The sequence below is a fragment of the Muntiacus reevesi genome, chromosome 4 (genome assembly GCF_963930625.1).
Source record: "Muntiacus reevesi chromosome 4, mMunRee1.1, whole genome shotgun sequence".
Classification (NCBI taxonomy): domain Eukaryota; kingdom Metazoa; phylum Chordata; class Mammalia; order Artiodactyla; family Cervidae; genus Muntiacus; species Muntiacus reevesi.
In genome coordinates this window covers 54051941-54340298 of record NC_089252.1, presented here as the reverse complement: position 1 = coordinate 54340298, position 288358 = coordinate 54051941, and the positions used below count along the sequence as shown (strand labels likewise).

The 288358-nt window shown below is 45.4% G+C and overlaps 3 protein-coding genes, 1 long non-coding RNA gene and 1 other non-coding gene across 10 annotated transcripts; 3 read left to right on the top strand and 2 right to left on the bottom strand.

Moving 5' to 3' along the window:
• Window positions 1-64928: 64928 nt before the first annotated feature.
• Window positions 64929-174972, top strand: ATP8B1 (ATPase phospholipid transporting 8B1). Of its 3 annotated transcripts, none has more exons than XM_065932807.1 (28): window positions 64929-65137; window positions 119658-119860; window positions 128847-128944; window positions 130810-130923; window positions 132326-132424; window positions 132540-132601; window positions 133875-133947; window positions 134058-134128; window positions 135933-136015; window positions 136362-136520; window positions 136684-136772; window positions 139098-139288; window positions 142478-142686; window positions 144167-144210; window positions 145311-145467; window positions 152917-153105; window positions 155462-155574; window positions 157101-157265; window positions 158011-158122; window positions 159268-159343; window positions 161479-161611; window positions 162104-162392; window positions 166414-166637; window positions 167802-167885; window positions 168890-169135; window positions 169449-169587; window positions 171749-171879; window positions 173278-174972. In XM_065932807.1, exons 2-28 carry the CDS (start codon window positions 119680-119682, stop codon window positions 173500-173502), a joined length of 3756 nt encoding a protein of 1251 aa, XP_065788879.1. In that variant the 5' UTR covers window positions 64929-65137; window positions 119658-119679; the 3' UTR covers window positions 173503-174972. The 3 variants fall into 3 exon arrangements, with proteins under 3 accessions (XP_065788879.1, XP_065788880.1, XP_065788881.1); XM_065932808.1 differs by lacking the exon at window positions 64929-65137 and adding an exon at window positions 72284-72300; XM_065932809.1 differs by lacking the exons at window positions 64929-65137; window positions 128847-128944 and having other exon boundaries at window positions 119732-119860.
• On the bottom strand, window positions 140516-140587 carry TRNAW-CCA (transfer RNA tryptophan (anticodon CCA)). Its single transcript has one exon. It is a non-coding gene; the product is annotated as a tRNA-Trp (tRNA).
• LOC136166494 (uncharacterized) lies at window positions 162174-192277 on the bottom strand. The gene is made up of 3 exons (XR_010662924.1): window positions 192150-192277; window positions 191438-191501; window positions 162174-164705 (listed from the first exon to the last, which is right to left on the bottom strand). It is a non-coding gene; the product is annotated as an uncharacterized lncRNA (long non-coding RNA).
• Window positions 192076-207860, top strand: NARS1 (asparaginyl-tRNA synthetase 1). Of its 2 annotated transcripts, none has more exons than XM_065932812.1 (15): window positions 192076-192291; window positions 193350-193429; window positions 195559-195624; window positions 195724-195816; window positions 195898-195987; window positions 196873-196951; window positions 197796-197866; window positions 199232-199318; window positions 200566-200787; window positions 200901-201100; window positions 201524-201659; window positions 203245-203358; window positions 205368-205499; window positions 205839-205970; window positions 206720-207860. In XM_065932812.1, the coding sequence occupies exons 1-15, from the start codon at window positions 192249-192251 to the stop codon at window positions 206849-206851; spliced, it is 1677 nt and encodes a 558-aa protein (XP_065788884.1). In that variant the 5' UTR covers window positions 192076-192248; the 3' UTR covers window positions 206852-207860. The 2 variants fall into 2 exon arrangements, with proteins under 2 accessions (XP_065788884.1, XP_065788883.1); XM_065932811.1 differs by having other exon boundaries at window positions 192077-192291; window positions 193347-193429.
• Window positions 207861-219185: 11325 nt separating this feature from the next.
• Window positions 219186-255461, top strand: FECH (ferrochelatase). Of its 3 annotated transcripts, XM_065932804.1 has the most exons (11): window positions 219187-219349; window positions 225028-225151; window positions 231748-231867; window positions 233506-233654; window positions 240012-240146; window positions 242904-243010; window positions 246331-246429; window positions 250707-250814; window positions 251262-251426; window positions 253466-253525; window positions 254012-255461. In XM_065932804.1, the coding sequence occupies exons 1-11, from the start codon at window positions 219304-219306 to the stop codon at window positions 254144-254146; spliced, it is 1248 nt and encodes a 415-aa protein (XP_065788876.1). In that variant the 5' UTR covers window positions 219187-219303; the 3' UTR covers window positions 254147-255461. The 3 variants fall into 3 exon arrangements, with proteins under 3 accessions (XP_065788877.1, XP_065788876.1, XP_065788878.1); XM_065932805.1 differs by lacking the exon at window positions 253466-253525 and having other exon boundaries at window positions 219186-219349; XM_065932806.1 differs by lacking the exon at window positions 225028-225151.
• Window positions 255462-288358: the final 32897 nt, after the last annotated feature.

Sequence of the window (288358 nt, the reverse complement as noted above, 5' to 3'; positions counted from 1 at the left end):
CCTGCCTGTTTCAGGAATGGAAGTGAACTCGGCAGACAGGGCAGTCCCAGCCCCAGGATGACTCCCGGTCACATGCAGGTGCCGGAGCCCGGCCTCCTTCCCGCCTCACCGGGAGCCGGGATGACCCCGCCAGTCACCCAGGCAGCGTTTCCTCCCCTCAGGCCAGACCTGTCAGCGACTCAGCCCGTCAGGCCTCCGTGGTGGTTCTGAACTCAGGATGCCGCTTGCTCACCCAGATGTTATCGTCTGACTTCTGACAGAGTAATCCCTTAATCGCCTGTTTGAGTTTTTCCAATTAACATTAAACCTCACGTCCTACTTCCTCGTGGTTATGAGGTGTTGAGAGCTTAGACGTGGTTCACTCCTTCTCCAGGAAGTGAAGTGGTCCTTCAGAGTCTGAGAGGGACTCCTCAGGGAGGGAAAATACCCTCTGTGTTAGTTACCTGTAGCTGCTGTAACGGTTGCCACAAGCTTGGTGACTGGGAGCGAAACAGAAATGTGTTCTCTCTCAGCTCTGGAGGCCAGAAGTCCGAACTCCTCTGAGCCACAGGTCCTCTGAAAGCTCAGGAGGAGAGTCCTTCCTGGCCTCTTCCAGCTGCTAGTGGCCCCTGGCCTTCCTTGGCTGTGTCCCTCCAACCTTTGCTCCGTCTTCACGTGACCTCCTCCCGTGTCTCCAATCTCTCTCTGCTCGTCTCTTATAAGGGTGCATGCCATTGGATTTAGGGCCCACCTGGATAATCCAGGAGGAGCTCCTCTCAGGACCCTTGACTTATTTACATCTGTGGGGAACTTTTTTTCTGAATAAGGTCACAGCTACAGCTTCCAGGACGACTTCCTTTGCAGGGGCCGCCGTTTGACCCACTATACTGTGTGTGTAAGATTTATGAAAACGTCTTTCCAGGACAAACATGGGATGTGAACGAAGTCTGCAGTCTACCGGTTGCCCCTTTCTTCACTGGTCTGCCTCCTCTTAGCCCGCTGCTTCTGCCTTTTCTGCACAGCCCAGGATACTCCTTCTCACTGCCTCGCTCAGTCTAAGGTTTTAAGGGATCCATATGTGGTTCCTCCACAGATATTTCCAGTTTAAACTTATATAATACAGAGGGTAATGCTAATGCCAGTGGGGAAAATTCTTTAAAATTTTGGACGTTGAAGAGAAATATATTTCTGGAATAGAAGAGGAAAGTTAGTGGCAAAATTCCTTCGAATGAGTGAACACTCCGTGTACCAGGTTCTGTCAGACTGTGTCACTACGATAGTTTCTGGGATAGACTCAGAAGGCACGCTGGTTAAACATGCGGCCAGGACTTGCCTGGTGCTTAAGTCTGCACTTCCAATGCAGGGGGCGTGGATTTGGTCCCTGGTCAGGGAAACTCCCACCTGCTACACGTGTCCAACTTGGGGCTGGAAAGCTGTGTGTGTGTGTGTGTGTGTGTGTGTGTGTGTGTAGCAGGTGTGATAGACAGCTTACCCTCAACAGGCTAAATTGCTGAAATCAGGAAAATTAAACCTAACAAGGCTAATACGATATTAATGGTAATATTTATTAACAATATTAATTAGCAATATTGTCTTATGCTAATATTACTAATAAAATGGTATCATCTATTTAGTGCTTACAACTGGCTAGGCACTGTGCTAGTTTCTTACAGATTTTCCCCGTTTGATCTTCAAAATCAGTAATTCATGTTCAGGACAAGGAAAACTTGCTTAAAAGTGGTTCTTTTGAAAAAAACTTAAAGGTGTCAGTTGGCCACAAGCTCAGTCATGGAGTAGCATCCTCAGCAGTGTGGGTGCAAAAGGGGACCACAAATTTAAACTGTTTTCATGACCCTGATCCAAATCAAGGGTGATAAACAGAATATAGCATGAGGATCCTTCTTGCACCTCATTTTTGGTCTTTTTAAAAAATACATAGTTGATTTACAATATTGTGTTTGTTTCAGGGGTACAGCAAAGTGATTCAGTTAAATCTATTCTTTTTCCAGATTATTTTCCATTAGAGGTTGTTAGAAGATACCGAATATAGCTCCTTGTGCTACGTAGTAATCCTTGTGACTTGTCTTCCTTAGGTATAGTAGTTTGTATCTGTTAATCCCATCCTCCCAATTTATCCCTCCCCGCTCCCTTTTGGTGACAATCAGCTTGCTGTCTGTGTCTGTTTTCTATATAGATTTATTTGTACTACTGTTCAGATTCCACAGATAAGTGATATCATGATATTTGTCTTTGTCTGACTCACTTCACTCAGTGTGATCATCTCCAGGCTCACCCATGTTGCTGCAAACGGTGATATTTCATTCTTTTTTATGGTTGAGTAATCAGAATATCTCCATTGACTCCCAGCTGGCTTCCTTTTCCTTGGAGAAGGCTTGAAAGCTCTGGGAGAAAAGCTTGAATCTCTCCCTTTAGCTTTCTCTCCCTCCATATACTAGAGGCCTGGAGCAGTCACCTCTGAGCTCCAGGTCTTGACCCTGACTTTCCCCAGGGTCCTTCCACCCCAGAGACTTCCTCCCACCTAGAATGGCCCAGCTCCCCCAAGTTATAAACAGTCCTTTGACTCCTCCTCCAGGAGCCCTCTGCAACCCTTCTTCTTTGAGTCTGTCTGCACTGCAGGTCTCTCCAGGACGAAGGCCAATGAGGAAGGAGACATGAATCCTGATGGTCAGCATTGAAAGAGAGTCAGACAGAATGGGGTGGGTGTTGACCACCAGGCCAAGTGGGAGCTGCTGGGGGAAACGGAGATTATTCAATTTAGAGCAGACTCTGGGGTCCCAAGAGCTGAACCCAAACAATGATCATTCCAATTGCCATCTCTTGGATAAATTCTTGGGTCCAGGCTCTGTCTTCCATATTTTATGGACATCATGCTTATTTTCTTTACCTTTCACAAGAACCTTCTGAAAATTCAAGGCCCCTCTTTAAAGATAAATAAGTCAAGACAACGAGAGCTTCATCAACTGATCTGAGATCCAATAGCTAAGTTAATGTCAAAGCCAGCATTCTTCCCCAGAAAGGTCTAATTCCATTTCATCACCATCAAGAGGGAGAGAGCAAAGACATGTATTATGTTTCAGCAGAAGATGAAGGCAGGAACAATGGGCCAGCATTCCGGGGAAGCAGATTGCTGGCTTTGCTCAGGGGAGAGTTCTATAACAGTTAAAGCTGCCTGGTAACCAGTGGGCGGCCCATGGCTCCCTGAGGCCCCCGTCACGGAGTGTCCAAGCAGAAGTCGGCAACCATCTGCTGTGGATATATTAAGGAAATCCTCCCTGGCATGAAGGTTGGACCAGGAAAACTTGAGGAGAGGCTGTGTGTGCTTTGTTCAATGAAACACGTAACTGATTCGAGGCAATTCTATAAAAACCTGGCATTCTATGATTTCTAGAGCCCAATAAACTCCTTTGCAATATACAATCCGTAACAGTTAATGTTTCCGGAATCTTACCATTCAAACCAGAGAAAAGCAGTATTTGACCATGTTCTCTTCCTGGCTGCTTCTCTTTCTCATTTAGGCCTAACTTTACATTTGCTATATTTTCTTTTCTTTCATGCACCAAGGAACACTAGTGTACTTACACTCTCATTAGAGCATTCCTGAGACATGAATAAGGCCTGAATGCTCCATTCCTCTTGAATGACTCCATGTGTAACAAGCATCAATTCATACCCTTGATTCTTCTATGAGGTTTTGGTTTCTTGGGCTGTGTGTTCTGAGCATCTGGTCTAAGAACTTCCTGGCATCCTCTGCTTCTTTATGATTCCCCATTTTCCATGGTGTTGAATGTCTTCATTCTGAAGGCCTAAGAATGCCAACACAGGAAAAGAGCTCTACATCAGTACATTTAAATCTACTTCAGTAGATAAGCTCATTTCATCTTCGTAACAACCCCATCGTAGGTGCTGTTCTAATTATTCCCATTTTAAAGATGAGGAAACAGAAGCATGAGAACCTTAAGTAATTTGCAAGGATTCAAATCCAGGTTTGTCGTTTAGTTGCTAAGTGATGTCCAACTCTTTGCAACCCCATGGACTGTAGCCCACCAGGCTCCGAGATCCATGGGATTTCCCAGGCAAAAATCCTGGAGGGGGTTGCCATTTCTTTTCCCCGGGAATCTTCTTGGCCCAGGGATCAAACCTGCGTCTCCTGTACTGGCAGGCAGGTTCTTTACCACCTAGCCATCTGGGAAGCCCTAAATCCTGGTAACTGGTTCTCTTATTCCCACTCTGAATCCACACTTTCCTGCCTTGAGCTGCGGGTCTGCTGATGATGATGCCGATGCTCCCTTTTCCTGTGCCAACTACCATTCATTTCCTGCTTGTACTTTCACGTGCAGCTGGAGAGCCAGGGCTCAACAAGGTGTATTAAAACACCTCTGACTGTCGTGTGCTTAGTCGCTCAGTCGTGTCCAACTCTTTGCAACCCCGTGGGCTGTAGCCCGCCAGGCTCCTCTGTCCATGGGATTCTCCAGGCAAGAATCCTGGAGTGGGTTGCCATGCTCTCCTCCAGGGGATCTTTCCGACCCAGGGATCGAATCCAGGTGTCCTGCACTGTGGGTGAATTCTTTATCACCTGAGCCACCAGGGAAGTCCATGAATACTGAAGTGGGTAGTCTATCCCTTCTTGAGGCGATCTTCCTGATGCAGGAATTGAACTGGGGTCTCCTGAATTGCAGGCAGATTCTTTACCAGCTGAGTTACCAGGGAATTAAAACACCTTTGACATCCTGAGCTATTTATGAGGATTTCCTAATCTCTTTTTGACAAAGTTCATCATGAAATTTTATATTTTAGATTCATTTCTGCCTTCGCCCAATGCACATTTCTTGAGAGCCTCTCATCCCAGGTACTGGGATAAATTCTGTGTTTATATATTTACATTTCGGTGCAATCCAATTTGGGCAGCTCAGTGAGGGTTTGCTAGTTGCAATAACCAAAAATGAAAAAAGAAAAAAAATCTCCATATTTTAATGACTTAACAGATAAAATTTTATTTCTCATTCAGGTAAGCGTAAACTTGTTCTGCCCCAGGTTCTTTCCCTCTTGTGACTCTATCCTCCCCTTGGATGTGGGAATAATTTACACTCAGCTGCCTGATGGGAAGTAAGCCAGACCAGAGAAGCCGCCACACCTTTTCCATAATCACCTTTTCCCAGAAGTACACATCCCCTCTACTCATGTTGGTGGTGATCTGGGGTCTGGGGTGAGTGGATGGAGGTGGGGTGCTGAGGAATGTCACCCCAGCTTGGCAGCCTCTTCTCAGAGGGCAGCTTCCCTCTTGGGTGGCAGTTGGTGTGGCTGGCTTGCGGCCCAGGAACCAGAAGGCGCCCATCAGGGGCTGCTGGGCTCCCCTGTGGAGCTCCTCCGGCAGGTGTGCCCTCATTGATGCTGACGTTGCTCAGCAGGTCTCTGGCAATCCTTCTTTGGAAATTTTAAAGCAAGGGGGGAACAAAAGATCTTTCTCGGCAAACCCCGCAAAGGTGGCAATATGCATTCTTTGTGCAATGATTTAATACTTGCAAATTAAGCGTGAGTCATTCAGAGTTGAGTCTGGAGTATCAAGCAGAGACTCGGTCATGCAGTTTAGAATCAAAGTCAAAATTATCAATAAAGTGAAGAGGCTGATTTACTTGTGTGCCCTCTGAATCAGCTCTGCAAGCAGTTCTGGGAAAGGTGCTGAGCTCCCAGTGTTTTGAGCCAGGGCAGGACCGTTTGATGAAGGCAGAGGGAGGTAGAAAGCTGTTCTTCTTGGTGTCAGGGCATCCAAATATAAATGTATGAGCAGGACACACCTGGGACCCTCCCTGGGCCTCGGTCTCCTTATCTGTAAATTGAGGAGGGAGGGGGTGGATTACACTGCTGCCTGCCTTCCTGGAAGCTCTGACACTTGCAGTGCTAAGGACAGAGTTTCAAATACCACCTCTCGACTGCCCAGAGCGTTTATTTTCAATATGGCCTCATAATAGCTAAACTCAGCCTTGTATTTCCAGTTATTTACACACTGGACGTTCTTGTTGAGAAGCTCAGGTTGGAAGATCATCCATCAGGGTGCTTGTGGGTCATATGCAACACTGGCTCAGCCTTGGAGCCTCCACTTCTTCAAATATAAACTGGAAAAGTAATATTTCCTCCCTCTGGACTTAGCATAATAAGGCAGTGCAGTGTCTTAGCCCAACGAGTGGAACCAGAAAGCACCGATAGATCCTCAGTGCAGGGACTGGGTTCTTTGGACCCTTGCCGTCACCCATCTTCCTCCAGATCTCCCCTGTAACATCCCTGCTAGTGGTCTGCGGATGGGACCCCACGGCACATCCCTTGAAAGAGGACTCACTGCTTCACTCTTTGCTGTTTTTAAGACGTATTTTATAAACGACGATGAAGGTATGAAAGTCAAAGTGTTGTTGCTCAGTCATGTCTGACTCTCTGACCCCATGGACTGTAGGCTGCCAGGCTCCTCTGTCCATGGGATTCTCCAGGCAAGAACACTGGAGCGGGCTGCCATTTCCTTCTCCAGGGGACCTTCCCGACCCAGTAATCGAACCAGGCGGCTTCTTTACCAACTGATCTCTGAGGGAAGCCCCACTGGGCCTGAACCCAATGGAGCAGCAACAGCTCAGGGTCTCAACTTGAGCTGCACGTTGGAATCACTTGAGAACCTTTTAAAAATCCTGATGCTCAGGCTGCATCCCAGACCATTTTCGCTGACTTTCTCGAGAATTTGACATCAGTGTTTTTCATATCTTCTAGGTGGTTCTGGTGTGCTACCAAGACAGGGAAGAACTGTGCTAGATGCTTGTTCCCGGCTAACGTGGTCTGACAGTACAATCAACATTTGCTGTTTCACTCATCATAAAGTCACATTTAGAAAAATCACTACTTTTTTTTTTTTTTACTAAGCCATGGATTCCAGTTCTATATGGTGTACTTGATTTTCTGCACATCAAAATCATGGATAAAACTGTGAACAAAATTAGTCTAAATCAGAGCCTGTCAAGACCACAGTGAGAGACCACCTCACACCCATTAGGATGGCTCTCATCAAAAAACAGAAAGCAAGTGTTGGCAAGGATGTGGAGGAAAATGTTGTCCTTGTGCACTGTTGGTGGGAATGTGAAATGATTGCAACCTGCTGTGGAAAATGGCATGGCAGGGCCTCAAAAATTTAAACACAGAATTACTATATGATCCAGCAACTTCACTCCTCAAAGAAATTTAAAGCAAGCTCTCAAATAGGTGTTTGTACATCCATGTACATAGCAGCATTATTCACAATTGCTAAATGGAAATAAGCCAAGTGTCCATCAGTGGATGAATGGCTGAGCAAAATGTCATACATACATATAATGGCATTATTATTCAGCCTTAAAAAGGAATGAAATTCTGACATGAACAAGTCTTGAGGATGTTATGCTAAGTGACATAAGCCAGACACAAGAGTGGAAATGATTCCACTTATACAGGGAAATTAGAGTAGGCAAATTCAAACAGACAAACATTCAGTTCAGTTCAGTTCAGTTCAGTCATGTCCGACTCTTTGCGACCCCATGAATCATAGCACGCCAGGCCTCCCTGTCCATCACCAACTCCCGGAGTTTACTCAAACTCATGCCCACCGAGTCGGTGATGCCATCCAGCCATCTCATCCTCTGTCGTCCCCTTCTCCTCCTGCCCCCAGTCATCCCAGCATCAGGGTCTTTTCCAATGAGTCAACTTTTCGTATGAGGTGGCCAAAGTATTGGAGTTTCAGCTTCAGCATCAGTCCTTCCAATGAGCACCCAGGACTGATATGCTTTAGGATGGACTGGTTGGATCTCCTTGCAGTCCAAGGGACTCTCAAGAGTCTTCTCCAGCACCATAGTTCAAAAGCATCAATTCTTCGGTGCTCAGCTTTCTTCACAGTCCAACTCTCACATCCATACGTGACCACTGGAAAAACCATAGCCTTGATGAGATGGACCTTTGTTGGCAAAGTAATGTCTCTGCTTTTTAATATGCTGTCTAAGTTGGTCATAACTTTTCTTCCAAGGAGTAAGCGTCTTTTAATTTCATGGCTGCAGTCAACATCTGCAGTGATTTTGGAGCCCCCAAAAATAAAGTCTGACACTGTTTCCACTGTTTCCCCCTCTATTTCCCATGAAGTGATGGGACCAGATGCCATGATCTTAGTTTTCTGAATGTTGAGCTTTTAAGCCATCTTTTTCATTTTCCTCTTTCACTTTCATTAGAGGTTACCGAAGCCTGAGGGGAAAGGGAGAATGCAGATATAGAATTTCAATTTGGGAAAATGAAAAAGTTCTAGAGGTGGATGGTGGCAACAGTTGTACAACAAAAATGTACTTAATGCACCATAAGTGCCTGTAAGAATCCATCTGCCAAAGCAGGAGATGTGAGAGACGAGGGTTCAATCCCTGGTGGGGAAGATCTGCTGGAGGAGGAAATGGCAACCCACTCTGGTACTGTCTGAAAAATCCTATGGACAGAGGAACCTGAGGGTCTACAGTCCATGGGGTCACAAAGAGTTGGACACGGCTGAGCATCTGAGCACATGCATTAAAAATGGTTAAAATGGAGGGGATTCTCTGGTTGCCTAGTGGTTAGAATTCTGGTCTTTCACTGCATTGGCCCACGTTCAGTCCCTGGTTGGGGAACTGAGATCCTGTAAGCTTGGTGGTGCGGCCCAAAAATAAAAAAATAAAAAGGTTAAATTGGTAAATTTTTTGTTGTTTATCTTTTGCTGCAATTAACAAAACAACAACAAAAACAGCCTGAAGGCTGCCTCTAAAGACCTCCCTCCAGGTATCAATGCCTGAGTCACTGTTACACTTGGAATGTAACTGTTCTAGCTCAGAGTAGGTAATAGATAACTGTGGATAAAAATAAGTAAATGAACCTGATGTCAATTTCCCCTCTATATCATCATTTTCTTCTCATCATAAAAATGTCAGCGTGTTCACTAACCTATTAGTATGTCTATTAATTTACCAGCTTGGTCACCTGTCAAGGACAGGAAGTGAGGTTGGCTTTTCATTCTAAAAAAGAACAGTTGGTGGAGGGCTTCGGCGTCAGGACCTGCTCGGACCTGAGACGCTCCCTCTGGGGTCCGCAACTGCCTCCCAGCCGGAACAGACACCTGGAGCGGTCTGCCAGGCCCCTCGCGACAAGTATACAAGGAAGGAGGTGCTCCTCCTTCGTGTTGTTGCCGCTCTCTTGTGTATAATTCAGCGTGTCCACAGTTAAATCCCGAATGAGAGAACCTCAGCGTCCCTGTGGTGTGTTGCTCCCTCTAGTGTTTGTTGGCAAGAACAGGCCAGAAAAACAGGCTTTGCAGACTTTCCTCCTGTATTTGGTCTTTTTTGTCACACAATTAGGTTTGTCCTGCGATTTCCAATAGCTGTCTGTTGCACCTATAACGTTTTCATGAAAACTTTCACGTATTATGAAATATTAAGACTATTTAAGTGTCCACAAAAAAAGAAAGAAAGGAAAGAAAAACTATGATGCTTTTTTATTTTTCTTTCTCAATTTCCCAGGACAGTGTTCCAGAGGTAAAAGTCCTCTTATAACATAGGACTTTTTAGGGAGCAAAATTAATTCCTATTTATTGCATAAACCATCCCCCTTTTATTATTTTCCCACAAAGTTCCAGCATATCTCTTGTACGACCACAAAGCTAAAGTGACTTTTCTTTTAACCTAAAGCTGGAGAACTATCAATACTACAACAAATCTGCTTTAAGGGCAGAGTTTTCACATCCTTACCTTCTAAGTTCTTGTTCGAATAGTTTTCTCTCAAAAAGAAGTGACTTATTGTTAATATTTCTAAGGTCATGAACTCTTGAGAAATAATGAAAGCCGTGGACCCAACCCCTTTCTATGCCCCTCAAATGCATAACCACACACACACACACAACATAAATGCACATACAACTCCAGGAGATTCAGTATCTCTGAAATCCAGTTCTGGGTTAAGAATCCAAAGGGGGAAAGAGATGGGAGGACGAACTGAGAGAGTAGCATTGAAACGTGTACATTACCATACGTAAAAGAGATAGCCAGTGGGAATTTGCTGCATGATGCAGGGATCCCAAAGCTGGTGCTTTGTGACAACATAGAGGGGTGGGACGGGAAGGGAGGCTCGAGAGGGAGGGGACACATGTGTGCCTATGGCTGATTCATGTTGATGTATGGCAGAAGCCACCACAATATTGTAAAGCAATTATCCTTCAATTAAAAATAAATAGATTTTTTAAAAATCCAAAGGGGATGATGGCCTTTCAGCGTGGAGGTGGAAGCCTGCTTAGAGTGGCGCTCCGTCCTTTCCTTAGGTTTGTGGCCAAAGTGGGTTGAGTTGTAACCACACATGCAGGATAGAGAAGCTCACCGATCTCAGGGTGGCTCACGGCGTTGCCTCATGACCTCACGACCACCCGTGGGATGAGCAGGGGCAATGCAGGTGGTACCCACTGAGGGAACCATCAGAGAAATGCAGACAGGAAGCAGGGACTGCCGTTATCATAACCACCTTGTTATGAAACATTTGCCTCTCTTCTGCATTTCCGTGAAGCCACAGGAATGGGGATTGCCTTGTGATGCCTTGGGGAGGTGACATCCGAGGAGGCTGTGCTCATTCAAAGGAGTAACTGGGACATCCTTAGCCGGGTGTTTGTGGGGACGCCCAAGAGACTGACAACTGAACCACAAGCCTGGCACTAAACTAATGTGTTTTTCTTGGCAGCGCCGTTTCTTGCAGGGTCTTAGTTCCCCTACCAAGGATTGAACCTCTGCCCTCTGCAATGGAAGTGCCAAGTTCTAATCACTGGACTCCCAGGGAATTTCCTATTGGGTCTGTTTTTAGCAGGTGGGATATCCACCTCCCCAAAGTGTCACCATCTTCCTCACCCCCTGAGCATTTCCAAATAACATCCAGGGCTGCTGGGCAGTCCCTATTATAGTCCTTCCTGTGCCATCCTGCAGTCAGAGGTTATTTTTCTCTTTCACTGGTTCTCCTGCTACAGGGTAGGGACCATGTTACTTGTTTCTCAGGCTCCACACATAGCACAGTGCCTGACCCATAATCTCGGTTTCATACTCCACTCAAGAACCATCACCTTCCGTGTTAGTCTGGGTCCTCCGAGAAGCAGCTGCCAAGATGGAATTACTCGTGCAAGGATTTTGACAGGGGAAGTGCCTTGGTGAGAAACGATAAGGAGAGATTTGGGTGATGCTGAATGCAGGAGGATAGGAGAGAAGGCTGGGGAGAGGCTTGGATTGTCCTGCCGTCTAAGGAAGATTCGTCAAGCTCATGAGGGGAAGTCCTTCAAGACCACGAGCCAAAGGCAGCTGCGTCAAGAACGTGTGCCCCTGAACCCGCAGGCCTTAGTACCTTTGCCACCCCCGCCTGCTGGCTGGAAGCAGCCTGTGGTCAGTGTGATCTTGGTGCAAACAGAGCACCCTTGGTCCGTTACACGTCCCGCAGCTGGAGGTCTGCGCGTCCATTCTCGTGGCCGTCACTGCTGGCTCACTTCAATTCTGCAGCCTCATTGAGCTCCTCGGTTCACTAGCCCCACTTACTCAGCATCCGTCATTCCCGTGAACCTTCATTTCCCTTCCCTGTGTAGGCTTCAGAGCCCATCCCTGGAACCATTCCCTGACACGCACCCTTAACTCTGCCGACTGCCTCTCACTCTGAGATGCTCACCTGGTCTGTTACCCACATTCTCCTTCCTAACAGAAGCCTTCTGTCATCCATGGTGTTCGCCAGGCTATCCTAAGCCAGGGGTTCTCAAACTTTACTGTGAGTCAGTATCAACCTGAAGGGCTTCTAAAGCTTGCTGGACCCCATACCCAGAATTTCTGATTTAATAGGTCTCCACGGAGACCCAGGAATTTACTTTTTGGACAAACGATCAGGAGATGCTAAAGCTGCTGGTCCCAAAATCCCACCTCGGGAACCACTGGTCTAAATCCATCCTAGTGACCCCATGTCCCTCCTGAAGGAGGCCTGACCGAAGCCAGCAAGCCCATGGCATTCCCACGGTCATTGCTGGCATCTGGAGGAAAAGCCCTGTGTTCCCTGGCTAAAGAAGCTTTTCTTGGGGCTTCCCCGGTGGCTCAGTGGTAAAGAAATCTGCCTGCCAATGCAGGAGACACGGGTTCGATCCCTGGTCCAGGGAGATCCCACAACCAAGGAACAGCTCAGCCCATGTGCTGCAGCCATTGAGACTGTGCCCCAGAGCCTGTGCTCCGAAACAAGAGAAGCCACCGCAATGAGAAGCCTGCTCACCAACTCCCAAGTAGCCCCCGCTAACCACAGCTAGAGAAAAGCCCCCGCAGCGACCAAGACCCAGCATGGCCAAAAAAAAGCAATAAAGCTTTTCTTTCTCTCCTGCTCTACATGAATGAGGAAGCAAGTAGGCCTAATTGCCTTCCTTAGACATGTCATGAGCAAGACAAAACTATGAGATAGAAACCCATCCATGGACAACAAAGTAGATAAGAAACCTGAAAAAAAAAAAAGAACCTGGATCCTTGATGAACTCCTTGTGCCACGGAATCAGCCAACCTTGGAGCCTGACCCACCCCTGAACTTTCCTTTAAGTTAAATAATTCATTTTCTTATTGTTTAAGCTAGTTCCAGAGAGGGTTTCTATTACTTGCAATCAAAAGACACCTTAGCTGAGGCAGCTAGGAAAAACAAGCCCTGGTCTGCTGCTACTGCTCCTAGACTCTGCACCTAACACCGAAACAGCTGAACGCTTTTTTATTTCATTGCACAAACCCAGTTGACTCAATTTACTTCAAAGTCATGACCACAATTAGGATCTCACACGGCACCGAGGAATGCATGTGAGTCCTCCGACGATTCCCTTTGCTATACCCTTCTTTACTGTCTGCGAAGGTGGAGGCTTGTTGCTCATTCCCCAGAGGCTGAAGCTTAACGCTCCGTCAGCTAGAAGGGTCCAGGCGGGGACGTGGAGGTTTGTGTCTGTGATGACAGTGGTCAGACCCCAGCGCGGGTGCGTCCCCTGGTCTCCCGCCGGGCCCCCAGTGCTCTCATGAGCACCCCGTGGAAGCCCCGGGAGAAGAACGGGAGGTGAGGGCCGGACCTCCTTGTATCTGGGTTTCCTCTGGGGTGCTGTACTGTCATACCCGCACATACTCAACCTCTAGTTACAATTTTAGCTGATTTCTTTTCTTTTTTTTGAGCTGATTTCTTCTTACCTGCTTATATGCTGGCTGGTGTCTCCCCCTCCTGTGTTGGGCGACAGGTATAACAGTCCACATATCCCACTTCAGGGCGGGTCCTTTCCCTCCTTGGAATTCCAACAACTTAGCTGCCTTGCAACATCTACTGTGTGAAATGCCCAAGGAAAGGTATCATGCTGTCTTTCACCCAGTTTTCCCTTATTTTAAAGGTGAAAGTCGCTCAGTCATGTCCAACTCTTTGTGACCCCAGGCTGTCAGGCTCCTCTGTCCATGGGATTCTCCAGGCAAGAATATTGGAATGGGAAGCCATTCCCTTCTCTAGGGGATCTTTGCAACCCAGGGATTGAGCGCAGGTCTCCCACATTGCAGGCAGATTCTTTACTGTCTGAGCCACCAGTGAAGCTCTCCCTTATTTTAGGGTAGGAGCAAATTCTTTCCAACTTTCAGTAGAAGAATCATCACAGAGGTGTTCTGAAGTCCAAATGAAGAAATGTAAGTACAGTCATTGGAAAGATTCTATAGTCTTCATAGAAATGAAAGTGATTCCATTTACACAAAGGCAGCAGGTAAGATCTGCAGGAACACGTTATGATTTGTTGGGGCTTTATTTGTTTATTTATTTTTGCCATTCTGTGAGGCTTGCAGGATTTTAGTTCTCCAACCAGGGATTGAACCCAAGCCCCAGTAGTGAAAGCATCCTAACCACTGGGCCACCACAGAATTCCCCAGAATGCACCATGATTTGCAATAGCAATCAAGCAAACAAACAACAGAAACAATCAAAATTTCTGTTGACAGCAGAGCAGATATTAATAAATAGTGATATAGGCATGAAATGGAATAAATACCTCACTGCACTCAACCATGCTAATGAATCTGAGAAATATGTCAAGACACAAAAGAGCACATACAGTATGATTCCACTTATGGAAAGTTTGAAAACATGCAGAAAACTAAAAAATATATTTTAGGGTGTAGCATATAAAGTCAAGCTATAATGAAAAGCAAGGGAATGATTAGCACAAAATCCAGAATAGTGATTACTGTTTTTTAAAGTAATAACTTGATAAAAATTCAGTGAAATTTAGGATTTTTGTTTCCCTGGGACAGCTGTCCTCATTGCTTTATAGCACTTCGGGGAAGATCAGGTGTAATAACTAATGATGCGTTGGTCTGAGTAGACATTAGTTTTCTAGCTCCAGGGGTGGAGCTTGGATCAGACGGTTTCTTCCATGGTTCGAAGACTTCACTCAGGGACACTGATTCACAAACTATGAGGGCTTCATCGCCACCTCTTGTCATTCTGGGACCCCAGGGCTCTCTGATAAAGCAGGGTGTGAAAGAGTCAAGTTCTCACAAGTCTAGCAGGGCTTGCTGCATTCTGACTGCAGAGAAGAATGGGTACGATCAAGTGTAACAGCCTGTGCACGCGCTCAGCCCCATCCGACTCTTTGCACCCTATGGACCATAGCCCGCCAGGCTCCTGTGTCCATGGGGTTTCCCAGGCAAGAATACTGGAGTGGGTTGCCATTTCCTTCTCCAGGGGATCTTTCCAACCCAGGGATCAAACCCACGTCTCTCGCGTCTCCTGCATTGGCAAATGTATTCTTTACCACTAGTGCCTCCTGGAAAGTTCAATACAACAGCCTAGGTGTCTTCAAAGAAAATTGGATTCCAGCTTGTCTCACTGGAGGAAGACCAGCCCTTTGGTCAGGAGGTCTCAGGAGATGGGAAAGGATGAGATCATCCAGTAACCCAATGAAGAAAGTTACATTTCAAAGTAGTGTATATATATATATATATATATATATATATATATATATATATATAGTCTGCAGTATATATATATATAGGCTGCATCATACAGCTTGCAGGACCTTAGTTACCCAACCAGGGATTGAGTGCAGACCTTTGGCAGTGAAAGCTCATAGTCCTAACCACTGGACCACCAGAGAATTCGCTGCAACAAGTATTTTGATGTGGTCTAATCCCCCGTCCCTTGAAGAGGCACCAGGGACCTCTGATTCAGACAGATGGAAAGTGCTTCAAAAAACATTTAACAGAGCACTGACCAGCATTTACCTAGGACTTACAAAATGCCAGGCCCTGTTCTGGGCTCATTATAAATATTAGCCCACTTAATCCTTGTAATAACCCTAAGAGGCGGGTAATATTATCCCCGGTTCACGGCAGAGGGAACTAGCCCATGGTGCAAAGACAGAAAGTGTGGCCTGGAACGTGGGCCGCGCCACCTGGCCCTGGGGCCCAGACTCTCAGCCTCCGCCCTGGGCTGCCTCCACGTCGCCAGCAGCTCTCCCCTGCACCTGATCCATGGCGCCAGAGTGCTAAGGTCACCTGTTTGAATAGGCAGAGGGAGGGGTCTTGCCCAGCTTCCTCTGCCAGGGTGTAGATGTGAGCTTGTTTTCATAGAATTTACCTACTGGGCTGGAGCCAGTCGCTGGATTTGCATAGCCCAGAGTCCAGCCCCGCAGAATACCACCCAAGCCTGTCCTTGGTTCAGACTCTCAATGGCCCTGGGGCCCAAATCACAAGAACATACAACAGACAGGGTAAAAATGGGCACTTAAATGAGAAACTGCATGAGTGATCTAGTGAGGGCGGGCAGATGACCAGAAATTGGCAGAAAGCACCTTGACGATCTGTGGCAAGCTCTTTCCAGGTCTCCACCTGTGGCATAGGAAGCTGGATCAGGAGTTTCCAGACATCTTCTAAATCCCCTGGAATGCTAGGGAAAAAATAGAGGCTTCTCCTTCTGACCCCAAGTTCTGACTCAATACAGAAACCTAGGCACCATTGTGTACCAACCCATTCATCCATGAATCAAGACAATCAAGCTTTTAGCATATACCAGGCTTAACAAGGGGCATCCCTGGTGGCTCAATGGTAAAGAATCCTCCTGTCGCCCAGGAGATACAGGTTTGATCCCTGGGTTGGGAAGATCCCCTGGAGGAGGGCATGGTAACCCACTGTAGTATTCTTGCCTGGAGAATCCCAGGGACAGAGGAGCCTGGCGGGCTACAGTCTATGGGGTCGCACAGACTCGGACACGACTGAAGTGACTGAGCATGCACAGAGGCTAGTGAGGGAGAGTTCTGCTTTACTGTGAGTTTGCATTAATCACAGAATTAGAAAGAATTCCTAGCAAAATGTCAACAACTCTGATGTATTTCAAAGTTGATAATCCCCCCTCTCTCATAAAAATAGGTTTAAACTTTGAATGGGAAGGGCAGAGCTCCTTTTAGCCTTTAGAGTCAGAGCTCACATGTCACACTCTATATCAGGTCTGTGTAGTCTTTTTTTTTTTTTTTAATGTGGACCATTTAAAAACTCTTTATTGCATTTGTTACAATGCTGCTTCTGTTGTTTACGTTCTGATTTTTGGGCCATGAGGCATGTGAGATCTTAGCTCCCCAACCAGGGATCGAAGCCTCACCTCCTGCCTTGGAAGGCAAAGTCTTAACTGCTGGGCTGCCAGCAGAGTCCCAGGCAGCGCACAGTCTTATTGAACAACATCTGTGCTGTGTTCCATCATCTCCATTTTACAAGTGAGAAGTAAGATTACAGAAAAATGATTATTTTTGCCACAAAGCTCATAAAGATCTGTCAGACTCTGGATAAATACATTCCGTAAATGCTTGCCATGTATTTCCATAGATTCACATGCCCATTCCATACATCCATTCATTCATTCAACAAATATTTCCTGAGCCATTTGCTCTCCTTATACTGAGAACACAAAAATGTACCAATTCCTGCTTGCTTACAAGTCCATTTCGAAACACCTCCAGTGTTTTCAAAACTAGGAAGTCCTGAAGAGAACAGAAAAGATCTAAACTCTTTCTAACTGAACCAGGGTAGATCCTTGACTCTCAAAAACAAAAATCTTAATTCTGTGTTTTAAGAGCATCTGTCTTCATCCTACAGTCAATACAAAATAGACAGTTTTTTAAGAGTATTAATAGGAATGTTAATTTCAAAAGAAATCTTGGAAAAGGAACCCCAGTAAAAGCAAAATTCAGTTCTAAGATAATGAGAGAAAATTATAAAAGACATCCATGTCTCAGAAAACTGTTTTTCTCAAACCACACTGACGATAGTGGGCACTTGTCATAGTTAATGAGTACCAGAGATGTACACAGCTCCTTCTCTGCCCTCAAACTCGGCATATCCGGGAAAGGACTCCTGGCTCGGTGTGGGCCACCTGAGCCGCTATCATGTTAATTCATTTAAACATTTATCATTAAAACCACTTTCAGAACAAGTTGAGTAACTTATTTTGACCCTCGCTTTTTCACATGTGATGTATTTACTTTTGTCTGAGCTGGGTCTCTGCTGCTGCATGCAGGCTTTCTCTAGCTGTGGGGCCTGGGGTCTCCTCTCCAGGTGCGGTGCACAGGCTTCTCTTGTTGCGGAGGACAGGCGCTGGGCTTCAGTCGTTAACAGCTCTCGGGCTCAGTAGCTGCGGCTCGTGGGCCCTAGGGTACAAGTGCTTTGTTTTTGATAGCCGCGTGATACTACCAGACACCATCATTAAAAGCGCAAGGGAAAAACTGACCCGTGCAGTTAGCTCTAGAAGTTTTCTTAGAGAGCCTTTGGGCCAAAGGTCCTCTTCTATGCTCGAGGAGGCTGCAGGTCAGAGCTTGCTCACTCCTCACCTGGGGCTCCTGCTCTTAGGCCTTTGAAGCTCCTTGAGAGAACAGCACCGCTCTGACTTCCTTAATGGAGACGGAACCAGGGAAGGGGAGGTGGGGCTTGGAGAGTGAGAGCTGAGCGGCCTGGGACCACACATCGCGAGTCGCTGCACGATGGTGGCATCTTGTGGACAGGAGTGGGAGGAGGGGAAAGAAGCCACTGTCACACGTCCATAAACAGGCATTAACATGTGCGCTGCTGCAAGACCCCCGTGTATTCAGTCAAGAGAGCAAGGGTTTAGGAGAGGCGGGACATTTACACAGCAGCAGACTCTACAACGGAGGCAGCACATAACCTTCCTGAGTCCCTTCAGGGCCTGCCGCCTCTCTAGCTGCTCAGTCACTGCTGTCGTGTCTGACTCTGCAACCCCATGGACTCCAGCACGCCAGGCTTCCCGGTCTTTCACCGTCTCCTGGAGTTTGCCCAAACTCAAGTCCACTGAGTCGGTGATGCCGTCCAAACATCTCATCCTCTGTCATCTCCTTCTCTTCCCGTCTTCCATCTTTCCCAGCATCAGGGTCTTTTCCAGTGAGTCAGCTCTTCTTGGATGAGAGGAAAAGTCGTGATCACCTATATCTGATAGATCTGTCACGTCATGGAATGACCGTTGGGAGCAAGCAATGTTAGAATCATGGTTGGAAGGGTATAGAGCTCCATGGTTTGCAAGAGTTATGTGCAGGATCTACTATGTAGACAGAGTCTAGAGTCTTAACTTTTTAAAATTTATTTTTTTCTTTTTTTGGCCTTGCTGTACAACGTGTAGCATCTTAGTCCTGATTCAGGGATCAAACCCTGGCCTCCTGCATTTGAAGGGCGGAGTCTTAACCACCGGGCCACCGGGGAAGTCCCCTAGAGTCTAAATTTTAAAAGCCCTTTAGATGGTTCTGGTAGACAAGCTGGTTTGGGAAACACTGCTGTGGATCAACTTCTACCTAGGGTCAGAGTCATTTCTCATGCAATCAGGAGCCGTCAAAGAAGGCTTAAATAGTTCCAATGATGGGGAGCTTGAGGGCATCTGAAAATGATCCCCCATTGAAAAGAATATTTCTCTTTCATTCTAGTTTAGCCTCGGCCAATGATTGTTTGGAATCCTTCTACACCTTTTCAAATAAGTCACTAACAGTCATCTTACAAATACTGAAATTTAGTCCTTCTATTCCTTCAACTAAATAGTTAGGCCAAATGCCTTAGAAATGTCTGTACACATTGACCCAATAATTCCATTTGTGGGACCCTGTCCTAAGGAAATAATCTGAAATATTTTAGACACAGCCCAGAAGATTATCACATCCTGGTTGGCCTTGCACGGAAAGCGTCTACATTCTTTTGTGTAGCATAGTGATGGGAATAGCAATGGTTACAATTTCCTTCTCCTGATTAAAGAGTCTTATGATGACAATCAAGCCTCTACTGGCTCATCAGCATTTTTCTCAGAATTGCTTCCTATGTGTCAGCTCTACTGGGCATCTTAAAGGAAGTAGAATATAACTACTGAAAAAATATTATGCAATTTTTTTGAATGTCAGATATTGGTTAAAATGTTGAGGGAACTCTATCCTCTTACCCTCCTATACACATTCATTCATTCACTCAACTAATATTCATTAAAACCTCCCATGGTGCAGATTTTGTGTTAGAAATGGGAATCTGATGAACAGGCAAGGCATCTGCCCTTTTTGATTCTTAGACATTGCCTAAAAGTGACGAGTCCTATGACAAAGCAGAGACTGGAAGTGGGGATAGATTTGGTGGCAGCAGGAGAGGAGAGAGTATAAAATCTCCTTGGAAGTCCTATTTCCAAATACAGCCACACTGGGGGTTAGAGTCAACATATGAATTTGATGGGTGGGGGACACAATTCAACCCATAACAGGAGGGAAAACTGAAGTCCTGATGAGGAGAAAATAAAACCCCAAACAAGCGTATGGAAGGGAACTGAGTGCAAAAATAATGTTCCAGGCAGAGGGAACAGTAAGTGCAAAGTCTCCCGAGCAAATGGCACGCCTGTTGAAGTAAGATGAGGACGATGCCAAGGAGAAAGGAGCTGGATGAAGGGGTGGGTGGTGAGTCGGTTGGTATACAGCTGGAGTTTGGCAAGGGCCAGAACTTGCAGAACCTTAAACACCATAATTGAGTATTCTAGACTTGATTTTATATGTGATAAAAAGTGAATCGGAAGGCTTTTTTTCCCCCACAGGAAATCAACATGACCCAATTCACGATTTCAGAAGATCACCATGGCTGTTGTCAGAAGAATAAAATATTGAAGGAAATAAGCAGGGAGATAAATAAGGAGGCTCTTGCAGAAGCTGGAGAGAATCATCATGATTGCCAACTTCAGGAAGAATGCAGTGATCAACTGGTAGAAACACTCCCGATTTGTTATTCAGTTGGGATAAGCATTGCCTCATGGATCTGATGAGAGGAACTGGAGGGAGTACTGGGATCTAACGCCAGGTTGGAGTGAATGCAGGGGAGAATGCACATAGGGAGTCAAGCCAGAAACTATGACAAGTCTTTGGAGAGATTTTGATGTAAAGGAGAAGAGAAAAATGAAACATAACTGGGGTAGAATGTGGGTAAAGGGGGAATTTTTAAAGACAGGATCCAAAGAATCCAGTAAGAAGGAGGACTCTGGGGGAAAAAAGGGGGACAATTACAGAACAAAGCCTGGGTCAGGAATATCCCCTGGAGGATGAAATGGCAACTCACTCCAGTGTTCTTGCCTGGAGAACCCCAAGGACAGAGGAGCCTGGCGGGCTATAGTCCACGGGGTCGCAGAGAGTCAGACATGACTGAGTGCCTGAGCACCCACACATGCCTAGGTTTCAGCTCCTTTGTCCAGAGAAGGATCTCATAGTTATTTCTAGCTCAATAATGTCCCCATGATACTTTGACTTCCCCTTTTCAGTTGTTCCTTTTTTAAGAATTCCTTTTGATAGAGGGTTTAATCAATTCATGTCATTAAATTAGTTTTGGCTATTTACCATCATGAGTCAGAAGTACCCATAAGACGCGAGTACAAAAAAGCTGATTTTTAATGTATCTTCCCTGGAAGATTTGTGGATTTTGTTAAATTCACCCAAGATTTTTGGTTGTGGTTGGTGTAACCGATTCTGCTCTCAGTATACCATTTAAGCCACAAGCAATCAGAAAGCTTCTTCCCAGGCTAATGCAGAGACAGCTAGACAATTTTCTGATCCTATTTTCACAGCTCCCATCTTGCCTCTGATCCAAGGATTTAATTTTCCCAGCTTCCAGCCAGCTCTTTGTGAAAGCCATTATATTTTGTCACCTTCCCTGGTCTCTCAGTAAGAAAATCCCCACTTGTCCACTATGCTGGCCATTAGCAATTTGAAATTTTACCTCTGAGAGTGCTGCTTATGGAGAAAGGAGCAATTTGCAGTCCATTTATTGCACCCTTTGTTGTTTTAAAAATTTTAGGTCATTTGCTTTGATCCTTATTGCCGAAAGTGAATTGACCATTAGCAGGAGAATATGAGCTGCTAAGTGGAATCTATTGTAGATGAATCTAGAAGACCATTAGCTTTTCATTGAGGGGAACAATTAGTGTTTACTGTTTATTGTATAGGGCAATCACATGCATTCTCCCTCTAGAGGTTGTAAACCTTTAAAAGCATTGAGAATAGGTTTTTAAAGTCACTTGAAAATATACAAGAAAGATGGAGATAGAGTTAGCGAGCAAGAGGAGGAGTTGATAGCCAGGGCTTTTATTTTACTCATGATCAGGCTGATTTACCTGCCTTCTAACTCAGGATATTAACCCCCTTCCCCCTGAGCTTCTGAGTTAATCATAAATAATGTGCATCAATTCATTTCACCCTAAATGCAAATATCAGTCCTGGAACAAATATTTAAATAGTGCCAATCAGAGCCTTTTATGTTCTTTTATCAACCCCCAGAGTAAACAGCAGCTTCTGAAAAGGCTTTCTTTTCTATGAATGCTATTCTGAAATCTGGCTTACAGGTTACAGGATTTGAACTTACCCTTCAGCTTCGTCAGGGAGGAGAATGAGGCAAAGTGATGCGGCTGGGACCTGCTCTAGGGACCCGGGCACTGGGGAGTAAGACCCAGGCTTGGGATGGACTTGTACACACGCTGTAATTCGAATGGACAACCAGCAAGGTCCTCCTGAGGAGCACGGAGGGCGCTGGCCAGTGTCACGTGGCAGCCGGGTGGGAGGGGAGTTGGGGGAGAAGGGGTACATGTGTGTGTGTGGCCTGGTCCCTTTGCTGTCCACCTAAAACTGTCATGACATTGTTAATTGGCTATACTCCAATACAAAATAAATTAAAAAAGAAAACAAACCTGAGTCTCTTAACTGCCAGTCTGGGGCTCCCCCACCCCTCCTTTCCACAGGCACTTATCTGTCTCAGGAGTGGGAGAAGCCTCTCCTGGCTTGATGCTCTTGCAGGGGACGGAGGTATTATAGGAGAAAAGGAGTCTTGTCTCATTGCCAGAACGAGGGAGATAGGAGTCTGTCTCTCCCTGGCTCAGGAGGCAGGCACAAAGTCTTGCTTCTCAGGAGTGGGGCCGAGTGGGAGCCTCTTTTCACTTCAGTGGGTGAGGGGGGAGGAGGAAGAATCCCTTCTTAGACCAGAGTGGGGTGGGGTGATCATTCTCCTAGAGCCTGAGTATCTGCCCAGTCCCTCCCCTTCCGGATCACCACCCCTTCTCACTGGCTTGGGGCAACAGTCTTTTGATTGGACTCAGTCCCTCTACTCCTCCAATCCAGCACCCATGCAGCCCAGGTGGACTTTCCGAAATGGAGATCTGACCACTCTGTGCAGGGGATCTGCCGTTTGAGGATAAAACCAATGCCATGATATGACTTCCCAGGTGCTTGGTAATCTGGATCCTACTGCTTCTTCAGTCCCATCGCTCCACACCAAAAGAGCTTTCCAAAAAGGGAACCCACCTACACTGTTGCTGGGAATGTAAATTGGTGCAGACACTATGGAGAACAGTCTGAGTTTCCATAAAAAACTAAAAATAGAGCTACCATGTGATCTAGTAAGGGTTTCCCAGGTGGCACTAGAGTTGAAGAGCCCGGCTGCCAATGCCAGAGACGTAAGAGACATGGTTAGATCCCTGGGTTGAGAAGATCCCCTAAAGGAGGGAGGGCATGGCAACCCACTCCAGTGTTCTTGCCTGGAGAATTCCATGGACAGAGGAGCCTGGCAGGCTACAGTCCATGGGGTCGCAAAGAGTCAGACACGACTGAAGTGACTTAGCATGCATGCTCATGATCCAGCAGTCCCATTCCTGGCCATATACCTGGAGAAAACTAATCCAAAATGACTCATGCACCCCTGTGTTCATAGCAGCACTGTTTACAGTAAACAAAACATGGAAACAAACTAAATGTCCATCGACAGATGAATGGATAAAGAAGATGTGGTATGTGCATGTGTATATATGTATATGTATATATGTTATATACATATATAATGAAATACTACTCAGCCATAAAAAAGAAAGAGATAATGCCATTTGCAGCAACATGGATGAACCTAGAGATTATCCTAAGTGAAGTAGTTCAGTTCAGTCGCTCAGTCGTGTCCAACTCCTTTTGACCCCATGTACTGCAGCATGCCAGGCCTCCCTGTCCATCACCAACTCCCAGAGCTTACTCAAACTCATGCCCATTGAGTCGGTGATGCCTTCCAACCGTGTCATCCCCTTTTCCTCCCGCCTTCAATCTTTCCCAGCATCAGAGTCTTCAAATGAGTCAACTCTTCACATGAGGTGGCCAAGGTATTGGAGTTTCAGCTTCAACATCAGTCCTTTCAATGAACACCCAGGGCTGATTTCCTTTAGGATGGACTGGTTGGATCTCCTTGCAGTCCAAGGGACTCTCAAGAGTCTTCTCCAACACCATAGTTCAAAAGCATCAATTCTTTGGCACTCAGCTTTCTTTATAGTCCAACTCTCACATCCATACATGACCACTGGAAAAAACATAGCCTTGACTAGACGGACCTTGGTTGGCAAAGCAATGTCTCTGCTTTTTAATATGCTCTCTAGGTTGGTCATAACTTTCCTTCCAAGGAACAAGCGTCTTTTAATTTCATGGCTGCACTCACCATCTGCAGTGATTTTGGAGCCCAAAAAAATAAAGTCTGTCACTGTTTCCATTGTTTCCCCTTCTATTTGTGGAAGTGAAGTAAGCCAAAGACAAATATCATATGATGTCACTTATATGTGGAATCTAAAAAAAAATACAAATGAACTTATTAATAAAATAGAAACAGATTCACAGACATAGCAAACAAACTTAGGGTGACCCAGGGGAAAAAGTGTAGGAGAGGGATAAATGAGGAGTTTGGGATTAGTGGATATAAATCAGTATATATAAAATAGATAATCAACAAGGTCCTACTGTATAGCACTGGGAACTATATTCAATATCTTATAATATGCTATAATGGAAAAGAATATGAAAAATAGTATATATGTATATAGCATTCACAATGGCTTTGTTTTGGTTTGTTACATGTGTATAACTGGGGCTTCCCAGGTGGCGCAGTGAAAAGAATCTGTCTGCAGTGCAGGAGATGCAGTAGCCCTGTGTTTGATCCCAGGGTTGGGAAGATCCTCTGGAGAAGGGAACAGCAGCCCACTCCAGTATTCCTGCTTGAAAAATTCCATGGCCAGAGGAGCCTGGTAGGCTACAGTCCATGGGGTCATGAAGAGTTGGACATGACTGAGCACTCACATACATTACGTGTAACTGAATCACTTTGCTATGTACCAGATGCTAGCACAAAGCTGTAAATCAACTATACTTACATTAAAACATAAAAATGAACCAAAGAGCCTTCCCGCAGACTCTGTCCCTCCGCCCTGGGCCTCTGCCTCTGCTGCGCTGCTGACTGGAGTTTCTCCCTCTCCCACCCACTCTTCGCTGTAATTACTCGTTCAGTGTTTGCCTCCTCTGATAGATTGCAAGTCCTTTGGGGGCAGAGTTATGTCTTTCTTGGTTGTTGTTGTGTTCCTGTGCGTGCTGAGTCGTGTCCGACTCTTTGAGACCCCATGAACTGTAGCCCACCAGGCTCCTCTGTCCATGGGCTTTCTCAGGCAAGAATACTGGAGTGGCTTGCCATTTCCTTTCTCCAGGGGAGCTTCCCAACCCAGGGTGCAGACCTGCGTCCCCTGCATTGCAGGCAGGCTCTTTACCACTGAGCCACGGGGAAAGTCCACACGTCTGTCTGGCTACTGCTTTCTCTCTCTGCTTGCCTGAGTTCTTGCCTTTCCTGGTTTGTGAATCTTTTTCTTTCTCTGGTTTGTGGATCTTCTCCATCAATCGACCAGTCTTTCTCTCTCTCTTTCGCTCATATTTTTCTCTGCTTCTTTTTGTAAAGTTAACATTCAAGCTGGATGACTTTGGGTAAATAATTCAACTTCTCTGTGTTTCCCTTACATAACTATAAATTGGAGATACTAATAGTGTTTCCTAGGGTTTAGTGTTAAAATCAAAGAAAACCATCCATATAAAAAATGGAACAGTTCTCACCACGTATGAACTTATGCCGCCGCCGTTGCTGCTGTTGAGATGTAAACCTCCAGGCCGGCCTGCCCCAAGCCCGGTCTGCAGCCCTCGCAGGGAAACAATGAGCAGATAGCCAACACCTCTGCCCGATTCCAAACTCTCCGGAGACCCTGGGCAGGCCAGAGGTTTAATCAGCTCTGGTGGGGGCCCGAGGGGTAGAGAGAACGTGCAGGAGTGCCACCTGCTATAGGCTGGATTGTGCCTCCACCCAACTTCACACGTGGAAGCCCTAAGCCCAGATTCGGCTGCATTTGGAGGTGGGGCCTGTAAGGAGGCAATTAAGGTTAACGTTCTGGAGTTAACGTTCTGGGTGAAGTTCGACTCCAGCAGAATTGCTGTCCTTATAGGAAGAGGCAGGCGCCGGGGAGGACAGGCCAGGTGAGGACACCCGGAGTGGGTGCTGCCTGCAAGCCCGAAAGCCAGAGGTCTCAGGGAGACAAACCTGTGGACGCCAACTTGTCAGACGTGTGGCCTTCAGAACGGTGAGAGAAATCTCTGCTGTTTAAGCCCTCTGCTGCTGCTGCCAAGTCACGTCAGTCGTGTCCGACTCTGTGCGACCCCATAGACGGCAGCCCACCAGGCCGCCCCGTCCCCGGGGTTCTCCAGGCAAGGACACTGGAGTGGGCTGCCATTGCCTTCGCCCTCTAGTAGGTGGTATCTTGTGTGGTGTGTGTGTTAGTCCCTCAGCCGCATCTAACTCGGACTCTCTGTGACCCCACGGACTGTAGCCCACCAGGCTCCTCTGTCCATGGGATTCTCCAGGCCAGAAGGCTGGAGCGGGTAGCCTTTCCCTTCTCCAGGGGATCCTCCCGACCCAGATATCGAACCCCGGTCTCCCTCTTTGCAGGCGGATTCTTAACAGTCTGAGCCTCCAGGGAAGCCCATCTTGTCTGGTAACCCTCGTAAAGTAACTCATTACCCAGAGACAGTTGGTGGCCTTTGTTTTTGCTTTGAGAGGGTGATTCTTATGACTTAGGCAGAAAAAAAAAAGCACTTTTCTTTTAAATTTAGTGCCTGTAACAGGGTAAGTGAGCTCTAAGTGGTCATAATTGTTTCTTTCCTTTTTTTTTTTTAATGTGGATCATTTTTAAAGTCATTATTGAATTTGTTACAATATTGCCTCTGTTGCTTATGCTCTGGTTTTTTGGTTGGTGAGATCTTGGCTCGGCAGTAAAGAATCTGCCTGCCAATACAGGAGATGGAGGTTTGATCCTTGGGTCAAGAAGATCGCTTGGAGGAGGGCATGGCAACCCACTCCAGGATTCTTGTCTGGAGAATTCCATGGACACAGGAGCCTGGTGGGCTACAGCCCATGGGGGTCACAGAGAGTCTGACCTGACTGAACAGCTGAGCACAGGCATGTGTGAGATCTTCGCTCCATGACCAGGGGTTGAACCCACAGCCTTTGCATTGCAAGGCGAAGCCTTAACCACCAGGCCCCCGGGAAGGCACATCGTTGCTCCTCATATTCTCACCACTGTTGCTGTTGTTTTTGTTGCAGTGTTCATGTTTCTGAAACACTCATTGTTGAGAAGGAACTCAGACCACACTACAGCCCCCCAGAAGGTACAGAGACTGCCCCCCCACTCCACAAGGGGTAAAAATAACTTTTGTGTTTTCTATACACAAGATTTTTTTTAGGTACCGTGGAGAAACAGCATTAGTAGTTTCACGTGTAAAACCATGATTTGACATCTGTGTATTCTGTGGAACGACGACCGCAGTGCAGTGCAGCGCTCAGGGTGCTTCAGTCACGTCTGACTCTTTGCAGGCCATGGACTGTAGCCCACCAGGCTCCTCTGTCCGTGGAATTTCCCAGGCAAGGATATGGCGTGGGTTGCCATGCCCTCTTCCAGGGGGTCTTCCTGACCCAGGGATCGAACCCGCATCTCCTGTGTCTCCTACGTTGCAGGGGGATTCTTTACTGCTGAGCCACTGGGGCCCAGACCACGATAAGTCTTAGCTTGTACCGCTCATCACACATGGCTAGAATTGTTTTCCTGGGATGAGAATTTTCAAAATCTACTCTTAGCAACTTTCAAATATGCAATTCAGTATTACTAACTGTAGTCACCAGGCTGTAGATTACACTCTCATGACTTACTAGTCTCTAAAAGTTTGTGCCTTTTGGCCCCTTCACAAGTTTTGCCCATTTCTCCGGTTCTCTGTCTCTGGCATCCACCAATCTGTCCTCTGCTTCTATGAGCTTTTTTGTTGTTGTCGTTTTTCTAGAGATTTCACGCGTAAGTGAGCTCACATGGTATTTATCTTTTCTCTGTCTTATTTCAGTTGGCATAATGCTCTTGAGGTCCATCCATGTTGCTACAAATGGCACTAGTTTGTTCTTTTTCACGGCTGAAAAATTTCCATTGTAGATACATTCACATTTTCTTTATCCAGTCATCTGTTGGTGGACGCTTAGATAGCTTCCATATCTTGGCTACTGTAAGTAATGCTGTATGAATATGAAGGCGCCTATATCTTCTCATATTAATGTTTTTATTTTCTTTGGGAAAATACCCAGGTGTGGAATTGCCGGATCATACGGTAGTTTAGTCTTCAGTGTCACATCTTATGTGAAAAAATTATCTTATCACAACAAGGATTGAAATTCATTCCCTGCCTTGTAAATGGGTTCCTGTTATAAAAGGTTAACTTCAGCCCTGTGAAATTCTGACTTAGTGAACTTTCCTCTTTAATGTTTGTGAATTTCCTAAGTTTCTACAATAATGCATTTAATCGTCTTTCTGGCATTAGAAAAAGAGTATAACAAGTTTTTTTAAAGGAAAAAGACTGCAATTTTCTTTCATGTGATTTTTGAAAAATCAGAGTTGAAAAAATTCCATTTGGCATTAAGAAGAGTTCATATGATGCTGCTTCTCTTGAACAAAGCCACAGACTTCATTTTCAATGTATTGTGTTTACCTTTGGACAGAAGATTGCCAAAGAACAGCAGGGAGGGCAGCTGTACTTTACATGCAGTTAGCCTCATAAAAGTCAACTTATTCTTTGCCATCTGTTACTGACAACACCTGCTTGATGGATGTAACAAAAGAAGTAGTCAGGGGCAGAGAACTACAGTTACACAGTTGAAAGTCAAGTTTGCTTCTTTGAGCTCATCAGATAGCAGTGGATTTTTTTCTTCTCAATAATAAATACACATGGTTCATGAATTTGAAATACTTTACAGCAAAAACTTTTTCAGAAAAAAAATTTAAAACTAAAATTAAAGCCATCTGAGAAAAGAAACCAACTTTTGCGGAGTCCAGTTTTCATCTCCAAGCCCTTGCAGGTCACTGATTGGTTTGATCAGTTTCAAGTGTATTCTCCCAGAATTTCTTCAGGCAAATATAAGTGCATATGACCTCATGCATATTTTAAGCTACGAATCACCTAAAGAACATGATACCTAGTGAGAATGGTTTTCTTTCAGAGTTTTTTTCCTTTTTGGAATAAGGAAAAAAAACCATTGTAGTTAATGTTTATATGGCTCTACTGTTCTAACAATAGAAGAGATTGCCCAGCCTAGTAAACAGAACTGGGCTAGGCATCAGGAAATGTGCCATCAGTTTAAACTATAACTCTGACTGCAGTTCTTTCCTTCAGCTGAGGAGACTATGAATCTGCATGCAGGGAAAATGGAAACATGGCTAACACGGATGTATCATTGCTTTGAAATGTATAAGCTCCTGGGCAAAAAGAAGGTATTAATGATTGCCTTCATAAGGACCATGATATCTTCTAACGTTCCTTTGATGGATAAAGAGCCTTAAACTGTACCTCAAAACTGTAAACTAGATTTGCAAAGCAGAAACACTGCTAGCAAGACACTGCTATCAAATATAATTTTTTTAAAAATTATTTTTGGCTGTGCTGGGTCTTTACTACTACGAGAGCTTTTCTCTAGTTGTGGTGAGTAGGGGCTACTCCTCCAAGGCATGTAGGATCCTCCCAGATCAAGGATCAATCCTGTGTCTCCTGCATTGGCAGGAGGATTCTTTGCCACTGAGCCACCAGGGAAGCCCCAGATATAATCTTGACAACGAATTCATCAACCCAAACCTCTTTTATTATTTGCAAATATCACTACCATTCAGTTCAGTTCAGTCACTCAATCATGTCTGACTCTTTGCAACCCCATGGACTGCAGCACGCCAGGCTTCCCTGTCCATCTCCAACTCCTGGAGTTTACTCAAACTCATGTTCATCGAGTTGGTGATGCCATCCAACCATCTTATCTTCTGTCGTCCCCTTCCCGTTCCGACTTCAATCTTTCCCAGTATCAGGGTCTTTTCAAGTGAGTCAGTTCTTTGCATCAGGTGGCCAAAATATTGGAGCTTCAGCATCAGTCCTTCCAATGAATATTCAGGACTGATTTCCTTTAGGATGGAAAGGCTAATCACTATCATTAGCCAAAGTGTATTGAAGTTCAGTGCTTTCTACCACACACAGCTGGACATCTTACTGGGAGACCTCTCTGGACATCTAGAATGTCCGAAAAGGCAGCCAGGAGCCAGCCATAGAAGAACTCTGTGGGCAATTGCTAAGGAAGTGATGAAGATGTCTTCTTTCTTTCAATACTGCTAAGGACGCTGGTTTAACTGAGCAGGATTTCACAGCATGGTTCTACATAAATCAGTATTTTATAGGCTGCATTTTAAAAACCTTATCCAGTATCTTTAGTCAGTCTAATCTATGGAAAGCATTTGCCTCATTTGTTTTATCTATATTATACATAATACAGATACTAAATGTTATACATATTTTTCTGAACATTTAAAACAAAGTTGTAGACATCACAGCCTTTAATCCTGAAAGATTAAATATGTTTACTTCCTAAGAATATACATTATCATAGTACAATTACCAAAATCAAAATTTTAACATTGACACAATATAGATGTTGTTTGTGGATCTCCTAATCGCACCAATTGTATCGGAAATGTCCTCGACAGCAATTTTAGGTTTGTTTTTTGTATGGAGTCCAGTGCAGGGTCATTAAATGCATTTGGTTTCCTTTAGAATGCAATAGTTCCTCTGCTTTTGTCTTTCCCAGTATTGGCATCTTTGAAGAACACAGTCGTTTTGTATGAAAAGGGCAGGATGAATAAGAAGGATGAACTCACTGGTAGCAAGGGGGTGGAGGAAGAGAAATAAAGGCAAACATTACCAAAGGCGTTGCAGAAAAGCCTTTGAATGAGATTGATTTGCAAATGAGCATGTGATAATATGCATATCTAAATAACTGTTTACATCAGAATAGTCCTGGAAGGTCTGCATTTATGATACACGTGCTCAAAATCTGAATGTATTGAACTCTTACTGCAGGATGTGTGCTGGGCCCTTTACACATGCAAAATAGAAGTCAGCTAAGATACCTTGCCCTCTGAGATGCAAATGATATTAGCTGGAGCTCTTTAACACTTGCTGCACGGTAGGGGTGGTGACCTTCCCCAACCACCTCTAGCTGCGGTAGGCAGCACGGCTTAATTTCTTCCTGTGATCACCCCACCGTGACTCCCTGGGTGAGAAGATGCGTTAACACTGCAGGGGGTTCCCTGGTGGCCTCGAGGTTAGGATTCTCTGCCCTCATCTCTGGGCTTCCCTGGAGGCTCAGAAGTAAAGAATCCGCCTGTCAATGCAGGAGATGTGGGTTCATTCCCCGGCTGGGAAAATCCCCCGGAGGAGGAAATGGCAAACCATTTCCTGGGTGCTCTTGCTGGGGAAATCCCGTGAACAGAGGAGCCTGGCAGGCTGCAGTCGAGACATCTGAGCATGACACATGCTCTGACCCTTTAGGGCCCAGGTCTGATCCTTGCCTGGGGAGCTGCGATCCTGCAAGCCATGCAGTGTGGTCCAAAAGGAGTACCATTCCAGTAAACTGGGGGTTGGAACACGTTCTGTCGGCAATGGACTGGGTTTTTATTTCCCTCTATTTCATATAAACTGCAATGAACATCACTTTGGATAGACTGTAAAACGTATCATGTGCGTGCTAAGTTGCTTCAGTCCTGTCCGACTCTCTGCGACATTTTGAACTGTATCCCGCCAGGCTCCTCTGCCCATGGGGATTCTCCAGACAAGAATACTGGAGTGGGTAGCTATGCCCACCTCCAGGGGATCTTCCCGACCCAGAGATGGAATTTGTGTCTCTTAAGTCTCCTGTATTGTCCAACCTGTTTTTACCACTACCTCCACCTGGGAAGCATACATGCCCGGAAGTGAAATCCTTCATGAAAAGGAGTGAACCATTTTGAAAGCTTTGGACACATACACTGCCAAACTGATTTCCAAAATATTGTAGCAAAACACACCCAGCAAGCAGAGATTTCCTTTTCCTCAGCATCCTTACTGGTACCAGAGATAAATTTTTCTAACCTGGCAAGTGAAAAAATAACGCCTTGGTGTTTTCCTTTGTGCTGAATTGTTTTTGATGAAAGATAAATATGGATGGATAGGTAGGTAGATAACTAAATTCCAAACTAAAAAGATGAACAATCTCCACGATTGAGATCAATTAGAAAAAGAATATGCCACAGAGTCAAAACATAAATAAAAATAAAGCCCAAAAGGAGAGTTTCAACAGTGCTGTGAGCAGGAGCAGCATTACTGGAATGCTATCCAAGAACGATTTAAGGCAAACAACTTCTCATGTCTACATCTTAAGGAGAATTAGAAAACGTGTGTTTTCTCTGGATTAGTGTGATTGTAAATAATACATGCAATACAGCTGGTACCTGACAGGAGATCAGCATGAGATTATGTACTTTTAAAAAGTAACATTATTTTAAAGACACACCTCAAGGATATCAGATGTATCGGCAAACATGGAGAGCACAATAAAGGTTGAGTTCAGGAAGGGAGAGTCTTGAAAGATACTCATAACCCTGTGACCTCCACAAGGCTGAGCAAGCTTACTCCTCCTGTGTGGAATCACAGAGTCTATTTATGCCTCGACAAGATTTCCCATGAGATGTTTACAAAAGTAACCACAGTGTTCAACCCAGTTGATCCAGTTGACTGCCCACATATCACATCTAGATCCATCTAGCAAAAATCTAGAAAATCATACAACAGTCTACAAGGATCACACCAAATGTCTGAGGCTACATTTGTCAGAATAGATCACAGGAAAAGAAAAGACAGGATAGATTTACAAGGAGACAGGCTTACCGAAAATGCTTTCGAGGTGGCTCAGAGATAGAGAACCCACCTGCCAGTGCAGGAGACCTGGGTTCAATCCCTGGGTCAGGAAGATCCCCTGGAGAAGGAAATGGCAACCCACTCCAGTATTCTTGCCTGGAGAATCCCTTGGACAGAGAAGCCTGGTGGATTGTAATCCATGAGACCCACAAAAGAGTCTGACACAACTTAGTGACTAAACAACAACGATAATACTTACCAAAGCAAATTAGTATATATGTAAAATGTTAGTGCTATAAATGTGTTTGCTGCTGCTGCTAAGTTGCTTCAAGCCGTGTGCGACTCTGTGTGACCCCACAGATGGCAGTCTACCAGGTTCCCCCGTTTCCGGGATTTGCCAGGCAAGAACACTGGAGTGGGTTGCCATTTCCTTCTCCAATGCATGAAAGTGAAAAGTGAAAGTGAAGCCGCTCAGTCGTGTCTGACTCTCAGCGACCCCATGGACTGCAGCCCACCAGGCTCCTCCGTCCATGGGATTTTCCAGGCAAGAGTACTGGAGTGGGGTGCCATTGCCTTCTCTGATAAATGCGTCTATCTTGAGGCAATTTTAAATTTAAAAAATTGTTTTACACCCAACTGCAGTTTTGACTTTTTATTTTGAAATAATGATAGGATCACAAGAAGTTGCAGGAGAAAAATAAAAATGCAGGGAAAGTCAGCTGTATCCCGTGTCCAGCCTCCTCTAGGGGTAAAATCTATGATACAGTGTCAGGTCTTCCAGTGGTTCAGACTCAGCTTCCACTGTGGGTGATCCTGGTGGGGACACTAAGATTCTCCATGGTCCACAGAGCAGTTTAGCAAAAAAAAAAAAAAAGAAAAAAAAGGAATGTTATAGGATAGTATCAAAGCCAGGAAACTGATGTTGAGAGGATCCAAAGAGCTTATTCAGATTTCACTAATTTTACAAGCACTCGTGTGTATGGACTAGTGCTACAGAACCCGCCTGCCAATGCAGGAGATGTAAGAGATGCAGGTTCGATCCCTGGGTTGGGAAGATCCCTGGAGAAGAAAATGGCAACCCACTCCAGTATTCTTGCCTGGAGAATCCCTATAGACAGAGGAGCCTGGCGGGCTAGAGTCCATGGGGTTGCAAATAGTGGGCCACGACTGAAGCGACTGAGCAGGCAGGCACACGTGTATTTTGTGTGTGTGTGTGCGCGTGGGTAGGAGGCATCTGATGCAGTTTTATCACATGTCTGCCTTCACGTCACCAGCAGCATAATTAAGATCCAGAGCTGTTCCATCACCCCCAGGCGGCCTCGTGTTGCCTTTCATGTCTCCCCAGCTCCTGGCCTCAGCCCTGGCAACCACTAGTCGGTTTTCCCTACCTGTAATTTTGTTATTTCAGGAATGCTACATAAATGAAATTGGACAGTGTGGAACCTTTGTGATTGGCTTTTTTCTGCCTGAGGTTCATCCAGGTTGTGAGTCAGGAGTCTGTTCCCTGTTATTGCTGGATGGTGTTCCGTGACATGGATACACTACAGGTTGTTTAACCAGTCACCTGCTGAACATCTGGGTTTCCAGTTTGAGGCTGTTGTGAATAAAGCTGCTGTGAACATTTGTGAACAGGTTTTGCATGGACGTAAGGTTTTGTTTCTCGGAGTAAATGCCGAAGAGTGCAGGTGCTGAATCACACGGTAAACGCTTGTTTCGTTTTTTAAGAAACTGAAAAACTGTTTTCGAGACAGGCTGCAGCATTTTATATTCCCACTAGCAATTTCCTGCATTGGAGAAGGAAATGGCAACCCACTCCCTGTCCTTGCCTAGAGAATCCCAGGGACAGGGGAGCCTGGTGGGCTGCCGTCTATGCGGTTGCACAGGGTTGGACACTGAAGTTGCTGAAGTGACTTAGCAGCAGCAGCAATGTTCATGAGAGATCCAATGATTCCATATCCTTGCCAGCATTTTGTCTTTTCACAAATTTTTTACTCACTCTGATAGCTGTGTTCTGGTATCTTGTGATGGCTTTAATTTCCATTTCCATAATGGCTAATGATGCTTAACATTTCTTTGCATGCTTTGTCATTGTATATGTTTTGAAATGAAATGTCTGTTAATCTTTCTTTTTCTAAATTGAAGTATAGTTGATTTACAGTATCGGTTTCAGGTAGGCAACGGTGATTCAGTATTTTTATAGCTTGTACTCCCTTTAGAGTTGTTATAAAATATTGGCCATATCCCCTGCTCTGTGCAATATATCCTTGTACCTTATTTTATACATAGTAGTTTATACTTCTCTGTCTCTCTTTTTTAATCTGCAGACTAGCCGGTTGCTTGGTTTGATTTTATATATACTTGTATATTTGGCCATGTGGCATGCAGAAGTCTTAGTTCCTAACCAGGAACTAAGACACCCTTCAGTGGGAGCAGGGACTGCTAACCCCTGGACTGCCAGGGAAATCCCGGAGTGAACCTCTTGATCTCCTACACCTGCTTTGTCCCTCTTCTCTTCCCTCTGCCCACTAGTTTGTTCTTTATACCTATGAATCTCTTTCTGTTTTATTTATTTGTTGGCTCTGTATTTTAGTTCCGCTTATTTCATAACTTACAGTATTTATCTTTCTCTGTCTGACATTTCTCCAAGCATAATATCCTTAAGGTCCATTCATGTTGTTACAAATGGCAAAATTTCGTTCTTTTTATGGTTAGGTAATATTCTACTGGCTATATGTACCACATCTTCCTTATCTATTTATTTGTTGATGGATACCCATGTTGATTACATATAGTGGCTATTATTAATAATGGTAAGAAAAAAAAAAAAAACAAGGCTGCTGTGAACATTGCAGGGCATGTATCTTTTTGAATTAGTGTTTTTGTTTTCTTTGGTGACACAGCCCGAGAGTGGGACTGCTGGATCCTATGGTCGTTCTAGTTTTAGTTTTTTGAGGAATCTCCATTTTGTTTTCCATAGTGGCTGCACCAACTTACATTCCCACCAACAGTGCACTAGGGTTCCCTTTTTCCAACATCTTCTCCTTTTGCTATTTCTAGACTTTTTAACGACAGCCATCCTGACAGGTGTGAGGTGATATCTCATTGTGGTTTTGGTTTGATTTCTCTGATTAGCAATCTTGACCGTCTTTGCATCTGCTGTTAGCCATCTGCACACCTTCTTTAGAAAAATCTCAAATTCAGGTCTCCTGTCCATTTATTTTAGTCAAGTTGTTTGCCTTTGTTAAAACTGAGTTGTATAAGCTGCTTGCATAGTTTGGATATCGACCCTTTATCAGTCGTATGATTTGCAAATATTTTCTCCCATTCAACAGGCTTCCCTTTTGCTTTGTCAAAGAAGATTCTGAGCTTATTTCATGAAAAATGGAAATTTTGTGACTGCTCAGCGACTACTGGTGGCTTCCTAGATCACAGCGTTGACCAGGATTCAGAGGTTGGCTCTGGGCTCAGAGCAGAGTGCCGTTTGCTGCCGCTCAGGAGGGGGACCGGTGACATTAGACAACCTCCTGCCTGTCCCGCAGCTGGGGTGAGCCTCTCATTACACTGACGAGGAACCAGGGGCCCCTGGGGTGCAGCAGAGTGAGCGGCCGGATGTGGTGGGCGGACGGGGCTCACTGTCGGCTTGCAGGATCTCAGTTCCCCAACCAGGGATTGAACCCAGGCCTCCGGCAGTAAAAGTCCGAAGCGCCGGACTGCCAGGGCGTTGCCTGAATTTCTTAAGTGATCGTCAACATGAAACATTTTATGCCCTGACTGTTTTCATGATTGAGTTCACTGAAGTGAAAGAAATGGAGTAATACGCTGTCGGTCACCCTGAGAAGTGTCCCAGCCTTTGAACTTGTAATTTTCTTTCTCAGGGAGACCTTTTTTTCCCTAGATTTGGGCCAGGCCTCCAAAACTGTGGTACCCTCTTCTTCCTTGTGGATTCAGGGAGGAGAAAAAGGTTTATCTGCTTCTTTTCCTGCCCCACACCCATAAAGATGCTCCTTGGACTTGGATAAAAGAACACAAGTCCACCTTTTTCTTTATCACTTACCCTGGTAGAAGACACTACCCACACCACTCACCCTGGGCCAAACAGGGACATAACCTCCACCCCAATCCTATGCAGTCAAAGGTCCCTGAAGAAATCTGAAGCAACTTCTAAAGTAGTGCAATTGTGTTTAAAATGGCCAAGGAGCATGCACTCTTTAAATAGTGCATGGAGTCATATATAGCTTTTTTTTTTTTTTTTAATTTCTTCATTTGTTTGGTAAGTTTTGGCTCTTCATCTGCTGGGTTTCTCTAAAGAATACAACAGTGTTTGGGAACAAGCCAATTTCATGGTTATCTTGGTGTCTACATTACTCTCCATGTTTTCAAGTGCGTATAACTTCAATCATTCCACCGTGGCTCAGGAACCCCCTGATACACTGGATCAGGGCAATACACTGGAATTATGCAAGGGCAGCAGAAAGAACTGGTCTTCTTGCCAATAGTTGAGTCAAGGAAAGAGTATGAGTCGAGGGTAGGCGAAAGGAATATTATTATTTTTGACTGAAATGTTCTTGAGAACAAAAATGAGGATGTCAGACTCCAGGGGATGGATGGTTCTCTCTGGTTTACTGGATGGAAGAAAATATATCCATTTCCCCCCCCACTTCAACATGTGCGCACACTCACACACAGTTGGGCTCAGTAACACCATAAACAGTAATAGACTTGAGCACAAACACAGTTGCATTAGGCTCCTTGGCTGGTGGGCCTTCCCCAGGAACAACAGTCAACCACCCACCTCTGTGTGGGGAGGGTCTTGTGACCATCTGCGGTCAACCTAGGAGTTGACAGACAAAAGGAGGTTCAGATGTGATTCCTAAAAGAATTCCATTTGCAAACTTCTTGAGGGTGAAGGGTTGAACTAAGTGGAATTATGGAAGCAATTGTCTCCATTTAATCATCTTCAGTAATCATCTCCTGTGGTCATTCATCAATTCATTCATCTATTCAGTAGCTGTATACCACGCTCGTCTTTGCATCACTGCTGTTCTGAGCACTGGCTTTATAAGGATGAATGCGATAAACTGGGCTCCAGGTCACCAAAAGCTTACAGCCTAGAGAATGGCTGACTGATAGAAATAGCATGAAACCCACATGCAAGGCAAATATGTAATTTTGAATTTTCTAGTACAGTTTTTTTTTTTTTTCCAGTGGGTTTTGTCATACATTAACATGAATCAGCCATAGAGTTACACGTATTCCCCATCCCGATCCCCCCTCCCACCTCCCTCTCCACCCGACTCCTCAGGGTCCTCCCAGGGCACCAGGCCCGAGCACTTGACTCATGCATCCCACCTGGGCTGGTGGTCTGTTTCACCATAGATAATATACATGCTGTTCTTTCAAAACATCCCACCCTCACGTTCTCCCCCAGAGTTCAAAAGTCTGTTCTGTACTTCTGTGTCTCTTTTTCTGTTTTGCATATAGGGTTATCGCTACTATCTATCTAAATTCCATATATATGTGTTAGTATGCTGTAATGTTCTTTATCTTTCTGGCTTACTTCACTCTGTATAATGGGCTCCAGTTTCATCCATCTCATTAGAACTGATTCAAATGAATTCTTTTTAACGGCTGAGTAATATTCCATGGTGTATATGTACCACAGCTTCCTTATCCATTCATCTGCTGATGGGCATCTAGGTTGCTTCCATGTCCTGGCTATTATAAACAGTGCTGCGATGAACATTGGGGTGCATGTGTCTCTTTCAGATCTGGATTCCTCAGTGTGTATGCCCAGGAGTGGGATTGCTGGGTCATATGGCAGTTCTATTTCCAGTTTTTTAAGAAATCTCCACACTGTTTTCCATAGTGGCTGTATCTAGTACAGTTTTAAAAAGCAAAAAGAAACAGGAGAAATTTATAATAATAATACATCTTATTTAACAATATAGCCAAGTGATTAATAAGGAGATATTTTCTTCTCCTTCTCTCACACTATGTCTTGGTATCTGCGGCATATATCCCAGCTTTGACACGTCTCAGTTTGGACCTGGCAGTTTTCGAGTGTTCAGTAGCTACACGCAGCTCATGGCTACTGTCTGAGATGGTACGGCTCTAGGAAACACAGTTCCAGGTGCCACAGTTTACACGGTGTTCAGAGACTCATTTATCTTTTAAAGATGTTTTATATGCCTATCTGCAGGAGAATGGATAAACTGTAGTATATATGTCATATATAAGATACAATATTCATATATTATATGGTGGTTTAGTCGCTGAGTCGTGTCCAACTCTTGGTGAACCCATGGACTATATCCTGCCAGGCTTCTCTGTACATGGGATTTTCCAGGCAAGAATACTGGAGTGGGTTGCCTTTTCCTTCTCAAGGCAGTGAAAACGAATGAAACAGACCTACACATGTCAAGCCAATGGATGACTCAAGGTTGAATAGGAAGTTGCAGTAGAAAGCAGGTAGTCTTACTCTATTTATAAAATGCTTCACATGCACCATATTAAGTAACATATTGTTTAGAAGTATATGTATTATAATGTAAAGAAATGCCTGGGAATGGTAAGTTCCAAATTAAGGATAAGCCAAATTCAAAAAGAAAGGAAGGAATATAGAGAAGGCTTCTATAATGGTTTGTAACATTTTATTCCTTCCCCTGGGTAGTGAGTGCAAGAATACTTGTGATGGTGCCCCTCACCCTTTGCAACTGTCTTAACTATTTCATAGCTAAAGTGTCCGAGGAATTAAAAACAACACCACCATGGGAATTCCTTGGTGGTCCAGTGGTTAAACTTTACCTTCCAAAACATGGAGTGTGGGTTCAATCCCCAATTGGAGAGCTAAGATCCCACATGCCTTGCAGACAAAAAACCAAAACATAAAACAGGAGCAATACTGTAACAAATTCAATAAAGACTATAAATATGGTCCACGTCAAAAAATCTTGAAAAAACAAACGCCAGACTTGAGCCTGCAGCTCTTTCTATCCATAAGCTAAGAAAGGAATGACCCTTTCAAGAATCCTTCACTTAAGAGAGCTGGAGTAGACAGTGTTGGAAATGGATAACTGGCATTTTCTCCAACCCTGGCCGCAGGCAGCAAAGAGAGGGAAGCTTGATGGTGTTCTGAGATACAAGACAGGCCATCGAACCACCTCGTGAAGAGCCAGGTCTGATTACTCAGCCTCCGTTGCATTTCCTGCCATGTGGAACATAAACTCCAACCTGATAAGGTCTTGGGCATGACACAGACCTTCAGCTTATGGAAAAGTCTACTGTAACCGCAAGGCTTACCTGCTTTGGAGGACGGTCAAACATCACAGACTTAGACCATTCGTTCTGAGAGGAGAATTCAGTACCTGTGGCCATCAGCTGTGAAACATACTGGCCATGAGTCTATCCTCAGATAGAGACGAAAGGATAGGATCGCCATGGTCCACCCTGACGGTTGAGGTCCCTGACACAAGCTGGGTGTCTGTACGTGGATCTGCATTTTATTCTATCAATTCACATGAGACGAAATGAGGGCAAAAGCATTTGTCACTTAAGAAATTTTTTTGTTTCTTTGGATGAATTACAGTTATTTATTTCATTCTTCCAAACATTCAAGATTGCTTTCAAGCTGAACTATGAAGTGAGTAAAACTTCACTTTTGTTTCTTTATTCATGGTTCCCTCCGCTTGCCTTATTACCTTCTTTTGATGGTGAAATTAGTTAGGATATCAGGCCATCTGCCGTAACATAGAGGACCCAAGACAGTACTGCCCTAGGTAAGACACTCTCAAGTAAGAGGCTTGCTTCTCTGACACAGAAAAGTCTAAGCTAGTAGGGCCCCAATGCTTACCTAGTTACTTTGCAGTCTTCAACATGTGGGTTTTTTTTTCTATTTGGCTACACCCCCTGGACCGAACCCACACCACCTGCATTGGAAGGCAGTCTTAACCACTGGACAACCAGGGAAATCCCCAACTTGAAGTTGTTTTAATCTCATGATCCAACCTAGCTACTCCTGGTCCTGCTAACTCACTCAGTCAAAAGCATGACTTGAAAATTACACACGTCACTTCTGCTCAAGCCCCATTGGCCAGAATTTAGTCCTATGCTCACACTAAGAGGCAGAGGGTAAGGGGAGGGTTAGTTTAAAGCACAGAACACTCATTTGGGTTCAAAATGAAGACCCAAGTGATTTAGAAAAGGTTACGTCTGTTCACTATGTGATAACTTGGTGATTAATTTGAAACTGTGCTATGGAGGAGAGCTGGAAGACCTGAGTGTGCTAAGAAGATGCTGACAGATTCAGTGGTGACAGGAAGCAACCCTGTGGCTGGGAAGGGGAAGCCATAAGTAAAGGAGAGAAATTGGGGGGCTTATGAAAAGGGGGCTAGTGGCATTCCCTTTCTCCTTTCCACTCAGACCTTCCTGACCATTTGCAAGATTACTGTGTGCAGGGGGATCCTGGGAGTCCCTGCAAAATTTACATCAGGAGTGAATTAATTATGTTGTTTAGTCAAAACATGATACTCCTCAGCTCAAATTCTACACTCTAAGCAAAGTCAAAAGTTCTTACCTTGGCCACAAAGCCCGTTGTTCATCTGGCTCCCACCTGGATCCTCCAACTTCATCTCCCATCGCCTCATCCCATCTTTACTGTGGCTCTCTTGGGTGTTTCTACAGGACACAGAGCATGTTTCTGCCTCAGGGACTTTGTACTTGCTGTTCTTCAGTTTAGATTGCTCTTCCCCCAATTATGTACTAGGCCGGCTCTCCCCAACTCCTTTCAAGTTTCTGCTCAAATGTCACCTCTTTCAAAAGGCAATCTCTGACCACTCTCTTTAAAATGATGCTGCTCAAAGTGGGGCAGCACCCTGGAGCTGCTTTTTTGTTTTGTTTACTGGTTTGTTATGAGTTAAGCACAGAAGTTTTGGGGGTCTTCCTCCAGAATGTTGACACTCTTACAACATCCGAGACTATAATCAGAGGATTTGTTTCACTATTCAGGGTTTAGAGGAGGAGTTCCAGTGTGGCTGAATTCAGGTGCTGAGTCACTTACGGTTGTACTAAATGCTAGTGGAACTTCATGATGCTGTGTGATATTTTAAGGTTAGCTTGTCAAGTGTAGGACTTCCCTGGTGGCTCAGATGGTAAAGAATACACCTGCAATGAGGGAGACCTGGGTTTGATCCCTGGGTTGGGAAGATCCCCTGGAGGAGGAAATGGCAACCCACTCCAGTATTCTTGCCTAGAGAATCCTGTGGATGGAGGAGCCTGGTGGACTATAGTCCATGGGGTCACAGAGTTGGATACCGCTGAGTGACTAACACTTTCATTTTCACTGTCAACTGTGACTCAAAATATTTTTAAAAAATTTGTAGAAAATGTAAGCATGTGCTTATCTTTTATAATATATCACATAATCATTTAAAATTCTTAATCAAGCCTCTTTTAGAGTTTAATATTGTTGGTTATACTAGGGAAGAAAACTTTGTATTAATTAATTTTCTCATGCTTGAACATTTTCACTTCATTCTAAAAATAATCGCAGTGATTTGTTACTAAATGACAAATTAAAAGGAACCTTGACAGTGTACTCTGTAAATAGCTCTCTTCTAACTGGGGGTGTGATTAATTCTTGTTCTAAATAGATGAAAAATCAAGTTTGGTATATTTTTACATTTTTATTAATAGCATTCTAAAAATCATTAAAACATCTTGATGTACTACCTTCTATTTTTAAAAATTAATTATTTTTTAAATGACCTTGGCATGTGACATGTGGGATCCCACTTCACCAGGGACTGACTCCACGCTCCCTAATGTGAGCATGGAGTCTTAACCACTGGGTCACCAGGGAAGTTTTGAGGTACTGCAGAAAAGAAAATGTTCATAAGATATAGGCAAATCTGGTAAAGATCATTTTGAGTTAGATTTGCAAATCTTGCATCTTTTCCTGCCTTAGGAACATGTTACATATCAATCTCAACATATCAATATCATCTTTATCAACATGATAAAGAGGCATTTGGAAGAAAAACCCTCATTGTTGGAGGTCTCGTACCCTAAACTCAGTCATTTCTAATTGCTTCAACTCTAGGTCAGAAGTGGGGGGAAATTTTGTTGATGCGTGTTGATGGTTGTATATGGAAATGATAATGTAGAGACTGGCTGGTAATCATAGTAATACTGTGGTAGAGAAAATCATGGTCCCGCAAAGATGTCCATGTGTCCTAACCCTAGAACCTGTGAAATGGACTTTGCAAATATGATGAAGTTAAGGATATTGGTGTGGGAGTTACTCCAGTCTATTTCCATATTGGTAGATCCCAACCTTGGCTGCCAGTTAGAATCACCTGGTGAGTGGTTGCAATGCCTGATGCCTGGCCACACCCAACAATTAAATCAGTGCTTTTAAAGCTCCTCAGGTGATTCCAGTGTGCAGTCAAGCTTGTGTGACACTGATCTGGAGCACTGCTTCTCAAACATTAACTTTCACACCATCACCTGGGGGTCTTTTTTTTCATTTATTAGTTGGAGGCTAATTACTTTACAATATTGTAGTGGTTTTTGTCATACATTAACATGAATCAGCCATGGATTTACAAGTATTCCCCATCCCAATCCCCTCTCCCACCTCCCTCTCCACCCGATTTCTCTGGGTCTTCCCAGTGCACTAGGCCTGAGCACTTGTCTCATGCATCCAGCCTGGGCTGGTGATTTATTTCACCCTAGATAATATACATGTTTCGATGCTGCACCTGGGGGTCTTGTTAGATGCAAATTCCAGTTCAGTAAGTCTGGGGCAAGCCTGAGATTCTCTAGTTCTAACAAGGTCCGGGATAAAACTGATGCTGCTGGCTCAGGGACCAGCAAGGTTCAAGACAATAAGTGGCACCTACATAGAGATACAACTAGTGAACAATTATAAGGAAAACAGGCGAGATTTTAGAGAAAGCTCTTCAGACACGTTGTTATTACATTGTGATAAAATATATAGAAATTAAAATGTATCATTTTAGCCATATTTAAAGTTCAGTGCAGGGCTTTTCCTGGTGGCTGAGTGGTAAAGAATCCACCTACCAATGCAGGAGATGTAGGCTCAATCCCTGGATTGGGAAGATGCCCTGGAGAAGAAAATGGCAACCCACTCCAGTATTCTTGTCTAGGAAATTCCAAACACAGAGGAACCTGGTGGGCTTCAGTCGCTGGGTTTGCAAAAGAGTCAATACAACTGAGCAACTAAGCAACAAAACAGTGCCATCAAGTACATTGCTTTTGCAACTATCACTACCATCCGTCTTCACATCTTTCATCTTCCCCAGCTGAAACTCTGTACCCATTAAACACTAGCTTTTCATTCCTCCCCTCCCCTCAGCCCCTGGCAACCACCATGATGCTTTCTGTTTGTATGGATTTGATTCTGGGAATCTCTGTAAGTGGAATCTTTCAATATTTGTCTTCTTGCCACTGGCTTATCTTACTGGATACATTGTCCTCAAGGCTAATCCATGTTGCGGAATGTGTCAGAATTTCGGTCCTGAAATTCCATTGTCTGGATCAGTTTCAGTTCAGTCACTCAGTCGTGTCAGACTCTCTGCGACCCCATGGACTGCAGCACACCAGGCTTCCCTGTCCATCACCAACTCCTGGGGCTTGCTCAAACTCATGTCCATCAAGTTGGTGATGCCATCCAACCATCTCATCCTCTGTCATCCCCTTCTCCTCCTGCCTTCAACCTTTCCCAGCATCAGGGTCTTTTCTAAGGAGTCAGTTCTCATCAGGTAGCCAAAGTATTCGAGTTTCAGCTTCAGCAGACTTTTTTTTTTGTTTTTTAGTAAATCTATTTCTGAGGGAATGAATGGGATCCCCAGTTTTGACTACAGAGGAACACACCCATTAGGTAGGGCAAAGGTCACTGTCCTAAATGGGCTGCCCTTTGTAATATGAAAACCAGCTATTGCCAGGGACCCTGACATTCTGCTCCCAGTTAATATTAATTGGGAAATTCCTAGTTTGAAAAGGAATTATTGACCTAGCTATGGTAGTGGGCTTGCATGGTGGCTCAGTGGTAAAGAATCTGCCTACCAATGCAGTTCAATCTCTGATCCGGGAAGATCCCCTGGAGAAGGAAATGGCAAACCACTCCAGAATTCTTGCTTGGGAAATCCCAAGGATGGAGGAGGCTGGTGGGCTACAGTCCATGGGATCTCAAAGAGTCGGACACGGCTTAGTGACTAACCTGAAACAACAACAAGCATGGCAGAAAGAAGGCAGCCACCCGCCTGTGATGACGAGACTTCCGGATCAGGAGCGGCTTCTGGACCAGATCCAGAAGGCTGATGTCACCCCCGGGCATCGGCTCCTGGGCTCTGAGGCTGTCTCAGAGTGACAGAGACGCTTTTATGGGGAAACGCCCAGTGACAACTGCTCAAAAGCAGCTGACCTCTAGGGACGGCTCTGGTGACCATTTTTTCCTGGTTGAAGTACTGTCTTTCTAAAAAAGGACTTAAAAAAAAAAAACCCAAAGGAAATAAACAGTGACAACTTTGCTGAACTGAAGTGGAAAGGTTGACACCCAAGAAGAAACAATGTAAAAAATATTCCAAAGGAAACACTCTGTCTAGGTTTAGAAATGTGAGATTTTACTTCAAGAAAACCAACAAGAACCAAACTGACTAAGTGGGGAGGCTCTTCTCATGAGTCTCAAATATCAGGAAGCTCTGCTTGAAGGCCTGATCCTCACATAAATCTGTGATCTCTGCAACCCTTGCTTTATGTCTTCCTCAGAGCATAAACTTTTGACCTGTTGCTCATTTTCTCTGTTTAATTCTCATTGTGAACACAGGCTTCTCTAGTGACTGGAGTGGCCGGCATTTGTGCTTTTGATTCCAGAAACAGCTTGATCTTAGCGGCCTTAGAATTCAAGAATCCTCCCCTGCCACTTACCAGCTTTGGGCAAGTTATTTATTTATACTGTCTCAGCTTCACTGATCTCGCTGGTAAAATGAAGCTATGGCTACCTGCCACATCAGATTATTATGAGGATTACATGTGATAGTGTTTGTAAAAGTGTCTGATTATAGAAGGTACTCTGTGAATATTGGTACCCACATCCTCTCTGTGTTTATACTCCAGCCACGGTTAAATAGGAGCATTCAAGACTTCCCTGGGGGTCCAGTGGTTAAGAATCCACGGGCCAATGCAGAGGACATGGGTTTGATTCCTGGTCCAGGAAGATCCCACATGCCGCAAGGCAGTTAAGCTCCTGGACCACACTCCTGAGCTTGTGTGCCTAAAGCCTGTGCTCCACAATAAGAGAAGTCACCACAATGAGAAGCCCACACACCCCAACCAGAGTAGTCGCTCCTCTCCGCAACTAGAGAAAGCCCACACCGCAGTGAACAGCCAGTGCAGCCAATATTGAATAAGCAATAAAAAAAAATAATAAATAAGCAATAAATTAAAAAAAAAAGGATCCAGAGGTGGCAAAACTAGATAACCACCTACCCTTTAAGAGCTTACCATCTAGCAGGGTGGCAGATCTTAATCAAACAGTCTCAGATGTCCAGTTCATTTTGGTCAAGCTCTGTAACAAGGAAAGGCACAGAATGCTATGCAGGTGGTGAGAGGTGTGGATGGGACTCTCTGGAAGGACTTGTCTTGGAAGGGACGACTGGCCTGGGGTCTGAAGAATCCATAGACGTTGCCCAGAGGAAGAGATGGAACACTGTTCCAGGCAGAGGCTTCCAGATGGGGGAGAAGGGCGGACCGCAGCGAGTGAGAGGACTTGAGAGAACCCAGGACAGCCAGAAGCCAGGGACACCCTGGGACAGGCGTGGGGGAGGCGCTGGGGGGGAGGGCTGTGACCACACCCAGGAGTTTGCCTTTATTCTGAGGCCAAAGGAAGTCATGCGTGTGGGCAGGTCACTGCTGAAGGCTACCATTTCGTTTTTAGAAAGCTCCCTTCCTGGTCCAGGAAACAGATGATGGTGGACTGGGATGGTGGTGATGGAGATGGAAACATGGAGATGAAATGGAAAGTTTGGAGGGGGGATGTACAATCTTAGGCATCACGTTTTCTGTGTGTTTACAGAACAAATCCATCAACTGGTGGCCTTTTTAACACATAGGACTGACGGCTAGCCCAGATGACAATCTGAAACACGCCAAGTGATATGTGTGTGTAACTTGGCCATAAAAAAGAACAGAGCACGTGCTCTAACACACACATACCTTGAAAACACTATGCTAAGTGGAGGAGCCAGTCACAAAGACCACATAGTATATGATTCCACTTACACGAAATGTGAGGAATAGGCAGAAGCCATAGAGACAAAGTAGATTAGTGCCTTCGGGGGCTGAGGGAAATGGGAGAATTAGGGGGTGACAGCTAAAGAGCATGGGGCTTACTGATTTTTAATATTCATTTGTCTATCTGGTTGCATCACGTCTTAGCTGTGGCATGCATGTAGGATCTTTAGCTGCAGGGTTTGAACCCCTGGTTTCGGCATGTGGGATCTACTTCCCCATCCAGAGACTGACTGGGGGCCCCTGCATTGCATGGGGGGCTTCCCTGCTGGCTCAGCTCGTAAAGAATCCGCCTGCAGTGTGTGAGACCTGGGTACAATCCCTAGGTTGGGAAGATCCCCTGGAGAAGGGAACGGCTACGGCTTGGAGAATTCCACGGACGGTGTAGTCCGTGGGGTCACAAAGAGTCGGACAGGACTGAGCGACCTTCACTCACTTCACCTGCATTGGGAGCGTGGAGTCTCAGCTGGTGGACTGCCAGGGACGCTTCAGGGCCTTCTTTTTGAAGTGATGAAAATGCTCCAGAATCGAATGTGGAGATGGTTGAACACCGCTATGAATGTGCTAAAAACCATTAAGTTGCACACTTTATTTTTTTTATTGTTTATTTGTTTGGCTGCGTTGGCTCTTAGCTGGGGCGTGTGGGATCTCTGTTGAGGCACACAGACTCTCTAGCTGCGTGCCGAGGGCTCAGCAGGGGTGGCATGCGGGCTTAGATGCTCCGTGGCGTGCGGGGGGCCTCAGGTTCCTGACCAGGGCTGGAACGCGTTGTTCCTGCAAGGCAAGGCAGATTCCTAACTACCGGAGTGCCAGGGGAGTCCCAAGCTGTACACTTTAAATGAGTCAATTATATAAAATTATATTTAATGATTTTAAAATTATATCTCAATAAATCTGTTATGAAAACATACTTATATATGCATGTGTGTTTTAAATTTTTATTTATTTATGTATTTTGGCTGCGCTGGGTCTTTGCTGCACCAGTTTTTGTCTACTTGCAACGAGTGGGGGCTACTCTCTAGTTGTGGTGCGGTGGGTTTCTCATTGCCGTCGCGTCTCTTGTTGCGGAGTCTGGACTCCAGGGCGCTTGGCTTCCATAGATGCAGTGTGAGGGCTCAGTAGTTACGGCTCCCGCGTTCTAGAGCACAAGCCCAGTAGCTGTGGTACACGGGCTTAGTTGCTCCTTGGTATGTGGGATCTTCCTGGATCAAGGATCAAACCCAGGTCTCCTTCATTGGCAGGTGGATTCTTTACCACTGAGCCACCAGGGGAAGCCCCCAATATATTTATATTTAAGTTTATATATTTTATGTTTATGGCTTCCCAGGTGGTGCAGTGGTAAAGAACCTGCTTGCAATGCAGGAGACCCAGGTTTGATCCCTGGGTTGGGAAGATCCTCTGGAGAAGGAAATGGCAACCCACTCCAGTATGATTGCTTGAAAATCCCATGGACAGAGGAAAACTGGTGGGCTACAGTCCACAAACAGTCAGACATGACTGAGTGACTGAGTGCGCGCGCACACACACACACACACACACACACACACACACACGCACACACATTTTTGTATTTACAGGGGTGAGAAGCCCACAGTCGTAAACACCTCCACCCATGGCCAGAAGAACCCAATGGGCATGACCTCCCAGGTGCCCACATTGGCATTTTTGAACCCAGCATCCTTGGCCCCATTCTTGACCCTGGCTTCTGACTCCTCTCAGAAAAAATGAGATAGTACTGCCAGCAGACTTCAAGGGAAGGAAGAGAGGGCACTTGTTTTTTTAGCTACCTCATTGCTATTTATTTCACTGTGTGGATCTGGAATGAAGAACCATCACATGACATCAGCTGCCACTGAACAGTGAGTGCCTCAGGGATGACAGAAACTCCTCCTCATCCTCCAGGTCTCTATTTGGAGGTCACCTCCTCTAAGAAGCCTTCTGTGATTTCTCAGTGTGAGTCAGGGGCCCCTCCCGCCTTCCTACTGCCTTTCTTTCTTACAGGCACTAACCCTCCTGGGCCAGGGTGGCTTGGTTCCTTACCTAAGTTCCCACTTTGTCACATCCGTCAGGGCAAGCCTGGGGGCTGGGTCACTAGCTGTACTCCCCAGTTCTGCAGGCTTCTGCATACGAGTCTCTACTGAGTGAACGAAGCAAACACAGCCCTGGATCTGTTCACAAGGGAGACAAAATCCCTCCTTTCCAAAAACGGCTCATAACATCTTAGATCAGAAAAGATTTTGCAGCTGCCGTGGCCAAAACAGAGATGGGTCTGAGGGAGGTGCTGGGGAGCCGGAGCCTTCACAGAGCAGAGAGAACAGGAATCAGCACGTGCAGATGACATCACGCTTCCCCAAAGCAACAATCGCTTTTGAATTGCTCATGCTTTGGGAATCTCCCTTCCCAAACAACTCCAGGTTGTAACAGCTGTGACACTTGACCTACCTCCTTCTCCCTATGGTGGAGAAGCAATAATCCACCAATGCTGAGGAACCAAGCTGGTTCCCTTTTTTTTCCCCCTTTCTTTTCCCATCCTATACCTCTGGATTTCTGGGACTTTGGGTTTGAATGAACGTCTCCTTGTGGGTGTATGTGTGTGTGTGTGCGCACGCTCATTGGATCAGTCGTGTCTGACTCTTGACAATCCCATGGACTGTAGCCCACCAGGCTCCTCTGTCTATGAGATTTTCCTGGCAAGAATACTGGAGTGGGTTGCCATTTCCTTCTCCAGGGGAGCTTCCTGACCCTGGGACTGAACATGCATCACCTGCATTGCCAATCTTTACCAATGAGCCACCGGGGAAGCTATCTTCTTGAGTAGGTCCCTATAAAACCTTACCTAGGAAAACGAACACATAGGAACCTGTTTTGGTTTCTTTAAAACTGCAAGAGTTCCAGGCTTCCACCATCTGCAACACAGTGTCATTTGACGTTATTTTTGTTTTGTTTTTTCCCTGCTTACAAGAACACATTTTATTTTAATTGAAGCATAATTGATGTCATCATTTGGCGTTATTAATAGCTGAAAACATATTTGCAAGTAATTGAAGTGCCTTTTACTCAGCTCCTCTTTAAAAGGGCAAAGTGACTGCGCCGGGGCTTTTGGAACGGCTGTTTGGTTGTCTGGCTTGGCTGGTTATGCCCTCCCCGGGGCTACTCTTTTCCTCCGCGGACAGCTGGGGGGGGTTGTTTGGGTGTGTTAAGGCGGCTTCTGTGTCTCCAAGGCTGTGTTCTCTTTTTGCTTGTCGGCGTCTTTCCTGAAAAGATGAAGATCTTAGTTGTGACGTTTAGTCTCCCCTTCCAGGGTGAGAGCTGAATTGTGCCTGGAGTGTCCACGAGGCCAGTGTTTAACCCAAACAGCCGCTAGTGGGACTGGCTCTCCCAGCGCGGTAAAGCTCCTCTTGTGCCCAGGCTGACGAGGCCCTCGGTCCAGGCTGGTCCCTTGCTTCTGGAACAGAGGGCAGTGGCCCCAGGTGACGTGAGGGCCTCTGAGGAATGCTTGCTCCTAGAAGTTCTCCTCAGGCTTGACTGTGCTGCTGCCTACAATTCCTCCACCGAGGAGTTATTCCGCTGAGACAAAACTGACTTCTGTTTAAAATGGAGGTGCCATTGAAGGGGCTAACACAGAGGACTGCAGCGATCATTTCTCTCTTCCAGCTGACATCTAGGGGGAGCGGGGCAGTGGATCGCGGGGCGGAGAGGGGCCTATCTCGTCACTATCACTGAGTCCTTTCTTATGGCCGGCGGGTCGTCAGACAGGGCCTGAGGTTTTCCAGCCCCTCAGGGAGGAAGAACAAGCCTGGGCATGGGAGTTGCTGGGAAGGAATATAAGAAGTAGCCCCTGTGGATTTTGGATCAAAGACGTTGAGGGTTGTCTTTTTGTTTTTTAAGTTGCTTTTGCTTTTTTGTTGTTGTTTCTTTTTTTTTTTGGATACAGTGTGTGACCTTTAGGATCTCAGTTCCCTGACTAGGGTTTGAACCCATGCTCCCTGCAGTGGAGATGTGGAGTCCTAACCACTGGATCGCCAGGGAAGTCCCAAGACTCTGAGTTTTGAAAGGGACCTCGCGGATCATCTTGTCACATATACCCAATTTACAGATGAGGAGACTGCTGAGGCAGTCTGAGCGCGGGTTGGAAGAGAATTTCCAGACACAGAGCCTTTCAGGAGGGAGTGAGTTTATTAAGAGCAAAGAGCAGAGGTAACGTGGGCACTGCAAGCGCAGCGGGCTGGCCTCCTGACAGATCAGGGTGAGCTGACACTTTTTGTGCGTTAGTAGCCAATTTTGGGGAGAAGGAAATGGCAACCCACTCCAGTATTCTTGCCTGGAGAATTCCGTGGACAGAGGAGCCTGGTGGACTGCCATCTATGGGGTCGCACAGAGTCGGACACGACTGAAGCGACTTAGCAGCAGCAGCAGCCAATTTTTATAACCTCAAGACAAAATTCCTGCTGGAAGGCTGGCATTACGTGATTGGTTAGGGCACTATAGGGTGGCTACTGGGGTGGGCATTTTTGCCTAGTTTGGGTCAGGAAGCCTGCTGGTGAGGATCAGGGGGGTCTTTGGCAATGGTTACAAAGAGGCTCAGTCAGCTTTGGAGGTGACTTTGATTCTGGGCTCCGCTTCTGTGGCCTCAGTGCAAGGCCTCGCACCTGCGGCCTTGGGGGCAGGCCTTAACAGAAACCAAGTCCGAAAGAGGGCCCACGACCCGATGGAGGCGCACACGCGGCTGGCAGCAGGCACAGGCCTCAGACCCTGTCTCCTGACTCCGAGTCCAGGGATGGTTCCGCCTTACGTGCCGGTCACCTTGTTCCACAGTGGGTTAGGACTTGCTGGAGAAGAGTTGAAGGGAAGAGGGCAAGGGGTGAGGCTCTGAGGGTCTCTACCAGGGGTAGAACCAGGTTTTATGGGGCCTGAAGTTTATATAACTGGTGGAGGGGTGAGCTCCTTAAAAAAAATACTAAAAATACAAACTCAGGCAGAAGGCCTTGGAGGGACCCTGAAGTTTCACTACCACTGGCTTCTTGGTCAACCGTGGATTCAAACAGGTCAGTTCCTCCCACCTCTGTTTTACACGACACTCCTGCTTTCAGGTGTGACGGTTAACAACAACAGTTAACAGCAACAACAACAAAACCCCATGTAAACAAACAGAACACCCGTGTAAAAAAGTTCGACATTCGCTGTGCACTCAGCCTTGCTCAGGACGAGCCACGGCAGCAGGAACAGTCACCCGCCAGCGTTTCATAGTCAACATTTTTGAGAAATTAAATTGAGTGAGTGGTGGGATATGTTTGTATTGGACATGCATGCTGGGACTCAGGGAAGCACCGTGACCTTTGACTCACAAGATGGAATTTGAGTAACTCTTGATCAGGGGCCCCACAATCAGAGGTCTCACTTGTTTAGATTTTAAAACCTGTGGATTTAAAAACTACTTTCAAATGAAGCGTAACTTCAAAAGCCATTTTTTTTTTTGGTGTGTTTTATCTATTTATTTGGCTGCACTGGGTCACAGCTGCAGCAAGCATGATCTTCACTGTGTCGTGTGAGATGTTTTGTTATGGCACGCAGACTGTCTACTTGTGGCACATGGGCCCCAGAGTACGTGGGGAGTTGTGGCACTCAGGCTGAGTTGCTCAGCCGCATGTGGGATCTTGGTTCCCTGATCAGGGATCGAACCCACGTCCCCTGCATCGCAAGGCAGATTCCTAACCACTGGACCACCAGGGACGTCCCATGGTAGGTGTTTCAAATACTGACATTTATTCCCATTAGTGGGTGGGTGAAGGCGTGTCAGCTAGAATTCTCAGTGCATTCTCAGACGAGGTGAGGAACATCTTGAGACTGTCCTCAACCTAACGAAAAAGAGAGAGATTAGAGCAACGAGCTTTATGCACCTTCACACCCTTGAGAATCTAGAGGAAAGAGCTGTCCCAAGAACAGTGTGGATTTTCTGGCTTAGTTCCATCCCTAGTCTGTGGACTGCTCTTGGATTCCAAAAGTGCTGTGAGATATCAGGGTCCACCCTGGACCTTACTGAGACCCTGCTGGACCCTGCTGAGAGGGCGACAAGAGAAAGGCGGGGAAGGCATTGCCTCTGTGATGACGTTTCTCCCCTCTCTCCCGCAGACCCAGGGACAGGTCTTCTTTGCTTGGAAGCTCCAGGGGACTGCAGACAGCAGTGGCTGATGGAAGATACTGGGTCTTGGTGAAAGTGAAAGAGAAGTGGAAGTGTTAGTTGCTCAGCCGTGTCCGACTCTTTGTGACCCCATGGACTGTAGCCCGCCAGGCTCCTCTGTTCATGGGATTCTCCAGGCAAGAATATGGCAGGGGGTTGCCATTTCCTCCTCCAGGGGCTCTTCCCAACCCAGGGATCAAACCCAGGTCTCCTGCAATGCAGGCAGATTCTTTACTGTCTGAGCCACCAGGAAAGACTATTTAGAGGCAGAAGCCCAGGAAAGAGGCACTTGTTTCCAGGGCATAACCAGTGTTAGGCTGTGTCAGTGTGTTCTTGCAAGTTGACCTCCAGGGACTGCATAACTCGTTTGAGGAATTTATGGAACTCTATACTGGCAGGTGAGGGTCAGCCCTGGAAACATAGGAGAGGTGATTTTTCTGTCATCTCAGATTCAAATTCTATAGTTCTGGTCAAATTCTCTTCTAAAGGGAAATATGTAACATAGGGGAAAACACAAACAAACACATAAAATCAAGAAAACAAAAAACAAAGGGACAAAACTCCCAAAACACACTCTCCATCAACATTTGTCTTATTCTAATCGGGCTTCCTGGGTGACCCAGGGGTAAAGAATCTGCCTGCAGTGCAGGAGATGCAGGTTCAATCCCTGGCTCAGGAAGATCCCCTGGAGAAGGAAATGGCAGCCCACTCCAGCATTCTTGCCTGGAGAACCGCATGGACAGAGGAGCCTGGCCGACCATAATCCATGGAGTTGCAAAAGAGTCAGCCACGACTTAGTGACTAAAAAACAAGACAAATCCCCTTGCCTGGGTGCAATAAGGCCAATCTACTGATGCCCGATTATGGTGAAGGCAAGTGCAGCATTTACCGCAGGGCTCCGAGCAAGGAGTCCAAGGCAGCTGGTACTGAAAACACCGCAAACGCCATGATGAGTTTCAGGAAAGCATTTTTAAAGGCCGGGTGAGAAGGGTTGTGGCATGTGTGACCAGCTCATGCACATTCTCTGGTTGGCTGATGGTGGGTGGAGTCACAGGGTTTAACATTATCAATCCTTAGGCTTCAGCAGGCCTGGGGGCTACCAGTTCACGGTCATTAAGTAGTTAACAGCCTTCCATTTGGTGGAGGTTTTAGCCTCTACATAACATCCCGGGAAATGTACATCTGATAGTGTTATCCAGATGCTTCAGGGAGATGCTAAAACAGAGAGTGTGGGGGAGGACTCTGACCTGGCAAGGACACATAGGGCCCTACTTGGTTACAGGATGAATTGGAGGTATCATGGAACAAATACATGTTGAATGTACAGCAAAGACACCCTGGAAACTCTGTACAGTGAAAGAAAGAAGATGTGTTTCGTATTACTCCCATTTGTGGTGTCTTTGAATAAAGGTATGTAATATGTTTCAATGCTTTGTGTACCCAACTTTTAAGAAGAAGAGGGGAAGAACGGATTAGCTAACTTTATGGTGGTAAACATTTCACAATATATACGTGCATCAAATCATAAAATTGTACACCCAAAGCTTACACAACGTTATGTGTCTTATGAGCTTATTTTTTGTTTTTGTTTCCACGTATAAGAGAAATCTTTTAGGGAATTCCCTGGTGGTCCGGTAGTTGGGACTGGGCACTTTCACTGCTGAAGCCTGGGTTTGATCCCTGGTCAAAGAACTAAGACTGTGCAAGCTGTGTGACATGGTCAAAAAAAAAAGCAATTTTGTATATGTCTTTTTCTGTCTAGCTTATTTCACATAGCATAATGGTCTATCTATGTAGTCTCCCAGATAGCAAGATTTCACTTTTTATCGTTGAAATATATATTGCTATGTATATAAATATATACCTCAGAATTTCTCTATCCATTCATCCGTCAATGGGTGCAGACTGTTTCCATGTCTCAGCTATTGTAAATAATGCCACAATGAACTCGGGGGTGCATATCTTTTCAAATGAGTGTTTCTGCTTTCCATGGATAAATACTCACAAGCTGGATCATAGGATAGTTCTACTTTCAATTTTTGACAAGCCTCCATAGTGTTTTCCATAGTGGTTGCACCAATATACGATCCAACCAAAAATGCACAAGTTTTCCCTGTTCTCCACATTCTACCCAGAATTTGTTGTTTCTTATCTTTCTGATCACAGTCATTCTGATGGATGTGAAGTGGTATCTCATTGTGGTCTTGACTGGAATTTTCCTGATGATTAATAATGTTGAACATCTTTTTCTATACCTGTCACCATCTGTATGTCTTCTTTAGAAAAATGTCTATTCAGATCTTCTGCCAATTTAAAAAAATCAGATTGTTTTGCTACTGAATTGTGTAAGTTCTTAACGTATTTTGGATATTAGTCCCTTATTAGATACATGGTTTGCAATTATCGTCTATTCCTGCCTGGAGAACCCCATGGACGGAGGAGCCTGGTGGGCTGCAGTCCACGGGGTCGCAGAGTCGGACATGACCGAGAGACCTAACTTTCACTTTCACTTTCACCCAGGAGGTTAGCTTTTCATTTTGCTGACGTTTTCCTTTGCTGTGCAGATTCTTTTTAGTTTGATGTTGTACCACTAATTGCCTTTTGCTTTTGTTTCTTTTGTTTCTGTTGTCAGATTAAAAAGTCATCACCCAGGCCTATGTTAAGCAATTTGCTGCCCATGTTTTCGTCTAGAGTTCTGTGGTTTCAGGTCTTACATTTGAGTCTTTAAGCCCTTCTGAGTTAATTTTTGTTTACGGTGTAAGATAGTATGCCTGTTTCATTCTCTTGCACGTGGCTGTCCAATTTTTCCAGTACCATTTACGGAAGAGATTGTCCCTTCTCTCATTGTATATTCTTGGCTCCTTTGTGGTAAGTTAATTGACCAAAGATGTGTGGGTTTATTTCTGGGCTCTCTATTCTGTTTTGTTGGTCTATGTGTCTGTTTTTATGCCAATATTTTATGGTTTTAATTACTATAGCTTTGGTAATACAGTTTGAAATCAAGGAGCACACATAGGTGTTATTTACAGGGACATACTCTTTTTTTACTTTGCATTTTCATGTAACTACATCTTGGAGATGTTCCTAACAGTCTAACAAGATCTTCTTGATTATTATACATTGTATGGATGTAATCTCTGTTACTGGATTGAGGTCACCTCCTGTCTTTTGCAGTGATAAGCCTGCTGCAGTGAATATCTATGCACATTTACCTTTGTGTAAATGCTCAAATACAAGTCTAAGATAAATTCCTAGATACGAGTTCTTATGGTACAAGGTATGTTTAAAATGTTGATATGTGTTTCTGAAGTCGCGTCTAGAGAAGTTGTATAATCTGCACCCCACCAGCTAAGTATGAAAGCCCATTTCATTATAAAACTGCCAATGCAGTGCAATACAAGACTATTTTTTTTTTAATCTTTGCCAATGTGATAAGCAAAAAATTTTTTATCACTGTTTGAGGTTTTTTTGCATTTAATCTGCTTTTCTTTAATTTGGAAGAATAATAATCACTCATGTTGGCTGCCAGTTTAGGAAAATAAAAAGGCACTACTCATACAAAGCATATGCTGCTATGACTTAATGGAACACTTGAATACCATTCTTCTTATTGTTCCAATAACAGCATCAAAGACTCACTCATGTTCTATTACTACTAGAACAAAAACTTCTCTTGTCCAGGAGGCACACTGCTTCTAGAAGGAAGTAAAGGACAAATCACAACCCACTGAATAATAGGAACCAGAGAAAAAGAAGATGTTCAGAAGTCCTTAGAATAGTTGGTGGGTTGTGACTGATCAGACACTTCTGGAAGTTGATCTAATAAATGCATAAATATTCAATGATAGCAAATGCTTAGACGAGAAGCCGCAGAAGAAAATACTATACAACTACTTGAGAATAGAACTCTGCAGACCATTCATTCATTCTACAAGAAGGAATAGGCACTTGGCATACCAGCAGAATATTCTGGACCAAGAGACACCAAAAGAAGAAGATCCAGTATAGGGGTCTTGAGGGGCTCACAGTGCAGTGTGGGATGAGAAAGACGAACAAATAAAATGTAATGGGTAAAGGTTTCTCTAGACTTTAGGTGCAAAGTGCTTTGGCTACTACTCTCTGGGGGGAGACGAGGGCATGGCTTTCCCAGAGGAAGTCGCTTTGGAATTGGAGACCCAGCAGATGAGGACATTTCAAGCAGAGGGAACATGTGCTATTCAGAATTCAGTGAATCAGAAGCAGCTAGGAACGGGTGGAGCTTAGGTCTCCAAGGACGGGACACGAAGGTGGAAAGGTAACCGTGTTATCATGTCACAATGGTCAGTGATGAAAAGAGAGCATAAGATAATACATTCAAACTTCTTACAGTTACATGAAAACATGGCTATGTATACTAACAATGACACCAAGGTAGTTTAAAAAATTGCTGATTAAATCTCTACATTAACTATATTCAGTTTAATTAGTGTTCTATCATTAATATATTAAATATTGATATATCATATAATGACTATATTTTCACGGAGATAATAGGTTACTGGTGAGCCTGGATCAGAACTCAGGTCTGTTGATTTCATAGCCCAAGCTCTTCTGACCGTTATAAAGGAGTAAATCTGTATCTGGGTTTATAGATCAGTCCCTTGAGAATGTATTAAATATGGATTGCTGTTGGGGTGCATTGACCAAATCAAGTTTCTGGGCCCACAACACTCAGGACCAGATACTGAGCTGAGGAAACTCTTCACAGATCGTTGAACCTCTGAGGTCTTGCCGGGGCTGCTGGTTGGCCACTGATGTCTACTCCTTTTTTTTTTTTAAGGTAAAAAGTCATTTATTTTATTACTTAATTGAAGCATAGTTGATTTACAATATAGTGTTAGTTTCAGGCGTGCAGCATAGAGATTCAGTATTTTTGCAGATTATATTCCATTATAAGCTATTATAAAATAATGGGTACAATTCCTTGTGCTATACAGTAAATCTTTGTTGCTTATCTATTTTACATATAGTATTTTTTTAATCTGTTAATACTCTACCCTGAGTTTGTACCTGACATCCCTATTTCTGAACTTTAACTTCAACATTTGCGACCTGGTAACATCACAAAATAATCTGTCAGAGGAAACAGTTAACATATTTCCATTTTTTCCCTGGTGGCTCAGTGGAAAGAATCTGCCTGCCAATGCAGGAGATGCAGGTTCAACCCCTGGGTTGGGAAGATCCCTGGGAAAAGGCAACCCACTCCATTATTCTTGCTGGGGAAAATCTCATAGACAGAGGAGCCTGGCAGGCTACAGTCCATGTGGTTACAAAGAGCCTGACACTAAACAACAGCAACAAGAGATTACTAAAATCTCCTCCCTGAAGAAAGGATGTAGCCTAGTCCCATACATTTACAAACTCATGAGTATGAGGAAAAAAAGACCAGTGAATTTTTATAATGGACTCAGGAATAATACCTGCCTTACAATCTCTTGTAGATTAAGCACTAGTAGTAACAAATTAACTGAGATGATACATTGTTAATTGACGCTTAACAATGCTTTTGCAAACCCAATAAAAAATGTTGTCACGAAAAAAATAGTCACTTACCAGTAAAAGGAGTGGAAAGCATACAAGTCCGAAGGAATCTGGAAAATTAGTTGTGCAGGAACAGCAGAATATATCATCTGTAGCTGTTGTTTAAAACAGACTATTTGAAGCTTCTAATTTCACTTATTGCAAAGACAGGCTCCCCATAAAAGGTACCTTCTTTTCATGTTTAAAATTCTGGAGCTAGTCTAGACTGACTGTGAAGAACTCTCCTTCCAATGAATTCATCTTAACTGCCAAGCACGGGTTACAATAGCACCTAGAGTGGCATGAAATGCCACCTTTCCATTGGCATTAAATGCTTTAGCTTAAATGACCACAGAGCTTAGCAAAGAACTGAATACAGGCAGTATCACCTCTCTAAGCATATCTTTTATCCTTGAGCTCTTATAGAAAAAAATTCTAGGAAATGAACTTTTAGTAAAATTGAGAATGTTCTTTTGGCAACCTCCCCAGCCTTCCTACCTACATCATGGAAATACACAGGAATGTTGCCAAGAAAAGGAAAAAAGAAGAAAGTGAAAGAAACCAGAGGGAATTATGAACTACGAAAGCTGAAAAGCATTGCCATCCTCTTTTAGAAATGATTGTTCAATAATTCCCCCCAGCAGCTCACAGGCAAAGGTGTTGGTTACTGATTGGGAGCTGCTTCTAAACAAAACCGGAACACTTACTCAGTCCCACCTTGGGACGCCGAGCAAGTGTGGGCTGAGGCTGGTGGGATCAGGGGCCCCCTCCTGGACAAAGAGCCATCACTCAAAGGGCTCATAAAACACACATTTCAACATCAATCTCTGCTGCATCCATGGGACACTTTTGATCATTGCCCTGACAAAGCACCCTGAAATTTGGCAGTTCTTTCAGAAAGGTCAAGAGACAGAGCTTACAGGTAAATGACCACCTGTATCAGGAACATCAACAGACATGCACTGAGTCTCATTCATGGCAACCAGGAAGATGCAGGAGACTTACGTCGGGGAAATGCAATAGGACAAGGTTTGACCATGTCCCTTCTGGTGGGTTCCAGGTGAGATGAGAGTTTTCCAAGAATTTCTCTCAATTAAGATGAAACTCCTTTACCTCCCGGCAAGCCAAATGTAAGTTTTCATGAAGTCTACCCTGACAGCATTATTTAAAATTCCATCTCATCCCCCCACTTCTAATCCTTAACCCTGCTCTTTTTTCCCTCTCCATGATGCTCTTTTTAAAAAAAGAGAAAAATAAAAAAAAAAAAAAAGAGAAAAATAAAAAAAAAAAAAAAGAGAAAAATAAAAAAAAAAAAAGAGAAAAATTAAAAAAAAAGAGAGTGAAGTATAGTTGATTTATAGTACTATATTAATTTCAGGTGTACAACATAGTTATTCAAAATTTTTATAGATTAAACTTCACTTAAAGTTATTACAAAATGTTTGGCTGCATCCCTTGTGCTGTACAATATATCCTTGTAGTGTATTATATTTTATATGGACAAGTTTGTACCTATTAATCACCTTCTCTTAGCTTGCCCTTCCCTCTTCCTTCTCCACTAGCTTGTTTTTTATATCTGTGAATCTGTTCCTGTTTTGTTGTATTCATTCCTTTGTTTTTTTTAATTCCACACATAAGTGATAATGTATGGTATTTGTCTGACATTTCATTTTAGCATAATACCCTCTAGGTCTATTCATGTTGTTGCAAATAGTAGGATTTCATGCTTTTTCAATTGCTGAGTTGTATTCCATTGTATATATACATATATACCACTTTTCCTTTATCTAGTAATACGTTGATGGACACTTAGGGTGCTTCCATGTCTTGGCTATTATAAATAATGCTGCTTTGAACATTGGGATGCATGTATCTTTTTAAAATTAGTGTTGTTTTATGAATAAATACCCAGGACTGTAGTTGCTGGATCATATGGTGACTCAGATGATAAAGACTTTGCCTGCAATGCAGGAGACCCAGGTTCAATCCCTGGGTCAGGAAGATCTCCTGGAGAAGGGAATAGCTACCAACTCCAGTATTCTTGCCTGGAGATTCCTGTGGACAGAGGAGCCTGGTGGGCTACAGTCCATGGAGTCGCAAAGAGTCGGACATGACTGAGCAGCTCTAACATGGTAATTCTATTTTTAGCTTTTTTTTTTCAGGAATCTCCATACTGTTTTCCATAGGAGCTGTACCAATTTACAACAGTATACCCAGGGGTTTCCTTTTCTTCACATCCTTGCCAACATTTCTTACCTGTGGTCTTTTGTGGATAGCCATTCTGACAGGAGTGAGGTGATACTTCATTTGCATTTAATTTGCATTTCCCTGATGATTAGTAATGTCGAAGATCTTTTCATTTGCCTGTTGGTCATCTGTATGTCTTCTTTGGAAAAGTGTCTCTTCAGGTATTCTGTCCATTTTTTTTTTTTATTCTTTTTTATTCCATCCATTTTTAATCAGGTTGTTTGTTTTATTGATATTGAGTTATATGAGCTCTTTATATATTAACCCCTTTGGTTATATCATTTGCAAACATTTTCTTCCGTTCAGTACATTGTCTTCATCTTGTCAATGGTTTCCTTTGCTGTGCAAAAGCCTTTACATTGAATTAGGTTCCATTTGTTTATTTTTGCTTTCGTTTCCTGCCTTAGACCAAAAAACATATTGCCACAATTTATGTCAAAGAATGCTCTGTTTATGTTTTTTCCAAGGAGTTTTAGTGTCTGATTTTGGCCTTTTTTATTATTTCATTTTTAGTATACAAATCTTCAGTGCACAGGTCGATAAACTTATCTCTCTCTCTATATATATATATACATATGTATACACACACACACACTCACATAGTTAATAGTGTAACTACCACCTGATCAAGATATAGAACTTTCACAGCACCCTAGAAGGCGTCCTCAGTGCCCCCCCCCTTCCCCCCCCCAGCCAGTCCTGCTCTATTTTTCCAAAGCACTTGTCACCTTTTATGGCACAATTTGCCTGGTTGGTTCATTGATGTACCCAAGCCACGAGAACTATGCCTGTACACAGTAGGCGCTCGGTAAACATTTGTTACGTGAATAAATCTTTGAAACAATCGTGTTGCATTGTCCACACTTTCCCATCCCCACCTCCTTCCCCCTCCCTGGGGCCTCTAAGAGAAGCAACCTAGCTTGGAATCTTCAGGGTCTGCTTGTTTAGACGCTGTTGTGTTCAGCTCTTTTTCGATCCCTCAGGGAACTGGGCAGAGATACTGTGAGGACAATTTCTGTCCATAGGTCACCTGTTGTCTGTGCATGCATGCTCAGTCGTGTCCAACTCTTTGTGACCCAAGGGACTGGACCCCACCAGGTCCATGGGATTTTCCAGGAAAGAATACTGGTGTCAGTTGCCATTTCCTTCTCCAGGGGACCTCCCTGACCCGGGGATCGAACCTGCATCATCTGCACTGCGGGGGGGATTCTTTACTCCTGAGCCACCTGGGAAGCTCCGGGACAGGGAAGTTAAACGCAACCGTGGGAATGGTGTTTATCAGATCTGGGCATGGGACTGGAGTCGATGTGTCTTAGAATAGTTTCTCTCCTATGCAATGCTTTCCTGGACAGATTGAGCTCTTGCTGGGATGTCTGCAAAGAGGAAGGGATCTTTCTGTTAGTCTGGAGTCATCTCTTGATTCCTCGGTTTACTGGCATTTGCCTTTCTCAGCAGACTCTCTCTCCTCCAGCTCTCTTGTTCTTACTAACATCATCACCCAGTCTGGAGAACTTGGCTCATCTTCCGTGCTTCGATCTGCCAGTCGGTCGCAGGTTCTAGCCACTACACACCCTGGCCGTTTCTCCTCCCTCCTGTCCCTGGAAGCTCCTCCTCCTTTTCACCCCCACTGGCAGCTCCTTCAGGCCCACTCTATGACATGAGGTACCAAGTTGCACCCTAATCCTCAGTCTTATTTTTGCAAACTATCCCCATTACTTCCCATAAAACGCAACCTGATTGTGTCACTGCAGTGGCCATAAACTTTGAATCACTTGTGGGTGCTGCCAAAAGCAAGCCCCCAACTCTCTGCTGCTGTTCAGCCCCTAAGTTGTGTCCAACTCTTTGTGACCCCATGGACACCAGGCTTCCCTGTCCTTCACCATCTCCCGGAGTTTGCTCAAACTCATGTCCATTGAGTCGATGATGCCATCCAACCATCTCATCCTCTGCCGCTTCCTTCTCCTTTTGCCTTCAATCTTTGCCAGCATCAGGGTCTTTTTCAATGACTCTGCTCTTCACATCAGGTTGCCAAAGTATTGGAGCTTCAGCATCAGTCCTTCCAATGAATATTCAGGGTTGATTTCCTTTAGGATTGACTGGTTTGATCTCCTTGCTGGCCAAGGGCCTCTCAAGAGTCTTCTCCAGCACCACAGTTCAAAGGCATCAATTCTTCGGTGCTCAGGCTTTTTTATGGTTCAACTCTTACATCCATACAGGACTACTGGAAAAACCGTAGCTTTGACTATATGGACTTTTATCGGCAAAGTGATGTTTCTGCTTTTTAATATGCTGTCTAGGATTGTCATAGCTTCTCTTCCAAGGAGCAGGTGTCTTTTAATTTCATGGCTGCAGTCACCATCTGCAGTGATTTTGGAGCCCAAGAAAATAAAGTTTGTCACTGTTTCCATTGTCTCCCATCTATTTGCCATGAAGTGATGGGACTGGATGCCATGATCTTAGTTTTCTGAAACTTGAGTTTTAAGCCAGCTTTTTCACTGTCGTCTTTTACCTTCATCAAGAAGCTCTTTAGTTCCTCTTTGCTTTCTGCCATTAGAGTGGTATTATCTGCATAATTGAGGTTGTTGATATTTTTCCTGGCAATCTTGATTCCAGCTTGTGACTCATCCAGCTGGGCCTTTTGTATGTACCCAATTCTTTTGCCTACATTCAACCTTGGCCTGCTTCCAGGCTCCAACCCCCTCCCTAGTGTTCTTTTTACCACTGCACTGCCAGTCTGGTCTACCTCGTTGTCACTAAACAGTCGCTGTATCTTCTGGCTTCTGGACCTTTACTCTATTGCTAGGGTCAGAAAATAAGCACTGAAAGGAACCATTTGAGATCATGTGGTGCAGACTCATTCAGGGGATGAGAAAACTCAGAGCCCGAGAGATTAGATGACTGACCAGCACCACTGAGTCAAAGGTCAAATGTAGTTAATGAAAAAGAAACCAAAGCCAGTCTAGTGTTTAACAAGATCAGTAAAGTCTTCCATCTGCTGAAGATCAAGTTGAACACCCTCCCCAGGCAGCCCTGATTCCTGAATGTGAGGATCTTTGAGTCCCCACTCAAGCCTGCCACTTCAGTGACGTCTTCCTTAAGCTCCCTGTTGGGAGTCTGAACTCTTGGCCTCTCTGATCTGCAGATAACTAGTTACTGGGGTCTGAGTCCTATATATCTCCTCTACTACACTTTCAGCAAACTCTTTGATTCAGCTTTGAATTTCCTCCCTGTTTATCCCAGCAGATGAGCAGTTAACATTCTGCGGGACTGAGTTTCTGATGTAAGGGAGGGGTGATATAAGCGCCCAGACACCAGCCAGCAATCACGCACGTGAGTCCTAAAGTTCCAGTTGACACCAAACCTTTTGCACGCTGCACTCCGGCTGTTTCGACTCCAAACCAGTCAAGTCTTTTGGCGCCGTGTCTTTCCCGACCCTCTGCGCGGCGAGGCGCGACGCGAATTCGGTCACCGGTCCTGGAACGTGACTTGGCATCGAGAGGGTACAGCTCCCCTTACCAAGGGAGCTCAGGTCCGGGTCGAGCTGCGGCCTCGCCAGCTTTCCGGGCTGGCGCGGTCACCGACCCCAGGCGGCGGCCGGGCTGGCCGAGGGCAGCGGGAAAGTGACGCGGGGCGGACTGGGCGGGGTGGCAAGCGCGTCCCCAGGGAGGCGGGGGCGTCCTGGGAGGCAAAGAGCGGCCCGGGCGAGGCGGGGGACGCGCTCGGGCCGCGGCCAGGGTGCCCACCTGCCGCCGGAGCGCGCAGGGCGGGGGGCTGGACCCGCGCCGCATCGACCCGTCTCGGGGCTCGCCGTCCGGCTCCTCTCCGCCCCCGGGAGGGACCGAGGGAGGGCCGACGGCCGGGCCCGCCCCGACCCCAGCTGCGGCTGCTAAAAGGAGACCAGAGGCACCACCCCGGAGCGGAGAAACCAGTTTGGCCGGTCCAGCAGAGCGGAGGGAAAAGGGCGGCCGCAGAGGAGGGGGGCGCGGACGCGGGGCGGGGGAAGGCGGGGAGCCATTGGAGAGCTGCGAGAGCCCGAGGAGCCGCCGCCAACTGGACACGCTTCCCGGGGCCGCGGCCAGCCCCGTGCGCCATGAAGCGCTAGCGCGGCGGCCAGCGCTGCGGCCGGCGGGCGGCGGCGAGCAGGTGCGCACCTAGCGCGCGGCGAGGCGCGCACCCGGCGGATGCCCCAGCTGGGGCCCAGCGAGCGCCAGGTGAGGAGGGGCGCGGCGGCCGGACCCCCGATGTGCCCCGCAGGTCCCCTGCCGTCCCGGGGGTCGACGAACCCCGGGGAGCCGGGACGCGGGGGCAGCAGCTGTCGGCGCCGGCGGGCTCCGGAGCCCACACGGGTGGGCCCTGGGCGGAGGTGCTGGGAGCCTTCGCGGCCTCGGGGATGGGAAGACGCAGCTGGCGGGGCAGGCGGCACCGCGGCGGCCCTGGGCTCTTCACCGGTGCGCCAGGCGTCCGGGTTCTGCGCTCGTTTGCTGCGCTCAGGTCCCGGCTTAAGCGCCGAAGGTCCAACCTGGCCGGGCTTGTGACTCCTTGAGGGGCGCCGCTGGCTTCTCTGCGACGTCTGTCGCCCCTCGGGTAGCCCCCGTTGACAGGGTTCTGCTGGGGGCCCCATTGGCAGCCGATACCCACGCGTCCGGAAAAGACCTCCAGGGTTGATTATACCGGCCGCGCCTTCGAGGAGGGATGGGGAGTGAGCTCGCCGCCGCTGCGCCTACTGCGGGACCGGCGCCCTCCAGACAGCTTCCGAGAGCCTTCGTGCGGTTTGGGAGGTGATGGGGAGGAGGGACCCTGTTTTCCGCCGGGGACTGTAGGGGCTTGTCCGCCAGCTCCCATGGCACCGCCAACAGCCCAGCTCCTTCCCTCTCCAGCCTGGTGCCCGGCGCTGTCACCTCGCTGTCTGGCTGCGGGGTGGCACTTGCGGGGAAGGGGTGTTGCAGAGAAGGGCGAGAGTTTTACCCGCCCCCTTGCCCACCCCTCCCCACGTTGGGGAAGAGTTGTCGTCGTCCCCTCAGCTTCTCCGAGGGAGTGTGCGCACCTGGGCCCCGCCGGAGTCGGGTGGGGAGGCTTGGGACGCTGATCGGTGACAGCTGGGGGGAGGACGAGGTGCCCGGGGGATGCCGAACGCAGGAGGCGGGTTGACAGGCGCGGGCAAGGGGAACCTGAGCTCGGTTTCCGCTTGGCTAGCCCGGCTCGACCCCACCCGGCTCCCTCGGCCTGCCCCCGCGGCCCCCGGCGCTCTCCGAGTCCTTCTTGGGTAGCTCCGGACGCCGCCAGTTTCCCCTCCCGGAAACTGCCCGCCCTCTGGGCCTAAGAAAAGATTTTTCCCATCTTCCTGGTCGCATGGTCTGCAAGTCTCTTGCTCCCATTCCTCGAGAATGAAATGAGACAACAGGCGACGCACTGGAAGACCGCCCGGCGCACTGTGGGTTACTGAGGACGGTTATCCGCTTTTAGAAACGAACTTAAAAGGATGCGTGATCAAGCCTCCAGTGATGGTAAACCCGAGGCAGATAAAAAGAGAAAACAGCACAAAGTATGAAGTAGAAGTTCTCATTTTCATGTCTGGGGAGTACTTTTGTGTTAGACCTTAGAATGCCATTCATTAATTCCGGGCCTATTGTTGAAGGCTTTATTAAAACGTGTTATAAATTCATGTACTGTGCAAAGGTTGATGAATGGTTATTAGCTGGTGCTGATTACTTTCTGGGGGAGACGTCTGCCTGCCTGCAATTACTCCTCTAAATCCTCTTAATGTTATTCATTAGGTAGTGGAGGCCTCCTTGTTCTAATTTTAGGTAAGAAATCTTAACCTTTGTTCACTTGCCATTTTTTGGTGACTGTGCTTGGATAATTTTTAGGGATTCTTTGGTCTGTTATAGGGGGCCAAACAAGACTCAGACAGCTTAATACTAGTGAACAGGAACATCATGTGTGAAAGCAGCCTTGGCCACTTTGAAGTTTTCCTTCTGTTTTTTCATTTTAAGGAAAATGCGTATCAGTGTGGCTCAGTGGTGAAGAATCCACCTGCAATGAGGGAGATTTGATTTCCTGGGGGGTGGGAAGATCCCCTGGAAAAGGAAATAGCAGCCCATTCCAGTATTCTTGCCTGGGAAATCCCATGGACAGAGGAGCCTGGTGGGCTGCAGTCCATGGGGTCACAGAGTCAGACAGGCCATGAGCCGCTGAACAACAATGCTCTTGGTAGTGATACCTGTTAGCGGTAGAGCTCGGAGGGGTTCTTGCTATTTTTGTAGTAACTGAGGCTTTAAAACAGTTTGGTAAAAAGTTGCAAGTGTAAGTAGTCTGCAGGTATAAAGCAAGATCAGGACTAGTTCTGTTTTGCCTGGGTTTCTCTCCAGTCTTGGCACTAAGCTCTGACCACGTCCAGATGTGGGATGTTTCTTTCCCCATCTGTTCGCTTGTCCTTCATTGCTTCCTTCCTTTTTTCCCTTCTTACCTCCTTCCTCTTCCACTGTCTTTTTCCTGAAGCAAGGAATTGTGGAAAATGTATGGATTTAGATTCCCACAGATTTCAGTTCTTTTACTTTAAATTGTATTTAATGTTTACAATTTATTCTTATCTTTATTTTTGAAACTGTGTAACTTTAAATGAATTCCTAAATCTTATGAAAAAAATGTTTTTCAACCTCCTTGGGTTGCGGAGGATTAAGAAAGCAAGTAAACCTTGCTTATACATAGTAGGTGTTTGTTGTTTTCTTAGTTTTCTTTATTAAATGGATTAAAAAAAAATAGTATGATGCCCAGGTATTTCGTGTGTTTTTTGTATCTTACTGCCTTACTAAAGCTTGAATCCAGTGTTGGTGTTCAGTAGATTCATGGATTCCAGGTGATTCTTACAACTGAGATTTTAATCTTCTAGTTATCTTTGCTCTTTAGTTTCAATCATTGTGTAAAAGAAAAAAAATGAAAATGCCTGTTCGCTTATGAATGCAGAGGAACTTGCTTTTTAGATACCAGGACAAGTTTTATGGGGTCTGTTCATGTTTTGTGTCTCTCAAGAGGTGCCTTTAAAGTTTCTCAGGCAGTTAATTGTAGAGTTTGCTTCTTTACCTCCCTCTAGGTTAGCCTCCTGGGAAGTTTTTTTGTGTGTATAGGTGGTGTCTTTAGCTGTCTTGTGAGTTTTCAGGCCTGTTTGTTGGCATTGTTCAATGAGATTAATTGTATTCATGCCTGTAGGTCTTGTTTTGTTACCTACTAAGATAAGTAAAAATTAATTTGCTACCAGAAGAGTTTTAAGAGTTTTCAGCCCCTGGTGGCTCAGCAGTAGAGAGTCTACCTGCCGTTACAAGTTTCGATCCCTGGGTCGGGAAGATCCCCTGGAGAAGATTTCCCACTCCAGCCTGGCGTGCTGCAGCCCGTGGGGTTGCACACCGCTGAGCGACTGACCAACAGTTCCTGCCTGGAGAAGCCCACAGACAGAGGAGCCTGGTGGGCTGCAGTCCACGGGGCCACAAAGAGCCAGACACCACTGACTGAACAGCAGCAGTGAAAGCTAACTTGCTCCCAGGAGCGTTTTTATAGCATGAAAAGAAGATCGGTCCTCCCAAATCCCCATCCTTGTGCCCAGCTAAAAGTCATATCCAGTATGAGATCTTCGGAGGTCCCGTGTTGCTGAAGAGCTGGCATTATGGAGGAAGAGTCTAGAAAGCGCACATACACACACATAATAGTATATATATAAAACAGTCTGGTATTTCATTTTTATTAGAAAACAAAGGATTTTTTCTCTTCTGATCAGTAAGGAATACATTAATACTTTTCCTAATTGTTACAAATTTGTTTAGTCGTATCCGACTCTTTTGCAACCCCGTGGATAATTGCACTTTAAATTGTCACCAAAGCCACGCGCAGTGGGAACTAGGTTTGTTAAATGGTTCCGTGGACGTTGAGGCCAGAGGCAGCAGTTAGAGCCTGGTGCAGGTGCACTGGGAGACTGATCTGGCTTGGAATCCTGGCCTCAAGGCTCCCTAGTTGCATAACCCTCGGCGAGTCTTTAACTCGATTGCTCTAGCCTCAGTGTACTCATCTGTAAGATGGGAGGGGAACTGTACTACCTCAGAGTGTCACGTGATAAGTCCCAGTTGAGAGAATTTAAAAGGGCTTACTTGGCACCGGCTTCGGTCAGACGCAGTCAGTGCCACTGCCGTTGTGCTGTTGATGGCTGCTCAGTCACTCGGTCGTGTCCGACTCTGCGACCCCGTGGCCTGTAGCCCCGCCAGGCCCCTCTGTCCATGGGACTCTCCAGCCAAGAATACTGGAGTGGGTTGCCATGCCCTCCTCCAGGGGATCTTCCCAACCCAGGTCTCCCGCATTGCAGGTGGATTCTTTACCGTCTGAGCCACCAGGGAAGCCTGGTGTGTTGTTGATACTGGTCAGTAAATACTCATGGCTCAGGCCACCTTTGCCTTCTCCTGGTTCGGGAGATGGGCATCACTCCGTATGTTGGTGTTCGCTTAGCAAACAAAGGTGTGTATTTGCGCCAGGCAGTGGCAGGAGAAAGTCCTCTAGAGCAGGGGTGAGCTTCTGAACTTCCAGATTTAGGGCTTGGGTTCTGGAGCCCAGGTGTCTAAGAACCAGGGAGCAGGGTGACCTGGGGTATGCATACCCTGTCACAGCCGGGAGGGGTGGCCGCCCCCACCTGGGTGTGCTCTCCTGCAGAGCGGACGGCAGCCCTTGGGACACAGCTGGTCTCCTTCACCCCCGTCCTGACTGTTTCATCTCCCTCACCTCTGTACTCTTGTTCTTTATTTTACATTTTTGGCCAAACCCCATGACATGTGGGACTTTAGTTCCCTGTCTGGGGATCAAACCCGCACCCCCTGCATTGGAACGTGGGGTCCTAAGTGCTGGATTACGGAGAAAGCCCTGTATTCTCGCTTCAACAAAAAACAAAACCCAAAAACTCTTCTCTGTTCCAAACTTGGGTTCTTTTTAAAGGGTCAGTGCTTCTGTTGGTTTCTGAGTTGTGGCACCTGATGAGCATCACTAGTGACAGAGACGACTGGTGCAATCCCATTTACCTATCTATCCACCACCCGCCCGTCCATCCCATCCATTCATTTAAAAAGTGGCTGGAGCCTACTCTCCCGGCACTGGCCCAGCGATGTGGAAGCCTGCGAGGTTCCAAGAGGGCCTGAGTTGTGTTTTTGTCTTTTTCTCTTTGGTAAGACAGTAGATCGGATGTTTTCTCTCTTCCTGCTCCGGACTTTGCCCCTCTGTACACGCAGAGGTGGTTGCCTTAGACCATGGAGGGTGGCCTGGGCCTCTCCCAGCTCTGAAGCTCTGTGTTCATTATCAGTCGTCAAGCCCAGTGAATTTACACTTTATAAGGGAGAGCTGGGCCTGGAGGCTGTGGCGGACTCTCGGTAGGAAGCTGGCTCTCAGTCTGGGGAGAAGATTCCTGGGGCTGGCAGCCCCGAGTATCAGAGGTCACCCTTGATCCAGGACCACCCCTCGGTAGTGAGGACCACCTTTCCTAGTGTGACTGAGAAGCCTGGTGCTTCTCATCGAGTACATGCGTGGCCTGACCTTTGGCTCGCAGCTATGGTCTTTATTTACAGGGCTGTCATTTATGGCTTTGTCTCTCTGCTGAGTGGCTTTTGTTCACCAGAGTTGAAGTTTGTTTGATTTACAGCAAGGAAGCACTGGAAACGAGTTTTCTAACCTTTACTCAGATGGGGCACAGTTGGAATATCCTCATCGGAACAACTCGGGCACTGAGCGTGATTGGCTCACAGTCCCCGATTGCCGGTTCCTGCTGTTTGGGGAGAGTCCCGTGGCTTGAGTGCATGACTTATTTTATGGTGTGATATGAAACTGTTAGTCGCTCGGTCGTGTCCGACTCTTTGCGACCCCATGGACTGTAGGCCACCAGGCTCCTCTGTCCATGGGATTCTCCAGACATGAATACTGGATTGGGTTGCCATGCCCTCCCCCAGGGGACCTTCCTGACCCAGGGATCGAACCCCGGTCTCCTGCATAGCAGGTGGACTCTTTACCATCTGAGCCACCAGGGAAACCCATGGGGTGCTGTGATTCGTGTGCAAACCTTTACCCTGTCTTCTTGTGATGCAGGAAACTGAGATCACTCTCTGAGATTGGTATAGGATCTGTGGATCCAGAAGAAACATTTAATATTCTCTCTAAGAAAACAGATAACCATTGAGCGTGGGTGGTTGAAACACACTCATGTAGGGAGGTGGGTTGGGTGTGTATATTTCACCCTGGAACAGATCAGCCCAGTCACCATGGTGGAAATCACACGTGTGGGCCCCTATGCCAGGTACCGGCAGATGCTCTATAAGCCTCAGAACTCTTGATAAAACAGTGAAATATAAGTGTGTGTGGGCTCATCAGCTGCTGAGGTGGTGAGAATGAAGTGAAAATCTACCCTTTGTTTTTGGTACCAGAACAACACGGGAGGAGAGGAGGTTCCTCATGATGTCATCCCAGTGCAGTAGTTTATTTCATGGGAGTTTTGTTTTAATCACGGTAAAATATTTATACAATTTGTCATTTTAGCCATTTTAAAGTGTGAATTCAGTGGCATTAAGCATATTCACAGTATCTTGCGGCTCTCAGCACTGTCCACATCCAGAAGTTTTTCAGCATCCCATCTGGAAACTCTGTACCCATTAAGCAGTCGCTCCCCGCTTTGCCCTCACCGTGTCCCCTAATAACCTCTGTCCTGCACTGTCTCCGTGAAGTTGGCTGTCCTGAGGCCCCTCAGCTACGTCACACAGCGCAAGTCCTTTTATGACGCTGGTTCCACTCAGCACAATGTCCTCAAGGTTCGTCCACGTCACAGCATGAGCCAGAATTTCCTTTCGCTTCCTTTTCAAGGCTGAATAATATTCCCCGGTGTGTGTATGCCACATTTTGTTTATCCATTTGTCTGATGAGGGGCATTTGGGTTGTGTCCACCTTTGGCTGTTGTGAACATGGGCATGTGGAAATCTGTTTCTTCCTGGGAGCTGTTGAGATGTGATTCAGTTTTGTGAGATATGTCATTCATAGATCGTAGAACCTGGCTAAGATGACCTGGGACATGGAGAATTTAGTATCACATTTTCCTCCAAAGCATCTTGGAGATAAGGATGTGGGAAACTGCGAGGAGGCTGGTTACGTGAAAGACACGTGGAGGGCAGCCACATTTCTCCTTTTCACCTGCAGCTGCTCTCACAAAGCTGAAATTCCTTTAGAATTTCATCACCCACCGACCTGCGGTGTACGTGACACTGTGCTCTGTACCAGCGTGGGCATAAAAGCTCAGGAGGCCTGGCTCCACCATCTGAAGATTTCTGCAGGCCACACTGCCCTCCAGGGAGGCTATTTCCTGGTAGAGGTAAAAATCTTTAACTTTCCTCCAGAATTGACTTGAATTAAAGAAAAAAAAAAATTTTTTTTTGAGGGGGTGGATGGAGGGAGGGTTAGAATGAGAGAAAAGCTTACATGTAATGTTTGAAAATGGGATACTTAAAAATCAGATTGTTTTCTACCTTAGGGTAGAACCCATGGTTTTCAAAATAGGTTTCAAGGCAAGAGATCACTCACAGGGTGGCAGAACTGTCAGATGTTGCGTCCGTGTACTAATCTGCTTACTCATGGAGCAGGATCAAAACCAGAACCCTTTTGATCATGATTAGATGTCTATCAGGCTTGGCACCCCACTCCAGTATTCTCGCCTGGAAAACCCCATGGACGGAGGAGCCTGGTAGGCTGCGGTCCATGGGGTCGCTAAGAGTCGGACATGGCTGAGCGACTTCACTTTCACTTTTCACTTCCATGCACTGGAGAAGGAAATGGCAACCCAGTCCAGTGTTCTTGCCTGGAGAATCCCAGGGGCGGGGGAGCCTGGTGGGCTGACATCTATGCGGTCGCACAGAGTTGGACACGACTGAAGTGATTTCGTAGTGGTAGTAGTAGGCTATAAACATCTTAATCGGAACAATAGACTCTTACGTGGCATTTTGCTCATAGAGTGTCTTGAAAATTAGCCAAGATAAGGATTTGCATATTTTAAAAGCAATGCCTTTTTTTTTTTAAGTAAAACATACACACATTTCACACTGACCCCAATGTCACTATCCTTGGATATCATTCGATTTTCCTATCCTGTGCCAGTCCCAACCACAGAAAGGATGTTACTTTCTTGGGGTTTTGCTACTTTATTTAGCTCAACTTGGTTGAGATTTAGAATATTATTTTAAAATCAGTCTTAGCCTTCCCCCCTTGCATAGAGAAATATGGTGAAAATCCTCAAAGGTCACATAAGTAGCATCCAGTGTGACCTGGATTCTTGAGATCATTCAGAGCAACACTTGAAAAAAAAAAAAAAGCTGAAGAAAGTTTGCTCGGGCCCTGTACTCTTAGTTGCTACTGGTCTCATTTCCTGAGTTCTAGCTGGTGGCTCAGTGGTAAAGAACCAGCCTGCCAATGCAGGAGACAAGGGTTCGGACCCCCGCGCTGGAAAGATCCCGTGGGAAAGGAGATGACAACCCACTCCAGTATTCTTGCCTGAGAAATCCCGTGGACAGAGGAGCCTGGCAGGCTACAGTCCATGGGCTTGCCAGAGGCGGACATGACTGAACAAGCTTCTTGAATGGCCAGAGAAGACAACTTGTGGCTTCTCTTAGGGAATTTCCTGTCTCCTCGGTCATTCCGCAGCGTGGACACTCCTCCTCAGCCTTACAAAGTCTGAGACGGCTGCCAACAGCTACTTAGAAACCACATCCTTCGTGCCAGGCACTCAGCGTCGGTCAATTAATCAAGGACGTGCAGAGCCTGCCCTTAAGGAGCTCCCATTCTAGCAAGATGAGGACAGTGGATAATAAAGATAGTGAATAGATAAGTTACAGGCTTCCCTGCTGGTCAGACAGGAAAGAATCCGCCTGCAGCGCAGGAGACCTGCGTTTCATCCCTGGGTTGGGAAGATCCCCTGGAGGAGGAAATGGCCACCCGTTCCAATATTCCTATCTGCAGAATCCCATGGACAGAGGAGCCTGGCGGGCTATGTTCCAAGGGGTCGCAAAGAGTCGGACACGACTGAGCGACTAAGCCCAGCGCACAGGTAAATTACATGGTGTGTGTGAAGATCGGTGCTGCAGGGGAGGGAAAGAGGAGCTGAGCGGGGCAGAAGAATCTGGTCGGGGGTGGGCTGGGCGAGGGAGCAGGATGCAGTTGGACGTGGAGAGGGTGGCATCTGGGTGAAGACGCAGCAGGGAGGAGTGAGCTAGGAAGATCTTGGCAGAGCAGGGGTGGGGAGAGTGTCCTGGGCACAGCTGACTCGGTGCCTGGCTGGGGTGATGCAGGCAAGCAGGCCATTGACTGATCCTCAGACCTGGGGGTGTGGAGGGGCAGGGCCGGGAGGACAGAGCAAGGGGGCGTGGAGCCCCTCCACACCGGGCTTCCTACGGCTTCCTACGGGTGTGAGGATTTTGGCCCTGACGTTGTGCAAGCTGGTTGGGGGCAGTGGAGGGAGTCGGCGGAGGACGTTGCCCAGTGAGGGTCATGGTCTGTCCTCTGACTCGTGGTTCAGTCGCTCTGGTTGCTGTGTGGAGCCCACGCCAGGGGAGGGCTCTTAGATCGGGAGGGTGTAGGAAGCAGAACCAGGTGAACTATGTTGGAGTCTGGGGCCGAAGTGAGACGTCTGCGAGAGAGCGAAGGCTGTGGATATTTTTTAAAGGTAGAGGCAACAGGATTTCTGGATGGATTGAACTTGGGATGTAAGAGAAAGAGGAGCCAGAGGTAACTTTCTTGGCAGAGTCTGGGTCGCAAACGGAAATCTGAATTTTCAAAATGGGGTGAATTCAACGGGCTATGTTCAGATCACTCGTGATAGGTTATAAAGAGGCTCTTCCGAAGACACGTTTGTATAAGATTTTCATTCACAGAACTTCAGCAGAGAACTTTATCATCAGAGCATGTCTTTCTTCTTTGCTGGGGAGGGGGGAGGTGCTGGAAAAGATGATTTCCAGGCAGCAGAGGCCTCTGCTTGTATTGGAAGGAAAGTGACCGTGTTAGGTGCTCAGTCATGTCTGGCTCTGCGACCCCGTGGACTGTAGCCCACCAGGCTCCTCTGTCCATGGGATCCTCCAGGCAAGAATACTGGAGTGGGTTGCCATGCCCTCCTCCAGGGGATCTTCCTGACCCAGGGACTGAGCAGAGTTTTTACCGCTAGCTCCATCTGGGAAGGAAGATGGTCTGTATTCCACGGGGCGCGCAGGGCACGGAGACCTCTCCTGCAAGAGAAAGCAGGTGAGGTTCCTGGTAAGGCCCTGCTCCCTGCTCCCACTGCTCCCAGCCTTACCACGCATCGTCTAGTGGGGAAGGCAAGCATCTTCGTGCCCACAAACACAGGCTGGCCACCCCCATCTCCACACACGTGGGTTGTTTTTTTTCAAGCAGTTTTATTGAGATATAATTCCTGTACTGTACAATTCATCCTTTTACAGTATACAATTCTATGGTTCTTAGTCTATTTACAGAGTTGTACCACCATCACCACAGTCTTTTTTTTTTTTTTAAATATCTGAATACTTTTTTGGCCCCACTGGACTTAGGTGTGGCACTCAGGGTCTTTGATCTTCATCGCAGTTTGCAGACTCTCAATCGTGGTGTTTGGGCTCTAGTTCCTTGACCAGGGATCAAACCTGGGCCCCCTGTGTTGGGAGCACGGAGTGTTAGCCACTAGACCACCAGGGAAGTCCCATCACAGTCTATTCTGGAAGCTTTTTATAACCTCAAAAAAGGAGTCTGGTCCCCTTTAGCTGTCACTTGTATTCCTGCTCCCCTTAGCTCCTGGCAACCTCTGCTTTCTGAATCTATGTATTTGCCAATCTGGACCTTTTCTCTAAATGGAAGCATACAACACATGTTCTTTTGTGAGCTGACTTATTTCACTTAACATAATATTTTTATGATGTTTTGTTTAGCGTAATCATCCACGTTGTAGCATTTAGCCACGTTTAAGTCCTTAATTGCTGAGTACACAAGTTACTTTTGCATGTGACGCATTCTTGAAAGGGTCACAGGGAATGGAAATATGTGTTAGTCACAAATAGATCGATTAACATTGTAAGAAAAGGAATTGTTTGTGCCCAGAGAGCTAAATATTTCTCTGTGAAGGTGTATGTGTGTGTATACGTGTGTGTGTGCATTAATTTGTTGTTTCATAGCTAACTACAAAGTACATGGAATTTGTGACTGCGTCTAAAAACTGGTGGCTTTTGAGTGGCCTTATCATTTTCTTTTATTTAAAAAAGTCAACATTTACTTATTAAACGCCCACTCCACTCCAGGCCACATGGCAGTGCTGGGGGTTAATGCCTGGACGAACAAAACAGGGAGCTTCCCCTGCGGTGCTTACAGTGCCGCTGGAGGAGGGGTCGTAGGAGTCAGTATTGATCCAAAGAGATATGAGGTGCACTGGTATTGGAATCTGTGATAAGCACCTATGGGAAAATAAGACATGGCCAAGAATAATGAGGGCTGACTATAGGATGGCCCAGAGGAACCCAAATGGTCATGGAAGGATGGATGGATAAATACACAGTGGTACATCCATGTGATGGAATACTGTTCAGTCTTAAAAGAGAAGGAAGTTCTGAAACACACCCTGATATGAATGAACCTTGAAGAATTACGCTGACTGAAAGAAGCCAGACACAAAAGGACACCTACAGTGCGATTCCACTTCTGTGAGGTACACAGAATAGTCAGATTCACAGAGGCAGAAAGGAGATCTGTGGTTACCGGAGGTGGAGGGAGGGGGAGTGGGAGTTACTGTTTGGGAGGACAGAGTTTCAGTTTGGGAGGATGAGAAAGTCCCCAAGTGGGTGGCGGTGATGGTCGAACAACATTGCGAATGTGCTGAACATCACTGAGGTATACTTCTACAAATGGCTAAAAGGGTGAATTTTGTGTTGTATATATTTTACCACAACAAAAGATTTAGCCCAGGAAGATGTCTTGAAGGAGATGATTCTTAAGTTAAGACCCGAAGGATGAGAAGGCATCAGGTAAGGCTCTTCCTGGTCCAGCTCATGGCAAGAGCGTGTGCAAAGACCCTGAGGTGAGAGCCTCCTGCGGGAAGGCCAGGCTCGCTGGAGGGGTGGGATGGTTGGGACCGAGAAGCATGAGGTGAGGTGGGCAGGGACCAAACTGGTGGGAAGACATCGATGTATTTGTAAGCAGTGGAGTGACATGATTTGACTTTGAGTTGCAGTTGAAAACTCAGACTACGATGTAGAGAATGGGCGGGCATAGGGAGCCAAGAGCAGAGGCAAGGAGACCAGTTAGGAGGCAGCTGCCAGGGTCTGAGAGAGAGAGAGATGAGAGGTGGGGGGCTGGGACCGGGACGACGGTGGAGGTGTGAAGCAGGGGACGGAAGCTGCGGTTTGGTTGTGGAGTCTCCGCCTGGGTGACAGATCAGATTCCAGGATCTTGTGGAAAGGAAGGAGCAGTTGATTCTCAGGTTTCTGACATAAGGGATGGAATATGAGGATGTCAGAGGCAGAGGAGCAGGCTGGAAGATTAGGAATTTAGCTTGGGTCGTGTTCACTTTCATCTAGGAGTGGCCAGAGGTCAAGCTCTGATAAATTCAGGAATTTTGCCTGGAGAATACAACCTTGGGAGCTGGCAGCGTGGAGTTTGGTTTAATGAGTTCCACAGGGACATTGGAAACCTTATAAAGCTGAGCACTTCGCTGATGGTTCAGTGGTAAAGAATCCACCTGCAGTACAGGAGATGCAGGTTTGATTCCTGGGCTGGGAAGATCCCCTGGAGGAGGAAATGGCATTCCACTCCAATATTCTTGCCTGGAAAAATCCCACAGACAGGAGCCTGGTGGGCTACAATCCTAAGGGTCGCAAAGAGTCAGATATCATTGAGCACGAGTATGGACGGGCAGGGATGCGGGAATCCTTATGAAACCAACGCTTTCTAACCTTAGGGTCATCCTTTTAACTTTGACTTTTTTTGTGTGAAATAGTACATTCAACTATTTTTTTTAAGCAATAAAGCATTTAAATTTGAGCAAAGAAAGCACTTGTGGAAATGCTCTAGTGTTGCTTTATGGACGAGAATGACAGTGGAACGCTGGTACAGTATTATCTAGTTGGCAGGACCACCATAGACAGGTCAAATGTTTGTATTAGACATGGGAGAGGGGCAGTTGGTATATTTAATGGGAACTCGCTAAAGTTTGGGAATTTCTCATGGACTGTGCAGTATTTATTTTTTTAATTACAGAAATTTATTGCAGTTTAGTTGATGTACAATATTGTGTTGATTTCAACAGTAGGGTATTTAAATTGGCTTGTGTGGCCTTGTCTAAAAACCAAATTGTGCTTTGAAATATGTGTATGTGTGTGGGGCTTCCTTGGTAGCTTAGCTGGTAAAGAATCCACCTGCAGGAGACCCCGGTTTGGTTTCTGGGTCAGGAAGATCCGCTGGAGAAGGGATAGACTGCCCACTCCAGTATTCTTGGGCTTCCCGGATGGCTCAGCTGGTGAAGAATCCACCTGCAATGTGGGAGACCGGGGTTCGATCCCTGGGTTGGGAAGATCCCCTGGAGAAGGGAGAGGCTACCCACTCCAGTATTCTTGCCTGGAGAATCCCATGGACAGAGGAGCCTGGTGGGCTACAGTCCATGGGATCACGAGAGTCGGACATGACAGTGACTAGGCACAGCCCAGCGTGTAGGGTGTATGACGGAGTGGCGTTGCCTTTGCTGACAGAGGTCCATGTTCGCACAAGCAGCGTTTACTCACTCAGGCCTGTGCTGTCTCTGTTTGTAGTTGTTTAGTTGCTAAGTCGTGTCCTACTCTTGTGACCCCGTGGACTGTAGCCCACCGGGTTCCTCTGTCCATGGAATTCTCCAGGCAAGAATACTGGAGTGGGTTGCCACTTCCTTCTTCAAGGGAGGTTCCCAACCCAGGGTTTGAACCTGCATCTCCTGCATTGGCAGACAGATTTTCTACCCCTGAGCCACCTGGGAAGCCCTGTCTGTATTTACTGACCTCTTATTTCTTCCAAGTGAAGGAACTGTAGGTGGCTTGAAGTCTCAGAACTAGTCATTGACAAAAGCAGAAATTGAGATGATTGAGGATTTCACGACACCCAAGGTGAGGGTTTCCTCCAGGACCTCATGGTTAATGGTTGGAAAAGCAGTGCAAACAATTTTGAAATACAGAAGTAAATAAAAACACAGAGCACATAATTAACTTTGAATCTTAACTAGACAGCAAATACATTTTTTAACATAAGTATGTCCCTCCTATGCAATATTTGAGATAGACTGAAAAATGATTTATCTAAAATTCAAATTTGACTGTGCATCCTGCATGTTTTATTTGGCAACACTACTCAGAATCAAAATTTAGGAACACAGAGATGTTTGGAATTTAAGGACTATGTGTATATTCAAGCTCCCTTTGACAACTGCTGGATCTTCCATGCATTTTTTAAAAATCTGGAGTTGGGCATGAGAAGGGAATTTCTTTTTTTTCCCCCTAGTCTCTTGAAATGTCTGTGTTGTGTTACTTTCCTGAATTTTAGTGAGTATTCCTCATTTGTAATTAGCAGCAGCCTGGTATTGGGGAACAGGCCCTGAGTTCAGGAGCTGGTAGGTCTAACTGGGTCCCTGACCAGTTAGTTTTTTGACCTCGACTGGGAATAACAGTGTTTTGTAGTTTTAGATCACTTCATAGTTTTAGAACCTTCTCAGTTGGAGTTACTAGGACAGGTATTTTTTCCATAGAACAGAAGAGAAACTCAAGGGAAAGTAACATTTAGGTGGGTGGCCAAAACTGGGCTAAGGCACTCTTCTCAACTTTTAGTTCAGTGATCAGCCCATTGTTTTTTTAAGATCCCATTTCTTTGTGATTCAGGTCATGGCTCTGATGTTCTATGGGCTTCCCAGGTGGCACTAGCGGTAAAGAAACCCCTGCCAATGCAGGAGTTGTGGGTTCAATCCCTGGGTGGGCAAGATCCCCTGGAGGAGGGCATGGCAACCACGCTAGTATTCTTGCCTTCAGAATCCCATGGACAGAGGAGTCTGACAGCCTGTGGTCCATAGGGTCACAAAGAGTCGGACAAGGATATCTTCTTGATGTGATTCCATGACTCTGCGTGATCTCATCTGTCACAGGATTCCAGTTTTGATAATTTACCTGGTGGAAACAATGTCAAGCATGGTAGGTAAAGAACACGATGAAACACATGCTTCATTGGCAGCCATGGCATTTGGCAGCCAGATTTCCAGGAATTACGATATTGTGGGTGGTATTGGGGAAGAATTAGGGTCCAGTATTCTGAAAGAGCAAGCTCAGTTTCTTCTGGGGTGAAGCACTGTCTTAATAATGATACGCATTCAGGTTTTTGAAATCCTGCTACTTAGTATAGCAGTCCCAGTGGATACCGCTAATAGCTAGATCTGGGTGGAGCATATTCTATTTTGAAGGGAGTTTTTCCTTTGTTTTTCTTGGAATTTGCTGTGTGCAGTCTGTGTTAACCACAGTTCCTTCCACATGGAAGGAACTCAACAAATGTGTGGTGAATGAATAGATCACCCTATCCTTGACGACCAGCTTGGACAGTCATTAATTTCACTTTCCATACTGACTTTAGGGAACTATGACTGTGTTAGCCATAGTCCTTGCCCTTCAGATATTTAATATTTAATAGGGGAATCAGACAAAACCACATCTAACTAAAGTACAGGGCAGTATGGTCTTCACACAAAGTAGAAAAGAAATGTGCTTTTCTTTTCATTTCTTTTTAAGAAACATGTTTTTCTGATGGCAGAGATGCCTGGTGGGTTTTGTTTTGTTCATTACATATTCATTTTTATCAGCTTTTTTTTTTTTTTTTTTTGTCTACACAGTGAATACTACATGTCCCTTTAGAAAATTTATAAAATTCCAAATGAGGTCTTTTTATTTTAAATGGTTTTTCCTGGTATTTTGAGACATTTAAAGTCTTCAGAAAGATTAAAAGTACCAACATTTGTATACTTCACCACTGAGGGTAGACCATTTTTAAATGAAGAGACTCCTTTTTTAAAAGTTGAATATCAGTAAAGTTGTGAAATCAACAAGTCACTAAATACCAGTTTGGGAGAAGCAGCTCATGGCAAAGACCGAGCTGGAATAAGAAGACAACGTGCTGCCCACTCTCAGTCCTAGCTGGGACTTCATGCCCACCTTTCGTCCGATGAAGTTATGTCTTCTTATATATGGGCTCCTTTGCCTGTGTCATAAGGAAATAAGTCAGCATAATATGACTTTTATTGCACTTGGCACAGCTCAGGGAATGTAAAGGCTGGAGACCATTGCAAGAACTACAGTACATTTTATTTGCTAGTAAAATTTAGTTTGCCACGTTGTCGTAGACGTTGTGCAAGGATTTCCAGTCCAGAGCACTCCTAGAATTTAATGTTAATGTCTTAATTTATTGTCTCCAAACTTGTATCCTTGAATACTTCAGATCTTTTAAATATCCTAACATCCTGTTGGGCAGTCCTTGTATACTTTAGAATTTGTCTGACAAGCTCTGAGTTGTTGGAGAACATTTTTCTGCCCCAGCATTTTCAAAGTCAATGTTCCCTATCTGGCTTTATTTTAACCCCGCTTACTAGACAAAGATGATAGTATCTTTCCTTTGCATTCAAGCAAATCTTGATTTTTAAAAAAGTTTAACATTTTTTGGGAGTTCCTAGTTTTCTTGAACTTTAGACACATTTCTGAAATGTAGGAGCTTAGAGTAGAAGATATCCGGGGCTTCCCTGGTGGTCCAGTGGTTAAGAATCTGCCTGCTAGTGCAGGGGTCATGGGTTCGACCCCTGGTCCCAGAAGATCCCACACGCCTCAGGGCAGCTAAGCGCATGCGCCACAGCTGCTGAAGCCCATGAGCCCTAGAGCCCGCTCTGCCACGTGAGGGCCCCTGCCGTGAGCAGCCCACACGCTGCAGCCAGCGAGTAGCCCTTCCTCACCGCAACTAGAGAGAGCCCGTGTGCAGCACAGCCAAAAATAAATAGATAAATAAGAAGAATAAAAGGATCCCGCAGAATTCCCAGCTCTAACACTCCTATCTTAAATTTACTAGATCCTTCCCTCTGCCTCTGCCCAAGCGCTGCTTAAAAGGTGCTCCTGAGATGTTTCTCTCTTTTGTTTCCTGGTCCGTTGCAGGCACCATCTTTAGACATGTGTTTGCACATGTCCTTAGTGATGTAAAACGGCAGGGCTATTCGTATTTAATAATCCTGGTATGGTGATAGACTCTTTTAAAGCACGGCCCGTTGTTTAAGGAGGAAGGTATTCTTTGCAGACCTGCTCCTGGACGACTTTCTGCTTCTTCAAGCTCGCCGGTCAAAGTGAGCGGCCCCTCCTTTGCTCCAGCCCCTCTCAGTATATTCCGGTCCCAGCTTGGATCTCGCCATCTCAGAGGCCGACTGTTCATTTCACACGCCAACACGGCATGATGTGTAGTGGTTGCCTGGATACTGGTCTTCAGAGTATGGTCCTGGACCAGCGGCATCAACACAAGTGAGGGCCCATCCAGATTTACTGAGTCAGAAACTCAGGAACTGGGACCCAGCGTTCTGTGGCTGAACAAAACTTCCAGATGGTTCTGATGCCGTCTACAGTTACTTCTTCAGTGTATAAAGTTGGCTGTTTTTGCAGTGATCCAGGAGGTAGTGGAGGACAGGGAAGCCTGGCGTGCAGCACTCCGTGGGGTCGCAGGGAGTCTGATGTGACTTAGTGACTGAACCAGACAACAACTGGGGTGGAAAGAATCCAGTGGGGACTGAGAACGAACTGTGTGGCTTTCATTCTCTTAGAAAGATGCCAGATGAGACGATCCAAGTTCTTAGACCTTATTACTTAGCAGAACAGTCACAAACAAAAATAGATGTTTTAAGATTTTGGTACCAGCTTTCGTTACTTATTGCCATCCTTTGCAAATGCCACATAATACTAGGGATTATTTTTAGTTAACTCCTGTTTGGGAAAAATGGACTCTTGTGACATGTTGGTTTGGGTTAAAGATCTTTTTACTAATGGTACTTGGAAACTTCTAGGTCATTCTGTAACTCTGAGCTAGAAGATATTTGCATCCAAGGGAAGACAACTAATGCCTATATTCACTCACTACTCTGGTTTGGGTTTATGTTATTGTCAAAAGATGCTAATGAGTTTCCAGGATCTTGAAAGGATCTTGGGGTTAGTATAACTACATTTGTTTCCTACTAGGTGGAGCAAAGTCAAGTTTAATACTTGGTCCGGTTGTGTTCAATTTTATGTGCTTGTCCACAAAGTCAGAGCGTGAGAAAGTTGATGTCATTTGTAGAGCCCTTATCCTGAGTTGGCTGTGAACTTGTTGAGACAGAAACGAGCACCAGGTTTATGAAAACCTTCTGCAGAAATCCCCCAGCTGAAGCAACCACAGGTGACTTGGGTCACAGGGGGACAGTTTTGCTCGTCACAACGTAGTGGTTGTTGCTGACGTTTAGTGATTGAGGCTGGGGGTGTTGCTAAACCTCTGACAGCCCCCACCATGAAGATCTCTCCCACCCAAAACGTCAGTATTACTAAGGCTGAGAAATCCTGCTCTGAACGATGGACAGGCCATAAAACCCTGGGGTTCCTCCGGACTCAGTCCCCGCCTTGTTTTCCCCTCCGTGGGGTAATCGCCTCTGTTTCTGTGGCTTTGTTAGTTAGTGTTAGTCACTCAGTCGTGTCTGACTCTTTGTGACCCCATGTAGCCCACCAGGCTCCTCTGTCCATGGAATTCACCAGGCAAAAATACTGGAGTGGGTTGCCGTTCCCTTCTCCAGTAACTAACTAAATAGTATTAATTCAATGTGCCGATTTCTGCTGACCCTCCATTACAGCCACCTTTTTCTCTCTGCCAGCCTGCTCTCTCCACTTGAGCATCTTCAGAACCCTCCCCTGACGCCACAGCACATCCAGCCCTGAACCCCAATCAGTTTAGACGACGCTTCTCTACCTGGACTTGGACTTGATCTGTGACGCTTTCTCTCCCACACTCCACCATTTGACCTCCACTTCAGTCCATCTCCAAGATCTTTTGCTTCTACTGCCAGAAGGTCTGGAATCTGCCCGCTTCTCTCCATTGCCGTCCCCTCACTTCCAGCCCCCACCCTCCTTTTCCTGGACCACCTCAGGGGTCTCCTGACGGGTGTCTCTGTGTTCAATCTGCCCCTTCCGACCCAGAGCAGCCATTTATCCCGAAGCATCTCCACACCCAGCTGCAAAACCTGTCTGCAGCTCAGCATTGCAGTTTCAAGAACATTTCCCTTCTTAAGAGGGCTCACCAGGCCCGGCTTCCCCCTCTCCAGGTCTATTCTCGTCCTCTTTCAGTTTCTGGAGCACCACGAACCCCTTCCTGTCTCCGCACCTACCCGTTTGTTGCTTTCTCACTGGGAAAGTGCTCCCCCCAAGTGACTTCTCCTCATGTTACTGAAAGTGGGGTCTGGCTGCCTGCCACTCAGAGCCATTAAGGAGGCCAGGTTGGTGGAAAGGGAAGCTTGCTTTATTTTGAATGCTGGCAACCAGGGTGGGGTGGGGTCTTCCCTGGTGGCCCAGAGGGTAAAGAATCTGCCTGCGATACAGGAGACCCAGAGTCGATCCTTGAATCAGGAAGATCCCTTGGAGAGGGAAATGGCAACCCACTCTAGTATTCTTGCCTGGAGAATTCCATGGACAGAGGAGCCTGGTGGGCTACAGTCCCTGGGGTCACAAAGAGTTGGATACGTCTGAGCAACTAACATACACACAACCAGCACGGGAGGGTGGATGTCCATCCAAAGGCCTACTCTACCCCATCTCTCCCCGCTGCCCGAAAATCAGTGGGCAAGAGCTTTTATAGACAGAGAGAGGGGTCTACATGCAGAAACAGCACAGTCAGTTCTGACTGTCATCTTGAAATTGGTCATTGATGGTCTGACCAGCGTCATCTTGACTGCTTTAGGTACAGTTAACCTTAAGTTCCAGCATCTGTTTGTTTCCATTTCTTCTTCCATTCCAATTCTCGGAATGATGGCACTTTACGTACGGCTACAGTCTAGTCACAATATAGTGAACTTCTCCACCTGGCATTTCAGTATCTACAAGACAACTCACAGAATACGGCTCGGAATATTATCTGTAGCCCTTGAGGAAGAACTAAAGGTCCCTGACTGTGTTTAATGGGTACATTATTATTATTTGGCCTGCTTTGACTGTTTTCCTTTGTTTATGTGTTTTTTCACTTCTCTGATGAAGCTTGTTCTTGGGCTAGCATCTTTCCACAGACAAAAGGCAAGCTGAAAACATGGGGGGTGGGCAACGGTCGTGGGGTCCTGCTCCGTCTCACTGATCTCTTGCTTTTTGGCCGAGTGTCGTTTCTTCTGGGTGTCCTCTGACCACCCGAGTGAAATAGGTCTCTCCCGAGGGATGCCCTCTGCTCTTTCTCCTTGTATTCGTGAGAGTGAGACCCTTTGTTTGCGTGTGGGGTGATTGGGGTGCTGCCCTGTGAGCCTGGAATCTTCTGTCCTGCTCGCTACAGCTCAGCGGCCGGCAGAATGGCCAAAGCTTGTGGTTTGATGACTCTCGGTGGAAGGTTAGTGGGAGCAGGTGATGCCTGAGTGGATGAGTGGGGAATGAATGGAGACCAGTCTGCAGGGGTGAGGGGAGGGGGCCTGAAACTCAAGGCTATGGGTGCACAGAGGAGGGAGTTATCAAACAGTAGCTCAGTTTAGAAAGTTCGGGAAGGTTCCCAAGAAGAGGTTACGTTGGAGGGCCTCTTGAAGAATGATTGGGGTTCCTCAGAAGAATGACTTGGGAAATAGTAATAATAAAATTCTGATTGGGGTGGGGTGATGCTGGGAATTAAATGAATTTTAAAGATAATCTGGTGCCTGATTGCACCCACCCATGGCTGAGAAGGACCTTCTAGAAAGTGGCTGCTTCTACAATGTAGACCAATGGCTTCTCAAACATAGATGTGCATGTGAATCTCCAGGGGGGTTCATGTTCATAAGTGGCTTCTGGGTTTGATTGGTGGCAAAGTTCCATGATTTTCATGAGCCCTTGATCATGAGGATGGGGAGGACCAGACATATTGATGAAAGAACAACAGTCTTGGCATCAGAGCCCTTTGATAAACAGTAGAAAAGATGACTTCTGTGTTTTCTCCAATACTTAATTTTCTTTTAGATTTTCCTGTGAATTGTGTCAAGAAGTATTTTAAGATTCATTTTCAGCAGCATCTACCAGATGTATTTGATATTTTTAAAGTTCTTATTTTACATGGGCCTGCCTATACGATGAAAAGAAATGGAAACATAAAGTTGTTTTGAGATAGATGTATCCATCCCGTTTTATGACTTTCATCCTTTTCAAAGGACCCCAATAAATATAGTAGTAACTCTGTTAGATAGGAATTCACTTTGATGTTCTTGTCTCCATGACTGCATTCCTCCAGGAGTGTTTTTTCCCCACTCTGATCTGACCATTATCTGTTTTATGACTTCTCTGTAGAGCATTTTTAGCCGGGACAGTCTGTTCTCTGCCACTTATACTTCTGGGCAATTCCCCCCTCCTACCCTGTCAACCTGTGTATCTTCAGAAAAGACAAACTAGTATTAATCTAAGCCAGTCATCCTTCAGGCGGTAAATTGCTTTCCTTAAAGAACCGCATTATAGTCCAGACTCAAATGGAGTTCATGTTCTCTGTAACCTTCACCAGAGGTGACTGTTGATTTGCCTGTGGGAGGGAGGGTACAGTCCATTCTTGCTTTTGCGATGCATGAGACTGTCAAACTCGGTTACAAATTAGAATCACTTGTGGAGCATCGATTATATTGATGCTGGAGATTCTGATCACCCAACGGAAGTTCCTCTGGGGGCATTCTAATACGAAGTCAAGGCAGAAAACTGTTCAGAAGGTAGAGGCTATAAGAGTTTGCTGTCTACAGGATGTCTTTTAGCATATCAAAAATTTACTCAGGTTTACAGAAGTGTCTAGGTATAAACACAGACAGAAGTGATTGAAATAAATGAGGGGAGTAACTCAAGGACATCAGACTGGATTCTGTAAAGCATCAGCTATGAATGGCCTTGATTGAATCCCTTAACCTCATAGCTTACGTCTGTGTAGTGATTTGCTGATTACCCAGCCCCTTCACGTGCTGGACACTAGTTTCACAATAATTCTAAAGGGAGGGCAGAGCCCCTTTGCCCTCTTTGCCCTTTCTTTGAGGGAGCACAATGCTTTATTGTTTTAAGGTTCAGGTTCAGTGTTCTTCTGGCCTGGAGCCCCTCCCAGGTACGTACTGGGCTGGGTCAGGTACCAGGCTGGGTCAGGTACGACTTCTTCAAGACTGCAGTCCGCCCTCTGGGGCATGTCACCTTCCCCCGCACTTTGCATATTGAACTATGATAATCTCTGTGATGGTTTCTCTCCTCTTGAGGAAGTCATCATATCATCCTATGTTGTCCATAGTCTAGTAGGCATTCAGTAACTATTGGAAATTTAGTTAATCCATTTATCACCACTTTACTGATGGAGACAGGTCCGGCACTGTCCCTTCCTCTAACCTTTCTGAGCTCCAGATTCTTCTAGTAAAAATGAAGAGTTTGGACATTTTCTTTAACAATCCTCATGACTCTAAAGCAGGTGTTTCTATTTTAAGATCTTAACTGCTTGATAGTGGTATAAAAACTCAGCAAAGCTCTCCAGATGCGTATGAAAGTTTTAAGGATGAAGAGTAAGGAATGTGATCAAGGTAACTCATCTGTTGGCAAGAACAGAAATTCATATTAACATTTCAGCCTAGACCAGGAACGCAGTCCTAACTCTTGTTCATCAACACAATCTACTTTCTCTGGAGGCTGAGAAGGTCGACTCTTCTGGGTCCTCGCCCTTTTCTGTTTTGAAGTTCCCCAAGTGATTTCAAAATCTATTGAAATCAAGGCCTGCCTTTTGCTGTTTGGGAGACTGCTCACATGTGAATAGTCTGTAAGTCTGTCGTCTGAGTTTTGGCCACCTGGCTGACCCCAGAGCCGCCTGTTTGCACAGCCAGCGTTGGCCAGGCCACATAAGTTGTGCTCTCATTGCTGAGACAAGGAAGTTGTCTGTCCAAATCATGACGGAATCAGGGACGTGCCTGCTGAAACTGGACTCTTGACCACTTAGAGATCATCATCTCCTAATCAGTTAGGGTGAAAGAGGAGGGGTGGGTGTGCTGGAAAAGGAAAGGTGAAACCTCTTCTTTCTCTTAGGATAAAACTGTTCACAGGAAAATAAGTTGTTCACATCTTGTATGCAATATCACTGCTGTCAAGCAACCCCTTTGGCTAAACCAGTGAACAGATATGGAGGGCATATGATGTGAAATATGGGCAAGCATTTCTGAAAGTTTAAATAAAATAATTTCTCATGCCAATGTAGAGGTAAATGGCCAATATAATTGACTCCTGCTCCCACCCACACACAGCTTCCGAGAAGTTTTCTTGCTTCCCACAGCTCTGCCCTGAATTGGAAGCCAGCCTACCATATTTCTGCAGGATGATAAGATCTGACTCTCTTAATTGTTATATTCCCGAAGCTGTTAATATATGTCAACATACAACAGGATGTTCCTTGCAGCTGCACATGATGACCTGGGAGCTGAGCCAGAGGGAACCATTTACAGAATGAATCTTGTAAAACCCTCAGCTTTGTTTTGAGTCAAGGCAAATGTACGCATTTTCATTTTAAAAGGACTTTTGAAAGAAACTGACAATATTTAGTAACCCTTTCAAGGATTTACTCAAATGAGTAAAAGGAAAAAAAATCTTGTTTGCTTTTTTTTAAAACCTGTTTTACATAGACTGATAAACTTGCGATTTTGAGATTCTTTGTAATCAAACATGGTGATCAGAAATGTGGACTTCAAGATCACTTGATTTCTTCAGCTTTTGAACTCTAGCCTTTAAATTCCACAGTGATTTACAATGGGCTTCCCAGAAAGATAATGTTTGGCATTATTCCTGAGAATTTTCTTTCTCTTTCATTGCACAACATAAGTTAAGGATTGGTAGTTAATCATCCCCCCAAAATAAGATATAAACATCATGTCCGGTGCTGTGAACATAAATGGAACATCGGACCATAGTTGATATCAACTCTGATGTTAGAAATTAATTGTAAGTTTTATTTTTGTCTCTTCTGGGATACCCCCCAGCTCCATCCACGAGTGTGTCTGTGTCTCTCGTCTCCCAAAGCTGGTCTGAGTGAAGTTGTGTCTCTCTAGTCTGTCTCATTTTAATTCGAGACCTCACACTTATTCCATGAGAGCTGTCTTGACCAAATTTTGACTAAATTTGAGACCTGGCTAACATATCTCAGGATTCTCATTAAGTGTAATTTGTGGCTTATGTTTCTGGGCATCCTCTCTCCTCGCATGTGGGCTGGACCTGGTGATGTGCTTCTAATGCATAGAATATGGTAAAAGGGGTGGGATGTCATGTCCACAGTCAGGGTGCAAAAAAATCCCCCCTTGGATTTGCCCTGAGCAAAGCCAGCTGCCGGGTTGTGAGCTGCCCTCGGGAGAGACACGTGGCGGAGAACTTAGGGTGGCCTCCGTTCAGTAGCCCCTGAGGAGCCAAATCCCGCCAGCAGCCCTTGAGTGAGCTCAGAGCCCTCCCAGGTGAGCCCAGAGGACTGCACCTGGCCGACACCTGGGCAGTGGCCTGTGCGAGACCACAAGCCGTTACGGAGCTCCTGGGCTGCGGACACTGAGCTAATACTTGTGCTTTTAACTGCTCAATTTAGGGGGCTGTTACGTAGCAATTGATAATTAATACAAGGACAAAGATTTCAGGTGCAATTTAAGTGTCCCCTGTTCACCATTTGTCTAGTAAGCTCTTCAGTTGCCAAACTGCAGGTAAACCAAGATGCCAAGTCATCATCTTTGTTGTTTTCTGATGAAGGGCTCCAGTGAGAATGGTTTCCAGGCTTCAGTTTTTGTCCCACGAATTCTTTTGCTCTCAGGTTTAATTAACCTTCAAAAGGTATGAGAGAATGTGAAGTGTGAAATTAATTACCCTGCCCCCTCCCCCCCGAGTCCCCCACTCCCCTCCTCCAAGGTAACAGCTGTCCTGAGTTGATTGGCATACCTTCTAGAGCTGGTCTTGGTCTTTGCATTTACAGGTGTGAACACCCATATTTCTTTTTTCCTCCAACACAAATGGCAGTGGGATTTGACTGTCAACTTCTTGAAATGGGAATACGGTTGATACACAGCAGATTGAAAACTAACATAATTTCTGCCAATGGTTTCTGCTCTTAATAGATGAGAAGTTAACTTGAGGAAACAGTTGAGGACCTTTGAGAGAAGGGAGGATAGCATATTGCATAATGATGGAGAGTGATAGGAGGACCTAGAGAGGCCATCTGGTTTGTCTTGCCTGTGGGTAGCCTGTGCGCTTACTCGCTCAGTTATATCTGACTCTTTGTGACTCCCCTGGATGTTAGTTCACCAGGCTTCTCTGTCCAGGGGATTTTCCAGGCAAGAATACTGGAGTGGGTTACCATTTCCTCCTCCAGGGCGTCTTCCTGACCCTGGGATCGAACCCTCATCCCTTGTGTCTCCTACATCGCAGGCGGATTCTTTTGCTGCTGAGCTACCGGGGAAGCCCTGTGGCTAGCATGGTACATATTTAACACGGCAAGGAAAGCTGCCTTTGAGAGACTTCCGCAGGGAGGCCTCTTGTTGATCTGTGGGGAAAGGAGCAGTTAAAATAACTCTCCATACCAGAAAGTAAATAAAAAATAAATACAAACAAAAACAGAAAGTAAATATCAGAAAAAAATCAGTTGTTTCAGCAGCCTTTTCTCCCCTTATCTTCCAGCCATTTTCTTCCCAAGAGCCCTTTATGTTATGAAGTTAGATTGTGTATGTGTGTGTATGTGATTTGCTTCTGGTCACCTTTAGGGAACTAAGATGACCCTGGGTTAGATGTGTAGGGAGTCTTTTTTTTTTTTATTATTGAAGGCTAATTACTTTACAATATTGTGGTTTTGCCATGCACTGACCTGAATCAGCCATGGGTGTACATGTGTTCCCCATCCTGAACCCCCCCTCCCACCTCCCTCCCCATCCCACCCATCCCTCAGGGTCCTCCCAGTGCACCAGCCCCGAGCACTTGTCTCGTGCATCCAGCCTGGCCTGGCGCTCTGTTTCACATGTGATAATTGCATGTAATGAGTCTTGAGAACAGCGAACGAAGAAGAGAGTGACGGGGTTGCCCCTGCTGTTTCATGCCTCCTCCTTGCTGTCACTCCCGTGGTGGTGGTCGTGGTCCTGACATCGTGGTGGCTGGTGGAGGAGACTTGGTAACTGTGTTGGTGGTGCCCCAGGCTGCCAGGGCAGGAGGTAACGCCTTCCTGGCTGGCCCTGAGCCCTTGACCCCACACCTTAACCTGATCACGTCTCCATTTCCCTTCTACAAGGTGACGGTGACTGCACCATAACTTTCAAGAAACCTCATTACCTTGGTATTGGAAGACTAATAGATGCCTTAGAAGAAAGGCGCCTTATGAATTGGAGGTAGTGTCGTCACTCCAGTCATTCCCTTTAAAATTCTAGATGGCTTGCCAAACAAGTTGCGATGGAGACAAAAGAACAGTTGGGCAGGAGTTCAGTTGAACCCAGATGTGTTTCCGTAATGGGTGGCATTGACTTTAAATGGAATTGAAGCATCAAGTGTGCTCCCCCGGTTTGTTATGCTGACTCATAAGATTGGCCAGTTCTTTGCTTTAATTGTTCAGAGCACCGTAGAAGAGTGTGGCCTTAAAGGATTTGGTGATGCATGATTGCTTTGATTGGAATCCAACGTGTTGTCTATTTTTGTCTTGACATTGTTGCTAGATACTCATTTTCAAGGAATGCTTAATTATTTCACTGCTGCCCGACAGAAGCTGTTTTTCTAGGTAGAAGAACCAGTTAAGGTTTGTTCTAGGCCCCTCATCTGGACTCTGATGATAGATATGGAGTGAGAATTCCTCCCTCCCTCCATCCATCTCTACCTCTTTTTTTCTCCCTTCCTTCCTTCTCTTCTTTCTTTTTCCCTTACCTTCTTTTGTTCCATCTCACCAAATGCTATGTACAAACCACTAGCTAGAAGTTCTGGATACCATGGAGAGAACAAGAGATATAGTCCCTGGCCACATGGAGCTTCCTTTCTCTTGTGGAGAGACAAGGAATAAGGACCTTAAGAAGTGGAATGTAACTCCATGGCTGATTCATGTCAGTGTATGACAAAACCCACTACAATATTGTAAAGTAATTAGCCTCCAACTAATAAAAATAAATGAAAAAAGAAAAGAAGTGGAATGTCAGCTGTCAGTGATAAATGCAAAGACAAAAATAAATTGGTATGAGGGTGATAAAGAGTTAGGATGGAAGAGGCAAGGGCTTCCTGTTCCATACAGGTGACTGGGTGCCTCATTCGCTGGGTGACCTTGCGTCCATTCAGCAAATATCCAAACCGCTCTGACCGGCTGGGCCTTCACAGCTTTACCTGGGGCACCTGCTCCAGCCCCTCCAACCATCTTCTTCCTATACCTGCCTTCGCTCCTGTGACTGAACTAATCCTGAGTCCTCTGGGCTGCAGAACCTTCTTGCCCACGGTTTCCTCTCCTGAGACGTCTGGCTTCTCCTAGCCCGATCACGGACCCGCTTGAGCTTCAAGGCCCAGCTCAGTCCTATCCTCTCCTCTCCGTCCTCCCCTGAAGCCCCTACTCTCCAGGCGGAAGTGTAATTGGCTGCTCCCTCCCATGGATTCCCCTCCTCGCATCTGTCGCAGTGAATTACCTTCCGGTAAAGCATGTGTTTGCCCCTCTTACTGCATGGGCTATAAGCTTGTGAGGGCAAGGCCTGTATTTTATATCTCTGTATACGCTTCATACTTAGATATGCTTCACACGCTGTATGTTCTTTACATCTTTATATAGCTCTATCTTTATATACTTTATATATAACTGATAACTTGTTTATTGCATTAATTTGGGGGCTAATAGAGGAAATGATCATCGCTTGGACACAGGACCTTGGCAGGTTAAAGTCCGCGGGGTTGTAGAGAGATACCACTGGCACCCATTCACACACACACAGAAGAAATGGTGCGATTTTGTATTTCAGGAAGTGTGTTGCTTATGATTAATCTTTACTCTTTTGGTAAAGCACTGACATAAAAAATGAAATTTTAAGTGTGACATCAGAGAGCCCAGGAAGGTTCTTTCTGATCTTGGGACTCTAGGATCTGGCTTCTTTATCTCAAAGCCAGAGGTCTCCCCTCCCAGCTATTTATCATGAATTTCTGGGCCCCAGACTGTGTTCCCTTTTGAATGTGGTTTTTCTGGTTGTTCCAAGCAAAATACCCAGTGTGCCTCTTCACATTACTGGAAAACTAATTTATCTTGTTTGATAACACTCAGATCTTCGGAAACTGGGTATGTTCCGATCAGCTCATTGCTTTGTATCATCAGAGATTGCAATAAAATTTAGTCTCGAGGCCAGTACTCCAGGGCACGCTGCTCTGTGTGTGGCCCAAGTGACTCACGAGGCACTGACAGCTTGCAGCTTATTGAAAAGGAAACTGTACAATGGGCTTTTAAAGTGCGCATTCCTAAAAAGGACTCCTCAGCCTGATTCTTGGAAGTTTAAGTAATGGAAAACTGGTTATCTCGGATCTCGGATCTCGTGGGAACTGTAAAGAGGCAAATTGGAGAGTCAGAATATGCCATAGGAGGAATTATCTCACGATATGAGTGCCAAGTCCACTGCTGAGGGTGAGCTGTGTCATGCTCGGTGAAACCACCTTCTGAGTGTGTGAAGGATGACTGACTTATCCTTTAAAGGAGGGAATTGACTCCAATGGAAATAGTTCTATTTTGATTCGATGAGGTAGTTATGAGAAAAGATTTACTATCTTAATACTCCCATGAGTTGTATCAGCACTGAATCCACATTTCCTCCTGATAAAAATGAAAATTCATTTTCTTAGTGGAGGGGAGACACCGAATGACCCACACCTGCCTGCCGCTTTTCTCTCTTTCTTTCTCTAACGTGTCCAGGTGTTGTCACCTGTAGGCCTGTTGCAGGAAGCGGGGCCCCTTCCAGGGCCTGAGCGTGGGCTCCCTGCCGAACACTCAGAAATGAATTGTCCCAGGAGACACACGTGCTGACGAAGCAAGAGGCTTTATTGGGAAGGGGTGCGCGGGCGGAGAGCAGCGGCGTGAGGGAACCTGGGAAAACTCTGTGCCGTGCGGCCCACAGCCTTGGGTTTTACCGTGATGGGGTTAGTTCCCGGGTTGTCTCTGGCCGATCCCTGTGACTCAGGGGCCTTCCTCGTGGGGCGTGCGTCACTCAGCCAAGATGGATTCCAGTGAGCAGGATTCTGGGAGGTCGGCAGGACATGTGGACCGAAGTCTCCTTTTGCCCTTTCCCAATTTTTCTGTTTGGTGGTGGCCTGTTAGTTCTGCGATCCTTGCCGGGACCTCCTGTTTTCAGATAACCCATGCGAGTGGTTACTGCGGTGCCTGGTCGGGCGGGTGGCCCAGTCACTGGTTCCCCCAGTGGGTATATTGCCATGCACTCAAAGTATGCTACGGGAGGCTGACTGTCCCTCACCCCTGGCGTCCCCCCCGGTGGTGGTTTAGTTGCTGAGTCATGTCCAACTCTTGCGACCATAGAGGAGCCCAGCAGGCTCCTCTGTCCATGGGATTCTCCCGGCAAGGATACTGGAGCGGGTCGCCATTTCCTTCTCCAGGGGATCTTCCTGTCCCCGGGACTGAATCCACATCTCTGGTGCCTCCTGCACTGCAGGCGGCTTCTTTACCCACTGAGCCTTGGGGGACCCCCATCCTGTCTTATTTCCAGACAACAAACAGTCTTAGAGTGGGATTCCTGTAGGCAGTATGGGTGGGTAGTGTACTGGGGAGGACCGCTGGGCTGAGGTGCTTCTGCCTGAGAACAAAGACAGCAAGTTCCAGACGTGCTGATTTCCAGCATTCTGGAACCAGACTGACTCGATGTGCATCTAGGTTCTTCCACATAAGGGCTGTGAGGTCCTGGCTGAGTTCTTGACCTCAGTGTCTTCATCTGTAAAATGGGAATGACAGGACCAACCTCAGTGGGTCTTTGTGAGCTCTGTATGCATTTATACATGTGAGTGTTTGGACCAGCACCTGGCTCCAAGAGCTAGTTCAATAAATGCTGGCTAGTGTTATCATTAATGCATTACTAAATCAGAATTACAAATAATCTATTCTTGGAGAGTACATGCCACTTGCTGTGCATCTGGAATGCTGTAAGCATCAGACTATGAGTCAGTTTCCTTCTTCGACTCCCATCTTGACTGTCTGTTCCAAGATCCTGTCTGGCTTCTCCCCACCACTTGAGATAATCCACATATTAACTGCCTCTTGCTTTACCCCTGCACCTTCACAGAGCCTTACGCCATTTCTTGCTGGTTGTTTCTGGTTTTAAGTAAGCCAGGAATTGGTAAATAAATGGCCTTCCATTCACAGTGGCTTGTTGTAGGAAGTCTCATGGGCATCTCTGGAAAGACTTTTAGAGCTGGGGTCCCCAGCCTCCTGGATCTCATGACTGATGATCTGAGGTGGAGCTGATGTAATAATGAGAGGGGTAAAGTGCAGAGTAAATGTAATGTGCTTGAATTATTCCAAAATCATGCCCCCTCTCCTCGTCCAGTCCATGGAAAACCCGTCTTCCATGAAACTGGACCCTGGTGCCCACAGGATTGGGGACCTATGCCCTAGATAACTGGTCTTAACGTGAGGAAGGATTCTACTCGCAGAGTGTGAAGGAGGAAACCGATTAGAGCTCAGCCTCTGTATCCCCGCAGGACAGAGCCCAACGGAGACGGAGTGCCGAGGAGGAGGGAGCTTCGTGTTGTTGTTGTTTAGGCGCACAGTTGTGTCCGACTCTTGCAACCCCATGGGCTGTAACCCGCCAGGCTCCTCTGTCTGTGGGATTTCCCAGATGAGAATACTGGAGTGGGCTGCCATTTCCTTCTCTGGGGGCTCTTTCGAACCCCGGCAGATTCTTTGCCGCCCGGCCACCAGGGAGACCTGGAATTGCACACAGGCTGGAGAAAACAGGGCTGGGGATGGGGGTTTGGCCACAGTCTCCTGGCTGATCAGTGCTTTTGGGCAGTGAATGGACTGATACCGGCTCCTGTTTCTTTGTGACATGCCTGGGCCCGGAGAATGGGGAGCAAAGAGGGCACATGTGGGCTGCCTCGTATGCTCTCCAAAGCCCCCCTCCCTTGGCATCAGGACCAGAATGCTCGGGTGACCTGGGAGGACCCAGTTCTTCACTGGGAATTCACCCACCAGATTCTCCAGCAGGTTTGCAGGGTGGGCTCCGGGTCATTGCCTCTCTACTCAGGCTGGTCAGTTACATCCTGGTCAGTTTCCCAGCTGAGAAAATAACAACGTCTCTGCGTTTTTGTTTGCAGAAGTTATCACTGACCTCTGGCTTCTTGGGCTTTTTAATGGGGCTGTTATGGTTAACAGATGGCTGTTATGATTAACGCAAGGGTTAAAACTTTCTACTGGGCGTGTGTTTCATTTTACAGCCTAACTCATTTTCTCCCAATTTCCAGTTCTGCCCTTGGCTTGGGATTTGTTACCAACTTGGCAGGCAACGCCTCTTGACTTGTATTTTTAGAACTTGGAGTAAGGATTAGCAATGTAATATTAAGAATCTGGTGACTTAAATTAGGTAAAATACGCAATAAAGAAAAAGCTGTAAAAGCTTAACTTTTTTAGCACATAAGCAGTAAAAATGGCCTTTTAGAATTTTAGTCTAGGGCATGTTTATCGTCCCTCAATTCCCTTGATCAGTGACTCTGAGGATTTCAGAATGGTTTTGGGGAATACGTGCGATTCTAGGATTCTTCTTAGTGACTCGGGAAAAAAGTTGCCTTGTCTCTTCTTATGTAAGCGATGTGGGTATTTATAGCTTGAATATATGTTACTAAGAACTGCTGATTGTCTAAGTTTTTACTATGTGATTAAAAAAAAATTCATTTAGAGCTGTATGTGTGTGTGTTTTCATGAATGAAGGCTCAAACCAGTTGTGTGGCGGTTTCCTACAATAAAACCAAGATGCCTCGCAAGCCCTGGATCCCGTCCTGCCTAATCTCCCAGACTAGTGTGTCTCATCGAGCTTCCAGTAATGATGAAAGTGTCCTGTGTCTAGTCACTAGCAGACGTAGCTACTGAGCACTTGAAATGCGGCCCGTGTAACTGACTGAAGAACTGGCTTTTAATTTGGTTTGAGTTAATAGCGTGTAAACACCCTCACATGTCTGTGTGGGACCTCGCCCTGGGCTTGGATGGCTCCCATCAGAAATGGCCTGTAACTCAGGCAGCAGCTGGCTCTCTGAGGAACTCAAGCTTCCTTAGGGGTGGGGTGAACCAAGAATCAGAGGGGACGGGTGCCTCTGTCCCCCCCCGCAACCCCTCGGCCAGTGCCTGTGCTGGAAGTGAGCCTCCTCGGGAAGTGTTTTTCTGCCCTTGGTCCTCAGAGCTTTAATGCTGAAAGCCCCCCTAAGGCTCCACACTGCTCTGAGGCCGAGCTCCAGGCCCCTAAGGACTTTCATTATCTGCTCACCTCTCCCTTGCCCATCACGTTCCCATCACCCGGTCATTTCTCATCACACGGATAGCCTTGCGTCCCACCATCGGGCCGTATGCATCCTTGCCGCTGTGAGGATGTGCTGACACTGTGCCCTCTGCCTGGAATGCCCTCTCCCTCCCCTTCACCTGGCTCACTGCCCCCTGTCCCGTGGGTCTCAGGTTGGACGTCAGTTCCCGTAGCATCTCCTCTGGGAGAAGCTCTCTGGAGCCCTCCTCGGACAGGTAGATGCCCCTCCTGGTGTGCGTCCTCGGTGGATCCCGATCACACCACCTACCACGCGTGAGTGAAGTCACTTATTTTCCCATAAGTCTCTCCCTTTGCACTGTGCGTGCATGCTAAGTCGCTTCAGTCATGTCCTATGCTTTGCGACCCTATGGACTGTAGCCCACCAGATTTCTCTGTCCATGGGATTCTCTAGGCAACAGTACTGGAGTGGGTTGCCATGCCCTCCTCCAGGGGATCTTCCCGACCCAGGGATCAAACACAAGTCTCTTATGTTTCCTGAGTTGGCAGGTGGGTTCTTTACCACTACCGCCTCCTGGGAAGCCTTGTGCTTACACGAAAGCTTTGCAAAGTGTGGTTCCTGGACCAGCCATAGGAGCATCACCCGGGCTTTGGCTAGAAGTGCAGGTTCTCAGCTCCCAGCCTAGATCTCCTAAATCGAAGACTGGGCCTAGTAAGCCCTCCAGGGGAGCCTGACGCCAGTTCAAGTTACAGAACCACTGACTAAACCATAAGCTTCATGAAGGTTGGAATCTATGACTTCCTATTTGACGCTGTGTCCCTTAGCACACTGCATGGCTCGGAGGAGTAGATTTTCAAGAAAGACCTCCAGACATGGTATTTTGGTTATGCTTTGGGCTTCTTATCCTATAAGGAAATTTTTACCTGAAACCAATTTAAATCTCTTCTCCTTTCACCAGAGGAGATGAAGAACTGAGTACTTTTTCTAAAAAAAAAGAAAAAGTACACTCCATATATACATTCTAATATATTCAATGTATATTGAATATACATTATAATATATTCAAAATATATGTATACTATTTTCATGTTCTTTTCCATTATGGCTTCTTGCAGGATATTGAATATAGTTCCCTGTGCTATATGGTGGGATCTTGTTGTTTATCCATTCTATGTATAATAGTTTGCATCTGCTGATCCCAAACTTTCAATCCATCCCTCCCTCATACCAACACTTGTTATTTTTTGTTTCTGATACTTGAGTACTTGCAAGAGAAGAGTTAACTAGGATAGCATCAGAGAAAGAGCCTTTCACTTCCTTAAATGTATTTCTTTGATCAATTAAAACTTATACATTGAGTACCTATTGTATAATAAATTGCTAAATTGAAAGAAATAAAATCCATAGAGTTTATTCCAGTTGGTCCTTGAAAATGTTTGTTAGAATTTGATTAAAAAAAAAAAGATATGTGTGTTTGTGCTCACTCAGTACTGTCCGACTCTTTGCAGCCCTGTGGACTATAGCCCACCAGGCTCCTCTCTCTGTCCATGGGATTTTTCAGGCAAGAATACTGGAGTGGGTTGCCATTTCCTTCTCCAGGGGATCTTCCTGACCTAAGGATTGAACTTGTGTTTCCTGCATCTCCTGCATTAGCAGGCGGGTTTTTTTTTGTTTGTTTGTTTTACCACAGTGCCGCCTGGAAAGCCCCCATACCACACTTGATCTTAGCCAAAAGGTCAAGAAGCGAAAAAAGCATATGAAAATTTAAATGCTGACATGTTACTACTAGTTTCTGATACAACCGGTGGCAACAGAACTCCATTTTTAGAGATTTTTTTGGACAAACTATTCCAGCCTTAGAATTTATCCTAAGGAAATAACTGGATAACTGCTGTGACTCTGTAGAGAATGTAAGAGAACATAGAAAGATTCTGTGCTTTTAAGGCCTGAAAATGATTAGGGTATTTATGATGTTGACCACTTCTGCCCACTCTTCAAACAGTTAAAAGTTAGACCGTCCCTCTGGGAGCTTGCCTGTGTAAACAGGTGAGTCCATGCGACTGACCAGGGAGGGAGCCCAGCCTGGGATCCATAGATTGTGAAGAAATCAATCATTAAACATGCCAATAATCAAGGATTAACTTGATGAAGCAGTTGATGTGAAATTGCCAAAACCATAGGAAATTTTACCAAGGATTTTTATCTTGGTAGGAAAAATAAAAATGAGAGCAGTCTGTGTTCTAATCTTTCCCTTCCCCAAAGTCAGTGTGATTATATAATGCATGAGTTTTACTACTGAAATAGGATGCTATCATAGGAACAGTCTAATAAAGCAGTTCCGGTGGGAGTGTAATAAGTGAACATAAGAATACATTCAGCTTGGGGATCTCCAATGTACAATTACACATTGTTGATAAACAACCCGAGACTATTTCGGGCTGGCGGGTATAGCGTGTCTCTGGCTGGCAAGATACACACCGTATATGGTGGCAGAGGTGTCGGATGTCAAGACAGCTTCTATTTCTGAAAATAACACTTTCATTCTGAAAAATCCCACTTTGATCTATTATGCAGAGATCCAGACCAGAGGAAGTATTGTCGAGATTATTTTGAGTTCCAGGGTCTCGTTTCTGTGACATCTTTTCCCTTTACTTGGGAGAGCTGAGAAAGCAGGTAATGGATACGCCGTAGGCTGCTTTGTTGTGAGCGGCTGGAGGGTGAAATATTGAATGTCTCCCTCACCACCAGGGTGACATTTCCCTGCGGCCGGAACTCGGCAGGTTACGAGCTCGGCATTCCCCTCCCTATTAATGATTCAACAAATGCAGGTGAATTTGAGCTTCAGCCTGGGCTGTAGTAACTGCGCATCTGTTCCTCAACCGTTTCTTCTCGTGTTTACTCCTCTCGAATAATAATCAGGACAGCTAGTGTTTATTGCGCCCTCCCTGTGGGTCTATTCCTGGAATTCCTATTCCAGGGATTTCTAAATATTTGCTCATTTCAGCCTCACGGCAACCCCCAGAGGCAGACACTGTTATCTTGCCCATTTGACAGACGAGAAAACAGAGGAAAAACAGTATTACTTGAGGAGCTCCTTTGAGGTCTCCCGGCTGCAGGAGGTGTGTCTCCGGAGCCCACGCCCTCTGCCGAGCGCAGGGTGGGGACGCTGCGTCCTGGCACCGGGACGTGACCTTGGCAACTGGAGAGTTTGGACTTGGTTCCAGCGTCAGCCCTGCGGCAACCAGCTGTGGGCCTGCAGGGCTCCCTGTCACCTCTCTCAGCCTCTTTGTGCGTCCTGGAAGTGGGGATGGGGCTGATACTACTCACTCATGGGGGAGGAAAAAATAATAAAGGATGGGACAGTGGTCAAGAGTCTGCCTGCCAGTGCAGGAGACCCGAGAGATGTGGGTTCCCTCCTTGGGTGGGGAAGATCCCCTGGAGAAGGAAACAGCAACCCGCTCCAGTACTCTTGCCTGGAAAATTCCATGGACAGAGGAGCCTGGTGGGCTGCAGTCCGTGGGATCTCAGGGAGTCGGACCTGACTGAGCAACTGAGCACACGGTGTTTGAGCTAGAAGTGATTCTTTAAAAAATTACGCGGGAGAGAAGGGGTGAATTGGGAGACGGTGATGGACAAATACACGCTACTAAATGTAAAGTGGATAACTAATAAGGATCCATTGTATGGCACAGGCAACTCTCTTCATTACTCTGTAATGACCTATATGGAAAAAAAATCCAAAAAAGAGTGGATGTGTGTACATGTATAACTGATACACTTTGCTATAGAGCAGAAACTAACAGAACCTTGTAAATCAACCATACTCTAATAAACTTTTTTTAAAAGTTATAATGCACTAAAGCAAAGTAAATGCTGCATGTTCTTAGTGATCCAAAGAGCACATGTGCCTCATCAGGTCCCATACAAGTAGGGCAGCCCCAACTTAGAACAAGTTCTCCGTGACATTTCGCTTTATGCAATATTCAATGAAATTCACTTTTCACTTCAGAAAATATGAAATATTCAGGTTTGCTTAAAAATACTCTCCTTTTGACCATGAAAAGTCTTATTTCATGAGTTATTTAATATCTATCTGAGTTCTCATGATGACTGCATGTGGTCCCTTCAGAGCCTGTGTTATGAATTAGAACATGGTGTGCTGTATATGATGGTGACTTAATGGTAATATATTAATTTTAAGGCTTTTGGTTTTGTTTCTTTAGTTTTAATTGAGGAAGATTGTAACCTGTAGAAATAGAGTCGTATATTCAGCCCTCTTTGTTCATGGCCATAGTCGATGGTCTTTCATCTATACCTCTGTTTTCTCCCTCCCCCATGTTATTTCAGAATAAACTTAGTCAGTGTATCTTTCCATCAAACCTGTTTTGAAATTTGTTTGTTTCACTTTTTCCTATCATGGTTGTTTGCCATGCAGACTTTGAGAAAAGCAAACATCTGCATTAAGTGTAAGTAGCTAGATTAGTAGCTGTAACTCTTCCCTAGATGATACCAGACTGATAGTTTTGTTTGTTTCAATGGGGTCTACTTTTAGGGGGTTTTGGAGTTATTATTCTCTAGAAAATACATACTGCCTTAAATGATCATAGTTTTCTGAAACCTCACCCCAGTGTCCAGGGATGAGGTGATGAGGGGAAAGGATACAGGATTTGGATTCAGATAAGACTTGGTTCTGGTCTCCTGCCTGCTACAAGCTCTGAGAGTGTGGATACAACGGTGAACTATAAGCTTGATTCTTTATGTATGAAGTTCATTAATTTGGTAGTTCTTCTATTCAAAGGTCCACTGTGTTATCAGACCCTGTTCTGGATCATGGCGCTATCACAGAGAATAAAATAAAAATAATTTACTTTTCAGTGACGTTGTATAGCTCAAGGGCATTAATGGTACATGAAAACTTGTTGCACACTCTCAAGTGAAATATGATGGTTATTATTACCTTTATTTTCTTGCACTGCTTTTCACTTGAAAACTTTAGTTCACAAGTATTCTAGGCTTAGAGTAGTTTTTAATAAACTTAAGTTTTATTGAGAAAAATATTCATTCTCTCATAGCTGGACTGTCTTGCTTAGTTTGTTAGGAATAGGTACTTTAGTCTGAGCTACCGGTGCTCTGCTAAGGGTTTTACGCGAGATCAAGATTGAGCTTCACAGGGACCTGTACGATAGGCCTTACCTTGATTGTACAAATGAGGAGTCTTAGTGAGGCCATTTTTCCCAAGGTCCCAGGAGCAGTAAGAGGTAGAGCTGGGCTGTTAGCCCTATCTCTTGGTCTTCAGACAGAAGCCCTTAACCATCCCTTGATCCTGCCTCACTTGGGAAATAAGAGAAAGAGGGCTTGGTCCTGAGCTTTTGGAATTTACGTCTCCATGTGAGACAAAAGCAACCACAGTGCAGGGCGGCATACAAGGGGAGGGTTGGGCAGGCTGGGTTTGGAAACGAAAAAGCCCCTGCCCCAGGATGTGAGGATCTGCAAAAGGGATGAAGTGCTCTGTGCCTCTGTGAGTGTGTGTGCCTGTGTGCTGGGAGGAGGAGGCCGCCCTGGGGTTGGGGGTAGGTGAGCCTGATGCGTGGGCCCAGAGCAGAGAGCCACACAGCCTTTCTCATCTCTAGTCCGATGCAAAACTGATCATTTCTGGAACGGAGTGCAACAGAAACCATCGGTCCATAGCTTTTGAAGACAACCTGAATGGTCGCCCAGATTCCCCCATTGGACCTAGGTCAGCTGTTTCTTGAGAGTCACTGATGCAGATTTCAGAAGGTATTTGGTGGTCATTGTATTTTTGTATTTGGTCTCAATGGCAAAATTTCACTCTCTAGAAATGATTCCTCTTACTGATAGCCTAAGTGTTTAAACTGTGGCAAGCATTCATAAAGGTAGATCCTCATGTGGTATGTGCAAACATATGCAGAATTAGCCATATCAGGGTCGGGCAGCATTGTTTTCTGTGTGTGGTGTGGAGACTTTGGAAATCTAACACGCAAAGTCACCATTGCCAGATGTCTGAGGTTGGAAAAAGCAGAGGAGGAGAGGGCGTGGCCTCTGAGTCTGACTGTAGCCGGCTCGGAGCCCACGGGCTGACCTGCTAGGCAGGTCCGGCTGAGGAGTGTTCGGAGGTGGCCTGTTTTGTGGCCAACAACCAACTTAGGGTCTTGAGCGTAGCTTGGCTTTTCGTTGACTGTAGGATGACAGAGCATGCGTCACAACTCAAATATTAAGGACTGGGCGATTGTAAATCCAGAGGACAGGTTTATAGAGTGCTTTAAAAACATGCTTTGAAAAGATCTTAATTTGTTCCAGATATCTAAAGTTCACATCCATGTAGTATTGAAAGGCTTTTGTGTAGTTTTTTCTTGGATTGTGTACCACGTTCACATATTCATTCCTGGCTTGGCTATGGAGATTGATGGGTTATTTAAGCCTCTCATTGATTGAGTGATTGATCATTGGTGCTCTTCTCTTCTTTCTTACACTGTGTTTTTTTCTTTTAAAGAGCTCTGGGCAGTTCGGAGGATTATGGGGTTGAAATGTTAAGTTCAGGACAGTGAGATTTGCTAGTTGTTGGGTGTTTATCCCCATCATTGTTGATGATGGACAGTTGAGGATCTACTCTGGAGAGTGGAGGTGGGGGTGGGAGGTGATGGAGAGAGTCCTCTGGACATCTCAATCAGAGCCTGCTTCCTCCCTAGACCCAGAGGGGACACTGGCCATGAGCCTTGTTTCCTAAATAGAAGAATGATCCTCCCGCTTCAACTCAGAGTTCCAGAGCAGGCCTGCCCCTAAACCAGGGGAAGTCACACATTAACTATCACAAAACTTTATTAGCATTAGTAGCAGTATGATAAAAGCTGTGAATAGTATGTCAATAACAACAAGGCTGAGGAAGTAAATTTTCTGTTCGTTAGGGCAAGTCCTTGCAGGTGGTGGGGGTTGAACTCTGGGCCCTCAGAGCAGGGGGCATGGGAAAGAGCAAAAAATATTCAAATGTATTGACTTTTTATTTCACTTCAGCGTTTTAAAAGGGAAATGTTCTCTCTGTATTACAATGCCTTTCTGTTGGGGGTGAGGCGGGAGTGGGGTCAGTCAGTTCAGTCGCTCAGTCATGTTGACTCTTTGTGACCCCATGAACCACAGCACGCCAGGCCTCCCTGTCCGTCACCAACTCCCAGAGTTTACTCAAACTCGTGTCCATCGAGTCGGTGATGCCATCCAGCCATCTCATCCTCTGTCGCCCCCTTCTCCTCCAGCCTTCAATCTTTCCCAGCATCAGGGGCTTTTCTAGTGAGTCAGCTCTTCACGTCAGGTGGCCAGAGTGTGAGAAGGCAGAAAGGGAGCGGGGCAGGCATTGCTAAGTCAGACGCCGGCCTGGCCGCTGTGTGCCTGCTCCCAGAAGGTACATAGAGGTTTTAGAGAAGCAAGTGTTGATCGAGAGGGGAAAGGAAAGCTCCAGAATGAACTGGCATTTTTCCTGGGGCCATGTTTTTTGGGAGATGGAGTGGAGAGCTTATTTAATTGGTACTTTTTAAAACCTTGGAGCATTTTGAGGCTGTTTTGATAAATGTTGAATGCCTCTATGGGTTGGTGTTTTCTCTTATAATGCAAATCAGAATAGCTGTTTGTGCAAGGCCTGCGTTAGTCATTTCTGTTTGAGCAGGCTGCCCTTATTTACATTAAATACCAGTGTGGTGCTTGAACTTAGTTGCTCTGCGACATGAGGAGTCTTCCCAGATCAGGGATGGAACCCATGTCCCCTGCATTGGCATGCAGATTCTTTACCACGGAGCCATGAGAGAGCAGCCCCCAGAATCCCACATTTACTGAAGAAAAACTATTTTTTTTAAAGTTTACTTCTATATTTTGGGGGGGCTTCCCTGGTAGCTCAGCTGGCAAAAATCCTCCTGCAATTCAGGAGACCCAGGTTCAATTCCTGGGTCGGGAAGATCCGCTGGAGAAGAGAACGGCTTCTTTACCACCAGGAAAACCCCCAGAATCCCACATTTATTGTAGAAAAAGTATTTTTAAAACGTTTACTTCTATAATATTAAAATTGAGCAGGAACTACAATAGAAAGATCTTTGAGGAGTACTTTATCACTAACATCCATTCAAGGCAATAATAAAGCAATAAAAATTATGACTTTTTAGTTGGTTTTGCTACTGTTTTTGAATCTTCTACAGGGAATACACTTCCTTGTTACCTGAAAGCTGGGCCAACCAACCCATCCCCTTTGCAGGTCTCTGCGGTTGCAGCCTGCCCCTGGCTAGCTGTGGGAACTTGGATGAGTCACATTAGACGATTCTACACCCAATTCTAATGTGTGTGCTTTTCCCACACCACCAAGCAATTCTCTGACCCCAGCTGGCTGTCCTGAAGTTTGGTATCATTCTGACACCATCTCCCTGGAGAGAGCCTCAGATCCCGCGGGTTACGGGCTCAGCCCTGCAAGGCGGCTCTCCCTCTAGTTCAGACCCCGGAGGCAAGTCCAGGCTGCCACCTGTGCTTCTGACCTTCCAGCTGTAGATGGGCAGTTCCAACGACCTCCTTGTGGGCTTCAATTAGTTTGCTAACACAGCTCACAGGACTGGAATAATTTACTTATTCTAGATTACTGAGTTATTACAAAAGGAACTCAGGAACAGCCAGATGGAAGAGATGCACAGGGCAAGACAAGAGGTGCGTCATCCTCCCCATGTGTCCACCTGTTCCCCAACCCAGAAGCTCTTCAGACCGTCTCATTTAGGACTTTTACGGGACTTCATCTTACAGCGTGATTGGTTAAATCACTGCTATTGGTGGTTGATTCAACGATCAGCCCCTTCCCCAATCCATGGATGCTTTCTGCAAGTTACCTCATTAAATAGCAAAAGATACTTTAAAACTCTTTCCACTTAGGAAACCCCAAGTTTTTAGATCTATGCCAGGAATGCAAGGATATCCAACCAGTCCATCCTAAAGGAGATCAGTCCTGGGTGTTCATTGGGAAGACTGATGCTGAAGCTGAAACTACAATACTTTGGCCACCTCATGCAAAGAGTTGACTCATTGGAAAAGACCCTGATGCTGAGAGAGATTGGGGGAAGGAGGAGAAGGGGACGACAGAGGATGAGATGGCTGGATGGCATCACCGACTTGAAGGACATGAGTTTGAGTAAACTCTGGGAGTTGGTGATGGACAGGGAAGCCTGGCGTGCTGCGGTTCATGGGGTCGCAAAGAGTCAGACGCGACTAAGCGACTGAACTGAACTGAATACCAGGAATAGGACAAGGACCAAAGAGCTACTTCTTATTATTTAAGTCATGATATCACACACATCTCTCATTCTTAGTTTCTGGAGAAATAGGCAGGGCAGTGGCCATTATATCTTTTTTTTTTTTTTGAAAGCCATAGTTCTTCAAATAAAAATTCTGTTGTGCACCATAGGTTTAAAAGAGATGGCAGCCAAACTGCTAGCTCCTGCTGCCCCAAGGGCTCTGCTAAGGACGCTGCCAGTGGGCACCCTGGGGAAACTGGCATGGGAGGCTGGGCAGGAGAGAGGGCAGCTCCAAGACCTGCTTCCCTCCAGGTGAACGGGGGCAAAAGACAGTCCATGTAAGGCAGAGACCTGGGTTCTAGGTGACACTGAGGATTCCCTGGCAAGGGTGGACCCTGCTTGCTCGTACGACCTCTGGTTTATGCTGCTCCCCTTGCTCAGTGTCCACAGAAGTCGAACCCTGAGTGGAGATATCGGAGGATGTCTAGGGCATCCAGACTGGACACACTCCCATTCCGGCTCCAGCACAAAATTAACTGTGTGTCTCTTAGTTATGTGTCTCCTCAGCTATAAATTGGATTAATTATCTCTTCTCCAGCTTAACCCCATGGTAATGTTATTAGGTACAATTAAAGCACTGAGTGTTGTGACTAAGAGCATAGGCTTTCAACAAGGATTCTGATCCCACGTGCTGCCCGTATGCCCTTGGGCAGGGAACTTAACGTCTCTGTCAGTTTACTCATCTGTAAAATGGGGCTAACAATTGGGCCTTGAGCAAATGAAATAAAACATTACTTGCCAAGCATTCAGCTCATTGCCTGATACACAGGATGTTTGTTTTGTTTTTGATTACTCACTCGTGTCTGACTCTGCGACCCCATGGACTGAAGCCCACCAGGCCTCTCTGTCTGGGGGATTTTCCAGGCACGATTACTGGAGTGGGTTGCCATTTCCTCCTCCAAGGGATCTTCCTAACCCAGACATTGAACCCGCATTTCCTTCCTGCATTGCAGGTGGATTTTTTTTTTTTTTTTTTTTAACCACTGAGCCACTGAGGAAGCCCTTATAGAATGTGTAGTGAGGTCTTTTTAAACACTCACCAGCATCATCTCAGGAAAACAGAAGCTCTATATTATAAGACCCTGGTGCTGGGAAAGATTGAGGGCAGGAGGAGAAGGGGGCGACAGAGGATGAGCTGATTGGATGGCATCACCGACTCAATGGCCATGAGTTTGAGGAAATTCTGGGAGATGGTGAAGGACAGGAAAGCCTGTCCATGCTGTAGTTAGTGGGGTCACAAAGAGTCGGACATGACTTAGTGACTGAACAGCAACAATGTTATAAATATTCTCATAAATCCTTAAACCTATTGAATATGTAGAAACTTAAGACACTTCTGATACTTGACCTGTCCAAAAATCTGAAAGCCAGAACAGATAGTATAGCTGACTGTCTGTAGGAAACTCTGGAGATTGTTCAAACCAAATGAGTGTCCGGGGGACATGTGAAATATTAACCACATGTTTGCAGGACAATCCTGGTCCCAAGCTTTGGGTGTGAATTCAGCTGTCTGAGTAGAGTTTGTAATCTAAGCTGAGTCTTCTAAGCTGACTTTAAATATAGTAGAGGAGACATTGATTAAATATCAGATGTGGCCTTCATCCCTTAGACTTCTGGGACCCAGAATTTGTGAAGATGGTAACATTCAAATGGACCAAGAAGTAAGACTCTGTGACCAAGTGCAGACATTCACGAAACCATGACAGTGTCTAGAAAAGTTACCAAACATGTGCATTGATCATCCTTGATGTGTCAGTCATACATACCATCTACGTAAACATTGAAACATCTTTACATATGAATATTTGGAAAATTTATGACATCTTTACATTAGAAAAAAGTACCAGGAGGGAGTTTGTATTTTCAGTTGAAGCTTCTTGGAAGAAAAGCTATGACAAACCTAAACAGTGTATTAAAAAGCAGAGACATCATTTTGCCAACAAAAGTCTGTATAATCAAAGCTATGGTTTTTCCAGTAGTCATGTATGGATGTGAGAGTTGCAACATAAAGAAGGCGGAGCACTGAAGAATTGATCCTTTTGAACTGTGGTGTTGGAGAAGACTTTTGAGAGTCCCTTGGACTACAAGGAGATCCAACCAGTCCATCCTAAAGGAAATCAGTCCTGAATATTCATTGGAAGGACTGATGCTGAAGCTCCACTACTTTGGCCACCTGATGCAAAGAGCCGACTCATTAGAAAAGACCCTGATGCTGGGAAAGATTGGGGGCAGGAGGAGAAGGGGACGACAGAGGATGAGATGGTTTGATGACATCACCGACTCAATAGGCATGAGTTTGGGCAAACTCTGGGAGACAGTGAAGGCCAGGGAGGCCTGGCGTGCTGCAGTCCATGGGGTCGCAAAGAGTCAGACATGACTGAGCGAGTGAACAACAGACCTTTCAGATGTGGATTATAATGGGATGAGGAACAACTAACATTTTAAATCATCTTGTCACTGGACCTCTGCCCAGGGCTCTTGAGGTCTATTGTTTTTATTGCAGGAAGCCTGGAAGCTTAGTGAGGCTGGTGGTTTGGGGTCTCCACCCGTAGAGTACAGGTCAGCCAGGGCTCTAAGGAAAAGAAGGACCTAGACTAGATGTCATGACATCCCATAATCCTTCAGCCCATGGGGTCGGAAAGAGTCAGACAGGACTGAGTGACTAATGCATGCACCCACACGATCCTTAGGAGGAAATTGGGATTTTACGTTGACTAATGCACTGGGAAGGTGATTACGATTATGATATGAAAGATAAAAAGGTAGGTTTCATGTCTCCTGCCCTGACATGCCAAGCATCCCTCTTTTGGTCTCAGACTGCCTCTGGGTAAAAGCAACCTCCTTTCACGCTTCCCCTTTTGGCTTTGCAATCATTTGCAAAGAAGTAGGATTGATAGTAAGAAAAAAAGGTATGGGTGGGCGCTCTGACACATCTTTTCTCTGCCTTTGACCAGCTCTGAGACAGATCTTAAGAGATTTGAGGGCAAAAACGTCTGATTGAAATCTCATTTATGACCCTGGAGCAGTTACCTAACCTCTGTAAAGCCTGCAAAATGAGGGTAACTCCTGCTTTTCAGTTACATTGTGAGGCTTTCAGGAATTGAGCCCAGCGCCTGAGTGACTGCTGAATGGTCTTCAGCTATAAGGGTGGGTAGGTATCATCAATTGTTGAGTTATTATTTGGCTGTGCTGGGTCTTCACCGCGGCTTGGGTTTTTCTCTAGTTGCGGCGAGCGGGGGCCCCTCTGTTTGCGGGTGCATGGACTTCTCACTGCGGCGGCCTCTCTTGTTGGGGAGCGTGGGCTCCAGGGCACGGGGGCTTCAGTAGGCGCGGCTCCTGGGCTCTAGATGCAGGCGCAGTAGCTGTGGCAAGTGGGCTTAGTTGGCCCGCGGCATGTGGATCTCCCCAGACCAGGGATGGAGCCTGTGTATCCTGCGCTGTCAGGCAGGTTCTTTACCACTGAGCCGCCAGGGAAGTCCTTGACTGATTGTTTATTCTAGAAAAATAAACACACACATTGGGTTTTTTTTCCAGAGCAAACATTCTTTTCCAAAATATACATATATGTATTATTTATAGAGATTCTGTAATAGGACACAATTCTGATTTCAGTCTTTCCTCCAACTTAATATTGTATTTAAGCCTTTTCCTGTGTTTAATCTAGGGCTGTCATTTTTATTGCTACTCTAAAACCATAACTTATAAAACTATTATACTGGTGGACATTCAGGTGGTTTCTATCCCGGCTTTATATAGCTGACAACGACAATCTAAAATTTTTCTGTGAATGGTTATTTTACTTGTTGAATTGTTTTTGTTGACAGTTTCTATGAATGAGCTTACTGGGTCACATGTTGTAAGTATCTTTAGTGTATTGGTACACGAAAGTGAAAGTGTTAGTTGCTCATTCATGTCCTACTCTTCGACCCCATAGACTGCAGCATGCCAGGCCTCCCCGTCTATTGCTGACTCCCAGAGTTTACTCAAACTCATGTCCATTGTTGCCATCCAGCCATCTCCTCCTCTGTCGTCCCCTTCTCCTCCTGTTTTCCATTGGAATGTATTAGTTTCAATGCCAGCAGCCGTGGTTGTGCGTGTGTGCGTATGTGTGTGTATGTAGGTGTGTGAGAGAGAGCTTTACAACTGCCCAGCATTAGATATAGTCATTGAATATTGTTAACTTAATAGACATAAAATGGTGTCTTACCGTTTCATCAGTATGCCCTTTGATTACTTGCAAGAGTAATCTTTTCCTGTGTGGTTGTTCCCATTTACTTATCATATCTGCCCTTTTCCCACCCTTTTATTCAAACAAGCAGTTCCTCTTGAATCTGAATGGGGAATACAAATCATCTCTTTTCAAACTTTCTAAGATTTATGTTCAGTTTTGCAAAATGATGTGGATTCTTATAGCCTTCTGTAGTGTAATCGTTTTGTTAATTGCATCTATCTATCAATAGGCTAGTGATTCTTCAAATACTAAAATGAATTCAACTCAACAGATTAACTTTTTATTTTACCTTGGAGCTTTGGCTTCCGGGCAAACTGTCAGTTGTAAAGCCCCAATGATGTTATATCACTCAAACACGAACATAATTGAAAAACCTAATATTACATAGAAGCAATAGTAATGAAGTAAAATGGGACCATTGTCTCTAATAAGCAAGGATGAAGCTTGAATGTAAAAATAAGCATGCTTTTCTCCTGGTAATTTTCAGTATGTGTTATAAAAACACATTGTGGATTGAAACTGAATCTCCAAAGTAAACATTTGGTGAATTCTGGCATTGTTTTCCTATGAGAATCCATTCTAGCTTTTATTTTACTTTTTTTCCCCTTAGTTTTCCAGACAAAAGAATGGCAGCCCCACCCGATCTTAATTTGAAACACATTTTTCTAGTTGCCACCACCCTAAGTTAGGCGTGTGTTCCTTCTTGCTGCAGCTACATCCACGTACCGAGTGTTCCTGCTAAATGTGTCTGCAGAGGTCATCGGGCCAAGCTGCTTGGTTTTACAGGTGACAGAACTGTGAGATGCTCAGTGTCCAGTGTGACCTCGGGATGGTCTCCCTGCCCAGCTGTCACCTTCCTGGCCACCCACGCCCTCTCCGCTATCAGATTCATCCTCTTAAAGCACTGGGCAGATCGGATGTCTCTCCTTGTAGATATGCTCAGTGCTTTCTACCAGTCGCTAGACTGAAGTCCTTGTCAGGTCCTCTTAGGTCGGGGGAGTGGACTCCAGCCAGATGCTCATGAGCCCGGCCCCCTAAATCTTTCAGCCGGGTGGGTATCTTATACTTTCCTGTGACTGGGTCTTCACTCCAGCTGTTCCTCATTTCTGAAAATCTCTCTTCCATCCACCCTGAGTTCCTGATCCGCTCTGTGACTCCCACATACCCTGCCCAGCTCAAGACAGCTAGGAAATGATTATTGATTTCAGTATATTTGAACATGATATAAAGGGCAAAGCTTTTAAATTTTTGCAACTCGGTGGTATAGGAGAAACCTGTCCGTATCCTTTGCTTACATTTTTCCTGTGACTTAGGAGGTGCTAAGTTGGTTTGTAGACAAGGAGAGCAGTTGCCACTTGCAGTTGGGAAGTGGGCTTTGATGCTTCTCAGTGTGTGTGCTCAGTTCAGTTCAGTTGCTCAGTCGTGTCCGACTCTTTGCGACCCCATGGACCACAGTACGCCAGGCCTCCCTGTCCATCACCAACTCCTGGAGTCCACCCAAACCCATGTCCACCGAGTCGGTGATGCCATCCAACCATCTCATCCTCTGTTGGCCCCTTCTCCTCCTGCCCTCAATCTTCCCCAGCATCAGGGGCTTTTCCGTGCGTGCTCAGTCATGTCTGACTCTTTGCAACCCCTTGGACTGTAGCCCGCCAGGCTCCTGTGTCCATGGGATTCTCCAGGCAAGAATACTGCAGTGGGTTGCTCTGCCCTCCTCCAGGGGATCTTCCCGATCCAGGGATTGAACCCCGAGTCTCCTGAATTACAGGTGGGTTCTTTACTACTAAGCCAACTGGGAAGCCTGATGCTTGCTGGATGGCTCTTCAATTCCAGTCTGAAGCCTCGATGCATATACTGCACCGCACCTAGCACAGAGCTGGGGATGTGCTGAGCGGGTGAATCCAGTCGGAGCTAAATAACCTCGGGAAGATTCCTTAAGCACCTTAGTTTTCTCTTTGGCAAAAAGGCAATGGTAGCACCCGACCACCCGTCTCAGAATAATTGCACGACGACTGTGCAGGACGATGTGCACGCAAATACTTGGGAGTGAAAGGCAAGGGGCAGCCTCGTATTAACAGGAAGTAGCCGCCATTACTAGGATACGTTAGGGAGCCGATGACAGTGTCACCAAGAAATCCTTTTAAGTTTTATCAGGAAACTGACAAAACTGTCTTTCTCTGAGAGGGCAAAATTTCGAGATTTCCCCTGTGCCTTTTTTAATGCAGTCGTCCCAGTTGTGTGATATGAAGTGGGGGTCGGTCTTCCCTTGTGACAAAGGGCTCTGGGGTGGGCTTTCCGAGGAACAGAGGATGAAGCCGTGGGCCCAGAGAAGCCTTTTCTATCATGAGTAAAGGCCTGACTGAGCTGTCCCCACAACGGTGAGATTGATGGGCCCTTAGTTTTATGTTGGCGCTTCTGGGTGGCGCTAGTGGTAAAGAACCCGCCTGCCAGCGCCGGAGACCCAACAGGCGTGGGTTCAGTCTCTGAGTTGGGAAGATCCCCTGGAGGAGGAAATGACAACCCTCTCCAGTGTTCTTGCCTGGAAAATTCCATGGGCAGAGGAGCCTGGCGGGCTGTGGTCCACGGTCCGCAAAGAGTCGGATGCGACTGAGCACAATTTTATGTTAGTTGTCCCAAACGCCTGGGTTTTCTAGGCTTCAGTTTGGAAGAAAATAAAAACTATAACCTTGTTTGTCCTAGGAACGATAATCGTGTTGTTTCTAGAACAGTGTAAAGTTTGAATTTAATCTAGATCTTAGATAGGTTTTATTACTTTTGGTTCGTGAGATTATTCTTGTCTAGTTACAATGGTCATCAAGCTTGTCAGATTTTGCTCTCAAGAGTATTGAGCAGATTCCAGATAGGGTGTGTGGCCTGTGTCTGGACTGACTCAGGTGATAAAGATTCCTGCTGCCTCTTCAGTGGGGCTCCTTTTGGAATAAATGAAAACAATAGCAGCCGTATTAGGTATCTTACCATAGAGTTCTCCTTATTTGTGATTAATGGTATGTGTATTAGTTTTCTATTGCTACATAACAAATGACTCCAAAACAGCAGCTTAGACTTATCTCACGACTTTTGTGAATCAGGAATCTGAGCACTGTTTAACTGTGTCCTCTGCTTTAGGGTCTCTCTGTTGTTTAGTTGCTAAATTGTGTCTAATCTTTGTATCCTCATGGACTGTGGCCTGATAGGCTCCTCTCTCCGTGGGATCTCCCAGGCAAGAATACTGGAGTAGGTCACCATTTCCTTCTCCAGGGGATCTTCCTGACCCAGGACTCGAACCCTCAGCTCTTGCATTGTAGATGGATTCTTTACTGTTGAACCACCTGGGAATCCCCATATCATGATCATATCTCATGTTAAATATTTTGCTTTGTCTGTAATAATAATAATAAATAGGCAAATGAAATGAGGAAAAGTCCATTTCAGAAATACCCTTTCTTGCTGAGGACTTTACGGAGCCATAAAAAAGATGAAGAACGAACAAACACGACTATTGTGAGTCTTCCTTCCTGTTTTAGGCTGGGTCACTGTGGACATGAATCCGTTTATACCACAAAGATATCATTGACCAGGGGCTCTTGCCTCCCCAGCCTCTGAGTGTGTCTGTGTACAGATCAGACCCTGGCTGTGTCAGAACACTCTTTGTTCCTCCTTTTCCCTCATTTGAATCTGGGAACCTTATGATAGCAGTGAAAGTTTGTGCTTTCATTGCTTCTGACTTCAGAGTTTTATTGCAAGGGCAGAAAGGTATTTCTTTGCGCCTGAGTCCCCTTTTTCTCTCTCCTTTAGCACCTTGTCCCCTATAAAAGGAACAGAGAATTTCAGGCATTCAGTCACTTGACAAGTATTTCATAGCTAAGTATTCAAAGATAACAAATGATATATTTAGGGGTTCACGTTTGGAAATCCTGCCATTTACTCCTCCTGTCTTCTGGGGTTTATGACCAAGAGGGCTGAATACTGCGGAAGGCAGGACGGAGAATGAAACATCTCTCCCCTTTCTTTCCAAAATGTTAAACAACCCACCCAAGTGATAAACTGGTGAACAGCAGAGCCGCAATTTGAATACAGACCTATGTTCTTTTCAATGAAATTAAGCTGCTTCTCAGCCTGAGCAGGAACTCAGGACGGTTTCCTAAGATCATGTGACCAGAAAAATCCTTGAATGCTGTATCACATTGATAAGTTTTCAAAAACCCTGATAAAATTTTTGCTGCCTTGCTCCGACATTTATTCACCTTTCCATCTGATGCCATGCTTATAAGCACCTGGATTGATGATGAAATGCCGTATTGGATTGGGTATGAGAAGACACATAACCACCGCTTCCTCCCATGAAGCCAGAGATGAGGTGTGTTGTTCCCTCAGTATTTGGATTGTGCGTCTTCTCCAGTTACACAGCCAGGCTGCAGTTGAAAGAGTACCGTTAACAATCAGTAAGGAAACTGTATGGTTTAGGGATGTTTCCGACCACTGACCCTGGTAGTTTATTTCACATCTTCAAAAAACATGCATGATGTAGCCAGGTCAGTTATAATTATATCTGGCTGTGGGCATTTGTTGTTGATCGCTTATTTTGTTGTTCTCTTATTATCTTTGGTTTTAGTTCAGGGGTCAGCAGACTTTTTGTGTGTAAAGGGCCAGATAGTAAATATTTTTACCATTCATTGTCTATCACTACTATTCAACTCTGTTATTGCATAACATTGGCCATAAACATTCCCTGAAGGAATGAGCAAGGATGTGTTCTGATAAAACTTTATTTACACAAATGGATTAATCTGGTCCTCAGGCTGTCACGTGCGGACTCCTGTCCAGACTGTAAGCTCTCAATGGCAGAGACAGAAGTGCCTCCTGTGTGGTTTCTGGGGAGGACTCTCCCCTTGACCTCCATCTTGCAGTGTCCCCACGGGGCCTCTCCTCTGTGCAGACACAGAAGGAGCCCTTACGTGGTTTTTCCTCTTTTTATAGGGACACGAGACCTGTCTGATTGGGGCCCCACCCAGACAGTGTTATTTAACCTCAGTCACTTCTTTAAAGGGCTTCCCAGGTAGCTCGGTGGGCTAAGAATCCACCTGCAATGCAGGAGTTAAAGAAGACATAGGTTCGAACCCTGGGTCGGGAAGATCCCCTGGAGGAGGGCATGGCAACCCACTCCAGTGTTCTTGCCTGGAGAAGCCCGTGCACAAGAGCCTGGTGGGCTACAGCCCATAGGGTCGCAAAGGTCAGACATGACTGAGTACCTAACACTTTCACTTTCATCCCTCAGTAGCCTGGGTGGCGGCTCAGTTCCCAGTGTCTAAGGTTGCACTGTGTGCCTAGCAGATGCCCAGTGAAGGTTGAATAAATGCACAGGTGTCTGTGACGGGCTGGAGTGGTGGGGAGAGACATAAAGTTTCCAAATCTGTATTTTACATAGTGCCTACCTGACAAGGATTAAGATTTAGACCTGGAAAGCTGCTTGATGTCACCAAGGGCTTCAAGGAAATGATTTCTAATTAATTTTTCTTCAGTAGTCTACGACGATGGAGCTTAACTGTTCTTTGAGTGTCTGAATATCACACACACAGACACCCAGCAGAGAGCTTCCTGCTCAGCTTAGAGCTCCCCGCCCAGCCTTCCAAGGCAGCCACACAGATCTGGCCTGGAGTGGATGTTGCGTGGTGAGTGGGTGGGTTGTGCAATGGCTTATTTTCTTTGGATCACATGGCTTGTGGTTATCGAGTCTATTCCTTTTTGTTTGTCTCCTTCAAACCCAAAGGACTGGATCCAATCTTAACATGGGAAATAAACACAGAGACACTGGCAGAAATGATGACAAATTGATCACTTACGAAGTGTTTCTATAGAATGCATTTATGCCACTCACCTGGATACTTAGACATGGTTAAAATGGTAAATGTATGTTGTGTGTGTTTATTATTAATAATATGGGCTTCCCATATTATTGGCTCAGATGGTAAAGAATCCACCTGCAATGCAGGAGACCTGGGTTCGATCCCTAGGTTGGGAAGATCCTCTGGAGGAGGGAATAGCTACCCACTCCAGTATCCTTGCCTGGAGAATTCCATGGACAGAGGAGCCTGGTGGGCTACAGTCCATGGGGTCACAAAGAGTCTGACACGACTGAACGACTAACACGCTTTCACACACTTACTATTAACACAATGAGGAAACTTTCTCTGTGGTGCTTTCAGACCTTGCCCTATTTTGTGCGCCCTTGTAATGGAGAGATGAGATCCTGATTCTGTCACTTACCAGCTGAGCCCCAGTATCCTCATCCGAAAGATGGGTAGATAATGTCTACCTCCCAGGGTTGTCCTGCTTGATATAAAATAGGTGTCCAGTACATGGTCACCACTTTTATTATTTTTGTTCTGAAAGATTTCTGATGAAAGTCTGCCCTTAAGAGTTTGAGAATTTTTTAAGGGGTGTGTGTGTGTGTTAGTCGCTCAGTTGTGTCCAACTCTTTGTGACCCCATGGACTGTAGCCCACCAGGCTCCTCTGTCCATGGAATTCTCCAGGCAAGAATACTGGAGTGGGTAGCTATTCCTGTCTCCAGAGGATCTTCCCGACCAAGGGATCGAACCCAGGTCTCCTGAATTGTAGGCGGATTTTTTACCATCTGAGCCACTAGGGAAGCCCTAAGGAGTGTATTAAATTTAAATACTAGCTAAACCATAAAGCTCCAGTGTTCTTGCCTGGAAAATCCCATGGACTGAGGAGCCTGGTAGGCTACAGTCCATGGCGTCGCAAAGTGTCAGACATGACTGAGCGACTTCACTTCACTTCACACCATAAAGCTGCAAGTAAGGCCCATTAAACAAGTGTAAAATCTCAAGAAACAGCCATTTACTAACCCATAGAAAATTAGGAAAGAGAGAAAATGTTTTACTTGGCAGTTAAAGGTTTTAACCCTGAATCTGCCTGTCCTTAAGGCTACTCATGTTTTGCAGTAGTCTAGTATTTTACCTGGCTTCCTTGGTGGCTCAGTGGTAAATGAAGTGATAAATGAACTCCTGCAAATGAAGGAGTTGTGGGTTCAATCCCTGTGTTGGGAAGACCCCTGGAGAAGGAAGTGGTAACCCCCTCCAGTATTCTTGCCTGGAGAATACTGGAGGGGCCAGATGGGCTATAATCCATGGGATTGCAAAAGAGTCAGACAAAAGTTAGCGACTAAGCAACAGCAATAATCATTGGATATCCATGTTGCTTCTGGGATTTATTTTAAATAATATTGGACAAAATCTTCACTTAAATATTTGAACATTTCTTAGATGTACACTTATGATTATAAAAATTTAGATATTTAAGACACTAGATTTGGTATAAAGCCTGCAGCCAGCTAAATAGTTCCACTCAAGGCAACTCACCTGGATAAAAATATCTAACAAACTATAACATGAAAGTGGAATATAAAAGATACCTCCTTGGAAAGCAGTTGTCCTTGCTCCCAAATTTCAGTAAGTATTTTACAAGTTGTCCAGTGTTGTAAAGGTTTGCTTTCTCCTCTGTAGCCTCCAAATAATAATACCTTCACTATGCTGAAAGTTTCAAGGAGCCAGTGTTTATAAAGCATTTCATTCAGAGTCCCTCATGCAGTTAACACTAAATAAATGTGAGCTGCCACTATTAATGATATCAAGTACATGTAGGTAGGTATGATGCTTATGTATCAGTAAATAATGCCAGAAAGTATTAGTGTAAATATATTCCTAATTTGAATATAATTGAGGTTGCACTTGGAACTTGTATAGTGTCACTTTATGCAGTGATGTATACACAAACACAGATTCTAAATATATGGAGTGCGTGGTGACAGTTAGGAAAATAGGCTAGAATGTGTTTTCAAGAAGCCATTAGGAAAATTTGAGGACTAAGCTGGTATTTAAAGTACATCACACAGTAAAAGCTCAGAATATTAATGTTAATAGCAACCAGATATTGTAGGACAGTGGTTTTCAAACTTTGAAAGCAGGGTGCACTCCCCAAGAGAAATTCAATTCCAGTAAGACCCCCAATGCAAATAAACGTACGTATGTGTCATCTTTGTAAAAGTGTTTAGCCAGACAGTACTCTTTCCATGCCTGCTGTACTCTGATATTTTTAAATCTGTTTCATTTTATTTTAATGTTGGTTGTGAACCGATTAAACTTGCTGGGTAGAGACACACAATTTGAAATAAAACCTTAAAGCTTGCATACCCTTAAAAAAAGTTGGCAACTACATTATTGTTGTTGTAAATTCTCACCCAAGCGTTTAATCAATAATAAATGGTTTTGTTCTTATTTGCATGATAAGTTGAACTTTGGGGGTCCTTCATCAGTCTTATTTCCATGTGGGTAAATAACGTTCTGTCAAAAGCATCATAAGCGGATGCAGGAAGAATTCAACCGAAAACTAGGCACGGGTCCTATTTCACCCTGGTTTCCCTTTCTTTTAAACCAGGTAGTTCCAATTTGCCAGCAGAATGAGTACAGAAAGAGACTCAGAAACCACGTTTGATGAGGATTCTCAGCCTAATGATGAAGTGGTTCCCTACAGTGACGATGAAACAGAAGATGAGCTTGATGACCAGGAACCTGCGGTGGAACCACAGCAGAATCGGGTTAACAAGGAAGCGGAGGAAACCCGGGAGCCGTTCAAAAAAGGTAGCGTGCTGGGATCTGGAGGCCAGGCACCCGTCTGTCCTCGTGTGGGCAGTAGCAACAGGTGCAAAAGACGGATGCTCCGGGAGGCATCTTCTTTCTCTCAGCTTCGGATGAAGCTTGATGGGCTGGGACCAGTACACGCTGTCCTCAGTGTGGTAGGCTGGTGGGCCGTGACTGTCAAGCTCTGCAGAGAAAACGGAAGGTTCTTGCTTTGTGTCTCTATTTTTAGAAAGGAGCTGAGTCTGGAAGAATTTGCTTGTTGCCACACCCAGGAACCTTGGAGTCACCGTAGTGCTTGTTCAGTCCTTTGTGAATATAAAATGGTTTTGACTTTTTAGTAACAGGGGCAGAATGTGTAGGTCTCTGATTGTCACGAGGGGCTATGATGCAGCAAAGAGTGCTCCCTGCCCCGACTCAGGGCCGCTTCAAGGCCGGCTCTGGACCACGGATTGGCAGACGTTTCCCAAGGGACAGGTAGTAGCTATTTCAGGCTCTGTGGCTCATACAGTCTCTGTCACAACTTACCGCTGATGTTTCTTGAAAATGGCCATAGACAACCTGTCATTTGGGGTTATAGAATGTAGCTGACTTTCATGGTTGTCCTTTTTTTCTCCCATGACTTTTCTATTTCATTTCCTACTAGTTCTCCCACCCTGCGAACACATGCGGTCTTTTCTTCTAGCGCTTCCGCTCCAGGAGGAAGCCGATCCTTTGTTCTTTACACCCCAGATTTGCACCATAGTTCAAGTTGAAAATGTTTTCCTCCCCGGTCCAGCGACATAACTGGTTTCCCATTCACAGAAATCGCCAGGAAGTTGTTCTCTTTCTGCCTCTCCCGCTGCACCTCGTTCCAGCCTCAGTCAGAATAACCCCTGGTTTTGTCTGGCTTCCCCGTCATTGCCGACCCCCCTTCCAGGCCTGCCGGAAGCCTGCCCCCGGTCTCTCCCTGCAGGATTCTGCTGCCTGTTAAGCTGATTTATTTGTTTGTTTGTTTTCCAAAGAGGTTTCACCTGTAGAAAAACAGATAAAGCACGAAATCCCACTGATGTAGTGAATCCTCCTGCTCTGCTCAGATGGTGTCCATCTTCTGCTCTGCTGTGTGGGGAGGTCTTGATGGGGAGGGGATGTGGATGGGTGTCCACGAGGGCTGCCTCCCACCACAGGCTCCAAAACTTAGGGAGGCCATCTGCTCAGTTACCTCGTTGTCCCCTCCTCAGCTTTCTGCATCAAACACTGAGCAGCATCAGGTCTTCCTGTGGATGTCTGGCTGTAATTTTAAGCTATTGAGCACTGAAATCACTATAATTGAGCTTTGTTGAAATGAAATCACTGCCAGTCTGATGAGGAATGTGGCCTCTGTCATAACAGGTCCAGACTGGATAGTGTTCGAATGGGGATAAGGCAGAAGTCGCTGGACAAGTTAGCAAGGGGAGTTCTAGTTGATTGCCCAAATAGTAAATAATGTGTTTCTTCCTCATTCCTTCTCCCACTGTACTTTTTTAGTTTTATATAACCATCATGGAATCTACCCTATGTAGGTATGAGCTGGCTGAGAATGGGCTTGGTGCGTGTAGGGGTGAACTTTGCTGTTGGGCTTGCTGCCATATTATCAGATGTGTGGTCCAGGACAAGGAAATGGACGGAGTTGGGTGCCTGTGGAATTGTCGGAGGGGCACGTAGTGGGTGGAAACGCTCACCTCTGTTTTTTTCCAGCTCTGCCTTCACATTCTACTGCCGAGGGCTTTTTGCTGGTCATGCGGCTCCCAGGTCATTTCTCATAGATTGCTACCCTCAGAACACAGGCATTGCAGGGAGCTCAGACTTGATCTTGGCTCTTTAGAGTCTTTTCCAAGGATAGGGGAATTTGGTGGTTCTCAAAATCTCTTTCAAGTGACTTTTAAAATATCATTATTATTATATTGACCAAGAGACCACTAGTTCTTGACCAGGGATGGGACCCAGGCCCCAGCGATGCCAAGTGCTAACCAGTGGACAGCCAGTGGAATTCCCAAGCATTATTATTCTGACCCCTCTGTATGCCCTTCCTAGACACACAGAGGACACTCAGGAAGTGCTTGACCCCTTTCCTTTCGCTCCTGCTTCTACCCTGCACCCCAGCAACCAGTCTGCGTTCTCTCCTCCCCCCCTCCTCCCTTCTTCCTCTGCGTCCTTCTTTCCCCCTCTTAATTTTCCCCCATATTCCTACTTGGGCATTTTCCCAGTACAGATCATTGTCTTTTTGACTTCCTTTTTAACTGTCATCTGTCTGTCTTGACATTTTACGTGAAGGACAATTTTCTTCAAAGAGCTCGCTTCTTTAGAACACAGAGCGTGAGGCACTCTGAAGTGCCCTCCAGCTGAGTGATACCAGGGACCCGGGCCTCTTCCAGCAGAGCAGTGTCTAAGAGTGTGTGAACCACGTTCATTTTTCTTAACCATATTTTAGTGCAGAAAGTTGGTTCTCTTTTTTTTTTTTTTAAAGATGGTTAGCCTCACTTTAGTAAGCAAGTGTTTTGAGAGACCCATTGCAAGTACTTTTCAGTTGAAGGACATTTCTTGTGTGCTGCAAGAATCAAGAACAGATGTGAGCCTGCTGTCAGAATGTGCCTTGAGGGGAGAAAAACCCGCAGATTTTACTAATGTCCGTGTACCCTTGGTTTCCTTTGCGCAACTGTTGACAAAACTAAGGGGGAATGTTTCCATGCGATGGAATGGACATTCTCTTGTGAACACACAAGAATGGTATGTCCCAAGTATGTTCTCGGAAACACTGTTTCTACCAGATATTTCTGGACACAGAGATTCTTTGGTCCCTGAGACTGGAAACCCAGAATTCTTTATCCTATTGAAGTTTAAGTTTATCCATTAGCATACAAGAATCCCAGAAAGCTTTGACTCTAAAGAAACCAGTTTAATTTTATTCAGTCGCAGGTTCCTGAAATTCCTTGACCCTGGGTGGTTTGTTGGCTTGTTTGTGTATGTAGCCTACCCCTCCACCCTGCTGGTAGCCCCAGGTCACCTCCTTGGGTAGCTCTGTGCCAGTCGGGAACCAGCATAGGGGTGGAGGCCCTTGGGAATGGACACATGCCCTGCGTTAGCACACTGGCTCACTCTTCTGAGCCTGGGGATGGGACGAGAAAGCTGCCTCCTGCCTCCGAGGCCGTGTGGCTTGGTGAGTTAACCCTGCCCTCTTCTCGCACTGGCTGGCTTACAAACGCATGTAACCGCGTCCCTTTCCTGCAGCAAACTCCTACCTGGATCCCGCTTTCTGCCTCGGGCGGCTGTCCTGTCTCCTGTTCTCCTGCAAACCCATTTCTCTACCAGCACAGCCCTCTGTTCCCCCGGTCCCTCCCCTCCAGGGGACACCCCAGCTCCCTAAGGATGACGCTTTCGGCAAGATCACCAAGAACCCCAGAGCCCAGTCCAGTGGCTCTTTGTCAACCTTCTCTTCCCGTGTCCGTTTGCTCTGAAGCACGTGACCTTGACAGCCTCTCCTTCGGGAAACGGGACTGCACTCTGGCCCCGACACTCCTGTTCCTCCTCTCTTCCGCTACTCTCCACCCCACCTTTAAGGTGTTCCCCCTCCTGGTCACCCTTCCTTCTCTGGCTACAGGCCTGCCTGTGGCAAGCTCATTCTCTTCACTTACTGCGTCTCTGTTCGTGACCCAGAGAGGTGGTGAACGTGCTGGTATGCAGGGAGGATGCTGGGTGCGGGCTGTGAGGATTTCAGCCTTGGCTTCATCACTTTCTAGCTCTGTGACCTTGAGGGAAGGACTTCTTTCTCTGTGCCTCAATGTCCCCATCCGTGAAATGGACCTAACATGAGTACCGACCTCATCGGGTGGTTGGTTGTGAAAATTAAATCAGAAAGTAAATGGGAAAGAATGAGAACAGTTTCAGGTATGCCATAAATGCTCAGTTCATACTGGCTGTTATCAACCCTGCCTGTCATCCCCTCTCTCATCTTTCCACCATCAGATCATCTTCTTGACCCTTCTGCTTCCCTTTGGGGTGTTCAGATTCTCCTGGAACACCCCCAGGCTGAAGCTGCTGGGTCACTTCTTTTTTAACAGATCCTTCCATCCTCAAGTCTAAGCACAGTGAACCGATGGAGAGATGGATGGGCTGAAGAACAGTTAATTTTTCAGCAATGAGTTCACCCACATATGTAAAGAAACTTTCGGTGATTTAGTGTGTTCCCTACCTCTGCCATCTTAGAAGCCTCTCCTGTTGGTTCAGCCTTCTCTGTTTTTGCAGACCTGTGGCCGTTCTGCTGACCCCACCCCCAGGCTTTCCCGTACCTCACCGGCTTCTCAGATGAAACCTTAGACTGAGTCTTGGGTCGTTCAGCTCACCTGCGCGAGGGCAAGGCACAGTGTCTTCAAACAGAGACGACAGCTGGATTGATGGAAAAGTCTCTCTGTGCGCATTTTAAATGACAGGGACAAAGCTAAAGTTTGCGAAAAGAGTCTCGGTCATGGAGTGCCTTTGTCTTTTAATGGATCGACCTGTGGTTCCTCTCTAGGAGCTGTGACGAAAGAGCCAGCCTTGGGCGGGAGTCAGGGAGTGCTTCCTAGTGGAAAGGCATGCCTGAGCTGCCGAGAGAAAGATGAGGAGGCGTTAACTAGAGGCAGGGAGAGGAAGGAGGCTGCCCAGTGGTGGGAAGCAGCGTGCACGCCTGTGGCACGTGGAGGGGCTGGAATTCAGCCTGGGGGAGTGAGGCCCTCATGGGGAGAGGACGGTTGTGATCTCACTGTCTTCCTTCTCAGCATCCATCACAGTGTGACTTGGAAACCACTGGTTTTTATTTCACACAGGTTGTACAGTGCCCTTCTTGCAGCTAATCTGCAAGTGCTCCAAGGACCCAAGGTCCAGCCTGTCTTGTTTGTTCTGAGCTGGTGTCGGGGCAGCAGGCTTGGCGGGCATTTGTGACTGACAGCAGGAGAAGCTTCAGCAGAGGTATGAATAGGGAACCAGGTGAGGCCTCCCCTGGTCAAGGAAGGCTTCCTGGAGGGGAGGACACCTGTGCTGAGTCCTGAGTAAAGGCAAGCGGCAAGTTGACCCGTGTGGTCTCAGGGGCAGGGCGTGCCAGGGTGAGGCAGCTGGAAGGAGGGCTCCCTGGGGCTGAGAGTTCAGGAAGCTTCGAGCCATTTTGGAGCTTGATGATGGGTGGGGCGGTGGCCGTGCTGAAGAGTTTGGACACTTTGCTGAGGGCATCGGGGAGCCACGCCAGCAATTTAGGCTGAAAACACGGGCTCCTCCTAGTGCTGCCGCTCTGCTGCTGTCTCCTCCTCTCACCTGTCTCCATCCCTGCAGAGGACTGCCCTGCCCTGGGATCTGATTCCACCTGCTTCCCTGGTGGCTCAAGCCCACCCGTGTGACTGGGCCCTGTCTTCCTCTCCGACCGAGATGGCTGCGTGCAGCTTGCAGCCCTATTTGCATGTTTGATTTGGAATGGCATGCAGCATGTATCTGTGCGTGTATGTGGACTTATTCAAAGATACTTTAAAGATTTACTCATTGTTGGATGCAGGTGTGTTTCTTCCCCATGACTGCATAAGTTTCCATCTTTTCCTGTCTTCTCCTCTCTTGATTTATTCCCATTCACCATCCCATTGTCTTTTGGGATGATATTTTTTTTATTGACATTTTTTTGGCTGCACCACATGGCTTGCAGGATCTAATTTCCCCAACCAGGGATTGAACCTGAGCCCTTGGCAGCAAAAATTTGGAGTCCTAACCACTGAACTGCCAGGGAATTCCCTTGAATAATATTTTCAAAAATATTAAACATAATGGCATCATGACCATAAGAAAATCAGGCAACTTACATATATTGATTTAAACCTACTTATTATTTAATTAACCTATTATAAACATATTTATTGTCATCCTATAAAGGGAAAGAATTGAATTACAAAGGAATTTTTTCCCCAAAGGTAATAGTATTGATAAAAGGGGACAGAAAGAAAATGAACTCCCCCACCTGCCTCTTCTGTGTCTGCTGTTGCCCACTTCTCCTGTGTCCTTCTGGAGATGTACACATACCACTTTGTGCAAAGGTTACTTACAAACCCGAGACCTTACGTACCCATAGACACATATACACATGGTCACACGTGTGCAATTGTGTGTGCACGCCTGCACCCCTACTGTGCACTCATTCCGGGTGTTACATGCCTGTGTGGCCAGGGTCATTTGATGATCTCCCCCATCATGATGTACGTATAAAGCTCCCTCATTCTTGTCTGTGGACCACACAGACTTTCATCATGTGGATGTTTAACCAGCTGCTCATAGTGGTATTTCAGCTGTTTCTAATCTCCCTGATAAACAGGGCTGCAGTGAATAGCCCTGAGACACATTATTTCTTTATCCGAGTGTACGCACACGCAGTGAGCATGTCTGTTGAAGTTTGATAGATGCGGCCAACTTGTCCTCTGCAGAGGCCACCTAAGGGGGCCTGTTTATTTTGCCTTTGTGGGATAAAAATGGGTACTTCACTGAAGAATTGTCCTTGTTTTTTTATGAACTTGGGTATTTTTTCATATTTTTAAGAGCCACTGAATTTCTCTTTGTATGAATGGTCTATTTGTTCTTTACGCATTTCCCTCTTGGGTTGGTTTTTTTGTTTGTTTGTTTTTTGATGCTAAACTTTTGATCATTTAGCTCTCCTGGTTTGCTGTAGCCTGTACCAACTAACACAGTTTTTTGGCTGCAAAGTTGTCTATAATCGAGCGTTCAGAATGAGGGGTCAGGTAAAACCGACTTTCTCTGCCATATGTTGATGATCAAAGGACTTGGTGACCCTGGGAACACCCAACATCATGTGGCCATATTTGCATGTATTAAATACATATTTACATGTATTAAATACATGTTTTTCAGGTGATTTTGAGCCAGTGGCTGATGGTAAATGCATTGATGGTTTTATTAGGCACAACCCTTGTGAATTAATTTCCTTCTTGCGTTTAACCAAAGGGTCATCAGGTGAAGGTGAATTTCTTTGTTGGTTAGTGTATTACTTCTGTTTTCTTGGTCAATATTTCCATTCTAGAAAATGGTACAAGATATCTACTTTTTCTATAAATTAGCCTTGGGGTCTAAGTGTCCAGTAAGGTTCTCTGTTTTAACTGGGTACTTAGTAAATGTTAATCCAAAACATGAATATTTCCAAGTGCTATTTTGCCACCTTTCTTAAAGGCGTGTGCTTAACACAACACTTAAACGATATTAATAGGTGTTCTGTGATATTTTTTTAAAATGTGCCCCTGGTCACATTAGTTTTGAAAAGATTAGATTAAATAAAATTAAATAAGTCCTTTATTACAGGACTTCTCAGAGACTTTAATACACCAATGGGTCATTGAATGTCCAAGAGGAGGATGTTGGATACTGTGTCTCACAAATGTATTTGACCACAGAAACCGTTTTCACTTTCTTTTTCTTTTTGGTTCTTAATTTTTTTTTTCATTTATTTTTATCAGTTGGAGGCTGATTACTTTACAATATTGTAGTGGTTTTTGCCACATTGACATGAATCAACCATGGATTTACATGTGTTCCCCATCCTGTGTTTTCACTTTCTTTATCGTCTCTCATTGAACTGCTCCTCAAGCAATTAGCATGAAACTCAGGAAAGTATCACGGAAAGCAACTGGTTTCTTTTTCAACTGAAATTAGGCCAAGTTTGTCTGAATTAGGCCAAATGAGGAACCCTGTTAGAAATAGTTATTTTGATTATTTGACAGTAATCAGTTTTCTGAAATTAACTACAGATGCTGCTATAGTTAAACTCAGGGTGCAGAAGACGAAGACACCAGTTACTTTCTCCAAGCTCTCCAAGGTGTTATTCACAGTATAAAATTAAGAGACCAAGGTCATTTCTGATAGACCTCCACTGCCCTTGAGGTCAGATACCACCTTCAGTCTGAAGCATCCCAACCAAACCGGGCTGGAGGTGAGGGTGTTGTGTGTAGACAGAGGAACCGTTGGCTGCAGGACTTAATTATGAAGCAACTTTAAGGAGCCACAAGGGGGGCGAAGAATCCAGCGCATGAACAGGGTGGCTTACTCTTCCCTCTTGAGCACTTCTGACTTTGTTTTTTATCCCTTCTCATTGGTCATTTCTCCTTTTTTAAGGAATCTTAATTATTTTTCTTTTCGACCTTCCTGAATTTTCAAACAGCAGTTCTCAGAGGTGTTCTAGAACACTGGTGACCAGGGATATGTCACGAGTCATCTGAGAGCCAAATGAAACCGTTAACAATTTGCAGATTACCATAAAATGGAATGAGGAGGGCATGGCAACCCACTCCAGTCTCCTTGCCTGGAGAATCCACGGACAGAGGAGCGTGGAGGGCTTCAGTCCATAGGGTCGCAGAGTCAGACAGCACTGAAGCGACAGCACACACACACATTTTATAAACCAAGTAAAGGAGTTTGAAGAAATAAATTAATTTGGGTGTAACCTTGTGGGGCTCTGGGGTTTTTGTTCAGGCCATGTTTAAATGAGGATTTCTCTTTTGGAATCAAATGTTCTATGGACAGTGGTCAATTTATAACATGGGCATTGGTTTGCTTGGGCCGCCCTAACAAATTACCATGAACCGAGGTGACTTGAATGCAGAAGTGTGTTATGTCACCGTCTGGGAGGCTAGAAGTCTGAGATCGGTGTGTTGTGGTGTGTTGATTCCTTCTGAAGGCTGTGAGGGAAGGGTCTGTCCAGGCCTCTGTCCTTGGCTTGACTGTCTTCCCTCCGTGGGTATCTCTGTGTCCTGGTTTCCTTTTATTATAAGGACAACAGTCATATTGGATTAGGGTCCTCTCTAATGACCCCACTTTAACTTAATTGCATCTGAGTGACTGTTTCCAAATAAGGTCATGCCCTGAGGTACAGGATGGGGTTAGATCTTTGATGTGTGAATCTAGGAAAGACATAATTCAACCCATAGCAACAGGCTGATTTTCTCTTTCTTTTTTAAAGACTGTACGTGGCAAGTCAAAGCCAATGATCGACGCTTCCACGAACAACCTCAGTTCATGAACACAGTATTCTTTTGCATTAAGGAGAGCAAGTATGCGGTAAGTTGATTTTAATCAGTTAGCTTTATTAAAAGCCAGTTATTTTCCCCCCAGTAGCCATGCTGCTTACTTGCTTTGTGTGACACCTGCCTTTCAGGTAACCGCTGGCCGGGGGCCATTGACGGTCATTGTTAGTTCTCTAGAATGTCATTTTTTAAATTGAAGTATAGTTGATTTACAATGTGGGATCAGGGTCTGCTGTACAACAAAGTCATTCAGTTTATACATATATATATATATTCGTTAAGAGATTATTTTCCATCTGGTTTATCCCAGGACATTGAATAAGACTTCGTTGTTTATCCATCCTATATGTAATGGTTTCCATCTGGTAGCTCCACACTCCAAGTCCATTCTCCTTGGCAGTCACAAATCTGTTCTGTATGTCTGTGAGTCTGTTTCTGTTTCACAGATAAGGTCATTTGTGTCTTATTTCAGATTTCCTAGAATGTCCTTTTTTCTCATCACAGTAAGATGAACTACCCTAAGGGTGTATGGGGCAGTGTGAAACAAAACAAAGTTGATTGAAATTTTCCCTCTGAAGATACAAAGCTCTTTTTAAAAAATTTTATAAAAGAGCATACAGTAATATCACAGATGCCCTCCTTTTTGACAGTAATAAGAATTTGAAAGGAATCTTGGTAACTTATCTCTCCATCCTTGGCCTGTGATGGATTTAGAGACTTTGAAGATATTTTCGCCCCAAAAATGCTTATTGCCATTGAAATATAAAGAACAGGAGCCAAGTCTGGGCTGAAATGTGGTCTGTTAGATTCCTGGGACTGTTCCACAAAATACCGCCAACTGGGCGGTGTAAAACAACAGAAGTTTATTCTCTTACAAATTGAAAAGGCCCGAAGTCTGAAATCAAGGTGTCGGCGGGCTGATTCCTTCTGGGGAGAGACTGCTGCAGACTTCTTGGTTTCTGGCTGACAGCCCCGGATGCTCCTTGGCTTCACACCACTCCAGTCTCTGTCTCCCTGTATATTTCTCCGTGCCCAGTTTTCCTCTATGAAGGCCAGCAGGTCTAATCATTGGATTAGGCCTTATCCACCTTAATCCAGCGTGACCTCACTGTAATTGATCACCTCGGCAGAGACCGTCTTTCCTAATATTTGGTCAGCCAAAACGTTCGTTTGGATTTTTCCGTCCCATCTGATGGGAAAACCCAAGCTAACTTTTTGGCCAACCCAGTAAGATGACCATCGCGGGTCACAGGGTCAGAACTTGAGTGTATCTTTGCGGGGCACACAATTCAACCCACACCTGTGTCTTTTACTCTTACACACCCTCCATTGCTTTTATAAGAATGTTCCTTTTCCACCCATGTTGACACCTCTCATTTACTGCTCATCTTTGCCCTGTTTTCTAAGAGGCCCTACGAGATCAAGGAACCAACAGCAGGATCTGTTTGTTCACAGTGGGAGTTGCCAAAGATACCTTTGAGGTGAAATGTCTGTGTCTTGTGACTTTCTCTGACATAAGCCTCCAAGGCGTCATTTTGAGGCCCAGTTAGAAGTAAAAACTTAAAGAAAATCTCAGTATCTTTCAAACAAATTATATCCTAGTGTGCCTGTAGGTCACAGGGCTGATTTTTGTGTCTGGGCTTCCCTGGTAGCTCAGCTGGTAAGGAATCCGCCTGCAATGAAGGAGACCCCAGTTCCACCTCTGGGTTGGGAAGATCCCCTGGAGAAGGGATAGGCTACCCTCTCCAGTATTGTGGCCTGGAGAATTCCATGGACTGTATAGTCCATGGGGTCACAAAGAGTCAGGCACAACCGAGTGACTTTCACTTTCACTTCATACATTGTGTATTGTGGTAAGTGTGGGACCGTTTAGAATGATTTTCTCATTTTTTCCAACAGAATAACGCAATTAAAACATACAAGTACAATGCGTTGACCTTTCTACCAATGAATTTGTTTGAGCAGTTTAAGAGAGCGGCCAATTTCTATTTCCTGGTCCTTCTCATCTTACAGGTAATAATACCCTTTGATATCTTAAATCTGTTTTGAATTATGATGACTCAGTAACGTTCAGGTTGTTAGTGTTTAAATTGTATATAAAATCTTGAAAGTTTTCTATATGGTCATCTGGGTTCTGGATGTAAGAAACTAATATCCAGAATCACTTCATGAACAGTGTTACTTGAACACTGAACCTGAGCACATGCGAATGTTATTTTTCTTCTATATTTTAAAAAGTTCAGTTTCATACTGATGTCAGAGTTAAAACATACTGATGTCATTGTTAAAACTGGTTTTCCTGAAGTGAGTCAAGTTCAAATGTTCACTTTGTGAAACAGTTGTACCTTAAAATTAAATCTATTTTTTATGCTTGGCTTTTATTTTTTATTTAGTTGCCAAAAGGTTATTGACTTTTATTAGGATTTTGGTCATAATTCTCATAATTATTTTTCTGACCTGGTTTTACACCAGAAAGGCCTATTTTTTTTTTTTTTTTCTTCTTTTCCTACTTGGGCAAGAAGTCCACTTAATCTGGAGGGCATTACTTTTATCTGTCTGGGAACTGTTTTACGATCAAAGAAACTATACACCCTCTAGTTGCCACTCGGAGTTTCCACGTTTAGCCTTGATGTGCCGGTTTCAAAGGATGGCGTCTCCACTTGGTTTCATCAGATTCTTTATGTCAAGTGTTTGATTTGGAAAATAGTCTCACCTGCTGGGATTCGCCCAGTGTAGTTTAGTGAAACTGTAACCTGTGTGTCTGAGTGGAGATGGCGGATGCACAGGTGGAGGGAAGACGCAGGAGGGAGAACTAGACCCTCCGCAGGTTTAGTGGAACCTGAGACCTGCTGACGTGATCATAAGGTGGTCTTGTCGAGTGGGACGTTAGGGACAGGCTCGTGCAGAGAGAAACCCTGCCAAGTTTCCAGGACCGCTGCATGGCGAGTGGGCCGCTCTCCCTTCCTTCCTTCTAGAAGGAAACGGGGCGTTCTACCTTATTACAGTCACAGTAACATGGGACATGAGCGTCCTCCCCCATCTCCCCACACCTTGGTTATCCTTCCTGAAGGCACAGAGAGTCAGGTGAGGGTGCTGGTAACAGCCTTAGCCCTTTGCTCACACTCTTTCTTCACGTAATTCTTACAGTCTGCGGGATTAAGGATTGGGTTGGCCGAAAAGTTCATGTGGGTTTTTCTGTAACGTCTGTCTCTGTCTCTAGGCTCTGATCCAGGAAGCCAGAAGCTAGAGAGAGAGGCAGGAGAAGGGCTAGCTGGATGCTTCGGCACCATTCCATGCCTGCTGTGCAGGATGCCAGCTGGATGGCGGTGGAGATTAGGCTTAGCGTCAGCGGTCGCCTGTATCTCTGCTGTGTCTTCCTGGGCACACACGCCTGCCCTTTTTTAATCTCTTTCAGGCAATCCCTCAAATCTCGACCCTGGCGTGGTACACCACGCTGGTGCCCTTGCTTGTGGTACTGGGCATCACGGCCATCAAAGACCTCGTTGATGACGTGGTAAGGATTCCTCATGCAACCGCCTCCTCACCGCAGCAAGCGTGTTTTCTAGTGGCATTCATAACTCACCGTTTTAAGATGATTAAAATAACCTTTCCCCATCCCTCCTCTCAAGGCGCGCCATAAAATGGACAAGGAAATCAACAACAGGACGTGTGAAGTCATTAAGGACGGCAGGTACCGTGCCTTTCTGAACGTGTGACTTTTCATCCAAGGAGGTAACATACAAATGCATCTAGAAGCAACCTTAGAGATAACTAGTTGAACTTGGAAGTCTAACGGCACATTAACCTCCTCCTTGCAAAGGCCTCTCGCCACTTCTGAAGACGAGGCTATCCCCAGGTTGCAGTCCAGGCAGTTACCTGCTGGAGGTCTGTGTCCTCAGCCCGCCTGGGTTTCCTTCAGCCTGGAGTGTGCGACTCCCTCTCCGCTCTCCCCCAGCAATTTGCCCGAATGCCCTGAAACCCTTCCTGAATCCCCAGCTGCAGTGGTCTCTCCCTTTGCTGGGCTTTCAGAGCTTTTTGTTTTCATCTTTCTTGTTATGAGCTGAGTTTTATTAGAATTAGTTGTATCAGAATCTCAAAAAAAAAAAAAAAGAATTAGTTGTGTAGGAATCTCATCATCTATAGTATCTCTGAGGTCTGCCCATGCTATATTTTAAATTTTTTTAAATGTTCATTTGTTAGACAGTCAAACGGGTATTTCCAGGAGAATTTAATATCAAAGGAAGCAATCTTTTTATTTTATCAATATTCTTATGAGATTTATTAGAAAAGTGATACACTCATTTAAAACATAAGTTTAAACAATAGAGAGGAGACAAGAACTAGAGTTGGGGACTTCCCTGGCGGTCCCGTGGCTAAAACTCCAGGCTCCCAATGCAGGGGACCCAGGTTCGATCCCTGGTTGGGGAACTGGATCCCACATGCCGCAACTATGAGTTTGCATCCCACAGCTAAAGATCCTGCATGCTGCAACAAAGATCAAAGATCCCAAGTGCTGCAACTAAGACCCAATGCAGCCAAATTGTGTATAAAAACTAAAGCATCATGAGCATTCCAGATGGCTATGTGGGATCCATAATGCTTCCCTCTCCTGGGATCAGCAGGTGATGGATAGCTGAGTGGAAGGAAGCAGAATGACTGGGAACGCAGGACATGCGCAAAAACAAAGGGGTGGCGTGTATCTCCTTTCTGCACATTTAAGGAGCCCCCACTGACCCCCGATTATACAATGTAGAGTGGAAAGGAACGCACCAAAGTTAGCTCTGCCTTTGTTTCTTCCTCCAGAGGAGAAGATGAGCCTCCTGACCCCTTAATCATCAGCTGGCTGACCTTCCCCTGGGATGTGCATGTTTTCCCAGAATTTTTGGCTCCCAGACAGCATCATCCAAATCCCCTGCCAGTAACCTGAAGAGTGCCACTGAACTATCATTCTTTTCTACATTCAGGTTCAAAGTTGCCAAGTGGAAGGACATTCAAGTCGGAGATGTCATTCGCCTGAAGAAAAATGACTTCATCCCGGTAAGGGGCTCAAGCTCTGCTGTCTCATTGCCTACCCTTCCCTCTGACCTGGTGCTCGGTTCTGCCGTGGGCGTGGGGTCTCTGTTATCGGTGTGTTTCGTTTCAAACAGGCTGACATCCTGCTGCTGTCGAGCTCCGAACCTAACAGCCTCTGCTACGTGGAAACGGCCGAACTGGATGGGTGAGTGGGCCTTAGGCGGGCGGGTCGGGAAGCTTACCTGTGCAAGGCTGACCGTTGTCATGTGAAACTTGCGCACTTGGACAGGAAGCCCTGAGGTCTCCCTTCACCCCTGGATACCCAGCAGCCTCTCCTTGTAGGAGACCAGCCTCTCTGCCTTTGTCCCTAGTGAGTACCTGGTAGGACAAGCAGGAAGACAGCAGTGGTCTGACTCCCTAGTAGGCAACTTCTCTGCCTTATTCTGTATTTGCGAGCCTGTCTTTCAGGGCAAGTAAAGCTCTGATGACAGAGTGTGCGCCTGAGCCCTTTACCAGCTGCTAAGCAGCGTCAGACACCGACAAACGGCTGCTAGTAACTATTTGGGGGGAAAAAAATAGACTTTTAAAGTCTTTGCCAGTAGACAGTTTTCTCCCTTTGTTGGTATTTGTTACTATGCTACCACTTGAAAGGATTTTTTTGACCATTTTGACCAGTTTTCAGTACGTTTATGGAATACTTACTAGGTTGCAATAGTTTTACATGGTAGGTCATTTAATCCTGTTTTTTTTTTTAGTTAAGAAAAGTATTATTATTTATTATTATTTGCCTGTACTGGGTCTTAGTTACAGCATGAGGGATCTTTAGTTGCAGCACGTACGATTTAGTTGCCCAACCAGGGACCGAACCCAGGCCCGCTGCATTAAAGACGTGGAGTCTCAGCCACTGGACCATCAGGGAAGTTCCTCATTTAATCTTTTCAGCAACCCTATGAGATGTGTGTTATCACCTTGATGTAACCCATGAGGAAGCTGAGGCCCTGGAGGTGAGGTCGCCCGCCCAAGATCACACAGCAGGTGGCAGAGTTGGGGCACTGCTCCCCTCTGCTCACTCCCGAGGCTGCTGCCTGTGTTCCTTTCTTGGCATCAGCCCCTTTCTCACACCCACAATGAGCATGAGCTTCTATGGAGAGCTGAGATCATCCGAGTAACCGCGAGGTCTGTCTTTGGTCTATAAATCAGTCGGTTGATCGTTCAACCTAAACTGTAAAACAGCTCTTATTCCCACAAGCGAGAGATCCTGAAGTTTTGCAAAGATATAAACTCCTAGCGTGCCTGTCGGAGCAAACAGAATGGAAAGTTGAGAGCTGCGGGTCCAGTTCTTAGTAGATGGGAATCCCCAGTTTTCATGGGGCTTGAAAACCGACTCACCGCAGGAAGCGTGGCTTGTTCCCCAGAGCGCGTGCGCCCAGCCTGGCCCTGGGGTCCTCCCGCCTGTGTTTTGCCTTCCACTGTGTGCGGGCGGCGCGTGCTCAGCCCTGGGGGTGAGGTGACCACCTCCTTCCTTACAGAAAATTCACCTTTCACAGGCATAGGATCCGGTTATGCACTCTGGGAAATATTAAGTTGATAAGAGTCTTGACCCTTTCTGTAACAAATATGTATCCTAGATTATCTTAGTGTGATTAAATGTTAGAAAGAAAGTTTTAAATAGCAGTTTGGTAGTCTGGGCTGGTGGTAAGAATTAAGTTAGGGAGGAGAGAGACAGGAAGGTTCTGGGCGCCCCGGGCCTACCCAGGTTGCCTCATAGTAACAAACTGTAAAAGGGGACCAACCCAGGGGACTCCTGGGTCAGGAGTTTTTCTCTTGTTCCGGGGATAACTTCATCCAAACCTGAAGTTCCAAGGAGAACAGAGAGTTTGAAAACGGAAAAGGCTGATTATTTAGCTTTCACTTCCTGGTAAACCTAATATTACTTTGTACAGTGTTCTTCATATTCCTTTTCCAACTCTGAAATTTGCTCATTTAATTCTTTTTTCCTTTCCCTTTAGAGAAACCAACTTAAAGTTCAAAATGGCACTTGAAGTCACACACCAATATCTCCAAGAAGAGAATTCATTGGCAGCATTTGATGGTTTGTGCAAACATGTCTTTTTGTTGTTGTTTAGTCACTAAGCTGTGTCCGACCCTTCGCAGCCCCGGGGGCTGTAGCCCGGCAGGCTCCCCTGTCCGTGAGATTTCCCAGGCGACAATACTGGAGTGGGTTGCCATTTCCCTCTCCAGGGCATCTTCCCCACCCAGGGATCAAGCCTGCGTCTCCTGCATTAGCAGGGGGATTCTCCACCACTGAGTCCCCAGGAAAACCCTCACTTATCTTACTTTGTATTAAATTTTCGTTGCTTGGTTCAGTCTGTATATTAATTAAAACCAGAAAATCTTTCATATGTGAGTACTTACGTGAATCATACCTCTTTTAAAAGGTTTTATTGAATGTGAGGAACCGAATAACCGACTAGATAAGTTTACAGGAACGCTATTTTGGAAAAACACAAGTTTTCCTTTGGACGCCGATAAAATTTTGTTACGTGGTTGTGTCATCAGGAACACCGATTTCTGCCATGGATTGGTCATTTTTGCAGGTACTTTTGAAGTCTCTTGGGAAATTGATCTGTAGGCTCATTAAAAATGTAAATGAGGAAATTGATTGTCCTTTCTCTATTGAAACCCAAGAGAATTATTTTATTGACATGCTAGTGAATTGATTTTCCCAATCGTTGATCAGATTGAATTATCCATTTCTAGGTGCTGACTCTAAAATAATGAAGAATAGTGGGAAAACCAGATTTAAAAGAACTAAAATTGATTACTTGATGAACTACATGGTTTATACGGTATTTATTTTCTGTTTTGGTAGATTGCTATCTTTTGCTCTAGTTTTCTTGTATGTCTTTCTAATGCAAGGAAATTTTATCTCTGTGGGCCAAGTAGAAAAATTCACAAGGTCGGGGAGAAGAGATTCCCTCACCTTTTCTCAGAAATGCCACATTTCTAGTAGGAGAATCTCTCTGGGAATGTGAATCCCAGTTGTAGGGTACCCTGAGTTGATACCTGAGTTGCTCACCCTATAGTCATCAGTTGGGAAACTAGGGAGTCTTAGATAAGTTTGTAGGACTACGCCCCTGAAGTCAATGTCGGATTGATTTTTCTGCTGTTAATTTCCCATAGGGATAGTTCTCTTAAAAGCAAACCTTTATCCCCCAAATATACTGTGTAAGTCCAACTATAAGGCAAGTTCAGTTGTAAAGTGAGTCAGGGTCTGTCTCCAAGACCACTCCCAGTATTGATGATTCATGAGGAGGACCTGAATTCAGTCTATAATTGTTCTCATAGTTAGGACTTACTTTGATAAGTATCGCTTATTACAAAGCAAGATAGCAAAGGAAGAAGGTTCATGGGGCAAAGTACAGAGAAAACCAGGGGTGAGCTTCCAAGAGTCCTCTCCCTGTGGAGTCACTCACAACAGACCCACTGAATCCTCCCGGCGACAGTCCGCGTCAGCAAGTGTGAAATGTTGGCTCTCCAGGAAGGTTCATTAGAGACTCGTTGCCTGGGTTTTACTGGGGTCTGGCCGTGTAGGCATTGTCTGCCTGGCGTGTACCAAAATTCCAGACTCCCTAAAGGAATCTGGGTAGTCAGTGTAAACCATATTGTTTTACACAAACAGTCGGGCTTAATGAGTCATTCTTATCAGAGAATAAGAAATAAGGAACCAGGAAGCCCTTCCAAAATCTGTTTCCTGTTGCCAGCCAATGGCCCACTGTGTAAACAAGCCTCTAAGGATGGCAGTCTTAAACCTGCTGTGTCCGCTTTTTTGCACATAGAGTGGCCCTAAATATTAGACAGTCCTCCAACTCGCCAGTAAGGTTTTTTTTCAAGTATTTAGTTTTGATGTGTTCGCGAGAGGAGATGATGTCCCTATCTAATCTAGCATCTTAACCAATCTGATCCAGTTTAATTTGAACACAAAACATTTTAGGGACTTATAATACTTCCAGTACTTTTATATGGTCAAAAGCATATAATAGCAATGAGTTAATTTAAGAAAAATTTCTTTTTTCCCTGCTCTCACATTTCATGAAATCTTCATTGGAGCTTTTCTGGTGCATCTTCCATGTCACTGTCTTGGTTATGGCCGGGCCCTCACAGGGAGTTTGTCATCTCTCCTCTGGGCCAAGTTCTTTTGAAATACAGTGCTTTTGTAATCTGTGGCCAGAAATTTAAATTTGCCTTGGAAATTTTCTTCCTCCTCACAGATGCCCAGTGTTTGCAGTTTACCTTAAATACCCAAATAGCCCTAGGACTGTTGACTTTTTTATTCATTCCTTAGGTATGTACTCAGTTTCCACAACAGAATACTTACTGTATTGCTTCTTAAAGGATCTTAAATGTTAAGTGATCGTTAAACCTTCAGGAATAATTACCCAAATTTGCGTAAGATTTCCTTGCCTTGTTTTTTTTTTTTTTTTAAATCATTTCCATGTTATTGCTCAAAGGAAAAGTTGTTGAGATAATGTTCCATATTATGAGAATGTTTAAGGATTTGAATATAAAATACCACCTTCTCTTCTGAAAGATAATTTTAGGAATAAAACCCTACCTTGTATATGGTAGGTAGGATAAATTAATCAACCACAGAAATAAATAGGCTTTCAAAGCATTCTTTCTATTTATCTACCTTTTGGCCCTGCCACATGGGGCATATGGGAGCTTAGTTCCCTGAGCAGGGGTCGAACCTGCGCCGCCTGCAGTGGAAGCACAGAGTCTTAACCACTGGACCTCAGAAAAGTCCCCTCAAGGTGTTGTTAGTTTTTGTGTTGTTAGTGTTTCTGTTTTAAGCGTGTTTGTTGTTGTTGTTCAGTCCCTAAGTTGTGTCCAACTCTTTGTGACCCCATGGACTCTGTCCTCCCCTGGCTCCCAGAGTTTGCTCACATTCATGTCCATTGAGTCAGTGATACTATCTAACCATCTCATTCTCTGCCATCCCTGTCTCCTCTTGCTTTCAGTTTTCCAGCATCAGCATCTTTTGTGTTGCTTTTACAGAGTACTAAATTATCATACACATGTAAAGTATAGAGTAAAGTAAATCAGCGTCTATACAATGCATGGGATTGGGAATGTGTCCTTAGCGTTAAACCTAACCACTGTGTGTCTTTCAGATCTTTGTTGTTCTCATCTTGCTTTCTGCGGGTCTTGCCATCGGCCATGCTTACTGGGAAGCTCAAGTTGGCAATTTTTCCTGGTACCTCTATGATGGAGAAGACTCTGCGCCCTCCTACCGTGGATTCCTAAATTTCTGGGGCTACATCATTGTTCTCAACACCCTGGTGCCCATCTCTCTCTATGTCAGGTAAGACTGTCTTCTCTTTGGCCTTCTGCTTTAAGAGAAGAACTTGGTACACCTTGCCAATTCAGCACCTTCAATTTTAGCAGTACTTGTTTTAAAGGTCATAAGGAACAAATAAGAAAAGAGCTTTCACTTCAGAATTGAGGGCGATCCGGGCAAAGGGAATTGATACTGCGTGTCTGCCCTGTGCTAGGCACAGCATCTGGTATCTTGACCCCTTGACAGATAAAGCTGCTGGAGTTCAGAGGTCAGAGTCTCCTCCTGCAGTCCCTTTCTTGGCAGGACTCCTTCTGACTGGGTTCCAAAGCTCGAGCTCAAGCATCAGAAAGCGCTGGATGAAGATTTAGAATGTCATGGGATAACTTAGTTGTTTTCCCTTTCAGGGGCCATCCTAACCTCTTTTCTGAGTCTTCTGTGTTACCACCTGGTGTACCTCCAGCTTGTAAAACTCACTGGGCTTCCTGAATGCTGCCTTCCCTATTTAGCCTCTCAAAGTGTTCTCTTTCTCATCTCAACCCCAACTGTGATAAAAGAGTAATAAAAGAGGGTCATATATCTGACAGATGGTCATCACCTTGTTTTCTGATACTTCTTCCTTTTTTTACTTTTTAAATATCAAGTTTCACTGTCTCTGGTCAGTTGAACTTTAGACCACTGGGAGAGAAATTGTGCCTTAAAATATACCCAGCAGCCACAGTCAGCTCTTGGTTCCAATAAGTAACAGCCCAGAGGCACATAGAACTACGTGCAAACCTGTAATTAGAAGCATTTGTTTTATTTTAATTTTATTACATGTGCATTTGTTTTATTTTTAATTTTATTAGCTGTAGTTAACTATTGCTCTTTTCACACGAAGTAAAGCCCTGGGGAGCCATGTGTTTGCAGTTACTCTGAAAAAAAAGAAAAACTGAGATGACTTACCTTTGTTAGGGGGACTATTACACAGACTATTTTGTCTGTATCTGTACATATGTATTAGGGCTTCTCGGTGGCTCAGATGGTGAAGAATCTGCCTGCAGTGCTGGAGACCCGGGTTCAATCCCTGAGTCGAGAAGATCCCCTGAAGAAGGAAATGGCAACCCACTGCATTGTTCTTGAATGTAGAAGTGTTAGCTGCTCAGTCCTGTATGCCTCTGTGACCCGTGGACTGTATCCCACCAGCTCCTTTGTCCATGGCATTCTCTAGACAAGAATACTGGACTGGGTTGCCATTCCCTTCTCCAGGGGATCTTCCCCACCCAGGGATTGAACCTGAGTCTCCTGCATTGGAGGCAGACGCTTTACCCTCTGAGCCACCAGGGAAGCCCCCGGTATTCTTGCCTGGAGAAGTCCATGGACAGAGGAGCCTGGCGGCCTACAGTCCATGGGGCCACAAACAGTTGGACATGGCTGAGCGACTGACACTTTCACACATGTATATTATACATAAACCATATATGGAGTTTTAGGTTTTAAAAAGTCATGTCATGTGATTAATATGATTTTTTTTGTTGTTGGTTTGTTTCTCTTGGAAGCGAAGGTCCTTTTGGAGCATAAGTCAGTCAGGTCATTTCAGATAGTATCTCTGTTCTGCTTTTAGCCCCACAGTAGCGTTCTGTCTCATTCAGAGTAGACCCACCAAGGTCACATTGTGCTCACAAGGCCCATGGGACCCACCGCACCGCCCTGCATGCCCCGTCTTGGCCTCCTGCACCTCCACGCACTCCCCAGGCTCCCCCGCCTTGAGCCTCCTTGAATGTCTCAGCGGTATCAGCACCTGCCCCAGGGCCTTTGCACTTGCTCTGACCTCTGCCTGGAATATCTTTTCCCCTCCGTATCTACATGGTTGCTCTTTCGTTTCCTTGAGATCTCTGCTCAAAGGTCACCTTATACCCCTGGCTATTCCTGGCCCTCTCTGACTTAAATATCACTTCCTCTGCGTGCCGGTCTCTGCCTCTCTTCCCGGTGCTTTGATTTTCTGCAGACGAGTCTCACCATCTAATATAGTATATGTTTACTTGAGGGCAGGGATTTTCGTCTCTTTTGTTTATTGATGTATCCCGCTAGGATGATGCCTGGTAACACTAGGCACTCATGAAGCAACATAAGGGAGCAGAGAAGAAGGGAGTTATTTTTCCATCTGTTTAGTTCCATCCTTTGCCAACTGAACAGTGGCTGGATATGTAAGCACCTTCCTTAAAACTGAGATAGATTTAATCAGTTATAGTTTTCAAGTAGGAATGATCCTTTTAGAGTACTGTATCTTGGACATTCTATAATCTTATAAGAATTTAGGACTGTGTACAAAATAGACTTCTCTGGTAGCTCAGATGGTAAAGAATCTGCCTGCAATTCGGGAGATGGAGATTTGAGCCCTGGGTTGGGAAGAGAAGGAAATGGCAACCCACTCCAGTATTCTGGCCTGGAGAATTAGAGGACCTGGTGGGCTTCAGTCCGTGGGGTCCCAAAGGGTCGGACACGACTAAGCAACTAACACATTCACTCACAAAATGGATAAACGACAAGGACCAACTGTTTAGCACAGGAAACTATATTCCATATCTTGTAATAACCTCTAATGGAAAAGAATCTGAAAAAGAAATATATATGTACACGTTCCTCAAAAAATGTGTATTGCTGAATCACTTTGCTATATACTGGGAACTAATACAACATTGTAAATTAACTGTACTTCAATTAAAAAAATGTTTAAAAAAAGAATTTATTTTTTAACAGTGTGAAATGACAACTTATGGGTTATTTGCCAAAAGTCCTTTGTGCTACTGGAGAGCACACATGATCTAGAGCATGATCTAGTGACTCTCACTCCTTTTGCCTCCAATTGAGGGCAGAGTTGAACACACCTTTCCGTTGTCCCTGGGTGCGATGGGACTGAGAGAAGAGGGTAGAATTAATGTCCAATGGCAGGGTGCCCCCTGCAGGGTTGGCTACCTTGTCACCCGCATGGGTTGTATGTTCCGAACAGAAGCTTCCGTGGCTGGATGTGGTCAGGAGTTTGTAGGAAATCACCTCAAGAGGACACTTTGACCTTGAAGCAGGAGAAAGATGTGTTTGGTCAGGAGAACCCGGAGGCTGGGCATGGGGATCCCTGCAGGGCTGGTCTCCCTGGAGATAAGTAGCTTGCTCCTATCACAAATCTACTGCCTGCTCATATCTGAGAGCTCCATCGAAAGTAATCTTTTATCTTGATAGTGTGGAGGTGATTCGTCTTGGCCAGAGTTACTTCATCAACTGGGACCTGCAGATGTACTATCCTGAGAAGGACACGCCCGCAAAGGCGAGAACCACCACACTGAATGAGCAGCTCGGGCAGATCCATTACATCTTCTCGGACAAGACAGGGACCCTCACGCAGAACGTCATGACCTTTAAGAAGTGCTGCATCAATGGGCAAATTTATGGTGAGAAGAATCTATTACTCTGTCTCTGGATGTGTGTGACCAGAGGCTGCCTCCCTGGAGTGGTCCTCTGCCAGTGCAAAGCTCTGATGGTTATTCTTGCAGTTTCTCAAGCAGCATCTCTAGTGCACTGAGACCACACATGTGAGGAGGTCAGGAGTCAGGACTAGGCATATTTTCCTCAAAAAGTTAGCTTGGTATGTGATCCAAAAGTTAGCTTGCCAGGAAGTTGGCTCCTGGTTACACACCCAAAAGAACCAAAAGCAGGGACTCAGACAGGTATAGGTACATCCATGTCCGCAGTAGCATTACTCAAAATAGGGAAGGTGTAGTAGTAACTTAAAGTGTCCATGAGTGGATGAATGGATAAGGAAAATGTGATGTATACACACAATGGAATATTATACAGTCTTGAAAAGGAAGGAGAATGTGACACATTATGACATGGATGAACTTTGAGGATATTATGCTATGTGAAATAAGCCAGACACAAAAGGGAACATTTGGATGATTCCATTTCTTTGAAGTATCTGGAGAAGTCAAATTCAGAGAGCTAGAGAGTAGAACGGTAATTGCCAGGGCTTAAGGGAAGAAGGGAATGAGGAATTAGCGTTTAGTGAAAATAGCATTTCGTTTTCATGGATGAAGGAGCCCTCGAGATGGATGGTGGTGAAGGCTGCATAGCAGTGTGATTGCATTTGGTGTCACTGAAGTGTTTGTTTAAAAACAGTTGGGTTGAAATTCCCTGGTGGTCCAGTGATTAGGACTCCGTACTTCCACTGCTGGGGGCCTGGATTTGATCGCTTATCAGGGAACTAAGATCCTACAAGCCTCGAGGCACGGCCAGAAAACAAACAATGAAATAGTTGAGATGGTAAACTTTGTTTCTCATCACAATTATATTTAAAAAATTGATTCCCATTCTAACATTCTGAAATGTGCTATATACTTGTCAAAATAACAAGGCTAGTGCTGCATTCAAAGTGGATGCCCCTAACATTTAAATATTTAAAAACAGTATAATTATTTTAAAAGCTATGAGAACATCATGAACTTCCCTCTTGGAGGAAACGTTTTGCTGTGAGCTGCCCGTTCACAGAATGTCAGTGAGGAAGGCGGGATGCTGAGGGCTTGAGGAAGGGGCTCTGCCGTGGTGGTTTCTCCCGAGCTGGGGGAGGACGGGGGTAAAGCCCTTCACGGGACGTGGTCCTGGCCCCAGAGGAGATCACATGCAGGGGGACATGCACGTCAGTATGTGAACCTCTAGACCAGCAGCCAGAAAACTTTGTTGGTTAAGGGCCAGATAGGAAATATTTAAGCCTTTTCAGGCCACATATAGTCTGTATCAAATAGTCTCCTTTGTTATGCTTTGTCTGTTTGTTGACAACTCTTGAAAAATGTGAGAACCATTCTTAACTCGAGGGCTGCCCAGACGGGCTATGAGACCCGTTGATTTAATTTGTTTTGTCCTGTTTGTTCCCAGGAGACCATCGAGATGCTTCTCAGAACAGTCACAGCAAAATAGAGGTGAGTCCTTTCACTGACGAAGTCGTTTGGGGGTGTGTATGACTTTCCTGGGCTGTAACAAGCTCCCATAGAATAGGTGTCTTACAGCAATAGGAATGTGTTCCACACAGCTCTGGAGCCCGGAAGTTTGAATGGAGGAGTCAGCATGCCCACCCTCCCTCTGGAATCTCTGGGGCAGAATCCGTCCTTGCCTCTTCCTAGGCTCTGGTGCTGGCCTGCAGTCCTGGGCACTTGGCTGGCACACACATTACTCAGAAGTCTGCCTCTGTCGTCACATGGCCCTCCTTCTCCCTGTGTGTTTGTGTCCAGATCCCCTTCCTTTCATAAAGATACGCTCAGTGGATTGTGTGCGTGTGTGCTGTGTGTGTGCTCAGGCACGTCTGACTCTTTGCGACCCCATGGACTGTAGCCCACCAGGCTCTTCTGTCCATGGGATTCTCCAGGCAAGAAGACTGGACTGGGTTGCCATGCCCTCTCCCAGGAGATCTTCCTGACCCAGAGATCAAACCCACATTTCTTGCATTTCCTGCATTGCAGGTGGACTCTTTACCATTGAGCCACTGGACCAGCCCCTAGTCACTAGATTAGGGTCTCTCTAATCCATTTAACCTCATTTTTTTTTTATGTTGCGGTATAGTTGATTAATAATGTAGTGTTAGTTTCAGGTGTACTAGAGTCATTCAGTTTTATATATATATATATATTTATATATATATATATATTTATTCATGTATCCTTTTTCAAAATCTTTTCCCATTTAAGTTATTACAGAGTATTTAGTATAGTTCCTTGTGCTCAGTATAAACTTCCTCTTGATTACATCTACCAAGGCCTTATTTCCAAAGAAGGTCCTATTCCCAGGTACCAGGGGTTAGGACTGTAACATATCTTTTTTGGGGGGGACACAATTTGACTCACACCAGGCTATGTGAAAACAGATATGAAAAAAACAACAGATATGAGCCTCTTGACACTTCAGAACATATTAAAATCCTCAAGTGATGTTTGCATGAAGACAGCTTCCGAGAACAGGTCCTATCACTTGTGAAGCCCGAGTCGTCCGTTGTAAATGACCATTTTTCCTTCTCGGTTTCCTTCAGCCCGTGGATTTTAGCTGGAACACGTTCGCCGACGGGAAGCTTGCATTTTACGACCATTATCTCATCGAGCAAATCCAGTCGGGGAAGGAGCCGGCGGTGCAGCAGTTCTTCTTCCTGCTGGCAGTATGTCACACGGTCATGGCGGACAGGCTCGATGGTGAGTGTGGCCGGCGCGCACACCGGAGGCCGGGTTTTCTTTTTAGTTAACGGGGAACTCGTGCTTGGGACTCGAATGCACATGAAGAGTTGTGTGAGCTAGAGGTGTTTGAGTTAGGTTTCACTTCCTGACACGTCTTCATCTTATACCCCAGAGAAGCACCTGGCTTACGTGGCCGCCTCCAGGGAGACTTGCCTTCTAGATCCTGGGTTCTGTTTCCTATAGGCAGGTCTTTGCCGTAGATATCCTGCAAAAGGCTTTTCGGATGTAAGGCTTCTTCTTCCTAGCAAATGTCATTGGTCTGTTTACCCAGAAGGCTAGTGGACAAAACGATTAGACCAGGTCACCGACTCCTTTCTTCCTGCACCTGGAGAAAAGGATTGAATGGATAGCAGTCCAACTGTCGTGAAGTCCTTCACAGAACCCAAACACCCCCAAATTAAATGACTTCTGAACATTCCCGTCTCAACCTGGTGAGATTTAAACTTTAGAATCGTAGGGTCATGTGAATTATGAGGTGCATCAAGTAAGATTTCAAATGATTGCAGAATCCACATATCATATTGCAAATGATCGCTAAATCAATTCAAAAATACAAATATGATAAGGCATGCATATATTTCCTGTAACAATAACAATTACTGTCCAAAGGAAGAATAAAAATAGAGTTGTGTGCGTGACAAGTTTGTCAAATCTCCACCCAAGTGATGACTCTCTGTGGGCCCCTTGCACTGTGTGGTATAGGAGCCAGCAGACCATGAAACAGGCTCCTGGCCTTTGGAAATATTCGTCTCCTTCGTAATTCTAGCTCCAGATGTGTGTATCACTTTGGAAATTTTTATCAGCAAAAATTTGTTGTTTTTTTTTTACTGTGACTGACTCTTGCATTATAACAGAAGAATCAAAATCTTTTCACTATCTGAGGGCTTCATATTTATGGAGAGTGAAGAGTCAAACCTTATCTGGATCGTAAGTGGGCTTTAAACTTGGACAATCTTTTACTACAAAATAATTTTAGAGAGAATTGTTTTCTAGATTCAGATATGTTTGGCATTTGAAATAATAGACGCCAAACCTAGGCCTCCTGAAGGTACCTTTTTGATCTGAAGGCGTGTAATTCATGTGCTTTTGCATGGGAAGTTGACTTGTAGGTTCCTCTGCAGAATTCTTTTTTTTGTTGTTGTTAACTTTTAAAGAAAATTATAGTTGGTTTATAATGTTGTGTTAATTTCTGCTGTATAGCAAAGTGATACACGTGTATATACATTTTTATGTTTCATAGTGTTTTCCATTATGGTTTATCATAGGATATTGAAAATAGTTCCTGGTGCTATGCAGTCAGACCTGGTTGTTTATCCATCCTATAGAGCGGTTTGTACCTGCTGACCCCACACTCCCAATGCATTCCGCCCCCACGCTCCCTCTGCCTCAGCAACCACAATCTGTTCTCTCAGTGGGTCTGTTCCTGCCTCCTGGATAAGTTCCTGTTGTATTTTAGATTCCACATGTACGTGATACCACATTTGTTTGTCCTTCTCCTTCCGACTGACTTCACTTAGTATGACAACCTCTGGGTCCATCCATGTTCCTGCAAGTGGCATGATTTCATTCTTTTTTGTGGCTGAGTAGTATTCTGGCGTGTGTGTGTGTGTACACACCACATCTTCTTTATCCATTCATCTGTCAATGGACATTTATGTTGTTTCCATGTCTGCAGAATTCTTAAGTGCAGCTTGTGCCAGCTTTGTCACAGCAAGATGGTCCAGTATCAATGAAAGCTAGGTATCTTATCACCTATTCACGCAGTGGTACATTACACAGATGCATATGTGTGTTCTGGAAAGAGCCAAAAGTGCCCCTTTGTTATGTGCGTTCTCCACTTTTGGGCTTCCCTGGTGGCTCAGATGGTAAAAAAAGCTGCCTGCAATGCAGGAGACCGGGATTTGACCCTTGAGTCAGGAAGATCCCCTGGTGAAGAGAATGGCAACCCCCTCTAGTATTCTTCCCTGGAGAATCCCGTGGACAGAGGAGCCTGGTGGGCTACAGTCCGTGAGGTCACAAAGAGTCGGACCCGTCTGAGTGACTGTCACTTACTTATTCTCCACTTTAATCAGCCCAGCATATGAACAAATGTCCTTTCCTGTTTTCTGATTCTGAGGTTTCATATGTAGAGGATGAAATCTTCAGAGGAGAAATAGACATAAAAAACTAAATGTATAGAAGCTATGTGTATATCTTGCAGCAAATTTCAAAGACACTCATTCTCCAAGGATGAATTTAATTGTGCAATAAAGCTAAGATAACAGCAGAATTCTGGTTGGGGTAGATACATGGAAGGGGCTATTAACAGGCCAAACCAGGGAGATAGAAAAGGATAAGATCAGGTCACGAATAACTGAAGCAGAGGTCAAAATCTGTTTGACTAGCTAAGCACATTTTACTCGTATGATAAAAGTCAAGTATGATATTTTTAAGCAACTGGTTTCTCTTAGTTTTTGGCTCATTTGTAAATTTATTCTACTTTTTTTTTTGGAGTGTGTGGTGGTATTATTTTGAAAGCTAACCTGCCAACTTAAGCAGATGTGTATACATCTATGGTCTCCATTTCCTTCTCTCTCCACTGGGATCTCATGGGAAGAGTCCTGGGTTCTATGCTGGAGGTGGGCCGTCCCCATCTGGGTTCTTGCCATAACACACAGGACAGACCAGCATTTTCTGCTGGGCAGTGGCTTCCTGCGTGTCGCGGGAGGAGGGCTGGAGTTCAAAGTCCTTTCCAGCCTGATATGGTGCAGCTCTTTGTCCCACTGTCCTCCGAGGCAGAATTGTACACCTTGAGACATCCTCCCCCACGCAGCACATCGCAGGCAAATTGCTGTGGACGCTGAAGGTGGAGGCGAGTTGGATTTTGAAGCACAGGAAGGAGAGGCTGATTTTGGCTCTAACTGACAAAAGCACCTTGGAAGGGTCCATGGGAAGGGACCTTGGGGATAGCTCCTCCCCATGTTACAGCTGAGGAAATTCAGCCCCAGAAAGCACCCAATACCTCCCTGAGCTTGGACGACGGGTTAAAACTCATTTCAGCCAAGTCCTCTCGCTCTGCCAGGCTGGCGCGCCTTTGCTTTTCCACTCTCATTTTCCCGCTTTTATAACAGTGGAGATTGGCTCTATTATGCATATATGAGCAACGAGGGGACAGAATTCTTTCAGGCACGCTCAGCAGACAGTGGGTGTGGCCCACGTGTTGAGTATGTGTAGGAGGGCACGTGAAGGCTGAGTGTGGAGCAGCTGTGTTGGTTTTCTATGGTTCTACACTAGATCCCCACAACGTAGTGGCTTGAATCATCCATTCCTTCGCTCACAGCTCTTTAGATGGGATGTCTGCGCAGGGCATGACGGGGTTCTCTGCCAAGGACCTCCCTAAAATCCAGGTCCGGCCACTCTGTCGTCCAGAGATCAGCAACCTCTTCCAAGCTGAGAGCAGGATCCAGTGCTCTGGGGCCGCAGGGCTGAGGTCTCCGTTTCCTTGCTGGCTGTCAGCTGGGGCTGCTCTCCTTTCCCACAGGCCTCTTTCTCTTTCCTTGCCTCGTGGTTCCCCCTGTCATCAGAACCAGCAACCGAGAATCTCCCTCCCATCAACCCCTTTCATGCTTCAATCTCTCTGTCCCTGGGAAGAAGCCAGTCCCTTTTGAGAACTAAGGCTTCCCTGGTGGCTCAGCTGGTAAAGAATCTGCCTGTAGTGTGGGAGACCTGGGTTCGATCCCTGGGTTGGGAAGATGCCCTGGAGAAGGGAAAGGCTACCCACTCCAGTATTCTGGCCTGGAGAATGGGGTCTCCATGGACTATGTTTCATGCGGTCTCAAAGAGTCAGACATGACTGAGCGACTTTCACTTCACTTTGAAATTAAAAGACATTTGGCTCCTTGAAAGAAAAGCTATGACCAACCTAGACAACATATGAAAAAGCAGATACATTACTTTGCTGACAAAGATCCATCTAGTCAAGGCTATGGTTTTTCCAGTAGTCATGTATGGATGTGAGAGTTGGACTATAAAGAAAGCTGAGCGCAGAAGAATTGATGCTTTTGAACTGTGGTGTTGGAGAAGACGCTTGAGAGTCCCTTGGACTGCGAGGAGATCCAATCAGTCAATCCTAAAGGAAATCAGTCCTGAATATTCATTGGAAGGACTGATGTTGAAGCTGAAACTTCAATACTTTGGCCACGTGATGGGAAGAGTTGACTCATGGGAAAAGACCCTGATGCTGGGAAATATTGAAGACAAGAGGAAAAGGGGATGGACAGAGGATGAGATGGTTGGATGGCATCACCCACTCAATGGACATGAGTTTTAGCAAGCTCTGGGAGTTGGTGATGGACAGGGAAGCCTAGAGTGCTGCAGTCCATGGGGTCACAAAGAGTCGGACACGACTGACTGACTGAACGGAACTGAACTGACTGAACTTGAGACTAACCCAATTAGCTTAGGAACACTCAGATAATCTCTTTATCTTACAGTCAACAGATTTGAACCTTAATTATATCTGTAAAATCCCTTCCCAACAGTACCGTGATTAGAGTTTGCTTGAATAACTGGGAGAAAGTGTGTGTGTACACAGGGGCAGGGTGCGGGCCATCATAGACTCCTGCCCTTGCAGAGACTGAGAACAGAGTTTGAAAAGAAAGAAGAAAGAAAGAAAGTGATGTCGCTCAGTAGTGTCTGACTCTGTGACCCCATGGACTGTAGCCTGCCAGGCTCCTCCGTCTATGGGGTCTTCCAGGCAAGAACACTGGAGTGAGTTGCCATCTCCAGTGTTTGAAAGGCTTGGAGATATTGTCTTCTCCTGAAGGCCTGAAGTATGGATGCACCATGAGAGCTGAGTTTTAGAAGTCTGGAGCCAGGACACATCAAATCAGTAAGGAAACTTAAGACCTGGATTAGTGGGAGTCTTTAGGAAGGACGAGCAAGTTACAAATGAGGGAGATATTCAGTCTGAGAGTTAACTCACTTTAAGACTGGTGACTAGAATTATCAGCCAGAGAAAGCTATGCAATCAGGATAATAAGTGGTGGGGTTTGTTGTTTGAGCATCTTTTTTATTTGAATCAGTTCCGTGATCCACAAATTAGCTTGTACAAGAAAAGAAAGTCTCTCTGGTTGTGTCTTGGTGTGGGATAAATAGTGAGTTTTCTTACAGGAAAGGTTTCAGGGGGTTAATTTTTAGTCCGGATTTCCTCCTGCAAACATCAAGTTGGAGTTTGGACCAGATCTCTGAAGTTCCTCCCATCTCTGTTAGTCAGCAATTCTGTGAGTCCATTACTAGAGCAAAAATGGAAGGGTTTTCTTTTCATGATAAAAATATCAGTGTTTGCTCCAGATACGATTGTCTTTACTCATGGGAACTTTACCACCTTTTATCATTTTGTTCCTTTTTTTCTGTTGGCGTAAGTTTGCCTTCAGTATGATGTAATATATCCCCGCCAGTGAAACCTGCCGAAGGGAGGGGACTGTGTTCTCACTGCTTCTTGTTCAGCTCTGGTTAAATATTTTACTCTCTGGCATGTGTGTATGTTTGTAGAACAACTGGATTTAGCAAGTACATTTGTAACTTCTGGTGTGTGTCTTTCTGGGTGAACAAGCAGATACCAGCCTCATCTTTAATTAGTATTTAGGAGTGATGAATATTGGCTTAGAGCGAACCATCTGAGTATGTCTGTCCAGGGAGGAGAGTGTAGGGATGGGGCATTTAGCCAGCTTCCTTGGTGGCTCAGATGGTAAAGAATCCGCCTGCAATGAAGAAGACCTGGGTTCGATCCCTGGGCTGGGAAGAGCCTCTGGAGAAGGGAATGGCAGCCCACTGCAGTGGAGAATGCCTGGAGAATCCCCATGGGCAGAGGAGCCTGGCGGACTACAGTCCACGGGGTCGCCAAGAGTCAGACACGACTGAGTGATTAAGCACACAGCCCTTCACCCTGGAGCATCTGCCCTCCCCTTGGACAGATGGTGTAAAGATCTGCCGGTCTGTGGGCTGCAGCCTGATCAAACTGTGGTGGAAAATGAAATGCCTTTTCCTGTGAAAATTCGTCTGGCCATAGACATACTTTTCATTCTACTTGGAGGTGGAAGACTGAAGAGTCGAAAAACACAAACTCTTGGATAGGCAGAGCTTTTTTAAAAAAATGTGTTTTGTTTTTTTTTTTTTTTACTGACTTACAAAGATAAGCATATAGCTCAGTGGATTTTCACCAGCTGAATACTCCCTTATCATGAACGCCTGGATTTTTACAAACACAACATCATACATCCCCTGGACGCCCTTTCCTGTTCCCTCTCTGTCATTGCACCTCCAGAAGTGACTGCTGTCCTGACTTGGAATAGTGTGAGTTAGCTTTGTCTGCTCGCGTGTTCGTGTAAATGGAATTACGTGGTTATGTACTTGTCGTGTCTGGCTTCTTCCCTCAGCATTGAGAGGTTTGCTTCTGTCGTGAAGCAAGTTATGACGTCAATGTGGTCCCCCATTATTTAACTTTCAAAATCAAGATATTGAATAGATTGATACATTTTGAGATTTTTTTTTTTTAATTAGGAGGATATAACTACAGTGAAGAAGGTTCTAGAGGGAAGATAACCGGATATAACCCTTGTAGAAAACGAGTAATACATGTGACAGCGGGCTTAAAAATTTTCAGTGTTGTTAACCTCAGTGCTTTCATTACTAGGAAGCTATCCTTAGAAAATAGGAAAACCTTTATACATGTATAGAATACTTATTACAGTGCTATTTTTGGGAGTAAAAATATTATGGAAAGGCACTTGGAGCCTGCAATAGGAAAGCAGTCACACATTACATTCACAGATTACATTTCTTTAAAATAATGCATAGAAAGAATTTTTAAAGCTGTGATAACATGCTCAAAATACAGTGTTAAAATAACCAGGATATAAATGTATATTTAGCATGCTAGAAACTATTAGAGAAACAGGCATTTCCAAAGGACAGAAGGAAATGATAAAAAGCTATTAATAGTGTTGTTCTTCCTCTGGATGGTGGGGTTATGAGGTGGGTTTTTTTCCCCTATTCTTGGCCAGATTTTTTTTTTTTCACTTCTAGTTTATATTGTTGTTTATAATTAGAAACAAAAGCTTAAAACCTCTGAACGTTGGCACACTCCTTAAGAATCAGTGATGTGTTTTCTTGGGGATGTTTTGGGCTTTGCAACAGAGTTGGCCCTGGGTGTCCATGATAGAGGGTGCCAACTGTATCTGCTGTAGCCTGCCACTTCCTAGAAGGGACCAGAGCATCCATGGCATTTGTTATCTGCGGACAGTCCTGGAACCAATCCCCCATAGGTCTCAAGGGATAACTGGACATCCTCACCCCCCATGTGAACCACCCTGGTGAACACTTGCTGGCCAGCTCAGCTCTGGTTTTCTCTTTTGCCTCTTCTGTTAGGTCAACTCAACTACCAGGCGGCCTCTCCTGACGAGGGTGCTCTCGTAAGCGCCGCCAGGAACTTCGGCTTTGTCTTCCTCTCCAGGACCCAGAACACGATCACCATCAGTGAGCTGGGCACAGAGAGGACCTACCATGTTCTCGCCCTTTTAGACTTCAACAGTGACCGGAAACGGATGTCTATCATTGGTAGGTCTCCCTCAGAGTGTGTCTGGCAATCATTCACTGAGATGCTGCCTCTTGCACATTTTATTTAGCAACACCAGGATAAAACAGGCGATGAATGAGCCCCTTGGCTCGTGGAGGACTTCCGCAGACTTGTTGAAGCTAGTATTTCCTTGCTTCATTCTACACGATGTCCGTCACTCAAAGGGACAAACCGCAGTAGATCTGAACCATGCATCACGCCTTGAATGATGTGGGCTCTCAGCTGTGAAATCTGGGTGGTGGCTCCGTGGCTGGTAGACCCACAGCATGAGCTTTTCTACCGTAAGTTGCTCCATGCATTTCTGCTGGGGCCTTGCGGGATGTCAGGGAAGGGAAAAGAGTAGCAGGAGAGGAGCTCTGAGAACAGCCAGGCTGTGCTTATGAATGAAACTCCTCCCTCCAGCTCAGGCACAATGTAGAAACAATGATCACTTCCTGATATTGAAATGTTTTAAATTCACAGTTTGAAATCATTGCAGACTTACAGAAAACTTGCAAGAGCGCTTTAAGGAATCCTGTAGTTTCTTCCATGTCCAGTTGTCAGCCCTGGTCACAAGTTCTTTGTCATTGTCATTTATGGGTTCTTGTTTTCTGAATCACTTGAGAGTTGATTAAGGGCATTGAGGTCTAATGTCCCTTTCCCCCAAATCCTTAAGTAGGTATTTCTTAAGATGAAGAAACTTCACTTACTGTTATGTCCAGTATGATGATCAGAATCAGAAAACTCAGCATTACAGTGTTATTATCTAATCTACAGAGTGCTTTCAAATTCCACCAGGGATTTTCTTTCTGATTCAGGACTCCGCCCAAGATGCCACATTGCATTCAGTGATCATTACTCTGGTCTCCTTTCTTCTGTGAGGGTTCCACAGCCTGTTTTCGATCTTCTGCACATTGACATTTTTGAAAAGCACAGGGCTGTTACCTTGCGGAAAGTCCCTCAGTTTGGGCCTGTCTGATGTTCCCTCGTGACGAGGTGCAGATGGTGCCCTGTCGGCAGAAACAATCCCTAGATTGGTGCCATGACCTTCCCAGAACAGCATATCAGAAGGGGCGTGATTGCAGCTCACATCAGCTTGAATCACTGGGTGAAGTGACATCTATAAGATTTTCCACCATGAGACTGACTTTTTAAATTTTATTTTTTAATTGGAGTGTAAGCGGTTTACAGTGTTGCGTTAGTTTCTGCTGTACAACCGTGTGATTCAGCTACACGTACACACGTCCCCTCCCTCTCGGCCTCCCTCCCACCCTGCCGTCCCCCCGTCGGGGTCAGCGCAGAGCTGAGCCCCCCGTGCTGTGCAGCAGGTTCTCGCGGGCTGTTCATTGTACCCGTGGTAGGGCCTGCGTGTCAGCGCTGCTCCCAGCCCATCCCACCCTCTCCTCCCCTCCTCCAGCACGTCCACAGGCCCGTTCCATCTGCAGGGCAGGAATTGAGGTTGATTTTTTAACCAGTGTAAAGGTTTAACTGCTTCCTGATTTAGTCATTTTTTTACTGATACTATTACTGAGTTAAATGATTAGTCTCATTTTACTGAGTGCTTCCTGTGGGCCTAACACTGATCTGGGCTGATGATCATGCCTGGCGTCTACCTTAGAGAACTTAAAATCTAGTTAGTGGTGAGACACGTGATGCAATTAAAGTACTTCGGAGATCAAAAAAGCCAAGAAAATGGTCATAAGGAGTTGTGTTAATGGCCTGAGAATTAAAGGCAGCGAGTGTTGTGGATTTATAGATAAGAAGGATTTCTGTTGGCTGGCATGGACAAAGTAGTCTATATGGAGAAAACCAACACGCAGTGCTGCTGCTGCTAAGTCACTTCAGTCGTGTCCGACTCTGCGCGACCCCATAGACGGCAGCCCACCAGGCTCCCCCGTGCCTGGGATTCTCCAGGCAAGAACACTGCAGTGGTTGCCATTTCCTTCTCCAATGCATGAAAGTGAAAAGTGAAAGTGAAGTCGCTCAGTCGTGTCCGACTCTCCGCGACCCCATGGACCGCAGCCTACCAGGCTCCTCCGTCCATGGGATTTTTCCAGGCAAGAGGACTGTAGTGGGGTGCCATTGCCTTCTCCAACACACAGTAGGGAGCTAATAAATGTTTGCTGAAAGAATAAGCAAGCATATGGAAAACTGAGCTGACTAAAGGAATCTTTTCATATTTCACTACTACATTCTATGTAGGTTTACCAGTGTTGAGAGCAGCATTTTTCTAGGTACATTGCTTATTTTAAACTAATTAGGAATGATTAGCACTGTAACCCTTCAGAAGATTAACTGTATAGTTTTAAGAAATCAAACGTTAACTTGATTATTGGCTTTTCCTTCTCTTGCTACTAGTAAGAACCCCAGAAGGCAATATCAGGCTTTACTGTAAGGGTGCCGACATTGTGATTTATGAACGGCTACATCGAACGAATCCTACGAAACAGGAAACGCAGGATGCCCTGGATGTAAGTCTCACTCCCACTCTTTTTTATGCCACGGATTCCAAACTTATTTTCTGGTACTGTCTCTGAAGCTGGAGTGAAAGCTCTGTGCTACCTGTCGACCCTTCTGTTGTCTAGGTGTGGTTGAGTGGAAAGAGCACCCAGGTAGGAATACGGCAGGCTGGTTCTGGTCCTGCCACAGAGGCTGACTTCCTAGGAAGCGAGCTCGGTGCATCTAGGTCAGCAGGACCTGCAGGACTGACCCAGGAGAAAGGTCTTTCTTCCGGGGACCTTCAGCGAGTGACATAACCATCCTGTGCTCTAGTCTCAGTATCTGTGTGGCCTCCAAGAATTCCAGTGTCCTACGTACAGTGAAGTCAAGAGAACGTTCCTATAGGATGGGACATGAGAAAGCAGTGCACGGGATAATCAGTGTCTTTGTTAGAGGATCAGTTTGGTCTTCGTTACTTCAGACTTGCTATTTTAGGGGATGATGTGGTCGCAAGAGTCAGATAGGGGTGAGCAACTAAGCATGCACACATGTGCTCAGTTCAGTGATACTGCAGTTTTTCAGAATGCTTCTGGAAATCTGAGAATTGTACACCCACCCTCATGTTGTTTTGTTTTCATATCACGGTGGCAGTGAAGCCTGGAGGATGAATCATTAATTGCCTGCGTGGGGATTGTTGCACAGCACCCAGCACTTGGTCGGCGCTCAATAAAGGGGTCTTTTTCCTTCCACTTGAAGGGTCTGAGTTTGCAGGCCAAAGGTCCTTCAGAAAAAGTCCGATGAATATGTTGTTTACTAAGTGGGGTCATATTTTAAGGTTATATATGTGTTGCTGAAGCAGTTACAGTGGATAATTCCTCATGAGAATTTGAACGAGGGTGGTCTAATCAAATACATGCAGAACTTGGCAAAGAGTCTTTGAAAGCAAACCCTCACTTGGGTGAACCAGTTCTGCCATTTTTTACCAGACAAGATGTGATTGTGAAGTAATGAAACATTTTTACTGGTTCACATTTAAGCTATTTAAAATGGCTTTAAATCTGTTTGCCATGATTAAAATTTACAGACTGTTTTTCATGAAAATGTTTTATCTCAGCTTTAACAGTGGCTCGTGTCTTTCAGAATTGATTTGAGGGAATAATGCTTGGTTGAGAGTTCATAGTCTTTGAATGTTTATGGGAACAAATTGTAAAGTTGTCAGGTCTGGTCTACAAAACCTTTATACCACAAGGCACCATCCTTGGTCTCTTATTTTCTTAGTTGTTAAGGGTATTTTGTTCATTCTCATGACTTGATTTTGAAGAAAGCTATACTTTTCCCTTTAATTAGGGAACTACAAATAAACAGTCCTAAGATTTTAAGAATACTTAGAAAAACAAAGTATTAATATTTGTTTACTCTCCTCTATGGAATGTATGTGTACAGAATCATTTTACAGTCTCTTTTTAAATTATCTTATTGTATTACTGCAAAATGAGATTTCAAACTTACATAAAAATAACTGTTCTTTGGGTGGTTGGATTGTCTTTTGAATTAACAGATCTTTGCAAGTGAGACTCTTAGAACACTGTGCCTTTGCTATAAGGAAATTGAAGAAAAAGAATTTGAAGAATGGAATAAAAAGTTTATGGCTGCCAGTATAGCCTCAACCAACCGGGACGAAGCTCTGGATAAAGTATATGAGGAGATTGAAAAAGATTTAATTGTGAGTTTTAACCTTTGTAACTTTTCCCTTGATATTCTGAACAGAATTGGAAATCTTATTAAGTTTTATTACATTTTTGATCTCACTCTTGAAATACAATTCAAACTGTAGTATTTGAAACTGGTACAGTGGAAGTCAGTCATTTGAATTTTTTTCAGCAAGCAAAATAGCAGTTGCCATTATGAGAAACCAAAAGACAGAAAACACTATGAGCTTCTGATTCTATTATTTTTATATCACCTATTACAATTCATTTTATACAATAATAAGCCAGTATATACTTATTACACTATGAGAATTACTGAGATGATTTATATTGTGCAAAATCTTGAAATAAGAAAAACACACCACTCATAGAGACTTTCCAAAGTTTAATACTTATTGCTTGCAGAGTTTTGATGGAAAGGAAATGTTCAACAGATAGTGAGCGTTGACTTTTAGCAAAAGAAACTGGTTTGTATCCGTGTAAAGTGGTATACACACAACAAAATTATATATTTCTAATGTCCTTGACTGGTACTTCCATTTTTGCCTTGGTGAATTACTATAAGGAAAAAGACTTTGGCCGCTTGGTTTTCGGTGCATGTGGGACGCGGCAGCCTTCCCCGTTGACGCTGGCCACTGGCCCCTGCGGTGCAGCGGCTGGGGTGTACTTAGCCCATCTGCTTTTTACAGGTTGGCAGACTGCAAACACAGAACATTTTTGTCTTATTTGCTAATTCCTTTCTGTGAATGTACATTTCAGCTATTAGGAGCAACAGCTATTGAAGACAAGCTACAAGATGGAGTTCCAGAAACCATTTCAAAACTTTCAAAAGCTGACATTAAGATCTGGGTGCTCACTGGAGACAAAAAGGGTAAGTCCGTGTGCAGGGAAGCGTTATCTGTTAATTCACAAATAGCCACAGCTCCTGTCTCCCCTGCTCAAGGTGACCTTCTCAGACTTCCCTTCCTGCACCGTCTCTTTCTCTGGGGCAGAGACGCCTTCCCTGAGAAATCCCGTGTTACTCCAGCCCACCCTGACTGCCTCCTTCCCGAGACTCCCTCGGTGGCAGAATTTACTCCTTGTAACTGAGCTCCTATTTGTGTCCTGCTGGCTGTGTTCAGTCTTATCTGTCTGTCCGACATGGGCTCCTGTCCTCAAAGGCCAGCCCTCGGGTCCCTTCTGTCCTCCCCAGCACTTTACCATCTGTTGGGCAGACAGCAGAAGAGCATAACATGCTGAATAGCAGCTTTGGTTTTCTTACCTCTTTTATTGCTTGAAAATTGTAATTTTATCCCCATGGGAAGATTCTAATGTTTAAATTCAGAGCTCAACAAGGAGCTGAATGTTGTGTTATGTTTCTGTTGCTTTTTCACTCCAGAAGCCTTCCATGGGAAACTAGATCATTTGTTTTACCCTGACATTGTTGATGGATTACACCCTCAGATAAGCTAAGGAATTAAGTCCCGACCTCAAACAAGTGGTGGGGGTGGTGGAAAAGGGGAGAAAATGTCCAGGAGCCACGTGTAAGGGTTTGTGGAAATGGTTATCCTTCCCACCTTGTGTGTGTATCACTCACTCAGTCATGTTCGACTCTGCGACTCCATGGACTGTAGCCCACCAGACTCCTTTTTCCATGGAATTCTCCAGGCGAGAATACTGGAGAGGGTTGCCATTCCTTTCTCCAGGGGATCTTCCCAACCCAGATTAAACCACATGAATTAGATGTGTTAAGTATTTCAATGAACATTGATTTTATTAAATAAACAGCTTGCACATTTGATATTATAGCATATTTCATTATTAAAAACGTTTCAACCAGACTTTGACTTATTAGGCTTATGACAGAGAAAAGGATTTTTTTCCTTTAGTGATGTCTAGACATTGCTACCAAAAAAATCAAAAAGTGTATTTGATTGAATCTGATTGTCCTATTAATTGAAAAAATCATTACTAGATGAAGGTCATTATTAAATTCATCAGTAGGAATGACATTTGACTTTTTTTTTTCTGTTGTAGAAACTGCTGAAAATATAGGATTTGCCTGTGAACTTCTTACTGAAGATACCACTATCTGCTACGGGGAAGATATCAGGTGAGTAAAGGGCCTGCAGTGTGAGAATATGTAACATCTCATTTTTATAAAAACAAGACTGGACAGTAGACACCGACAGAGAGATGGAGCTAGAACGTGTCACTTGCGACAGTCTCCTCAAGTCTAAGTGAAACAGGAGACAGCAGGCAGCTCCAAGTCACCACACTTCAACCTTCTGTTGTAGAGAACCTTGAGGCCTGCCTTGCCCCTTCAGGGGCTGTTTTTCTGTATCCCTTGGAAGCCCTCAGCCCTTGCCTGCTGAAAAAGGAAGTGGGCTTGAGACATCACTGACTAATTACGAATTAGATTTCATATTTTGTCTCTCCCAGCCTTTAGTGATTTGTCTTGATCACTCCTTATTTTCAACTTGAGAATGAGAAGTTAATGTGGAAAAAGAACAATAGCTACCGCATCTCCTAGTGCAGCGGTTCTCAAGCTGGGTGGGGGAGGTGGGGCCTCTGCCTTCTGGGGAACACCTGGCGATGTCTGAAGACGTCTTTGGTTGTCACAGTGGGGAAGTTGGGGTGCTCCTGGCTTCTAGTGGGGTAGTGGCCAGGGGTGCTGCGAAACAGCCTACAGTACCTATAACAGCCACATACAACAAAGAATCAGTAGTGCCAAGGTTGAGAAACCCATCCTTGAAGGTGAAGACTAAAGGCTCTATGTGTGTAAGATGGGAAATCCTGGCTGAGAGTTAGGAGACCTGAGTCCTCATTGCATTTTCCCCATCAGCTTGTTGCAGGCAAATCACATTATCTGTCTTGGAGTTAATTTCCTTGTTTGTTAACATGAAGAGATTGGGTATTTACAGTCCTTTTTACTTCAGAATTCCATGACTCATTTTTATATCACATGAGTGAGCTGTATGTGGTCTTCTCAATAATTTGTTAATATAAAGCATGCAGAATAACTCAAAGGCAGACATAACTTTATACGGAAACAAGTTGTTTTTTTTTCCTGCCCAACAGTGGTCACTAATGTTTATAGCATACTAGGGTTCACCCCAATATACTATAATTCTGATCAAGGTTGCCTTCCTTCTGTTGCTTGTGAACACATTTTCAACTGTATCTTCTTTTAGCCACCTTTGGCAAATAATAAACTACCCAGAAAAATGGTGCCTCCATGGTAGAGGAATCAAGACTTAGTAACATGTCACTTGATTTAAAAAATGGGCAAAAGACTTGAATAGATATTTCTCCAAAGAGACATATAAATGGCCAATAAGCATATGAAATAATGCTCAACATCACTAATCACTAAAGAAATGCAAATTAAAACCACAGTTTCACCTAATATTGATTTAGGATGACTACTATTTTAAAAACACAGAAAATAGTGTTTGTACAAGTATATGGAAAATTGGAATCTTTGTGCACTGCTGGTGAATATAAAATGGTGCAGTCACTATGGAAAACAGTATGATGATTCCTCAAACATTGTAAAATAGAATTATCATGATCCAGCAGTCCCACTTCTATATGTATATCCCAACGGATGAAAAGCAGAGACTTGAGCAAATATCTGCACACCCATGTTCACAGTGGCATTAATCACAATAGCCAAGAGGTAGAAGCAACTCAAGGGTTCACTGACAGATGAATGGACAAACAAATGTGGTATATCCATACAGTGAATATTGGGGCTTCTTTAGTGGCTCAGACAGTAAAGGATCTGCCTACAATGCAGGATATTATTCAGCTTTAAAAAGGAAGCAAGTTTTGACATATGCTACAACATGAATGAACCTTGAGAACAGTGAAATGAGCCACTATTAAGTGAAATAAGCCAATTACGAAAAGGCATGTACTGTATGATTCCATTATGTGAGTTATCTGTGGCGGTCACATCCATAGAAACAGAAAGTGAAGTGGTGGTTACCAGGAGCTGGGGGAAGGGGAAATGGGGAGTTGTTATTTAATGAGTATGGAGTTTCATTTTGAAAAATGAAAAAGTTCTGGAGATTAGCAATGTGAATATACATAATACTATTGAACTGTATACTCATATAGTTAAACATGATAACTTTTATGCTACTGTGTTTTTTATTGTTATTTTAAAAAGATTATATGTCAAAATTATCTCCCAGTCAAGGGTATGTTCATGGTCTTACACACACTTAAATTTCCCCCCAGCGCTCTTCTTCATACAAGGATGGAAAACCAGAGGAATAGAGGGGGAGTCTATGCAAAATTCGTACCCCAAGTGTATGAACCTTTCTTTCCATCTGGTGGAAACCGTGCCTTAATAATCACTGGTTCTTGGTTGGTACGTATCATTAGCTTCTCTCCCTTTGGCTCAAACTAAAGCAGGTCATTCTGAACCAATTTTAGACAGTTTCATATTAATTACCAATGTTAAAATCTGTTAGTATATAAATGAGAGGGCGATTTCCTAAGCCTGAGAATTAATATTATATGATACATAAAATAAGTGATACATATAATAATATATGATATATATAATATTGTGATATGTATATGCTACATATTATATGATCATAATATATGTAATATCATTATTATATGCTATAAACTGGTAGCAGTGGTTACTACTAGTTTGTCAACAGAAAATTTTAATTTTCTTCATTGTACATTTAAAAGCTTTCTATAACTTTATAGTAAATATTTTATAATCAGAACAATATCATCAGTGACAGAGCCCCAGAATTATCCCTCAGATGATTAAAATCTTGGGAATGGCACTCTTGATATGAAACCCCAAACAGACTGTAATCCTTTCCCCTCCTTAATTTCACAGAATGAAATCCTTCTCGAGAAAAAGTCCAAGAGAAGCAAGATTCTGAAGCTGAAGTTCCCCCGGACGGAAGAGGAGAGGCGCCTGCGGACTCAGAGCATGAGGAAGCTGGAGGTGAAGAAGGAGCAGCAGCAGCAGAACTTCGTGGACCTGGCCTGCGAGTGCAGCGCGGTCATCTGCTGCCGCGTCACCCCCAAGCAGAAGGCCATGGTGGTGGACCTGGTCAAGCGCTACAAGAAGGCCATCACGCTGGCCATCGGGGACGGCGCCAACGACGTCAACATGATCAAAAGTGAGTCTCGCCCACAGGCCAGGGCCGCCAGCTGCCGAGAGCAAACGGCGGGGCCCTTTCGGGGGGTAGCCTTTCACTGCTTGGGCTCTTGTGAAGCAGACCTTTGACAAAGGCACTTGCCTGTGATGACGACACCCGTGACCCGGCCCTCAGGAAGCTTACAGTGCTTCTAGGAGGAGAGTGCAGCAGGCATGACTGTGCCACGCACGGTGCCAAGTTTCAGGTTGGCCAAACGGGCCAAAGAGCTTCATCAGATTTTTCCATAACGTCTAATGGAAAAGCCCACACAAACTTTTTAGCTGACCCAGCAGGAGATGAGCTCCATGTGGGTGACCTTATCCTTGTTTCCTTCTGTTGCATGTGTTTGGATTTGACTTTTTATTTTCTCTTGCTGCCTCTCCTCCTGTATTTCTTTAGGGTTTATTGAAAACCCTACCATATAATAAGTTTTGCAAAAGTCTATGCTGACCTTGGCATAAATTGTTGAATTGTTATTTGTTTGGGGACTATTACTCTCCCACACCTAAGCATTGTTTTCTGGGGCTTTCTTCCTGCTGTTGGTAAATTGTTGAATTTCACCATTGGGTGACCTCGTGTGAGCTCAGAGTAACACACTTGGCATTGAAGCAAAGTTCCAATGTGGCCACAACATCCTCCTGACCTGCCAAGGTCTTTTTGCTTGTTGGAGGACCCTAGGTACCCACAAATGAAAGGACTGAGTCCTATCTTGTAGAAATACAGTTTTGCTGGTATGAAAGCATTGGGAACCAAATCCGTATCAGAATGTCTGAATCCCGGTCCTTTTGTTTCCCTGTAGAACTTGTAAGGGGTATCTTGTAATGAAAATGCCTGAACTAACGAGATCTGAACATTTGCCTTCATCCTAATACCAACATGCTGTGTCACCCTGGGCTCACGCTCAGGTGTCAGCTTTCTCATTTGAGAACAAGAAAATTGTCTCTGATGTCATCTCTAGCTTTGTGATATTATTCTTAAGATGAACAATCCATGGCACATATGCACATGTCCTGTAGGTGCTGGGTAGCTTAGAGGGATTATATATATAACTAGACTTTGAATTCAACCTATTTTCTAACTCATGTGTCTCTTTCTTTTCTTAGAGTCCCTTCCTCCTCCTCCTTGATATATATTAAGAATATTCCAACTTTATCTTCCTCAACAGGAGTCGACTCTGTAATGTACGTCTTCTTGCTTCTTTACCCCGTTTATGTCTGTGGCTTCTACCTGTTTAATTTCTCCGCAGTTTTGCACACGCTCATCCTGCCATGCGAATGGCATTTCTTGCTCTGAATCAGATGTTTCTTTCCTCTGCAGCCAGTTCTAGTTTATTTTCCATTACGTACCTTAACATAAATGCCTCTGCCAAAAAAGCAAGTAACTCAAACATGGTTTTTCTTCAGTTATAACGAAGACTTCTAGATACTGGAGAAAGGGGGGTTCCCTTACAGACTTACCATCTGACTATGTGAGAAACTTGAAGACTCTTTTGTTGCTCTGGGCTCACTAGTTGATACAAAAGGGATCACAGAGAGTCAGCATACATGAATCTCCTAGAAACTGTTTTTTCTGAAGTGGTTTTAAGCATTTTATTAAGCTGTGTTATATGGTAGATGCTTTTATATATAATGTAGGAGGCATCCTTTTGGGATGAAAATCAGGGAATCTCAGGTCTTCTTGGAAGAACGTAGCTTAATCCAAGTATTGTTAAGCACCTTTTGAACTTTGTGAAAACTGTTGTTTTACCTGCATCAGGAACAATACACAGAGAGAAATTGTTGTTTATGAAGTACAGTGGGATCTGTGTCTAAAAAAATCTGACCATTTCCTAACTTATTTCATAGTTAGTGGTGTAGTCAGTAGAAGTGGAGGGAATTGCAGTCCACCAGTTTGCCCCTAGCAAGGACCCAGGGACCCTGAGAGGATGCCCTCTCCCTCCTCTGTGCCTGAAGATGGCTGGTAGGTGGGGTTTTACTTGGCCGAAACCCTGAAAATGAACAAGAGGCATTAAAGTGGCAGGAAGAAACTATCAGTCTGTTAGGGAATTATGAAGCAATCTACTTGGAAGGCATTTAAAACCACATCTGAAACTTCAGGAAAATCTAGGTGTCTATATTTAGATTTCAGGAAAACACAAGCAGTGTGGTCTTATAAAGTCCATCTGTTTAGTTGCCTTGAGTCACCCTGTGAACTGGAGCAATGTTCACTTCACATACTGTCCTTGGTCTGCTCCGCAGAGGCTGGCCTGGATGTCACGGCCTAGCACAGGGGCTCAGGGGCTCCTCGTCCTTGGCTCTGAAAGAATCGCAACATTTCCGTTAGTTGCTCAGGAAAGAAGGCCACCATTTGGTAGGAAAGAGCAGTCTGGCAACCATGACTGGTCATTAAGAACTATTTATGTGTTTAGAAAGAGGTCATAAATATTGATCGAGATGCAGTTTATTCTATTTTTTTTTTAGAATTGCAGAGTGTTATTTAAAAACATAGGTTTCAGACAAGTCACTGTGATAATGTCTTGAATTTGTCAGACCTTGTATTCTGCAACTGGGGCAGGGGTTTTGGAGCTTTTAGTTGGAAACTCTGCTGAACTGGCAGACACTTCTCAGGGTCTGAGCAACCGTAGACTGTGTTCTCCAACAGATGTTCTCAAAATGATCTCACTATTTGTCTTCCATGACATTTAAGACCTAGATCAAACTCATAATTCTCTAAGTGGAACATATAATTTAATGACTATTGGAAAGATGGATAAAATTGGAACTATTATTTTTATCCATTCTGGAAACTTTCCTCCCCTTAAAACAACTGGCCCCCCTCAGGTCTCAGCGGGCCATGAATAAGCCTTTGAAAGTTTAATCGTATCTAAGTTAAAACACTTTTGATTGCAAGTCTTGGAGAACAATTAAAGTTAGCATACAAGAAAAAGAAACCTAATTTTAAAAGCTATAAATATGTGCTGCTCAAGGAGCCAGGCCTCTGGATAATGCTAGAACCAAGAAGCATTACCAAGAACCCAGAGTCTGTCTCTCTCATCCTTTCTCTAGATTACTATATTTCTCGGTGCCTCAGAAAGAAGTATATCCATCCCACAACTCAAGAATTTACATGCCAACCTTCCAGACAAACACACCCAAATCCTAATTCCAAAACACCGAGAGAGAGACTGAGGGAAACAAATCCCTACGGGTACTCTAAGTGGGAAGTGATTAATACAGGGGGCTAGGTGCTCATAGACGTTATGGCTGGACCGAGGAAGGTTGGTTCTGGGTGGTGTCTCCAAGTCCGTGTCTCTTGCCAGAGGAGTTTTTAGAGGTGAGGCTTCTCTGAAGAGCCGTCCAGTCGAGAAGCCCTTGCGGTTGTTTATCAGCATCCAGGCAGCTGGAGAATGGATATACAGAGTCTGCCGCAGGAATGCCAAACAGGGGAGGGATGCTGGGCTCCCATCTACTTCTGCTTCCAAGTCACAAGTGGGTCCAAACAAGTGGAGCCTAATTCACGAAGAGGACCTAGCTGCAAGAGAGTCTGAGCAATGTAGGGGTTTTATTTGCTTTCCCACCTCTCTAATTAAAGTTTTAGAATGAAGGATAAGAGCCAATTCATAGTAACTACCACAGATTACATATCTGCCCAAGGCTGACTCAGCTGTGGCCAGGGAGGCAGGGAGATATGGTATATACGTGGGTGCCCGGGGCTCGCCCTGTGGTTGGGAAGGATGGCTTATGAGCTGGGCAGATAATCCAAATGGAATTCATCACCCATTGAGATCCTTACACAAATATTTATGGAGGCCCAACCATGTGCTCTGTATAGCAACCTGTACCTGTGACTTTGAGCTCAGAAGCTGGGGGTAGAGGATTGTGCGCAATAGCTTTCACATTTATTGGTTCATATATGTCAGGTTTTTTTTTTTTTTTTTGTATTGCCATAGAAATACTTTTATCGTCTCGATGTTTTGCTTTAAAATAAGCGTACGATTCACAGTATCTGCTTCCTCACCCCATAGCTGCCCACATCGGTGTTGGAATAAGTGGACAAGAAGGCATGCAAGCTGTCATGTCCAGTGACTACTCCTTTGCACAGTTCAGATACCTGCAGAGACTGCTCTTGGTGCATGGCCGGTGGTCTTACATAAGGATGTGCAAGTTCCTGCGATACTTCTTTTATAAAAACTTTGCATTTACTTTGGTTCATTTCTGGTACTCCTTCTTCAATGGGTACTCTGCACAGGTAATATACCACCATCATCATTATTATTAAATGAGTAATGCTCTTCTCTTACATGAATAAAACTACTTCTGAAAAAAAAAATTTCTATTTTTCCCTTCCATGTTCACAGTTTTGATGCTGTGTCTCTTAGTAATTGAGACGTAGATCAATTAAGTTTATGAATTTTCTAAAATGTTTCTGGTGCTTTGAACATATTTTGCCTTTAAAAAAGGCAGGATTTGTTCCTGGCCTGTTGACTTTTGTGTGTCTTTGCCTTCACCTTAGATTTTTTTTTCCAAGTCATCTTACCTTTAAGAATAGTGATAACAAATTGTTCAGCTTTGAACAAACTCTTCAGATTTAAGTATAAAATTATATTGTGACTAAAGGGATTATATAAATTTCAGGTGATCATAGACCCATTATGTCTCCATTGCTGTTGGTTTTTAAATTTTTATCTTTTGTTGAAATAGGAGTAGGACCATATCTAACATGTCAAATTGGTGATATGGCGGAAAAATACCATTAGTAAAATATGAACCTAAGCCAGTGCCTGTGCTTGTCCAAACCTCTTTGATGCTATGCCACAGACAACTGGCACAAGAGGAGGGCTGATGTAGAAACTGGGCCAGGAGGCCTTGAGCAAGACTGGATCCTTCTTCCTGCTTCTGTGCAGGACTGTGCATCAATGCTGGTGCCAAGTCAGCCCGTCTCCTAACCCATCCTGATCCTCCCCCCGCCCCCCGAGGACTCGTGTGTGCACAGTCTTGCTTATCCCTTTCAGAAGCCTCTTTCTTATATTCAAAATGTTTTAGATAATGTTTAACTGGAAATGCTGGACCAGCAAGATAAAAGCAAATCTGAATGGTACGTATGTACTTTTGAGCCAGCTGGATGTAATCTCATTCATTAATAAAAGAGGATGAACACGGATGTTTTCCAGCATTTTTCAAATAGAGCAGATTCTTTTCCCCGCTTATTTGAGGAGGGAGAGGACTGTGAGAAGCCCTTTGATCCTGCCCACTCTATAAAACCAAACTCATGGCTACTGTGGGCACAGCTGACGGGGGAGGCGGGCGTCCTCTCCCTGGGGATGTCCTTGCTTTGAGAGGGCAGGTGCATGCGTGCTGACTAGCCTGGCTATGTTTCTTGGCTGGTGACACAGACCCTGTCATCTCCTCGCAGACCGCGTACGAGGACTGGTTCATCACCCTCTACAACGTGCTCTACTCCAGCCTGCCCGTGCTCCTCATGGGGCTGCTCGACCAGGTAGGACCCCGGTGTGGACAGGGGTGCTCTGCACAGGCTGAGCGCCTGTATCAAAGCACATATTTCAGTGTCTTCTCTTGGTTTTCACTTCTTTCTCAGTGAGCCCTATTATATTTCTGCTGTCAGGCAACAACTGTTGTGCTTCTGGTTTTATAGTAAGAAAAGAAGATTTCTGTGCCTGGGTTGAATCCATTAATAAGAGGGTTTGTTATCCTCATTTTGGATGCTGAGGTTTTCTTGTTAGATACCTAACAATATAGTATGTCTCTATGATAATGACTTATGCATTTTTAAAGTTACATTACTTATAACTTTACATGTAATGCAAGTTACATTACATTTTTAGTTACATTGAATTATTTTAATACCTCCCCAAACTTCTCGGTTTAATTAAATCTACATTCTATCTAGTTGCAATTTTTATAGAAGCTGCTTTAAAGAATAAAAAGAATAATCTGGAGTTAGCTCATCATGAATGTGAAAATGCTTTCTCAAAGAATGAGAAACAATAATCTCTCAGTAAAAATAGGCTTCCTATACTTTTTTTAAACATTACTAATTTGCTTTCTGTAAGTAGAAAATAGTAGTTTACCTAGTCTCAAAATTAAATATCAAATAGTGGTGGGCTACTTCCCTAGTGGCTCAGATGGTAAAGAATCTGCCTGCAATGTGGGAGACCTGGAGTCAATTCCTGGGTCGGGAAGATCCCCTGGAGAAGGGAAAGGCTACCCACGCCAGCATTCTTGCCTGGAGAACTCCATGGACAGAGGAGCCCGGCGGGCTACAGTTCATGGGGTTGCAGAGTTGGACACGACTGAAGCAACTTATCTCAGTAATGAAGCTGCTGTCTGCACAATGAAATTATTCAGGAATTCTCTTTGGTTTCTGCCTTCCCGAAAACTTAACAAGTCTCAGTTCTTTGTGAGATACAAGTTGTAACGAATGTATCCGAGTTCTTGGATCCCGGCGGGCAGTACACTCAACTCCAGTGTTTTCCCCTCAAGGACGTGAGTGACAAGCTGAGCCTCCGCTTCCCCGGCTTATACGTGGTGGGACAGAGGGACCTGCTCTTCAACTACAGGAGATTCTTCGTCAGCTTGCTGCACGGGGCTTTAACGTCGCTGGTCCTCTTCTTCATACCTTACGGCGCCTACACGCAGACCATGGGGCAGGATGGAGAGGCGCCCTCGGACTACCAGTCTTTCGCGGTTACGATCGCCTCTGCTCTCATAATAACAGTCAACTTCCAGGTATATGGCTTTAGCTGACCGTGTCCAGTGCCCGCTGCGTCCGTTTCTGTGCACAGACCAGCAGGCACATCTGCCTGGCTCCCACTCTCCCTCCAGCCGAGCCTCTGCCACTCTGCAAGTATGAATGGATGCTATTTTCATCTCTTGCAACAAAAGTATTTCCCATTTCTTGCCTGAGCCAAGAGCAGCTTCTGATTGTTCAGAAGCCAAATCATGCCTAAATTGCTGAATTCTATTTTCAGAATCCTTAGATCCTTTATTTCTTGCTAACTCCCCAAAATGAATGCTCTGTTTTTCTCTGGTTTCCCAACAGATTGGCTTGGATACTTCTTATTGGACTTTTGTGAATGCTTTTTCAATTTTTGGAAGCATTGCACTTTATTTTGGCATCATGTTTGACTTTCATAGTGCTGGGATACATGTTCTTTTTCCATCTGCATTTCAATTTACAGGTTGGTATTTTCTAAATTCCAAAAATAAATGAATAGAAAAATGTCATTAATTTAGATTCTGACATAACTTCAGGGTAAGTAAAAACACAAAGTGTGAATTACTGCAAGTGAAAATTAATGTCCTGAGTAGAGACTGAATGATGGTTAGTGGGTTGGAAGCAGGGTAACGTGATGGGAGGAAAGCAAATTAAATAACTTTAAGCTATAACTGTGCTTTTTATTTCTTCCATAAAATCTAATATTGGAAGGTTACTGGGAAACTAGGGATACATGTTTCCCAGTATAGTACGATAGCTTAATCTTTCTAAAACACTACCTAGAAATACATAATAAAATTTGGGGTACATTTTGATTTAGTTATTTCCACATGAGGAATATATCCTAAGATGAAACACACCAAATTTTGGAAAGGTAATCTGTACAAAGATTGTATCACTACAACATTTCTGTCTTTTAAAAACTGGAAATAACCCAAAGACATAAGAGTATCAAATTAGCAAAAGAAATTATGATGGAATTCTAGAACTTAAAAGTGGATTGTTAGGGAGGGAGGTGGGAGGGGGGTTCAGGATGGGGAACACATGTAAATCCACGGCTGGTTCATGGCAATGTATAGCAAAAACCACTACAATATTGTAAAGTAATTAGCCTCCAACTAATAAAAATAAATGGGGGGAAAAAAAGTGGATTGTATCATCAGAAATATGCACACAGAGCAGTAAGTAAACTTATAAAAAACAATAGTTTACAGCTGTATAAAATATGACAAACGGACAAATGTTAGAATGAACTAATATCATAAAATTTATAGCATAAATTAGAATTTATGAACTTACTATGGATAGTGTAGCTTGGATTCAAAATGGAAAAAAAATGCCCCATAAACTTGTTTCCCTGTAAAAGAATTTTTTTTAAATGACCAGTTGTTTGGTTATAAAAGGCAGTAGCTGTGGTAAGAATCCACCTGCAATGCAGGAGATGCAGGAAATGTGGGTTCAATCCTTGGGTCTGCAAGTTCCCCTGGAGGAGGGCATGGCAATTCACTCTAGTATTTTTGCCTGGAATATTCCGGGGACAGAGCAGCCTGGCAGGTTACAGTACATGGGGTCACAAAGAGTCGGACACAACCGAGCACATACGTGGCAATACCCTTTTCTTATTGGAATTGAACTCATTTTTTTTTTGTCTGTGTTCTTCCTTACTGTGACTGTGTTTTAAAATTTTAGTACTCAGTTACCTAAGGTATTTCCATAGGGAGTGTTTTTTAAACCCATACACATTTATCAGTGTTAAAACCACATTTAAAAAATGAACACTATTATTTTTATAAACTCACAGTATTAAGTACAGAAAATATTGTAACCAATTTTGCTCAGTTTTAAAATTAAGTAGTATATATGATTACCTGGTTGTATTAAGAGAATTGAATTGTTACTTCCTCTGACATCATAAACTAGAAGCTGAGTTCAGTAGAAAAAGCTGAATGGATATGGATTTTAATTTAGGAGTTGCATAGCTAGTTCTGTTACTGTGGGCCAATTTTTTATTAATACTGCTCCACTACTTGGTTTCTTCACGTAGTAAAGACGGCAGTACTCACCTCTCAGAACTGAGTAAACGGCATGATTTGTATAAAACACCTAGCATAAGGCTTACCCACAAATAGTAGTGCCCACTGTTAATATGTGGAGTTTCAAACCAAAGGTATAATTTGGAAAGTGCTTTTTTGAAAAATTTACTTTTAATTGAAGGATAATTGCTTTACAGTATTGTGTTGATTTCTGCCATATATCAACATGAATCAGCCATAGGTATATATAGGAAAGTGCTTTTTTAGGTTCCTGAAAAAAAAAATCCAAGTATAAATTGCCTATTTTTGCATTTCTAGTTATTTCAGTGCCAACAAATGTAACTTTTTTCCTTATTTAGTCACTTATATACATTCGCCTTGTTCCAAAGAATTTATGTTCCTTATTCTGCTTTGCTTAGTCTGGCTTTAAAATGTCTATTCCTTGAATGGTGCTGGGATGTTCTGGGGAGGGCAATCTGGTTGTAAAAGTTTACTGGACAGAATCCGTTTGTGGACTGTGGAATATCAGCCATGCCCTCCCCTCCTTGGGATGAAAGGACTATTGTGAGTCCTTCTCTGTGCTTCTTCCAGGCACAGCTTCAAATGCTCTGAGACAGCCGTATATTTGGTTGACCATCATCTTGACCGTTGCTGTGTGCCTGCTGCCCGTTATTGCCATTCGCTTCTTGTCAATGACCATCTGGCCATCAGAAAGCGATAAGGTATAGAAAAAAACAGACTTCTCCTAACTCTGAGTGCCTCTCACAGAAATCAGAGCCTTTCTCCAAAGCAGCTTTCCTGCAAAATTCTCAGCTCTTAGGAAGTTTGGTCTGTTTTTAGGACTACTCTTTAACTCCACCTTGCAAATAAGTCCCCTGGGATTGGAATTTTTGTTTGCTTGTTTTTTATTATAAAAAAGGAAGAACAGTATATACATCTACCCTGTCAATTTAGCAATTATATATTCAGCAATTATACTATTAGTATTTTGTCCTGCATACAGGTTGGGATTTTGTTTTTTCCATTTAGAGAAAAATGTCACCTTTTATAGCAGGATCCTTTGGCTCAGATGGTAAAGCATCTGCCTGCAATGTGGGAGACTCCAGTTAAATCCCTGGGTGGGGAAGATCCCCTGGAGAAGGAAATGGCAACCCACTCCAATACTCTTGCCTGGAAAATCCCGTGAATGGAGGAGCCTGCTAGTCTACATTCCATGGGGCCGAGAAGAGTTGGACACGACTGAACGACTTCACTTTTTTTTTTTTTTTTTTTTTTTGAGTTGCAAGTATCAGGAAGATACGGCTCAAAAGGGCTCAGTGATAACATACCACCTCCACTCACAGAACGGGCTTCAGGCTCAGGTGATGAGCAGTGGCCTGGGTTTCTTTTCCACTCTCCCCTCTGCTGTCTTTCTGACAGGTGGCTACAGCAGTTCCTGACAGTGCATCCTGCCAAGTCTGTATCCAGGGGAAGATTAAAGACTGATTCTCCTGGAGCTTTCCCTTAGGAGCCTGGGGACTTTGGGGGAGGGCTCAGCACACTTCCTTCGTGTCTCCTGAGCCAGAATTAGGGCACATGCCCATTCCTGGACTAGCCCAGAACAAGGGAAATCAATGGGCCCCACCCTGTGGGTGCAGTCCACATCCCGGCAGGAGTGCAGCTGTGAGGAGGAGGAGGAGGGCCCCTGGATAAGCTCCATCTCCATCAGGATGGAGGAGAGAGGCGCTGCCAGGCAGGCAAGGAACCTCCATGTCCTCCGTATCTCCCCCCCCCCCCCCTCCCGCTGACCAGTGTGTGCATTACAGCACCCAGAGGCACCAAGGGTCTGCTACACCTGGGCCAGTCCGCCCTATGGGCTGCAAAGAGCGCCGGCTGAGGAGTGGGAGTCCTGGCGGCCCTGCTTCTAGCTCTGAGAGCTTGCAGGCCTCATGGAACCTCTGCCCCTGCTTCCTCCTCTCTGAAGCCAAGAGGGAGATGCCCACCCCTCAGGGAGGCGGGTGTGGGGAAGCCTGGACCAGGGCCCCGGTCAGTCTTGGGGCTCCCTCTGCGGGCGCAGACCCGCGTTTCCCTTCGGCCTCCCGGCTCTCCCTCACCTGGTCCTGCCTCTCCCGCCTCTGCAGATTCAGAAGCACCGCAAGCAGCTAAAAGCCGAAACGCAGTGGCAGCGGCGCCAGCACGTGTTCCGCCGGGACGTGTCCACGCGGCGCTCGGCCTACGCCTTCTCGCACCAGCGCGGCTACGCCGACCTCATCTCCTCGGGCCGCAGCATCCGCAAGAAGCGCTCGCCCCTGGACGGGGTCATCGCCGACGGCTCGGCGGAGTACCGGCGCACCGCCGAGAGCTGAGGCAGAAGTCACACGGGGGAAACGCCTTTGTCTTTTTTTTTTTTTAATGAGAGACTGGGAACTTTCTGTAGAAAACTGAACCTGTCACGAGGACGCTGAAGACAAGAACCTTTTCAGCAAAGGACTTGGTTTAGCTGTGGCAATCGTCCAACCCAAGAAGACCTTTTGAAAAGTCAGATTATTCAGATGCTGACGTTTTGTTATGATTCAAAGTGAACATTTTTAACCCCATCTCAATCTAGGACAAGAAAATTTGAAAACGTCTTCTATTTCAGTTCGAATGGTATCGTTTTATAAAATTAGGAAGCTCTTCCTGTCTGGGATCTTTGTCAGGAATTTCCCAGAGGCTCTTTTTTTTCCCCTGGAGTCTATCTTACTATAACAAAGACCTTATAATAGTAATGACAGAAGACTCATGAATGTTCATCTCCTGAAAGCTAAGTGGTCTGCCTTTTTCAGAGTTGATAATGGGACCGCATGATTTCATGTTCTCATGTGGATTTAATTCAGCTCAATCAACAAAAGTGACTTCACATTTCATAAACACAAGGTCTGGGTCTGTTTCCGTCTACTACCAGGTTTTGAAAAAAGGACATTACCTACGTTTACTCTTACTATTGTGTATTATTTCAGCCACTTCCTGTAGAACCAAGTGAGTTTATTGTCTATTGTCGATTTAAAAAAAGATGCATTTAAATATTTATGGTTTTTTAAAAAAGCTTTTAAAAACTGAGGGTATCAGTGATAAATTGCAGAATATTCTGCAAAGCTTTCTTTTGAAAAGCAAACTTTTGTGCCTGCCTATGTGTTAAGTGTTTTATAAGGGACATAAAACAGAGACCTCATTCTTTTCTACTTAAGAGATCTTAACGGCTGTTCATAGCCATATTCCTAAGGCTAATAGTGTATCCTTTTAAAATTGAAGATGACTTTGGCAGTTATGGAAATTGGCCTCAAAGAGATAAGAGTTATTTATCCAGGGGCTTTTCTCATTCTTTGTGTTTCACACTCATTTTTCTATTCCAGTGAAGACAAAGAAGTGTCTGCGGTAATTCTGTTCTTTACCATTAGGTTGTGAATGTTCACAATATTCATTCGAGTTCCTTATGAGGAAATCGCAGTGTGTAAATAGTTCATTGTGCAGGTATAAGCAAAGAATGTTTAGCTCTTTATTCTATGGAAGTAAATTTCTGGAAGTTTACAACTTTTATCTTGTAAATAAAAAAAAATTGTAAGGTTTTTTTTTTTGTAAAGAAAAGTTAGCTTGTGTAATTCTGTCAGTTTCAGATTTCTCTCCCGTTTTGCGAATTGTGGGAAAGGTCGACAATGTAAATGTGTCAAAGACTTCCGTGGTTGGGTGCAATATTAATTTTAAAATGCAAATTGTTTTGGATAAATTATTTCTATATTCTGTAAATCTGAGATTAATGTATATTTTTGTTTAAAAAATAAACACTTTGGTAAAATTTTGGGGAAGTACAATCTGTTAAAGTATTTTTTAAGTTCTTTATTTTAGAGTGGGGCAGATGATAGAGAATCTAGGCCTGCGTGGTTTCTTAAGGAACACAAGGGATCCTTTGTGGTGAGAAGTAAGTTGCAGATGGGGTACTAAGTGTAGGGACAAAGTGGCTGAGACAAGAGGCTCCGACTACAGAGTCAGAGTATGGATTAACAGTTGGTAAGAACAACTATATCCAGGGAGAGTGCATCTTAGGAAATGAGAAGGGGCACAATTCATCCAAGTGACCTTAGCTCTCTGGAGGTGGAATAAAAGCAATGGTAACCCCTGACCAAAAAGCAGGAGCTGGGAAGTGGGTAGACAGTCCAGAAATACCGGGGGGAGGGCTGGCAGAAAAATAAGCAAAGGGAAATTATCAGGGTGTTGAAGGGCAGGAGAGCAGGTAGGGACCAGGAGAGCCAAGTCTGATGCACGGCTGCAGGACAGGTGGTCAGCTCCTGGACAGGAAGGCAGGCTGGGACCCCATTAGGGAAATGACCCCCTACCTTACAGAGGAGGAGGTTCTTTGAAGGAAGACAGAAATGGAGGACTTTTGGGGGAGGTATCAGTAGTACTAGCAGGTGATGAGAGAGTTCTCATTCTAGGGGTGTTTTGTAAGGTAGGAAACTAGGATCCAGCTCTCTGCTATTCTACACCGGACAGCCTGCTTCCGGAGCAGAATTTCATGTCTGCATCAAGGCAACCCACTGGAAGTGGGGCGGGGGGAGGAGACAGGACAGATTATTAGCCTCTGTAATAGAAATGGTATGAGAAAATCTCAGCAGACCTGGGAGATGGTCCCCTTTAAAAAAAAAAAAAGGCCACTTTTCCTTAGGATATACTACTGTATTTAAATTGGTGAGGAATAAATGTTTTTAACAAAAGAGCACCACCTAAAGGTTCTTGCTGATGCTCAGGACTGGAAACTGTTGAGTAAAGAACTGGTGGAGATAAAATGGTTCTTAAGAGACTCCAACATGATAGCAAAATGTACTCTAATGGAATCTAAATATGTTTTAACAGTTGCTGCCTTCATATGATGTGAACGAAGCTTAGGAAAATTTTAAGAGCTTCTAAAAGTCTTGTCAGAATCTGCTAGTAAGTTAGAGCTGCAATAAAACTTGTGGTGCATTTATAAATACAGAAAGGCCTGACCAAACACTGAGAGGAAAACAAAGCACTTCCAGGAAGAAGTAGAGATTGGGTTGGGCCCTTAAACACTGTAAAAATAATTTTCTTGACCTGAATAGTCATTTTTCTAAAGATTATAAATGATTTACAGGCATATGAAAACATCCTCAACATCATTAGTCAATAGGGAAGTACAAATTGAAACCATAATGAGACCACTTCACACCCACTAGAATGACTATTAAAACAAAATAACATGTGTTGACAAAAAATGGAGAAATTGTAACCCCCATCCATTGCAGATGAGAATGTCAAACACTGAGCCCACTATGGAAGACAGTTGACGATGCCTCATAAGTTAAACAGAATTGCCATATGCCCCAGCAGTTCTCCTAGGTGTGTGTAGTGTGTATATACGTATATCCCAAAACGCTGAAAACAGGTACTCAAATACTTAAACACCTGAATGTCCACAGAAGCACTACTTACAACAGCCAAAAAGGGACTTCTCTGGTGGCCCAGTGGTTAAGCATCTGCCTGCCAATGCAGAGGACACGGGTTCATACCCTGCTCCGGGATGACTCCACATGCCACGGGGCAGCGAGGCCCGAGTGTGCCACGGCTGGGCCCACACGCCCTGGAGTCCATGCTCTGCCACAGCACGAGCCACCGCAGCGAGAAGCTCCATCACCCCAGCTGGAGAAAGCCAGCACAACCAAAAAGAAAAAAAAAAAAAAAGAAAAAGATATTACTTCAAGATAGAAACAACCTGGGCCTTCCCTGATGGCTCAGTGGTAAAGAATCCGCCTGCCAACGCAGGAGGCGCTGGTTCGATCCCCGGGTTGGGAAGATCCCCTGGAAAATGAAATGGCAACCCACTCCCGTATTCCTGTCTGGGAAATCCCATGGACAGAGGAACCTGGTGGGCTACAGTCTGTGGATTTGCAAAAGCATCGGACACGACTTAGTGACTAAACAGCAGCAAGAACAACCTAAATATCCACCAACAGGGAAACAAATGGGGTATATCCATATAATGGAATACTACTTTGCCATAAAATGAGGCCAGTTTAAGATAGTGACATAGGAAGACCCTGAATTCACTTCAGCCTGCAAACACACCAAATCTGTAGTTACATATGGAACAATTTCCTCTGAAAACAAATCAAAACAACAGCTTGCTAAGGGACTCAAGGAAAAGCACAAAACGCAACCGGTGGGAAAAGCTGAGACATGATTTTACTGAAAAGTCCACCGCTGGTACCCTAAACTCAGAGCTGCTCCACGAGGAACACAAGGTTATAATTACACATCAGGCATCCCAACATTTAGGACCTGCATCTGAGACAGGGCCCGGATACATCCAGCTTTGAAAGCCAACGGGACTCACATCTATGAGACCCAGAGGTCACAGCAAACAATTGCTATTGAAGAGCTCACACCTTCAGACGCACCCGCTCCAGGGCCCAGTGGAGAAGGAGCCGACCGAGACGCACCCGGACTCTATGTAAGAGGCTCACCGCTTATGTTCACCTGTCGGCCTGAGGGGCAGCTGGTTTAACGCCTGTCCAGGGGCCTGCTGGGGCACCCTCCCACGCAGAGGCTGGCCGACACCATCTTCTTTATTTTTTAATCGAGGTTTCCTTTTCTCCGCGCAGTTAGCACCATCTTTACATCCTCCCTCTGCTGCAGTCTAGAGCACCAGTGTGTCCCAGGAGGGAGCTTCCACATGAATCTGGTATCCTGCTTTACATCAGGCACCCTGATTTTCGTGACTACAGCTTAGGGGGCGCCCTCGATTATCTGGCTGTGGTGCCAAGTGGGGCTTGCGCTCAGTAGGTCCCACAGGACTGTAACCAACAGAGAAAGCTTTTCACCGGCTCCCACCTCTGGGGCACAGCAAGAGGCACCAGTCCGTGAAGGCAGGCGAGTCCCACTGCCCTGGCTCGCTCTCTCTTGGTAGGCGACTTCAGTACTGCAGTTTCATGAACGGATAGATCACCCAGACAGGGCACCAATAAGGAGACATTTGTTTTAAACAATGTGTTAAAGGAAACGGACCTAACAGACACACACAGACCACTTCATCCAAAAGTAATGGAATACATGTTTTTCCTAAGTGCACACGAAACTTTCTAAAGGGTAGATCATTTGTTAAGCCACGAAACAAGTCTTCTTAATTTAAGGTGACAAATCATACCAAGCATCTTTTCTGTCCACGGTGGTATGAAACCAGAAACCAATCACAAGAAGAAAACTGGAAAAAAATTCACAAATAGGTGAACTTTAAATAAAATGCTACTGAACAACCAATGAGTCGATGCCAATGGTGTGATATACATACAGAAAACTTCGAAGACTCCACCCAAAAAACTGTAAAAACTAATAAACAAAAAATAGTAAAGTTGCAGGATAAGTATCAACAGAGGTTACTCTTGAACAACAAAGGTTTGCACTGAATGAATCCACTTATACGTGACGTTTTCCTCAATAAATACACTATAGCACCGTATGGTCTTGACAGTTGAACCTGTAGATGCAAAGGGCCAGCTGAAAGTCACACAGATTTTTGACTGTGGGGGTGGGGGTGGGGGCGGTGTTGTTCCTTGCCAACATTTGTTATTTTTTTGACAATGGCCATTCCAACAAGTGTGAGGTGGTATTATCTCCTTGTGGCTGTGATTTACATTTTCCTGATAATCAGTGATGTGGAGTATCTTTTCATGTGCCTGTTGGCTATGTGTGTCTCTTTTGGGAAAAATGGCTATTTTTTAATTGTTTTTTGGGTGATTTTTTTTTTTCCTGTTGAAGTATATGCATTCTTTATATATTCTGTATACTAACCCATGTAGAGAATGATTGGCGAATATTCTCTCCCATTCAGTGATGCCTTCTGCTGCTCAGGAGCTTTTTAATTTGACGTAGTCCCACTTGTTTGCGTTTGCTTTTATTGCCTTTGTTTTTGGTGTCAAATCAAAAAACAAAAAATTATCACCAAGACTGATATCAAAGATCTTACCACTTGCGTGTTCTTCGAGGAGTTTTATGGTTTCAGGTCTTATATTCAAATAATCTGGTCCACTTTGAGTTAATTTCTGTGTATGATGTTAAGACAGTGGCCGCAGCAGCCTACCCAAATCGACACATAAAATTAACTATCACACTGGGAATGAACAGTGAGTTACCCAATCAGCAGTGTCCATCAGAGGCATCATTACTTCTTCATATTTATATGCAGAGAAGACATTTAAACTGATTCCAAAAGAAGCACTTATAACCTTGAAAGTTATGGTAGTTTTACCATTGTTTTTGTTTTGTATAAAAAGAAAATCCATTTTTCTAGTATTTTTTCAGTTGATGTGAAATTCATGTAACTTAAAAGTAACCATATTAAAGTGTGCAACTCAGGCATTTAATTAGTTCACAGTGCTGTGTAACCACCACATAGATCAAGTTCCAAAACATTTTGATCACAACAGAAGAAAACCTCATACCCACTGTGATGGTTAATTTTATGCATCAACTTGGGTTGACAGACGGCAGAGGAAAGATTAGATTACTGACATAGCTGAACTGCTAACTGACTACTGACCTCCAGACTACTTCCGTATGAGAACAATAAATCCTTTGTTTAAGCTGGGTTAGGGTTTCTGCTACTTGTGGCTGAAAGCAATTCTAAATAACACAATGCAAAAAATAACAGCAAATCCACAAAAAGGAAGAAGTTTAAAGGGGGAAAACGGTCTGAATACAATTAGATAAAAAATAAATAAATTAGATTCATAATAATTGTGGGAAAGGAAATAAATCTGTAATTGTTGAAGGTGATAACGGTTATATTTTTGGAAAACACAGGAAGGTCAACTAAAGAAACTATGACAGTAAGAATTCAACAAGATAGTGGGAACAGAACAAATGTAAGGATAACTTTCATTTATCCGCAACAACAGACAAGATATAACGGGAAAAGACAGGACTGCTGACCTTTGAACAAACAGGGGTTAGACAGGCCAGCCCCTGCACAGCTGGAAATGCGCATAAAACCTGACAGGTGGGTCTCTGTATCTGTAGTTCCACATCCATGGGTTGGACCAACCATGGGCCGTGCAGTACTGACTGCAGTATTAACTGAAAGAAAATCTATCTATAAGTGGGCCTGTGCAGTTCAGATCTGTGCTGTTCGAGGCCGAATGTTTGCTGTTAACTGTTGCTTATTCGCTCAGCCGTGTCCACCTCTTTGCAGCCCCATGGACTGTGGCCCACCAGGCTTCTCTGCCCATGGGACTTCCAAGGCAAGAATACTAGAGGGGGTCGTCATTTCCTTCTCCACAACTATGTTTACAACTTCAAAAAGAAAAAAAAAGGATAAAATACTGAGGAATAAAGTTTACAATTAAGACCTATATGAACAAAGCTTTAAAATAGTAGTGAATTCAGAAGAATAGTTAAGCAACTGAATAGTTAACATGCTTAACTATTACTATGCAATACTTAAGCATGCTGTGTTCTTAGATAAGTTATAACACCATAAAGAGCAGAGTCTTCCTAGTATATAAAAGGCATATGAACTCTATAAAAATGCCAGTAATTTTCTTTAATAGACAGACTCAAGTTCACATGAAAAATTATTACAATAAAAGCCAGGAAACTAAAAGAGAAAGCAATGTGGAGAGACTACCCCTACCATATATTAAATTATATTATAATTTAAAAAGTAATTTAAACAATGTGATTCTGATGCATGATTATACATTTTATGGAACAGTTTAGAAGATCCAGAAATAGTTCCAAACATGTGTGGAAATTTACTACACATAAAGGTGGTATCAAAGGTCACTGGGAGACAGACAGGCTTTTCAATTAACTGTACTGGCACAACAGAAAAACAAATTGAATACCTTACACTATAGTAGAATACATTTCAAGTAAATAAAAGATGTAAATGTAAAAATACTCATAAAACCACTAGAAGAAAAACAAGAGAAAATTCAAATATAGACTGAGTAGAGAAAGGCTTTCTAATTAAGACTAGGGAATTCCCTGGTGGTCTAGTGGGTAGGACTTTGCACATTCACTGAGGACCCAGCTTCAATCCCACGTAGGGGAACTAAGATCCCACAAGCCTGGCTGCACATCCAAAACAAAAAAAGACTAAAAGTGCAAAGCCTGAAAAGAAAGACTCAGACTAATAAGTTCAAATATAAAGATGTAAAAGCCTTCCTTATTAAAAAAAAAAAAGTACAAGATGATAAATGGTAAAGTGGATAAAAATATATTTGCAACTCACATCAAAAAGCTAATTATCCTAATAAAGACTTCATTGGATCTGAAAGACTCCAACAATCCAACAGGAAAAAAGAAAATATGGGCAAGGCACACAAAGAAATCACAGCAAAAGATGTACAAATGGCTCTTATACACACAAAAAGACGTTTAATCGTATCTGTAATAGAGAAATCCAAATCATTTTAGTAGACCACTTCCACCTATCAACTTGGCAAAAAAGAAAAAGGCTGGCAATGCAATATTGATACTATGGCAAACAAACCCCATATTTTATTACTGGTAGGAATATAAACTGATAAAACTCTTAGCAACTTAGTCATATCTATTAAAATTTCAAATATATATATATATTGTGACCTAGCATTCACATTTCGCAAATTTATCCTGCAGCTAAACTTTTCCCACAGGGGAAATGACATGTACAACCATGTACTGCAGCACTATCTGTCAAACACTAGCAGTGGACTAGAAATCCGTCAAGGGAACTGGTTAAATGAAGTCAAGTACGTGCTGACGACAGAACGCCATGAAACTACAGCAGAGATACCAGAGAATAAGATCTCCAAGGTTCATCACGATGTGAGGGGAGCAGGTACAGAACTCTGTGTGTGGTGGCCACCCTTTTATATACAAAACAGCAGAGGGGAAGGAGATGAAACTGATCTATAGAGTCACACTCCCGATCAAAATTTCATAGGGTTTTTAATGCTAAGAACTGACAAACTGATTCTAAAATTCAAACAGAAATGCCAAGGACCTAAGATAGCCAAAAGGAGAAAGAAAAATAAAGTCAGAGAAGCTAGTATCACTTGATTTCAAGAATTATTATAAAGCTATATTCATGCAAAGATGGGCATGATAAAGGACATAAATGGCAAGGACCAAATAGAAGCAGAACAGACTAAGAAGAAGTGGCAAGAATACACAGAAGAACTACACAAAACAAGCTTCAATGGCCCAGATAACCGCAATGGTTAGGTTATCACCCACCTAGGGGCAGACATCCTGGAGTGTGAAGTGGGCCTCAGCAAGCATTACAACGGACAAAGCTAGTGTGTGTGTGGTGGGGGGCTGGGGGGCATGGAATTCCACCTGAGCCATTTAAAATCCTAAAAGATGATGCTGTTACAGTGCCGCACTCAGTCTTAGTCCTCAGTCACGTCTGACTCCTTGTGACCCCACGGACCGTAGCCCACCAGGCTTCTCTGTCCATGGGGTTCTCCAGGCCAGAATACTGGAGTGGGTTGCATTTCCTTCTAAAGGGGATCTTCCCAACAGAGGGATCAAAACCAGGTTTCCTGCACTGCAGGTGGATTCTTTACCATCTGAGCCACCAGGGAAGCCCCAACAAATCTGTAAAACTCAGCAGTGACCACAGGACTTTGCTGACAAAGGTCCGTCTAGTCAAAGCTATGGTTGTTCCAGTAGTCATGTATGGATGTGAGAGTTGGACCATAAAGAAGGCTCAGCACCAAAGAATTGATGCTTTCAAATTGTGATGCTGAAGAAGACTTGTGAGAGTTTCTTGGCCAGCAAGGAGATCAAACCAGTCAATCCTAAAGGAAATCAACCCTGAATATTCGTTGGAAGGACTGATACTGAAGCTCCAATACTTTGGCCACCTGACTCGAACAGGCGACTCATTGGAAAAGACCCTGATGCTGGGAAAGATTAAAGGCAGGAGCAGAAGGGGATGACAGAGAATGAGATGGTTTGATGGCATAATCAACTCTATGAACATGAGTTTGAGCAAGCTCTGGGAGATAGTGAAGGACAGGGAAGCCTGGCATGCTGTAGTCCATGGGGTCGCAAAGAGTCATGACTATAACAACAACAAAAAAGAAATTATATTTAAACCAAAAAAGGATAGTTGAGTTGATATATTTTCCTACTTAAGTCACAAATCCTCTCAAAAGATTTCCCTAGCCCACATATTCCTCCCTAGACCAGCAACCCTCTGAGGTTTACTTTGCCCTCTTCTGTAACTGGGAATCCAAAGACATGGTGGTTTCCCATTCATGGTTACAGACAGACAGCAGTGTTCTATTAGACCATTTATACACACATGTTTTCTCTGACCTCAGAAGAGTCTAACATCTTAAGAAAAAGGAAAATGAAAGTGAAATTGCTCAGTCATGTCCAACTCTCTGTGACCCCATGGACTGTAGCCCACCAGGCTCCTCCATCCATGGAATTTTCCAGGCAAGAATACTGGAGTGGGTTGCCTTTACCTTCTCCAGGGGATCTTCCCTACCCAGAGATCGAACCCAGGTCTCCTGCATAGCAGGCAGACACTTTACCGTCTAAGCCACCAGGGAAGCCCCCAAGGTCATGTCAAATAAAAGTTGAGAGAATGTTCCGTATTTAAAGACCAGTACAGATTTACCATCCAATTATCGGCTAAGATAAGCTCATTAGTAGGATGCATAGGGAGAAATAACTCTCGAAGTTTTTAAATTATCAAAAATTTGACTTTGGGAATTCCCTGGCAGTCCAGAGGTTAGAACTCTTCGCTCTCATTGCTGAAGGCCTGGGTTCAATCCCTGGTTGGGGAACTAACATTCTACAAGCTGAATAGTGGGGGTAAAAAAAGGAGAAAGAAAAAAAAATGGCCTGAAAACTTTTTCAGGAGGGTCATATGGCTTGCAGGATCTTAACTCCCCAACCAGAGATCAAACTTGTGTCCCTTGAAATGGAAGCACGGAGTTCTAATTACTGGACTGCCAGGGAATTCCCCAGCCTCAAAAGTTGAATCAAATTATAATGAAAGTGTTTACAATAAATATGAGGAAGGGAAATTCTAATATGGAGAGAAATCTAAACCTCCCAACCAAGTATGGTGGTGAAAAGGCCAGGGTGCTCTTGCCAAATTCAGGATATAAGTCACTCACTCCAGAATAACCTATGATCTCCACTTGGAGATCAGTGTTCTTCATTCTCAAGGTGCTGTCACAAGCCCTGGAATGCTTCTGTTTCTTCCCACCAGGGATTAAAGATACTAGATCTGGATTGTGAAGCCAAGGAAGGAGGGCTCCACAGTCTAGCATTTTGCATCAGCAGTCAATTCTCCCAAGTGATAAGAATCAACCTTTAGGCTAGAGGTAAATGTGCCAAATGGGAGTCATCTTGCAGGTTCATTACAAAACGGGTCCTGAGCCAAGCTGTGTAATAAGTCAGTTAGTCATGGAAATCCTATAGGAGGCTTCTGGTAATCATTTGCTTTCAAATTCTCACCCACCCTCTGCTTATTTTGTGTGACCAACATAAAGTGCAGGCTTCTTGAAGAGTTTAATAGAGGTAACACTAAGGACTATTTCTAAAAATAGAGCTATGGTTCACATTTTTTTAATACTTGCATCAGGATTTCATCACTATAAACATCTTGAGTAAATATTGGGGGCTTCCTCCAAGGCTCAGCAAGAAAAGAACCAGCCTGCAACACAGGAGACTCGGGCTCCATCCTTGGATCAGGACGATCCCCTAGAGGAGGGCATGGCAACCCGCTCCAGCATTTTCGCCAGAGAAGCCCACGGACAGAGGAGCCTGACGGGCTGCAGTCCACGGGGTGCAGAGTCGGACACCACTGAGGCAACTGAGGACACCCAGAGTAAACATGGACCCAGAGAGCTCTTTTTCGTTTACTGGGTTTGTCCAAGACTGGGGTACTTCTTATGATTTTCTGACCTGGGGTGAAAATACCTTCACCTGGATCTGCTCCAACAGCAAACAACAATCCTCACCAACCAAAAAATTATCAGCTGGGCCTCTGAGACTCCCAGAGAACCCCTAGGAGCCTAAACTCCTGCTCAACTGGTACCATGACTGCTCTTCAAAATCACCTGGAGGAGATCCACCTCACTGCTTTCAGAGACACAATTCACTGCCTTGAAAGCTTCTCCGGCTCTTCTTCCATCTGACTCTGTCTTCACCTTTCTTCAAGACTACCCCAAATCCCATGTTATACCCAGGACAATTCAAAGAAACTGGGGTTGGGGGGTCACAGCACTAATCACCACTCAGCAGAAAATCCAAATATAACCATAATCAACCATCTGCAAATTCAACCACCCCCAGAGTGTAGTACTGTCGTATGCTATTGCTGTTTGTTGTAGCCACGCGTTCCGGGAAACAAACTCACTCAGAAGGACAATGCAGATAGTGGAGTGTAGTTTATTATACCGGCGGGCCCAAGGCAGAGTCTCCTCTTAGCCAAGGACCCCGACCAGTTTTTGTGAAAACATTATATACCCTAAGTGTACTTGCTCAAACCCACCTTCCCAAATTCCTTGAAACTAGTCTGGACAAGGTAAAAGAGAGATTCGATCAAAGTTAACCCATGATTCTTGTGTCACAAGACTAGATAAACAGTGGATATTTATCAATAGGCCTGTGGTCATGTCCCAATAAACAGAATGGAACCTACCACTTTGTCCTGTTACAGAGATAATGAGCATACTCTTTTAGGCGACGGAGAGTCCCAAGTACAAGTCCTGAGGCTCTTTCATCCGGGGGTCTGGTTTCCCATTGGTATGCCATTTCTATAGACACCAGGTACAGAGTTCAGAGGGTGACCACGCGTGTAGCCTCATGTGCGCAGCCTGGCCTGAGACGGAGCCCAGCTCTGTCTGTTTCCTCCTTCACGCTACGGGTTAGTCCGTAAGCCGTGTCTGACTCTTCTGCAACCCCACTGACTGTAGCCCATGAGGCTCCCTTGTCCATGGGGTTTCCCAGGCAAGAATACTTGAGTGGGCTGCCATTTCCTTCTCCAGGGGATCTTCCTGACCCAGGGATCAAACCTGCCTCTCCTGTGTTGGCAGGTGGGTTCCTTACCACTGAGCCACCAGGGAAGCCAGCATTTTTTTTGGTGGGCGGGGTACGACGACTCATATTGGTTCAAACTCAAGTTCAAGGGTCAACTGTTGTACTTCTTGCATTGAACTATAAGGTAAGGGAAAGTGCTGAAGCTGCAAAGTTGGGAGTTTTTGAGACTCAGAAAGCTCCTATTTAATGGCCTGAAGCAAGAGAAAGGGCATTTTCTGAGAGTTGGGGCAGTGGAAAAGATCTGCAAAGTCTGAGATACTTGGAATACTGGCCAGAATTCACTGGGGGTGAATGAGGGTGGAACAGGAGATGGGGAGGGCCCACCAGCAGCCCTCAGTAGTTTGAAGGCTTGAAAGTTTGGTTTTGTAGGGTCGTGGAACCAAAAGAACAATGATTAACTATCAATACCATTTATGTTCTAATTCAGAAGGCTCTCTAGATGTGGAGCACACTCTAGGCATTTCTGTGTAACCTGACCTCATATTGACCTCACAAAGGGAACCTTTCCAGGGGATTATTAGCATTTTTCGGACGAAAACCCTGAGGCTTGGAGAGGTTAAGGAACGCAATCTGGGTCACCCAGGCACAAAGTAAGAGCCCCACACGTCCTGGGGTTTCTGGCTTTAGAGCCCCATTATTCACCCTCCTTAAAAGACAGCAGGACTTCAAAATAGTTTCATTCACTTTTAGGGAGACATGATGAGATAAAGTTAGCAGTTGACAACCATGAAGGAGTTCTGGAAATCACAGAAATAACGAACAAACCGAAGTGCTTAAATTTAACTTTACAAGAACCAGGAAAGTTATGTTTTCAGTTCCTTAAATCAATAGCTTCACCGTAATCATAACCCTATTTTTTTGTCTGCAATTTCAAACCAGTTTTAAATGTTAAGCTTTTCTTTTTTGGACTGCTTGGCCGATTCGTTAAGCAAACAATTAACCTCCCCTCCCATCCCCCCCAACCCCGTTCCCCACTCAGGGACGGGGAAACGTGCACGAAAGACGCTCACAGGGACTTTCGCCTCTTCTTTCTCCGAAACTGTTTCGAGGAGCAAATAGACAGACGGCGCGCCTAGAGCGTCGCCGCGAGCACAGCGTGAGGCCCCGCCTTCCAGCCGCACCTGGGAGGTGCACGCGCACCCGGGAAAGCGCGCCCAGGGGCGAGAACGCGGAAGTGCCCGGAGACAACATGGCGGCTCCGGCGTCACGAGCCCGGAGCGCAAGCCCGCGGCCGGCTACAGTGGCCCGCGGGGGCCCTTATAGTGTTAGAACGCTGACTCTCCTTTGGCTCCTGGTGGAGCGAAGGGGATTTCCACACAGGCATCAGAAGAACCCTGAGCGGTCGCGGGGACGAAACACCCAGGACCGCCAGAAAAGGGCATCCCCAGCTGGCCAGAGTCGGAGGAAGAGAGAAGAGCAAGGCCATTCATTGAATTCCTTCATTCCCTCGTGAGCAGCGACAAACTTCGGTTTGTTCTTGTGACTCCTTTCCGCGATGCTGTAAAGGGAAGTTCTGCTTCCGGAGAGACTGGACTAAACCAGTCTGGACTGGACTAAACCAGTCCGTCCAGCAGCTAGTTATCAAGCGCTTAGGGAGTGTAAGGCTCTGTGCTAAGTGCCCCCAGAAGGTATGAGCCCCTTGTCACTCTCCGTTGAGTGTGTTCCCTGGTTAGAGAAGGTGCTATGTACTGTGGAGATGGGCAGGGCATTCCCTAAATCCACAGATGCTGGCGCTGTAGACAGGGAGGGTACATCCTCTCTGGACGGTGACGCTATAGTTGATGGGCATGTTGCTGCCTCCTTCGGGGGTTAAAGGGCTTCCCTGGTGGCTTAGATGGTAAAGTGTCTGCCTGCAATGCGGAGACCTGGGTATGATCCCTGGGTCGGGAAGATCCTCTCGAGATGGAAATGGCAACCCACTCCAGTATTCTTGCCTGGAAAATTCCATGGAATTCTATGGAAAATTTCCAGGAGGAGCCTGGTAGGCTACAGTCCATGTGGTCACAGAGAGTCGGACACGACTGAGCAACTTCACTCACCCGGGGGTTAAATGCAATTCACCAGTCACCAGCTGGACACGGGGTCACCTCAGAGATTAGTGTCCCATCAAGTCCTCAAATGATGCTTTTGAACTGTGGTGTTGGAGAAGACTCTTGAGAGTCCCTTGGACTGCAAGGAGATCCAACCAGTCCATCCTAAAGGAGATCAGTCCTGAATATTCATTGGAAGGACTGATGCTAAAGATGAAGCTCCAATAGCTTTGGCCACCTGATTCGAAGAACTGACTCATTTGAAAAGACCCTGATGCTGGGAAAGACTGAAGGTGGGAGGAGAAGGGACCAACAGAGGATGAGATGGTTGGATGGCATCACCGACTTGATGTACATGAGTTTGAGTAGGCTCCAGGAGTTGGTGATGGACAGGGAAGCCTGGCATGCTGCAGTCCGTGGGGTCGCAGAGTCAACACGACTGAGTGACTGAACTGAACTTCAAAGTCTTCAAAGTCAGTTTCTGTTGTTGTCAGCTGGGTCCTCCCTAGTGGTAATCAGCTAGCCAGGTCAGCCTTGGTGAAAGACAGCCCATGTAGCTGAACCCATTCATAGCCTCCAGCCTCTTACTGTAGCCACTTTGTGTATGGTTTCTTTGAACAAGCACTGGGGGACTTGGAGGGTGGGGGAGGGAAGGCCAACATCCACAGTTTACAAAGACCTCCTCTCTACCGAATGCCTTCTAAGGGGTGTTTACACGGAGCAAGATATCTTCACATTATGTGCCCATTCAGAAAAATTCATCCACATACTTCCCCACCAGACCACCATATCTAACCTCTAATCTTGTTCCTTCTAAGCCCCTGACTAACTGGTCAACCCTTTAGCCCATGTCCATCAGTCCCTCCTGCCACCTCTACTCACCTAAGTGGTAAGCCAGTCATCCACTGAGAGTTCCAGCATCTAAGCCGATTCCCCTTTGAAACTGTCTTTTTTAAACTATATCTTTATTTTTTATTTTTAGTTTATCTATTTATTGGCTGCACCGCACAGCATGTGGCGTATCCCTGGCCAGGAATCAAATTTGTGCCCCGTGCATTGGAAGCACAGAGTCTTAACCATCAGATGGCCAGGAACATCCCACTACTTCTTCAGAGCCACACCCGGGCAAGACTGTAACACTGGCTTGTGCTAGCCTGTTACACAGGTGTCAGAGGCTGGACGTGGGGAAATCTCCTGAGTCTGTGGGTGTGGCTCGGGGACGAGGCAACAGTGCCATCAAAGCAGGTGATCTGGGAATCTTCAGGCCCATTCCCGTAGACACACTTGCTTTCCTTTTTACAGTGGGATGTCTCTGTGTGCGTCCAATTTGATGGATCAGATGACGCTCAACTCATGAAGGACAGTTCAGATGACTGTGGCCTTTGAGTGAACGTGCAGCCAGCCTGCCATGAGGGAGCTGGAGCAAGAAGTACCCGAGCTCACCCCATCCCTGCCGGTGCTCCCCATAGGCTGCATCCGCCCAAGAGACAGAGAGCCCATTGCTGCGTCTACATGAGCCAGCTCTGGGGTCTCCGTGCAGGATGAAGAGGAGAAATTCACTGGTTGGGCTGTGGTAGCGGCCTCTAAGATGGCCCCCACTGACCTCCGCCCCCTGGAATTCACCCCCTGTGTAGTCCTCTCCCGTGTTGTAGCAGGGCTGGTCTGTGCGACCAGTTAAAATACAGCAGAAATGATGAAGTGTCATTCGTTGGGTGGGTTATGAAAAGGCACTACAGTTTGGGTTTTAGTTGCTGTGGCATGCAGCTTCCTAAGATGGGCCTGGATCCCTGCCACCTCCTGGGATTCATGTCCTGCTGTACAACCCTTTCCCGGAGCGTAGGCTGGACCAAGTGACTCGAATCTAAGGAACAGAAAACGCCAAAAGGGATGGGAAACCAAGGACCGCGGCTTCCATCTTGCTTGCACACTCTCTTGCCTTCTTGCTCACTCGCTCTGACGAAGGACACTGCCCGCTGGAAAAGCCCTCGTGGCAAGGAGCTGAGGGAGACCTCCGGCCAAGAGCCAGCAAAGAACTGAGGCCCTGAGTCCAACAGCCTGAGGAACTGAGTCCTCCTGACACCCACAGGGGTGTGTGGGAAGAGCATCACCCAGGTGAGACCTAAGACTCTTAGACTCTGCTCACTTCGGCCGCACGTCTCCTAAAACTGGGATGGTAACAGAGATTACCATGGCCCGTACGAAGATGGCACACAGATCTACAGGGGGTCCGTGTTTTTGTGTTCTCTCACATCAGCTTTCATCACAAACTGCTAAAACGCAATCTTACATGAGCTCCAGGTGGCACCATGGTGGCAGCCTTTTCAGAGACCCAGTGCCTGAGACCCAAGCTAGGCCCTGCTAGACCACTGCCAGGTCCACAGGCAGTGTGAGAAAATGACTGCTGGAGCAGTTTGGAGGTCATTTATTATACAGTATAGAGTATCGGTAACCAATAGAGTTTCGCTGGCTCTCCCCCTCCCTCCACTTACTTCTGGGGAGTCGGCTGTCCTGTCATTGGGGAGCCCACGTGACATTAGACCTCCCGCGAAGAGCCAGATCCTCACCTACTCAAGCCACCAGGTAACTGCAGCTCCTGCCCCGCAGCTTGATTCAGAAGAGACCTTGTGTCAGAATACCACCCGCCCCCCATCCACTCCCCAGGGCTTCACTCTCAGAAGCTACCCGAGATAATACATTTGCCTTTCAGCTGTAGGTAACTGATGCATGGGCAAAAAAAGCATTCAACGAAGAGGGAAAGTGGAAAGTGCATGAAACTGGGTGAGCTATTCTTAAATAAAAGTATCTATCTAGTTTACATGTTTGATAGACTCTGAGCCTACCAGTGGACTTATTTTCATAACCAAAGTATGTTTTCCTTTCACTCAGAGACAAACTCTGGTATTCCAGTAAGTTGAGAATGATGACCTTAGCCACCCTTTATTTACTATCTGTGACTGCTGGGCCCTGAACTTAACCATCCTTCACAAACAGGGAAATTGAAACTCAGGTTAGCGCATTCAGCTCTAGTCACAGCAAAAGGCAGAATCAGAACTCCAGATCTGAAGCCTCATTTCTTTACAGAGTTATTATGACCTTCCTAATACTGATCTTTGTAAGTTAAAAATGGAAATAAATACACCCTATAGAGGGAGGGGATATGTATACTCACGGCTGATTCAGACTGATGTAAGGCAGAAACCAACACAACGTTCTAAAGCAATCACCCTCTCCAACTAATAAAAAAAAATTAAAAAAATTAAAAAATTTAAAAAAATAAAAAAAAAGCAATCACCCTCCAATTTAAGATAATTTAAAAAAAATACTATAATCCAAGTGACACAGAATTAATTCCTAAATTCACTGAAGTCAGAAAGTTAAAGCGTCTTCATATTCAAGGTAGGCAATGAATGGGAGATAGGACTACCCCTAGCTCTGCCCCTCACCCCCACCACCGCCCCAGCTCGCGGCTGATGACGACATGAATCGTCATTGATTTGATGACGACATAAATTCCACAAGCATCCCAGGATCTGAGGATCTGGGACCAACCCCTGGGTCTGGTTTCCAGGAGGGCCTGACCGCGCCCACAGCAGGGGCCGGGGTGGGGCGGAACTGGGAGACTCCGCAGGGAAGTCGGGGAGACGGAGGCCGGGAGGACTGGGACTACAACGCTGCCCGGGGCGTCTCGCTGCCAAGGAAACCCAGGGCAAGATTGTGCCCCCTCGAGTCCCCAGCGCAGCCGGAAGGGAGGGGGTAGCCCGGAGGCGGCGCCGGAACCGGAAGTTGCCTCTGCCTGAACCGAAGATGGCGGCTGCGGCGCCGCTCGCCCTAGCTCCGTAACCTCCCGTAACCAATGGAGCCGCGACGCTGGGGTGACTTACGGCGACGGCGTCTGCGCGACGTTCGATGATGCAACCTCCGAGTTGAAGAGGCCGCCGGCGCACGCCGAGGGGAGACCAGGCGGCCGCGTGTTGGCGGTGATGTCCTTGGAGGTGGCCAGGGCGCCCGCAGGGATGGTGCTCGGTGAGTGAGGCCGGGGGCCCGGGGGATGTGAGTGGAGCCCCTGCCGCGGGCAGCCCCCGCGTTCCGGCCTAGTACAGCTCGGCGCAGCGCGCGAAAGGAGGCAGGCGGGGAGGCCGGGCCGGGCCGGGCTTCTCCCGGGCGCCGCAGGCTTCCCGCGCGATTCCGTTGAGAGAGGCCCGGCCAGACCTCACGGCCGTCCCCGAGTGTCTGCGTCTTCCGAGTGACCGTCAGGAGGGGGTATTCGAGAATGCCCCTCTCGCTCACCCTCGTTTATGTGGAGAGGGCCTGGGAGGCCATCTGGTGCAGTAGGAAAATGAGAGGATGTAGGAGATCCGAAATGATGTCTGCCCGCTCACAGTTGTGAGGCCCTTGTGCAATTCGTTTACCTTCGGAGCTTTTGGTTTCCTTTAAAGGCCGGAGGAAACTGATGTTTATTTTGATTTTCTGTGCTCTGGCACCAGGATATCCGGTTTATATATTTCATCCTCAGTACTTCAAGATATGCGTATCGTTTCCCTCATTTTACAGGCTCAGAAACAAGCCCAGAAAGGTTAAGTGAATTTTCCAGGGTCCCTGGCTGTTAAAGTGCAACATCCCAGTTGGCCAGTCTGGCTAACTACAAAGTTCTTGCTTTGTTGTTGGGATTCAAGTAGATGTTAATACAAGCAGTATCACAGAGGAAAATGATCAAAGTTCATTTTGAAAAGCTAAATTTGATCAGTCTCTTCTTACAGTATGGATGTCCTTGGATAGGGTAGTGGGAAAATTGATGTAATTTCTTTTGGACTTTGTTACATTTTTTTTAATTAAAGAAAATTTAAGAGTCTTTTGGCTGTGCTGCGTGGCATGTGGGATCTCAGGGATCCCAGGATGGAACCCACACCCCCTGCATTGGCAGCGTGCAGTCGTAGCCACTGGGCCAGCAGGGAAGTCCCTGGAATTTGATAATTTTCACATGTTCTGTTTACAGAGATAAAGAATGGATAAAGTAGCTGCAGTGTGAGGTGACGTAATTATTGACCAAACGAGTAACTTATTCTCTTTTTGTAAAACAGCAGAGCTGTATGTCTCCGACCGAGAGGGAAATGATGCTACTGGTGATGGAACCAAGGAGAAACCTTTTAAAACAGGCCTTAAGGTAGTGCCTCTTCCTCATTAGGAAAACGACTTTGTATTTATTAATGATTCCTGCCAGTTATTATATGACTTGTCAGGAGTTTTATCTCAGGCACTAGATTTGAAGAGAACTTTCGGAAAAGGGCAAGTAAGGGGTGTATACAGGTATGTAGCTTTAAGGATATTAGATGCTGTATACCTAAAGTTATTGAACTTTCTTTTGGTGGGGAGGGGAACACACGCCTTGAGGCTTGTGGGATCTTTAGTTCTCCGGCCAGTGATTGAACCCAGACCCTTGGCAGTGAAAGCACTGGATTTCTAGTCCCTAACCACTGGGAATTCCACTTGAACCTTTTAAATAGGTGTCTTCTTTTTTCCTTACCATCAGCATTGCATCGTGGAGTTTTTCTCTCCAATGAGTCAAATGATCAGTTTTTTAGTTCTTGTAGAAATAAAAATTATCTTCCCATAGTCATTCTGAGTTTATTCCAAACATTTCTTCCAAACTGACTCCTCAGAGTTCTCTTGGTGAATTTACCCCTTGAATCCAGGTGTGATCTTGAACCTTGAGATTCAGGAACCTGATTTATATCAGTACCAAGAAAGGGACCCATTCCTCAGAACAGACTCTCAGGATTTCATGAGTCTGGAGCCTAAAGCCAGGATGCTAATTTAATAGTAAATTATTATTTCCCAGGGTAGTAGAATCCATTAGTAAGTTTAGCATGTTCTCTCTAAGCCAACTTACATGAAAGGCCAAATAGAGTTCAGATGAGTTCTTCAAGAGCTTGGACTCAGGACGTAGATATCTGATTGTGTAAGGTTACGGTGTAGGGCCAGGAAGCCATCCCTCTGAAGGTATCTGTGGCCTTGCCTGTTGGCTGGAATGGCTGCAGCTGCCACAGAAGGAAGCTGGATCGTGCCCTGTCCAGGGCGGCACCAGGAAGAGCACTGCCCTGACTTTGCTGTGTGTCCGTGGCTGCCAGTCCCCCTTCTTGGGAGCTGTGTTACAGTATTTGTTTAGGTCATTAGCAAGTGTTCCTGTCCTCGGACCACTGGCTCCTCTTTTAGCTCATGTTCTGATTATGTTTTGGTGTGTCGAACACGGATCTTACTTTTTAACCTTAGCGGAAAGACACTCCTTTCAGATTGTTGGGGTGATTCCCCAAAACTGACAGTAGTGTTTAGATGAATGTATGCTGTTAGCAAAAAGTGTGCCATTCTGATTTGGAGAATTACACTTGGGTTCTTTCAATGTGTAATAGTGAAGGAATCAGTACAAACTGTCAGGTAGTAAATCAATTCTTAGTGATTTACAAACACCTTACAAAGTCTGATTGTTAAAAGGAGAAGCTGAACTCTGTTGGATGTTTCCAAAAGATCCAGGTTCCCTCCTCTCTAGCAGTAATTGAGTTGAGACTGGTGTTCAATCAAGATGAAAAGTATTTTTCAGGTTTGGAAACGAGATCTTTAGAAAAGGTCAGTTTTCATAAACTTCAGATGTTACACTAGAGACAACAACTCATTATGTTTCTTGATTGATGATAACTTAGGAGCAGATTTGAAGGAATATTTGAAGCAATTAATAAAATACTTATTTTTTATATACTTCCAGCCATCTATTTTTTTAGAAAAGAATATAAACTGTAAGATATCAAATGATAGGGTGACATCAGATATGTTCCAGTATTGGTGAAAAGGGGGTACATATTCTACACGCGGGAATTTTTCCAGTTAAACGAGACAGCCTTCTGCTTACCTGACCACTGTGTTGAGAGTTTCTGAAATGACTTGCCTGGATCCTTGGTGAGGGTTAGCCACCCGGAGCCACCCTGCAGTTGGCCTTCGCTATCAGCTGTGCTTTCTGTTGTCAGCATGCTTCCTGCTGGTCCCTATGGCCTCTTAAAGTCTGCTGCTTCTTGTTCACTAGTATAGGAAACTATATGGATGGTCTACTTTAAGCACAGTCGTCGTAGTACGTTCAGCTGTGCCTTCTATCAGCATTGACCTTTGGCTGGTGAGGTCTTTATGTTTTCTTCTGGGCTCTTGATAATGTTCTAGGTGATTGAAGTTACCTCATGAGTCAGGAGTTATCTTAATTTTAAACATTGCATGATGTTAAAGGAATGTCCTTTTTCTCCCTTCCCCAAGGCTTTGATGACAGTTGGAAAAGAACCCTTTCCTACCATTTACGTAGATTCACAAAAAGAAAATGAGGTAAGGTGAACCCGAAATGTTACAGAATCTGATTTTGTGAAGAAATTTTCACTAGAATACAGTGGTCTTGAAAACGCTGACTGCCTGTTTACCCTCCAGAGGTGGGATGTTATCTCTAAGTCGCAGATGAAGAATATCAGGAAACTGTGGCACAGGGAGCAGATGAAGAGTGAGTCCCGAGAGAAGAAGGAGGTGAGCAGCGCATGCTGTGAGCGCCTTTCGGTTTAGGACCCCAGATGCCGTGCTAACGGATTGCCCGATCACTCAAACTAGGCAGAAGACAATTTGCGAAGAGAGAAGAACCTGGAAGAAGCAAAGAAGATCACCATTAAAAATGACCCAAGTCTTCCAGAGCCGAAATGTGTAAGTGTGATGCATGTTGTTTCACGGGTGGTGGACCCACGGGTCCCCCTGCGTCTGAGGAGCGTCTGCCTGCTCTGGCCTTTGCAGTGCTTGTCTTTTCTTTCAGAAGGGGGAGAGAGCGGTGCTGGAGAGTTGTGAGTCTGGTCCTTGTGGGGCTCACTTTTTAATAAAATTGAGTAATCGCCCTGTTGAACACATTCTGTCCCCACTGAAAGCTGCCAACTGTGGCATCCAGGCCCGGTGGGCTGTGGTTACCCTCCCTGGGGCGGTTTACTCACCGTAAAAGGAGGAGGTTGAAATCCATGATTCTCATGACCTCTTAAGAGAAAAAGGTTTTTGTGTTTGTTTGTTTTTTTTAATTGGATTATATCTATGTTCTTTCTAGGAGAGAATAGTTACTATTGCTGCTGAGCTGTCCTGCTTTTCTTGCTTCCTTAGTGAGGGAGCTGTGTGCTCGGCCACACCCGCCAGCCCCTTCCTCCCCTCCCCTCTCTCCTCCGTCCCCCAGATGAAAAGCCAGCCTTGGTAGCTTCCACCTCGCAGGGTGCCAGGAGGGTCCGTGAGGTCAGGGAAGGGGCTCTGTGTGGGCTAGGGTTGTTGCTGCCATGAATTTCATTCATTCACTGACTTGAGCAATATCTGAAGTTCTGGGTGTTTCTCTCGGCCAGTTTTGCACTAAGACAGAGAAGACTTGGATTTTTTTTTTAACTCCTCTGGCATGGTGAGATTTTTTGACTGTAACATGCAGTCAAGTGGGTATCTGCAGTTTTGCATCATTTGTGGTTTTTTTTAAACACTTTACTGCCATCCATCCAATATTCATGACAAAGTTGGTATGTGATGAATGACATGCTGGGTCAAACGTTATTTACTTTAACTTGACAGGTGAAGATTCGGGAACTAGAAGGATATAGAGGCCAAAGGGTAAAGGTATTTGGCTGGGTCCACAGGCTGCGTCGGCAAGGTAACTGGCACGGTTGTACTTTTCTCTCTTTAATTTTCAATATACCTAGTCTTAAATGAAGAACATGAGGAAAAGCATTTATTGGAGGGTATTTTTGTTTGGGAATGCTAGCTCTTTAAAGGAAACAGTGATTGATGTCAAGTTCATTCTTTTAATACAACTATTGAAAATTTAAAAATTATTTAAGTGTTGCTTAACTGTAATGGATACAATCAATTGTATCCTTTGATCCTGGAAACAGTGATCAGGAGGTATCCAGGAAGTATTTGTTGAACTGAATTGAATTATGTAATGAAAAGCAGGGGGTACATCACAGCGAGTGCAGAGCCAAATCTGAGACTTGACTGGCGTCAGTGATGTTGGTTTTTATGACTAGCGTATTTGTACTTGGTCCTGATGTTTGCTTTCTGTTTTTATTATTATTTTTTTGCATGTTTTTTTATTGTAAGTGGTTATCAAATGCTTCATAAAAGAAACGGGGCATAGAAAGCCACGCGTGCTTCTGTGTGGCAGTGTGTATCACCCTCCATGGAACGCGCTGTGCTGGGCGTTGCCGGGGACGCGGGCGTGAAGGAGGCTCGGCCCCTCGACTCACATGTTTATGTCTTGCTTGCCCATGATGCTGTGGGTCAGGAGGCTCGCGTGGGGTTTGAAAATCAGTAAAGAAGGTAAAATACTTTGCAGATACTGAGTAGTGACACTGCTTCAAAGGAACGAGGCCTCGTAGGAGGTTTGGGTTTTCCACATTTAGACTTGGCAGTTCCTTCATATAAGATTAAATTATGAGAGTGCTTCCAGGTGCCTCAAGAACAGTCCGGCTGAACTTCCTCTTTCTCGTTTTTAGGAAAGAATTTAATGTTTCTAGTGTTGCGGGACGGTACGGGTTTTCTCCAGTGTGTCTTGTCAGATGATTTGGTAAACATTTTCTCATATTTACGATGGCTGAATATTTGATTTTTTCAGTAGATTCCCTTATTGTTAGTTTAGGGAATTTGGGCATCTGGATACTTACTTTAAACTGTTATTGTGGGAAATGTCAAACATCTCAAAAATGGAACAGCAGGAGGAAACCGCCCAGGCTCCTCTCTCAGCCTCAGTAATGTCTCAGTTAGGCTGTGACCGAGTGCCATGAACTGGGGGGCATGGGAACAACAGAAGTTTATGTCTCACGGTTCTAGTGGTGGAAGTCCAGATCAGGGTGCCGGCATGGTCAGGTTCCGGTGAGGGCCCTCTTCCAGGTTGCAGACTGCCCACTTCCTGTTGTATCCTCATCCTTGCAGAGAAGGGGAAGCGTTAGTCCCATTCTTGAGGGCTGCACCCTCATGCCCTGCTGTAATCCTCACTAGCTCGCAAAGGCCCCACCTAACTGCAGGAAAGGGCTTAAGCATAGGGATTTGCGAGGGATACACATTAAGTCTTTAGCAACTAATAACTAATATATTCCCAATTCTGGTTTACTCCTCCCCTCTTTTATCTCCCAGACATCATATTTCATGTAAACATACTTGCATAGGCTTCCCCAGGAAGAAATATTTTTCATATAACCACATAATCATTTTCACACCCCCTCCCCCCAGAAATATCCAGTCAGATTCTCCCAGTTGATGCATAATGTCTTTTTATACTTTGTTGGTTTGAATGAGGATCTGAACAAGAGCTACATGTTGCCTACAGTTGATAATGCCTCTGAAATCTCTCTCAATCTATAGCAGTTCTCCCTTTTCATTCTCTTCTCTCTATCACATTCCCCCATGCCATTTATTGGAAAAAATTGGGTCATTTGTCCTGTGGGACTTGGCACATTCTGGATTTGGTTGATTGCATCATAAGGTGTAAATGTTCCTCTATCCTTTGTGTTTCTTACAAGCTGGAGGTTAGGTCTGATCAGATTCAGGTCTTCTTGATATAACTACTTCATGGACATAGCTGTCTTCTTTCAATTACATCACATCATGAATCACATAATTCCAGTCATCCTTATAATTAATGGACTCAGGTGTTGATGGCCTGATCCCTCCCTTATAAAGTTCTCCTTCACTTTTTTAAAGAGATGTGGACTAGTGTTATTTATGCATATATATGTGTGTATGTGTGTGTGTGTGTAAAGGATGTATGCACATATATGTGTGTATCTATATAAACATTTGATTGAATGACGTCTTTTATTTTGCTAGTTTTGGACTAGATGCCTTGTTTATAAATAATCCCCTTTGCTTTATATGTGGTAGAATATGTTACTATAAATGTGAGCAACTGAATTTGAGCTTGATCTTTTTGTAGTGTCAGTGTTACAATGGTGTTGTCTTGTCCACTGAGAGCAGCGTCGCAGTGTATGGAATGCTGAATCTTACCCCAAAGGGCAAGCAGGTGAGTGTGTTGAGTTTCTCAGAGAAGAGTGGTATGCTTGTTGCTTTTAGTGTCTTTGTATTTTTTGGAATTTAGCATTATAAATATAAAGATGTGATGCACTTGCTAACTTTAGAGTGCCTTTGCCTTTTCCAGTGAAATACATGTGCCATACAGCTTGTATGATGTAACAATCTCAGTGATTTCCAGCCTGAAGAATTACTGAATAATCTTCAAGGGCGAGAATAACTTGCTGTTTATATGTGAATAATTTTTTAGCTAGGTGAAAATAAAAATTTCATCTACTGGAAGTGTTTCAGGAAAGAACAGTAATCTAAATTTGAAACTTTTAAAATAGAATTTGAAAGGCTCTTTAAAAAAAACCTTAAATATAACTCTTGACAGTCAGAGAGTTGTTTGTTCCGCATCCAACACACGTGTCACCTAGTACCAGTTAAGAGCTACTTGTTGGTAATTTTTGTTCAAGTAACAACTGTGGTTTTATTTGTTCCTTGGGAAAGAAAACAAACATGACATATTAACCAGCAGAGGGAGCCCGTGGGGTCCTCCTGAGAACCTAGACTAGAAATACTGATGAAAGAGTCTCCTAGAGTCCATGTGAAGAACCATATTAAGAGTGAATATCTAAAAATAAAAAAAATAAAAGAGTGAATATCTGGTTCAGGTTCACTGGGTTTTCCTTGTAAGGAATGTGTTTGCAGATTGGAGTGGCTGTCGTGGTGTTGCTTGCTGGCAGTGTTGGGCACCAAGATGGCTATATATTCCACACGATGTGACTTCTAAATACAAGGATTTCAATGGGATTGTTAGGGAGGATTGGAATTTTTACTATCTATATGTTTCAGAGAGAAACCTCTTTTAGTAAAACCTTGGTATTTAAGGAATTTTTCAATGTGAGTGTTACGTTAGTTTTGAATTACTGGTCAAAGGCTGGAAAGATACACTAAAATGTTGACAGTAGTTAGTGGTTACTCCAGGTCATGAGATTATAGTTTATTTTGTAGTTTGTGCTTTTCTGGTTTTTAAAAAAGTGTGTGTGTGTGAGTGATTTACTCTGAAAATGTTAAATCTGTCAATATGAAATTTAATTACTGGGTCTTTGTGTTTAGAAGGGTAGGCTAATAAAGATAGGTTCTTAGAAATACGAGCTTACTGAAACTGTTGACACAAGTGAGAATCCCTCACCCTGTACATTCTCTGTTTCCTTCTCCCTCCCTTTCTTCCTCCCCACCCCGTTTAAAACTTAGGCTCCGGGGGGCCACGAGCTGAGCTGTGACTTCTGGGAACTGATTGGGTTGGCCCCCGCCGGAGGCGCTGACAACTTGATCAACGAGGAGTCCGACGTCGACGTCCAGCTCAACAACAGACACATGATGATCCGGGGGGAGAACATGTCCAAGATCCTGAAGGCACGCTCCGTGGTCACCAGGTGCTTCAGAGACCACTTCTTCGACAGGGGGTACCACGAAGTGAGTGTGCGAGGGTCACCCTCTGCAGACGACGCCTTTTGGCGTGGTTGAACTTGAGCCCCGGTGCTCACGGAAGGCCTCTGTTTACCCCTTTCCTGTTTGTTTGCTAACAGATCACTCCTCCAACGTTAGTGCAAACACAGGTGGAAGGCGGTGCCACACTCTTCAAGCTGGACTACTTTGGGGAAGAGGCGTATCTGACCCAGTCCTCTCAGCTCTACCTGGAGACCTGCATTCCTGCTCTGGGGGATGTCTTCTGTATCGCACAGTCATACAGGGCAGAACAGTCCAGAACACGAAGGCACCTGGCTGAGTATGCGGTTGTCCTTTTGCTTTTGTTTTAAATTTTGTTTTCTGAGAAAACCTGTTCAGGGAAGCAGTCTTCATAGAGGTAAATGACAGTCTGTGTAAAACCTCTGAAGTATTAAGAGGTTTTATAAAGGGCACTTGAATGAGTTCATGGAAACTGTCCAAGAAGTTCTGCCTCTTAGGTCATAGCTCACGAAGGTCTGTTGATTTGCTCTCTCTTGATCCTTTATGTGTTGGGGAATAAGCAAGAAATCATTAAGAAGGGAGGAAAGGAAGTCAGGTGGGCTAAAATGAATCCGCAGAGTTGGGAGTTGATGAGCAAGGTGGGAGTTTTACTTTTCTGGACAGTTTCCCAGCGTTAAGATTCTTGGTTGAGAGAAACTTAGTGGAAAGAAGGGCAGCTCTTAGCTAGTGTCATGTTCCTCAGATACACTCATGTGGAAGCTGAGTGTCCTTTCCTGACCTTTGAGGAGCTCCTGAGCCGATTGGAGGACTTGGTGTGTGACGTGGTCGATAGAGTCTTGAAATCACCTGCAGGAAGCATAGTGCGTGACCTCAACCCGGTAGGTCTGCTGTTGTATGGGAACATGAAATGAGGATTCTGTTTTAGAAGGCAGCAAAGTCCACATTCTTGATTTTCATAGATTTAATAGTTTGGTGAGCTTTGAAATAAATGAATTTTTTTGAATTATAATTAATATATAACATATTACTTTTAGGTGTACACCATAATGCTTTGAGATACATATATTAGAAAATGGGACTTCCCTGTTGGCCCAGTGGTTGAGGGCCCACCTGCCCCTGCAGGGGACACGGGTTCGATCTCCAGTCTGGGAGGATTCCATACACCTCGGGGCTGTGGGGCCTGTGCACCACAACTGCTGAAGCCCACGTGCCCCAGAGCATGTGCCCCAACAATGCAGACCCAGCGCAGCCAGAAACAGATAAAATTTAAAAACAGAAAATGACCCCCACGCCACACCTAGTTACAGCTTTTTTCTTGTGATGCAACCTTTCAGGATCCTTTCTTATCAGCTTTCAAATGTATAGTACAGTATTACTGATTATAGTCACCATGTCATACATTACATTCTGTTGGGACTTAACTTCTTTTATACCTGGAAGTTTGTACTTTTTGATCCCTTCACCCATTTCCAGACTGATATTTTGAAGACTAAAATTGGATACTAGTTACTGCCAATAATTTCGTAGTATTTTAACTTACATAGAAAGTTGGTGTGTCTTTTCCATTTTTAGGGATGTCCACTGTTTGGGGGGTTTTTTTGACTGCACTGCATGGCTTGTGGGATCTTAGTTCCAGCTGGACCCTTGGCAGTGGAAATGCAGAGTCCTAACTACTGGACTGTCAGAGAATTCCCCGAATTGCTTTTAAGTCTGAAAGAACTTTAAGGTTTAAAAGTAGCATTTATTTCTGAAAAGTTAACATGTGCATAATAGGAAACCTAAAAAACACAAGATGCAAAAAACAAAGTCATTAATAATCACAAGCAGTTTACCATTTGATGAGTCCTTCTGGCTCTTATGTGTGTATTTTCACAACTAAGCATCTGTTTTTATACAATGAAGATCATACAGTTATGTATCATACTGTTTCACATATCATGAATATTTACTGTTTCAAAATCCCAAAGCTGTGAGTATTTTGATAAACAAGAATGCACTATACCAGCTCAATCTGGAAGGGAAAAGAATGTAATCCAGCCTTTCTTGGCGACAAAAATGGCAACAGGCCTTTAGACAAAGATATTGGCAGAGTTAGGATTAAAATTCCCTTAATGGTCAATTAAAAATAAGACCTAAATCAACAGAGTACACAAAGGATAATGCTTCTAAGAGCATTATCTGATCCAAACTCCTGAAAGTATTAGCCAGGAGGTGTGTTTCCATTGAATAGTCATTCCTATAGTACCAAGAAATGTGCACACATCAGTGGTTATCATCAAAACACAAACGTGAACACGTCCACACACACCCCTCTCTTTTTGCTTCTGCCCCTCTGCTGCCAGCGTGAATGAGCAAGTCCTGCCGTTCGTCAAGTCAAATCCAATGATAATGGTAAATAGCGTCTCTTGAAATGTTCGTGTGAATGTTTCTTTATATACACCGTGTTTTTCCTTTCTACTGTAGAATTTTAAGCCCCCTAAACGGCCTTTCAAACGAATGAACTATTCAGATGCTATTGTGTGGCTGAAAGAACACAACATAAAGAAAGAAGATGGAACCTTCTATGAATTTGGAGAGGTATGAATTCCTCTGTAGTCACTGTGTCAAAGCCTTGTGCTTAAGTGGATTGCTCCTTCTGGTCACCAGTAATGTAGGAGGCATCTGCTTGTTGTTAAATAAATGATAACCACAGACCCTCCTTCTTGGGCTGGTGTGAGGATCCATGGCTCAGGTATAGAGTGGTGGTTGAGGCGGTGCCTTTCTATGGTCTTGAATACACATGAGCCAGTTTGTAGCCTTCACACCCCATCCTTTGTCTCATTCCTCTTCCATAAGTCCATGTTCTTACTAGCTCTAGTTGTAATCCTCTAGACTGGCAGGACGCTTCAGAACATTCTCAACTTTGACGTCACATGCAAAGTGTTGCCATGTGTGTACGTTTGTTTTGGTTTAATGGAACAAAAAAGGATGAAAAGTGAAAGTGTTAGTTACTCAGTCATGTCTGGCTCTGTGCTTCCTCATGGACTAGCCCACAGGCTCCTCTGTCCATGGGATTTCCCAGGCAAGAATATTTCCTTCCCCCCAAACAGTGTATTAAAACTCCTTCGTATGGAGGAGGTTCAAAGAAGAAAATAGCCAGTGGTTAAAATGTAAAACCAGGAGAGAAGGCTTTGATGGGGAAGGTGGCCCAGCGCTGCAGATACACTGAGCATGTCTGTCTTGCCCAGGACCAGCTTACCAGCACTGTTTGTGGGAATAGGTTGTTAACACTATTCCAAACCCTCTTTCTTGTGTATTTATTTAACCACTCTTTACATAGTATTTGCAAATCTGTTTTACAAATGAAATGTGTGATTTTTGTTTCATTTTTAGAAAGAAATCACAGAGAGGACAGTGTACTAGACTTATATAAATTACTTTGTTTGATGAATTCGGTTGACCTTGTGTAAAACCAGATTCTGTGCTGAAACCCTGAGTGCTATCACTACCCAGTACAGCAAGGTGGCGGGGTTGAGTGGAAAGAACGTGAGCCCCCCAGGCTTCAGTCCTACCTCTGTCCTTGCTGCTGAGCAAGAGGCTAGCGACCCCGCTGTCTGATCCCGTCTCTGCCTTGGAGGTGACGCCACTTGCAAAGTCAGAGGACCTCCTGAACTCAGTGCCCGGCAGGCAGCCCTCCAAGCCTGTCAGCATTTCTCTCCGTGTCAGCTAGGATAGAGCAGAGGTCTTCAGACCCTGAGACGTGCAGGGAGACCCTTTTCCTGTAGTTAGGTTGTATTCATGACTAGTACCTAAAGAGCTCACCTCCGTTTTCCTCTCTGGACTGTAGAGGGCGCAGGGCTCCAGGGAGAGCTTGCAGACCACTGTGCCCGGTGATGGGGGAGCTCCCTCAGTTCTTAACCTTAAATCAATCAGTCTTGCCCCATTCTCTCCAATCAGTTTTTACTGGGACGAGTTTTTTTCAGTTTGAACTTGAATTTATGTGTGGTTTACTGAAGGATACGTGAGCGGAAAACAGATTAACTTGATTCATCATCATCTAACCTCTCTTGGCTAACTGCTCCAGGTGTGGTTACACTTATAAATTCGACACTGGTTATTTGTCTTACAGCGGTGTCTTAGGACCGTTGAAGGCATGCAGATTTATTGTAATAGGAAAGGAGCGGAGATAACAGGGGAGGTTAAAGATGGGTGTTATTAATAACATGGTGTGTGTGTGTAGATCAATGATGTTGTAAAGCATCTGCTGATTATCCTACACCTTATGGGACTGGGTGGACCGTTTGCTTCAGACCCAGATAAAACTGGCCACTGGAAAGGGAAAATGGAGCAGTATATCACCCCCCCAGCGTGTGTGTCTTGGTGTGTTTTCATTCCTCGTGCGACGTGGCCCAGGTGTAATGTAGGAAGAGGCAGATCTGCTTACAGAGATGGTCCCTTATATCCGTGTGGTCACGGGTTATGGGTGGACGTGTGTTCTGGGCTCTGTTGGGTGAGTAAGATGGTGGACTGCCGCTGGATCAGAGAGCTGCTTCTGCCAAGGCGCCTTTGGAGGTGTCGATGTTCATGAAGCCCCTGTCTAACCCCAGGACATCCCGGAAGCTCCGGAGAGGCTGATGACGGACACCATCAACGAGCCCATCCTGCTGTGCCGCTTTCCCGTGGAGATCAAGTCCTTCTACATGCAGCGCTGTCCCGAGGACCCCCGCCTCACCGAATCTGTCAGTCTAGGGTTCAGATCGTGATTTTACTTCTGAAGGGTAGAGGGATGGTGAGGGCGTGGTGGGGTGGGGGCTGAGGGGGGCCACTGCAGTAAGATGTAGCTCACAGCAAGTATTTTATTATAAATCTTCCAACAGTTCAAGAAGTGTTTTCTGCCCTCTTACTGTGTTTAACCCGCCTCGTTGAATTATAGCATTTGAGTCATAGTTGAGTTTGGCACGATCATCAGACGCTTTTAGTGATTTCCATTGAAGCTCTAGAGCAGCACCGTGACTGAGAGCCTGGTCTCAGTCAAAACACAGCAAGTAAGACTGTGTTTCATTTGCTCATTCTGAAAGGTCGACGTGTTGATGCCCAACGTTGGTGAGATTGTGGGCGGCTCCATGCGTATCTGGGACAATGAAGAGATCCTGGCAGGTTACAAAAGAGAAGGGATTGACCCCACTCCCTATTACTGGTACACGGACCAGGTAAAAACTATTTTATTAAATAAGCCCTTCAGTGCTTTTTCAGTATAATAGTTCTGTGTGTATTGAAATCGTCAGAAGGGGAGAATTCAGGTTGGTACGTTAGCATGTGAATGAGCTGTGTTCAGTCTCGTGGTTTTAACAGTGTGGCATGTGAGTATTGCGGGTTTTGTCTTTGGCCACTAACATGTTAACTTAATTTGAAAACCTGTTAACTGCTGGCCTCGCTCGTTGCTATTGAGTTTTTAAAAATGTGTCATTAGATCCTACTAATATCTAGTCGTTCCTTTTCTTCTGATAAACAGACATTAGCTTAATTTGAAGTGTGAAATCCCTTCTTTCTAGGGTGTTAAATCCCTGGTTTATTTTTCATATCAAAATATTTTTTCCCATGTGGTCCATGAAGGAGTGTAGCTTAAGGGTTGAATTCCTTGTTTATTTTTGGCTGCGCTGGGTCTTTGTTGTGAGCACAGGCTTCTCATTGCGGTGGCATCTCTTGTCATGGAGCGCGGGCTTCAGTAGCTGCAGTGCCCGGGCTTAGCTGCTCCTGAGCGCGTGGGATCTTCTCGGACCAGGGATCAAACCCGTGTCCCCAGCATTGGCAGGCAGGTTCTTAACCACTGGATCCCCAGAGAAGTCCGGGGGTTATCCCTTAACCACCATAAGCTGACTCATTTTACAGCAGAAAACTTTCACTATTTTAGACAAAATTGTAAAGTAAGTAAGTATTCCTCTGTCTCTCTTTCTAACAGAGAAAATATGGCACGTGTCCACATGGTGGCTATGGCCTGGGCTTGGAACGATTCTTGACCTGGATTCTGGACAGATACCACATCCGAGATGTGTGCTTGTACCCTCGGTTTGTCCAGCGCTGCAAGCCGTGACCGGTTCCCCCCTCCGCCCCCCGACCCCCAGAGCTTTAAGGAAAGAGCACGGTTCATGGAAGGAATAGACTGCCTCTTAAAAACAAAAAAACAAAATCTTCCCCCCGCCTGTTTTTATTTCACTGGGGTATGTCCGTTTCTGTTTTCTTTTTTATTCCTGCTACCACAGAAAGCAATTCAGAACATTTTGAATATCAAGTAACATCGATGTTATCATTTTAAGAAAAAAACACCTGTTAAAAAGTTTGGGAGAAACTCTGGCATGTAACTCTGCAGTTAGGAGTATGTCTCAGCGCTTTATCCACCTTTAGGTTGTAATCTTTATGTCGTATGTACCACATATATCATTAAATAATTTTAAATTATGATCTGAGACATTCCAGTAATTTAATCTCTGTCCTTTTAAGTGTAACTGGAATTCTTTTAATTTATATCACTTTATTGTATCAATGAGTTCAATACCTTGGGGAAAAATTGACAGTATGCTGTAAAAATCTGCTAGTATTAGAACAGAGCATAAATCAGCAGATATGGGGATGATATGACTACAGTCTTTTGCATCAGTTGTGAATCTTTTCTAAACCTCATAGCTGCGTATAACTCTAAAGCATACAAATTGGTGTGGAAGAATTTGTAAAAATGGAATTGCCTTGAACAGTTCGAAGTGACAGCAAGTTTTTTGTTTTCTGGCACATCAGTGAGCAGCTTTCTTTGTTGCGTTAGTTTAAACTAAAGAGGCAGGGTGATCTTCTCTCTATCCTGATAGTTCCAGAGTAGTTCAGAACAGAAGTTCCCAAAGTGTTCGCAGCTGCCATCTTAAGGACAGCCCTCCGTGTTGTTGGAGTCGCCCCACACACTGTGTCTTTAGATCTAATCTCTCACCTTACTAACTCTAAGGCTTATTGAATGGCTTCCTTTCAGGTTTGGTTAATTTCTCCCCTCAAATGCATGTCAATGTATTCTCAGTAAGCTGTATTCCCAGCAATCAATAAATGGACACACATAAAAACTCTTTGCCGACTTGCTGTTTTAAAGCTGAATGTCTCTGTTTCACATTAATTCGTGCCTTCTATATTTTTAAAATATTTTTCATGATTTGTATATGTGAAATTAGATACTACTGAATTTAGTAGGTATTACTAAATACATGATAAGAAAACGGAAGGTGTTTTTAAAATTAGATGTGGGTCCTAGTTACATCACTTTTATAATCTTTTTGTGTTTCTGGACACATTAGAGTGTATCTTATTTTGCAGTTAAGTGAATGACAGATGGAAATGGGGGCGTTTGTAGTATATTTGGCTTCTATGTTTAAATAAAAAACTGGTTAGAATGTGAATGAGCTCTAATTGGATTCAGCTTGGCAATTCACTTGATCAGAATTTAGGTGAGGAGATCAGACTCTTACATTTTAATTGTATAAATTGGTCAGGCATCTTAAATACTGAGGGAAAGCAGTGGGACTAGGGGGAGATAAGGGAATCAAGGTGACATCAAACCAGGAATCCAAGCAGCAGACCCCGGGCACGTGGGCTTACAGTCAAGGTGACACCAAACCAGGAATCCAAGCAGCGGACCCTGGCGCGTGGACTCACGTTCCCTTCGCTCTGGTTGTCACTGTGACCCGAGCGTCACACCCCCGCACGTCCCCGCCAAGCGTCCACCTCCCAGACCCCGGGCTCTGAGTTCCTGCTCTGTGGGGCTCATCTTGCCTGCCCATAACCTCCCCCTGTTGTGTGATTCTCACACCAGCAACGCCCTGCATCTTGGGTACTTGTGTAGCTCACCTGTTGAAAGTTTTGGACACGGGTTAATCACAGCGATTCAAATAACTTCAGTATTGGGTTTGCCAAAAAGCTTGTTCCGGTTTTTCTGCACCATCTCATGGAAAAACCGGAACAAACTTTTCAGCCAGCCGCATACTAACAGCTCTCCGTTTTTGTCAATGTCCTGCAGCCATTTCTGGCCACCTGACTCCTCCCATCTGGCTGCCTCTAGCATTTTCTAAAAATTTCCTATTTATTTATGTGGCTGCCCCAGATGTTGGTTGTGACCTGTGGAATCGCCGACCTTTGTTGTGGCGTGTGGGATCTAGTTCCCTGGCCAGGGGTCGAGCCTGGGCCCCCTGCGTTGGGAGCAGGGAGTCTTAGCCACTGGACCACCAGGGAAGTCCCCCAAATTTCTTGCTAAGTGTAGAGTAATACAACCATCAGAAGCAGCCTTCCTACACACGGAGGTCACTTGGGACTGTAACCATACTGGTGCTCAGGCCTCATCCCAGACCAGTAGAATTTGAATTTGAGGGATGGACCCAGGATTTTTTTTTTTTTAATATTTATTTTTATTTATTTATTTGGCTGTGCTGAGTCTTCGTTGCAGCATGTGGGATCTAGTTCCCCAACCAGGAGTTGAACCTGGCCCCCCTGCCTTAGGAGCATGGAGCCTTAGCCACTGGACCACCAAGAAAGTCCCAGCCTACTTCTGAAAGCTCACGCAGGTGAGGCTGTGGCCGAGTTAGGTCGACTGTCACCGAATAGCTACCTCCCACTTCTAAAGCCAGCCTGAAGCCTCATCATCGCTGTAGGTCCTCATTGTTTCACATTCATCTCTTGAGAGTGTTCCCAGCCTCAGAGTTGCAATGGGAGCACTGGGGTAAGACTGAAACTGTTCAATGTTGACCAGTAGCCACAAAAACCCTATACCTGTGTACTCATTAGCTTTCAAGTCATGCTGGGAAATTCTCAAAATAATGGAGCCCTGCTTTGTGTCATCCATGTACTGTCACATGCCTTAACCCCCACAATGGCCTGTGATAATTCATATAAATTATTGATTTATACAGTGTATAAATGTTATAGCCCTCTAATAAACAATAGCACTTATTCCTGAGATAATGGCCGAGAAAGGTTAAAAATCATTCCTGAAGATGCAGGGTTAAAAGTGACAAGTTTAAACTCCAAAGTTTGAATGACTATAAACTTAGGATCATATTATTTCACTCAGTCCTTTTAAGAAAAAAAGATGTTACTTGGTACAAAGGCTGTGATTCATAGTATTTGGTATGCTCTGCTCTGAGTGCTCCATCTTGTCCAACTCTTTGCGACCCCATGGACTGTAGCCCGCCAGGCTCTCCTGTCCATGGGCTTCTCCAGGCTGGAGAATGCTGGAGTGGGTTACTATTTCATTCTCCAGTCATAGTTGGTAATTGCCGGTCAATTAAATGATTCAGTTTCTTATGCTGAAAAGTTTCCTTCTACCTCCAATGATTATGTGAAGAGTCTCATCTTTGAAAAAACATTGGTATACTCTGCCGTTCAAAGATTATGGTTTCTGGCATCAAAGTTGAGTTTGTATTTAATCCAGTTTAGTACTCCAGCTCACAGAAATGGAGATGTTCAAAAGCTTTAGCAGCTTCAGGCATTTACCTCTATGTTACTAAAAAGAACAGGTCTATATTTTTCAGGTTTAGACGTTCTCTCCTGCTCCTCCAGGAAGATTTCGCTTCTTCCTTTCCCTGTCCCACCGTTCATGCGCCCCCTTCTCATCTCCCGGCCCTTCCAGCTTAGCGAAATCATTAGTTTGGTTGACCATGTTGTATATTACTAATGCTTTCCTGGCCAACTTTTCCCCCATAATGAACAGTCCAGCTTTCCTGGTGGCTCAGATGGTAAAGAGTATGCCTGCAGTGCAGGAGACCCAGGTTTGATCCCTGGGTTGGGAAGATCCCCTGGAGAATGAAATGGCAACCCACTCCAGCATTCTTGCCTGAAAAATCCCATGGATGGAGGAGCCTGGCGGGCTATACAGTCCATGGGATCACAGAGTCGGATGTGACGGAGCGACTAACATATAATGAATGGTCATCTTATTTTTCATCATGAATTCAATCCCCAAAGGTACCTAGATATATCAGATGCTCATCAGAAGCTTCTCTTAGAGCTTGTCTGCTGTAGTCTGAACCAGCCTCACTCAAACCTTGAAACGTAGCTCATCCTGGGGTCTTTCACTGCCACCCAGAGAACCCCCTTCTCTGTTGGACATCCTGTTTCCTATGTTTCCCTGTTTCTTGGGTTACTTCCTCATATTGATGAAGCACATCCTCCAGTAATTTCCTGAGAAAGGGTGCATGAAAGGTCAGTTCACTGAGAACTTGTCTATCTCAAAAATGTTTTTAACTTATCTTCACACTTAAACCATGCATGCATGTTATAGGCCCAGGTGGCGCTAATGGTAAAGAATCCGCCTGCCAATGCAGGAGACAGACTCCGTGAGTCTGGAATAGTCTCCGTATAAAATCGTGGATTAGAAAGCATTTTTCCCTCAGGACTTTGCAACCCTGGCTTTCAGTTCTACCACTCTAGTTTCCAGTGTTGCTCTAGAGAAATTCCCAATCACTCTTATCTTTGGTCTTTTACATAAGATCTGTCTGTTCTAGAAGTTTGTCCCCATGTTCTGAAATATCCTGATGACATTTCTTGGGTCTGTTCTCCCATGGGCAGTTGATAGGCTTTTTAAATTCAGAAAGTCATGGCTTTCCGTTGTGAAAAAGTTTCAATTGTTTTTTAGAAAATGTTCCCTCTTGGTTTTTTCCCCTATAACTGCCATTATTCACGTAATAGACCTCATTTAAATTCTTTTATCTTGTATTTTTTTTCCTTTTTGCTTGCTATTTTTTGAAAGTTTTCTTCCAACTTTCCCCCAATCCTTCTATTGAGTTTTTCGTCTCTGTTAGCATAGTAAAATATTAAAAAAAAAAAATTTTTTTTTTTTACTCTGGTCTCAGCAAGTTCCATCTTTATGGTCTTTTATCCAGGTTTTCTTCTTCCTGTATCATCCCCGTTTCCTCCATGTTTTCTTCTGTGTGTTCGGGTCTCTGTCTCTCCTCTTAGAGCAGGGGTCCCCAGCCCCTGGGCCGTGAACTGGTACCAGTCCGTGGCCTGATAGGAGCCAGGCCACACAGCAGAAGTGAGTGGCAGGGGAGTGAGTGATGCTTCATCTGTGTTTACCCCCGCTCCCCATCACTGCTCTTGAGTCATCCCCACACCATCTGCCACCCCCCACCTCAGGTCCGTGGAAAAATTGTTTTCCGCAAAACCAGTCCCTGCTGACAAAGATGTTGTTGTCCTAGAGGCTTTTCTCAGAAGTCAAGTGATGCTTGTTTTTCTACTGAGAGTTCCAAATAGGAGATAAAATGCTTTTAAAGTCTGTCAGAAAAGATGTGAGCCCTCTCGTCGGGTGAGCTGCCTCAGCTGTTGGGTGTGAGTCCTGAAGTCAACATCCCTGGATCTCTCCTCTTGCGCTGGTTGGATTGCAGACTCTTCCCATCGCCTATGGAGGGAAAGGGGTGGAGGGGGAAGAGTCTAGTTCCCTGAATCTATCTCAGTTTAGCATCTCTCTCTCTCATCCCCACTTCAGGGGTACCTGCTGCTGCCAACCTGGAACCTCCTAGGGACTCCATCACGTAAATCTGGATGGTTCTTGTCTTAGGTTGGCCATCTTTAGATTCAATTTTTTTGAGTTTGCTAAATCATTAACCATTTATCCATCTGCCTTCCAGCTCCCAAAATTTATTGCCATGGTTCCTTTTTCTTTTCTCCCCAGCCTTTTAGGTTTATACTTGGAAGCAAACAAAACACACCATCACCACCACCACCAACAGCAAAACCTCTCGACATCTCAGTGGGGTTTTAGGGAAGGAGTGAAATTACATCCGTATGTTCCAGCCCCCATCTTTATACCAGAGGGTTTCACTCTGAAGTTGAAGACAAATCAAAAGGGCATAGGCGAAAGTGAAGAAACTCAATTATCAGCTATTAGGAGATCAGCAAGGAGAGGGATGAATTCACTGTAAATTGCTCTGTAAGAGCGAGTGAATGGTCAGTTTCAATCCTTTTCTATGTAGATGACCACTACAACTTTCTGTTGGATGGCTGTACCTGTTAGTCCTTCCTGCAATGTGAACCATACTCAGGCACAGACAGACAGTATGAAAACAACCACAATAAAACAGTGCGCTCATCTTTGCCCCAAACCAGCTCTCCTGCTGACCAAAGTGTTTCTCCTCTTTGGCCTCACTACTGCTGATGCCCTTGAACGACCTGACTCTGCCCTCCCTCTGGTCTCCAGTGCTCCATGCAGAACTGGCCTTCACTTCCACCGGCCATGCCAGTTGACTCTTCCTGCCTCTCCTCTCCTCTCGCCCGGACCCTGCTTGCTCAATCCTCTTCCTCACAGCACCGCACTGAACAGGCTCCTCTTCCCTGTGACTGTCGTGTCCACCCGCGAGCCCGTTCACCTGCCAACAGAGGTCCGAGTTCTCAGCACGTTTGGGCTCAGTCCTCAGCCGTCTCGCCCCAGCCTTATCTCTGAGCCCTTCCCAGACCCTGTGCAGTGGCCGAGTGAATGCCTTGCCCTAGTTATCATGTGCCCTCTGCCTCCAGGGTGTCTGCCCACATTCAGTATATAACCAGCGTACACTTCTTATGGGCTTCCCCGGTGGCTCAGCTGGTAAAGAATCCACCTGCAATGCGGCAGACCTGGGTGCGATCCCTGGGATGGGAAGATCCCCTGGAGAAGGGAAAGGCTGCCTACTCCAGTGTTCTGGCCTGGAGAGTTCCACGGACTCTAGAGTCCATGGGGTCGCAACGAGCTGGACAGGACTGAGCGACTTTCACTAAAATATACAAGAAAGGGGCACACATATAAGTGTGTGACACTGTGAATTTTCACAGAGTGAACACATCATATATGCAGCTTCCAGAGTGCCCACACCACACCCAAGGACAGTGGAGGAAGGGCTAGACCCATCCCTGCATGAAGGGGGCCCCTGGAAGGCTGGCCTTTCTGTGAAATCTAGAGAACTAGCCCCGTAGAGCACAGATAGACAAGGAAGACCGCTGCCTGCCCAGGGCTCTGACAGGGAATGACAGCTTGCTGGAAAGAGTCAGCTTCCTTGGCTTGAATGTACCTGTAAGGAACAGGAATGCCAAGCCAAGAAATAAACACAAGTCGCATCTAAGACTGGTGGGACCCTGGGATCCTGGCAGAGGCAGGCCAGAAGGGGTGGACGGGCCCTCCCACCGCCCCGGGGACAGTGATCTCTCAGAGAAAAACACTCTTGCTCAATATGATCTCAAATAAATAAATAAACATTAGAACCGCATGGAGGAAATGAACTTAGTCATCTGATACATGCCTTAAAACTGGCGTAAGATTCCTACTTTTCTCTCTACACTGCAGGCAAAGTGAATGCTTTGCACTCAAAGCATGGATCACTGTTAGAAGGAGATCTGTTCAAAAGATGAAGTCTTTCATCTCCTAATCAGTCAAAATTCCTTTCCCTCCACCCCACAAACTCTGCTCAAGACATGCAGTTTCCGTTACTGTCCCTCAAGGCCTTCTTATGGGGTGAACTGTGTCCCCCGCCTCCCAAAAATTACCCCCTTCCCCTGTACATCCTCCCCTCTGGTACTAGGAAATGTGACTTTATTTAACAAGAGGTTCTTTGCAAGTGTAGCCAAATTCAGATGAGGTCAACTGGGTGGGCTCTTTGTCCAATATGGTGGTGGTGGTTTAACTGCTGAGTCATGACTGACTCTTTGCGACCCTGTGGACTGTAGCCCGCCAGGTTCCTCTGTCCATGGGATTTCCAGCAAGAATACTGGACTGCGTTGTATGAGTGGTGTCCTTCTAGAGGAAAGATGGTCATGGGAAAGAGATACACTGACAAGAGACCGTGTGATGACAGAGGCAGAGATCAGAGCGAGGCAGCCGCAAGGCCAGGAGAGTCAAGGGCTGCCAGGAGCTAGGAAGAGACAGCAAAGGATTCTCCCCTGCAGACTGCAGAGGAAGCATGGCCCTGTTGACCTGGACTTGAGCTTCTAGCCGCAGACGAGAATTTCTGCAGTACCTTTCTGTGGTCCTAAGCCCCCTGCTCTGTGGTATTCTGTTCCAGCAGCCCCATGGAACTAACACAAGCCTCAATGTACCCCAGCACTTTCTGATTCTCTGCTCGCAAAGCCCCTCCACAGAGAGCGTCCCTCACTCCCCACCGGCCCCCGCTCAACCGCCACCTTTGCAGACAGGCCATGTCCCACAGCACCCCCGAAAAAAACAGTACCTGCCTCTCTCCATTTCTTCACCCCCTTTATTATTTTTCCTCACGGATCCTAGTCACAGCTGACATTGTGGCACGTATCTTGTTTATTGTCTGCCTTGCCTTCTAGAATGTAAGCTGCATGAAAGTAGAGATAGTCCAATTCATTGCTATTTCCAACATGTGCCTGACATAGGTAGTAGTCCCTGTATACATGTTTCTTTCATAAATGAATAAGCTATTTGGGAGTACAGTTTACTTTTTTAAATTTATTTTTTAAATTGGAGTATAATTGGTTTACACAGGTGTGTTACTTTCTACTGTATAACAGTGTGAATCAGCTATATGTAATACACATATCTGGGTTTCCCAGGTGGCGCTAGTGGTAAAGAGCCCATCTGCCGGTGCAGGAGACATAAGAGACCTGGGTTCGATCCCTGGGTCGGGAAGATACCCTGGAGGAGGGCATGGCAACCCACTCCAGCGTTCTTGCCTGGAGAACCCCATGAACAGAGGAGCCTGGCAGGCTACAGTCCATGGGGTCACAAAGAGTGGGACACGACTGAAGCGACTGAGCGCTCACACACACGTGTATATATATACACATGCATCCTCTCACTTGAGCCTCCCTCCCACCCCGTCCCCAGTTCCAGCCCTCCAGGTCATCACAGAGCACCGAGCTGAGCGCCCTGTGCTACGCAGCAGCCCCCGCCAGCTGCCCACCCCACCCGTGGTCGTGTATGTGTCAGCGCTGAGGGTGCAGTTTACTTGCTGTCCTTCACAGTATCTGCTACAGTGCTTGGCTCACAGTAGACGCTCCATCAAAATGTGCAGATGAAGTAATAAACCCATCACCACTAGTGGGTTTAATACGGAGGCTCTGTGTGGTTAAGGGGGCAGTCAGAACGCACATTCCATTGGCCTAGACTCGGGTGGCCTCTTTGCTGGAAAACAGTCGTGGGGACCGTTGATCGGACTTCCCTGAGCAATTATTAGAGCTCACCATGTGTCTGCCTCATGAAGCCACTCTTCCTCCCCACACTCAACAGCATCCCTCCCTCAACCTGTTGTTTTTCTGATTAAGGAGACAGAACTGAGTAGTCTAAATTTAGTCTGTGCCGCCTGGAGGTGCCAATCATGGCAAATGAATGAGGGGATCTCCTCCCGCCTCCTTCTGCGTTGAAGCGCTGAGCTGAAACCAACAAATGCATTTTATTTAGGACCACAGGCTGAACTCTGAGTGTTGGCTGTGACGAGAGAATTCTTTCTTCACTAATTAAGTCACCCGAGCTCAGACAAACCCTCTCTCCCATGTGATGGGGGTGCCGCTTATCTGAGCTGGCCCAGAGACTGGGCCTCCTGTTTGTTAAGGAAAGTGGTCATTATTTTGCTACAGATATTTAAACCAGAAAAATGCGTTTATAAATACATACATATGTGTAAATATACGTATAAATATATACATGCCTAATGTATAAAAATATATAGTTTTATAAGTTCATTTAGCCTTTCAAAGATCTTCTGGGTTTCTTAGTAAACCCATATTTAGAATTCACACTTTCTGATGTAAGGGCTGTATTTTCCAATCAGTTTTGAAAACGACACACACAAAGTTTATTTTATCTGCTTTCATTTCAAAAGATCATAAAAATTTACTCACTGAAAAGCTGTTACATTTGATGTTTGTAAGAAACAAGCCACAGATTAGAAATAACAAATGTCATGAAGCTCTCTTTGGGGAAAAATAATAAAGTTCTGTTTCCATTTGTAACCTATGAGTCTTAATATGTGTATCGGGGCATTTTATACATGAACATAATTTTGAATGAGTTGTTTTAAAAGTCAGTAAAAATGAAAATACAGGATGTGAGGAAAATGTATGAAATGGTGCATATCATTTTTTTTAATGTTATTATGTTGATACACTCAATAAAGCATGTTTTGGTAACTCCTTTCTTGTTTCTGGCCAGACACAAATTTAACTCAGCCCAATGTTGATTATGTGAGATTTGGCACCTTTATGCCTTGTCACTAATCAGCGGCATTTCCCTGGGAGGGGCCAGAAGACCCTCCTTATCTTCACTGAGCAGGTGGGGCCCAGCACCAGGAATGGAGAGGTGTCTTATCCAGAGCCTCCCAGAAGTGGCCCAGAAGAGCCCACACCACTCAGCTGTTAGAAACCCTTGAACTTTTCTAGCGCTCTGACCTTGTCCATACTTTCTCCGGCACAGCATTTCAAAATGTAGAGACTTTTTGTGTAGTTGATTTAAAAGCAATAGGTTTAGACTTTAGGTAGAAGAGTGTATTATCTACAAAAACTACCTCTCAATTTTTAAAAAAATGTTTGAAAACATTTACTTATTTATTAATACTTGTTTGTGCTGGGTCTTAGTTGCATAATGCAAGATCTTCAGTCTTCATTGGAGCATGCAGGATCTTTAGTTGAAGCGTGTGGGATCTAATTCCTTGACCAGGGATCAAACCCAGGCCCCCTGCATTGGGAAAGTGGAGTCTTAGCCACTGGACCACCAAGGAAGTCCAAGATCACCTCTTTAAAGGGCAAACTAAAGTATGTTAGTCGCTTAGTCATGTCCAACTCTTTGTGATCCCACGGACTGTAGCCCGCCAGACTCCTCTGTCCATGAAATTCTTCAGGCAAGAATACTGGAGTGAGTTGTCATTTCCTTCTCCAAAAGGGCAAACTAAACTCGTAATTTTTGTCCTAAGAATGGAAAGTTAGCAAATCATATAGGAAAGCAGTGTCCACTTCTCAGTAAACATCTGCTGCTTGATTCAAAGATTATGTACATAGTATGAAAGGCAATCCATTTGACATTTTACACTGAGTTTCTAACCATAAAGAGTACTATCTTTAATAATAAACTAAATAATCAAAAGCATACATTTTAGCTACGGAAAACTGGTTTTCCACTCAATCTAGACTCCATCTTCTTGGAATGCTCCACATGGCTTGCCTCCTTACTTCTTCAGGTCTCTGCCTAAGTGTCAGTGAGGACTTCTCTGACCATCTGTTTCAATTGCACTAGACTCCCCTCCCCATCTCTGTTCATTCTTTCTAACCCTCATCGTTACCTCAAACACTACATACTGTGATGGTTTTCTGTCTTTCCCCGACATCCCCATGTGAGACCCTTGTCTGCTCTGTTCACAGCTGTTTCCCCAGTGCACACAGCAGGTGCTCAATACTTGTTCAGTGAATGAAAGAACGGTGTCTGACACCTTTCTGTTCCAAAGTTTGATCTTGTACTTGGAGATGTACTTACTTGGAAGGCAAGAACTGGAAGGGCAGGCAGAGGTGTGGGAATGTAGGAAGGGCTAGAAATGAAGGGGGCACCTCTTTCGTGGGTAGGTTTGGGGCCTGGCGGTCACCTTGCAAAGGTGAGCAGACATGATACTGACGAACCTCACCGTCCCAGCCCTCCAAAAAAACTGCATTTGCCAGACTGGCCTTCACTTTTCCTAAAGTTCTTATGTTAGCAGCATAAGGTTTGCTTTCTGGTTCCAGCTGTCAAACTCTGCTGCATAGAGATACTACAGAGGGACTTAATAATTATGTCATGAGGGTCTGACATACAATAATTTCTTTTCTCAAAGCAAAATAAAACAGGGGCTGCACAGTTGTGCTTCAAGTAGGCAGCAAAACTGGAGCATTGAGGCAAAAGCATTGTCCTATGTAACTAACAGTAATGGAAATGTCAAGAAAGTTCTTTGCTGCAGTTCCTGCCGTGGTTAGACGGGCGCTTGCAACCAGGGCCACTCTTTCAGGGCAACCGGAACAGCTTTTTGGTGGTTGGTGACCAATAGCACAGTCCTGGGCCTTTTCTTGGGGCTTTCCCGGGTGGTACCAGTGGTAAAAACAAAACAAAAAAGCCCGCCTGCAATGCTGAGGGAGGTAAGAGGAATGGGTTCGATCCTTGGGTCAGGAAGATTCCCTGGGGGAGGGCATAGCAACCCACTCCAGTATCCTTGCCTGGAGAATCCCATGGGCTGAGGAGCCTGGTAGGCTACGGTCCATGGGGTCAGCAAATGTCGGACACGACTAGAGCGCCTTAGCAGGCAGGGGCCTTGCTTTGGGAACCGCCGGGCAGAGGGGCGGGCTGCCAGCGCGGGGCGTGTCTCCGCCTGGTCCCGCCCTCCGACCACGCCCCAGCAGCCAGCCAATGAGAGGGCGCGCAGCCGGGCGCGGGGCGTGGCCGCACGGTGGGGCGCTGTGGCTGGTTGGCGCTGGGCTCCCCGGCGAGGCGGTCGGCGGGGCGGGTTCTTGGTTGTGCTGCCGCCGGAGGAACCCGGGTCCCGGGCCGAACCCGCCCCGGGAGCGCTTTCAGTCGGCGCAAACATGGCTGCGGCCCTGCGATCTGCGGGCGTCCTGCTCCGCGATCGGCGTAAGTGGGGCCGTGGCGGCCGCCGCCGAGGCGGGGACAGCGGGCCGCGGGCGCCGGGGCCCAGGAGCCTGGGGAACGTCCCGGGGCGGCGGGGGGCGCAGAGGGGCGGAGAAGGGATCCGGAAAGGGGGCCTCCCCTGGGAGGAGCGAGCGGGGGCAACGTGGGTCACCCGGGGACCCTGAGCGCCGCGGGGAGGGGTTCCGGAGCCCTGTGGGTCAGGTGGGTGGCCGTGAGCAGGGGCTGAAATTTCTCAGTCCTGGATCTCATCTGTCAATTACGACTAACGAGAGCCTCAGGATAGTTGTGATCACGGGAGGCTGAGTGCGTTAAGGGCCAGCCGCAGAGACAGTGGCGTTGGCATCGTTGTCAGGAGCATCAGCAGAGGTCTCCTCCCTGGGCTTCCCTCCCTGGTGCCGGAGATCACACTTTTCCCACTGCTGCCCTGCCCTGGCCGCTGGCAGCACACCCGGTGCTCACTCGTCCTTGGCAGCAGGACCTGCTCCAGGGGCTAGAAAATACTAGCCCAGGATCAGATATTTGGAGAATCGTTTTCTAGCCTAAATTAGGTATTTGGAGAATAAATAAGACCCCCTGAGAACACCACGGGTTTCTGATACAGAGGTGAACGTAGGATGGGTCCAAAAGATGGACTGATGGGACCCTGGTCAGACACACCTGGCTGGGACGCTAGCTAGCCTCTGCAGCATTCCTGCGGTTTCTACCCACCCCCCACCCCCATCCCGGAGTGAGGCATTCACTTTGCCAGACACAGAGAAGGTAATACCTCATAGGCTTGCCATGAAGTTTAGCTGGTTACAGGTAAAGCCTGTAGCCCAGGGCCTGGCACACAGTAGATACATAGATACCCTCAAAATGTTGCTGTTACATAAAAGGCTGCCACCTGCTAAGATGCTTGATTAGTGCATTTGAATGGTGATTGGACCCAGACCTGATTTATTAATTTTTTTTTTAAAGTTCCCTAATTTGTCAATCTGGCACCTACTGAGAAGGAGTGGAGAGAGTCCATTCTGAGCTCCATATGTTATTACAGGTGCCTTTGTTAGGACCCAGTGTCCAATGACAGTCAGGTCAGTAAGGGCAGTGGGAGAGGAAAGACATTATCTTTTAAGAAAAGGGAGCCCAGAGCCGGTAACAGGGCTGAAAGAAGTGTCAAATTAGTCTTTTCTTTCATTGACCTTTCAGTGGCAAAGAAAGTCTGACAGGCTCTAGATTTGAGGTCACAGAACAATTTGAGGATCTTTAAATGCTTTGTTGTCCAGGTTATAAGTAGCTAACTGGAAGATTCAGAAGCCACAGCAGAAATAGATTTGAAGTTCAGTTGAATTACAGACTGATTTTCCCTGGTGGCTCAGATGGTAAAGAATCTCCTGCAATACAGGACACTTGGATTTAATCCCTAGGTCAGGAAGATGCCCTGGAGAAGGGAATGGCAACCCACTCCAGTATTCTTGCCTGGAGAGTCCCATGGACAGAGGCACCTGGTGGGCTACAGTCCATGGGGTCTCAAGAGAGTATGAGACTACTGAGTAACATTTTCACTTTCACTTTCATGCTACTTTATCTTGTTTTATATGAAAGGATTAACATCTGGGATAGGGAAAATTGAATAATATTTTTCAAAATGAATCCTCAAAGTAGAAAGGCAAAGTGTTATATTCTGTGTTTTTAGCATATCACAGAATTAATAAGAAGCTCCCTGGTATATATGTATATAGTATATGTATATTTTAGAAAGTTGATAGAATTATTATTGTTTCTCTGTGCCTTTTCCTTTCCAGATTCTATGTTAGGCATGTATGTCCTTTGTAATTAGAAAAAAACAAATCTAGAATTAAAAAATAATATATATATAATATATATATATATCAGTGTTTAATACATTAGAACATTTTGGCTCCGTATCAGATAGATAAAGGAGGCTTTAAGAAAAGAATTGTTAAGTGTTATTATTAGTAGTTATAAAATAGAACCTTATTTCTGTTAATTTTTAAAATGATACACTTATTTATAAGGACCTTTTAAAGGAATCCTCATCTCCTATGTGGTAGAAAAGAGCAGTGTTAGGTACTTGTATACCTTGTTTTCTACCCTCCCATACCACCCCCAGGCGTCCAAAATATTAAATAATGTGGTTTGGGGGGACCAGTTAATACTCATGAACTTCTTAAGTCACAGGTGTACTTTTGAATGACTCATGTATTTGGCGTGTCCAGGAATTGATGAAGTTTTGTTTTCTTATGTCATCTTCTCTTTTGCATGTCCCTTGGTTCTATAGCTTTTATTGTCTGTAGGCCTTCCAAAGGTAGACCAGTTGTCCATGGCAAGAGTAGGGTTAAAATCACCTGGTCTTAGTTTATGAGTGGGCCAGTCCTTGCTACTGAGTATTCTTACTTCTTGCTTAAATACTTGCATTGTGCCTGGCACTGTTTTTCAGGCTGGATACATAGATTTCTAAAAATTTTCCTAATCGTTACAACAGCCCTGAAAGCTTGGCCTCATTGCTATTTTAAAGATGTAGAAAAGTGAGGCTTGGAGCGGCTCAGTGAGTTGCCCAAAGTACTGTCACATAACTTTGCTTGGTCCTGTCTGGAATTTCTACTTGGATCTCACTAGCTCAGAACACACTCTCTGCACCAGATGATGCTTCCTGTGCCTTTGAGTTTCTGTTAAGCAGTTAGCTGAGTATATTCAGAAGTCTCATTTTGTTCTTTGAATAATTAAACTCCTTTAGATAGATGCATACTAATCATTAAGCAGGAGACACACTGCTTTTGTAGAGTCTTCAGATCACTAGGGAGAGGATTGTTTTATTCACTTGTTTGTAAGTTGTTGGTAGTTGATATTTGGCTGTGCTGCGTGGTTCACCGCTGTGTGTAGGCGTTCTCTGGTTGTGGTGAGCGGGGGCTCCTCTCTAGCTGTGGTGCACAGGCTTACTTGCCCTGAGGCCTGTGGGATCTTCCCGAATCAGGGATGGAACCCGTGTCCCCTGGGTTGCCAGGGGAATTCTTTACTACTGGACCACTAGGGAACTCTGATAGGAGTGTTTTAGAGAAGTCCTTGAGAGGTGGGTGTGTTAACCCTATGTCCTGAGCAGAAAGGATCCATTATTATTATTATTATCTTTTAAGTAGCATCGCCCTTCTTTGAGAATGTGTTTCACCTCAGAGAAGAGAATTTTGTAAGTAGAGGGCATGGCAATAGTGTAGCAGCTCAAAAAGCTCCCAGCTCCCAAATTGTTCTAAGAAATACTAATGTACTAGATGGAGACTCTCACCCTTTTGCCCACCCCTGCCCCATCCCCTTTTAAAGTTTGCAGGAGGAAAACTTATAATAATACCAAAAGTCAAATTGTGTAATGCCAAATTTCCATTCAGATACCCCATAGAATCTGATATAACCTCATTTGTATAAGGAACTGGGGACATGGTGGCTTGATTGAGAGCCTGCTTAGGCCTCATCATGTGGTTCAGAATCGGGCTTGTCTAAAACAAGGAGATGGGAGTTGGTTTGAGACCTCGTTTGAGTGGGGTTGCACTTCTTCATTTCAGTCTTTGCACTTCTGCTTAGAGTTAAGGATTGTTTGGCTCAAGCTCACGTTATTAGCTCTGCTGAGCGTGTGCACAGTCTGGACAGCTGGAAATCTAACTGGCCGGGAAATATCATTCTCCTGTGTTTTATAGACATGCCAGGTGATTAAAATTAAAAAAAAATTGGAGCAGGTACAGCCCCAATGCTCTAGACACGAAAGAAAATGATACCGGCTCTAATTATATGTACGTATGCATGCTCAGTTGTGTCTGACTCTTTTCGATCCCCTGGACTGTAGCCCACCAGGCTCCTCTGCCCGTGAAGTTTTTCAGGCAAGAATCCTGGAGTGGGGTGACATTCCCTTCTCCCAGACATCTTCCCAACCCAGGGATCAAACCCAGGTGTCTTTAAGGCTCTTGCATTGGCAGGCAGATTCTTTACCGCTAACGCCACCTGCAGGCGGTTGTGCAAAATACTCCACTGGTCTTACCTGCTGTAATGTTTACCAGGAGGCTATGGATAGCAGGGTGTCATCATTTTTCGGTATAGGAAAGTAAGGGTCAGAAAGATTGGAAGCCAGCCCCAGTTCTGTTACGAGTCAGTGGCAGAACTGTCGAGAGTCCCACCTGCTGGTCCACAGCCCGAGTCCCTCACCAGAACGCCTTTGACTCGTAAGTGGGAGGCGGCTAGAAGGAGATTGCTCTCACGTTGGTTTGAGAACTGCTGGTTTGAGAACGGGGTGGGGAAGTCACGTGTATGCCGTGGGGCACGGTAGTAACCACTGTCCCGCACTGCCAGCTTCAGCCTTCTGCGTGGCTCCCCTTTCCCTTCTCGCCGTGTTGTTTAAGGATGAACACGCTCCATGCCGTACGGGGTATGGCCTGTGCCCTCCTCCACTCAGATGGGCTTTCCAGGCCCACGAGTAAGTCTTGTGGTGCTCAGGACAAGACCCGTATACAGCCAGCGAGCGGACTGTTTTATGTTCTGTTCTGCTATGCTGACAAATAGAATAGACCTTGCTAATGGCTGGAAGGGTGAACTCTTGAGCTCTTCCCAGTTGCCGTGTAAATGCCAGGGCCTTGAGCAAGTTGCCTCTGGTGGGCAGACCTCCCTTCTTCTCTCTCTGTGCCCAGCCTGCTGGCATGGTGAAGAGTCTTGTGCCTACTCCAGTGTTCATGTTCAAGGTCCACTCCACCCGCTGGCTACCCTTCAGGTCAAGGATGACTTATACTGACGGTGCAGTCCACCCTCAGGAGGATGGATGCTGGAAAGAGGCCTGCAGACCCTGGGAGTGGGGCTTTGGAGTCAGGGAATTTGGGGTCCTGGGCATCTGGTCAGAAGTGGTGGGGGGCTCTGGGAGTCCATGAATCCTTGACGGCACAGATGGCATACCCCGTGGAGTGGAGTGGAGAAGGAGGAGGGCCAGAATCAGCCTTTGAAAACAGGGATTCCCCGTTTGTCAGAGTGCAGTTCTCAGCCCCAGTGCTGTATTGGAGAAGGCTCGTAGGTGGATATGAGATCTATGCCAGTGTGGAAAACTGGCCCAGCTTCCCAGGTGGCGCTAATGTCAAAGAACCCGCCTGCCAGTGCAGGAGACATGAGAGACGCGAGTTCCACCCCTGGGTCGGGAAGATCCCCCGGAAGAGGGCACAGCAGCCCACTCTGGTGTTCTTGCCTGGAGAATCCCGAGGACAGAGGAGCCTGGCGGGCTGCAGTCCGTGGGGTCGCAAAGAGCTGGACACGGCTGAAGCGACTTAGCACGCAGGCACGCCACTCCTTTAATCAGTGGTCTGAGCCTTTTCTGCCGGCTCCTACCTTCATGAGTGGCACGCTGCCATCATAGCATGCAGTGATTCTCTTGAGGGGTCACATGAAAACCGGCAGCCAAGGCCGGGAGGGGAGGCGTCCGGAAGGTCCCGTGCAGGCGGCTGACAGCCAGCCCAGGGGCCACCACCCCATTTCTCAGACGGGGTGAAGAGCCTTCGCCCACCTGCAGGGAAGCGCTGGGGAAATCGCCTCTGCCCTAGCATCCCTTTAAATTGTAAATCCGGGAATTATGCGCTGAGGGCCTCTTCAAAAGAAACTACTTTCCAGCGAGATTTCATGCTGCCACTTTAACTTTGTCACAGTGCTGTCCGGCGGCTCAAGGGCCTGCCAGCCGCGGAGGTGCCAGCCGGGTGCGGCCCCAGCGGCGGCCGCGGACCCCGCCCAGCGTGCCGGGAGCCCCCAGCCTCGGGCTCAGCCCCGGAACAGGTATGAGTCTGACTTTGCATACTCATAAGGGTCTCCTTTTTTCCTGACCCAAATACCAGTGGATGCCAGCTACCTAGGAGGAGAGGTGTTGGGGTTTGGTGTAAGCTGAAGAACTGATTGGATGTGGAACCCTGGGAGAAAAATTATTTTTTTACTATGTTATCCTAGTGGCCAAAGTCAACAACATAAATAGCCTTAAGATTAAATGATTAAAATTGAATTAAAAAAATCTAAAAAAACTCCCAAATTCTAGTAACTTTATATCATATTTATAGAAAAGAAATCAGTTCATTTTGGAAAATACAGAAAAAAAAAAACAAACCTGATAATCCCACCACCCAGTATTTTGTCTCTATACTTGTATCTATTAATATTTACTCAGTATATATTTATCAAAATGTGATAATGCTGCATACATTTTTATAACTTCCTGTTTTTGTTTAATAATATGACTGTTTAATAATATGTTTAATAATATAATAACTATTAAAAGTTTACATTATTTTAATAGCCTAAGAGTATTTCCTGGTAACTCAGCTGGTAAAGAAACTGCCTGCAATGCAGGACACCTTGGTTTGATTCCTGGGTTGGGAAAATCTGCTTGAGAAGGGATGGGCTACTCACTCCAGTATTCTTGGGCTTCCCTGCTGGCTCAGACAGTAAAGAATCAGCCTGCAATTGGGAGACCTGGGTTCGATCCCTGGGTTGGGAAGATCCCTTGGAAAAGGCAATGGCTGCCCACTCCAGTATTCTGGCCTGGAGAATTCCGTGGACAGAGGAGCCTGGCTGGCTACAATCCATGGGGTCGCAAAGAGTCGGACATGACTGAGCGACTTTCGCTCACTCAAGAGTATTTCATTACGTTAAAAAGAATTCATTTGAATCAGTTCTAATGAGATGGGTGAAACTGGAGCCCATTATACAGAGTGAAGTAAGCCAGAAAGATAAAGAACATTACAGCATACTGACACATATATATGGAATTTAGAAAGATGGTAACGATAACCCTATATGCAAAACAGAAAAAGAGACACAGATGTATAGAACAGACTTTTGGACTCTGTGGGAGAAGGTGAGGGTGGGATGTTTTGAAAGAACAGCATGTATATTATCTATGGTGAAGCAGACCACCAGCCCAGGTGGGATGCATGAGTCAAGTGCTCAGGCCTGGTGCACTGGGAGGACCCAGAGGAGTCGGGGGGAGAGGGAGGTGGGGGGGGGGGGGGATCGGGATGGGGAATACGTGTAACTCTATGGCTGATTCATGTCAATGTATGACAAAACCCACTGAAATGTTGTGAAGTAATTAGCCTCCAACTAATAAAAAGAAAAAGAGTATTTCATTAAATCATGATTTATCCATGTTATAGAGCATTGGTTATTTCTGGTATTTGAATATAAGAGATGATGGAGCTCCTCTGGTGCTCCGGTAGTTAAGAATCCTCCTGATGCTGCAGGGGACACGGGTTCAGTCCCTGGTCTGGGGAGATTTCACGTGCTGAGCCGCAGCTAAGCCCATGTGCCACAGCTGCTGAGCCTACACACCACAGCTGGTGAAACCCGTGCGCCTGGAGCCCTGCTCCGCGGCGAGAGGGGCCGCCAGTGACAAGCCTGTGCACCCCAGCTGAAGAGGAGCCCCCCACGTCAGCAGCTAGAGGAAGACTGCGCTCAGCAACAAAGGCCCAGCACAGCCAAAAATAAAGTAGTTTTTTAAAAGTCACCATTTAAAAAAAAAGAAATAACGAAGTGAGTGCTGCCATGAAATTAAAAGACACTTGCTCCTTAGAAGGAAAGCTGTGACCAACCTAGACAGCATATTAAGAAGCAGAGACATCACTTTCCCGACAAAGGTCTGTATAGTCAAAGCTATGGTTTTTCGAGTAGTCCTGCACCGATGTGAGAGCTGGACCATGAAGAAGGCTGAGTACTGAAGAATTGATGCTTTCGAATTGTGTTGGAGAAGACTCTTGAGAGTCCCTTGGACTTCAAGGAGATCAAACCAGTCAATCCTAAAGGAAATCAACCCTGAATATTCATTGGAAGGACTGATGCTGAAGCTGAAGCTCCAATACTTTGGCCACCTGATGTGAAGAGACAACTCACTGGAAAAGACCCTGATGCTGGGAAAGATTGAAGGCAGGAGAAAGGGGTGGCAAAGGATGAGATGGTTGGAGGGTATCACTGACTCAATGGACATGAGTTTGAGCGAACTCCAGGAGCTTGTGAAGGACAGGGAAGTGTTGGGAGCTGCTTCGACGAGAAAGGAACCTGCAAGGCAGCTCTTCCCCTCGAGGTTGTCCCGGGGCCCGGGATGTCCCTTCCTTCTGTCTTACTGTTGTTGGGCTTTCTATTAATTTTTGGAAATGGTAATTTATAGTAATAAGGCCTCGCTGGAAAAGTCCAAGCCTTTTTGGAAATGCTTAAGATTGCTCTGGCTCAGGACACGACCATAAACATCAAGTCATAAAAGAAAAGGCCACAGGTATAGTTTGGCTGCTTGCTTAAAAGATTATAATGTTCTAGAATAGAGAAGAGTAGAGGCGTTTAGATTTAGAAGTAGATATACTGCTTTAGTTTACTTGCTCCTTGGTTGAAAGGGTTTTCACTATTGCTATTTCCTTGCTGCTACTTGTTCATTGTTTCCCTTTCTTTAAACAACATGGGATATTATGGGTATTTTTGTAAAACTAGAAAATGGGGTATATAGGATTTTAATAGAAGACTTATATTAACCAGCTTTACTGCCATTATCTTACTATTAATAGAGGTGTTTTGCTGCTGTAGAGGTGTTTTTGCTGTTTAATAGTTAATCATTGTAAATTGAGATTTTGTGGTTTCAGGTAAAGAAAAATATCAGGTTTTTCTCATGGTACTATATTCAGAAATGTCAAACATGTTACTGTAACCCTTCCCATGTATTGTTTTATTGTCCAAAGAATTTACGCTATACCTGAGATTTATGAAACATTGTTTTTGTTAGAGTGAGAATGTTAGGCCATTGAAGCATTAAGATTATGTATGGGATATTTAAGTATAAACTCTGTAATTGGAAACATTCTAGATGAATGCTTAGGGGAAAAACATGGGGAAAAAATATTGATGGAAGCATAAACCAATATCTGATATAATATGTGGTGACTTAAGGGGGAGGTAACATTCATTCTATAAAAACTGAGCTATCCTAAAAATAAAAAAAAAGCTGCCTCTTCTACGCAACGTCTGTGTGTGCGTCTGTCTGTCTTCTCTCGCCGACGCCGTTCATCCTGAGGGTTCCCCTGGATCCTGCTGGGGCCAGACCCCGGCAGGGAAGCCTGGAGTGCTGTAGTCCATGGTGTCTCAAAGAGTCAGACATCACTTAGCAGCTGAACAACGACAATGAAGTGGTGTCTTTGCGAGTCATTCTGATGCCAGATGTGATGAAGGCCTTGTGCTGCCTAGCGCTCGGACTACACTAGACAATACTATAGTATGAATTTGTCTGCAAAGCCCTGAGCGATTTTTCAGGCTTCGAGGGCCATTTGGTCTTACTTACTGCTGTTCACCTTTCCCATTGCAATGTGAGAGCAGCCACTGGTGATATGTAAACAAATGAATGGAACTCTATTCCAATAAAAAAAATTTATTTACAAAAGCAGTCGGGGGCATGGGGTCAAATTTGGCCAATGGACTGGCCAATTTGCCAAACCCTGTTCTAGAGGCAGCATAGATCCTCTGGCCAGTTACATCTAGGGGATTTAACGAAGAGCTGGGATTTGTACTTTTTTTATCTTGATGCCAATTATATACAGCAGAGTAGAATTATTTTGTTCCTTTGTTAATTGATGAGCTTCAATTTTGGTTATGTCCAATTAATAGTTCAAAGGAAAAACCTTCTATTTTGAGAAGTCAAGAATAGAAATGGCAAAATGTGGCAGACTTTTCAAATGAGAAACTTTGAGTATGTTTGCCATGAACACTTTTCCATTCAAACAAAGGGAACTTGGCCAATCAGACCTTGGTCTCAGACGTGCTGTGTCTGGAGGGGAGAGGAGACGGTGACCCTTGACTAAAGCTTTGCTCTTCACGTTTGGGAATAAAGGGTGTCAGACTAGGGCTTCCTAATGCTCCATTCATCATGCACAGCACAGTTTTGAATTAAGTGCACGTGTATTTAGGTACTTTCACATCCTGTGTCTCTTTCATGTATAAGATCAACATGGTTTGCAAAAACATGGGTTTGCAGGACAGAGTAACATCCCATTTACAACCACTCTTGTTCTGAGCTCAGGTGTTGCAGATGAAAAACAGTTCTAAATCCCGCTTGCACATTGATACCCTCTGCGGCTTAGGTGAGTGTCTTAGCCGGTAATCTGTTAACTGGCAGCAATCCACAGAGAAATGCTCTTAATTTATTTTGAGTCACAGCTTTTTGAGGGTGAAAGACAGAATCCCAGGAGAACTCCAGTGGCCTAAGTAGAAACATTAAGGGAAAATAAGTTTCACAATATAATGAATCTGGAATTTTCAGGTATCAAGAAAAGAAAACTAAACACAGGTTTGTTAATTCATTGATATGACTTCTGGTCAGAGGGTGTGGAGAAGTTATGGAACAGTAACTTCAAAGTAGTTGTCTGGTTTGGTAAAAGGAGATTAAACCCCTTTTCTCTAACATAGTGGTTCTGAACAGAGGGTGGGGAGCGGGTATTTTTGTCCCCTGGGACATATTTGGCAATGGCTAGTGACGGTTTTGGTTGTCACGGCTGGGGTGCGGTATGTGCTATTACCATCTAGTAACTGGAAGCCAAGGTAGCCACTCAACCTCCTACAAGACACAGGTCAGCCCCATAACAAAGGATTACCCAGCTACCAGCGTTAGCAGGGTCGAGGTCAGGAAACCCTGGCCTAAGACAATGATGGGAAAAGTGACCTTGGTTAATCTATAGAGTGGGGTCTAAATGAGAAAATCCTTGACTTTGTTGTAATGCAGCTCTTCCCTTTCCCCAGGAATTGGTTCTTATTTTGAAAATTTAGGCCGAAAATTCAGATATCTACTTCATTTATCTAAAGTGTGTTCGATCAAGAAAACAGTTTCCACTTGTATAAATTTGACCCACTCTATTGCCTAAAATGATTGCCAAATATGATTAACACTTTTTAAATAATTGCAATTAAACTGTCATCATGATATGATTAGCTTTAGAACCCTTTACGAGCAATCTTCCAAACGAGAGCCATCTCAGCAGGATTGTGCCAGTCACTGCTTTAGCTGGAGGTGGTTTTAGCGAAGGAGACTGAGAAAGTAGACCCCTCAGCGTTTGTAATAACGGCGTTTTAAATAAACGTGAGGCTGCTTATTTCTCAGTCACTTTATCGAGAGTGAGTAGAGAGGATATCCAAGTGATGGAATACTATTCAGCCATAAAAAGGAAAGAAGTACTGATTCGTGCTACAGCATGAATGAACGTTGCAAATCTTATGCAAAGTGAAAAACCAGACACAGAAAACCACATATAATATTATTTAGGCCAATAGGCCAGGAATGATTCTATTCCTATGAACAGGCAAATCCGTAAGTAGATTAGAGGTTGCCAGGGGTGAGGGCCAGGGGGAATGGGGACTAGTGACGGGTATGAGAGTTCTTTGAGGGTGAAAAAATATTTAGGAATTAGAAAGCTGTAACGGTTGCTGAACCTTGTGCACATGTTACATTTTTGCACAGTCCTTTTTAAAAAAATTTCCCAGAAGCTGCTAGACTTTCTTTTTTGTTTCTCTTTGCTCATTCAGTAATAGTTGATTCTTTAGCTCGGAACTTACTTGAGTAATTTAGATCGGTGTTTGATAGCAGTTGCTTAAGTAGCTGGGTTTCAGGCGAAGGGTGGAGAGGTGAGGGGAAAGTGAGAAATGTAGTTCATCACAGCAGGAGGTGCTGAAAAGGAGTCCCGGCAGGCCCTGCAGAAGGAAGCGGAGTAGCAGGAAATAACCTAAGTCAGTAATAATATAATAATTAACCAAAGAGAAGGGAATAAATAAGGGCGTATTTATTTAGAGAGAGCTGGCCTAGTAGTTTACTGTGGAGGTTTAAAATGCTAGGGAAGCCCATGGCTCCTCTTGTAGAATGGAACCTCCCTTACCTGCCGGCTCCTGCTAAATGACGATGTGCGTTATCCGCTTAATCCTCCAAGTAATCTCCTGAGGTAACTGGTGAGCCCTCTGTTTTACAGACGAGGAGACTTAAGCCTGGAGAGATCAGGTAACCTGTGTAGTCATGAGGCAGTCTCGTGAACAGGACAATTTTAGGTGTATACCTTGACCCTCAGTCCCCAGAGAGTGGGGTCTTTGTTCAGAGCTGGCAATTTAATAGAGAAACACTGGGCGCCCAGGTACGTCCAGGGGCCGGGGTGGAGCTTGGAGGTGAGGGTCAGAGCCTGAACCACGACGGGGACTGAGCGGCCCCAGCCCCGTGCGTTCACTGCGATGGCCGTGACGAGACCTGCCACCCGCCGTCTTCGTCTTTGCGTTGGACAGACGAGGTGAGAATCTGCCGGCTCGACCTAGAGTCTACCCTAGAGGAAAACGAGAAGTACTTCAAACCCACTGTTACCTTTTGTTTTATGCAGGAAGCCGAAGACTGGAATATTGATGCTGAACATGGGAGGCCCTGAAACCGTCGAAGAAGTTCAGGACTTCCTTCAGAGGCTCTTCTTGGATCAAGACCTCATGACACTCCCTATCCAAAAGTAAGATGCGTGTGGACGCCTGTCCTTATCCGTTACCTGTGCGGTGCATTTTGCCCTCCCTGGATCTCATTTCTGTAGTTTCCAAAAGAAAAAAAAAAGGTTTTAGTGCATATTGGTTAGGGCTGGAGCATTATTATTTTCTGTTGGCTATGAGAAGGCTGTGATACCAGAATATCTGTAGGGCAGAGAGACAGCAGCCAGCACGGGTTTCCCCCGAGCCCTCTCCTCCCAGAGCTCTGGGAGTTGCGCTGCTCTGGACACACTGCAGAAGGATCTTGAAAGGTCTTTCAAGGTAGACTTGTGCTTGGTACTTGACTGGCTGGCACTCAGAGAAGCAAGGCGTGTTATGCGTTTGCGTCGTGAAGGTGGATTCTTGCTGTCCTTCTTCCCTTCCTTTCATTCTTTCTTCCCTTCTTCCTTCTCTCCTCTTTCTTTGTCTTTTAAAAATAACTGTATTTATTTTTGGCTGTGCTGGGTCTCTGTTGCCGCACAGGCTTTTCTGTAGCTGCAGCAAGCATTTCCAGTTGCAGCGCGCAGGCTTCTCGTTGCAGTGGCTTCTCCTCTTGCTGAGCATGGGCGCCAGGGTCCTTGGGCTGCAGGAGTTGTGGAACGCGGGCTCAGGAGTTTCGGCTCCTGGCTCTAGAGCACAGGCTCGGTAGTGGTGGCGGGCAGGCTTAGCTGCTCTGTGGCATGTGGGATCTTCCTGGCCTGGGGATTAACCCGTGTTTCCTGCATTGGCAGTGGGATTTACCACTAAACCACCAGGGCAGTCCTTTCCTTTTTCTTTAAAATAGGGTTTTTAAATAAAAAAAATTGTGCATGCATATGATAAAAATGCAAACAGTTAAGAAGTATTTACAGTAAAAAGTGAGTGCCTCTTTCCCCTTGGACTCTAGCCTTCCACTTACCCACCCCAGAGGTAAGTGCTATGAGGTCCAGAAATTGTCCATGGACATCCAAGAATACACACACATACATACACAATCCCCCCCTTTTATACAAATGTGAATGGGTTCATGTATGTTATTTGTCACTTTGCTATTTTTTTCTGAAACCTAATAATGTATCTTGGAGATTATTCTGTAACAGATGGTATAGATCTTGCTCATTCTGTTTTCACAACTATGTAGAACTGCATGGTATGGTCATACCTTCATTTATTTAACCAGTGCCTCACTGATGGACACTTGGATTGTCTTCAGTGTTAACAATGAACTTGCTTGCCCATACATCTTTGCTCATGTGCGCAAGTATATCATGGGGTTAATATGCATTTTCTTGAATTAAGAGGGCTGTGCACTGCCAAATGTCTTCTTTGTGCCAGTTCTTGTTAGGTCCAGGATCAAGAGGGGTTAAGTTAGTGGCCGGCACACAGGCTCTGCACGGATGGTGGGGATCCTGCTGCTAGAGCCCCTTGTGGGGCAGAGGAGGCTACTCCCCGGGGTCCGTCAGGCTCTCTCTCTCTAATCTGGGTCGAAGGAGTTGGGAGTCTGTGACCTTGAGCTTCTAATCAAGCCTTCTAAAGGCTTGATTTTATTAGGCTCTTCTTAAACTTTGGCTTTTTTTTTTAATTGAGTAGAAAATGTTTCTGAGGTTGCTTAAGCTGGAATAAAATGATTTCGATGTTCAATGATTTAGTAAGCTGGGACCATTCATCGCCAAACGCCGAACCCCCAAAATTCAGGAGCAGTACCGCAGGATCGGAGGCGGATCGCCCATCAAGATGTGGACCTCCAGGCAGGGGGAAGGCATGGTGAAGCTGCTGGACGAGCTGTCCCCGCACACAGGTAGGGCATTTCTCAACTCACGTCCCACTGGCGCTGTTCTTTCAAGGGGCAGTTATGAAATTCACAGCATTACTGGGTGCCAAATGCAGTTCTGGGTGCCAGCAGCTCTCCATCTGAGGGGGTTCCTACATGATGGCCTGGCTGCTGGCCTCAGTTCTCTGGCATTATCGTTATCCTCTGTCCTCGGCTGTATAATCTTTCTGCTGCTTCCTTATGTTACAAGGGAAAACTAAGGTTTTGGAACATTAGCCTCAAAATGAAGTCGACGTTCATACCTCCAACCGTGAAAAAAAAAAAGAGGCACATATCATCGTTCTGGGAAGAAAGAAATCTTTGGGAAATGGGTTGAGGCTGCTGCTTCCCAGATGGTGCTAGTGGTAAAGAACCCGCCTGCCAGTGCAGGAGACATAAGAGATGCGAGTGTGATCCCTGGATCAGGAAGATTCCCCTGGAGGAGGGCACGGCAACCCACTCCAGTATTCTTGCCCGGAGAATCCCATGGACAGAGGACCCTGGTGGGCTACAGTCCAGAGGGTCACAAAGAGTCAGACTCGACTGAGCAACTTAGTGAATTAGTTCTGTGTGGATGGCTAATCAGATCAGCCACTAGAGCAGAGTCAGCAGCTGTCACTGCAGCCATGAGCCTCTGTGCAACTTTCAGCAACCGCTTTCAGCTCTTGGCAACACCCTCATTGTGAGTCATTTAAGTGCCTTGTCACGCATGGCATTAAAAAGAGGGTTGCGTATACCTGGTGGCTGTTCTCTGAGAACCTCTAACACAAGTTATAGTGCACACAATGAGACATTAACTGCACGAAGGAACTCCAAGTGCTGTATTTAACTGCGTTCAAGACACCATTGGTTGCAGGTTGCACCGTTGTTTTTTCATAATGTGCCCACGTGCATGCTAAGTCACTTCAGTCCTGTCCAACTCTTTGTGACCCTATGGACTATAGTCCACCAGGTTCCTCTGTCCATGGGATTCACAAAGACATAAGACCTCTGCCAGTTAATTTTAAGACAGCATCTGCTGTAGACCAATGCAAGATGTTTAAAAATGTGCATCTTAGGATACATGAAATGTGTTCATTGCTGCAGTTTAAGGTTCAGAATCAGGACAGGAGTGAGATATAGTGGGGACCATCAGGGAGAGAGGCCCGCTAGGCAGGATCGAGAGCATCTCACTGAATATCATCTCGAGTTGCTCTTGGAACCCACGGGTTTGCGTCACATGTGGGACAAAAGGCTCCCACACTTGGCGGAGCTTCTCACTTGGAAAGCTGTTCGGTTGCGCCTTTGACTCTTCGCTTTGCTCGCTCCCTTTGCTTGTGGCTGCAGGGCCCTGACACGGTCACGGTCAGCCACGCGTGACACAGGGTGTCTTTTAAATTGTCCGGTGAGGGGAACTTGACTGATGTCGCCTCACACACCTACCTAGAGAACACACCCTAGGCATTAACAGTTTATCGCAGCGAAGGTTCAGGGTGAACCAGGTCTGCAGTTGCTGTGCTGCCCTCAGTGGACAGAGGTGCTAGGAAGACTCCACTTTCTCTGTTGACATCTTAGTCCAGCGCCCGTCACCGAAGGCCCCAGTGGAGCCGTCAGCCTTGGAGGAGGAACACCCATGCATCTTCCTCGTCCCCTCTTTGTGCTGAGGCTGCGGGCTTGTCCAGGCCTGGCGGGCCAGCCGTGGCCTCCACCTCCCCGGGTGACCTGGAAGGAGCCCCATAGAATGACCTGGATTTACCCCAGCGTCCCTTTCCCTGATCATCGGGGTCCCAGACTCTGAGGCGGGGAAAGGTTGAAGGTAAAGAGAGAAGGCGGCAGAGGATGGGATGCTTAGATGGCATCCCCGACTCAGTGGACGTGAACTTGAGCAAACTCTGGGAGACGGTGGAGGACAGAGGAGCCTGGCGTGCTGCCGTCCGTGGGTTCGCCAGGAGTCAGACATGACTTAGCGACTGAACAGCAATGACCCACTCGCTGTCAGACACCTGGTGTTGACCCTCGGGCATGTCACCAGCCCCTGCGGCCCATGCTGGGGACTCTCTGAGGCAGACAAGTTCAATTCTGCCTTTTTCCTGCGTGGTAGATGGCCATCTCGGCATTCCAGCAGGCCTGCCCCGGGGGCAGAGGGGTGTTTAAGGAGGCCCACGACCACCCACACATGCACTCATCAGTGGCCCGGCCAGGGCCCTTGCCCTGGTGATGCTGCTACTCAAAGTCGAAACACATGGCTTCTACTCACGAGAAGCTTCTGGTCTCTTGTGGCCTTACTGCTCCAGGCCAGTCTGCTCCAGGGGCCAAGAGGAAAATCTGAAGCCTTAGTGGAGCGATTCTCTACAAAACCAGTGTGGCAGCTGATGAGGATGTTGCAAACAGCCCCAAGGTTTGGCAGCTTCTTTGGGGGAACTTTGCATGAAAGACCAATAAGGCGATTACCAGACTTGGCTCCATGGCTCCCTCAGGGGCTCGCCCAGGTCACCTGGAAGTTTTTTGTCCCGCTGGTCACACTTCGCTGGGTGGACCCGAAGCTGGCAGTGAGCCCTCAGCCGCCTTGGGGACTAGCATGGGTTCCCTCCCTGCCTCCCTCCTTCCTGCTGCTTTTCCTTCCCGCTTCCTGCTTCCCTCTCTCTGCATCTCTTTCCTCCCTTCTTACAGTTTTTATCCTGTAAAATTATAAAGTTTATTTCTGAACTGTGTCTATTTGTTCATGTATATTTGGAAAAACTCTCTTTAGGCAAAAAAATTAAAAAGATGTGATGATTACAACCGGATAAGAATGCTTCATATTCCCATCTGGGGGGCAAACAGTTGTTGCTTGGTAGCCAGGATAGAAAGTTTGAGGTTTGCACAGGCTCTGCACAGACTTGAGTATTGACTAAATATAGCGTGCTCCACGAGGGAATATAACTTGGAATCGGTTTCACAGAGTTAGACTGCACTGCAGTCATTTAAGGAATACAGAAGGAATACAGATGAGAGGTGTAGTCATTTCAGTTCATGAAAAGTTAAAATCTAAAATATGTTTTTGGGGCTTCCCTGGTGGTCTAGTGGTTAGAGATCCGCCTGCCAGTGCAGGGGATGCAGGTTCTATTCCTGGTCCCGGAAGGTTCCACCTGCCTCAGAGCAGCCTAAGCCCAGGGCCTACAGCTTTTGAAGCCTGTGCACCTAAAGCCTGTGCTCGGCCACAAGAGAAGCCTCTGCAGTGAGAAGCTCGCTCACAGCAGCTGGAGAGCAGCCCCTGCTCACCGCGGGCAGAGAAAGCCCATGTGCCGCGGCAAAGACCAGCGCAGCCAAAAATGAATGATCATACATGATCCTGTTTTTAAAAAAGGAATACAGTAAAATATATTTTAAAAGCGATATCTAGTTATATGCACTGTGTCTGCTTTCAGTGAAGCTCTTGAGTGAGTGCTACTCAGTAAAAGACTTTTATTCTTTATTGGATGCAAAATGGGATCATTTCAGGCTCAGCTGGCTTCCCCATTCCTGGTTGTGTGACATCAGGCAGATGGCTCAACTCGCTGAGCCCCATCTGGAAAATGGGGATGATAACACACTCCCACTCCTAGGATCAGTGTGAACATTAAAATCAGATAATCCTGAGAGGCATTAGCATGGTTACATGATAGAAATTCAGAAGACTTGAGCTTTTCTTATTCACCATGATCGGCTACAAATTAAAAAGCCTCATAATAGCTTCACGCCCTTCTCTCGAAGAGTCACTATTTGACTCTTCGAAGAGTCACAAATAGACGTTTGAACTATTGTCCATCACTAATGAATGGAGTGAAGGTTAATGAAGTTTTACTGTTTAAAAAAATGGTTTTTCTGTTTTTTTTTTTTAACTTCTCTGTAGTTCTCACCAGCGTGCGCACTGGGTGGCTGCCCTGAGGGTGGATGAGGCGGGGTCCGGGCTCGCCCTGGCCGGACGTGGTGCCCACTGGACGGGGTGCTGGTTGGCCCCCGGAGCCGCCTTCCTCTCCCCGCGGTAGCGGGGAGCCGCCGTGAAGGCTTGCTAGTTCCTCAGGAGAGGCCCAGTGCCTTGTCCCTTTTTCTGAAACATGTTTTTGCAGGCCGTCTTGAACTGGGCCGTTTGGAAAGCATTATCTGTTCTTTCCAGAGTGTGTTATTCTGTCTCACCTCCAGATATGGTCGCCACCCTGCCTTTATCTGTGAGGGAGGCCTCTCCACCTCTCTGAGTCTGTAACATCTGAGAAACTCCCAGGCCCCAGGCGTTTAGGCTGCAGCTTTCAACTCCCGGCAGCCCGTGGAAAGGAAAACGCCAGAAGCCGGGTGACCCACAGCGTTCGGGGATCTGGCTCTGTCAGTCTGATCGTTGTATTGTCTCAAAATAGATCAGAAAGCAAATTCCACTTCAGCCTCAGCGCAGAGCACCGAGAGCTCCTGAAAAGTGGGCCTGATGACCCTGTGATCGTGGACGGTTTTCGCGCGAACCTCGTAATCTTTCAACAAGCTGTTCTTGGGAGTTTACTTATCGGGTTCTGTCCTCTGGGGGGGTTTAACGGCAGGCCACCATGTTTTATGCAAGAGACCAGAAAATCGGAGGCCTTGAAGGGCCAGGCAGCCCAGAAGGATTTCATTTGTGCCCCTCCTTCCTCTTTTTGTTCCTTCCTCTTTTTGTAGTCGCCACTGGAGGCCATTGAGTCAGACCATCCTCCCCACGCGCAGACGTGCCGCTCCCCCTGGGTTGACTCTGCCTCTTGACCAGACGGTCTGCTGATTCGGTCCCCTGGTCAAGTTACTGAGGGATGCTTTATAGGTCTATATCCACCATGCACACATATATAATACATACATAATACACACATACACATATATAATACACATTTATATATATATGTAACACACACACATATATAAAATACACATTATAGTCTATACACAGAGACACACACAGTTAATGAATTATCTTTTTCTTCTCTTCAACTGAAATGTTTCTTATGGCAATTTAGCATCACATTCTTAGCTGCAGCCCTGGCTGAGGCCTGGACAATAAGATGACCTTGGTTTTACTAGACTTAACGTTTATGTCGTGTATTTTCAGTTTCATCCCAGAGTATAAACTGCGTATAATCCCATGAAAAGACAAGTAAACAGGATGCGTGAGGGTTCAGTTGTGTCTGACTCTTTGCGACCCCATGGACTGCAGCCCACCAGGCTCCTCTGTCCATGAGATTTCCCAGGCCAGAACACTGGAGGGGGTTGCGGTTTCCTTCTTCAGGGGATCTTCCCGATTCGGGAATAGAACTGGAGTCTCCTGCTTGGTGGGTAGATTCTTTACCACTGAGTCACCTGGGAAGCCCTGAGTAACTTGAGGAAGCTTCCATTTTTATGATTTTATAAATGCCTAAAAAAATTGGTTGAGGAGCTTTTAAAATAATAAAGGAGGAGATAGAATTGGTGAAGTGATGGAACAGGGAATACAAAGACACCCCCTGACTTGGGACATTTAGGAGCCAGAAGAATGATGTTATTGTTAATTTTTGTCCAGCGCACTCAGCATGTGAGGTCTTAGCTCCCTGACCAGGGATCGAACCCATGCTCCCTACATTGGAAGCAGAGTCCTAATCATCGGATTGGCAAAGCAGTCCCAGAAGAATGATTTTAAATCCCACTCAGTGCCTCCAACTGAAGCATTGTGGTTGAGTTTGGTCTTGTTTTTCATGTAAGTGAGGAGAATCATTTCAATTATTTGTCATCAATGAACTTTTATTAGTATCCCAGAGCTTTCATGTAGGTGAGGTGGCCTGGGGTCTGAGGGAACAGAGAAGGGAACTTGGGTGATGAGAAGGCTGGGGTGAAGTGGTGGGCATGGACGGAGCACAGGCTCTGGGGTGAAGAGACCACAGTGAATCTCATCTGGACCGTCTGCTAGGTGTGCCTTTGGGTGCCTCATTAACCTCTGAGAGTCTGTTTCCTTATCTGAAAAATGGGGTTTAGATGAGAAGAAAAAAGTGCAGTGTCTGCCGTGGTGCCTGGTCCATAGAGGAGGTGATATTTAAGAATAAATGCTAGTTCTCGACTCCTTGCTCTTGAGTCTCTCTTGTCTTGGCCAAGAGCAGAGAATAAGACATGGAAGCTTGAGTTTTAAAAACCACGTGTTCCATGAAAATATATGTGTGATGGGGGAGGTTGATCACAGAAAAAGAGTGGTGAAAAATGCATCTACCAGCGAAAGCCTGGAGAAGATCCAAGGAACATTCTAACCTTGCCCACATTATCAGCCTCACAGGAAATTAGGTTAACTGTCCTTTGTTCTGGGCACTGCATTATGTTCGGAATGTATATCAAGATGAATACTCTCTCCTTTCCACACATGCTTCCTAACAGCCCCGCACAAGTACTATATTGGATTCCGGTACGTCCACCCGTTGACAGAGGAAGCGATTGGAGAGATGGAGCGGGACGGCCTGGAGAGAGCGGTCGCCTTCACGCAGTACCCCCAGTACAGCTGCTCCACCACGGGTAAGCCTGCCTGCCGGCGGCGGGGGCGCCCGGCCCCGCTGAGAACCAGCAGAGCGGGGCCGGAGGAGAGGGTGAATCACTTTCGATTTGAATGGCAAATCCAGCCTGTCTGTGTTAAACGCGAGAGTTCAGGTCAGTCTATTTGAAATCTCATGGTTCATCTGTCCCTTGAGTTATTAGCCAGTGCCCTGAGAATTACAAATGGTGGGTGAAAGGCAGCGGCTTCCAGGGTCCAGTGCTTTAATGCATGTAGAATGGATCCGTGACGCACCTAAGTCACTTTCTGTGTTTGTGTAATAAACCTTTATTTTTATGGCTACGCCAGTATTCTTATTAATGCAGCAAAGGTGATAGAGGTTTCCATTTTGCAAGCAGAGGTGTCCATACAACGTTGGAAATATGGATATGTATTTTGGTTACGGGTTGCTTCCTGGTCAAACCAAAGCCCAATTTAGGGTTTCCTCTGCTAACTTCTCTCAGTGTTCTAGATTTCAGCAAGTATTACTAGATGGTGTTTCCTACATATTTAATTGGAGCTGGAGGATAATGTTTTGCCAATCTCTGTGTCATTAGGTATAGGTAAATCATCTAATGTCAGCCACAATTACATTTGTTTGCATTCTTTATCAAGGCTATGGGGTCAGCACATTTTTACTTCTAAATTGCTTTTGGACATTAGTGCATATTATTTCTATAACAGGAAGGAGAAGACAAAAGGCTACTGGAAGAAATCTTAGAAGCCTAGTGTGTACCTTAAATATTTATTCAGAGCCCTTATGAAAGTGCCTCAAGAGTTTGAATTGTGATTTCTTTTGGATATGTTCCTTTAAAATGTCTGGTAACATGTCTACCATGTTACTGGAGAAAAATTGTATGACCTTTCTAAGCTATACTTTTTGCCTGGCTTTAAAAAATATACCTCACCATGTACATGTCTGCTCTCAAAATTAAGCAAGAAGATGGTTATTTATGTGACAAGGGATAGACAACCGGCGCATCTCCCAGCTGGCTCGGCCCGTGTATGCTCTAGGACACAGGGAAGGTGCAGCCTCACTGCAGAGGTGTGAAGGCATGTTCATTCTTGGAGGCCACTAGAGGGTCATTTATCTGCTGCTTTATTTACACACATGTTGTGGCAGCACCAGTATATTTGATGTATCAATCACTTTTTTTCTTTTTTTTTTTCATATCTGTACATTTATTGAGTTTATCATGTAAAGTAGAGAGATTTAGGTCTTCCATAACAGGATTCTGACAGTATTTCTAATTCTTTAGTTAAGATTTCTGTCTCTGAAAACTTCCTACTTTTTATGTAGTCTTGCTTTGATCAATCACTTTTTTTAATCAGGCAATTTTTTTTTTAGTTATGCTCTCCCCTTAATTGCTACTTCAGGCATTTCATCGAATGTTTCTGAGTGATCCAGAAGACCTCCTGTGGCTTCTGGAAGTCCTTTTGTATTGGCTTGACCAAAAAGTTCCTTCAGGCACGATGTTACAGGAAAGTCCAAACGAACTTTCTGGCCAACCCAATCCATCTGAAAATGAATGTTCCTCTGTGAAATGCGGCTTGAACATGCAGGTGGTGGTGACTGCTTCTTATCTGGAGAGACGGGTTTTGAACCTGGGATGGACTCCATTTGGATTTATCTGACTCATTGTAGTCTGCTCAGAAAAATGGAACTGGATTTATTTTTTTGAGAATCGAGTCTTAGCCTGAGGGTGCGTGTGATGTCAGTATGGCTTCGTCCGGGCAAGCGTTTTTTATTTGGAGACCTGACTGATGAATAGTTCTAGTAGAGAAACGAGTGGTGTCAGGAAGCATGGCTGTTTGGGGAGCATTTGCCCCACGTGAAGACTGATGAGGAGGCCCCCATGTTAGGGTTGGTTTCATAGGATTAGGGCTTGGCCCCAGTGCCAAATCCTCTAGGCCAGGAAAAAAATTGCCCTGGGTTGGCACCATCTGCTTTCCTTTCTTTAGTCTTTGAATTTTCATGTTAACCATCTCTTAGAAATACAAGTTTTGATAGATTACCTACAAGGATTCGGTACCCATTTAACTTATTCTAGGGAGTGAGGATAATTTAATAAAGCAGATAAAAATAGAGAATGAGCTTAGAAGCCTTAATAAGCTGCTATTCTTGTCAATGAGCCATTAAAAAGGATGATTATAAAGCTTTTATTATAATGTGGAAAACATTCATTCATAATGCTAAGGAAAAATGCCCTAAATATTCAGGATACAAAAGTGCCCATATACTGAAATGAATTTGTGAAACATCACAGCTATAAAGCAAAATCACTGGAAAGAACTAGTTAGAATAAAACAATGATTGTGGTAGCATGCTGGGGTCATGGCTGGTTTCTTTTTCCTCTCTTTCCTACCCCCTATATTTCCTGTAAATGGGGTTGATTCCCTTCATAACAGGGGAAAAAAAATGTAACATGTTTTCCGTTGTAAGACTTGGTCCTTGCAAATAACGACCGCTTATATTTCATAAACCCACCACCACTGTGCTTCTCTAGAGAAGTGGCCTCACTAATCTTTGAAAGGTCGTTGAAATTGATTGCTTTTTAGTGGTCTTCATTTGCAGGGTAGTTACATCTATATGCATTTTAGAGTATTGAAATGATCGTAATTAGACTGACTCAGTGCAGAAGTTACCTGCTTTGAACTTATAATTACTGCCTTTACTAGTCGGTTGTTTTATTTTCACCATAATCCACACGCATGTACTAAGTGGCCCCTGTATATTTCAGGCAGCAGCTTAAATGCCATTTACAGATACTATAATGAGGCGGGCAAGGAGCCCACAATGAAGTGGAGCACGATCGACAGGTGGCCAACGCACCCCCTCCTCATTCAGGTAAGCCGGCCGCTGCCAGCTGCCCGCCCCAGCTTCTGGTGTGGGCCAGGCTCTTGTCCCAGCCTGCTTTGTGGGTGTCCTTCCGAGCCTACTGTTCTCTTCCTTAGATCATGTGTTGGGGAATAAAAAAAAAAGGTATTTGAGTCTTGATTTATTATGCCAGGAGAAAAGAAATGTAAAGGTTAAAGGTTTCTTCCCTTTCTTCAGATTAATAGTATTAATTGCAAACTATAGCAGAATTATGTTTTGAATTTTGTATTTCACAGTGACCAAAAGAACGGTAAAGAATATGCAAGGGAAAAGAATTATGCAGGGTGTTTTATCTAATCTCCATTCATAGACTGAATAGCCAACTAATAGATTCTCTATTTTCTAAATCCGTTAAAATATCAAGACCTAAAGATTTTAAAGGGAATTTTTTTTTTTTATCTACATGCTCTGAGACAGAATAAGTTTAACATTTCAATTGAGAAAATGTCATATATTAGAAGAAGTTTCCTATTTCCCCTACTCAGTTTATATACATAATATTTATAGTAACAGATGCTTGGTTTTAGGAGAATCAGTTAAAACTACAGTTCCAAAGCTTTGAAATGTTGTTAGGATATACTTTTTCACTCTTTGAATATGGGAGTACTACTGCTTGGTTCTGTTGGCAGAAGTTTTCTACCTTTGAGTTAGTTTAGGTAGAAGAAATAGTAAGTGACGTGGGGCTCATCTAGTTTATGTTTCATCCCTCGGAGGTTCTCAGGCAAAATACCTGCTTACACACTTTTTTTTTGAAGCCTGGCGTCACTTCAGTCTGTAACCACTAGATGGCGGTAGACCTCGCGGAACGCCGGCCGGCTCGCCCCTGGGCAGTCCGTGTGCATAGGCGCTGTCAAGGGTTAACGCAGAGGCTGAAATTCAGTTTTAAGTGAGAAGTGGGCAGAAGGCGCCTCCCCCTCAGGGATGGGTGTCGTTTTGGTCCAGGTGTGGTGTCCCCACCGAGTGTGCTCTTTCCGGGGAGGCAGTGCCCGTCCAGACTGCCTGCAGCCCCAGCCTGGCCTGCCTGCTCCGCTCCGGAGGCCCGGGCTTGGGAACGAGGGGTGTATCAGGTCAGCGGTGCCATGTGGCAGCAGAGAAGCGGGGATCTGTGCAGCATCTGCCTGCCCTGATCGAGGCGGTAATTAGATTTGCATTAAAATTCAGTCCTTTGAAAAGGGGGGAAGCCGAAAGATGGAAAGGTCTCTTAACTGAGGAAGTCTCCCTTCATAAAATGAAAGGGAATTTTAGAGGCATTTATCCGCCCTCCTCGATGGTGTGATTGAAGGCTCTGAGAGCCGCCTGCCGCTTTCATTCTGCAGAGGGGCTGTGCCTGGAAAATACCGCAGATGGGTTTTAGATGATTTCAGGGCACTTCTGCTTGCCCACGCCTCCTCGGTGCTGCAGACGGCTTAGAGTCTGCTGTAAGCCGTAACAAATTGTGTCTCTACATGCATGCAAGATGATAAAAGGAGAAATCCTACTAAAATCTTGAGGAAACAGGAATTTAGAGTTTATTAGTATTATGTGGATTACACGAGAAGATTTGATATCTAGTGGAAATGGAAAAAAAAAAAAAAAACCACCCCAAACTAAACAAAAAATAAAAGCTGGAACTAAAAATCTTGTGTTTAAACTACATTTCTACTTATAATAGATAGTAATTACTGAAAATAGCCATTTTGCTTCTGTTATCTAACTGCTGGAATATTTAGAGTAAATGTGTGTTGCAGGCTATCTTTAAACTTTGCACTGGGCCTCCTTATCTGGGCTTGTACAAATATAATCTTTTCTGAGCATCTTTAGTCTACTAACACTGCAGAGACCACCAGAAAATACTGTTTATGTCGCTGTCTCATCCTATCACATTGACTCTGTAGGTAAATTATACATTTTGAAAAGGGAGCAAACTCTCTAAGCACCATTTTGTGCCTTTGAGCGTTAATTTATCAAAATTTGAGGGGTCTGAGAAAACTAATAATATTGCAATTTTTGTTATGGAGTAATTGCTCATCCTGTCACATTAACCACTGATGTATCAAAATGCCATCAAGTGCAAATGTACATGGTTCTGGTAAACTGTCCTTGATAATTTTTTTAATATTGTTTTTAAAATATTTTTATTTGGAAATAATTTCAAGCATGCAGAAAAATTACCAGAATAGTATATATGGAACTCTCATCTCTTTATTTAGATTCCTGTGTTAACATTTATCCTACTTTATCATTTGCATACCTTTTATGTGTGTGTGCATGTGTGTGTCTATGTATACATAATTTTTTCCTGAACCTTTTGAGAATAAGATATATATATACGTACACACACACACACACAGACGTGTAAAACCACTCTTTACACCTAAACAGTATATTCTTTTCCAAAGCAATGATACAATATTCAATTTCAGCAACCTTCATATTGATACTGAAATGTATCCAACCTCCGTTCATACTCCAGTTTTGTCAGTTGACCCATTCATGTCCTTTGTAGCCATTTGCGTTATAAGTTGAATGACAGCATGATTAAAGAGTGAGATGAAAGGAAGCCTCCTCAGATCTGGTATTTCAGCACCTACTGATGTGACTCCGGACGCGCCGGCTGAGGAAGGGGATTGGCTGGTCTGGTGGACAGAGGCGTAGAGGAGCGGGAGCTGCCTCCTGGCCCAGGTTCCGCAGATGGGACCCATGGCCCCCCGTCGGCCGCGTCTCCCCTCTCTGTGAATTGAACGAGAGTTGTGCAACCTTCTCGTCTGCTGTTAGGAAGGTCATTATGAAGACTGATTCAGGGAGGCCAAGGCCGTAAAAACGGAACCATATTTTCTTATCCCTCGGTTATTTCTGTCTAATGTATTTTAATGTGATATGCCTGAAAGCCAAACTCAGGGAGATTCAGAAAGCCCCTGTAAGCGGTTTTCCTGCTAGCCGAGCGAGCGAGAGGTCTTAAAACAACTCCTCCTTCCCATCTGCCTCTCCTTTCCATCTGGAAGTGTGCCCCATGCCTCCCACGGGGCAGCAGGTCCAGAGCCTTCATTTTCAGTGAGCCATTAGCGAGCTTTAGAAGTTTCCCATCAAATTCCCCAGGCCCCTGGAACCGTTATGAGCCATTCTGATGATGAACCAAAGCTAGAGAGACTGTACTGTTGGCAGTATTTTTTTTTTTAAACAGAAACAGTTCCAGTGTTTGAGGGCTTCGCAGAGATTTGTGGTGTCGCCCTTATTTACAGAATATTTTCTTCTCCTTCCATGTCTTTCTTCCCGCCCCCTCCATATGCCCCCCTTTCTTGGTGTTCCCGCAGTGCTTTGCTGACCACATTCTGAAAGAGCTGGATCACTTTCCTCCTGAGAAGAGACGTGAAGTAGTCATTCTTTTTTCTGCTCACTCACTGCCAATGTCTGTAAGTAAGACCATTTTGTTGGATGACCCAGTGGTTCAGTTCAGTTGCGTCTGACTCTTTGCGACCCCGTGAACCGCAGCACGCCAGGCCTCCCCGTCCATCACCAACTCCCGGAGTCCACTCAAACCCATTTCCATTGAGTCAGTGATGCCATCAAACCATCTCATCCTCTGTCGTCCCCTTCCTCTCCTGCCCCCAATCTTTCCCAGCATCAGGGTCTTTTCAAATAAGTCAACTGACCCAGTGGTAGAGGGTTCAAAAGGTATAATGTGGATCCAGTTTCCGTTCAGCCTGAGCCCAGTAAAAGGAGGAACTCTAAAATCTCAAACTGAGCTTGGCGCTAATTTAGCTAGACTCATTTCTTGAGATCTGAAAGTGAAAGTTGCTCAGTCGTGTCCAACTCTTTGCAACCCCATGGACATGGAGTCCATGGAATTCTCCAGGTCAGAATACTGGAGTGGGTAGCCTTTCCCTTCTCCAGGGGATCCTCCCAACCCAGGTCTCCCACACTGCAGGCGGATTCTTTACCACCTGAGCCACCAGGAAAGCTCTTGAAACTTAAAAACAATTAATTCAGACTATGATATTGTGAGTAGATAATATCTTGCTAAGTCCCTTTAAAATGATAAGTTGAAGATATATTCCTATGTGAGAATTTTATTAAATGGCACAGTTAAAGAAGGCTGTGTTCGTCTGCCCTGTTCAAGGAACTCCGCTGGTAGGGCTCCAGTATTGAGACTGAGCGCTGCCATCCCCATTCGTTTGTCCTCAAGACTTGACAGAAGTTGTCTGAATTCTAGGAAGTGATTAGCGTTTCATTTGCCGAGGCTCAGGAGCACATTTTGGCCTGTCAATGTAAAATGTATCCAGTTATGATCTGGTTGCTCCCTAGTTTCTCATATTACACCGGGGCTTTGTTGAAATGCCACCTCTGTGCCGTGACTAGCGCGTTTTTGGAGACGAGAGTGGTGGAGCTGGTGCATGTATGATGTACAGAGACTCTTGGGGTGCGCAGCCCTTTTCATCAGCTCGCAGCCTTGTGTCCTGAGAACCTCGCTGTGAGAGCTGCAGAGGCGGAGAGTTACGGCCCTAGGCGGCATGAAGGTTTAGCTGCGGGTATCGGGAGTTAACCCAGGGTCCTCTCTGGGACCCCTTCTGAGCGGCCTGTGCCGCCACCTGTGTCGCTAGGGGCGAGCCCTTCGCAGCCTGCGTCTCCCTCTCGCCCGCAGCCGCGTCACGCGGCCGGCCGCCCTCCTGCTCGGCCCTCGGCCCTCCTGCTCGGCCCTCGGCCCTCCTGCTCGGCCGGCCGCCCTCCTGCTCGGCCCTCGGCCCTCCTGCTCGGCCGGCCGCCCTCCTGCTCGGCCCTCGGCCCTCCTGCTCGGCCCGCGGCCCTCCTGCTCGGCCCGCGGCCCTCCTGCTCGGCCGGCCGCCCTCCTGCTCGGCCCTCGGCCCGCCTTTGTCCCCGCCGGTGTGTGGTGAGGCCGCGTGGGAAGGGCCAGGGGGAGCCAGGAGCGGAGGCAACACCTGTTCGTGCCTGAACGGTTGCAGGAGCTGTCCTCTCTCCTCCTCTCTCTGCTCACTGCCCCTTCTCCCTCTCAGGGACTAAGCACGGGCTTCCAGGGTTTGTGTTCTCTGCCCAGGGTCTTAGGTGGAACTGAGGCGCACCGTTAGGTCAGAAGGGTCAGCATGGGGTCGGGAAGGCGGAGGGGTTGTCGAGCAGGAGAACTGTTCTTGCAGGCTCCGCTCTTCTCCTGCATTTGCTCCTAATGACTTCTCCCCCTTGCGTGCTAAGCGCTTCGGTTGTGTTCGAGCCTGTGACCCCACGGACTGTAGCCCACCAGGCTGCTCTGTCCATGGGATTCTCCAGGTAAGAGCACTGGAGTGGGTTGCCATTTCCTCCTCCGGGGGATCTTCCCGACCCGGGGATTGAACCCCTGTCTCGTCTGTCTCCTGCACGGGCAGGCGGGTTCTTTACCACCGGCACCACCTGGGAAGCGCCTTTCCTCCTTAATAACTTTAAAAACTACATATATTATGTACGTTGAAGTCATTTTAGATTTAGGGAAAGGTTACAGAAACAGTACAGAGTTCGCTTAGCTTCTCCTAATGCTGACACCTCACATAACCGGAAGTCCAGTGATCAAACCTGAGACCTGCGTGGAGGTGCAGCGCTGTTACCTGAGCACTTCACTCACTTTCCACCAGCTCTTCCTCAGGTGTGGCTCTCCTCTCCCAGAATCTCACAGGGCATTTACTTGTGACAGCCCCTTGGGCTCCTCCAGTCTGGGACAGTTCCTCATACTGTCTTTGTCTTTCCCGAACGTGATATTTTTGAAGCACGATTTTGTAGCAACCCTGGTGGCCCAGACGGTGAAGACTCTGCCTGCCAAGCAGGATCGACCCGGGTTCAGTCCCTGCGTCGGGAAGATCCCCTGGAGAGGGACATGGCAACCCACTCCAGTATTCTTGCTTGGCGAATCCCATGGACGGAGGAGCCTGGCGGGCTACAGTCCATGAGGTCGCAAAGAGTTGGACATGAGTGAGTGATGCGCGCACACACACACACACAGTTACTTTGGAGCATGCTCCTCCATTTGGATATGTTGGGTATTTTCTCATGCTTAGACTGAAGTTGTTTATTACCAGGAAGAATAACCCCTCCTACCCCTGGCCAGACCCTTGTGCTTCTGAATGCATCATGTTGGGAGTGCACGCTGCCAGTTCATCTTACTACTCCTGACATGATCCGTGGTCATTTGCCTAGGATGGTGTCTTCTGGATTTGCCCATTAGAAAGTTACTATTGTCTCTTTGTGATTAAAAATATCTTAAGTGAGCTACTTGGAGATTGTGCAAATATCTTGTTGTTTTTCAGACTTTGGCTCACTAATTTTTAGCCTCCGATGGACATTTATCTGTTGGTCTAATGGTGACTTTGTGTTTCTCTCATTCCTTCTGCCTTTATGTTTCGAATGGCAAACTCACTTTTAGCCATATCATCAAATAGCTCATCATTTCATCTCAACAGTGTTTACTGAACATCTCCTCTATTCCAGGCACTGTTCTATCCCCTATTGCAAAATAGGGGAATGACAAAACAGACAAAAAAAAATCTTTGCCTTCAGGGAATGAGGGGGAGGAGGCAGATAATAAGCATAATAGATAAGAAAACAGTATGAAACATTAGAAGGTAGTAAGTGTCATAGGAAGAAAGCAAGCAGGATGGGGGGCTTAGAAAGTTGGTACACAACTACATGGGCTTCCCCAGGTAGCTGAATGGTAAAGAATCCGCCTGCTAGTGCAGGAGACGCGGGTTCGATCCCTGGGTCTGGGAGATCCCCTGAGAAGGAAATGGCAATCCACTCAAGTATTCTTGCCTGGGAGATCCCATGGACAGAGGAGCCTGGTGGGCTATGGTCCATGGAATCACAAAAGAACTAGACACGACTTAGCAACTAAAGAGCAGCCATACAGCTAAATATTAAAGCAGTAAGAAGAAAATTTCTGTTGTACACTTTCAAAGGTGTTCACTTTCAAAGGTGAGGAGCGCTTGCAGACATTGACTGTGCTCAAAGCGTGGCCATGGTCCGCTGCTGTGGGACGAGTGGGGAGAAGGAACTGGAAGGAACTCGAAGGCACAGGCCATGTTCTCAAGGAGCCTGGAATCTGAGCCACGTGCTGCTGCTTCCTCTCACTCCACTAGTCTTCACCCCTTTAGTCCACCTGGGCCCCACGAACTCAGTAGTTCCTGACACTGTCTGTACAGCACTCTTTCAGCTCCATTTCTAAAATCGGGGCGTTCCCTGGGCAGTCCAGTGGTTAAGATACGGGGCTTTCACTGCCGTGGCCCAGGTTCAGTCCCTGTTCGGGGAACTGAGACCCTGCAAGCTGCACAGCCCTTCAGGTAACTAACCACAAGTGAAGGCCCATCCCATGTTGCCTCTTCCTTGCCAGCTTTTCTGTGTCACTGTCCCTAATCCAGCTGGGGGATTGGAGAAACCCATCCTCCAGTGGTATATGTGGTCAGTCTCCTATGGATGAGGTGGATGTAGGATCGATGCATTCCCAGGAACCTGAGAGCTGATTTGGTACCCTGTGCTCCTTTGGCCAATGAAGTCCGTCCAAGTGAGTCGGGCCTTGAGCTCAGCTGGCATGGGCATCAGTGTGGAGGATGAGGGGCAGCCTCCAGTCCAGGGCTCAGGCCACCTGCCCACCCAGCGCCAGGCTCTCAGAACCCTGCACAGTGTTGGCAACTGAACTCCCGTGTCTCTGCTGCAGGTGGTCAACAGGGGGGACCCCTATCCTCAGGAGGTGGGCGCCACTGTCCAGAGAGTCATGGACAAGCTGGGTTACTCCAACCCCTACCGGCTGGTGTGGCAGTCCAAGGTAGGTGACCTCCACATGTTTGCAGGTGGTCAGCGCTTCAGCGGATGTCTGTTTTAGGACTTAGTTATAGAACGATCAGATTTGGCCTTTTCATGCAGACAGAATGTTCTGCAGTAACCAGACTGCTCATATGAGCAGGAGGAATTCTGCAAGCAAATATGATGGAGAGGAAAACAAGTGATGAGCAGAATTCCATTGATTCCATTCAAACAATAGATTATTTTCAGTTGAAATCACAGAAATTCTTTATATTTTGCCAGCTTCTAGAAGGCTTCAACAAGCCTAATAAAGAAATACCAAACGCATAAGTGATGTGTAAAGCGTGACCCTCACCCTTACAGGGAGGCTCTGTGTGTGTGTGTGTGTGTGCGCGCGCGTGAGTGTGTCCGGTGCGGTGGGCTGTGGTGAGACACGGTCCCTGTGTGCACTCCTCCTGCTTTCTCATAGGTCGGCCCGATGCCCTGGCTGGGTCCTCAGACAGACGAGGCCATCAAAGGGCTCTGTAAGAGGGGAAGGAAGAACATCCTTTTGGTTCCAATAGCGTTTACCAGCGATCACATTGAAACTCTGTATGAGTTGGACATTGAATACTCTCAAGTTCTAGCCAGTGAGGTAAGTGTGGTTATTAATCCCATTTTGATTTGATTTTTTTGAAATGTCATTTGTTTTAAAAGGTAACTCTCTCTGCAGTGATCTAATTGTGTCATTCAGAAATATTGCTTGGTATGTGTGTTTGCATGTACTGTGGCCTCCTCATTCCGGATAATACTCCATCCGCGTACTGATCCAAGCACGTCAACTTCATTTCCACATTTGCAGGGGAAAACACTTATGTGCCTTTGCAAAATGGGTGACCCGGGCATCACTGCAGGCAACATCATTGCGTTTAGTTTGAGTTACTGTACCCATTGAAAGTAATAAAAAGCACATTTCCTTGAGAAAAAAAATAAGTGTACTTCTCACCAGCTTGGAAGAAAAGAATTTTATTGTTCTCTATATAATTCCTTTCTTCACCTAATAGTGCCCTTTGCTCGGGCTGTGACGCTGCTTCTGTTTGGGTTTCGAGGCACCAGGATCCTCCTCATTTAAGAAAGACCATGGGATGAACTCTGGAGCAGTTATGTATTGTAATTTCCCTGACCTCTTTTATGCACTCTTAATTAGCTGTTTGCTAGTATGCTGTGATCAATCTGATTATCGAAATAACAAATACCAACCATCCTGAGTGTCTTGTAATGGAAGATGGATGTGATTGTCATCCACATGGAGGAAAACCACTGCTGACCCATCGCAAGGCTTCTGAGGGCCGGCCTGAACCTGCGTCCCTTCCTACATGGTTTCTGTGGGAACCGTGGAACCCTGGGGACCCAAAGAGACCTCCCCGCTCGTCCTGCATCCCAGCTCTCGGCCCTGGTCATCCCACGGGCTGGGCGGGGGCCTGGTTGCGAAGCATACGTCTCCCTCTCCGGGAGCAGGTGGCAGGTGCAGGGCTGGGTGGAGAGTGGGTTGGGGGAGCTTCAGCAGCAACCCCACCCCCACCCTTGGCCCCGTTTTTGTCTGTTCCAGCTGGTCGTGAAGGTAGAGGGCGCCTAAGGTTCTTGTCAGCAGTTCTGATAAGGAATTTATGGGAAAGTTGTAATTGGCTAAAATGAGATTGTAGGGTTGTCTATGGACTTCATTTAATGATGCTTTCGAGGGACTTTCCTTGTGGTCCAGTGATTAAAATTCCATGCTTCCACTGCATGAGGTGGGGGTTCGATCCCTGGTCAGGGAACTAAGCATGCTGTGTGGTGTGGCCAAAACAAAAACAGTGTTTGAGAACAGTGACCAACAGCAGAATAACCAGCTTACTTCTCTGTGAAATTTCAGAATATGATCGATCTGTTGAGAACTATGTGTTTGCTGAATCTCACCCATTTCCCATTTCCTGTCTTCTAACTCAAAAGATAAAGCAACAGAAAAGCCATCAGCATTTAGAAAGGGAAAGAGAGGATCCTAGCTACCTGAGTAAATAATAGTTAGATATTTCTCAATTATTTGCGGGATAATTAGCTGGAATTAACAGGATATTTTTGGAGAGGGGAGTAAGGATGTTGTGAAATAATCCTTAGTTTTTTAATTTAGACTTTTCTGGGTAAGAATATATTTAAAATCCCAACTCTGCATATTAGATCCAATCTAGTTTCAATACACATTAAATTAATTTACCTCTTTTGACACTTGGAGTCAAAGCATGCATGAAAACTTAAGTTATTAAACCAATATTCTGCTTAGGTAGAGTCTTATATATAAGTAGGCATTAGAAAGGTGGACTTAAAAAAGAACGGTAAGCAGATTTAAATTATTTGAGTATTCTGTCCGTCAGAACCTCAAAAATGGTTTGGAAACAAAGCACCCATTGGAAGGTCATGGGCTGGGGGGTGGGAATAGAAATTGATGAGCAATTTGATAATAAAGAGGTGAAAATCAATGTCTATGCGTGGTCTCAGGACTATTTTTCATTTCTGGGTAGTCTGCAAATACTTTGGTACCAAGACTTTGAGTTGTGTGTGTATCTGTATGTGTATTTATTTTTTTGTAGCAGTTTCTTTAAAAAAAAAAAAAAAGGAAAATGTGTATGTGTTTTTCCTCTCTTTTCTCATTTGATTCAGTGTGGACTTGAAAACATCAGAAGAGCGGAGTCTCTTAATGGAAACCCACTGTTCTCGAAGGTATCGCTAATGTTACAACCATTTTAGTAGAACATGTCGGAGAGCGGTCCTCTGAGAAACTCTTACAGAATATTGGTTTTCTCACATATTAGAACATTTTGAGTTCCAATTAATTAGAAAAATAAAATCGAATTCCTTATACTCTGGCTCTCTCCTCCTTCAGAGAGTCCCTGTTTTCTTATTTCTACCCACCCATCACAACGTCTAATTTAAAATCTGCCTTCCAGAGACAAGGTTCAGCAGTTGGGGTGTGGGGATTTCGTTTTCTAAAACCTGTATTTTCGCCTTTTCTCTAAGCTGAGAATTCTTAGGAAAGAAAGACATTATAGAATTGGGTTCAAAGGATGCAAATCAATAATTCAGGTTAAGAGAAGCCCCACGCCCTAGTGCTCCTCTGGGCAGACGGGGGCGCGGAGGCGGCGTGGGGAGCAGCGGGGTCTGCGCTTCTGACCTTCTGACCGTCTGTCCTTCCCGTCTGTCCTGCAGGCCCTGGCCGACCTGGTCCACACACACCTCCAGTCCAAGGAGCGCTGCTCCACGCAGCTGACCCTGAGCTGTCCGCTCTGCGTGAACCCCACCTGCAGGGAGACCAAGTCCTTCTTCAGCAGCCAGCAGCTGTGAGCCCGGCGGCGCCGCTGGGAGGTGCGGGTGCCCGGCCTCCGGACGCCTCCGAGGCAGAGGAGGGTGCATCCGGCCCTTACGGAGGAAGTGACATCCGTGCGGAGTAGCCTCAGGCCACAAACTGGGTGCTTTCTCCAGGAAGGGACTCTGGAGTCCTTCTTGAGGACTTTCTATTTTTATAGACCAACACACGAAGCATTTATGGTCCCCCCTCCCTGGGTTAAGTTACTAGTTTGGAAGGTCCACTAGGCCATTTTTTGAAATGAGTTTTAAAAATTTATCTTCTGAGATGCACAGTCTCAGTACGGATTTTGGTTTTATAGCCCCCCACCCCCCAAAGAACACCCTGCAAGGGTGTGAAGAGCTTGCTTTGTGGGCTGTCAGTGTGCGTGGTGGTGGTGATGGTTCAGTCGCTCAGTCTGTCTGACTCTGCGACCCCCAGACTGTAGCCCCCCAGGCTCCTCCGTCCACGGGATTCTCCAGGCAAGAAGGCTGGAGTGGACGGCCTTATTTCCTTCTCTTGTGTGTGCGTGAGGTCTGTTTAAAGTCTCACACTTGTGTTTTGAAGTGAACATTGTTGAGTAAATGAGATATAATTTGAGGAAGGAAAGGTGCCTCCTCTTTCCCTCAGCCCGTGGATTATAGAATGCCGGGCCGGTGGCGTGGTTCCTGCTGTGACTGCTCCCGGGAGGTCACTGTTAATCCGTCATTTTGGTCTTCGTGTGTGACCCTCACGCTCCTCACCATCAAACCGAATCAAGTGTAGGTTCCAGAAATGCTTTGAGTTTCCCCAGGCGCACAGGGTTGACAAGCGTGTGGACTTGCACCTTTGTCCTCCCCACCTTGGTGGGGATCCCGGCGGCACAGGAGAGGGGTTCCTGCTGATTGCTGCCTCCAGGGGCAACGCCGCTCACAGCTCCTCCCCCAGACCTCTCCACCCAGCATCTTCATCTTGGTTGAAGGTCCCCTTTCCTGTCTTATTTGTTTGAAGATTTTTGAAAAGTCAACTATGTTTTATAACCTCAAATTCTTTCTTAATTTACAATTTTTATTATAAAAATTATGTAACCTTGCTATAGGAAATTTGGAAAAGAGAAACAAAAGAACCACTCTAATGTGACAACTATTAATCATATTATTATATTTCATGTTAAGTCATTTTCAGTGGATATTTAAGATGCCATTGTACAACTTTGTTCTTCAAAAAAGCATTTATTGGATTTCTTTTTAAGCAAGTGAAAGTATTCATGGAGCCATAGATCTTCTATATTCAGGGTTTACTATATTAATAAATACAATACTATTAAGATTTTAACCAGTGTGATTCATTGTCTATGTTAAAAGTAATTCAGGACTTTTGGGGAGTCCAGGGGCTAAGACTCGATGTTCCCAACACAGGGGGTCGGGCTTTGGTCCCCGATCAGGACTCAGGCCCCACGTGCCGCAACTAAAAATCCTGTGCGCCACACTAAGACACCGGCACACCAAATAAATAAAAATATATTGTTTTAAAAGCAATCCAAATTTGTTACTAAGGAATTATTATTAAGAGGAATTATTAAGAGGAATTTACTTTGTAATTCGAGAAACATGCCATTCACTTTCGTTAGTAGTTTTCCCCCACTGATAACACAGCTCTGAAATTTGAGTAGCATCTACATTGTTTTTTTTCCAAATTGGCTCTCCTATTAGTAAATTGTGTTTCCAGAAGAGGGTACAAGGCATAGACAGTAGTTTAGAGTTTTCCTCATCTGTTTCTGCCCACTTTGGGGGAACTGGGTTCAAGGTAGACTTGAAGGACTGTCCCGCAGTGAAGTGAGTTCTGTGGGTTGGCGCTGGAAGGCTGGTCCTGCCTGCAACCCTTCTCCCTCCTCCAGGAGATTCGCCTGCTCACCTCCACTGCTGTAGAGCTGAATGTATGTTATTTTAGAGATGCTCTGGGGGAAACTCCAACCAACAGCTCTTGCTAGGGTGTTTGAAGACCCTTATTGGTAAGGAAACCTCCAAATCAACAGTGCCTCGGCTGTCAGGAAAAGCATCCTTGACTCGAAGTTGGGCCAGGCTGGCCTTTGTAGTGAGAGGCAAAGTGAAAGTGTCAGTGGCTCAGTTGTGTCTGACTCTGCAACCCCATGGGCTGTATTATATAACCCGCCAGGCTCCTCTGCCCATGGAATTCTCCAGGAAAGGATACTGGAGTGGGTAGCCATTCTTTACTCTGGGGGATCTTCCTGACCCAGGGATTGAACCTGGGTCTTCTGCATTGCAGGCAGATTCTTTACTATCTGGGCCACCAGGGAAGCAAAGAGGGCAAAGGGGGATTTAATTATGAGGATCAATGCCCATGGCATTTGTTGTTCTAAGAAGTGTTACCTTCAACTGTTTCTAACTAAAGATGGGTAGGGGCCCATACCTGAAGGTAGAGCGTTTGGTAGGATGAAACCAACAGTCGCTCTTTTTAGAAGTAATGGTCTTTGGGAATTGCTACCCTATTTGTCAACTTTGAAATACAAATGTTTGCCCTGGTAATTAGCAGTGTACTGCTGGCACTTTCTTTCAGCTGCGCTTGTGTCTAGACCTGGCTTTAAGTGATGAATCACCTTATACGGCAAACCTACAGAAGCTGTGATGATGAGGCAGTTTAGCTTGCCAGGGTTATTATAAGGCTCAGATCCCTGTCTGTTTAGCACAAGAGGAAGGAACTCTTCTATAGAATATGCATTCTGGAACAACTGACCTTTTTAAGATTAAAAGAAAATTTTGCACCTAAAGAAAATTTGTTTTGTATCAGGAGAAATGGAACTCATTATTAAAATCCCTTTAAATGTACATCCGTGGCTAGTTGATGCTGACTGGTAAAAACCCATGACTTTCCCTGGTAGTATCTCAGAGTACACATCCCTACTCAAGCAATCCCCTAAGCAGAAGGTGACATTTCTCCAGGGTTCTGTCACATTTTTGCTTTTATGGCTGAAATTATTTAGACAATGATGATTATGTAGCTATATGAGGAGTCAGTGGATTTTCTGTTCCAAATTGTCCAAACTGGCCTATCAGAAGGTACACTATATTAACAATACTAAATTTATGTTAGGACATTTACATAGTAATAGATATTTCATTTTCTTCTTCATTTCTTTTGGGGGAAGATAACACTGAGTTGGTCGGATGAGTCTCCTAGTAAAGTCACTGCGTTTTTTTTTTTTTTTTTTCCTTGGCTAATCTGTTCTCATAAATTGGGTATTTAATTCAAGCAACCCTAAGGTGTGCAAGAAGAGAGGTCGTTTTCTCAACCTCATGCCACTGTGTTTATCCAAAATACGAACTGCACCATGAGGGTGGGTCCACACCACTGAGCAGGCCCAGCAGTAGGACGGGCCCGCGTCCCAGAATGTAGTACTCGTGGCTCTGTGATCCTAGGAACTCTGCTGTGTTCTCGCCTCCACTTTGGGGTTGGGGCCTGTGGGAGGGGAGGCAGAAGGGGATTACGGGGTAAGGAGCTCTCTTCTGTTAGCCAGAGGGCAGAGTTTAAAGCTGGCAGCCATAAGAAGGAACTAACACCTGTGTGCCTGTAGGCGCGTGCCGGTGTGTAAGCCCAGAGCCCTTGCCTGCATCCTCGGTATTGCATCTCTAAGCTCTTAAATCGGCCCGCGAAACCCCTGCTGTCAGGATCCTGAAGATGGCCCACGAACGTGCTTCCCAACTTTGGGTGGAAATGGGAAACTCACTGAGATGTCACGAGCTGGAAAAAGAAAATTCTGAGTTCACCATAAAACTAGTGTCCTAAATTAGGATCCTGCAGTTTCTGTCTTAATAAGGGAATCCTCAGAGGAAGACAAAAGCTAGCCATTTCTTTCATTATTTCTAAAAACTATACAATTAAAGTCCTTTCATCAAGGTTGTGCCCGGGACTTTGTAGATACCATTCCTAGGAATTTTGTTCTAATCGCCTAACGATTGAGATTCCATTGTAAAAATCACCGTTAGTAACTTCTCCCAGCTCAGGGGGCTTTCTGCGACACTCAAATTTCTTTTTATATTAGTAGAAGTTAGCATCATAAGGTTTCAGGGATACATACATCAAATGAATTAAATCTGAACATCGGATGGCTCAAGAAGCCTGAATTCTGCTTCAATCATTGCCAGCTGAGATATTTAATTATGTCACAATGGACATGAGTTTGAGCAAACTCTGGGAGATGGGGAAGGACAGGGAAGCCTGGCACGTGGCAGTCCATGGGGTCGCAGCGTCGGGCACAACTTAATGACTGAACAACAGTGATATTGAAATTGTGTGTGCTTGCTTTCTAGCATTCCTGGTTAATTCAAACCGTGGCACCTGAAAACTTGATTCTTTTTTTTGCTAGATTTGTCCCGGTTGGACAGTTGTGTGTTATGACTGATATCGGATCTTTGCCTTGAAAGCATGCTTCTTTTTACAATGTCTGTAATTAGGAAAGTATAAAGTGTGCCAAGCTGGAAGGCGCTGAGCCGAGTGGTGGGTACTGGTGAGTACTGGCGGGCACTTTAGAGGAGGAAGTTGATGCTCTCGATGTTCACTCAAAGGCAGTCATGACAAGCAACGGCAGTGGGCGCTCTTCATTGGAACCGCGGCTCCCAGCGTGAGACGAGCCTTAGAAGGGCCCCGGGGAGCTGCTGCCTCCAGAGACCACATTCACAGTCTAGGCTCTCAGGAGAGGAGGGAGTGCGTTTGCATTTGCTGTGGGAATATTATTAAGCCTTTCTACAGGGAAGTGAAAAACAAAGGCACCCTTGATAATGCTTCTTACAATATACTCTGTTGGTACCAGCTTAGTTACTTTTTGCTGAAATCATTAGCTTCCATTTTTAGCATAACAACTCCTGGCTAAATTAGTCTACAGTAAGCCATTAGGAGGGATGTTGGAATTAAAATCATTTTTGGAAAAAAGCCTGGCTTGAACCTTGGTGATGAGCTCTCCGGCAGGAGTGGCCAGCTCCAGTTTCAGGTGCTTTGACAGCTATCATTCTGATGTTCTGGGCACCCTCTCGGTAGCCTGCTCCCGAAAGGAAAGCATCTAGGCCGGCATTCCCCCTTCCACTCTCCCTGATGGGCCGAAGCTTTATCTTCCTGGTATTTTAAGAAATAATCATTTTACCCTGAGAATACAGGTGGTATCCCATGCTTTTACCTTTTTCCTTGTTAAAAAAATTATATATATACAGGCTTCCCAGGTGGGTCTAATGGTAAAGAACCCACTTGCAATGCAGGAGACAGATACGGGCTCCACCCCTGGGTCAGGAGGATCCCCTGGAGGAGGCATGGCAACCCACTCCAGGATTCTTGCCTGGAGAATCCCATGGACAGAGGAGCCTGGTGGGCTACAGTCCCTGGGGTCACACAGAGTCAGACACGACTGAAGTGATTTAGCACCGCACGGCATGTGTATATAAAACTTATGGGATGGGATTAACTGCACAGAGAAACAAGCAGGGGTTTGCTGGCCAACTGTTAAAACTTCAGGTTGTTACAGAGCACTCAGTAAAAATGTTATATCTTGGACTTTCCCGGTGGCTCAGTGGTGAAGAAGCAGGCTGCCAATGCAAGAGAGACAGATTGGATCCCTGATCCGGGAAGATCCCACGGGCTGCGGAGCAAGTAAGCCCGTGCAGCACAAGCACTGAGCCTCTGCTCTGGAGCCCAGGAGCCCAACCTCTGAGGCCCGCGCCCTAGAGCCTGCCCCCAGCAAGAGAAGCCTCCGGGAATCACCGCAACTAGAGAAAAGCCAGCACGGCAATGAAGACCCAGCACAGCCAAGAATAACATAGGGTTATTTATAAACATGTTATATCTTACAGTAAAATTGTATTTTAAAAAATAACAAACCCTCAATAATCATTTCCCAATGACTTTACTATATCTTATCGTTTTTCTAGAGGTTATTTGTGTTTATGACTCCTACGTGGCGAAACTACTGTAAAATGATGAGCTACTGTACCACTCTTTGCAGCTTTGTTCAGTGACATCCTGTGGGTAGCCTGAAATTGACTCCAGGAGGGCTGTCTACACTGGAAATCAGCATATACAACTACTTAGGGCTTGCCTGTTTTGGCGCTTACCTAGACTCAGAGTGATGGAAAAAATGTTGCTGTGTTTTAAAAGGGGTCATGTCTGTAGGCATTGTGGTGGTGGTGGTGTAGTTGCTAAGTTGCGCCCGACTCTTGCAACCCCATGGACTGTAGCCTGCCAGACTCCTCTGTCCACGGGATTTCCCAGGCAAGAATACTGGAGTGGGTTGCCGTTCCCTTCTGCAGGGGATCTTCCCGACCCAGGGATGGAACCCGTGTCTCCTGCTTTGGAAGGCGAATTCTTTACCACTGACCCATCAGGGAAGCATGTATGCAAGAGCTTGATAAAAATCAACAAAAGCATTCTTTGAGAATTTATTGACTATATGGAATTTATAGGAAGGAGTAGTATGTATTTTATTATTAGCTGTAAGTTGTGCATCCTATGACTTTTATACTGGTGAAAGTTATTAATATAATAAATACCCACACATATACATAGATCTTTTTTTTTGGATACCTGGTTGGTGACCATTTACTAAACCACTATTGCCTAAAAGGGAACTTTTCAGGATAATGGAGATGGTCTACGTGGATCTCAAGGTTGCATTGTTCCCAGATTAATTATATAGATCACTGTCTCTTTACAGTGAATGCTACCCCATGGTGACTAGAGATTTTAATGTTTTTAGTAAAATCCCAATTATGTCCAACAAATTCTCATGGACCTGTTGGTACTAAGAGAGGTCCTGAAGAGTGAAGGTTTCTCTCTCCCGATCAGCTGCGGCTGGAGGGGCTGGATGGAGGCCTGCTTTCCAGCATCAGAGGCCTGGAACGTGGGGCTTCCTTCAACTTTCCAGGTCACTCGTCCCGAGGACCACAGGCTGCAGTGAGCAAGCGGGTGTCTGTTCAGGGAACATGTGCTGCACTTCCCAAGGTCGCCGGTGGCTCCGAGTGCCTCTCTGTGGTCCGCTCCCCTGATGGGCCAGACCGTGGACCCCATGAGACGAGCGCCCAGTCCAGGCCACCCGATGGTCGCCCTGAGTCCCTCCCTCCTATCGCAGCCCTTCCATCACACCCTGGCATCTCTGGTTTCCCGTCTCCTATTTTTCTTGAAGCAAAGCCATCTCTTCTGAGGGTTGGGCTCTGTAGATGAGGAGTGTCCTTCCTTTGTGTCTTTTTTTATGTCGAGTCTGTGACACACACGAAAAAAGAAAACAACACCTGGGTCAAACGGTGGAGTCCAGCCTCTTCTATGCCTCCGAACTTGCCCGAAATGGAGACTGCTGCTCCGGGCAGCCTCCCTTCACCCTCCTGCGCATCTGCGATGCTTTCAGCAACCCCGTTATCCTTTGCCGCAATCCCTTGATCCCTGGGAGCTGAGGATGTCTTCAGGGCTTTATGCCTGATCCGCTCCACATCCCCCGAAGGCCAAGTACCCAGCTGAGCTGTCACAGTGCTGCCGGGCAGAGGTCAGGCTAGTCCCACCTTCATCCTGAGAGCGGACGGTCCCTTCCGGTGCAGATATGTGTGAGCAGCTAGGTAACCCAAGGCAACCTTCGAGGGTAGGGGCATCCCTGTACAGACACTCCTCAAAGAAATGTAAATGGATTCCCCCAGACTAGCAATGTGCCCTGCTGAATGCTTCTGCCCCTTATCTCTGTCTGCATCAGCACCATCTGGACCAAATTATTTCCTGATCAAGTTTCACTCCCCGCTGAGTCGTCCGCAAGTACGGAAAAGAGCCGGGCTGGTTCAGGAAGCGCCCATGGAGGTGGCCCCAGGACTGGGAGCCGGAGCAGGGACCAGCGAGTCCCTCGCCAACCCCCACGAGGACTCTTGGAGGAGGGGTATCTCGGGTCAAGGCGGTGGAGTTGTCCTGGACGGAGCACCTAAGTGGCTCTTCTTGTTTCAGACATGACTTGAGTCCATCAAGTTTGGAGATTAAAAAAAATGCCTTAGATGGCCTTTCTTTGACTGTTTCCACTTGCTTGGATCCTCTTCAAATTAAGTGGCCACAAGGAGGGTGGAGAGGAGGCAAATTGGCAGGTTTGTAAATATGGAAGCAGTTTTCTGGATTGTGACATCATTTCAAAGCAACACTCACATCCTGCATTGGTCTCTGCAGGCATACCCGTGTTTACAGCAAGAGTCTGGATAGTCGAACTTCATTTCCGTTAAATGGATTTCTAGTTCTACAACCACTCAGCCCTGTGCTGGAAACTCAACAATTGGCTTTCTGGGAGGAAATAGGCCCTGTGATGTTCAGGGTTTGCCGGTTTCCATGGTGTAAATATATCCGCCTCGGCCGATTTCCGAGCTGCCTTTGTGATGTCGCTGATGGCAGAGTTGGGAAGAGATGCTAATAAATGGCTTTGGTGAGCATAGGCCAGCTCCATCACACTGCTGACTCCATTCCTTGTGGGAGGCTTTGCTGACCATATATCCTGGAATGGTCCCCTACCACACACTCCCTTCCTGTCCAGAGCAGAGCAGAATTCTGGAAACCCAAGCCCCCATGGGGGGAAAAGTCAAAGTAGGAATGAGACAGGTTACTTTGAAAGCCAAGGACGCAGCAGCTGGAGCTGCGGCCCCCTCAGGGGACAGGAGGGCTTGGAGTACAAGGAGGGCAACCCTCCTCCAGCAAGGCCTGGGTGCTGCCGGCTGAGGGGCACAGGGAGGCTCTGGGCTGTTTGTATCATTCTCTTTTATTTCTTTATATGTTTGGAAATCTCCTGGATTTGAAAACTACTGCCCTGTCCGCCCAGCAAGACTGCTCTGAAGGTCCGCTGAGACAATGTGTGCAAAACCACGCTGTAGACTAGAAGGGCTTTCTATGTGAACTGGGCTAAGTTAATGAACATCTGTGAACAATTGGACATAGTGTGTGCTTAGATGTCAGTTGTGTCTGAACTTTTTGCAACCCCATGGACTGTAGCCTGCTAGGCTCCTCTGTCCATGGGATTCTCCAGGCAAGCAGAGTGGGTTGCCATGCCCTCCCTCCAAGGGATTGGACATGGTACTTGAGTCATTTTTAGTTTTAAATTTTATTTAACATTGTTATTTTTTGGTCATGCTGCGTGGCTTATGGATTCTTAGTTCCCTGACCAGGGATTGAACCCAGGCCTTTGGCAGTGAAAGAGCCTAACCACTGGATTGCAAGGGATTCCCTTGAGTCATCATTTTTAAAAGATATTTCCTATTATAAAACTTTAAGAAATTAGAAGGAGAGATAAAATGAAGGGAAAGAATCACTCATATTCCTATGGCACTTGATGAATCTCATCCCATGAATTTTATGCATATTTATGTTGCATACTTTAAACTTCTAAAAATACTCATCGTGTTCCTCCTCTTCTATACTCATTAGTTATTAATTACTATCTCATGGGCAAATTTTATCTGTCATTACCTATTCTTTTACAGTATAGTTTTAAATGGCTATACAGTATTATACTGTATGAATCTGTATTGTAATTTATTTACCACCCATTATTGGAAATTATTATTTTCATTTTTTGCTTATATTTGATAAATAGCCTTATAGACAAAAATATCTTTGGGCATATCCTCAATCATTTCCATAGGAAAAATCCCTAGAAGTGGGTTTTCTGGATCAAAGGATATTTTTGCAAATTTTTAAAAGAGGTTTAAAGGAGATCACATGCATAATGTATTTAGTAAGGTGCAGTCCTTGGCGTATGTGTTAAGACTCAGTACATGGTAGCTATTATTGACTCGGGTTACTCATTTGGTTAGCAGATGACTGCTGTCTTGTACTCAGTGTGACTTTATTCTAGGAGGAATTTCGCTGTTTTTTTTTTTTTTTTCATGAAGATGTGCTGTCAGAACGACTGTTATCCTTGAAGTTCAGAGCCCTCGCAGAACCTTTTCTAGGAATCGGGGATCAGTTCTCTAGTCCTGCCTTTCACGTTCCTTGTTGCTTCTACTTTTGGTCACTTGCCCTGAGAGTGTCATGGGTAGAGGGAGAAGAGACAGACAATAAAGTTATTAGTCCTCCTTCGTCAATAAATGCAAAGAGTTTGAATGTTGGGAGAAAGCTGAGTTTGGGTTGGAACAACTCGGGGGTCACATGTGCACGTCACTCACCCTTCACGGCTCTGCAGGGACCTGGGCGGGGCTGGCGTGTGTCCTGCGCGCCCACCTGTCCCTGCGTGGCTGGGAGCCAGCTCTCAGAGGGCAGCGCCGCCCATCAGAGCCGGGTTGGGCCTCCAACTCAGGTAACCACAGCACTTACACAACTGTCCCTTTAAGAAAGGTCAGCAGGGAGCGTGTTCCTTCCTGTGTCTATGCTTCCGAAGGTTTTCATGTCCGTGCTAACCCACTGCGGACCTGGGCCAAGGCCAAGTCGCCCATCAACATTGTTGAGTAGCCGTGTTATAAAACGTATGGAAGATGCACAAAGGACAGTTCCCTGAAGTGACCAGCCCGCTGAGAGGGGATGTTGGCTAAAAGGAGGTTTCCCACTTGGAAACAGTGTGACGTCAAGTGCCCAGCTGGGGAGACCCTTTATCTGCATGGGCTCAGAGCTTGGTGGGGGGAAGGAAATCTGACCTGGCTTCAAATCCCACCTACAACTGTTAATTTATTTGGTTATCTATTAGCAGTCTCCTGGCAGCTTACTTTTATGTTTAAAATTAAGTGCTTGATTGATTATTTTCTAGAACAGTGATGGGCTGTTGTTTTATACTTAAGCCAACCCATTAGTGGCCTCTCTCGTTACTGATCTCTTTCCTTCCTTTCTTGGTTCATCGAGTATGTGTGTGCGAGTGTGTGTGTGTGTGAGTGTGTGTGTGCACGCACGCGCACATGTACCTGAAGGTTGGGATAGTTGGAGGAAAGGTGTCTTTGTTCTGAAAGTGGAAGAAACCTGGACTTCTATAGATTCCCCAAACTATACATCCACAAGGATTTTCCAACCTCCAAGGATTAATTCTTGGCATGATTCACAGGGAGAGTCCCAGAGAATTTGCTATTATGCTCATTTCATTTTATCAAAAATCTTAATAGAAGCTTTTATTAAAAAAAAACAAAACCAACTCTCTCCTTTTATCTGCTTTGGAGGCATCTTCAAATATTTGTCTTTTCAAGGTTTGTGTATGATGATTGGGACTATTCTTTTTTTAATTGAGTTTATTAAATATTAAATAGGTACTAAAAATACTTGTAAGGCAGAACATCCTGACTCTTGTGCTCAGGCAGGCTTCTCAGTGGTCTGGCTGCCTACTGGCCCTGCAGCCCTTGGGATGGACAGAGGTGACCTACACTGGCCTGACCTCCCAGGACGTTCGTCTCTGGCCATCAGAACAGCACTGTTCCAGGATTCTTTAAACAGCCTACATTTGGGGCGGATGCTTCTTCTGATTTATAGATGAGAAGAGTAGGTGCAGGGAAGGATGATTCAATCCATCAGCCCTACCTTCCGTTTGCCTGTCCCAGATGCGTCTTAGAAAGGCATCCAGTTCCTTTCATCTCATAACCCAAAGGTTCCTTGTGAATAGACCCCCAATCTGTGCCGTGGATCACGATTTACATAGGAAGTGAGTTCCTAAATATCTCTATGGAGGCGGGTTTTGTAAATCTAATTACATTTAACATGTATTTGGAAGGCGAAAGAATTCCCAATCCCTGGGTTGGGAAGATCCCCTGGAATAGGAGATGGCAACCCACTCCAGTATTCTTGCCTGAAAAATTCTGTGGACAGAGGAACCTGGTGGGCTACAGTCCATGGCGTCGCAAAGAGTCAGACCCAACTGAGCAACTGAGCACACACACGCTGGTGGTTCGGTGACTAAGACACCTCTATCCCAATGCAGGGAGCCCAGGTTCAATCCCTGGTCGGGGAACTAGACTTCAAATGCTGCAACGAAGACCTGGAGCAGCCAAATAAATAATTAAAAAAAAATTGCTTTTGGGTCCAATTGTTCAGAACACATTTTTATTCAATACAGTTGTGCTCCTGTTCAGATATAATTAAAAACATAGTCACGCTTCCCAGGGCGTTGATTGTTGGATGCAAAGTTGAAAGAGGAGGAGGAGGCTGGATGAGATACAGTGGAGAGGAAATTTCTTCCAAATGGAGGGTGTGCAATGAGGCCCTAGATGGTCATATATAATGTTTCAGTGTCACTACAGAGGAGGTCATGTGTTTTATCTGCAAACCGAATCTTTACTTTTTTGTTTTCATTTGTTTTTATCAGTTGGAGGTTAATTACTTTACAATGTTGTAGTGGTTTTTGCCATACATTGACATGAATCAGCCATGGATTTACATGTGTTCCCCATCCTGATCTCCCCTCCCACCTCCCTCCCCATCCCATCCCTCCGGGTCTTCCCAGTGCACCAGCCCTGAGCACTTGTCTCATGCATCCCACCTGGGCTGGCGATCTGTTTCACACTTGATAATATACATGTTTCAATTTGAATCAGTTCTAATGAGATGGATGAAACTGGAGCCCATTATACAGAGTGAAGTAAGCCAGAAAGATAAATACCAATACAGTATACTAAAGCATATATATGGAATTTTAAAAGATGGTAACGATAACCCTATATGCAGGACAAATCTTCATTTAAAAGGATGAGGCACATCTATTGTCCCCACCCCACGGTCTGGTCTCCCAACAGAACTTTTATTGGGCAACATTCTCAAGATCCGTTTTGCAGCACTAGTGTCTGCTCTGGCTATGCTAGATACACATACTCAGATGCTTATTTTTTTAAAGAAATTAAGCTGCTTTCATAATGAATGATGGGAGCACCTCCTCTTCAGCTCCTGAACTATTCGAATCGTATTTCTCATCGGTTCAGAAATTAGTCTGACCTTTGCCCGGGGGCTTGTGTACCAGGTATTAAGGGCTGATGAGGGACAGTCTGTGTGGTGTGGGAGGTGACATCTGTTCAGTAGAACACAACCTGCTTTGCGGGGCCGGCCTCTCACCTATCTGACAAGTCCTCGTCGCCCTGGGCTGTCTGCTCCTCTGCCTCTCAGCCCATTTCTGAGGATGGTCCTGGTGGCCGAGCAGAAGACCCTTGGCCTCCGATGGGCCTCACACATCTGTCCGCGGTGGGCTTTGCCACTGGGCAAACCTTCAGAAAGGGAAATGCTTGATTTTCAAGTGGTGGCCAAGTTCTGACGTGTGTGTGTGTGTGCGCGCGCGCGCGCATCTGGATCAGGGCAGAAGGAGGGGAAATAGCCAATTTCCAAATGACATCTTGCAAATCTGTGCATTCTGGGCCAGTCGTAAACTCCTTTCTTTGCTCTTCTCAAGCTTTGATTTATGTGTTCGGAACAGGGGATTTGTGTCCCTTCTTGTGATTCTAAGTTTGGATTTAGCAAGACGCCCCCGTGCAAGTGTCTGGTGATTTGCACGCTCTGGGCTGATTGAGTTGCATTCTTCAGATGACCGTTTTTAGATGGATTGTCTCTGTGGGCCTGTGTCCTTTTGTTTTCTGGGGTTCAGAGGTTACATCAAAAGCCTCCCTGCCTGCTGCCTGATGTGACCTTTGAACTGCAAAGGGCACAGGATCACGAGCCATAAAATCAGGCACGAACACTAAAGGTGCCATTCCAACTGTCCTTCGAGAACGTGGAGTTTTGAGCCGGACCCCAGGATTCCAGGGGGAGGCAGTATTGAGACCGTGAAAATGCAGGGAGCACCACACATCTGAATCAGTCCAAAGCCAGGAAGGATGAGAGCGCCCTGGGGGACAGACATCATGCAAATTGCTGGAAATGTCAGCTGCATCTTTCTCAGCCATTTCTGGAAGGACAGCCCCAAGAGCACGCCCCGTGCTCTGTCTGCAGCCTGCTGGGTGTGAGATGTTATTTTTTTTAACTGTGTCACCTTAGTCAGGGTTCGCTTTTCTGTGAGACTGCCCTGGCCAGCAGGAAGCGGGCAGGAAGCTTTCAGGAGAGGGTCTCTGCCAGCACTCAGCGTTCACATTCTTAGGAACGACGGCAAAGTGAGGCTGAAATCTGAGAGCCGCAGCCTGCCCAGCGTGGAAGGAAAAAGTCTATATTAGCTGTTGGTTTTTTGTTGTTTGGTCTTTTTTTTTTTTTAAAGGGGAAGAAGCATTGGCTCAGTGTCCAACCTTCCCGGGAGTCTGTCATTATGAAGGGGAAGAAATCTATTTGGAATAATGATAAAGGTCTCCATGTGGTTGGCTAGCATTTCAGGGCAAACCAAAACAAACATGCAAGGGAAATGCAGAGGAGCCCTTCGGGGGCCCAGGTGGAGAGGGAGGGCTCAGCCTCCCTGACATCAAATAAATTATCCAGAACATTCTAAAACCGTAAATGGGCTGCTGCTACCGATTTCTGCTGAGGTTTCCAAGGTCTTTCAAAAATGTAGGTGAGGAGCGTTTCCACCCTGGGGTGGTGTAGGAAGTGGAGCAGGGCAGAAGAAAGGACCTGAACCCAGCCTGGCTTAAAGCCGGCAGCTGCAGATAAGCTGCTGCAGCGGGGAGGCCCGGGAACAGGGTCAGAAAGTGGGGGTGTCTTTAGAGAGAGGTCACAGTCCACTCCGGGTTGTACATAGGGGAAACCTGAGACATCAGGTCCCAGATGTTTCCAGAGGTTGCTCTCACACCCAAACCCAGTGGGAGAAAAGGATTGCTTGTTTTTTAAACTTTTTATTTTACATTGGGGTGTAGCCGATTAACAGTGTTGTGATAGTTTTGGGTGGACAGCAAGGGGACTCCGCTGGACACATGCGTGCCTCCATTCTCCCCTAGACTCCCCTCCCATCCAGGCCGCCACGTAACTCTGAGCAGAGTTCCACACGCTGTAGAGCAGGCGCCTGTGGGTCACCCGCGTTCAACATAGCCCTGTGTACCGGTCCATTCCCAGCTCCCTAACCACCTCAGGAAAAGGACATTTTTAAAGGTGCAGAATGGACATGCGTTTGAGCAAACTCCGGGAGACGGCGAAGGATGGGGAAGCCTGGCGTGCTGCGGTCCATGGGATCGTAAAGAGTCAGACACGACTGAGCGACTAAAGAGCAATAAAGGAGCAAAAATGAGTGGGAATCTGAGGTCCCCCCATCGCGGCGGCACAGAAACGGACCCTCCTGCCTGAAACTCTGCCTGGGGGCTGTGGGCTTGAAGGCCGCAGAAGGCCGGGCAGATAGTTGAGAATTTTAGGCTAAATCCTTGCGAGTCAGCTGCAGCTGAGGGAGGAGAGGAGGGAGTCGAGGAGGAGGATGGGGGCCTGGGGGCAGCCAGGGGCACCGGAGGGGCTCAGAGGGAAGACGGCTGTCGCTAGGGCACCGGGCTCTTCTCAAGCTGGGGAGGCACTTGCTGTGGGTGCAGAATGCAGGAAGGACGGTCTCTCTGGAACGACAAGGTGTGATACTTACTGCAGGGCCTGGGCGTTTAGGGTTAGCTCCTGGGGAAAGCCCAGCCACTGGACCAAAAACTCTCGTCTCTCTGTCCCTTAGAGCAGCTGTTCTGAGTTGGCAGCTGTTCTGAGTTGGGGTATTTGATGCCCCAAAGCTTTCCCAGTGGCTCAGTGGTAAAGAGTTAACCTGCCAATGCAGGAGATGCAGGTTCGATCTCCGGGTCGGGAAGATTCCCCCGGAGAAGGAAATGGCAACCCATTCCAGTATTCTGGCCTGGGAAATCCCATGGACAGAGGAGCCTGGTGGGCCACAGCCCAAGGGGTCGCAAAAGAGTCGGACACAACTTAGCGACTAACCAACAGCCACCAACGATGCCCAGATGTCTTTGAAGGGTGGTGTCCGCCCTGGGATGAGACCAGATCTCCTGATGCCGGCTCTGTGGGAGGTTCCCTGTGCTTTCTTGGACTTAGACCAGGGGCAGTTTAAACGGCTGAGTGTCCCTGGTTTGCCTGAGGGAGAAGGCAGTCACCCTGGGGGGGAGGGGGGTAAACCCTGAGGCTGTCGGAGGGGAATGAAGGAAGGATGATTCTGCCAAGGAGAGTGACTGGAGGCCGGTGGGGAGACAGGGAGTCGGGGAGACGCAGAGAACAGCCTCCTCTTCCACTGCGCGGCGGGGAAGGTGCTCCTTCAAGTTCCCACGCAGCTGGTCACCGTGGTCTGGGAGCTTTGCCATATGTGGCCTGCCTTCTGCACTGTTTGAAGCTCACCTTTCCTCAAAAGACCCGGTTAAGCCTCCACACCTCCCTGAAATCTTCCTGGACCAGCCAGCCCATCGTGATCTTTCATTTCTGATCACGTGGAGCACCATTCATTCAATGTGTATGATGCTTGGTTCTTACCCTCAGTTAAATAGACCGCACATGGGCGTAGGTATGTCTATGTGTGTTTATCTACATTGACATTTAAACTCCTTCTGCAACCTAATTAAAGGCTCCTCCAGAGCAGGACATTCATCTTTCCTCTCATTCATCCCCCGCTCTAAAAATACTTCTTGGTTAATTGACGTGTTGACATCTTCGGTGCGCCACACATCTTCCTTGAATGGACGCTCATTTTATTAGGAGCGTGGCCAGAGAAGTCTGACTGCAAGCGCTCTCTAGCTTCCCCACTGCAGTGCTCCGTGAGTGGGGGATGTGTGCCGCAGACACTTGAAAGACAGCAGTACAGCCCCACGACGCCTCCACGCAGCGGAGCTCTCAGAGGGTCCGGAAGAGAGTCTTCATGGGTGCACGGGGTGAATCTGGCTGTAAGCGGGGGCTCTGACACCTGGCCCCACTCTCACAGATTCTGATGTAAGTGATCTGAGTTGGGACGGACCTTGGTGTATTTCTTACAAATTCCCCAAATGACTCTAATGTGTAGTCAGGGTTGGGTACTGCCGCTTTGATGGGGAAGTAAGACTGTCTCCTCACTCCTGTGTATGTTTGCCTGTTATTATTTGTACCCACACAGGTCTGCCGTCTCTGAGTCTCAATTTCAAGTTAGTGGGAAAGGACGTTGGACTGGCTCAGCTTGGCATGGGGTCCACTTTGGTCCAGTTAGCCATGGTGAGGGTGGCAGTGGTGTTACCGGCCAGGCTACTGCTGCTCCTTTAAATTCAGTCTATTTCCCAAGAGTTTGAGGTTGTGAGCTGGGCAGACATCCCCAGAAATGACTGGTACACCCTGTGCCATTGTGGAATTGAGCTCCCCTGCAGTTGCTTTGAAGTCTGAGAACTCTTTAAGGGTAGAGCCTGTCATTTTGGGAGACCCAGTGTACTGACCATCTTTCTTCTTTTCCAGATAGTATGATGCTTTTACATTTTGGGACCTCGCAGACCCGGGGAGGGGGCGGGAAACGGCCCCTCCCTGGGTTAATACCTAGAGCTAGCAAACACTGGTCTGCAAGCCTGCCTTTGATATGCAAAAATCCACCAATCCCAAATCCATACACCCCACCCACTTGCTTTAATCAGGTTCTGCTGGAAGTCCGGGACATTATCCGCCCATCCAAAATCACCCCAAGGCTGGGTACCAGAGAACAGGGAACTGCCTCTGTAGCCCAGAGCCTGGGGAAGTTCTTCAGATCAGAGGCGAGCTTCCTCAACCTCACCCATCCCTCTCCGTGAAAACTATCATAGAGGCGCTGGTCCTTGCTTTCCTCTCACTTCTGCCTCCTGACCGACCTCGTTGCTTCTCCATGGGGCCTGTATACTGTGGCATGGTGTGCACCCTCCTCCTGGGAGTTGTAAGTAAGTATCAAACTACCTTTTCTTTTTCATGTTTGCATTCAGCCATATAACACCCATGCAGAGGATCTTATGGAGAATGTTTAGCGTCCAGAAATTTCCTCTGTCCCCTGTGTGCCTTTCAAAGTCACCAACCGCCCACCCCTATTCTGACTTCTATAAGTTTTAGATATTCTTGAATCTCATATAGACGGACCTCTTTTTGCATCTGGCATTTTAAAAACTTTTATTTGATTGTAGGATAATTGCAATATTGTGTTGGTTTCTGCCATACATCTTGAATGAGCCATAGGCATACACATGTCCCCTCCTTCTTGAGCCTGCCCCTCCCACTTCCCGCCCCATCCCACCCCTCTATGTTGTCATGGAGCCCCCATTTGAGTTCCCTGAGTCATAGAGCAAACTCCCTTCCACTATTTTACATGCTAGTGTATATGTTTCCATGCGACTTTCTCCATTTATCTCATCTGCTTGCTCCTTCCTATCCACCCCCCCGCCACATGTCCATAAAAGTCTGTTCTCTAAGTCTCCATCCCCCATTGCTGCTCTGCAAATAAGTTCATCAGTATGATCTTTCCAGGTTCCAGATACATGCGTTAATATATGCTATTTGTTTTTGCATCTGGCTTCTTGTACTCATCATTATTCTCCGAGGTTCATCCATGTCATTGCATGGGTTTTCAGCTCTTTCTTTTTTTAAGAGGGAAACTGGCTGATGAGGGTCGGGAACTGTCTTTGCAGCAGCAGCCATCTCCTGACCTGCTGGTTCCACAAACCAAAATCCTTAGTACATTTTTAGACACCTCTGGCACCTGGCAGAGTGCCTGTTACACAGAAAGTGACTGAAAAGTATCTGTTGAATTGAATGGCTTGACTTGGATGGATGGCATGGATGGGCGAGCAGACCCTTGAGAATTTAGCGGGAGCTATCAGAAAGCTAAGATCATGGCATCTGGTCCCATCACTTCACGGGACATAGATGGGGAGACAGTGGAAACAGTGTCAGACTTTATTTTTTGGGGCTCCTAAATCACTGCAGATGGTGATTGCAGCCATGAAATTAAAAGACGCTTTCTCCTTGGAAGGAAAGTTATGACCAACCTAATAGCATATTAAAAAGCAGAGACATTACTTTGCCAACAAAGGTCTGTCTAGTCAAGGCTATGGTTTTTCCAGTAGTCATGTATGGATGTGAAAGTTGGACTGTGAAGAAAGCTGAGCACAGAAGAACGGATGCTTTTGAACTGTGGTGTTGGAGAAGACTCTTGAGAGTCCCTTGGACTGCAAGGAGATCCAACCAGTCCATCCTGAAGGAGATCAGTCCTGGGTGTTCATTGAAAGGACTGACGCTGAAGCTGAAACTCCAATACTTTGGCCACCTCATGCAAAGAGTTGTCTCATTGGAAAAGACCCTGATGCTGGGAGGGATTGGGGGCAGGAGGAGAAGGGGCCGACAGAGGATGAGATGGCTGGATGGCATCACCGACTCAATGGACATGAGTTTGAGTAAACTCCGGGAGTTGGTGACGGACAGGGAGGCCTGGCATTCTGTGATTCATGGGGTTGCAAAGATTCGGACACGACTGAGCGACTGAACTGAACTGAACGGTGTTAGGTGCCCGACCCAGGCCTGGGTGATGGATGCCTGCGCCCCTTCTCTTGTGCTCCTTCCTCTGTCATAAGAGCCAGAGGTGATTATAGAGAACGCAGTGGAGGGACCGAGGGACCACCCAAAGAGCAGCAACCAGACTGAAGACTCGGGGCAGAAGGAAAGGGTCCAGTTGAGCATCCGTGATCTGGCAGCAGACCTCCTTGGTGTTTGCAAGTAGAAATGATGCATCAACATGTTCAGACATTTGTATCACCATGCCGGGCTCTCTGTCCCCTTCTCCTTACATTCTTTCTGCAGGATAAAAGACGCTTTGCACCAGAGAACTGGTTTCCCTTCCGGTCAAAGCTGGGGGAAACTGACAAACTCAAGCCTGCTTCATTAAAGCCCTTGGTGAGTTATGGAAAGTGGAGGCCAGTTGTGAGTGGAGGACGGTTAATGAACCCTGGGCCTCCAGTGAAGGACGGATGGATGGAAATGAACGTTAATCTCCTCTCACCCACTCTGATGATGTCATTTTGAACAACTGTGAACATCACCCAGAAACCAAGCTGGAGCCAGAACAGTAATAATGGGAGGCGGGGTTGCCGAGGAGAACCATTAACCGGGTTTCAGGATCCTGACAGTCACTCCTGCCACAAGTTCATTTAAATGCTCCGTTTAGCTCTCGAATTAAAAACAAGACAGGGCTAAAACTTTAATCAATCCAATTCAGCTGCCACACTCAGGCACGAGCAGAGAAGAAGATGAAGGTCACAGAAGTCCGGGAGAGAGAATTTGACAGTCTGTGCAGATGAATGGGGTGATGCCAAGTGGCCTTTGAGATGAAAAGGAGGCCCAGGTGGGCAGTTCATTTAGAGCAGCAGTGGCAATCTGTCGATAACTGGGGCCTGATTCCTGGTCCTTGTTTTTCTAGAGCTTGTGTGTGTTTCATCTGCCCAAGTGGAAAAATCAGTCAGAAACTGCTGGAAAAAAAAACCCAAAAACTCCTCTTTCATCACATTCACCTAGTCCAGAGGCTTGTTTATGTCAGTTAGCAAGCAATTTCCAGGGAAAGTTGATACACATTTTGATGTTCCTGGTACTTCTTCACATAATCTGACTTTAGTCTATACTCCTGAACTGAGGGCTTCCCAGGTGGCTCAGTGGTGAAGAATCTGCCTGCTGATGCAGGAGACTCGGGTTCGATCCCCAAGTTGGGAAGATCTCCTGGAGGAGGAAATAGCAACCCATTCCAATATTCTTGCCTGGAAAAATCCCATGAACAGAGGAGCCTGGTGGGCTACAGTCCATAGGGTTGCAGAGTTGGACATAGATTGAGCGATTGAGCACACACACCTATGTATATATTTATATTTGTTTGTGTAGCGTCTCTATCCCCTTGTTAGGATGTCAGCTTCATGAGAGCAAGGGCTCTGTCTATTTGCACCCACAGTGCTCGAAGCAGTGCCTTCCTGAAAGGATGGGTGAATCCATACCCTCCCCACTCTGCTCGGCACACGTGGGGACCTGGCCTTCAAGCTGCCTCTCAGGGCTTCTGTCACAGACCTCCGCCCTTCGGGACCCACCAGTTAAGCCCTCTCTTCCTTCTACACTTCTCAGCTCCCTCAGCCCAGAGAAACTTTATCTAGCCCGGGGCAGAGCTGTCTGGCTCTGACTGATCACCTATTCTTCCAAATCTATTATTTATGCCTCCACCGTATGCCCTGAGTCCTTGAGGCCTGAGGCTTCTCAGGCTCAAAAGCCAGGCTTTGAAACCCAGAAAGCTTTCTTCCTCCCCCCTTAAAACTCTAGTCTCTGCTGTGAGTTTCCAAAAGCCTCTTTTGTAAAACAGAAGTGAAAGCTTGATTCCTGTTAATGCATTTTGCAATGTCATCACTTTTCTAACGCAGGGAATTGTGAATGTCCCTGTGGCTGCATGCATCAGAGGGCAAGCCAAAGGGTAGGGAATGTGCTAGGGCTGGAAGAACCAAATTTTATCTGCCACGTACTCTAGGGTAGAGGAACTCCCTCAACGTGTTAAAACTGTAAGGGACTCCAGTAACATCTCTGTAAAGGCGCTTTCTCATGGGTGCGAAGGAATTAACAAACATGACTGAAAACATTAAAACCCAGTGCTGCTAAGGCTGTGGGAAACACGACATGTTGCCGATGCTGCAGTTTGCATCAGGATTTCTAGAGAGCCATTTGATGATATGAGATAATTAAAACCCTGTTGAGTTGGTAGGGCCCGTGATCATCCCAACTGGGGAAATATACTCAACGAGTATAAGCCAGAAGGAACAAATAAAACAGCATACTTTGTTCAAAGATAACCATGGCATTATAGCAACAGTAAAAACACCCAAGAAAGGAGCGGGGTTAATCAGACTATGATCTGTTAAGATGACGGGATAGGACTTCCCTGACGGTCCAGTGGTTAGGATTCCACACTTCCGCTGGAGGGTCATGGGTTCGATCCCTGGCTGGGGAACTAAGATCCCACATGCTCGTGGGTTGTGGCCAAAAATTTTTTTTAAATGTAGAAAGATGATGGAATAGTTGGTTATGTCTTTGGGGTCTGGGTAGGATAACTGCTCTAACATACAGAATTTTATTTCTTGCCCACATCACACTCCAACAGGGGTAGGCTGGGGGAGGCTCTCAACTTCACTCAGTCATTCAGGGACCCAGGTTCCTGCCATTTTGTGGCTCCACCACTTCCTCTCTGCATCACACGGGTGGATTCGGGAACAAGGGTGACAGAGAATAGCAGGTGAGAGTTCAGGAACCAGAACTGGAGTTCTGGAGGCAACCTTACTTGGATCCACATTCACGTGGCCAGAAGTCAATCCACTGTGCTTAACTGCATGGAAGCCTGGGGAATGTATCATCACCTGCCCAAGGCTGGAAGGGCGACAGCGTTCGGTGAACACAGCAGTGACTGCCACATCTTAAAACAATGTGTATATTGACTATACTGATGTGGGGATTTAACTATTAAATAATGTTAAACAGAAAAAGCAGAACCCAGAAGCACCAATGAGGACTAAGGACTTCAGTTCAGTCGCTCAGTCGTGTCCGATTCTTTGTGACCCCATGAGCCGCAGCACGCCAGGCCTCCCTGTCCATCACCAACTCCCGGAGTTTACCAAAACCCGTGTCCATCGAGTTGGTGATGCCATCCAACCAACTCATCCTCTGTCATCTCCTTCTCCTCCTGCCTTCAATCTTTCCCAGCATCAGGGTCTTTCAATTACGATTTTGCAGAGCCACCAACCTTTAAGTGATTTTATTTTTTTATTTGAAAAAAATTTTGGCCACACCTCACAGCTTGTGGGATCTTAGTTCTCTTACCAGTGATCAAGCCCTGGCTGCCAGCAGTGAAAAAAGTGCACAGAGTCCCAACTTGGACCTAATTCCCTGGACCACCAGGGAATTCCCAGAAGTGATTTTAGGGTATTGTGAGCTTTTTAGCTGTTAAGAGTATTTTTCCTCTTCTGTGAAATGAAAAAGTGTGATAAGGTAGAAAGAGCAGGGGATGTGGAAATATGTGACTGGAAGTTGAATTCCGTTATGTGTGTGTGCTAATAAGTTGCGTTTAGTTGTGTCCAACTCTTTGCGACCCCATGGACTGTAGCCCACCAGGCTTCTCTGTCCATGGGATTTTCAAGGCAAGAATATTAGAGTGGGTTGCCATTCCCTTCTTCAGGGAATCTTCCCGACCCAGGTATTGAACCCGAGTCTCCTGCACTGCAGGCAGATTCTTTACCACTGAACCACCAGGGAAGTCCTGACTCTTTCTTTAAAGAGGAATTACCATGTCAGAGAACATTATTTTCAAGGTTCTTGATACACATGGCCAAGCTGCCTTTCAGAAAGGTCATATAATTTTTATTTCTCTCAATTCACCTCTGTAACACCTGATACTATCAATCTGTCCATATTTTACTAATTTGATAAGCAAGAAGCTGTATTTGGTGATTCTATTTTTTTTTATTACTTTTTCTGGCTGAATAGCTTTTCTTCTGTGTATTAGGTGGACTTACGTATTTTCTCTTTTGTAAATTGTTTATTTATAACTTTTACCCATTTTTCCATTTCCTTTCCCTATCAATTTGTAGATTTTTATATAGTAAGAGTAGTAGCCTGTTGCCTGTCATGTATGTGGCTAATATTTTCCCAATTTATTGTTTGCTTTTAATTTTTTAAAAACTAGGCATCCAAATCTTTGTGTGGTATCATCTGTTAGTCTTTTCCTTTGTGGTTTCCCACACTGATGTTTGGAGAATTCTTCCAATCAGGGATCCCATATTTACCTATATTTTCTTATAGCTTTTTATAATTGTGGAAGTAATGTAATTTTTAACACATCTTCAATTGATTTTATGAAAGGAATATTTAGATGTTTCCTACCACCAAGAAAACCAATTTTTCTAAAAATAACATTTGAATAATTCATTCCCCTTTTCAGTGACTTGTAACATCTCCTTTATTAGCCATGAGGCTCTTATCAAGTTGCAGATTTCAGAATCTGTAAAGTGGAAATAATAATCCGTTACTCAGTACCCAGAGTTGTCATGAAAATAGAATGAGATAAACCTATGTGATGTGGTTTCTCCAATTCTGAAACATTCTACAAATGCTTCAGTGGCTAATAAAACTTAAAGAGAAAGGAAAGAGAACATAGATGCTAAAGTGTTTGCCATTTTCCTAAAGAAAACACACGTGATGACATCCAGTCAACTGTTGATTACTTTGGGTTTGAACCACCATGAGTGTTACAGGCCTTTTATACTTTTCTTTTTCATAATTATATCTCATTGCTTGTAATCCCATTTAGCAAAGTTAGGAGAGAAGAAAAGATGGACTGTTTCTCAGCCAAGTCTATGAAGATGGGAAGGACATTTTGGCAGGTGGGGTGGGGAGTGGGAGGTTACAAGAAAAATTAAGAGAAATGACATTTAGGTGTTGTTTAGAGATGTCCATTTATTGTTATCCTTATTCCCCAGGCCTCCAGATGAGCCCTGGCTGGATTCAACAGTTCAGTCAACCGAACAAGGTTTTGTTGACTTCTGCCGTGAACCCTGCCCTGGGTCTTGGTGAGAAATACATTGAAATGGAACGGACTGTTGTGTGCTCAAGCAGAGAGGATTGTAACCCATGAAAAAGCCAATCAACTAAAGTCATCCATGGCCAAGGGCCAAACGAGATCACAGAAGAGCCAGTGAATCGTGAGTGCTCCTGGTGATGGGGAACAGAAAAAAACCAAAAACCGAAAACAATAAATGAACAACAACCAATCAATATAAATGTGTGCCTCTTGGTGTGTGTGAACAGTTTAGAAAAGATGAAGAAATGACAGCAGTAGGCCAGTTCGGAAAACAAAGATGACTTGAAAGCAAGTTTAGGTCTGGTCCCTTGTGGAGTCAACCTCAATGAAATTCTTCCTCTGATGGAGAAGAGGCACCAGGGGGAGACTGATGCTGGTGTGAAGGGTGTGATGGTCGGATATGTTTGTCCTTCCCTAGGAAGCTATTTCCTGTAGCAGAAACTTAGGGACGGTGGACTTCCCTGTGGTCCACGGGTTAAGACTCTGGGCTCCCAATGCAGGGGGCTGGGCTTGGCGGCTTACATGCCACAACCAAGACTGGGAGCAGCCAAATAATTAAATATTAAAAATAAAGAAACTTAAGGATGGGAATGGGTTTGAGAGGAGAAGGTTGCGGGAAGAAAAAAGTATCAGAGAAATAGTTGAATGTTTTAGTGGCATTTTATTTCATTGTACAAACTATTAGAAGAAAGTGGTTTTCTGAAGAAATCCTCCAAGTATTTAGTCAACTGGGGGCTGGTATACTCCTGATAAACCTGATCTATGATTTTTGCTGGAACTGTGTCTCTCCGGGTTTTGACAGCGCCTGATGAATGGAAAAAGACTTGCAGTATTACCATCCTTTGGATCTGACTGTGTCCATACCTGTCATGCAAATCCCAGGGTTCTGGGGCTCACAACCTTCCTGCATTCCCAAATTTTCTCCTCCTATTTCAAAGCAAGAAGTCACATTTTTCCATATGCAGATAGCTGCATGTCTCAATAGCGGACTATTAAGTGGGGTGTTTTTTTTTTTTTCCCTTGGAGGACAATGGTGCAAGATCTGAGATCCATTCCACATGGCCTTGGGTAATTTTTTTCTGTCATCTTTAAGGATGATGCACAACGTGTGAATATGGCCCACAACTGAGGCCTAATTATGATTCTCCAGCGAGTGTGCTGCATTTTCGAGGAAGTCTTAAACGAGCACTTAAGCAGAAATGCCTCTGAGTACACCACTGTGGATTTGGAGGGGCGCTTCGATTCCTGCACCAGGAGCAGACGGCTCCCACGCTGCTCCCACAAGCACTTTTATCACCAAGTTATTAGACCATTATGGTCTGCGATTGTCTTTTACCGCCTTTGCTTTTTTTTTTAATCCTGCTGTCAGACATGAGTGATGTGTAATATGATCCAAAATGCTCTTGTTTGTTTTAATCCGCTGTTTTAATATATTATGGGCTTCCTGCCATTACCCTCCTCTGGCCAGGCCCTGGGGCCCGTTGGAGACAGCGGGAGCCTGCAGTGTGCCAGGCACTTTGGGGCAAAGTATGGGCATGCATGCTGGTGCCAGGTGGGGACTCAGGTCACCAGGAAGGGGGATGGCCTGGAAACTGGGCAAGGGGAAAGGTCCCCCCCAAGAGGTCTCTTACAAGCTGCAATTCCAGCAGGTGCTTGTACAGATTTGGGGTCCAAAGCCTTCCTGGGCTTGCAGTTCAGGTCACTGCCCCGAAACCCAGCTTGGCAATGCTAAAGAAGCCGTCTCCAGGAAGCGCTTCACAATGAGGCTTTGTGTTGGGGGCATTTCACACGTGACCGTCACACACAAGCCTGAGCACCTCTAGAGTCTTGCTCCGTCACTAACTGCGGAAGCCCCTTTCCCACTCAGGCTCATTCGGGCCCTCATCTCAACAGAGGGTGTGGGACTAAGCGACCACAGCCCCTTTCACGGTTCCCAGCCTCCTGCAGGCCCCCGTCATCTCCCTAGCCTTCCCCGGGGGGTTAACGAGTATCTGCTACATAGCTTGTGGTTCCTCCCCCGCAGGAGAAACTGCTGGCTTGGGAAGGTCAGTGGCCAGTGAACCAACGGAGGCCATGACCAGAGATACATGCTTCTGTTGCCTTTGGGGAGATACCTGGGGTCATTCTGGAAAGTCCTCTGGGAGAGAGGGCAGAGCCTGGTCCAGTCTGCCTGCCCCTCTGAACACTGGCAGGGAGGCTGATCAGTTCTGTTGGCCTTGAGCTGCAGAGCAGCAGGCCCTTAAAATGAGACACATGCCATAAACCTTTCATTGGATCAGCCAACAAAATTTGAGTGACTATGTGTCGATACATTAGCTCTTCTCCTCCTTATATGGCCCCATGAGAAATGCAGGAAGAGTGCTTATGCCCTCCTTACAGCTGAGGCCAGGGTTTCCCCCTATACTGTGATGACAAAGCACAGGCAAACCCTCAATTCCAAAGCACTCATTTGTTAGGGGAGAAAGGGAAGGGGAAGGCTTGGAGCGTCTCTGTACATTCTTAAAAATGTTTCAACTTAGGATCTTGGAGAGGAAAATTGGACTCTGTTTAAACTTCCCTGGAGACAGATCACTAGTTAACAACAAATAGACTATGCCTTGGCCAATAGAAGTTCTACCATGAAAATCAAGTTTCAAAGTCAAACCCTTATTCATTATTTTTATGGGAAAAAATGGCTTTAAGAGAGGACAAATACTTTCTTTGAAGATAAGTGGTCTTTTGGTTCAAGATGGTAGCTGAACACAAAATCCTAGTGGAGTGTGAAAGTGACAGTTGCTCAGTCGTGTCTGACTCTTTGTGACCCCATGGACTGTACAGTCCATGGAATTCTCTGGATCTGAATACTGGAGTGGGGAGCCTTTGCCCTTCTCCAGGGGGTCTTCCCAACCCAGGGATCGAACCCAGGTCTCCCACACTGCAGACGGATTCTCTACCAGCTGAGCCACAGGGAAGCCTAGTGAAGTGACAGTGAAGAACAAATCTATCAGAGCAAGAAAGGAAGTGGGGAGGGACTCCACAGCCCAGAGATTGTAAACACTCTAAGAGATTCAGTTAATGAGCCCAAACAGAGCTATCTACAGGCAGGGAAGTGAGCTGTCTGGAGAAGCCTGGACTCCTTCTGTGAGTGCTGGTGCCATATAGTGAAACTCTTTTAAACTTTTGGCAGCGAGTTAGGGAAGGGGTGAAGGAGGTGCCAGCTCTCAAGAACTGAGATCTCCACCAGCCACCACGACTGTCCCAATTCAGGAAGGAGGTCAGATGATGTGTAGGAACGCTCTTCTTCCTAGAGAAAACCCATTGTGGCTCCTCATGCTAGTCAACTGAGCATTTTATTCATAAACACGAATGAAGCCCAAGATCAGCAGACAACAAATAAGCATTACACATTGGAAGACTAACATAAAACCCAAGGAAAAAGGCCCTGAAAATGGAGAGAATTTTAAAAAATCTGATTAGAATCCTCAGACCCAGGGTCTTGTATCTACAAAATAGAAACCGGTGGCTGTGAAAAAGAACTCTTGAAAACCAAAAGAATCATTGTAATTTAAAAATATGACTGCTAGCATTAAAAATGTAATAAAATGAAAAAAAGAAAAAAAGAATAAAATGGCTGAAGATGAGTTTGATGAAATCTCTCAGAGGAAAATGATGATGAAAAATATGAAAGGAGAATTGAGACAAAGTCATCAGTTCAAAAGATCAGGCACTCAAGCAATGAGAGAAAATATAAGGAGAGAGATGACAGAGCAAATTGCAGTTGTATTTGTCTGCCGAGTAAAGAAAAACACAAAGGGCACACCAATTTCTGAGCAGGAAAAGGAAAAAAAAAAAAGACTCATGTCTTTAGGTGAAGTAATATACCACAAAAATAGAGAGACATTTTCAAACCTGCACTGTTCAGAGCCAGTTGTCACATGGCTATTGAGATCGTGAAATGTAGCTGACCCAGACTGAGAAGTGCTACAAGTATAAAATATACACTAGATTTCAAAGATTTAGCATGAGAAAAATAATGGGAAGGATCTAAACAATAACATGTAAAATACTGACTACATATTGAAATTCTATTTTGGATATATTGGATTAAGTGAAAATATACCATAAAATTAATTTCACCTGTTTCTTTTTACTTTTAAGTGTCTGCTAGAAAAATTTTAAATTACACGTATGACTCACACTATATTTCTCTTGAGAAATGGAGAGGGAAAGAGAGAAAGAGGGAGGGGTTACTAATAAGAGTATCACAGGCATAAGACTTCTTGTCAAAACACCGGAGGACATAAATGAAGGTCTTTAAACTTCTGAGGGGGGAAAAAATCTTAGATCTAGAATATTCTTATACTAAACTTATTAAATATGCAGGTAAAAGAAACACTTTTCCAGCCATGCGGGATTCAGAATGAAATCAGAATCTTTATCTACTAAGCGACCTTTCTCTCATTGCTTTTTTTTTTTTTAATGCTGAGTGGCATGTGGGATCTACTTTTCCCCGAGCAGGGATCAAATCCAGGCCACCTGCATTGGCAGGAAAGAGTCTTTAATCACTGGACCACCAGGAAGTCCCAATCAACCTTTCTTTTAAAAATTTTTATTTGAGGGTGTCCTCTATCAAGAGTTGAGGAAGGAAATGGCAACCCACTCCAGTATTCTGGCCTGAGATATCCCCTGGATAGAGGAATCTGGCCGGCTACAGTTCATGGGATTGCAAAGAGCTGGACATGCCTGAGTGACCAAGCATGCATGCATTCTATCGAGAGGGGCAGCTTCTGGTCCAGGAAACAGTGGTGGAAACTAGGTGTGAAATAGGGGGGATGATACCTCTATAGAAGCACAAAAAGCCCAGCTCAAAACACCAGGTCAAAAGACCCTAAAAGGAACTCCTCTTAGAAAGAGGATTAATAGCAGGCAGGACAATTAAGAAGCTTGGAGCTCTTAACCCAGTGGGGAAGAAGACAGGTTTTTCCTCTCAACAAGAAAACAGTCTGAGAAATAAGAAATGCCAAGAAAGCAATTGAAAAATTAGAGAAGAAAGCTTTGATTTAAATACAAAATAAGCAAAACTGTGTGCGGCCCGATTAGTGGATGGAATATAGGAGAGTTCATTTGACTTTCACCTTGGGGACTTCCTCCTTGAGAGAGTCAGTGACAAATCACTGTATTCTCAGTGCATCTGATATCACTACTTCTGTACTAATAGTTAAATGATCATAGTTACATAATTATAGTTAGATGGTTACTAGTTTCCTTTTACGATCAAAACATAAGACCTCATTTTAGTTGTAGGATAGAATGTGTATGTAATAAAAGACATTGTAAAGGTAAGACTCCAGCTGGCAGAAGTCGAGAGCAGGAGGCGTGAAGGGTTGAGTGTAGGGGTGCAACTCACTTCCTTTTACTTTGGGATGAGACGAGAGATAGTGTATAAAGAAGATAAAACCAAAACAAACACAAGATTATGTACATGACTTCAAAGTATTAAGGAACTAATAGAAAAACCACACACGTATATATAACTAGTAACACTCAGAGAGATGTGAGCTGAATTCCTTCTCCATCAGATAATGGAAATGACTCTATTTCTATTGCTAGTAAATTAAGAAGCTGAGATCTAAGCATGCCATTTAGAATTATGGTGGTAATGTGGAGAATTGAGAGCGAAAGCTTAAAAGGGGTTTCCTCTGATGTATTGGGTAGGGGAGGTGATATGTAGTTTTTGTTCAATAACAGCACAGTAAATAGCCTATTTGAATTCTGAAACTGTGCATACATTTAAAAATGTTTTTGAAAATATATTTATAAAAATTGGTGTTAATAGGCATAAAGAAAGCCCTAATTACAGAGTCATTCCTCCCTGCTGGTGACATTTGCTAGCTTCAGTCTTTAACTGATGATGCATCTCCTTGTCCTTTGGGGGGTCGCTACTCTGCGGCTAAGTTCCTGTTCCCTGTGTTGACATACTCCATCATTCTAAATCAACGTGTGCACTTAACGGTGCTATTTAAGCCTTAATAAATATTGTATCAACATTGGCAGGAGATGGTATGAAGAGAGATGGGAGCTTGTCAGACAGGGGTTTTTCTTATCAGGGCCACTGTGTATCTATTTGTCAGAGATACACACACATAGGAAACATTTGCACTGAGACTTTGAAAACTGGATGGAGAAATTTAGTGAACTTATACATTTCCTTGGGAATAGGAGAAAAGCCAAGGGCTTTCTGGACTGCTCAGGGCTCATCTCCTGACCCCAGGTAAACCTGCCTTCATCTGCTTCTTTCCTTCGGTTTGCAGCGCCAGTGCGTTCTCAGCCGAGTGGCCACCCGGAGACCACGCTGTCCCGGCGCTTCTTAGAGCCTTCCCACGGGAAGTAAAGCCCCGCCCTCCCCTCCGGCTGACTCCACGACTCTCCCTCGCCTGGCAATGTTTCTTCCACCAGAACCCAGCTTTCCTTGGCCCCAACCGGGGTCCAGGGCCCCTCTCCCCGGAGCTCTGCTCACCCCGCTCTCTGCTTGTCAATTCTCTGCTGAGGCCCGGGCTAGCTTGTGGCTAGCTCCTGACCTCACTTCTCTTTCCTTGTCGGGTGGCTCCTGGCTCGTCTCCCCTCGGGCCTGACCCTTCCCGTTTTCGTTGTATCCCACTTTGTGAAGATAAGAGGCCGGTAATGCAAAAATGAGTAAGACTCATCCCTGCTTCTAAGTAGCTCACTGGGCAGTGAGGAAAACGGAATCGTAGGTGGGTGGGTTTCGGGCTGATAGAAACACAGGGCCACAGGGACCTCTAATTCAGGCATGAGCCTTCAAAGGTAAGCAGGAGTCATCAGCCAGAAAAGGATGTTCCAGAAAGAGGGAAGAGGGAGCAACGGGGGAAAAAATGTAGACAGAGCTTTTAGGTATTCGTACTTGTGACTAGCGCTTTAGGATGAGGCTTTAAAGTGGGAGGCAGGATGGTAATGCTACCGAACCAGTGTCTGTTTGGCCTGATGAACAGCAAGCCCATATGCTGAGGTTTGCAGCAAAGAGAAGGCTTAACTCGCAAAGATAGCCGAGCAAAGAGATGGAAGAATATGCCTTAAGTCTGCCTCCTCAGGGCAAGGGGCTGGGGGTATTTATAGGAAAATGAATAAAGCAACAGCAGGGTCTGAGGCATGGGGAACGTGGGGAAGGAGGAGAAAGGTGATTGGAGGAAAGGTGTGATAATTATTGTTCTGCACAGGTGTGGCCTCCGCACCTTCAAAAGGTCGCCAAGGGGACCATGTCCAGTTGAAGGGTCAGTGGCCCTAACCAATCTCCACCAGCCTAGCTCCAACTGGACACAGCTGACTCCAAATGCCGGAAAATAACTCTAATTATTAAGGCTACATGTATCTTGGAGGATATGCAAATCTTAAAATGACCTTGATTAGTGAAGGCAGGTGAAATCAATACCCACATTTTCAGTAACAATTAACAGGTGAGGCTGGAGATGTGGGCCAGTTTCACATGGAGAAAAGCCGTGAGAGTCATGCTAAAGATTTTGGATTTTATCCTAGAACACTGGAGAAAAGCACTGGAATTGTTTAAGGAACTGACAAAGTCAGGTTCACGATTTAGAAACAGTGAGCTGGCTGCAGTGTAGACAATGAGTTGGAGGGAAGACAGACAGTCTTGGAGGCGAGATGAGTCGAGACACTTTTTAAAGATCCAGTAATGAAATGAGGGATGTGAGGCCTTGAATCAGGGCAGTGAAGTCAATAATCAGGGCCATAATATGTAATTAGATATATTTCTACGAAGCCCAGGAAAAAGTTAGGGCTGTAGATAAAGTTTTCCTCAGCACATGGGTGAGATCAGCCAGGAGGACTCTTTAGAGCAGACAGAACACCAGGGGCTTTTCACGGCTGGTCTGAGGAAGAGGAGCTCTGGGAGAGAGCGTGAGCAGGAGTGGTCAGAGGAGCAGGAGGACGGTGTTTGGGGAGCCAGAGAAGAATGTTTCCTAAAGGAAGGGGGTGTTAGCAGTGCTAGGCGTTGCATAAAGGAACTGTAAGATGCAAATGGAAGCGTCCACTGGGCTCACCAAGCAGGAAGGCTTTAGATTTCCTGAGGAAGCGTTTCTTCAGGAGGGTGGTCCAGAAGGACATCGGCTCACAGAGGGATAAGGACTGAATGAGTCTTGAGGCAATGGTGACGGTGAGACTCAAGTATTGTTTCAAATGTCTTGCTATGCAGAGCAGGGCAGGAAGAGGGTGATTGTTAGCAGGAGACACAGGGTAGACAGTTGGGTTTAAAATTTTTCATTTATTTGGGAGGAAAGTAGTCTGGAGGTAGAGACGTAGAGGACGAAGCAAAAAGACAGGGGCCAGTTGATAGAGGCAGGACCCAGAGAAGGAAGGAGTGATGTCCAGACCTCAAGGGGGTGGTTTAGGCTTGGACAGAATGGGTAGTTCTTTCCTGAGATGAATTAGTGGAATGTGAGAAGGGAGGCTGGCAAGCGGTTAAGAGAGTTCTTAGAGCGAATGGGTGACATTGAGAGTGAGGGTAGGAGGGGAAGTACAGCAAGCTTGAGAGGAGTGAACACCATCTGTAAAACCTGGGCCACAGTGCAGGCGCTGGAGCCGACCCTAAATAGAGGAGGAGAGGGTTACTGATTGTGGAAACCCTGCGTGTGTGGGGGCATTAAATTCACTGTGATTTTCTTCTTGGCCCTAAGTGTGGAGCCGAGGCAGCAGAGCAGGATAAATTTCAGGCTGGGGTGTTTCATGGTATGTGGAATGGGAGCCAGCAGAGGTGAAGGAATTGAAGGGCTTGGCAACAGCATCGCTAGAGAGCTTGTTCAGCGCTCTAGGCTGGATAAGAAGGGAAATCAAGACGGCAAGAGCCTGATTAACTGACAGAACAGCGCAGGTTGGGAAAATCTCCTTTGAGAATAGATATGATAAGATATTATTTGTGATAATGGTTTCAAGTCATTCCTAGTCAAATCTGCTGGAGAAGGTGTGTGATCAAACAGGAAGCTGTAAGGTTAAAAACAACCGTAAAAACCAAGGTTGCATGTTGAAGTAGAGAAGCTGGGTTTTCTTTCGTGATCATTAACCTGGCATTGGAATGAATCCTAGAGTCTTCAAACACATGTGAACCAGGGGGGTGCTTTTGGTGTGGGAGGTTTGTCCCTCAAGCTGGATATGTACATGCACTATTGTGATTTAGAATAAGAAATATATTTGTCTTCATCCCATTTCTAGCAGAGCTCCTAAATCCTTTGAAACATCCTAAGTGGTGGGAGCTTAAAGGTGTCTTTTAGGTTAATCAGGTGAGTTTGGGAAGGCTCCTGAGGTCGGGGGTTAGCAGTCAGTAGAACCACGTGCCTGAGCGCCTGGAGCACAGCCAAGTCCTGAGAACCAGCCCTGCGATCAGAGAACTGGAGCTTCCAGCCCCACTGCCAGACCTCCTGGGAGAGGAACAGAGGCTGGAGACTGAGTCCAGTTGCCGGTGGTCAATGACATAATCAATCATGCCCGTGTGGTGAAGCCTCCTTCAACACCCCAAAGGAAAGTGCTCTGAGAGCTTCCTGGCTGGTGAACACGTGGAGATTCTGGGAGAGGGGTGGCTTAGTGACGGCGTGGGAGCTCCGCGCCCCTTTCCCATCCCTTGCCCTGTACATCTCGTCCATCTGCCTGTTTCCGAGTCCAGTAAGGAAAGCGTTTCTCTGAGTTCTGTGAGCCCCTCTGGCAAATTAATCACATTTAAGGAAGGGGGTCTTGGAAACCTGAAATCAATATCTGGTTGATGAGCAGAGGCGCCTGAAGTGGGGGTGGGGGCGGTTTGATAGGGCTGAGCCCTTCA

Excerpts from the sequence above, each read along its gene's own strand:
- ATP8B1 (XM_065932807.1), top strand. The coding sequence starts at position 119,680 with ATGAGTACAGAAAGAGACTCAGAAACCACGTTTGATGAGGATTCTCAG. Across the intron at positions 157,266-158,010 it reads AGATTGAAAAAGATTTAATT|CTATTAGGAGCAACAGCTAT; the intron begins GTGAGTTTTAAC and ends TGTACATTTCAG. Across the intron at positions 166,638-167,801 it reads TCAATGGGTACTCTGCACAG|ACCGCGTACGAGGACTGGTT; the intron begins GTAATATACCAC and ends ATCTCCTCGCAG.
- NARS1 (XM_065932811.1), top strand. The coding sequence starts at position 192,249 with ATGTCCTTGGAGGTGGCCAGGGCGCCCGCAGGGATGGTGCTCG. Across the intron at positions 197,867-199,231 it reads GTGTCTTGTCAGATGATTTG|TGTCAGTGTTACAATGGTGT; the intron begins GTAAACATTTTC and ends ATCTTTTTGTAG. Across the intron at positions 205,971-206,719 it reads ATTACTGGTACACGGACCAG|AGAAAATATGGCACGTGTCC; the intron begins GTAAAAACTATT and ends TCTTTCTAACAG.
- FECH (XM_065932804.1), top strand. The coding sequence starts at position 219,304 with ATGGCTGCGGCCCTGCGATCTGCGGGCGTCCTGCTCCGCGATCGGC. Across the intron at positions 240,147-242,903 it reads GTACAGCTGCTCCACCACGG|GCAGCAGCTTAAATGCCATT; the intron begins GTAAGCCTGCCT and ends TGTATATTTCAG. Across the intron at positions 250,815-251,261 it reads GGCTGGTGTGGCAGTCCAAG|GTCGGCCCGATGCCCTGGCT; the intron begins GTAGGTGACCTC and ends GCTTTCTCATAG.